General features: G+C 53.4%; 5 protein-coding genes across 12 annotated transcripts in view; 3 read left to right on the forward strand and 2 right to left on the reverse strand.

The window, feature by feature from the left end:
* Positions 1–4,912: 4,912 nt before the first annotated feature.
* Positions 4,913–117,416, forward strand: PEPD (peptidase D). Of its 2 annotated transcripts, none has more exons than XM_039231950.1 (15): positions 4,913–4,998; positions 13,179–13,362; positions 15,313–15,440; positions 23,564–23,631; positions 30,087–30,130; positions 31,570–31,631; positions 41,137–41,181; positions 49,990–50,065; positions 50,960–51,006; positions 94,129–94,197; positions 95,779–95,856; positions 105,451–105,599; positions 113,361–113,545; positions 116,357–116,548; positions 116,938–117,416. In XM_039231950.1, the coding sequence occupies exons 1-15, from the start codon at positions 4,982–4,984 to the stop codon at positions 117,073–117,075; spliced, it is 1,482 nt and encodes a 493-aa protein (XP_039087881.1). In that variant the 5' UTR covers positions 4,913–4,981; the 3' UTR covers positions 117,076–117,416. The 2 variants fall into 2 exon arrangements, with proteins under 2 accessions (XP_039087881.1, XP_039087879.1); XM_039231948.1 differs by having other exon boundaries at positions 23,564–23,627; positions 30,083–30,130.
* A 4,791-nt stretch (positions 117,417–122,207) lies between these two features.
* On the reverse strand, positions 122,208–131,227 carry CEBPG (CCAAT enhancer binding protein gamma). 6 transcript variants are annotated; one of them, XM_039231924.1, is made up of 4 exons: positions 131,005–131,204; positions 130,089–130,142; positions 129,567–129,661; positions 122,208–124,113 (listed from the first exon to the last, which is right to left on the reverse strand). In XM_039231924.1, exon 4 carries the CDS (start codon positions 124,016–124,018, stop codon positions 123,578–123,580), a length of 441 nt encoding a protein of 146 aa, XP_039087855.1. In that variant the 5' UTR covers positions 124,019–124,113; positions 129,567–129,661; positions 130,089–130,142; positions 131,005–131,204; the 3' UTR covers positions 122,208–123,577. The 6 variants fall into 6 exon arrangements, 5 of the variants coding, with proteins under 5 accessions (XP_039087855.1, XP_039087856.1, XP_039087858.1 ...); XM_039231925.1 differs by lacking the exon at positions 131,005–131,204 and adding an exon at positions 130,533–130,743; XM_039231927.1 differs by lacking the exon at positions 130,089–130,142 and having other exon boundaries at positions 129,601–129,661.
* A 63,331-nt stretch (positions 131,228–194,558) lies between these two features.
* Positions 194,559–197,154, forward strand: CEBPA (CCAAT enhancer binding protein alpha). The gene has a single exon (XM_039231887.1). The coding sequence runs from the start codon at positions 194,664–194,666 to the stop codon at positions 195,741–195,743; it is 1,080 nt and encodes a 359-aa protein (XP_039087818.1). The 5' UTR covers positions 194,559–194,663; the 3' UTR covers positions 195,744–197,154.
* A 58,028-nt stretch (positions 197,155–255,182) lies between these two features.
* On the forward strand, positions 255,183–271,407 carry SLC7A10 (solute carrier family 7 member 10). 2 transcript variants are annotated; one of them, XM_039231966.1, is made up of 11 exons: positions 255,183–255,342; positions 265,372–265,576; positions 267,576–267,727; positions 267,862–267,987; positions 268,058–268,211; positions 268,953–269,076; positions 269,157–269,260; positions 269,606–269,702; positions 269,892–270,041; positions 270,699–270,876; positions 271,108–271,292. In XM_039231966.1, the coding sequence occupies exons 1-11, from the start codon at positions 255,192–255,194 to the stop codon at positions 271,236–271,238; spliced, it is 1,572 nt and encodes a 523-aa protein (XP_039087897.1). In that variant the 5' UTR covers positions 255,183–255,191; the 3' UTR covers positions 271,239–271,292. The 2 variants fall into 2 exon arrangements, with proteins under 2 accessions (XP_039087897.1, XP_039087896.1); XM_039231965.1 differs by having other exon boundaries at positions 255,186–255,342; positions 269,852–270,041; positions 271,108–271,407.
* LRP3 (LDL receptor related protein 3) overlaps positions 271,334–281,709 on the reverse strand; it is a 12,659-nt gene continuing 2,283 nt past the window's right edge. Inside the window, exons 3-7 of the mRNA XM_039231964.1 lie at positions 276,708–276,846; positions 275,248–275,462; positions 273,742–274,858; positions 273,365–273,497; positions 271,334–273,137 (exon numbers count right to left, since the gene is read on the reverse strand). Coding sequence (XP_039087895.1) covers positions 272,553–273,137; positions 273,365–273,497; positions 273,742–274,858; positions 275,248–275,462; positions 276,708–276,846 — 2,189 coding nt within the window. The 3' untranslated portion in view covers positions 271,334–272,552. The remainder of the gene's footprint in view (positions 273,138–273,364; positions 273,498–273,741; positions 274,859–275,247; positions 275,463–276,707; positions 276,847–281,709) is intronic.

Genomic DNA, 281,709 nt, shown 5'->3' on the forward strand with positions numbered 1-281,709 from the left:
AGCCAGAGCGTGGGCACGAGGCTTGGGCTTTGTAATGGGCTGGACTGCCCGCCATGGGGGGCAGTGAAGCCAGGATGCTGTGTCAGTCCAAGTTTATGTCCAAGGGCAGAGGTAGTGGCAAGGGTCCTGGGCAGCAGCATGTGGTGTGTCCCGGTTGTGTATTCGGCTACCAAGCCGCCCAGCTCCTGCCTGTTTTCTGAGCCTGCCTCTCTTTCACATGTGCTGCTTGATATCCTTCCACCCCTCTTCTGCTTGAGATAGACAGACTCAGGGGCTGTTTGCTATAAGGAATCCTGATGAGCACGGGGACTCTGAATGGGGAGACACTGAAGGCAGGTAGAGCAGCTGGGGAGCGCTGGCAGTCCCATGGGGGGTATGGTGACAAAAGCCCTCAGAAAGGAAGAGGCATGGGAGGGAGAAGGCACTGAAGAAGGGCTGGTAGGCAGGAGGTCAGGAGAAGGCAGAGTCACAGGTGACCCCAGCCTTAATGGTGGCATGGATAGGTCCCACTGGGGACACAGTCTACGGGTGATCTCACGAAGGGCCAATAGAGCCCTTCTTAGAATGCCACACCACCAGCAACGTGGGAGAGGGGCCACTGTGAATGTCAGCAGGGCACGTTCAGTACTTGGAGCTGGGCAGCGGGAGCGCCGTGCCCCCAGGGAAATTTCTCTCCAGGACACAAGCCACACAAGCAATTCCCCCTGCTTTGAGACCCTGCACTCCTACTTTTGAAATTGGGACTCTCATTCATTTTTATCAAGATCCTGAAAGCAGTAATAAGGTTACACCAATGAATAGCCCAGCACAACATGGGAAATGTAATAAAGGTGAAAGCAATAAAAGGTAGAGAGACCGGCCACCCTGCATGGATGCGACTCACAAGAAATAAAAGTCATTATCACCTGCACAACCTGGCCGGCCCACTCCGCGTGTGCAGAAGAAAACCATTCTAGAACTTTATTTCCTATATTGAATGTCGATAATTGGATGTATTTATAAGTCTCTCTGGAAGAAAACAGCTTGTGATTTTGAGATGAGAAAACATTCTTCCAAACAGTGAAAAACAATATATTCCCCATTTTCACACACACACAAAGAGCTTGTTTCCGTCGATGTTTTTAAGGTGCTGTTGGAATGATTTGCCTTTCCGAAGCCACCATTCCATTTCTCATCTTGAATTGCCTCGTAGACCCTGGCAAAGCACTCAGCAGGGGCCACTTCATCTGAGGCGGTGACGGGCTTCCTAGGGAGGCCCCCTCAGCCGCTGCAGCCTCTTTTCTGCAGGAAGACGGATACAAGGGCGGGCGGGCAGGGAGGAAGGGCAGGAGGAGCATGCCTTGATGTGGGGGCTCCTGTGGGGGGCTGGCGGATGGGAGTGACAGCGGTGGCGTGGGCTGGGAGGAAGGGGATGGCCACGCTGGTCCCCGGGGGTGGGGTGGGGTGGGCAGGAGGCCTGCGGCTGCTACTCCCGCTGACATTGCAGAGGCTGAAGGCTGGGACCTGCCAGAACAGTGATGGAGAGGCAGCCTCCTGGGCATTTCATTTCCATCTTTCCTTCCCCACTGGCGGAGAGGTCGGGGAGGAACGTGCCACCCCCGCCCCCTCTGTTCCTTCCGTTCAGTCTGTTTTGCCGGTTTTCTGAGCCCGGTCTTCCATTCTCAGCAGAAGCCGAACAATCAGGAAACCCCAAATGACACCCCATGTCACATGCCACACCCTGAGGCTGGTGTTCCCATGTGGTTGGCACAGGGTCTCTTGCCGGCTTCTTTCCAGGTCCATCCTGTGACCCTCTTGAGCTCGAGCCCCAGACATGGTCTTGGCTCCCACTCCTTTCCTGCCCAGAGTTAGGAACTCCTCACTGATCACGGAAGGAAACAGCAGCACGTACCCCTGTTTTCTGCTCCCCCACCCCCGACGGCAGGCTCCTCTTCCTCCTCTGCCCTGGGATGTCCAGGGCAGGGTCTGGGCCTCGACCCCTTACAGCGTGGCCAGTCACAGAGTGTCACCAAAGGTGACAGCTTGGTAGCCAGGGGCAGAGTCAGTGTCTAGGCCACCTACAGTGTGGTCCCACAGAGCCTTCCAGCAGACCGGTATCCTCAGCATGCAGCCAAAGATGGACAGGGCCCGTGTCACAGCTCTTCCTGGGGACACCCCTTCAAGTCCTCAAGGGTGGCTCATGTGTCAGTTTGGCTGGTCACCACTTCTGGGGCTGCCATCTCCAGACAGCCAGCTGTCAGCAGTGTCTGTGGGGCTGCAAGGACACGTGGCTAGGTTCAGAGGGGTGGGCGGAGCAGGGAAACCTGGCCTGACTCTATGTCTTGGGGACAAAAAGAGCCACAGAGGCTCTCAGGAGGAGCCTTCCTGGGACCAGCTTTCTGGTAGGTGTCTGGCTGGGGCAGGGCACTTCTGGAGAGTTCTGATGCTCGGACTGCTGAGATGGCCCCACCCCCACCCCGCCATAGGTCACAACGATGGGAGACTGTTTCAGCCAAGGGTCTGTGACCTCCGAGGTGATATCGCTTAAGGCCTGAGTGTGCTGCCTAGCGCTCTCCCTCGCTGATTTACACACTCCTGCTCTAACTCCCTAAAATCAATCTTTCTCCAATTGCCTCCTGGCTCCCAGCAGCGTCTGGATCTGCCCTGAATGAGTAACTATGCAATCTTCTTCCACTCCCAGGGCTGCTTCTCCTGGAGCCCCAGCTCCTGATGGGGAAGGGGGGGGGGGACCAGCCCTGCCAGAGCTCAGATTGTGGGGGGTGGAGGAGGGGTGGGGAACAGCCCTGTCAGGGCCTCTGATGGGGAGGGAGGGGTGCATGCTGACGAGTAGCCTCCTGTGCCAGGCTCCTGTGGCACTGGCAGGGCAGGCCTCAGTCCAGACGGGCCTGGGTGTACAAGAGTCACGAGCAGGGCCTTCCGATCCCTGCCCCCACACCAGAGAGTTCCGCTGAGTTGGTAGGTGCCCTCCCTCTATTACTTTGTGGACGTTTAGGATAATTGCTTCTTTCTCATATTAATAAACACTCTGAGCTGACAGTTAGCTTAATTTTGACATCGTTTATGTCAAAAGAAGCGGTGGAGGGGTTGTAATTAGCTCAGGGGCAGGCGTTCCTTCCACAAAGGAACATGAAAAGCTCATTCCGCTCACCCTTTGTTAATTTTAACAGGTGTCTCTTTTTAGGGAATTGAGTTTCCTTAGCTGAAGGTGGAGGAACTGCTTAATGTGGGGAGGGGTTCAAGATCTCAGGGGCCCAGGGCCAGGGGGTAAGCTATACAGCCAGGTACCCCTGCTCTCCTCCCTAGAAACTCGCAAGGGGGCTGATAGACCCTCTCTGGGAGAGTCCTACCTGGAGGACTGAGACCCCTGAGAACTGCTATATATGTAGTAGGAAGGGGGAGGAAGGATGGGGACCCCCTCTTCCATCAATTCTCCTCTGCCTTAACTGGGTCAGGGAGGTGCCACGTTCCTCCTCAAGGCTTTGACCTCTTTGGCTGTGCCACAGGCTAATGATGCCTGGATGTTTGCTTACGAAACCCTATAGCAGCCCGGTGAGGTGGTACCACTAGAGCTCACCTGACAGATGAGGCAACCAGGGTGGGGCTGGGATTCAAAGTGGTCATGCTGTGTCGCCCACTCTGCTTATGGTCTGGCTCGGTTCCTCCCCCTCTTTAAGGGGCCTGTTCTCTTCCCAGCTTTGTGGGGATACATAGTTGCCATCTCTTCCTCTCCATCTCATAGCCTCTGGGGGCCCCCCAGCCCGGCCATAGTGACCCACATCCTTGTCAAAGAAACACGAGGTACCCCAAACCCAAGCCCTTCAACCAGAAGCTACTTTCGGCTTTGAGACAGCTGTGGACTCGGGCCAGATCCTCATGGGCATGTGCTGGGCCTTACCTCCTGACCTCACACATCTGTGGCCCAGGACCCCAGAGACACCCGACCCCCAGCCCTGGGCCCCTTTCCTTCACAGAGCCAGCATCGGTAACTAGTCAGGGGTGTGGCTGCATAAATTGCCTCCTGTGTGAGCTCAAGTGAGTTACTTGCCTCTCTAGGCCTCAGTTTCCTCATCTATTAAATGGCATTAAGAGACTGCTGCCCAGAGCTGTTGTAAGGACTCAGTGAGCTAACTCTGCAAAGCATTGGGTTACAGGAAGTGCTCTGCACCTGTTGGCAGTAGTTGTTAGTATTACTATTATTCTAAAACACCTGGAGCCTAGGTTGCTCCCTTAGAATATCTGCTTCCCATCTCCCTCCTTGGTACCCCTTCCTCCAACTCTTGGGGGACCCTGCACCCAACAGCAGTGCCCAGCAGAGCAAAGGGAGATACCTTCTGGTAGATTCTCCCTCCTAAACTGTGCCCTCCTTGTGTCCACTTCTCCCCAGCCCTCCTCACTGGCTTCCCTGTGTCTGGGTCCTTCTGCATCCTGTAGGTGAGGGAGCTTGAAAAGGTCCTACCAGACCTAACTTCCCAGCCCCATCTCCAAGGCCCTGCAGGACCTGACCCTTGCTTACCTCTGAGGTCTTACCTCTCATTCCCACATCCCCTCTCCGGGACACTGAACTTTTTGGTTACTCCAGGAGTCCTGACCTCTGCTCGTCATTTCCTTTCTTAAGCTACCGCTATCACCTCTGCCCGCTAGACTGGGTCCAGGGCTCTCTCTCTCAGGGTGTCCTCCCACGGTGGGCGCTGAGACGCCGGGTTGGGGGTTGAATCAAGGTACCCATTGCCTGGGGACACTCCCTCCTACTCTGGAATGACACCTGTCTCCCACCCGGCTCCGCCCCTCTTGAACAGCGGGTTGCCTGCGTGTAGGTGGATCCTCCTCTCTTTGAGGCTCAGTCCCTCTGGGTCTCGCGGAGCTCGCCGCTGGAGGGGGCGGGGCGTGGACACCCGGCCCCGCCCCTGCCCCGCCTCCCGCGGTGGGACCTGCCGGGGCTCAGCTGATGCTTCACTTCACGTGACGCTGGTGCAGAGCGAACATGGCGGCGGCCACCGGGTGAGTGCTGCTCCTGTCCCTGGCCGGTGGCAGGCGGCGCGGAGAGGGGGCCTGGGGCTCCCGGCCAGTAGCCCCCGCCGCCGGGCAGCGGCCCCACCGGTTGAGTTGTGTGGCCGCGGACAGCGCGCTTCGTCGCGCGGGGCGGCTGGCTGCGCGCTCGGAGTCCGGGGCATCCGAGCTCCCCTCCCCGCTGCAGGGTGGTCCTCGGGACCACCCAGGCGCTCAGGCCCCACCCGCGCGCGTAGCGGCCTGCTGTGTGGCCGAGGCAGGTCCTCGGGTCTGCAGGCGCGTTCACGGCCACGACCCTCAGATGGGATGGCGGCGTTGCCCGGGCCTCCGGGACGCGGTGCTCCCGGAAGGAGGTGGTATTTGAAAAGGGCTCCGAACTCCCGAGAGGGGCACTTTCCCGCTTGCTTCAGGGCCCAAACGTCACCTCAGAGACGCTTTCCCTCAGCACTTCTACTTCTGTAGCCCTTATCACCTCCTGATGACTATATAGTACATTTATTTTACTCGTTTCTCGTCTTCTCGTTTGGAATGTAAGGTCGGGGTCTTTCGCTTGTTCACTCCTGGGGCTCACTAGGAAGTGCCTTGCACGCTGTAGGTGCTTCCTAAAGTCTGCTGCACGAAAGAATGGGTGAGTGGTCCTGGTGGGGGGAAGCGTGGATAGACGGGTTCACTGCAGCGTTGGGAAGAGTGTCCCAGAGGAGGGAACGTCTGAACAAAGGGTGAGTGACAAAGGTTGAGAGCTAAGCCTGCGGGGGACAGGGGAGAGTGGGGTGCATCCTTGCGCTGGAGGGCGTGGTGTCCCAGCTAGCTTCTCCAGACTTTGTCCCGAGGGGCTGGAGCTATCCAAGCATTTAATCTAATCAGATGTGCTCTTTAGACGATTGCTCCCCTGGACTGTGTGTGAGTTCAAGGGCATATGAGCCTGGTGGTGCTGGGGGCTAGGAGGCAAAGTCATAGCTAAAGGGCACTGTGCCAGATGCCCAGCTAGGAACTGAGATCAGAGTGGCGACTGACTACCTCTCTTTCTTTGGAAGGCGGGGAGAATGGCGACAGAAAATGGCCTCCTCAAGTAGCCCCCAAGTTTGCAAGAGCTTAGGACATATAAATCAAACATTTATTGGGCACCTGCTGTATTCTGGGGACAGTACTGGGCTGACCTTTGGGTGTTGACGGGCTACTGGCGCAGATGGACACATGGGACTCTCATCCGCTTGTCTGCCTCTGGGCTGTGCCGTGGAGGGGCGTGGGTTCTGAGCTCAGTGGAGAGTGAGGGTAGGCTTCAATCCCTGGATGACATGTGTACCAGTCCTTGGGTGCCCCTCACACAGAGAACTGTACATGCACAGTCCCAGATGAGTGTTAAGGGACCCGGGGTCAGATTCTTGAACCCAGCCTATGACCCTGTCTGGAAGAGCAGAGTGGGCAGCAGGGTAGGCTGGTGCCCAAACGTGGGTCTGTTGTCTTTATATCTGGGCTGGCTAGGTGGCCACAGCTAGTTCTAGGGGCTGCGTTTGGGCTCAGGGCTCCATGGTGGCCTGAGGCCTGCCGCTCTCCTGAAGGTGTATGTTTGGATGGGTGTGGCCCTTGAGCTGGCGGAACCCTGGAAGGAGGGCTCTTAGAGCAAAGCTGATCCTCTGGGCCATGGTGGGGAGGGGGTGAGGGAGGTGACACAGAATGACAGAGTTCTTGGAGAGTTGTGCTACTGGAAGTGCAGGGAGCTTCCAGAGTGCGACAGGGCCTCCTTGGCAAGAGCCATCCCAAGCTGGTATGGGGTTGTCCAGCTGGACACTTTGAATCTGAGGTCAAATCCTAGCAGCGTCTTTAAGGTGGGGAGGTTTTGAGCCTGTTTCCAGCAAAAGTCTGCCCATCTGCACACACAGGCATCATGAGGCACTATGTCATCAAGTCATGGCCATGGGGTCCTTGGGGGGTCAGATTTGGTTGCCTGTAGAGTCCTACAGAGCCTGGGCCGGGGGAGGCTGTGAGTCTCAGGTGACTGGAGTGAGTTGGGGAGCAGTGGAAGCCCTAAACTAGCATCTCAGATTCAACTAGAAGACCAGGTGCAATAAGGAGCCCCCTGGGGAGTGTTTCAGGGTGGACCCTGCTCTGTCCTGCCAGCTTGGGCAGGGACTTCACGCATGAGACAGAGGGTCCCATAGCCCCCAGAGGGTCTGCTCTGAAGCCCTCCCTCACCGCTCGACCCCTCATCCCATAGCACTTGGTGCCTTCTCTTTGAGCCACGCCTGAGCTTTCCACGGTTAGAGGTGAGACTTCGCTGCAGCCTGAGCTGCCCGCATCTGCTCCCCCACTTGGCTTTTTCCTTTCTCTTTGCTGTGCCCACTCACCTGCTGGCCCTGGAGTGCCCTTGGCCTCTGATGTAACTGTTCACATCCTTGCAGGCCCAGCTTAGGTGACGATTCCTCCTCCTAGAAACTTCTCCTGACCTCTGATACAGGCTTCCTGCTCAGAACTCCAGAGATTCCCAGTTTTTTTCACCGGCAGGAGGCTTTTCCCTGTCAGTGCATCTGCCGGTCATGGTTGAGATGTTGCTTCCCTTCATGCCTCTTCTGGCACCCTTGGATCCCAAGACCAGGTCATTTTGTACCTTCAGGGCCATTTGGCCACCCTGTGATTGGTGCTGGGTGACCTGCTGCCTAATGAATAAAAGGGGGGCTTACTCTAAATTAGAAGAGTGTGCCGTCCTGCTTTGCATGGAGGCTCTCAGGGATCGAGGAGAGAGGAAATGTGGGAAGGAGGGGGACAGAATTCCAAGTATGGTGATGAAATACCTTTAATTCTTTAGCCGAGTGGCTCCCAGGGGGCTGCTGCCCAGAGGGCCTTTGCCAGTGAGGAAAAGCAGATGAGCTGCCCTGGGTGTTACCTGTTGGGTCATAGGTCACGCCGGAGTCAGCATTTTTAGGGAGAGAGAGTAACTGGAGAAGTCAGGTTCTGGATCAAAGCCTGTCCCCACCCTGATACGAACCTTGTGCTCCTGGAGAAAAGGTGTCAGGCTGACGCCTGTGGTTGGGGAGGGGTGGGTCTGTGGGAGGCAGGCTGGCTGCTGAGTGTGCCTTTGCCCTCCCTGGCCCTTTTCCAGGCCTAGTCCTGACTCCACAGCTCTCTCTCTCTCTCTCGGTCTCTGTGTGTGCTTAGACCGCCCCCCGACCCTTCCTGGGAGAGAGGGAGGCAGGGTGGGGGGGTGTTGGTCACCTGTCTCTAGGCCCCTCCAGCCAGGTTGAGCGGGTGAGTGGGTGCTGACAGTCGGCCAGTGGGTTCGGGGCCCAGCCCAAGCTGGAGGCTGAGGATGAGGTAGCGGGAGGCCCATGGCCGGCCTTTCTTGCTGGGAGCTTAGCAGTGTGGCCCCATCTGGAAGTGATATCACATTCGAGTGCAGGGATCTTGTCCTTGTCTGTCCATGTACCCATTGGCGAGGGCTGTGCACCTGTCTCTTTTTTTTCTTATTAAAAATTTTTTTTATGTCTTTATTTTATCTTGAGAGACAGAGACAGAGAGTGAACAGGGCAGGGGCAGAGAAAGAGGGAGACACAGAATCTGAAGCAGGCTCCAGGCTCTGAGCTGTCAGCACAGAGCCCGAGGCAGGGCTCAAACCCACACGCAGTGAGATCATGACCTGAACCGCTGTGCACCCTTCTCAACATGATGTTTTTAAATGCATAGAATAGGGGCACCTGGGTGGCTCAGTCAGTTAAGCGTCCAACTTCAGCTCAGGTCATGATCTCACAGTTCGTGGTTTTGGGCCCCGCCTTGGGCTCTGTGCTGACAGCTCAGAGCCTGGAGCCTGCTTCAGATCCTGTGTCTCCTTCTCTGCCCCTCCCCTGCTCACCCTCTCTCTCTCTCAAAAATAAATAAACATTAAAAAAAATTTTAATGCATAAAATTACAGAGGATTACAAGGAAAACCAATTACACTGAAATACAGTTATCAAAATGTTAATAAATTTACCATATAGTAATATATGTTTCTTTATTAGTACATTAAGCAATTAAAACAGCAGGCGTAATAACCATCTTAATTATGAAATAGTGATAAACAAGAGTGATATTTTGAGATACAGTGACATCAGTAATATGATAGGAAAATACCTGTGATTGTTGCTGGTGACAGATTCATGCACTGAATAGTGCCATGGTTAGTTGCTTACATTAATAATAATTGAAGAAAATGTACAGTTGAATGAGAGGTTAAAGGCAAGAAAGGTATACTTTCTCCCCATCCAAGTAGATGGAGTCCCTGAATTCTAGGTGTGAATCCCCATGGGTAAATCTCCTCTTGGGTGAGAACCCCACAGGTGGCCACGAGGCAGAGGGGGTGGCTCATTATGGTTTGGGGGGACAGGAATGGGTTTCAGGGACAGCAGCATCACACTCTCCCTGGGGGTGGCCCTATTCCTGGCCCCTGGCTGCTTCCTAGGCCCTGTGGTTGGTAGGGGCCGGCTGGCCTGTGGGGGCTGGAGCTTGCTCTCTGGGTCTCTCTGGTGCCCCAGAGCTGGTCTGCCAGCCCCTGCTGTCTTCCTTGGGCATTGCTTGTTGATGCTGGCACTTGGGGATGATCTGGCCTTTGCCTTTTCAATTCTGGGTATCAGGGAAAGTGCCGGTGGAAGCTGGGGGGTTGGGAGGGAGGTGTTTTATCGGTGCTGCGTTTGCTGAGTTTGCGGGAAATCACCTGCCTGGCTCTGGGCCCGATGTTCAGTTGGGGGTGGGGGTGGGGCAGGGGCGGGGATGGCTCATGTCAGGAGAAATCAAAGGGCGCGGCATCTCTATAAACCTTGATTCTGGGGGTGCCCTGCAGTCATGAGTGACCGCAGCTCCCGGGCTGGCCTAGGCTGGCCTGGGCTGCCCTTCTCTGTTCGGGCTGAGCCCCACGGAGGCTTAGGTAGTGTTGCATGTTTTCTTCACAGCAGCAGTATCAGCTAAGAGGATTCTTAGCAAGTGACCTGTCTTGTTCTGGGCTGCTTGGCCTGTGGGCCAGAAGGTCCCAGTCCAGATGCCCTGAAGCATGTAGGCCTCTTAGAAGGTTCCAGACTAGAGGAAGCCTGGCCCTTCTGAGAGCCTTCCTGGTGGGGGCATGGTGGCAGGCCAGGAGGAGCTGGTATCTGGTGTGTTTAAGGAGAGAGAGCCAGAGAGAGGGGTGAGGAGTGTTGGGCAGGGCTAGGGGCTGGGCGCTGGCTGAAACTGAGTCTCTGTGCATCCCGGCGACTTTGGCTCAGGCCACCTGCCGCCGTGTCTCTAGGATGCTCCCGCCATGCTGCTGGGGAGTCTGCAGAGACGAGGTTCTTCCCTTGCTGGGATTTGCTGAGTGAGGGGGAAGAGTGTGGGGGGCCGTACGGGTGCTGGGGCTGCACTTTCAGTTCCTGACTGCATGGCCAGCTGGGATGCAGGCCTGTTTACCAGCTGTCACCTCTGCCCTTTGATCCTCAGGGCTGAGCACAGCAGAAAAGCAGCCCAGCTCAGGGGAAGTCCTGGCCCCTGCACAAGCCTTCTGTGAGGGTGAGGCCCGGGAACTGGGGTGGGGGCCCTGTTAGCACGTGTGGGCTGTGCGTGACCCTTCCCTGCTTTCTGGCCAGGGTGGGCCCAAGGGTCCTGCTTCCTGCCCCACTGGAGCTGATGTGGCAGCTTCTTTCCTGCACAGCTGTGTGGGTGGCCCCACATTGTCACAGTTGTTCACTCAGCAGATATTTATTGAGTACTTGCTGTGTGCCAAGCAGAGTGCTAGGCACCGGGGTGGCGGTGACCAGAGCAGGCCCAGATCTGTCTCCATGGGACTTACTTTCTTGTGCGTGGAGGTGGGCCTCCCCAGTGAGCACCAGTACACGCAGGCTGCGTATGTCAGGAGGTAGACGTGCCCTTTCAGCCGGGGACCTGGCAGAGCCTCACTAGAAGGGGTCATAAAGAGAGTTCCATGCAGGGTCAGCTTCCGGAGCTGTGGGCAGGTTAAGGGGACCTGGGAGAGAAGAGGAAGGAAGCTGGTCAGGAGTCAGGGAAGCTGAACTGTGGCCCTGCGGGGCGGCACTGCCAGCTGTCAGGTTCCAGCTTCACCAGCAAGAGAGAGCAGAGAGCGGATTCTCTGTCTTCCCTCTGCCCTTTAGTCTCCTGCCTGCCTCCCAGTGGCTAAATCCACCTGAACCTTCCTGAAGTGCTGGGGGGGAGGGGGGGGCTGGGCAGAGCAGGGAAAGTGGGTCTGGAGGGTGCAAATGCTAAGTGGGGGGACAGGCAGGGGAAGAGAGCTGCAATTGTGAAGTGGAAAGCCGGGGAAGACCATCTTGAGGAAGTGGCATCCAAGCCATGGTGTACACGGGGTGTCACCTGCTCACGTGTCCCTGCCTCTGAGGGGCCCATGGCCAGTGAGTGCAGTGCCTGGCTCTCATTATGGACCCCGGCAGAACCTTCTTTCTCAGACCAGCCCGGGAGTTTCTGCCCTCCTGGGCCTTTGTGTGCACCTGTTGTCCCCTTTCCTGGGGCACGCACCACACGGGCCTGCCTGACTCCCCCTCCGCCCCCTGGGCCTGGCCCAGCGGCCTTCCTAGCCCCCAGCACACTTGCTGGGGCCTCTGTCCTCCGTCCCCGTCCTCTGTTTAGTCATTCATTTGGAAAGAAGGTGAGGTTCCTGCCTTCCTAGGGCTTACATTTTACGGGAGACCATGAGCAAGTAAATAAATGATGTCAAAAAGTGCTGTGCACTCTAAAGAGGAGTGAGGAGAGTAGGGGCTAAGGTTTGGACCAAATTTTGGAAAGCTTCTGGGCAGTGCGGCCAGTTCTGCAGAGGCCTGGATACAGTGAGAACGTGAGCCATCCAGGCCCCCGGGGAGTGTTCTGGTTGTTTGGGGAAGAGCCGGAAAACCAGTGCAGGCAGTGTGGGGCTGCGTCCCCTCACTGCCTGGTAGCTCTGTGCCACGTTCATTAGGTGGCAGAGGGGGTGGGCAGGGGAGGGCCTGCTCTGATCTGCATTGGAAAGGGTCCCTCTGGGTGGGGAAGCTGGGGCTGAGAGAGCCTGGAGAGTTCCCTGTGGGTGTCCAGGTAGCAGAGCAGGTCCTCCAGCTGGACGTGGAGCTGAGGAGGGAGCGAGCCTGAGCGTGGAGGGGGGCTGTGGTAAGAAGAGGCCCAGAGTCCTGGAGCTCAGACGCTGGGTGAGGACTGGGAAGCCACATGCGGATGTTGGGTGGAGGTTCAGGAGCAGGGGTCACTGTTACTTGGCAGGGGCCACACAGGGGAGGGGTGGGCCAAGGCCAGGGCGTGGATCCATGGGCAGCCTGGACACGAGAGTGGTGGATTTGAGTGACTCTGCAGAGGATATTTCCTGCCAAGGGGACAGAGGCATCAACTGCTGGAGGGGCATGGCAGTCAAGCGAAGTGTTTTTATTTATTTATTTTTTACGATGGTGAGACTCCTGTACCTTGGCTACAGAGGGTGATCCTGAGGGGGAAAACTGGATGCTGGAGCAACCCGGGAATAGACAGGGCATGCAGGGCCTGGAGGCAGGTGGGCTTTGGGGAGTGGGTGCTGGGAGGGGGGCTGTTTTCTCAGTGTAGAAGGGAGTGGGGTGGGGGTGCTCTCCTGGGACATGGGTCCTTCAGGATAGCACCCCTAGGGCTGTCACTGCCTGGTCCACCTCGGCATGATCCCCTTGGCACAGACTTGCTTCGGTCCCTGGTGCTGGGTGTCCTGTGTATGTGTGCTGGGGACAGGGTGTCCCAGCACAGGCTGCTGGGTCTGTGACTTGCAGAGAAGACAGCATCATGTGGGCACTGGGCAGGGATCCGGTGTTGTCTGGGTCAGATCACAGATCATTCTCACATGGATGGTAGGCTCCCTGAGGACAGGAGTTGAGTTCATCTCCAAGCCATCGTAGGCTTTCCCTCCATGGGCCTCACTTGCCTGCTGGTTAAACAGATGCAGTTTTCCCTCATCTGCATTCGGGGCCCGGTGCTCAGGGACAGCAGGGGAGGGTGTGGTCGATGGGGCCCTGTGGTCCTCGGCGGCCCAGTGAGGGGCTCTTTCTGGGTCAGGCAGGTTGAGGTTGGAGCAGCTTGTCCCCGTGCTCACGGGGGTCCCGCAGCAGGCTCTGCCTTCCGGTCACCTGGGGCCATGGGTGGTGGATGCGCTTGGTGGCACTAACAGAGCCTATGTGGCGATGTGTGTTCATGTCTTGCAGACCTTCATTCTGGCTGGGGAACGAAACCTTGAGGGTGCCGTTGGCGCTCTTTGCCCTGAACAGGCAACGCCTGTGTGAGCGGCTGCGAAAGAAGCCTGCCGTGCAGGCCGGCTCTGTGGTGCTGCTGCAGGGCGGGGAGGAGACGCAACGCTACTGCACCGACACCGGGGTCCTCTTCCGCCAGGTGAGCCCGCCCCGCCGGCTTCCTGCACCTGCCGGCGTGCCCCGGCCTCCTGTGCGCTGTCCGCCCTCCTCCACCATTGGGCCTGGTAGGCCCCGGGCAGCTTTACCCTCCAAGGGGATGCTGCAGAGGCTCCCTGAGGGCAGGTCAAGGCGTGGGCACCCGGGGAGCCCACACCCAGTACTCTGAAGGGACAGATCCCTCCTAGCTGTGGTTGGAGGCAGAGCACATGCCAGCCAGTCTCAGCTCTTAGGTCAGAATATAGGAAGATGACTTTCTTAGAGGAACAAACAGGCAAGAAGGCCTCATGGAAGAGGCAGCGTTTGGTGTGGGCCCTGAAGGCCAGGGTGAATTCTAACAAGTGCAGTTGGGTGTTGGGTGTGGGTGTTCCAGGCTGGGGAGGAGGGCAGTGCCCACAGGAGTGGGTGGCAAGAGGGCGGGCTGGGTGGGTGCAGATGGGGAGGGCTGATGTCGTGGGGCCGGTTTCTGCCTGCACCAAGGATGACAGGGGCTGCAGGGGGCTGCAGAGGTCTGGGAGGAAGCGTGCAGCCCAGACATTCATCATGGTTTGGCCATTGCTGACTCACTGCCCCTCACCGGGCTTCGGTTTCCTGACCTGGGAAGTAGACTAGGGACTCCATAAGGTTCCGGAATGCTGTGTGGTGGAGGGTAAGGGTAGCTGGCTGCAGGAAGCCGGCCTGGATGTGGTGGCCTTGGCTGGGAATCGCTGGCATCACTCAGTTCCCAGGAACAAGAGCAAGGTGCTCAGCAGAGGGCTCACCCAGAAAGCCCGAGAAGCCCTGAGCTGGCCCCACTCATCGATCTTAGCATCACACTCACTCCGCAGATGACGAAACCGAGGCTCCGAGAGGAAATGACTTGCCAGAGGGGGAGCTGGGATTAATTAGAATCGCATTTCTGTACCCCAAGTATAGGGCTCCCTTCTCCTCCCTGCCATGTACAGATCTGGGGCCTGACACCCTGGGAACCCCACAACCTTCACGGGGACATGGCTGTCCAGCATCAGGCCTGGGGGAGACAGGGAGACGTGAAGGGGACCTGAGTGTGGAGGGGTGGCTAGTTGTGGCCTCCTGGCTGGGCTGTATCCACTGCACAGGACAGATGGGCTGTCGGCTGCTGAGAGCCATCGTGGTGTTAACTTTGCTGAGAGTGGCTCCGGCTGCCCATTTCCCCGTGCCCCGTTGCTCTTGCAGCTGCAGGCCTGCGGTCCCCCGGTTGCTAGGGATGCGCAGGTTTCACTAAGGTTTTTCTGCCTCGTCTCGATGCTTCCCCAGGTTTACGTATCTTGTGGTTTAAAAATCGATCTCCTAAATTCAGCCTTTGGCTCCCTGACTGCTGTTATGCAAGGTTAATTTTAGAAGAGATCCTCCTCCTCTTCATACCTTTCTAACATTATTTTAGCTCAGTGTTTATTGCTAAACACTGAAGTCATCAGCTGCCCCGGGGGTGGGAGAAGGAAGTAAGGAGTACTAAATGGAGGACTCCGTTTCTGTGCAGGTGTCTGGCCTCGGTGTCTAAGTCAGCATGGCATCTTGCCTGCCTTCGGGCATGGGGGCAATAGAGAGGCGCGGGCAGGGCTGAGTTGGACCCAGGGTGCTCGTGGGCACCCGTGTCCTGGTGTGCCCTAGGGTGCCCTCCAAGGGCCTAAGGGTATTGGCCAGGGAGAGGTACGGGTGGGGCTGGGGCACATGCATGAAATGTGCATCCTCAGAGAAGGCTGAACGCAGGGTGGGAGGAGCCAGCCCGGCTGCCCCATGCCAAATCCCAGAAGCGGGAGAGGGGCCCCCCACAGCTGGCAGGGGGCAGAGTGGATAGGTGGACAGCTATGTGAGGCTGAGGGGCCCTGAGCTGACTTTCCAGGGTGCTTGGTGCTCGCTCTGACACCCCACACCTCTCCCTGTGCTTCATGTTTTCATCTTGTTGCTGCCGCAGGAGTCCTTCTTTCACTGGGCGTTTGGCGTCACCGATCCAGGCTGCTATGGCACGATTGATGTCGGCACCGGGAAGTCGACCCTGTTTGTGCCCAGGCTTCCTGCCAGCTATGCCACCTGGATGGGAAAGTAAGGAGCAGTCTGGGCCGGCCCACCACTGCTGGGCTTGGGGCGGGGGGAAGGGCCTGGCCTATGGCGACAAGGAGGGAAAGAGTAGCAGGGGCTGGGGGGCGGGGTGTCAATGGTCAGGCCCATTGACTGCCTGCTCAGGGCCGGAGCCGGCAGCCTTGGTTGGGAAGGGGGGTGGTCAGAGCCACAGACTATGGTCATGTTTGTTTGGAGGTACTATTATTAATCTTGAAATTCTGGATTTTCAGCTTTGTTAAAATGCCAGAGGCGGTAGCCCCAGTGGGAGATGGCCCCACCTTGGGTGTCATGGGGGTTGGCTCGGATCAGAGAGGGCAGCCTGGGATCCTTCTCTGAAGCCCATCGCTAGTGTGACATTGTGGGGTACCTGCCGTGTGCCCGTCTCTGGCTCAAGTGGAGGTCCTGCCTCAGTTGGCTCACCTGGGAGACAGGTCAGCGGCTCTAGGCTTGTGCTGTGTGAGGAGTGTGGGACCAGGGCCTGGAATGTGCTCAGAGGCCTCCTCCCTGTCATCCATGGCCTCTATCAGCTCCAGGGCCGTTGGCCATGGCTACCTGTCTTGGGGGCCATCCTGCCTGCACAGAGGTGCTGAGTCAGATGCGGTACTTAACTGTGGTTGCTCGAGGTGCTCAGGGGATCCCGCTAAGTGCTCATCACCTTAAGCGTGTAGTTTCTGCCTGGAGGGTGGTTTATTCTGGGCCAATGTCTGAACTGCAGCCCTTGTCGCCTACTGTCCTCGATCACTCGTTACCGGGTGGGCTGGCTGCTCTGTGCAGACCCCAGGACGGGGCCTCCTGCGTCTCGGGCAGCAACTCCCCCCCCCCCCACCCCCAGCACTTCAGCGCAGACTCCATAGCCTCTTTGGTTGGCATGAGAGATCCCTCTTCTGTCATCTTGGGGTAAGGGATCCAGGCTCACAGGTTGGTAACATTTCTGCTTTGAGGCCTCCCGGGCTTTGCTGTAAAGACAGCTTTAGGTAGACTTCCTGGCGGGGACTTCTCCTGCTAGACCCTGGGGGAGGAGGGGGGGAAGTGGCCATGCCTGATCTAGGTGGCCTCTGGAGGGTGGGACTGGGCAGCCATATAGGTTCTGGGCTTCTCAGAGGCCCCAGGGCAGGTGGCATAAATGTGTCCCTGATGTAAGGAGCAGGTCCCACTGGCCTCCATGCTGGGTTAGGGTGGACACAGGAAGGTGTGCTGTCCTCTTCCCAGAGGGAGGGGGTGGCATCTTGGGCAAGGTGGGCAAGGCCCAGTGACAGCCCCCAGAGGCTCTGCACTGCCCAGGCCGGGGTGGGGGGTATGGGGGAGGGGTGCAGAGGGGATGCTGGGTCCAGGTAGATGCCTGCTCTGTCCTCTGGACCCCCCTGCCTCCCTTGCCACAGTGTCTTGTACTTGCAGAGAAACTGGCCTCGGGTTTGGCCTGAGACAGGCCTTTCTCAGTCCATTCTTCCTGACCCCCTGCTCCCTCTAGATAGCAGATCCGGGCCTGGAGACATGGGTCCTCCTGGGAGGGTGGGTCCCCCCTCACCCAACACTTGCCTCCCCCATCCTGTCGTGGCCTTTATAGTCAGTCTTCATCATGTTCCTGGTCGGGTCCGGACAACTGCGCTGCTTTGAAAGGGAACAGCAGTGCTGTGGTGGCCTGGGCAGGCCCGGGGGCCGGTCTCGCTGGACGCTTGCCAGGCGACTCAGCACGGCCCCTCTCCGGGGCAGCTCTCGCTACTGCTGGGGCCTCGGATTCCTTATCTCAGGAAAAGTGACAGTGCTGCTCATGAGGCACCACCAGGGCTGTCGTCATAGTGATGGTCACTGTGGGGACGGTTACGTTCCTGACACAGAAACGAGGTGGTAGATGGCAGGGACAGGCCGCTCGTATCTTCCAGAAATGACCACAGCAATATTTGTGGCCTTCCCTTTGGAGAGGTGGAGTCTTTCCCCTCCTGCTTGACTCGGGTCAGGACCTGGCAACTGCTGTGATGCGTGAGCATGGCAGGGTCATTGTGTGGCTAGACAATGAAGTGCACTGTGATTGCACCTGGTTCTTGCTCATGGGACACCGGCCCTGGGGCCCAGCTGCCATGCCGGGAAGAAGCCCATGTGGGGGGACCTCCTGGAGAGGAGCGGAGGCCCGGCTGACAGCCAGACCACCCATTAGAGCTGGTGACTCCGAGTCCCAGCCCTGGAGTCCTGCTGCTGAGGTCCCAGACCTCGTGGAGCAGAGATAAGCTGGCCACTCTGGGCTCTGTCCCAAGCCCGGACCTTCAGGGGTCTGTGACCGTGAAGAATGTCAGTGTAGTTTGCTACAAAGCCCTGATGACTGGTTCACCTGTAGTGAGAAGTTTCCTGGTGAGAGTGTAGGTCTGGTCTTGGTAAGAGGATTCCTTCCAGACCCTTCCTGCACTTGAGGCAGTCACAGAGCTGCGAGTGGCACTCCTCCCAAATAGCTGGGGGCCCTCTGCAGCACATGAGGTTGCAAGCTGGCTGCCCCGTGAGCCTCCCCGTGGCTCCCCGCTGGCTCCGGGCATGCCAGTCCTACAGTCGGAGACATGGCCTGGATGGGGGGCTAGGGGAGGGTGTGAGCAGGGCCTCACCGGAGTTTCTGTCTGGAAGTGTAGGGGAGGCTCTGAGTGCATCTTCTCTTCTGTGTGCTTGCTTTTCATGTATGACTGACTCTTGCGTGAAGTCGGGCAGTACCTGTCCTGGAGGGTGGGCATCCTCCATGGCGGTGGGACGAGAGGCCTGTCCCTGCCTTGGCGACTCCACCATCCAGTGGGAAAATCTGAGCAAATCTCACTGTGTTTCCCCACAGCCACCATCTGGGGAACCAAATGGCACTTGACTGGGGGGTTTAAAACCCAGGACCTGATTAGGGAACAGCTGTCAGCAGTCGGCTATCCTGAAGCATAATCTTCAATAATATAGGAATACCGTTCTGTGCTTTGGTCAGAGCTGGCTTTCCGGACCACTGTTAAAAGCTCTCCTTTAGTCTGTCTCTGCTTTGCTCAGCCAGCTGATTGTCTAGTGCAGACATAGATGTTTGCATGGCCTCTGAACATAGAAATGGGTCTGCAGTATAGGTCTTCGATGTGGAAAGGCTCTATGCTGGGGGGGCCGGAAAGAGCAGGTGGGTCCCCAGAGGCCTTCTGGCTCCACAGCAGAGAGCTAGACCCTGGTTTCCTGCAGACCCGCTCTCAACTGTGGCCACCTGGGCAGGCCTTTTCCTTCCTCTGCCCTGGTGTGTCCCTCTCCTGGTCCCCAAGGCCCCATCCTTAGGGAGAGAAGGCTCGGTTACAGTGGGGCAGTGGTAAATGGTTGGCGGTTTGGGGCTGGGGCTGGGGAATGGCCGGATCTGATTGCACATGGCTATTTCCAGACACTCATAATCAATAGGGCTCGGGAGCGAGGCTGTTGGGATTACCTGGCCTTTGCAATCAAAACCCACCAGACTGAACATTTGACCTTCAGCTCCTCAGCTTCCTTTTCAGTCTCTGATGGCTTTTGAAAATCCATCTGGCAGATCCTGCAATCCAAAGTCGTCCAGGGAAAAAAAAACCCCCATTTGCAGATCTGCCACTTCCCGTGTGAAGGGCCTGTCCTGTTGTCAGGGCAGCAGACGCCGAGGGGCCTCCCTGCTGCCCGGCCTGTTCCTCGCCCTGGGCATTTTTGGGGACTGGAGGATGGTAGCTTCTAGTTTGTTTTCACTAGGAAGCTTTGCTTACAGAAGTCCAGGGCCTTTGGACGTGAGAGCGTTTCCCATCATATTGTCAGATCCAAGCTTAGCTGATGGCAGTGCTGGATGCTGGGGTGTCTGGGGTCCTCTGAGCCAGCAGGGAGTTATCTCTGTAACTCAACTCTGGGCAGCCTCAGTGCCCAGAGGGGGTGAGTGGCTTTGGGCCAGGTTGGGAGACCCTCTTAGAACTTTTGCAGCTTGAGCGGGTTCTGTTCCTGTCATCCCCTGGCTGAGACTGTGGCTCGGAATGGGGGACAGTGGGCCTGGTGTGGGGTTCACAGAGAGGAGAGGGCTTATCCTATGGAGGGCCCTGCCCAGGGGTGGTGTGGGGGGGTTTCTCCGGGGCTCAGGCCCTGAGGCTCTTTTTGGTATGTGTGTGTGCTGTGGTGTATGTGTGTGTGTGTGTGTGTGTGGTGTTGGGGGTGGTGGTGGTTGTGAGTGGGTGTGGTCCAGTGTGGTGTATATATGGTGTGTATGGTTTGGGTGTATGCAGTCTGTGGTGTGTGTACATAGGTGGAATGGGGTGTGGGGGGTGTGGTACGGTGCGGTGTGGTGTGTATATGTGGTGTGTACGGTGTATTTATCTGTGGTATGTGGTATGTGCGTGTGGTGTGGGGGTTGTGTGTGTGTGTGTGTGTGCGCGCGTGTGTGTGTGGTGAGGGTGGGGGATGGGTGAGGTGTACATGTGGCATGTGTGTGATACATACAGTGTGTGTGGTGTGTGTGGGTGTATGTGGAGTGGGGTATGTGGAGTGTTTGTAGTGAGTGTGTGTGGGTGTGTGTGGAGTGTGGTGTGTGGTGCAGTGTGCTGTGAGCTGCTGAGTGTGGTATGGTAGCTGGTGGGTGTATTGCGGGATGTGTATGTTGTGTGTGGTTGTGTGGTTGTGTTTTTCACAGCCACCGTTCCCCGCCCCATACACACACCTGGGTCAGGAGGCCTGAGGCCACCTCAGCCTGCCCGGTGGCCTCACCCTGTCTCCTTCTGTCTTCAGGGTGGGCACGAAGGGTGCTGTCGTAGGTGAAGGCCTCTCCGAGGAGGCTGTGGGAGCTCTTTCGGCTCTGACCTCAGGCGGTCATGGGGGGGCCGGGCAGGGAGCCTGATCTGGGGCAGCCTGAGGCCCAGCTGGGCATATGCCAGCATCCTCAGGCACCGCTCCTGGGGCTCTGGCTCTTTGGGTCGCCTCCGGAGCCCCAGCTGCCCCGCTGCCCGGCGCCGCTTCCCGGCGTGGTCCCAGGACCAGGCACCTGCATTGCTTTGGAGAACGAGCCACTGGAACATTGCCGTGGTGGCAGAGCATGTTTGGGAGGGAGTGCTGTCGCTCTGCCCTGAGCAGGACGAGAGGCAGCAGCGTCACGCGTAGCTGAAGGCAGACTCCGGCCGCCAGAATTGATGGTGACGGCTGTAATTTGGTCCGGTTATTTATTCATTAACCACACACAGGTGGGCAGCTGGCTGGCAAGACCTCAGCTTGGAAGTTTCATATTCTGGAGGGCTCCATTGTGTCTACGCCACGGGCTTTCCCTTAACGTCTCCTTCCCACAGGACGCTGTGCACGGGGTGTGGGTACTCAGTGTCAACTCTGACCTTGCGTTCTGGGAAAGGCCACCTCTCACTCATGCCGGGCCCAGCTGCCGGTGGCGAAGGCACAAACCCCTTTGAGTGGGGCGCTCTCTTTCCTCTCCTGCCACGGGGATGGTTTCTGGGGTGAGGTCAGCTTCTCCGCTGACCCACTCTTTCCTGGTCTAGCGGGTTTATCTGGATCTGCCATATGATGGGATCTGGCATGGGCTGTCCCTCTGGACCCCAGACACCCCACCTCCCCCAGGGCAGATGCAGGCCCTCCGTGTGGCTGCCACCAGCCTGGCCCCAGGGGGTCTGTAGCTGCCCGAAGACCTCTCCTGCCTGCCTAGCAGGGCTCTTGTGGACATGCCCCCCCTTCCCTGGTCGGCCCCGCCAAGTCATCGCTGCTGAGCCTCTGGTGGCTGGCTTGATGTGGTGGCCTGGCATGCGTCTCCCTGAGGGTGACATCTAAATTATTTTTATTATGGTTAGCCTCGAAACATGAAAAACAAGTAGCGTTCAAACTTAATTATCTGCACCCTTTGGGAAAGAATGGCGGGTGAAGGGCCAGAAGAGATGCTTATAGCATCTGTGAAGTGGTCGTTCCTGTTAAGAACCAGGCCTGGGGCCAGTCAGTGGTTTTGACCCTTGGGGCCCAGTGGGCACCCTGGACTATGACATTCAACCTCTTTGAGGAGGGTAAAGGGCATGTGGTGGGGCTGGCTCCCGCCCTCCCTCCCTCCCTCCTGGATAATCGGGGCGGCAGCAGCAGGCTCGCCGCGTGGGCTGGCCGGCCCTGCCTGCTCCTTGCCTCCTGTGGCAAGTGGAATGGCGTATGGCTGGTAGGCGAGGGGCAGACAGGTGAGTGCACAGCCCCGGGGCCACCCACAACTCACAGCCACCTTGAGTTTGCCTCCTCCTCCCATCTCCCCTGGTTCTGTATAGTGAAGACCCTGACCTCAGGCTGAATACATGGAGATATTAGGTCTCAAGTCTAGGTCTGTGCTGAAGCCTGACCACCAAGACCCCCAGGCAGGGCAGGGCAGGCACACATTCCTGGGGTAAAGGCTGAGATGCATGCCTGTAAGGAGCATCCCTTGAAAGCAAGTCCCTTGCACTTCCCAAATCTGCTGGACTTTGCTTTGGATGCCTGCCACAGCTGCAAGGGATGAAGTGACTGGGGGCCACAGGTGGATTGGGGACCTGCCGAGGACTCAGGGTATCCGTCCTGGAGCTGAGACCGAAGCTGATGCAGTCAAGGGTGGACGCAGTGATGACACTGATGGCCCCACCCCTCCCTTCTGGCATGTGCTTTTGTGCATGGCTGAGAGTGTCACCACTTAGTAGCAAAGGGTCAGTGAGCTGTCTGCAGTAAGCAGAGAAAGGGGGCCCCCAGCATCCAGGTGCCTGTCATCTCTTCCTGCCCTGTAGCCCCTTCAGGTAATGCCACTGGCGGTGCCAGACTTTGGCCATTTAACTTTTGAGTCCTGACTCAGGCGTGGAAGCTAATGTGACTGGATTGTGCAAATTTAATTAACAGCAAGAGCTTGACACCCAGTGTCCACTTCAGAGAAGCCAAAAGGGAGATAAAGCAAAGAGCGTTCTGGGGGCACCGAGCAGCTCACTGCAGTGAGACTGTCATCTCTTCAGCCCTGCTCGCTGTGTGTGGCTGTGAGCTCCCTGCTGACCCCTGAGGCCCGCCCATCTGTCCCCGGGTCCACGCTCTCTGCTCCCTGGCTATGATCTGTCTGCTGCATGCTTGAGTGGAGAGGGAAGCGGTGCAGGGCTCAGGGAGGGTAGTGGGCCTCTCTCCCGGGCAGTGACACTGGTCACTCAGGTCTCACAGGCACATGGAGCTCGCTCTTGGAGGTGGTCATCTCCAGGTCTGGAAGTGTGCTCCATCCCCTGTCCCCCCTGGGCCTCCCCAGGCACACTGCCCTTGGCCCCCTCACCCCGCTGTCATCTGCTCACCCTTGAGAGTTCAGGAAGCACAGTCTGAAAACCATCTGCTGTTTTCTCCTGAGGCCTCTTTCGGATCTAGCACTCGGTGACTAGAATACCATGTGATCACAGGCAGGCTGGGGGTATATCCCCTGTGCTGATGTGGTACCCGGGAGTGGGATGGCGCGGGGTGGCGTGTGTGCGTCAATAGACTTGGCTGTGACACCATCTCCTCATGTGGCTAGTGCTCCACCTCATGTGAGCTCTGTCACCAGCAGTGACATCAACTCACCCACCTCCTGGGAGGCTGGGGGGTGGGATGGTGCTGGCTAGACCTTTGACTATGACCATGACCATGACCATGACCATGACTGGGAGCCCTCTGGGAGATGGCCCAACCTCCTCCTTCATCTCTATCTTCTCATAGCTGATTTTTCAGAGACGATGAGTAGGCTTGAATGTTCTCATCACAGTGAGTAATACTGATATTGACTTCTTTAAAATGTTAATTTTAAAACTTTCCTTTAAAGAGGCTCCATGAGGGGGAGCTTCTGGGAGGCAGCTTATACTGGCGGGCTGCCCGGTGGGCTCTTGCTGGTGGTGGAGGGAGAAGTTTGGTCTGCAGATGCTTGCAGCAGGTGGTCAGGGTCATGGGCTCCAAGGACGAATGGAGGTCATCTGGGGGAGGCCAGGAGAGGCAGATGGCTCAGTGTTAAATCTGTGGCCCAGTGACCCTTGCCATCCGGGTCTGTGCCCGCTCTGTGCTGGGGCAGGAATGGGCCCTGGGGCTTTATGGCCTGGGCTTGGGAGCGGGAAGGCAGCCATGCTGAGTGTGACCAAACCCTGACCCTGGTGTCCCTTGTGCTTCCCTTTGAGGATCCACTCCAAGGAGTATTTCAAGGAGAAGTATGCCGTGGATGACGTCCAGTATGCAGACGAGGTCAGTAGCAGCCAACTCCTCCTCTCTGTGCAGTTCAGGGCTTCTGCCACCCCTGTGTTTCGGCATCCCCTGCCTTGCACTGCTGTGGCACCACCGTGGCCTGGCTGTGTGTGGTGGGATGCTACCGCCCGGCTGCCGGCCGCCTTGGCAGTACCCTCATTTGCAGAGAGCAGGTGAGAAGCGTGTACCTCAGACCTTACTGAAGAGGCCCCCCTTTGCCTGGGCAGTGCCCTCTACTCGGCGGCTGGAGGCCCCTGTACCGCTTCTGGTTGGAGGACGTCTCTGGGAGGTCTGGTCTAAGCACCCCCCGGGCTCAGCTCCGGCCTTCACGTGTGGGGAGGTGCTCCCCCATAGACCACTGCTGACTGCAGATGTTGCTGTCGGAAAAGCCCCAGACTTTGTTTGAGAGGCCTGTGGGTGGGGTGCAGTTGGAGGTCCCCTGGATTTAATCTACTTCCCAGCGTGGGTGCCCAGTGGTGTCATGTGGCCCGGGTAGGTGAATGACTGTCCTTCTGGGGCTTTGCATCTGTCCCGAGTCCAGGCAGTCACAAGGGGCTGCTCCTGACTTCCATTGCTGGGGGGGCAGGGCTGGGGCAGAGGTGAGAGCACAGCCGTGCGCCCCCAGGGTCTCCTTGGGGGAGCAGGGCCCCCAACACTAAGCTACCACCAGGCACACAGGGAGGCCTCGCTGCTCTGTCCCTGGGCACTGTTACAATGGCCACGCACTGAGCAGGTCAGAGCTAGGTAGAACGTAATCACCGTGAGGTCAGTGCCTACTGCTACAGGTCCACCCCCTGCCTGGCAGGGTGGGCGGGCCGGGGCCCTCCCATGCCACGTTTCCCCAGACCACGGTTGCATGTGGACATGCAATAAGTGCTGGGGGTCATTGTGGAAGTAGCTGAGGAGCCAGCCAGCTGGAGACCAAGCATCTCCCCCTTCCCCTGGGTGGGACACAGGCTGTGCCAGGGAGTGACGACACTGGGTGGGAAGCAGGTTCGAGGGGTCCTGGCTGGGCCCACAGAGCAGTGGGAAGGCGTTGTGCCTCAGCCCCGGGTCAGGGGACCAGCCCAGCCTGCTCGGGAATGCCAGGCCCCACCGTCCCCCACACAGACACAGTTGCCCCGGTTCCATGCCGTAGAATGCCATGCTCGCTCACTTCTCGTCTGTACCCTATCCACGTTCTGAGGCCTGTGCCAGCCCACTGCATCCCCTGCTGGCTCTCGTCCACAGTGCTGCCCCCCACCCCAGCTCTTGAGATCTGCGGTGGACATGGTAGACCCTGCCTGTGCTCTGCTCTTGTGCCCTGCCCTTTGCTGCTTGGTGTTTGTCTCTATGGCCCAGTTCTTTCCCCCAGACTTTACGGAGGCAGGAGGGATGCACTTGCCAAAGGGAGGGTCAGGAACAAAATTGGAACTAAAGATGAGCAGGTCCCTCACTCCTTGCTACTTAGACATGCATGGTAAGTGACAAATGACCTTATTTGGGGCATGCAAATAAATGTTCCAGGGGTGGGTGGCCATCAGAGCTTGTTGGGACCCAAGGCTGAACTCCACAGCCAGGACACGGTCTGGTGCAGAAGGTGACTGTGGCCCTCAGTGCCTGGTTGGGGGGGACCTTGGTGAAGGAGTGCAGCTGGCATCCATGCGCCCGGGGCCATGGGTGCCTGTTTCTGCAGCACCTTCTGCCAGGTTGGGTTGTGGAGAGAGGGGGGCTTTTGATGGACCTTTCTTTTTTGTTTTTGGATTTCAGTATTGAGTTACTGGTGGTGGTGGGGTGGGGCAGAATTCATAGCACCTAAAGATTCTGTTAATACACTTGTGGCCTGCTGAAGTGATTTCTTTGGGTATAGGATCTCAAATAGCCTGGACATTTATTCGCGTGCCCCTAATGAGGTCATTTACCACTTACCATGCACCTCTAAGTAGCAGGGAGTGAGGGACCTGCTCATCCTTAGTTCTGATTTTATTCCTGACCCTCTCCTTGGCTAATAGATCCTTCCTGCCCCCATAAATTGCATTTTAGTGTTATTGTCCTTGGGGACCTTGACCTTCCCAGAAATTTGGAGCGGGCAGCCTGGGCCTCAGCCCACTGAGTCAGCGGCTCTGCTCTGAAGCCCTCCCAGCTGCATTCTGACGTTTTTGCTTTTGTGGCTGGGGGAAACTCAGCTCCATGTGTACTGTGATTTGGGGGGGAGGGGAAGAGAACTGGCCTCCAGATGCAGTGAAACAGAGTCTAGAGTGGGGAGACAGGAGGGCCCGGTAGTGATAGGGTAGAATTACAGCCCCACGGAGCGGCTCACTCTGAGTCTGTATTTACGAAGCAGAATCTTAAATGAGGGCTTTAGAGGAGTTCAGAGGATGGGATCTGGGGTCCAGGAGCTTTCTGCTGTGTCCCATCATCATCACTGTCATCATTAATCAGCTCTGTAATCACCATTACCACTGTGGTTCTTACTGGACACGAGGCTTACTGTTGACAGCTGGTCGGATGCTTCAGTCTGGGGTGGCACCTGCTGGTTCCAGCAACATATAGATGGATCCCCTCATCCTCTGTGCCCTATCCCATGGCAGGCCACAACTCCTGCCCCATTGCAGAGGAAGCCAAGGCCAAGGTGAAGGGCCCCACCTGCAGGCCCTCAGCCAGGGAAGCAGCAGAATTAGGGGGCAACCCTAGGACCTTTGGACCCTGGAGACCCTCCATTTCTGCATTTGCTCTGTCAGACAAAGGGGATGACATAGATTCCCTAGTGACTTTGATTTTCTGTGGCTCAAAATGGAGCCTGACGGTGTAGACTGTTGGATGGAGACACCTATGCTAGGGGGGCCCTTGAGGTGCTTGGGACCTACTCCATCACAGAAGGTGACAGGCAGCCCCTTAAATCAGGGAAGGGCTCCCCAGGCTAGTTCTATGGTGCCGAGCCCCAACTAGCTTTGGGCAGCCTTGGTTATCTGTGACAAATCACAGGTGGGAAGCAGCTCACACTTGTCTTTTCTGAAAGAAGGCAGGAAGGCCCGTGCCCCAGGCCATGGCTGGTCACTTGCTGTCATGTATAAAATGCAGGTGTCTGATAGAGCAAACGTGGCTGCCTTGTTCCTCTCATTGCCGTGGACAACCCTGATGTGAATGGTGGCTCCCCTGAGACCGGGGTGCTCAGGAGAACCTTGACATGTGCTTCAAGGCATTGCACTCCAGTGCGGTGCAGAGGCTGGCATTCCTTCCGCAGGGCAGCTGCAGGGAGGAGGGCACATTTGGGGTTCTTGCTCTCCTTTATGGTGCCGGCAGATGTTGGGAGGTGCCAGGGCCTCTGGCTCAGATGTGGGCAGGGTGGATGAAAGCGATACCATCATGGCAGCACAGCGATGGATGCTGCCTGCCTCTAGGCCTCAGTGTGGGGAGGCATCAGGGAGTGGCGGGGTCTGGGGAGGGGCCCGTAGGGACGACGGCTGCTACCTTTGGACTACTGGTCCAGAGTTGCTGGAAACTTTGTTTTTTTCAGGAGTGGCTGCAAATCCATGTTGTTAGTGATCTTTCCTGATATTTAAATTTTAGAAACGAGTTTCTATTTTTAAATGCATTCCCAGCTACCAGGTTGCACCCCTGTTTTGGACTGCCATGAAAAACAGTTATTTTGTAAAAGCCCGATGCGTGCAGGGTAAAGCCCAGCTCCCTAGAGCTGCGCAGGCTCTCTCAGCAGCACTGGTTAAGGACTGTCCTGCCCCTTTGTCTGATCACCACCTATGAAGAGTAGCCTGCAGGCCTGGTTGGGGCCCTGGGCATGAGGGTGCACGAGGTATCCACGGGAAGCCTCTGATTGTCCCCAAGGAGGGGGAGGGTCCTTGTGCACAAGGCTCTGCTAAATTCTCTCTGTGCCATCTGCTTCAACCTGCCAGAGAGGCCCAGCAGCCTGGGAAATCGATGCTGCCTGTGCTATGAAGCAAGTCAGGGGCATTTAACAGTATTGGTCTGTGAGAGCTGATGGGTCCCCAGTGACCGCTGCTCCGTGGAAATGAGGCCCTGTGTTGACAGAGCCGTGCCGTCCTGTGTGCCAGAGCTGCATTTTGAGATGGCGACACACAGGCGAGTCCTGTCTCCGTCATCGCCAGGCCTGGAGTCAGGGTTTGCTGATGAAAACGTACTGTTAATGGGTTTCCGTGGGGAAGGGCGGAAGGAGCTGCCAGGCTGGGGGAGGTTTAGCGACCACAGAGGTAACCGGGGCCCTCTCTGGCAGCTGTGATCGGTAAAAGACACTGGCCAGCCCGAAATAGCAGACACTCTGCCTGCTTGGCATCGAGACCTGACCTGGTGGCACACCAGGCGGTGCAGAGAGGACTGCTTGCTCTCTGATTCCTGACCGACTCGTCCTGAGCTGTTGCCGAGAGAGAAGCCATCAGACCACACATCTGTTCTGTGGCTCCCCTCTCCCAAGGACAGTAGCACACACAGTCCTCAAGTGCCTGCTTGCTCTCTGGCGCCGCTGCTGTGATTGACAGAGTCATTCTGTACTGATGATTGTAGACCCTTCATGTGGACGTGACAACACACCCAGGGGCCTGACATGCACAGCTCTTGTTCTTCTAATGAGTCCCCCTCCCCACCCTGCCCTACAGGATGGCCTGCGGGACTGGTAGGGATTCAGCCAAGCCTTGGTTTGTACGGCACAGAGGTGGGGGTTCAGTCATCAGAGCAGTTCCGAGTCAGAGGGGTGGGTACCAGATGGAGAGGGAGCCCTGTGTGCCATGGTGGGTGGGTGGTTGCTGCACATCTGGAGAGTAATCCAGCCACTGACATCAAAAAGCTCAGTGAAGTATATGGCTTTTCACAGCAGTGTCACTGGGTCTAATTTTTTTTTTTAAGGAAATAAAATTTTAAAGGAATTTACATTAAGGAAATAAACATGTATAGAAGAATGTTCATCAGGGCACTATTTATACTGGGTAACCATTAGAAATTATTTAAACGTCCAGTGGAGGAAGGAATAAGTAAACTCTGTACCCTATCTATTAAGAGAGAGCCAGGCAGCCATAGGCTCAGTTCTGAGGTTTGCTCTTTTTTAATTGTGAACCTGAACAAATTAGTGAACCCAGAAGCTTTCTCATTTGTGAAATCTGGACATTTGTGGCCCCAGCTTCATGGGTGGTAAAATGAGATGATGTCTGCAGGACTGGCACAGGCCAGAATCAGGGGCTCATTGGATGTTTACCGCCCCTGGCAGTAGTGGCTGGCGGAAGTCACGTGGTGGAAGGGTACTTAATCTCAGGAAATAAGTGAAGTGTGTGACTTCTTATAATCCAAATGTCATTATGGATCCCTGTTTTTATGTGCAGAGGTAAAAAGTCTCTGGGGATGGGATTGTAGGTGTATTTTATCTTCTTATACTTTCAGTACATTCCAGGTTTTCTCTGAGAGCCTCTCAGTATTAGAAATCATGTATATACGTATGTCAAAACTTGTCAAAATGTGCACTTTAAATATGTGCATCGTGCAGTATGTCAGTGGTAGCTCGGTGAAGCTGTTAAGACACAAACAACAAATCCTCCTCACTCTCATCCTGTGTCAGGGCGTGAAGGAGTTTAGGGTAAGAGGGGGTGCTCAAATACAGTAGGGCCTACAGGAGCCAAGATGGGAGGGTTGAGGAGTGGGGGCAAGGAGAGGGAGGAAGTGCTCCCACCAGGGTGGTTGGTGCTCTTGGGGTACAGACGTCCTGGCCAGTGCAGTGTGGTGGGCGCTTTGCCAAAGGAATGGGGCAGAGGAGGAGAGAGTGAACGAGTCCGCCTTGGGGGGCCTGAGGGCCTCAGTTCTGAGTATGCAGGGATGTGGTGGTGAGGAGGCATTCCGGGCAGAGGTAAGAGTCCGGCATGGAGAGATGAAGTTGTGGGGCGCACTTGTTCATGGCGTTGGGGTGGGGAGCAACCAGCACGCAGGGTCACGAGGCCTGCGTGGGTCAGGGGGAGGAGGGATGGAGAGTGGGGGTGTAGGATGGGGGTCAGAGGGTGGGCAGAGTCTAGGAGATGAATGGGGACAGGGAGGAAGATGTCTGCCCTGGGGACAGGAGGCTGTTGGGGTCAGTGCCTAGGAGCTCTTCGCAACAGGTGTCTCAGGAGGGGCTGGCAGATGGACAGAGGTGCTGGCCTCGCAGGTGAGCAGGTCTGGCAGTTTGGAGCCTGGGGGGTTGTGTGGGGCCTGGAGGTGTAGGGCAGCATGTGGGAAGGTGTGCCATGTTTAGGTTTGAATCCCTGTCTGTCAGTTGATAGCCATGTGGCTTTCAGAAGTCCCTTGTCCTCTGTGAGCCTCGGTTTCCTCATCTGCAGGATGGGGACAGCAACATCGCTGCCTGTTTTAACAATCTGCTCCATAAATGTGTGCTGTCATTATTGTGACAAGTAATGGTGGCATATCGTCGCCATCAGACATCCCCACAGTTGCTCTAAAGTGGATTTTTCTCTCTGACCTTTCAGATAGCCAGCGTCCTGACATCGCAGAGCCCCTCTGTGCTCCTCACTTTGGTAAGTGACTGGTACCCAGGGTCCAGGCACCACCGGGAAGGGTTTCAGGGAGCTGCCTGCCCCAGCAGAGGCAGAGGGGAGGATTGAGAAGCTAGAGGAGTGGTCATTGGTGACACAGGGCGACACCTTCTCAGGCGGAATGGCCAAGCGTGTCCAGGATCATGACCTCGATTCTCTCGTGTCCCTGGTCTGTGCTGTGTTCTGGCAGAAGGCCACTGCGGACAAGACACCACACCTACTCCACGGGTTAAAATAAAACCCAGCTGGAGAAGGTGTCTGTGTCCAGCTGAGCTCATGGAGTCTGTGGATGTAGAATATCAATGTGCTTCCACCCTGTGTCTCCTCCATTGTTAACAGAGTTTTAAAGACACACCCGCAGCCTCTGTCACAGCCTGGGGGCAGGGTGCACAGTGGGTCCCTGGTGCCACATGGGCTGGGGTGCCCGAGGGGCCTGTGGTGCCTTAAACAGGGCTGTGGGGGCCCTTGGGCTGTGAAATGGCTCAGAGGAGAAGCCTGCTCCCTTGCACTTTTTTGACCTTGGGGAGTTTCAAATACGGAGAGCGTACAACCCTTCTTCCTCCCAAAGTGACCTTCCTCTCCCTTGTTAATCGATTCTTTTTCAGAAATAGTTCTCCTTGGTTATTTATTTATTTATTTATTTATTTAGAGCACTTCACATGTTCCCTTTGTTCCGCTCTGCTCTTTTGAGGGCTGAGGAGGAAGATTACATGAGGTGGTTGTGGTCAGAGATAGTCCAGTGTGTTTTCTTCAGGGGACGTCATTAAACATTGGCCTGCACTTCCTGAGGGGAAGGGGCGGTTCAGAAGGTCTTGTCTCCGTGGGGACGGCACACTCTTCTCTGAGTCCCTTGTCCTGTCTCCTCTCCCATCCCTTCCACCTGGAGTCGCCTTACAGTTAGGGACAGAAGAGGGGTGTAGTGCCGCTTCCTGGTGTCACCAGGGAGGGCCCGTCGTGCCTGAGTTGGGTCCTAGCTGCGTCTCGGGAGGGCTGCATTTGACAGTGCTCCTCAGACTCTGTCAGTGGGGAGTGTGTGTACACGGGTGTGTGTGAGGGAGATGGGGCCGGCCTGGGAGGGCACATGGGTGGTGGGGCCTGGTCCTGTCGCCCTCGTCTGTGCCTGCACGGCCTGAGCTGGTGTCAGCAAGGTGCTCTGAGAGAGGAGGCTGTTGTGCCCCGGGGGCGCTGTTAGTGAGGCCCCTGCCTCCTCTTTCAGGCTGTGGCGCAGAGCCTTGTGGGGAGGGGGAGGTTGGCTGCAGTCACCTGACAGGCAGGAAGGGATGGATGTGTTTGCCGGGCAGGGGCGGGGGCCCCCGTCCTGACGCTGAACGGAGGAGGCAGGCACTGCCACGCAGGCCACGGGGACCCGTGCCGTGGCCCCGTGTGACGAGTCTACCCTTAACGCTCCTCTGTCTCTGCAGCGTGGCGTCAACACCGACAGCGGCAGTGTCTGCAGGGAGGCCTCCTTCGAGGGCATCAGCAGGTGGGTCCTGGGGCCCCTGGAATGGTCTCCATCCTGCCCCCCTCACATCTCACCAGCAGGGCTTGCCCAGTCCACGGGGTAGACACAAGTACGTGAACAGGAGGAGGCTAAGGAGGAGTTGGTGGGGCGTTTTGAGGAAATGTTTAGAAAATAACCTGCCCAAAGTCACTTCAGCCGCCTCTCTGTTGAGCTCCACAGGGCACGCGCAGCCCCGCCCAGGCTCGGGGAGCACACAGGCTCCGAGCTCCGCCCTCTTTGCTTCTCTCAGCCCCACCCCTTTGTCTTGGCCACTAACCTCTCCCAGCCTGAGTCCCCTGCGTCCCCAGTCTCGGGGACCCCCTTAACCTGCCCCCACTCCCCCGTGCAGCTCCAGGTCGAGCTTCAAACCCTGCTTCCCCTTCTGGGCCTCTTGAGGCAGGAAGGCAGATGTGGGGCCCAGAGAGGGCACCTTGCCCTCCTTGTCCCCTTCACCCCGAGGCCCCTGGAGAGTGCTGTCTGCTAGCTGTGCTGTGTCCCTGGGCCAGCTGGGGCCTAGCCCTGGAGGTGTCTGTGGGGCCCCAGGCTGCAGCAGAGAGGCCCTTGAGGGGAAGCACCTGTTCCTCCAGGCTCCCAAGTGTGGACAGCTCCCAGCCTGGCTCCTGGGCCTCCATCCCCAGCTCCTCCCGCACTGGCCACTTAACTCTGCGCCACCGCAGCTGCGTCCTGTCGTCCTTTGGTGGACTGAAGCGGTGACAGAGGAAGTGCCTTATAATTATGCATGAGCCTGAGCCACAGGGAGTTTGTGCGTCTGTGTGATATAGGGGTGATTAGGAAGGATTATGAGCTCATAAATATGTATCACTCCTCCAATGATCAGAGCGATGGGAGGGGGGCAGGTATCAGGTTTGCTTCTCATTGCTCAAATCCCAGCATCCTCCTGGGAATTTCCCCAGAATGGCCATGCCACACGCTCGCTCTCTGAAATGCTGGCCGAGGAGCTGCCATTTCCTTCCAGGCCCTGGAAGGGGAGGTGTGGGGCCCAGCCCACCGCTGCCTGTCCTGGGCCCAGCCTCCCCTGGTCTGCCCAGGTCCATTGCCCTGCTCACTGGTCTTGACCCGCACCAACATCTGTGTTCCTGTGGGCCGGCCCCTCCAGATTCTGGCTGGTCTCTGCCTCGTGGGGAAGGCCCTGAGCGGGAGGAGCGAGCCCTGGTGGCCCCCTCGTGGACTGGTGCTTTGACCTCTGAGCCTCAGCTCCCCCACTTGTAGCATGGTGTTGCCCAGGCTCGCTGTGGGGGTGAAGCGGGATCCTGCTCCCCCAGAGCCCGGCATGGAGCTGGCGCTCCGTAAACAGTCATTCACAGGCACACCACCATCAAGCCCTGTTGCCTCCCAAGCCTGGGTCTCCCCATCTGTGTAGTGAGCCAGGTGAACTTCAGGGTTGCGGATTATAAGGTTCCCAGTGTCCGTGAGCTGTGGGTTCTCTGCCCCCTCCAGAGTTTCTGGTGCCGAGAGCGCCTCCTTAGGACCCCAGGAACACATGTGGCCGGTGCCGGGACAGGTACGGTTCCTGGGAGGGAGCTTGTGAGGTGGCCCCTGCGAGCAGAGCTCTGCTGGCTGCTCCCCAAGATTTTCCAGGGAGGAGGTGTGGGGAGATTCCAGGGACATCACCGTCAGTGGGCAGTGGAAGCCGAGACTCTTTTCCCTCCCCCGCTAGGAGGGGGCCTGCTGTGAACATGACCTCTCCCTTCAGTAGGCAGTCCTCAGCGTCTGTCTCCTTTTGCTCCTGGGACCCCTCAGCCGCTGCCAAGAGCCCAGAGGAGCCTGTGCTCTGCCAGCCCCCACCCCACCCAGTCAGCATTTGGAAGCTTCTTTGGAGAGCCAGCACTGCCTTAACTTTGCACGTTCTCCCCAGCCACTGGGCTGGGCCGTCTCCAATCTGTAGTCCAGGCCAGGCAGGGCTGACTGGGGGGTACTGCCAGGCCCCTCACTGGTGGGCTGAGCACCTGCGCCCGCGTGCCAGTGCTGAGGGATTGGCTTCTAGACCCGGGTGCCTTGGCCGATGCACTGCTGGTGAGAGGCCCCCCGTGGGTCTCCCTGCTTTGGAGTCCCCCGGCCTGCCTGCGGTACTCCCTCCCTCCCTCCTGGGCCTCTCATCCCGCTGGGGCACCCTTTGAGTAGCTCCAGCCTCGGGGGTTGCTCAGTTGGCGAGGAGTCTGTGGTGGGTGCCCCCACCCCTCATGCCACGGGTGTGGCCTTGCGTCCCAGTCTCTGCCTCCAGCTGCCCGCCAGTGGCTTCCCTACAGAAAGTCATGTCTGTATTCCTGTGCTCTGGGCGCAGCTCAGTCCCCTGCCTCCCACTCCTCCTGGCTGCCAGCACCGTGACTCTGCCACCTCCTGGCTTCTGTCATTGTCCTTGAGGCTGCTGCGGCTCAGCCACCACACTCACCGGCCTGCCGTGTCTCCAGCTGTTTGCTGGGGATAATAATAGCCTGTTTCTGAAGCAAGGTGACTCTTGCTATTGTCCTACTTTCCATCAGCTTCTATCACCGGTTATAATAAAGCACCTTATTTCTGGAGGTTTTGGTTTGGACCCTTTTAAACTTCTCTGAAACACCTGGAATCTTGGAGTTTTGATTGACCTGCTGTGGCAGTTCAGGTGTCACCTCTCGGTTTGTGCGGTTGGGCTGTCCCAGACCACGTTTATCCCTTGGCCTGGAGGGGAGGAAGGAACCTTTATAGTAGAACCGCGGCCTCACATGTCCACCCAGGCCAGACCCTTGGGCACTGGTCCAGGTTGGCAGTTGGCCCATGACCTTCTCTCCAAGTACGGCTCCTGAGGGCTGGCTGCCTCGGGGTGTGTGACCTCGGTGGGGCTGTGGGTTTGGTTCCGGGAGACCTCAGGTCCCTCTCAGCCTTCTCAGATCAGGGTCAGGCCACTTGTTACCCACGTCAGGGAGTGCGTCCGGTCTGGCAGTGGTGGCGATGGCAGAGAACCAGGAGCAGAGGGCACAGGAAGACAAGGGTGAGGTGGGGATGGTAGACATGCACTGGGACCTCCTGATGGCCTGGAGCCCCTGGGGTCACCGAGAAGTGTGTCTGTTCTCTCTGGGATGTCGGGAACAGGTGGGGAGTGTCCGCTGGGCTCTGTGCGGAGTTTGGGCTCTGGCGCAGGCCGCAGTCCCATCTGGCCACACTGGAGCAGGGATGACTCCCACAGGACATGTGGAAGGAGCAGACACCCCATGGGCTCCGGCTGGAGGGTGGGGTCGGGTGCTGCCTGCCAGGGCTGTTCTGTGGTGGGGCCGAGCCAGAGCTGAGGTGGAGAGGGTGGTTGTGCGGTAGGCGAGGATGTGAGGCTTCTCCCCCCGGTGGGCTCCCTCCCACAGCTGCCTGGAGCACTTGGTTCCTGGAGCCTGGGACCAGAGGCAGATGTGGTAAATCTTTGTTAGCATCTGAGGAGGTAGACTTTAGAATGGATTTTCCTGAGAGAGACAGACTGACCATGACGGAGAAGATATGTGGGGGCCAGGTGGCCCATGAGGGTGCCTTCTTGGCATGAGATGATTCCCTTCAAAGTAGGCAGACTGCCCGGGAGCCCTAGGCCAGGGCAGTGAGGTACTGAGGGCTCCGCTTCGTGCCGTTGTCTGAGAGAGAAATATGGTGAATATTTCACATCAGCTGCTTATTCGGGATAAGCATATTTCTTATCTTCTGGCACTTACTTAAATTGCCTTGCATATTTGAAGACAATTGGTTATAAATTAATTCCATTTAAATAAGCAGTTAAATATGAAATTGCTGAATTTGGGGGTTGCTAATGTAGGAGTATTAATATTCAAAGATGTGAATTTTTAAACCGAGGAAATAGAGGGACTTTATTAAAACTTGATGATCACAACAAAATGCCAGTCAGTGGTGTGGGGACTTGGCTTTGTGGTTACTGTTACCTTCTGGATCAAGTTAACATTAGGTGTGGGCTTCTCCTTATGGCCTCCGGAGTCTCCATGAGGAGGCGGGAACCCACCCCAGCCCCTAGCAAGGGTGGGCAGTGGGGGGCCCTGATAGGGCCTGTTCTCCAGCGAGCCTCACCTCCCTCCTTGGGTTAGAAACTGCAGGCAGGAAGCCAGCGGGGGGGACAGGGACGGTTGGGCACATACTGCTCACCCTTTGTCACCCGTCCCTCAGGCTGAGCCCACCAGGGAATTACCGTCTGCTTCCAGGATTCGTGATCCCCACCCTTATAGGCACCGACGGGCTTGTTGTTTTTACCCAATTGACACATACTCATCACAGAAATGCTAACTAGCACAGAGGCAAAAGCAAGGAATTGGTCACCCAGATTTCGTCACCCCAAATTAAACCCCGTCAGCACTGTGGTGAACGTCTTTTGGACTCTTCTTTGTGTGTCCTGAGTGTTTTTGTATCTGAGTGTGCATTTGTGTGAATCTTTGTGTTTATGTGTGTATATTTAGGGGTGGATCTTTGTGTATTCGTCTGAGTGTGTCTACATGTCTGCGTGTGTGTTGCATACACATCTGTGTGTGTCTGTGCGCACCTCTTCCTAAGTGCATGCCTACCTGTGCATGTGTTCATCTTACCTGTGTATTTGTATCCATGTTATCTGTGTGCTGGGTCTCTCTGCTGCTCATGTGTGCACAGGTGCATATGTGCATATGTATGTATGTACGTTTTACAAAGTGAAATTTTACTGCCGTGTTTGCCTGGTGCAGAGTAGGCCATTGCTTTTCCTAACGTCAAAGTGACATTTGGGGAAATGGGAGGCAGAGCCCGTGTTGTCGTCTTGATTTATGTCATCCGCTGCTCTGTTCTTGACTCCAAACCACATTGGCTGCCTGAGGTCTCTTTGATATTTCACAAGTAGGGCTTTGATCCTACATCATTTCAGGTGACTTTGAATTAGTATTATTTGTGTAGCTAGGATTCCCCAATGCTTTGGAGATGTGGAATCTTCCCAATCTGCTAATGCCCCCTTCTCCCTTCTCTCCTCTGCCCCTCCTTCTTCAGTGGGCTCAGCTAGCAGTGGGGGTACCAGCTGCACAACCATGGCATTAGATAGGTGTTTTCAAACCCCGGTAATGGGGCCGCAGAGAGTCCTTGCTTGGTCACAAGCCAGCATACCCTGTGTGTAATGCCCTGACCCTGAGATGGAGCAGGGTCAGAATCCAGAGGGTTGAAGACTTGTTGGAGTTTCTCTGCTGAAGCTGGTGCTTTGTGCTGGGCCATGCCAGGTTTCCCCAGCTTTCCCACAGACAGCCTGAGCTCTGGGTCACACATGAAGTACCCCAACCTGATCTTTTTGTCTTCTGGGGTCCCCTCGTCAATTATGTTTATCTTATCAAAGAACAAATTTTGGCCATGTAGACTTTTCTTTATTTTTATATCTGCCTTTTATTTCATTGATTTCTGTGCTTTTAAATTTCTTTAGGTTTGTTTGTTCTTTCTCTAGCTTCTTGAGAGATAAGAAAGGAACATTCTTGGGATGGGAGCGTAGAGCGTTGTTTTCAATGTTCTTTTCCACTAAGTACATTTTAGAGCTATCAGTTTTCCTCTGGGCACGGTTTTAGCTGCATTTCATCAGTTCTGATTTTTCATGTTTTTAGTTTCTAATTTTATTATCTCTTTTTCGAATAGTGGGTCTTTAGAAGTCTGTTGCTTAACTTCCAAACAATTTGGGATTTTACAGTTTTCTTTGGGTTACTGATTTCTAGTTTAATTCTGCTGTAATCAGTGTACATTTTCTGTATCTCAATGCATTGAAATTTGTTGAGACTTCCAGTGTATGATGCTATGACAAATGTTTTTTTGTGTACAGTATTGAACAGAAGTGGAGAGAAAGGGCACCCTTGCCTTGTTCCTCATCTTAGTGGAAAGCTTTTCGTCTTTGACCATTAACTATGATGTAGGCTATGGGTTTTTTGTAGATCGCTTTATGAGGTTGAGGCAGTTCCCCTCTCTTCCTATTTCACTGAGTGTTTTTATCATGAGAGGTTGTTGTATTTTGTAAGATCCTGTTTCTGTATTTATGTGGTTTTGTTCTATATTCTGTTAACATAGATTGTTAATATAATTAGTAATAGGTTATAGTGTACTACATTGATTATTTTTGTCAGAGTAAACCTTACATTCCTCAGCTAAATCTGACTTGGTCATCCTTTTTATATGCTGATGGGCTCTATTCCTTAGTATTTTGTTGAACCTTTTTTGTGCCAATGTTCGTAAGAGATTTCCCTCTGTAGTTTTCTTATGGTATGTTGGTTTTGGTGTTCAGGGTAATTCTGACTTGTAGAATGAGTTGAAAAGTGTTCTTTCTCTTTTGGTTTTAGTAAGAGTTATTGAAGGATTGGTGTTAATTCGTTTTTAAGCATTTGGTATTCAAGATGAAGGCATTTGATCCTGTGCTTTTCCTTGTGAGTAGGCTTTAATTACTAATTCAGTCTTTTTACTTGTCATGGGCCTATTCCAATTTTTTTTTTTTTTAATTTCTAGAATCAGTTTTGGTAGTTTGTGTCTTTAGGAATTTGTTTTCTTACCTTGGTTATCCAGTTATTGCCATACATTGTTCATTATATTCTCTTAAAATCCTTTTGATTTTTGTTAAATCAGTAATAATATCTACTTTCATCTCTGTTTCAGTAATTTGAGCCATCTCTTTGTTTCTTGGTTAATCTAGCTTAAACTTCATCAGTTTTTGTTGATCTTTTCAAAGAACCCATTTTTATTTCACTGGTTTTTCCTACTGTTTTTCCATTGTTTTCTATTTCATTTATTTCTGCTCTAATTTCTATTGCACTGTTCCTTCTGCTTGCTTTGGGTTTAGTTTCTTCTTTTTCTAGTTTCTTAAGATGGCTAGACTATGGATTTGAGGTAGCTTTCTTCCTTTTTGATGTAGATATTTTCAGCCATAAATTTCCCCATGAGCACTACTTTAGCTGCCTTCTATAAGTTTCGGAGTGTTGTGCTTTTGTTTCCTTTCGTCTCAAGAGTATTTTCAGTTTTCCTTGTGATTCCTTCATTGACCTGTTGGTTATTTAGGCGTGTATGATGTAATTGTCACAGATTAGTGAAGTTCTCTTCAGTTATTGATTTCTAATTTCATTCTAATGTGCTTGGGAGACACACTCAATATGATCTCATTCCTTTTAAGTTTATTGAGAGTTGTTTTATGCCCTAATATATGACCTGGTCTGGAGAGTGTTCCATATACACTTGAGAAAATGGGCATTTTGCTGTCGGGTGGTCTAGAGATGTTTGTTAGGTCTGGTTGGTTTATAGCGTTGTTCAAGTTGATCTTCCATCTAGCTTTTCCATCCGTTACTGCAAGTGGAGTATTGAAGTCTGCAGATATTGTTGAACTATTTATTTTCTCTTCAATTCTGTCAGTTTTTGATTCATGTATCTTGGGGCTCTGTTGTTGGGTGCATATATGTTTATAATTATTATATCTTTTTCACGAATTGATTTTTTTGTTTGTATAAAATGTCCTTTTTCTTTAGTAAAAATTTTTGTCTTAAGGCTTATTTTGTCTGACATTAATAGAAGCTAGCTGTCCCAGCCCTCTTTTGGCTTCTGTTTGCGTAATACATCTTTTCTCATCCTTTCACTTTTAACCTATTTGTGTCTTTGACTCTAAAGTGTGTCTTTTTAGGGCTCCTGGGTGGCTCAGTCAGTTAAGCGTCTCCAGCTCTTGATTTTGGCTCAGGTCATGATCTCACAGTTGTGAGACAGAGCTCTGTGTCTGGCTCTGTGCTGAGCATAGAGCCTGCTTAAGATTCTCTTTTCCTCTATCCCTCCCCTCTCCCCCTCCCATCCTCCCCCGCTCTGCCAAAAAGTATGTCTTTTTAGAGCATTTACTTGGGTCATATTTCTTTTAATGCCTTCTGCCAATCCCTGCCTTTTAATTGGACAGTTGAATCTATTTACATCTGAAGTAATCACTGATAAGGAATGACTTTCCTCTACCATTTTGTTATTAGTTTCTATCTGTCATATGTCATTTTTGTTCCTTACTTTCTCCATTACTACTTTCTTTTGTATTTAATTGACTTTTTGTGGTATGTGGTTTTATTCCTTTCTCATCTCTTCTTCTATATGCTTTAATTATTTTCTTTTTTAAAAATTGTTTAATGTTTATTTTTGAGAGAGAGTGTGTGTGAGTGGGAGAGGGACAGAGAGAGAGGGACACACAGAATCCAAAGCAGGCTCCAGGCTCCCAGCTGTCTGCCCAGAGCCCGATGTGGAGCTCGAACTCACGAACTATGAAATCATGACCTGAGCCAAAGTTGGAGGCTTAACCAACTGAGCCACCCAGGTGCCCCTGTTTTAATTATTTTTTTAATTGTTACCTGGGAGTTTACAAGTGACGTCTTAAACTTATAGCAGTCTAGTTTGCATTAATGTCAATTTCAGTAGCATACAACAGCTTTGCTTCTATATAGTTTTGTTTTGTCCCCTCCTTTTTTGCTGTTGTTGCATACAGATCATATTTTTTTTTTTTACAAATAGTTTATTGTCAAATTAGTTTCCACATAACACTCAATGCTCATCCCCACAAGTGCCCTCCTCCATGCCCATCCCTCCTCCCCCCCCACAGATCATATTTTCATATGTTCTGTTGGTCAACACAGATTTAAAATTATTGCTTTTTGCAGTTGTCTTTTAAGTCAGAGAGGAAAAGAAAGGAGTTACAAAAAATATCTTTACACTGTCTCTGTACTTGCCTGTATAATTACTGTTTTCAATGCCCTTAACTTCTTCACGTGAATTTGAGTTACTCTATTCTTTCGCTACAGTCTGAAAGAGTCCCTTTAGTATTTCTGGTAGGATAGGTCTTCTAGTGATGAATTCTCTCGGTTGTTTATCTGGGACTGTTTTAATTTTTCTTTCATCTTTGAAACACAGCTTTGCTGGATATAGAATCTTGGTTGATGCATTTTTTTCTTTCATACTACTGCCTTCTGGCCTTGATAGTTTCTGATGAGAAGTCAGCCATTAATCTTATTGAGGGTTCCTTGTATCCTTGTATGTCATGCTTCCCCCTCCTTCCTGCTGCTTTCAGGATTTTCTCTTTGTCCTTTGACAGTTTGACTATCCTGTTTGGAGTTCATTGGGCTTTATGGATGTATAGATTCATGTTTTTCATTAAAATGGTGACGTTTTTGGCTATTGTTTTTTTCAGATATTTTTCTCCTTTCTCTCTCCTTTTCTTCTGGGACTCCTGTTGTGCGTGTGTTGGTACCCTTGACAGAGGAGGCTAGGTCTGCCTGGTGAGAGTGGAGGGCAGTTTTGCAGCCAAGCACCTTGCTCCCCCCAAATGACAGCACTTAGGGGGCTCGGTGCTGCAGGAAGTGGGCGGCAGGTCTTCTGTGAGCCATGGGGTCATGGAGTTCTAGTTTGCGGCCCTCTTTGGGTCACGTCCTCTCTTGGTATGTCTTGAAAGAGGTATTTCTTGCTGGAAGACGATAGACCATTGAACTAACAGGCTCAACTTGTCTTTCCCCTACAGGTTTAATGTCAACAACACCATTCTCCATCCGGAGATTGTGGAGTGGTGAGTACTGCCTGTGGCTACTTCAGCTGTTTGCTGCGCTCCCTGCTGTCACCACCTGCTCCATCTCAGAGAGCCCGTCAGACAAGACGGTCCCCAGAACAGCTCCCTTCTCTGGTTGTTTGTTTGAGAGAGAGAGAGAGAGAGAGTGTGTGTGTGTGTGTGTGTGTGTGAGAGAGAGAGAGAGAGAGAGAGTTGGTCTGTTTTTGTGAAAGGGCATAAATCACTTGAATGTCGATTAAATTTATCTTTTCCCTTATTAAGGTGTCTTTTAAAACCTCCTCCCCTAAGTGAGCCACACTTATATCACTCACTCAAAGTAGAGCACGAAAAGAGTAAAAACAGACCTCGTACATCATGCTATTACCAGAAAGGTCAGCGTGTTTTCCTCCTGTTGCATCTGTGTCCTGACAAGTTGGCATCATTCTGCGTGTGTTCTTGCATTGCCTGCTTTCCTTGCTTGCTGATGCCGGCAGCCCGGCCCTGCAGCATAGCTGGTGTGTGGTCGGCCACAGCAAGGCCATCACCTCTGTGGGCCCTGCAAGTGGCCCTCCAACTCTGATGTGCCACCAGCTTTCTCCCTAAGCCATTGGGCTGCTTAGCAGTAAAACGTCTTTCATTGGTTCTACATTGGCACTTACTCTGAATGTGGAAGAGCGGCAAGCCAGGGCCTTTGGCACCTTACCACCTGCCGCCAGGGGTACGTGGACTTTTCATGTCTGACGCTACTACCCCATGGTCATGTGTCCCCATCTAGTTGGGAGATCTTGCTCGCCTAGTCTTGGACTTTGGGCACCTTCTGACTGCAGGAGGCTCCATCAGGAAGAAGAAGAGGATGAGGCAGGCCAAGGGATGTTGAGGGAGTCAGAGATGGGCAGGGGCTGGGTTGGCTGTGGTGTCAGCTTGGACTTGGTCTTGAAAGAAATGGGAACCATGGAAAAGTTCTGACGGATTTAAGCAGGAGAATGGTAGGATCATGTTTGCATTTTAAACACTCATTTTGGCCTCAGTCTGGAGACTCAATTACAGGGCAAGAGAGGGAACAGGTTGCCAGTTGGGAGGCTGCTGCAGGGCCAGGTGCCAGGGGAAGGGTGGTGTGACAGAGCTGAGAGTGGAGTGGCAGTCAAGGGGAACGCCCCTGGGAGGAGCTTGGCGGTGACACGTGTGAAGGATGGAGTTGAAGGTGACTCCGTTCTTTTGTCCTAAGCAGCTGAGTGGTGTGTCACCGAGATGAGGATGGCCGGGAAGAGCAGGAGCCGTGGCAGATCGGGGACTTGGGGGCACGTTGAATTAGAAGCAGGTTACAGGGGGAGGGGGGCTGGGGCCAGAGGTGGAAATCCGAGTGTGTCACAGGCATCAGGACTGAACCCTGGGAGTGCTCCCTGGGGGGCGGGCCAGTTCCCCAGCTCCCTGGGCAATGGCACACCCTCTGAGGGTGGGGCCTTGGTCCCTTTCCATTACAGCCGCCTTTTCTTGTTTTTGTAAGGTAACGGGCGCCTGGCCCCTCTGTAGTTCCCAGCTAACAGAGAATAAATCCTGGATACTCAGGAACGGGCCACACCCACTTCTGCCCTGCATGTGACGTCCCCTCATGGCTGCTAACAGTTCGGGTGGAAACCGGGCTGGGTTGTTGGGTTGTCTGCTCCAGTGTCCCCCGAGGGATCAGCCATTAGCTCGTTACCTTGGAACACACACGAGCTAATTCTAGTGACACTTCCAAGGCTCCGAGGCGGATTCTGCGTTCATAAGAATACTTCCCGACTTTATCAAAGCCAGCAGCAGAAAGGACTTATTTGGCATTTGATGGCAGTAGAACTTTGGTAGAAATGTCACATTGTCCTTCCTGCCTCAAGGGTGTGTTTTAATAGTGTGGGTTCTGGCCTCTGTAGTGACTGCCGTCCTTCTCGGGTGATATCCATGGTGGTCTTGATCACTGCCCTCAAGTACACGATGGAAGGATTCTGGGTGGATAGCAGGCTGGTCCCTCATTTATAGGAGAGGGTTTTCTGTGACGTTAAATTATCATTCACTGGTGCAGCTTTGGGCCACTGTGTCCTGAAGGCTTTCGTTACCCCCTCTGTCTAGGCCCCATGGAGAGGAGCTGCCTGGGGTGACAGAAAAACCCTGCGCTCAGGCAAAGGCAAACTCTCACCCCAGCTTGTCCCCCTTGGGAAGTCACTTAATTTTTCTGAGCCTCAGCTACATCTGTCAATGGGGCTGTAGTAATACCTAACTTGGGAAGATTCACCACGTGTCTTAGACCATACAGGCTGCCATAACGCTTACCATCATGAGTGGCGTATAAACAACAGAAATGTATTTCTAGAACCTTGGAAATCCAAGTGCTGGCAGACTCCCTGTCTGGCAGGAACCCACTTTCTGGTCCCTAAGTGGCCATCTTCTCGCAGTGTCCTCACGTGGCAGGAGAGGCTGGGAGCTCTCTGGGGTCTCTTTTATAAGGGCACCAATCCCAATCACTAGAGCTCTGCCCTCATGTCCTCATCACCTCCCAGAAGCCCCACCTCTGAATGCTGACACCCTGGAGATTAGGTTTCAACATATCAGTTTTGGAGGGAGGCAGGTGTTCAGCCTATAGCATGGAGCCTCGGTTTCCTCACCTGCAAAACAGAAGTGGTCTCCCTTGATAGATGATGGCTCAAGGCTTGAATGAGAGTAGAAGTCAAGTGCTAACTCAGCTTAATAAAATGCCACCTTTTGTGACTTCTTGTGTGCAAGGAACTGTGCTAAACACTAGACCTATGTCACCTCACTCAGATATTTTGTTTATGCTTTAAGCTAGGTGCTCTGATTGTCCCCATTTTACAGATGAAGAAACTGAGGCACAGGGAGATGATTTGCTTGAGAAAAAGTGAAAGGCTGAGCCCAGGCCAGTGGTTCTAGGATCTTGTGTTGCCCCCTTGTATATCTGAGGCGCACCTTGGAGGGGGGGATGCCTGAGTTTCAGGCATTCTCGAAGCCCCTCTCTAGGCCACTCGATACGCAGGGGTGCTCAGAGGGCCTTGCATGGATCTTGCGTGAGGCCAGCGTGTGCAGGTAGGTGCCCAGGACTGTGCAGCTAGGCTTCCTTCAGCACCATGCCCCTTGCCACTAGGTACCCAGGCTCCAGGTCAGCAGCTGGACCGGGGATCTGGGATTCTTCCCAGAGCCTGTCTGATGGAGAGGCGAGTTGCACCCTCTCCTAGCACAGAGGATACTTCTTCCTAGTGCGTGTTTGGGCGTCATTCATTTCCTTTCTGTGACTGCTTTATTGTTTTCCATTCTCTCAAGCAGTGCCTTTTTGATTTCCTGTAAATTCCTCTATAATCATCCCCTTCCCCAGAAACATAAGATCATAACTGATCATTTCTTTCCTTGTGCCGCGTATTGCATTTCAAATGTGGAGGTCAAAAGTTGAAACTTAAGAACAGGCATCTCACTTCCATAATTTAGGCTGTGGTTCTACTTTCCTGTTCCGCAGCTGATTAAATTGATCTGAAGGTAGGTTAGGAAATAAAAGGAGATACTTTTGTGCAGTCTTAATAGCTCGGTGCCTTGGATTTCGGTTAAGTACCACAGGCAGTGTCACAGCAGAGCAAGCATGTCAGCAATTGCCGTCTGCCTTCTTGGGTTTTAAGAAAGACTGTGTTAAATTGAGTCACACGCCGATATTAGAACTTAATTACACAGAGCGAAGGTGTCCTGCGTGCGTTCATCGGGCATTGGGAGAACGTATCTGTTTCTCCTTCCCGGCCTTCCTGCGCGCGGGAGATGGCGAGGTGTGGATGGCTCAGGGGCAGAAGCGCAGCAGGGTCCCCGTGTCCTGGGGAACACGTCCCGAATTAGAAAAGCTACGTAGATGATGACCTAGATTCTTGGTGTGTACGTGAAGTCTTCTAGTCGGGTAGCTGTCTTTGTCTTCCCAGGAAGAGGCATTTAACCCTACGTTAACGAGAAAGCCGAGGGCACAGTGGGGATCCCAGGGCAGAGTGACTGTGCTCAGGAAGGCAGCAGACAGGGTGTGGGCACATCAGGCAGAGGCGAAGGTGTGGCCGGGCCTGGTCAGCACCCGAAGAGATGGACCCACCCATGCCTCCCCTGCATGTGGCCCACGGCATGTCTCAAGCACACTCAGGCGAATCTCACTGCTGAGCAAGACCACTGTTTTCTTCATGGCTCTGATTTCTTTGAGAGGACTTATTGATCGAGCCTCCTGAAGATATGTAATTCCAACTAGCTCTTTCCTTTCTGTCCCTCCTATTGCTCTGGGACTGTATTCTTTCCAGCACCAGGTCACGGGGTACAGAAGGAATGGACGTGGGGTCCTGTGGCATTGAAATCCTGCCCGCCTGCTCCCACAGCACCGTCCCCTGCACATTCATCTCCGGGAGGGATGGAATACCTGTCCCTTCAAAGGGGTTTTGTTCAACACGGTGGTAATGTGACACTTAGAGACTGATTTTGGAAATACTTCATCCTGTCTTGCTACTATTTTAATCAGTTCAGCATTCAGATCTCAGTTAATTAATGTCTTAATCCTGGGTTTAATGCCCGGAGGCAGTTTTGTGACCTATGCATATTTAAGGGGGAAAAAACTGATTGCACAAATAAATCTCATCCTAGTCTGGTTTTTTGTCATTTCTGGCCTGTTGCAGGGGATTCTGGGTCCGGTGTGGTGAAGGAGCTTTCTCCCCGCTCCTGCTCCCCTGCCTGAAGCGCTGCCTTCCCCCTGGGCGGCCCCCTGGGTGTGATGATGCCCACAGGCCTGGCCACAGGCCTGGGGACTCTGCACGAGTACCCACATCACCTGCACATATCAGCCACCTCCTCTTGCTAGTCGAAGAGCTGAGCTGTTTCCAGCACAGACTTGTTACCTGCATCTTGTTGTCCTGTCCTAAGCCTGGGTCCTCTGATGCCTTGTGGAGGAGGCGGCCTCGGCCCTTTCCTGAGGATAGAAAACTTGCAGATTATATTGCTTACCGCCACCCCCACACTTCCCGGGGCCAAACAAGGCTGGGGCCGAGTGTGACATGAGGCATCCCTCACTCTGGAGGCTGCTGGGACAACAGAGGCTGGACCGTGCTGGCATCCCTTTTTCCTTATCTTTTTCATGCCCATGAGGAATGGAAATAGCCTCCTGAGACTCAGGGTAGTCAGTCCTTCCTGAAGATAGGGAGAAACTGCCAAATGCTGCAAAGTCTTGTGATTTTTTTTTACAGTAATCTTAAAAACTGTTTCTGGTGCTTGTGTCCTGGCGATAAGAGGGCTGAACGCCCAGCATCTGGGCAAGACTTCGGCCCAGAGCCCTGTGGGTAATCAGGTGAGCCGGCACGCCGCAGGCGTCTGTTCTCGGGGCCTTTAGAGCTTGGGTTCAGTTGGGCCAGGCCAGTTTTGTTGGAGAACTGCCTTTGTGGCATAGTTTGTCCTGGTTCTGTTTGATTTTTTTCTTTCATTCTTTCTCTCTCTTTTTTTAAATGTTTATTTTTGAGAAAGAGAGAGAGAGTGTGAACAGGGGAGGTGCAGAGAGAGAGGGAGATACCCAAAGCAGGCTCCAGGGTCCGAGGTGTCAGCACAGAGCCTGATGTGGGGCTTGAACTCACGAGCCCAACCGTGAGATCATGACCTGAGCCGAAGTCAGACGCTCAACCAACTGAGCCACTCAGGATCCCCCCCAACCCCGCCTTTAAAAATTTTTTTTTAAATCATGCCTTACAAGTTAGTCCTGAGTAAAGCAGCTAGAAGCCTCGTGTGTCATCTTCCACAAACTCAAATTGGGAAGAAAAGCAGGACGTGGCCTCCGTGGCCAGAAGTGCTTGTGTCTCTGTGAGAAGGGAGTGTGGTTCAGGGCCAGGTCTCCTTGGAGGAGAAGCCAACGGCCTCCAAAGCTTTTAAGCAAGGAAAAGCACCATCACATTTGCGTTTACTAAGGATCCGCAGCCGCTGTCCGTGAGCACACGGGCCTGGAGGCAGGAAGAGGCTGGAGAGGTTGTCCAGGCTAGAGGCAGTGGGGTCTGGATGGAGAGAAACAGAGGGTCTGAGAGGGTGTAGAGGTGGGATTGCAGCCCTTGTCGTCACTTGGATGTGGGAGCAACGGACAGGGGACAGGAAGGTATCTGGGATGACACACAGGTCTCTGTTGTAAGGGGGGTGCTGCAGCTTGGGCGAGATGGGGGTGTTTGGGTCCCGCCCAGCTGGAGGTGCCTAGGAGACCTGCAGGTGGAGGCGTGGCTGACAGGCCTGTGTCAGGGGTTGGGGGGCAGGTGCAGGGGCCAAGTGGAGAGGGGGATGGAGGAGGAGGGGTAGCAGCCCAGCAGTGCCAGAGGAGGTGGGGGTCGCTGTGCCACACATTGGTGAGAGGGGGGCTGGCAGGGGGAAGGGGTGAGCTGAAGGGAGGAGAGGAGAGGGGAGGGAGGAGGGAAGGAGATGGGGGAGAGCCCTGAGATGAAACATGAAAGCTCCTCTTGCTCCCCTCCCAAAGCAAGGATAGTTATGGCTTTCTTCCGGAAATGTGCCAGAGTCGTGGAGTATAGAGCTTGGCTGGAGGAGGAGGAGAGTGGGTGGTCGTAGAGCTCCCAGTAATAGGGGCCAAGTGGGCTCCGAGCCCAGGTGTGGGTTGGGGTGCTGAGCCTGATCCACCCCTTGTAAGTGGGTGGGAAGGAGGGTGTGAGGGGGGAGGGAGGGCTTGAGAGTTTGGAGAGGAGGGGATAGTGAGGACTTCATTTATCTGCTGGGCAGGGGAGGGGGCCGGAGGAGGGGAAGGGAGAGATCTTAGGGAGATGAAGTTAAGAGGAGCCCTCCTGCCCTGCCCGCCCCCACACAACTCACAGGAGAACGGGCTGTGCTGAGGCCTATGGGGCTGGTGCCTGGGGGCTTTCACTGTGCCGTCCGCCCAGCCGCGGACTTTCTGGAAGCCCTTGTGGCCCTGGAGCATGCCCGCAGCAGGCACGGGCTCTGGCTTATACCCCGGACGGGGGCGGGGGCGGGGCTTGGCCAGGCCCACATGGATGGTGGGCACAGGGCCTCGGGGTCTGGAACTTTGGCAGGAGTGGCAGCTGGCACATGGAGCCAGAGGTTGAAGCCAAGCAGAGGGGCAGAGGGCTGGAGGTGGGCACAGCCTGGGCCCGGTTCCCACCTGCGCTGTCACACTGGCCAGCCCCGCATTCCAGAACAGAGGCCCACTCCTTGCTTACCAATCAGTCAGGCTGGAGCCGAGCCGGCGGCAGTGGGGAGCAAAGCATCAGGGGCCGCTGGGTTATCCTGCGAGTGGGTTTGGACCTGAGGAGCCTGAGCCACTCACCTGAGTCCTGATCAGGCTTTGGACCCTCCCCGCCAGGACACAGGAAGCCGCTTTCTGATCCCTGCGTGGACCTGCTCCTGGCGTTCTGCGGGAGAATCAGAGACCCCTTATGATGACCAAGAGTTAAATGTCAGGCCTCAGGGACTGCCTTCTCAAGAAAGAAAGGACATTCCTTTGGGAAAAGTCTCACTGGGCTTGGGGGTCATCTTTTCCACGTCCCCCAGGTGTTTTACGGTCTTAGGAGGCTGTCACAGAGCTGCAGACGCCTTCATCACGTCTCCGTGACAGATGGCTGGCCGTCCCAGCTGAATGACGCCACGCAGACGACATGAGTCAGTGGCTGGCTGCAGCTGCTTCCGTGCAGTCCCCGGACGGTTGCTGCCCCTGGTGGAGGTGGGGGCACCTTCGCTGCCATCCTTGGCCTGGGTCGGGCTTCAGGGCACAGACGGGCACAGACGGCGCCGGATGAGAGGCAGATGCACCGTGAACAGAGGGGCAGGGCCATGGGCAGACACTGGCTTTGCCCATCTGGAGGCTGCTCCAGTGTGTTCCCTTCACGAGAGGGAGGGGAGCTTTGATGAAGCGGGCTGTGAGGGGGTCACCAAGGACTCCGGGCTCTTACTGACTGGTCGTGGCCGCACTGCCCGTGGCCTGGAGTTGCTTATTTAACGTGGAGGCAGAACGCTGGTATTTCTGTAGCTTCTCTGGCTGAGTCTTACTTGGCAATGAGAGCAATTGCAAAAAGACCCAACCAAATTTGGGCGAACTAATGTGAATTTATTACGAGGACCCCAGGACCCCCTGGAGTCCAGATGCAGGAGGCACCGCTAAGTGTCAGAAGGACAGGAGGGTCTCTGGGTTGTGCCTGCCTGCCCTCCCACCCCCCACCCCCGCCTCCCTGCTTCCCCCACCCCCACCTCCCCAGCTTCTCTTCTATTCCTGGTCTCCTCCTCTCTGCAGACCTGGCTGTTTCCACAATTCTTACCTGCATTCACAGCTGGAAGTGGCTGCACCTCCCACAGTCCCCACTCCCACCCCAGGCTCAAGGTGGGGGTGGGGCATTCCTGGGCTGCCCTAAGGGCAGGGGGGTGGGGTGGGGTGGGGGAGGAAACCGGAGACCTCTTCAGCCAACTTGGCAGAGCCCTGGAGTCAGCACACTTGATTCAGGTCTCACAGTTGTGTGAGGTAGATTATATCCCCTTTATGGATAGGGAAACTGAGTCACAGTGAGCTAGGTAGGGCATGTCTGGCTATAGAATCTGGCCTCCTTCCACCACCCACAGTGGCTTCCAGATCTCGTAACTGGAAATAGCCTGCATGCCCAAGGCTGGCATTAGACCAGTCCTGGGCCTTGGTGGCCGGGCACCAGCAGCACTGTGTTCCTTCCCAGGCTGCGCAAGGTATGCTGGCCCCCGAGGTCTCCTGGCAGGGGTGCGTGGGGTGGAGGGGTGGCGGAGGGGGTTGTCCAGCCAGCCCCTGCTGGGAGTCACTGACTTGCCGCTCTGTTCTCTCCGAAGCCGGGTCTTTAAGACGGACATGGAACTGGAGGTTTTGCGTTACACCAACAAAGTCTCCAGCGAGGCCCACCGGGAGGTAAGGAGGGCACAGGCTGGCAGGGTGCTGCGGCTGGGGTGGGCGTTGCCCTGGGCGGGGCAGGAGGGCCTTCTGGGATGGGTGGTCTCCGGAGCTCTAGGGGACAGGCCAGTCCCTTCTGGCAGAGACCGGCCACGGCTCTTCCCTCTCCCCTAGTGGGGGCAGGGCCAGCGGAGGCTCGGCCCCAGTTCCTGCCTTAGGGCACCTGCCCTCAGGGCGTTTCGCAGCCACGGGTTCCCTGTTTCCAGGAGGGCAGGGCTCTTCTTCCCGCCAGTTCCAGCTGCTTTTAAAGAATCTCTCCTCCTCACCTGTGATTTAAGCACATGGGTTACTGTCCTCTGTTTTCCAAAAACAGCCTCGCGTGGTTCTTTCCCACTTTACCTGAGGAGCCAGAGCAAGTAAGAAAGCACAGTTCTCGTAGGATGGTCAGGGTAACGGGTGGCCTGGGGCCTGCCTGGTGGTGGTCGTGGCTTTGTGTGCTTGTAGGCCACGGCCTCTCCTACGCATTCCTTCCCTGGGTGCTCTATGACAGCTCCACAAAGGAACCCTTTGAGGACGGTCATTCTTGCTTCCTGAGCATGACGTATTCACCAGGCATCTTGATTAAATCATTGCGGCCCTGGGTCTGCCGCTGCCTGAGCCGTAGTGCCGGGTGTCGGGTGCCCACTGGCTTCCCAGAGGACGTGCTCCAGAGTAGTTTCAATAAACTGTGCAGCTTTTGGAGCTTTAAAATAGTTCTAATTTGTCCCATTTCTGCACCACTGTGTGCAACTATCATTCTTTATTTTTTTTTTTAAAGAAGAGATTATTTTGGAAAAGTGTTATACATTATTTATAAGGCAGTGTTACTTACCTCCTTAATATGAATGTCTTTGCTTAATATCCATCCTCCAGGTAATGAAGGCCGTAAAAGTGGGAATGAAAGAATACGAGATGGAAAGGTGAGCTGCTGTGTTTCTCTGGGTAAAGATTAAAATGGAAAAAACAGTAATTTATGTTCCCCGAGCAAGTGACAGATGAGGCGCCGCCGCCCCACGCACAAATCGAGCGGGGATCGTGAGCCGGGCTGCCTCATCGTGGGCAGATTTGTCTTCTGACTGTGGCCACCTTCCTGGCTCTCGGCAGAGTGTTGGATGGTAATGGCCTTTGATTACTTTTCAGGATGGTTTAGTGCCCCATCATTCCACTCTTGGACTTTGTTTCTGCAATTCCCAGGAAACTTTACCAAATAGCTGCTATTGTGAGCCTGAAAGCCACTAGTAAAGCAGCTTGCCATTTTATGTGTAAACATTGCCATTATGTCTGCGGTGCGTGGATGACTGGGTCAGGGATGGTTAAGTGGCTCATAAAGCGTTCTGGAGAACTCTGTTGGCCTGGGCCTCCAGTTAGGCTACCTCGAGCCACGGCCCCCCACCGGGGTGCTTCCCGGGGCTACCCGGCATGCAGGGTTGCAGGGTGTGGCCTGGCCAGCTCCTCAGCCCCTCTCCCAGACCCAGGGGTCAGCAGGTGGCTGCCTCTGGCGCGAGGAAGCCCCTGGGTCAGACCCAAACTGTCCCTGTGGCTCTCCTCCCACCCGGGTCCTAGGGCAGGAGGCCCCCAGTCTAGGGTCTCGCCACTGTCAGTACCATCTCGAAGCTCTGCTGGGGAGAGGACACCCCCTGTGTTTCTTATTTGGTCTCTGCCCCCAGCTCCTGTCACAGAGCTTCTAGAACCCTTGGAATTCCTTGAATGATTCATAATAAGCTCATTTCAAGGGCACCCGAGTTTATGCTAATGCGGTGACTTGTGGAAGGTGGGCACTGGTTGCTAGAAGAACCACTGCTGAGATTGGAGGGTTGGAACTTGGAGCCCCCCCTCAAACTCCAGGGAGAGGGGAGAGCAGTTGGGGGTCGAGTTCTGACCAGTGGTTTGCTCAGTCGTGCCCACAGAAGGGAACGTCCACAGAAAACCTTAAATGGGAGTTGGTAGACATGTGAGGGTGCTGTAAGGGTGGTGGGCCTGGAGGAGGCATGGATGCTCCTTGCCCCCCCAACTTTGCTCTGTGCCCCCAAACTCTTCTGTTTGGCTCTTCTTGAGTTGTATCCTTTCTAATAAAGTGGTAATAGTAAGTAAAACACTTTCCTGAGTTCTGTGAGCCATTCTAGCAAATTATCAAGCCCAAGGAGGGGGTCACGGAAATGCCCAGTCTATAGCCAGTCAGCCAGAAGTACTCAAGGCCCGGATTTGCGATCGGTGTCTGAAGTGGGGGCAGGCTTGTGGGACTGGGCCCGTAGCCTGGGAGGTCTGTGCTAACTCTGGCCGTTCGTGTCAGAATTAAATTGTAGGACATCCAGTTGGCGACCACAGAGAATTGGAAAGTTGCTTGGTGTCACGTGCATTTGGTGTCAGAAGTGTTGCACATACGTAAAGGACTTTTACCTTTATCCTGCCCGCCCTGCGGTGGGGTGCCCCTTGTGGGGGGTTGGTGCTGCCCCCCCTTCTCCACTTTGCAGAGTTCACGTGACTGCTCTCAGGGCCCGCTCTGCCTCCACGTCCCTCTCCCAGCCTTTCTGTCCTGTCCACTGTGTCAATGAGGGGTGAGGGTGAAGTGCAGACAGAATCAGAACTCGGCACTCCATGGGCATTTACCTTCACCTCATGTGGCTCGGGGAGCGGCGTCCTTTTCAAAGTCTAACCCTGAAAGGAGTCCAGAACAGAGGGCTTCTGTGTTTCTCCCCTCTTACCCCGAGTAGTGAGCAGGTGAGTTGGCCTTGAGGGCCCTCGTTGCTGTGGACTCCCAGGAGGGGGCACGGAACAAGGGCTTCATCAAGGACCCCACTCCGTCACCCTCAGGACGACAGGGACAGGCACACAGAGCTGTCCTAGCCTTCGCCTTCGCGTGGTCTGCTGTGGTGCGGTATCTGCTCTCTGAGTCCTGGGGCCCTTGGCCCCCACCAGGATCTGCGCCAGGAGGGGTTGTGCAGGGTACCTGGGAGGTGGGCCAGGCGGCGGTCCCCCAGATTGGCACCGCCCCACACATCTGCTTCCTGCTGCATTGGCCCGCAGCTGATGCCTCAAATAAAAATAACCCAGAAATGAGAGCAGGACTAGCTTGTCCCAGAGCAGAGCCCTGCTGTCTCCTGCGCACTGGCAGCCCTATGTCCTGAGCTGCCGGAGGTCCAGCTCCGAAGCTGGCTCCTGGGAGGGACCTGAGCTGCCCTCCCCTGCAGTGTCCGGAGCCTGAGCCCGCTGCAGCTCAGACTGCCCTGTGTGTGAGCTCTGGCCAGCGGCCCTCGGAATACTTCCTCCACCCAGGGCAGGGCAGGTCTTTTTTCTCTTTTGATGAGAAATTTTAGATAGCCACCACCCTCTGCAAAAAGAGAAGATAGTACAATGGGTCTCAAAGTCCCCAGCAGAGTTTGTTTCATCTTGTTTTGCTGTAGTATTTAAAACCAACCCCTATGGGGCGCCTGGGAGGCTCAGTCAGCTAAGTGTTCCACTTTGGTCATCATCTCCCGGCTCATGAGTTCAAGCCCTGCAATAGGCTCTGTGCTGACAGCTCAGAGCCTGGAGCCTGCTTCAGATTCTGTGTTTCCTTCCCTCTTTGCCCCTCCTCTGCTTGCTCTCTCTCTCTCTGTCTCAAATATTAGTAAACATTAAAAAAAAATTAAAACCAACCCCAGACACAATGGCATTTCACCTATACATAGGGCAATAGGTGTCTCAGCTGATGAAGGTTTTTTCCTTTTTATAACCACCACGTCATTACCACATCTAACCAAATTCACAGTAATTCCTTAATCTTACTAATACCCAGTCCACACTGGTCTGTTTGCATCAGGATCCAGAGTCTACACGCTGTTTGGCTGTTGTTTGAAGGGGTCTTTGTTAAGCTGAGCTCTGGGGACACCATACCTTTGTCTTCAAACTGCTCGTTGCCCCCTACCCTCCAGTGCCCGGGCCCTGTGGCCGCAGCCTCTGTGGATCAGAGAAGTGAGCCTGAAGCTCACACCAGAGCAGCTGTCCTGAGGGTGCCAAGTGCCATTAATTCAGCTCGACTGGACGCACCAAATGTGTGCGCTGTTGTGCGCCTACCGTATGCCTGTTGTGTGGCTGGCTGTACATAAGGAAAGCAGTGTCTGCCCTGAGAGCTGAGAGCAGGGACATTCCTGGGGCGCAGGGTTGGGAGTCTGGGGACTGTGCTGGGGAAAAGCTGATGCAGAGAAGATGAGAACAAGAGGCAGTCTATTCCTGAAGGACAGGTGGGCAGGGTGGCCTTTGGGGGCAGAGGGTGTCATCCCCAAAGATGGTGGGAAGATGGTTGTCCTGGGACATTGTTAACCCTTTGGGTGCCCCAGGCCAACTTTGACGAGGGCACTACCTCCTACCAGTGCCAGCCGAGCCCCTGGGGGCGCCTGCCGTGGTGAGGTGGTGGCCTGACTTCTCTCCGCCGCAAGCGTCCTCCCCATGGGCACGTTTCTCTCTCATTGCCTGGGTGACTCTGACACGGTTTTGTGGTCTGTGTCCTTGGGAGGCTGGAGGCTTTTTGAAGTCCCCTCTCCTTTATCCCCAGCGTCTGCCCCACAGCTGGTGTCAGGAAGCATGTGTGGGTGAGTTGGATGGACGGATGGGAGAGAGTGTGTGTCCTGAGCTATTTTTTGCTGTCCTCTATGCCACCGTGAGCTTTTAGAATTCTTTTCTTAACTGGGTGGGGAGTGTAAAACCCCCTCTGAAGCAGCTATTGTTTCCCCATGGGGTGTGGCTCTTGTAACACAGGCCGGACCGACGACGCCCGGGAAGGCCCAGGGAGCCCAGACTCCCGTGCAGGCTGCCGACCACAGGCTCACAAGAGCACCCCTAGAACCTGCTGGACGTGCCGGGAGCCTGGCCGGCAGCAGCCCCACAGAGGACACAGAGCAAGAGGAGCGGGGACTCCTGTGTGTCAGGATGGGAGTCAGGGTGGGAGTAGGGGATGGGGGGCCCAGGACCGGGCTCATTTTCTTACAAGAGGGCGGACCATCAAGGTGGTGGTGCTCAGACTCAGGCCTAAGAGACGCTGGCCAGGAAACCTGGTCCTCATCGTTTTGTTTGTTTTATAATCAAAGGTTTGTTATAAAATCTTAAGGGCATGTTAAAAAAAAGTGAGCTGAGGGCATTTATCAGGAACCCCACCCCCACCCCCATGCTGTGCCCTTGAGGGAATGAAAAGCATTCTCCGCAGCGGAGGTGTAGTAAAGCGCTAAGCCAATAAGACGCTCCCGTGCGGGTCATCAGCGCTAACGGCCTCTGACTGCAGGCCGGGTCACGCAGCCCCTGTCACCGCCTCCTGGTTCCTCCTGGTCGTGGTGTGGCCAGCCTGCACACGCAGATTTCGAGCACACTCACTTGGCTGTGAAAGCGGCCCCCGGCTCGCATTCGCCACAGGGAGGTTGATAACCATGTTTCCGACAGCCCAGGACCCTAATTGAAATTACGCTTTCTCTCCAGGCTGTGACCGTGTCCGTGGGGGGCCATGGGCAGGATTTAAAAGGCAGAAGATCTGTGAGGCGTGAAGGGGGAGCCATCCTCCTCCCCGGGGCCCAGGGTCCTGCCCTCCAGACGCCCCCACCCTGCCTGGAGGCCCTGGGCAAGGCCCGGGTTTCCTCTGCCGCCGTGTCCCGGGCGCAGCCCTCACTGGAAGCTGTCCTCTGTTACCGAGGAGCCCGCTCGGCTGTGCCGGCCGCGCTGAGGTCCTCTTCCCTTTCCTGCCCTCTGTCCGGTGGGACGGGGCGAGTCACGGTGCCGCGTGCTCAGTGTCCCCTCTGAGTCCAGACTGGGGGCGGGGGCGGGGGGCCACGCTGAAGGGTCCCCTCCCCTGACCCTGCGTGCCCGTGTGTGCACACACACAGCCACCACACACACACACCTCACAGACATATACACACCCACCACATACCACTCACATAGGCCACACAGCTGCTCCCTACACACCTGTCACTCACACGCCATAGACACACGTATCACACACAAAGTACCATGCACACACACCCCCACATTGTACACTCCCCATATATACCACATTTATACCCCACGTGTACTGTACATACACCGCACACACACGACACACTCAGACACACTCGTATACACACCACACCACTCACACCATACCACTCACACACTGTATACACTCACACCTGCACCCACAGATACGCCACATACACACACATCATACTTAGAGACTCAGCCACCACATACCACACTCACATACCATGCATACTCACACCTACACACACACACACACACACACACACACACACACACACACACTCCACATAAGCTGTGGGGGCTGGGTCAGGTGGTTGACCTTTCCATTTACCCACCTGGGGGCAGATTGCAGAAACCTTGCTATGCTGTTGTTGAATAAGGCCAGTTTTCTTTCTTTTTTTTTGAGGACTAGAATGCTTACCTCTAGTGAGGATAATTGGAAGACAGGAGAGTTTAGGGAAACCCCACAACCACGACCCACTAAGTCGCAGTGTTGACGGCTGTAGAAAGCACGGGCAGCTGGTGCAGACAAGCTGCTTTCTCCTGCCTGCCCCGCCGGCCCAAGCCTTGGGCCTCAGCAGGCACGGGTGACCTCTGAGCTCATCCCTCACTCCCAGCCTCCCCCCCCCCACAGGACCCACAGGCTCCCCGATGATCGGACGGGCTTCTCTGTTACATCTGCAGGGCCTGCATTTCTCAGGTTAGCCCCCCTCTTTGTCCGCCCTCTTTGTCCCCCGCTCCCCGTGAGCCATGATCCCTGAAGGGCCGTCTCTCAGGGGCCTGGACCCGCATGCCCCGCTCCGGCTCTGGCTCTTGCTGGGGCTCTCCGTGGTGGGCAGGCATGGCCCTGCTGCCTCTGGCCGTGCCCCTCATGGGTCAAGCAGAGGATCCAGGTTTCTCTGGTGACGGGTGTTACCCGGAATTCTGTATTTTCCTCCTCTTTGGAGGTTCCTGAAATGTATAGCTTTCAGTCCCCTGGGAGTGGTCCAGTCTAATGTGGCCTCCCTCTAGGCAAGCCCGGGTTCAGTGAGGCCACCCTCAGTTTACTTTCCTCCACGAAGGTGCTAGAGTTTGGCTTGGGGCCTTTGGGGCGGGTGAGGGTCCAGGCAGCCTCTGACCCTGAGCCCCGCTGGGTGAGAATGGATGTGACAGGCCTTCTCTGTGGGCCTGGTCACTGTCGCGGGCAGTGTCCTGTCCCTCCTGTATCCGCAGTCCACCTTGAGGGATGAAGCCCTGGCATGGCTTGCTCAAAAAGGGCCCAACGAGACCCCAGGCCTGGGTTGGCGGAACCTGCTCTCTGCCTTGTGCTGTGAGGCTGATGCACGTTTCCTGCCGGCACTTCCTCGGCTGTTGGAGGGCAGGCCACACACAGCCAACCACGAGAGGGGTCAGGAAACCCCATCGGTTTGGCACACCCCTCAGGAAGGCAGCCCACCAACATTGCATCCCGCTGGCTGAACCTCAGTGAGCTGAGCAAGCCCTTTCTAAGACCCAGGGCCACCTTGGGAGGACACGTTCCTCAGTGTTCAGAACAGCCTTTATATCTTGGCCTGGGCCACCCCGTACTGGGCAGGGCAGATCCTGTGTACCCACCAGCCTCTGTCCACGCTATCTGACACAAGGCAGGGGAGTAGCTCTCTCTTCAAGGTTCGGCATAGCCATCTGGAAGCATAGCTGGGACCTTGGTGGTAGAGGGACTGTAGGGCTCTGAGGCTTAAAGCAAGGATAGTTCATTTTGCCCATAAGAGTAACTGGAAAATGGGTACATGTAGGGCGCAAACAGGCTGGGTATCCAGCCAGAAAATGTGGACAAAGAACCAGAGGGAAGGGCTTCCTGCAGACGTGCAGCCTGGTGGATGCAGCCCTCGTTAGAGCTTTGGGGGACAAAGCCAAGAGAAATAGGCAGTTACTCTTCAGATGCTGGGGAATTGCCCCCTGATAATCCCGGTGAGAAACAGTGGTGCCCACAAGCATCTGTGGATTTTCCTGTACCATTTCACCATTGAACCCGATTCTGACTGTTGACTTCTGATAAATATATACCATCAGTTTAAGGAAGTAGCGTTTTCTTCCTGGCTTATGAGAAGATTTTATCAGGAAAGGATGTTGAATTTTGTCAGATGCCTTTATGGTGTCTCCCTTGGCCTTTTTGTGTGTATGTGTTTTGAGGAATTGATAAACTTAATTTTATAATGGTTTTGGATCACAGAAAAGTTACAGGAGTATAAGCCAGTTCAGGCATACCCCATACCCATTTGCCCTGTCGTTAACATGCCGGCACATTTGTCACAGCTCGTGGACAATGCTGTCAACATTATTACTGTCTGAAGTCCACACTTTATTCCATTTTCCTTACCTTTTACCTGATAATGCTTTTCTGTTCCATGATCCCACCACGGACACCCACTGCCTTTGGTTGTCCTGTCTCCTTAGGCTCCTCTTGGCTGTGATGGCTTCCCAGGCTTCCTTACCTTGAATGACCTTGACAGTTCTGAGACATACTGGTCAGATACTTTGTACAAGATCCCTCAGTTTTGGTTTTTCTGATGTTTTTCTCGGGGTTACACTGGAGTCATGGGTCATTGGGAGGAAGACCACAGAGGTCAAGTGCCTCTTGCATGGCGTCGTATCAGGGGTACATGCCATCACCTTCACTTGTCATTGGTGTTGACCTCACTCACCCAGCTGAGGCAGCGATTGTCAAGTTTCTCCACCATAGAGCTGCTCTTTTCCCTTCCTGGACCACACTCTTGGCAGGAAGTCACCGGCACAGCCCGCACTCACTGGGTGAGACATTATGCTCTCTCCTCCTGCCGGGGAGGGGAGTGCGGGGAGTGGGTGTCTACATAGGCTGTCTGTAATCCTCCTGGGTAGGGGTTTGTCTCTTCTCCATGTACATATTGTTCAATCACTTATTTACGGACTGTTTTCTATCTATACGGACTGATAGAGGCTTATTTTCTACTTTGTATTAGAATCCAATATTGTTTGTTTTCTTGCTCTGATCATTCTAGCTTTGGGCATCGGGGACTCTTTCATTTGGCTCCGTGTCCCTCTGACATCACCCACCGCCGGTCATTTTGCTTTCTGAGCTCTGTCTTCCCTTCTGGCGTGACAGGATGCTCCAGGCTCCAGCCCTAGAGTCAGGCATGTCTCTGAGAAGCCACGGCTCCTTGTACCAGAGCGGGACCTGCGGCCCCAGGGTCGGGCACTAGGTGTACCTTCTGTGGCGACTTCCTGGTGGGGAGCTAGTGTGGCCTCCGTAGCACACACCGCCTTGTCACGGCGGATTTCTGCCGTAACAAGCTGCATGACTGAGCTGGGGAGGCCGTACGGAGTGGTGGTTAGAGCACGGGGCCACGTCTGAATACCGGTTCTGCCACTCATCGTACCTCTGTTTCCTCACCTGGGAGACCGGTAGTAAGAGCATCGCATAGGATGGTCCGGAGGATCCAGTGAATCGGTATGTGGGTAGCATGTAGACCAGGCCTGGTACCAGTCCCCATCGTCAGGACTGTTTTGCTGTTACTCTTTTACTAGATTTTATAAAGGCTCAAAGTAGAGGATTGAGCTATACATTTTTTTTTAACTCTCTTTGCCATATTTTGAGATCACGGTTTTTGAGATGATGATTTGGGAAGTTCTCCACATTTTTCTGTTTTCTAGAACCCTTTAGAAAGCAGGGGGGCTTTGCAACGACATGGATGGAGCTGGAGAGTGTTATGCTAAGTGAAATAAGTCAGTCAGGGAAAGACAAATACCACGTGATTTCACTCCTGTGGAATTTAAGAAACAAAACAAAGGGAGAAAAGAGAGAGAGGAAACCAGGAGACTCTTCACTGTAGAGAAGAAACGGATGGTTACCAGAGGGGATGAAATAGATGATGGGGACGAAGGAGTACACTTGTGACAAGGACTGAGTCACGTATACGGCTATTGAATCACCGTATTGTACGCCTGAAACTCGTCGAATACTGTATGCTCTCTATATTGGAATTAAATTTTAAAAAGAAAAGAAAGTAGAGAGGCATGTATGTTCCTTGGACTTTTAAAGAAATCCTTCAGTACCATCAGAACATTGTTTCTTGAGGGAAAGATTTCTTGGATAACTTTTTAGGTTTTCCTAAGGGGTTGCTTCAGTCTGACTTTATTGTGTCCTTTAGTCCTCTTAAAGTCAGGACGGTACATTTTCCTGGAAGGGTTTTTTCTTTTTTCTTTTATCATTCTCTTTCCTTTCTTTTCTTTTTTGTTTATTTGTTTATCTCAAATTTATTTTAAGAAAGAGAGAGAAAGGGAGAATGAATGGAGAAGGGGTGGAGGGTGGGAGAGGACAGAGAATGTGAAGTGAGCTCTGTACTGACAGGAGAGCCCCATGCAGGGCTTGAACCCACGAACTGCGAGATCATAACCTTAGCTGAAGTCAGATGCTTAACTGACTGAGCCACCCAGGCGCCTCCTCCTTTTATTTATTTATTTTTAAATTAAGTATAGTTGACATGTAATTTTAAATTGGTTCTTGGAATATTTTTCTTTTCATCAAGAATTTTGAACTTATTAGAACCAAGTTATTTTATTCTCTTTAATGTGAAAAACATCTCCTCTGTATCTGTTACGTTTCCTTTCCTGTTCCTGACTGTGTGTCTGCTCGTTCTGCATGGGGAAACTTTGTGTAGCCGCTTTGTTGGTGTTTCCATACAGTCGGCTTCCAGATGTAATTATCAGCCCCACTGCCGGTCTGACTCCGGATTCCCAGTTTCATTTCTCAGTCCTTTCTTCCCCCTTCTTGACCTTGTTTGGAATGTCCGTCTTTTAACTTGTTTGGTTGAAACTTTTTTTGTTCCCCATCTTTTTCTTGTTGAGTAATAAATGAATTTTGGCTCATATACTTTTGAATGCTGCCTTTACCGTATCCTAAGGAGTTTTGGTCGATTTGATTTTTGACCAAAGAAATGACCTAAGAAATGAACTAACTATCTTCTCATTTCCAGATAGATGTGGTTAATATTCCTGGTTAACTTTTGGTTATTCGTTTCCACTGGAGTTAGAAAATATAGTCTATGTAAATTTTATTTTTCTTAGTTTTCAGGTTTTTCTTTGTGGCCTATTTAGAAGTATTTTTGTCAGTATTTTGTGGGATAAAATGAAACATTAAATATTTATTGGAAGACATTGATTTTTTTTATTTTTAGAGTCCGTGCTTTGATGTATGGTTTCTCATCTTCTTCCAGTCTTCTGCCTCCTCCCTTAATTTTGTACATTTTTTCTAGAATGAAGAGAGGTGGTTTTATGAATTCCTCTTTGTGACTCTTAACAGACTCTTTTTGTTCATTTCCATACCAAATTGTTAGAAGCATACAGGTTGCTGGTGGTTATGTTTTTTGTTGTGCATTTTACCTTTCTACAGCTTCGAAGAACCCCTGTTGACTGGATTAATTCTTTTTGAATTTGACTTTCTCTGCTACTGGTTTTCATATTAAATGTGTGTGTGCCTGTGTGTGTTTGCATTGTCCTGGTGTATCTTATGCTTACTCTTGCTTTTAATTTTCTCAGCGGCAGGTTTTGACTTCCAAGTGGAGGGCCCCTGGGTGTTAGGAGAACCGCTTGCATGTGCCTTGATGGCCAGAAGGGTTGCTCTCTTGTGCGTGGCCTCATTTGGTGCTTTCTGGCTCTGTACCTCCTTTCTGGCTTTTACATTTTTTTGTCATTCTGGAAACTTGGTGAAGTTTGTTCTACGCATTCCACTTTTGGTGTAGAATTACTTTTAAATTAAGAAGAAAGGACCTGTGTTTCTCTGTAGTCTCTACCTCTGTGAAAAATATCGATTCCTCACTTTAGAAAATGAGAAATTCAGCATGGTTTTACTCTTTATCCTCCCCCACCACCTCCACCTTCTAGTTTCTCACTATCTAACTTCTCTTTCCAGCAGCTATTTTCAACATTCGTGTTATTTTATAATCATTTTCGTAACACTTCAGAATTAGCACTGTCTTACCAACTCCAGCGTGGACCCCTGTTTTATACCATGGTTTTCCATTCCTTGAATGCTTCCACTTTGACCTTGCACAGCAGAGAGTTTTTCTGCTGCCTCCTCTGTGAATGATGGTTTCACTGGGTATTGAATCTTTGTTCCATGAAACCATTCCCTCCATTGTTACCAGAGATCTTGGGCATTTGCCCTTTTCTTTCTCCTTTCTAGGGAACATTTAATTTTCTTCCCTTGATGCTTATTAGGAGTCTTTCTTTATTCTTGAGGGTGACGGTATTTCACAAGGATTGGTGCTGTTTCTTGGTGCTGGTCTGGGCTCCGGCCGTTCTTCGGGAGTCAGAACCCCACCGGCCTTGCCAGCTGGCCTGGAGGCCCCGGTGACGGCGTCCCGTCCCCTTGGGAAGAGATGTGAACTCTTTGTGTTAGTGTTCAGTTCTGCAGACAGTGGTCAGCACGGGGCTTGGAGGGTACAGAGGGCCATATAGTTCAAGTGGCGAGACTTAGATCCGGCGTATCCTGACTTAGGCCAGTGAAGGGTAGAGCAAAGAAGCTGTCATATGTCACACACAGACCAGACAGGGTGGAGGACACAGCCTGTTGACTGTAGTCCAGGCGATAGGTCCTGTGATGTCAGCAGCAGCTCTGTGGCCACCAGTGGGGCTGGTCTGACTGTGGAGGACAGGCCAGCAGTGGTGGCTGTTTGCACACGCAGGTGGGAGTATCATGCCTCTGTGGTTCCTGTTATCTCCCTGGTCACTCCCCAGGGGCATTTATCCTCTTGCGTCATGTTATCCAACATCTGGGATACTATTATTTGTCATGTCATTCTGACAGATTTCACTCCCCAGTCTCTCTGGCTTCCTTCTCAGTTACAGAAGCTAATGTGGTGACCTGTTGGAGTCCAGAAGCCGTGCAGACAGGCCTGGAGTTGTCTCCATGAACTCCCGTGATGGACTAGGATCTGGCTCTTCTGTTTGTTTTTTTTGTTTTTTTTTTTAATGGTCATTTATTTTAAGAGAGAGAGAAAGTGTGAGTGGGGGGGGGAGGGGCAGAGAGTGGCAGTGAGGAGAGAAAGAATAACCCAAGCAGGCTTCACACTCAGCGCAGAGCCTGACATGGGGCTTGATCCCATGACCCTGGGATTGTGACCTGAGCAGAAGTCAAGAGTGCAATACTTAATTGACTGAGCCACCCAGGCGCCCCAAGATCTGGTTCTTTAATCTGAACATTGAAACCTTTCCTTACTTCAGCCTCTTCCTTTTAAATTCCTGTTCTGCATACATGGGGGTCCCCTGGATGCCTCCTCTGGCCCTTATCTTTTCTCTCATAATGCCCACTTCTGCGCCAGTAGAAAGTTCTCCCGCTTCTTTTCCCTTTCAGTTATGGTAACCCCCATACACTGGCTCTGCTGCTCACCAGTTATGCTTGTTTTATGACTTGGCCACCACGGTTCGGTCTGGAGAACCCCTTCCCACTAGACCTGTTCGCCATCCTGCTCTGCAGATGTGCCGTCTCATGGATTCTGTAACAACAGGCTACAAGGCTCCATTCCTCCCATTTCCCGCAGGGAGACTTGCTCTGGCTCCTTCTGAGCAGCTGACCAAGAGCCATCTGACTGACCCCAGATGCAGGGTGCTGTTGAAATCACTGAGGCCCAGAAGAAAGGGGGAGGGAAGTGTGGGTTGCCTGTGGGCTCTTGTGCAAAGTGAGCCCACCCAGAGGAGCTGAGCAGGGGGTGTGAGCTGTACTGGGGATGGGGCTGTGCTGAGCCTTCTGGTGGCCGCAGGAGACCTCTTCCCTGCAGCGGGTCATTGCCTGAGTTAGCTTTGGCCACACCCCATTAACTGGCCTGCCTTCCCCATGTGAGACTTGCCTATAGCTCCTGTGGGCTTCCAGAAGCTTCTGTCAGGTTAGGGTCTTGGTGGGGGGACCCTGGGTGTCCCCACTTCTCACTCCCAAGGAGGAATTTTCTAGCAAGACAAAGGCCAGAGTTTGTAGCCTCTGGGCTGGACTCTAGGAGATAGGCTGCTTTCCCTGGGCTTACCCAGTGGGGATTTGGGGCTCGTTCTGGTTGTTTAGCATCAATAATTAAAAATCAGGAGACTTTTCTGGCTTTTCCTAGAAATTGAAATAGATGGTAACGTTGGGCTGGTATTCCTAAGGAGGAGCCACGCAGGGGGAGCAGAGTGGCTACAGGCACACACCACAGACTGCACCCCATCCTGTCACCCCCCACTCCCCCCTGCACCAGGTGGCCCCTTTCCATCACCCCTTTTCATAGCTCTCAGGCCGCAGCTGCCTTCAGAGTCAAGAAAGATTTCTCATACCAATGTCTCTATCAAAAGGAGGAAAAATAAGAGTCAAAGGGTCATGTATTTTAAGAAAAATGGGAGAGCTGTAGGGGAAAAAGAAAAAGACTGTTTTTCATGTTTTGTGTGTAAATTTCTGGTTGGCTTCACTCTTTTACAGGTTACCTGCCAGGGTGCCCCCAGGCCTCACCCCCACCCCAGAAGAGACTTTCCCTTTTCCCTGCACCCCCGGAGGGAGCCTTGTGGCAGGGAGGAGGGTTGGGGATGCGGCCTGTGGGCCAGTGTCCATTGGGAAGGGGGTGCGGCCCTGGCTCAGTTCTGACCATCAGAGAGCACAGCTCCCAAGCCCCAGGGGCAACCGGCGCAGAACTGTCCGGTAGGAGTGTGGCGCCCAGAGTCGGCAGACAGTTGTGATTATACGGTGAGGTTTGGCGCCGGGCCTGAGAAAATTCTCATCCAGGCCTATTACATTCTGGTGCAGAAAGGTGCTCCCTGTGGGAGCAATTATTCTGGGCTGGGAGTTTTCCCCTCCTAACTCACAATCCTGTAGATGTCATGAAGGGTTGAATCCAGGAACTCAGAAAGCCCGTTTCCGTATCTGCCAGCAGGCACGTCTGCTCTTGAAACCTGGAGGTAGTTTTTGATGAAACCACAGAGAGGGGTTTTCCACTTAGCGGCTCCAACAACAGGCCCTGGATGCTGGGTCCTCTGTGAAGCCGGGCTCGTGTCCCACATGAGTCGCCCAGGGCCCCCAGCCCTGGCCTGCGCCGCGGCTGCCCTCAGTCTCCGGCGTGCAGGCCAGGTGGTGTGTGCGGTCAGTGCGAGCCTTCCAGCTTCCCCCAGCGGTCGTCCAAGGCCACGCTGCGGTCCTGGCCCCGGCTGCTTCCACTTGCAGCTGCCCCAGAGCGGGGCGAGGAAAGGTGCAGGGTCGGGGTGGCGGGTCAGACAGGGTGGGGCAGCTCTGCCCCACTTGCTGCTGCTCTCCTGCGGCCCTCGCCGACGCGGAGCCCCACACGTGGTGCTTGGGGGTCCAGGAGAGATGTGGACATCTGCGAGCCAGCCCACCAATGGCCTTGGGCCAGGGGTCTGGGCTTGCATATTGTCTCTGTGGAATAGGGCAGGTTCCTCCTGGGCCTCTGGTGCTGCCGTGCTCTGAGGTCTCCTGTGCCCTGCTTCTCTGAGCAGAATGAGATGACAGCCACTGCCCTTGGGCAAGACCCCGGCAGTGAAGGCTGGCCCCGCCCAGCTCTAGCACCACTCCTCACAGGCCCAGCCCGCTGCATTCATGTTTATTCTACAGGCTTGTTAGAAAAGACTGTGCTCCGGTGGCAGCACACACAGCCCCACCCCCGCTCCTGTGCCAGGCCTTCCCCTGGGGCCGCCCTCTGTGAGTGTGCCACACACCCTCGCCAGCTGAATGGGTTGCCCATGTGACAGCACTTTGGAACCCCTGTTTGTGAGTGGCGGTCGTTGACCTCTGTCGGGGCCCGGGCTGGGGCTGGCCCCACTTCACGACCTTCAGGAACAGCACCGTGGGCTGCTCAGGTGGTCTTCCAGGTGTCCTGGCAAAGGCCATGTACGCTGTGCCCGGCTCTCCAGCCTGGGGTGACTGGGGCTCATTGGTGGAGGGCCCTGCCCATCCAGCACCCCCACACAGCACACGCCCAATGGCTGTTAGGGGTCAGGGCCTGGCGGGACTTTGTTTCTGCTGTGTTACTTTGTCTTACTATTCATCCCGGCACGAGAAGTGGGGTTTGACTGCTCGCGCTGGAGCCGGGCTGGTGGCTGTAGAGACGGACTCCCCAGTGGGCACAGCTGATGTGGGCCGGGCCTTGCCCTCTCGAGTGGTGAAGGAGGCTTTGGGTGCAGGGGTTCCTTGGGAAGGTGGTCCCAGCTGCAGGACTGGGAAGGAGGTCCCTCCTGAAGGCCCAGTTTCCAGGGAGGTACCTCTCTGCTCCTACTAGCCCCAGCCAGCTGGTGAGTTCCTGGGGCCCCTGTGGACATTCTGCTCAGGGGTAGGAGGGTCTTGACTGAGGAAAGGGCAGCTGCTGCTAGCTGAAGCTGGACAAGTGTCACTATCCCTCAAGTAAAAGGACACAAGACAGTGTCCTGGTGAGTATGGGGCCTGGCCACCCCCATGACCCGCCCAGCATGAGCGTGGTTGGTGCCTTTCCCTCCAGTGTGGGGTGATTCCAAACAGGCTGTACACAGTCCATAAATTTTCAGCGTGAGCTGGAGTCATTGAAACATTTATCTTGGCAGCTCTTCTTGAAACTGGAGAAAGGTGGAAATTCATCTAGGTGCTGAGAAAGGAGCCTGGAAGAAGAAAGTGTCTGGTGGCTGCCGTGATGGGTGGCATGCCTAGAGATAGTGCTGGTGGCTCAGAGATCAAACAGCTGAGAAATGGTTTCCCAGGAAGAACTCAGGGAATTCTAAGTAGGTAATGAGTAGTGACTTTCTTTTGATTTACGGCAAGACTTGGCAATCAATCTATAATGCTTTGAAGAGGCAAGAAATGAATCTCTAAGAGGCTGCAGTCTGTATGGTCCGGACTGACAGTCCTTCCTTGTGGGGGTGGGGAGCCAGAACCCCAGCCGGGGGTGGGCTGGTGGTGGGTCCACTTCGCTTTTCTGCCACAGAGATCCCAGCCCCTCCTTGCAGGCCACGCATCTGTGGCTGGAGCTGGCCTGCGGGAGGGGCTCCTCATGTCCTCTCTCTCCCCTCTTCCTCCTCCTCCTCTTCCTCTTCCTCCTCCTCTTCCTCCCCCTCCTCCTCCTCCTCCTTCATCTTGTCTTTGACCCTGGTAAGACTCCAGTTCAGATTTCAGGCCTGATTTGTGACTACTGCCTGCCTCTGGGGCCCATTCTCATCCCTTTGGCCTGAAGGTACCTTGTTTGCTAGGGCTGCCATTAAGAACCACCGTAGATGGAGGAGCTTAAACAACAGAAATTTATATTCTTGTAGTCCTGGAGGCTAGAGGTTTAAGATCAAGGCAGATTTGATTTCTTCTGAGGCCTCTCTCCCTGGCCAGCAGAAGGCTGCCTTCTCTCCGTGTCCTCACGTGGCCTTTCCTCCGTGGGCACACATCCTGATGTCTCTGTGTTAATTTCCTCCTCTTATAAGAATACCAGTCAGGCTGGATTAGGGCCCCATTAAAGATCTCAGTTTAACTTAATCCCCTCTTTGAAGGCCCCATCTCCCAATGCAGTCACATTCTGACGGGGTGGGGGTAGTTCCACAGATGAATTCTGGGGGGACACAACTTAGCCCATAACTGCCTTTGCTCCCTGGAGAAATCGGGCGTGGTTTCCCATCTGCTGGTTCATCAGGTAACCCGGCAGTGCCTGCATTCCCAAGGACTTGGGCTGGCCTGGGGTGGGGGGCAGATTCCCAGCTGACATTCCAGAGGGGCAGACAGACAAGCAGAAGAGTTACACATGGTGATAAGTTCGAGTCCAGGAAAGAGCAGGGAGCTGTCATGGCCCAGCATGATCCTCAAGCTGAGACTGAGGGGGTTGTGGAGGCAGTCGGCACTTGGCACGTGGTGAGAAGGCACAGTGGGTGGGGCCTGGCCGGTAAGAGAGGAGCTGGTGGGGAGAGGTCTCAGTGAGATGCCCCACAGAGGGCTCTGTGACTGGGGAGGGACCTGACCAGCTGAGGCTGTGGCAGCAGGAGGGCAGCAGGGAGGCTGCTGCTGTGGGAGGAGAGGGCGGGTGGAGGGTGAGTTTGGAGCCCGAGCTGAGGACTCACGGACAGTGGGGAGAGGGGAGAGGAGGAATGGCCATGAGCCCCCCCCCCCCAACTTCTTGCTTGGCCGCCCGGTGGTGTCAGGCCATGCTGCGCGGACCCAGTTATGCTCCCCCTGACACCCATTGTCTGGGTTTTGTCCTGCCTTCTGCCTCCCAGTCATTGTATTTCCTGCTTAAACTGGCAGAGACTCTGTCCTCGGGCTGAGCTTTTATGAGGCCCTTGAATTTTGACGGGAGAGAGGTCCCCAGGGCCCTGGCGCTGCACTTTCAGTCAGGGCCTGGCTGTATTTCAGCCCCAGCCCCACATGAGTGTGTGTGTGGTGTGCACACGCACTAAGCACGCCCCCTCACTCTGCCTGCCTGAGGTCACATGCATGTATATGTGTGTGTGTGCACGGTGTGTGCACACGTTAAGCCTGCCCTCACTCTGCCTGCCTGGGGTCACAGGCGTGTGGGTGTGGGTGTAGGCCCAGGCCCAGGGCAGGAGGTAGATGGGTCTTTTGACAACACTCAACCTCTCTCCCAGGGACAGGATACAAATCTGGGGTCCCAGTGGAGGGGCCGGGAGGAGCCAGGGGCAGTAGTTCTGGGGTCTTGGAAATGACACAGTGGTGACTTGTGGGGACAGGGAGGTGGTGGTTTCCAGGAGGGGTAGGGGAGGTTGAGGAGGAGATCTTGGACTGGCACGTAAAACGCACACTCCATGAGGCCGGGGCACGTCCCCTCAGTCAGACCACTCCTCTCTCTGCAAGGATTTTGCCAGACCTTGTCCTGAGCCCTGGGGACACAATGCAAAGGGATGGCCCTGATGCCGTGGAGTGTAGTTCTGGGGGCAGTGGCAGTGGCAGTGGCAGCAGCATTTCCTGAGGTCTGAGCACACAGCAGCCCAGCCTGGGCCCCTTGCTCTTCTGTGCTCAGGTGAGGGTGTGACCCATTTCATCCTCATGGCAACCTTCCGACGGTAGAGACTACTGTTTAGTCCCTTCCGGAGGCCAGGAAAGTGAAAGTAAAGACAAAGAGGCTGAGCCACTTGGCGAGGTCATACCTTTGGCAGGCGGAGGAGCTGGGATTTGAAGCCTAGCAGTTCCCACTGTGTGGTGCAGGCCACCAGAGAGGCCTGTTTGTCATTGTGGGGGTGGGGGGTGCTGGTTTTTAAAACACCTGTAAAAATTAAAAATGACAAAATGTTGATGTTCTAAATTGTGGTGACATATGACCTAATGCCAGAATCGGGGCAGAATCTGGCCAGCTTTCGCCAAGGAAGTGGAGAGACGCTGCCTAAGAAGGGGTGAGAGGCTCAGCTCACCCCGCCACCTGCCACCCTGCTCCAGCCAGAAAGCCCTGGAACGGTTGCCTGAGACCCTTCAGAGGTTGCTGCAGCCTCTTGTCTGTGACCCTGCACGGATAACGGGCCTGGAACAGAGCGGGTGGAGGGGTGGGCAGAGGTCACTGGCGGGATGGACAGTGTCCCAGGGTCTGGGGACAGAGCAGGTGCTCAGTAAATGTCCCTGTCCTTCCTCTGGTGGTAGGGAAGGGTGGCTCCTCACTCACCCCTCGGAGGACTCAGGGTCCAAGGAGCGGCCACCTGACTGGGGCCAGAGTCATGCGTGTCAGAACAAGGTTGTGCCCCACCCCCCACCTCACCCCCAACCGCACACCCTTCCAGGCAGCCCCCCTTCCTGTGGATGTGGTCACCGGCCCTGGCGAGCCCGATGGCCCAGTGGTTATCGGGGAATCGGATCCGTGCCCCTGCACTGGCAGATAAGGGGTGTGTGCTGGTGTTGCAATGTGGCGCGTGTAGCAGTCGCTCACAGGTGGTCCCCAGGCTGGCCAGCCTTACCAGGAAGATGCAACATGCCAGGGCATTTTTGAAGGCAGACTTACGATGCCATCCCTGGAGGCCTGGAAAAGCCAGAGCTGACGCCTCTGGGCTTGATGGAGCCTGCATAAACCGGACTCGTTGTCCTGACAAGACCAGGACTTTCCAGAATTATTCCCAGATTTCGCCAGTGCGGCCGAACCTGGCTAGGAATTACCAGGGTTGTCCGGCTCAGGGAGCTCCGATCAGATCATTCAGATGGCATGCCCAGGGCACAGCAGAAACTCTTTTGCCCTTCTTGCAGCTCTTGCTGAGCAGGCTGACACATGCCCCCCCCTCCCCCCCACCAGTGTCTGTCCCTGGCAGGCAGGCCGCATGTGGGCCAGTGAGTGTTGGCTCATTCCCAGCCTGCCTGTGCCAGTTTGTTGGGTTATAAAAATGTATTGGGTAACTACAGGTGCCAGGTGCTGTTCTAGGAGCAGGGAGAAAACCTGTCTGTGAAGCTCTAGAGGGGACATAAAGTAAATAAGTAAAACGTGTGGCATTTTTGGTGGTAGCAAACACTAGGGAAAAATAAAACCCGGAAAGATAACAGAGGGAGTCCTGGGAGTGATTTGGGGCTTTGAATAGGGTGGCGTTGAAGGCCTTGCACAGAGGCCGAACAAGACCTGGAGGTGCTGGGGGCTGAGCCCTGGGGTATCAGGAGAGGCCTGAGTGGCAGAGAAGAGGGGTTGGGGCTGGAGGTTGAGCAGAAGAGGGACTTGATCTGGTGGCCACCACAGAGCTGGCTGGATTTGGGGGCGGGCGGTGAGGAGGCCCCTCAGGGGTGACAGGTGACAGGGCACCAGCCCTGGGTCAGAGTGTTGGAGGGGAGAAGCGGGCAAGTTCCGGGCGTATTTTATGCCAGGCCTGGTGGCCCAGCGGTTGTTAGGAAACCCGCTCTAGACTGGGTGGAGCCAGCAGCATTTGCTGTCACATCAAGGGTGACTCCGGGGGTTTTGACTTGAGCACGTGGAAGGACGGAGCTGCTACTGAGTGAGGCGGGGAACACTGCAGGAAGAGCCCAGGCCACGTGTGCCTGGGGAAATTGAGGCAATGGAGGGAAGACGGAGGGGCATGTGGGGCGAGTTCCTTTCCAGCCAGGTCACCCATCTCACGACAGGTCCTAGCGGATGTCATTTAGACTTGTTACAAATGGACCGTTGCTTTGCTTGAGGAAAAGCCAGCATAAAATCATTAAGGACATTTCTTGGAATCTCATCTTGTAAAGTTGGGAATTTGCTCTGGAGAGTTTATAGAAGGCATTAACCAAAGCCCGAGGCGGCAGCACCTGAGAGGAAGTGAGCCGATTTAGTCACAGGGCAGGCTGACAGTCAGGGGCACCGGCCACCCGTCATGGGGACACTGAGCACTCCGGGACGGGAGGAACCCGCTGTAGTGGTCATGTCTGCACCAGGTCCCGTTTACCTTGAGCGTCGTCTTGGCAGAGAGCTCCCAGAGGCTAAAACCAGTAATGGCCTGGACCCCCCCAGTGGACCCAGCTGCTCAGGGAGGCTCAGTAGGCATCCAGCTGGTCTACACTGGGGCCAGCCTGGTCCCCCTCCCACCGCCCTTGTGCACAGGGGCAGAAGGCCTTTGTGCTGGCCCAGCTTTGCCTGAGGTTTGGCTCCCCTGGGAGAGGATTTGGAGGCTCCCGATCCAGGCAGAGGTCATGGCCCCCAGCAGTTTAAGAGCCCAGCACAGGGGAGGTGCGGGCCCAGGAAGTGCAGGACCCAGGCACAGCCCGCATACTCTGGGGGCTGTGGGTGCCTGTGACACGTGCCAGGTTACTGGGGCCCCGGCAATACCAACGCTTTTTCCTCCTCCATGACCTCAAACCCCTACTCCAGGTCCCCTCCAAGAGCGGACACTTTGGTACCAGCTTGTCCTGGAGAACAGATCCCTTTTTGCCAGAAAGCATTCTGCTTGTTTCCTGTGTTCCTGTTAAAGAACAGGGAGGGACCACCACCCCCCAGTCCCAGAGAGCTGCCATCGTGAGGTTCCGCTTCTCTGCTCGGAGGACAGCAGCCAGCGCGGGGAGAACGTTTTCCTCCAGGGCAGCTGGCCTGCCAGGGCTGGGCTGTTGGTGCGACCTTGACCTTTCATGTTATTGGCTACGGGGCCTATGGAACCCTTCGACCTGCCTCTTGGTGCCCTGCAGCTTCCATTGTCTGATGGCCACAAAGTCAGGCCAGTCTGGCCAGGAGAGGAAGCACCCAGCTGTGCCGGTTGGGGCTCTGAGTCAGGGTGGGTTCTAAGATGGGCACTGTTTCTCCTGCCGAATAGGCACAGTGTGGGCCTGGCGGGGTTGGGGGTGGGGCGGCAGGGGGCATGGGTGGAGCGTCCCTGCCTCTGGGATGCCTCTCCAGACCCAGGGAGCAGATGGGTCTATTTACCCTGTGCCCAGCTGAGTGTGTGTGCCAGAGACCCAGTGCCCAGGGGCTGCCCTCTGAGACCCTGCCTAGTTCTCTGATGCTTCCTGAAGTCTCGTTGGTGATGTCCGTGGGGCTTCCATCTGGGCATCGGTCCAGCCTGTAGGACTCGGAGGGTTATTTTTGGCTCTCCGGGAGGATCACCCGTTTTGTTAATGCACTTCCCCATCCTCATATTTCATGGTGAGACACCTCCCTACATTATTCTGCCTACATTACTTTTCTCTGTCCTTTCAGTAGCTCAACTGTGACCTGGTTGTTTTGGGGGAGAGCCTGGGTATCCGACTCCTGTCTTATCGAGGGCTTGCAGCCCCACCTCTTCCAACCATGAGGCGACATGGCAGGAAGTGGTGAGGGGCACTGAGAAGAGAGGCCCCTGTCCGCACGGTCCGGGTGCCTCCGGAAATCACTGCCCAAGCCGTTTCTGATGCCACCACCCCCTGTGCATTCTCTCCCTCGTGTCGCCAGCTGCTCACCTGTAGCAGGCAGTTTGGTTGGATTTATTCCAATGGGCTCTATCCACTTAGCAGTTGAGAAAGAGATTTGTCATTTTGCTGTAGAGCGTCACACACACCGCGACTAAACGATGTGACAACGAGGAGTTCAACCACAGTGTAAAATTTCAGCATTATTTATGACGCTGAGAGGTCCGGTGCCTGCAGTGGCTCCTTAATCCAGGCTAAATCTGGAGCCCTGTCTCCCGGGCCTGCCCGTGTGTCTCCAATGGCCGTTAATAACTGCTCCTCCAGGCGCCCTGTTTGCTGACGAAAAATCCATCTGAAGCTTTTGCATCTTATGTGGCTGTTAAAAATTGACGTTTCTTTATTGATGTAACTGGTTCCTGCCAAATACTCGGGGACAAATAAAAGTGGCTGAACCTGGAGACAAGCAGAGAAGCATTTGTTCATAGAATTGCTGGCCAATTGATGTTGGTGGTTAAACAAGCTATCGTGTAAAGGAATCTTGAAAGCAAGAAGTAGACTGTAGTGAGAAGTTAAAGTTCAGAGTGGCCTTGCCGGGAGGGGGTGCCACGGCCGTTCTAAGGGTCAGAGGCCGGAGGGGGTTTTTTCCCCTGGCCTCCCTGGCCACATCCTTGGGTCCCCCGCTCACTTTGCCTTCTCTGGCACCCCTGAGCTCCAGCTGCCGCCTTGGGCCTTATTGTTTTTCCTCTCACATGCGCTGCTTCTCTCTGCCTCTGGATTTCCCATTTGCTCTGTCCTCTCCGCTGACCTCCTCCTCCAGGGAGTCTTCCCGGAGGTCCCCTCCCCACGTAGCTGTGCTTTGTGCACCTTCGCTCAGGGAATACCCGTCTCTCTGTGGACAGAGGGCCTGGGTGTGCCCTGCTCACCCCGTGATCACAGCACCTCGTGGCTGGCATGCAGTATGTGTGTGATGGTGTTGCCAGCAGACCCGAGGACCGAGCACGGACAGCCAGGTGTGATGGATGGATCTCTCCAGACAGCTTCCCTGCCTGTGCCCCCCAGGTTGCAGGGCTGGGGGCCAGCGGGCACTCCTGGGAACGCTGGCCCAGTTCCGGCCTGTCGCCCTGCCGAGTAATTACTTTAGACCAGCAACAAGTGTGGAAGACCAAGGAGGCGATGTCATTGATTTTCCCATAAAGGCACAATTTGTAGTAAGTGAGAGAGCCTTCCTGGTAATACCTCACCCGTCTTCATGGATGGCCCTGGCGCCTTCATGGGGAGAGTGGGGAGGGCCTGCGGCAGCTGCCGAGGCCTCCCAGGGGGCACCAGGCTGTGGCCCGTGCGGGGAGTAGGTGAGTCCTCAGCCCCAGGCCGCCTGGAGCTCATGGCTGCACACAGCGTGTCCGGCAGGGGCACCCTGTCCTGGGCCAGCGGGAAACACGGAAGAAGGCTCATGCCAGCCTTAAGTGAGGCGCTGAGAGCCCTTCCCTCCCCCACACCGCCCTCTTTAGTGACCCTCATTCTGTCCTGCGCCTCCCCACCCCCGCACTTCCCCGAGGCCAGAGCAGAACCCTGAAACCAGGATGGGACTGGGGAGCCCGGGGGAGCTCCAGGCCAGTGTAACCTCAGGGTCTCCCTCTCCTCCCCCTGCTCCACCCGCCAGTCTTCTTCCTCACCACTTGCTGGAGGCCAGCCCCTTCCCCCACACCTGCTCCCCTCCTCCCACACCAGGCGGGCAGAGGACCTGCCAAGGGCCTGGAGGGGGCACCACCATGCAAACTGGCCTCCGACTAGCACGAGCCCCTCAGTGTGGAGCTGGGGTCAGAGCCCAAGCTGGGGACACCACAGGCATGTCATGTGAGGGGCCCAAGGCAGCCCTCTGCTTGCACCTTTGGAGATTCTGAGGTCAGTGCTTATGTGACAACATCCAGCCAAAGTATGGTTATCATTTGGCAGGAGAGGGAACTGAGGCCAGAGAAGCAGGCTCCGGGGCCAGGAACCTACCACCTGGCACACGGTGCCCAGGGCTAGTGAAGGGGGTGCATTCTGGGAGGCCTTTGTCCTCCAGCCAGACCCGGGCCCCAATTGTCCTTTGTTCTGGGCTATGGCCAGATGAGGGATCGGTACTGCTGCCTCCAGACCACCTGTCTATTCTGAGAGGCTTGGGCAGGGATGTGACAAGGGAGGGTGACTTGGTGAGTCACCCGCCCTGGGGCCTCAGCCTAGCTTCCAGATTCTGTTTTCCATCACATTAATTGCATTTATTATTCATAAACTTCTAAAACTGGCTTGTGGGGCCTCAATTTTCCCAGCCCCCTGGGCTGTCACAGCTGAGGCTCCTCTGTGTCGGGCTCACCAGTGGTCCCCTATGGCTTTGAGTTGGGATCAGACGCTGGCTTAGCCTAGCTGAGGGCCCTTTGAATGTGGAAATGGAAACAAAGGATCCCCCTCAGCTTGGTGGCTTTACTGGGATGGTCCTGGGGGACTGAGCTTTTTCTCTCCTCTGCCTGAAAGTGCAGAGTAGACCAGGGAGCCGTCACCTCAGCCGCCTGTACGTGGCTGCCCCAACACCTCCTTATCCTGCCCCATCCTTGAGCATCCCTGTCCCTCCTGGTGCAGCAGGCTCGCGGCCTGGGGCTCCTTCCCCGTGGGAGCTGATGTCTATCTGGGCTCCTTCTCTCCGCTGTCCTCAGATGTCTGTGACCGTCCAGTGTCATAGCCCCGGCTTGCCCCATCTCAGTCCTTTACAGGCCTGAGGAGCCTCACTTGCCGCCTGCTGGACGCCCTCTTCCTCCACCGGCTCCTTCCTGCCCCTGGTCCTGAGGCGTGACCTTTCCCAGCTACTTCTGGGTGACCTCAGCTGGCAGCTTTCTTCCGTATTGAACTGACGTGTATTTCTGACTCCCTCTTTCTCATTCCTGATCAAGTTTCCCTTTCTACTGAGGTGTCTACTTGTGGAAGGACCGATACCTCCGAGAGGGCATCGGAAGCCGTCTGCAGCTCTGTGTTTCTTAGAAATGTGTGCTCCTGCCCTGGGGTGGAGGGAAGGCCATGTGTGCCATTGTCCTGCGGGGAAGGTCTCCCCATGGGAGAGGTGGCCAAGGAAGGCAGGAGGGTTCCGGCTGCTCCTGGGGACGCTGATGCCTCACACTCAGGATCACGCCTCTGGTTTATAAAGGCACGAGCTTGAAACCTTCTTCCCTGTTAGGGAAAAATAGTGAACATAAACTGCAGAGATACCGGAACCATCTAGGAGAGAGCTAGCAGCATCCACCAAAGCTGAGCGCTCCGTACCTGGCCACCAGCCCTGCCACTTGGTACACAGCAGACACAGCCCGAGACGTGTGCGAGAACGTTCTGTGGGTGGAAGGGGCGTGCTCCGACGCTGAGGGCACCCAAAGCCCGCCTGCAGAGATCAATAAATTGTGGTCCATTTGTTCCAAGAGTACCATCGCATGATGGGGACGACCAGGTTGTCGCCATGCATAAGACCACAGCCAGACAGCTCCCACATGGCCCGAGTCCAGTGCGAGAAGCCACATCACCGCACTTACACGAAGCTCCCCAACAGGCAAAACTTCAGTGTGATGGAGGAGCAGGGATGGCACCTGCCAGGCCGGAAATATTCTGGATCTTGATCGAAGGGCTCCATTTGTGAAATGTCATCGGTCTGGGACACCAAAGATGTTTGCTTTCTTCCGTAGGTGTTCTGTTTCAATGAGTAAGTTTACCAAAGAAAGAGAAAGCAAAGAGCCAACCCACAAAGCAGGGCTACTGCAGTGACAGTGTGGGTAGGGAGGCTGCTGTCTGTCCCTTATCGTGAGCGGTCCTCGTGCTCTGCAAATTTATAGGCCTCTCGAGAGCTACAGGCTGACATGGTAAAATGACCATTTGTGTGCTTTCAGAATTATTCCGTTGGCCAGTGACAGAAAGAAAATGAAAAGTTAAATGCAATTTAGGGAAGGGCCGCCCCGGCTGTCTATTAAGGCCAGGACCTGAATATTGAGTCTATTAGAAGCAATTATAAAAGGGACTGCATTTCTTAATGTTTCTCATTTGACAGGAAGGTTTTTAAATATGGGGCATTAGTTAATAAAAAGTCCCTAGAAGCCTATTGTAATATATTGCCTAATTCCTAACAGTTCATAGTCACGGAAATAGGTAAAAAGGGAATATAGAATTAATATATACTGATTATTAAAATTGCCTGTTAAATTAGTTAAGTCCCCTGGAGGTAGAACATGGGCATCATTATTCTAAGACAGTCTCAGGGGCCTTGGTGTGCCCTGTGTTTGTTCGGTGGGAATGGCCCCGTGGTCGGAAGGGGAGAGCTCTGGCTCTGTAGTCTAAGGATAAAACACCTGCTCACACTGAAAGAGGTGAGAACTAGCAGCCAGACTACAAAAATTTCATAAAGAACTCTCCTTCCCTAGTTATTGAAGTTTCCAGGCAGGCTGGCGCTTTGAGGCATCACTGAGTTTGTTCTGTGCCCGAGGCGAGGAAGGCCAGGAAAGGCAGCCAGTTCACGCGGGCTAGAAGTGTTTGTGTAGCTCCCGGGGCCCTGGGGAGCCCTGGCTGTTCTGGAACTAGTTGGGTAGAACAACTCCCATAGAGGGTTTGCCCCCACAGCACCCTGCTGCAGGGGCTGGTGGGGCGGGACCGTGGGCCAGGACAGTGGGGGGTGGGGGCAGAGCGCCTCTGTGGGGTGTGTGCCTGCGACTCGGGCAACGTCAGGGCCGCTGTCTCCGGGCTGCCCATGCTGGGAGCCCCGGCGTCCCCTTTTGCCAGGCAGCAGAGCATTCCCACCGGGGGATTCAGAAGCTGCAAATGGTAGTCCACTCAGATCCCAGCTGTTTGCCGAACCCAGGTTCTTTCCAGGGGCACTTGGTGAACGTCGTGTTGCGTGTGTCCTAGGTGATTGGCCCTGTGCCTGCGGAATCTGTTTACAGTGGCAGGCTTGCGTCTACAGAGCAGCACAGTCCCCTGGGCAGAGAAGCTTCCTTCTGCTCCCGGGGGAGATGGAGAGCACCTGAGGCAGATTCACATCTTAATTCCTACTTCCCGAGCTGCACGTTTGGCCCCATCTGTCTCTTGCTCCCTCCGCTCCAGTAGGGCCCCAAGCCCTCCGTGTTTCCCTGAGGGGCGGGGGGTGTTTGTGCTGTGGACAGCCAGTGCAAGCAGGCAGCGCCGTCTTCCAGCAAGTCTCTGACATCCCCAGGTCCCACTGCAGGAGGGAGACCTCTGTGCTGATGGGTTTCACCACAGGCTCTCTGACTCCAGAGAAGAAAGGACATTGAGTGCACTTCTGAAGCAGGGCTGCTTGGCAAGGCGTTCTTGTGGCTCGGATTCTCTGCGCCCCATACCAGAGAGTCTTGCCTGCAGACTTTCTGAGTTGCAGGCCCTCACTAATGCCAGGCTGGAGGTTTCTCTAGGTGCTCTGTGCGGTGGTGGTAGGCGGTGTGCACTGGCGACCCCTTGTGGCAGCTCCACAGAGTTATCCTGGATCGCGGCTATGTGGGTTGTGTCCAAGGGACCCCAGCATGTCGCCAGAGCCCCGGGCTGCCCAGCGGGGCAAGGCTGGGTACAGGGCAGCTGGTCTTTAACAAGGAGCATCCATTTCTTCCGAAAAAATATTTTCGAAGTGAAACGGCTTTGTCTGATAAAAAGATATCACCTGCTCCAATAGGAAGATCAGTCAGCACAGAACATAAACAAGATACGAGAAAAACGTGTGACGCAGGGGCTTGCTAACCACTGCTGCTCTAGCAGACATGCTTCTGGGCCTCTTCAGGGGCACAGACAGACAGCATTTGATCTGCTGGGATCGCGCCAGGGCAGAGTCTGTTCCTCCTCCCATGCAAAGTGGCTGTGTCCCCCATCTCTGAAACGGGGCACGCTGCACCTTTGGGCCCCACCATGTCCGCTCCCACAAGTCCTGCGCCAGCAGTGCCTTCCCAGCACGAACAGCATGGCAGCGACCGACCTTGTCTCTCCATCTCTTCTCCACCTTGGCGGGTCGTGTCTTTGGGGTCAATTCCGGCAAATGGAATTGCTGGGGGACATTTTGATGCCCAGAGCCCATCTGTCCTCCAGAACTGGTTCTCGCTCATAGCTGTCAGTGATGGTAGTGTCCGGGGAGCACATACTGTGTGCTAGACATGTTCTCACTTAATCCCCTGCGGTGGGCAGTGCCACCCTCTGCGCTTTACCGGCACAGAGCCTGTCGGGAGGAGGGCTTTAGGAGACTGGCCCACGACCCAACAGCGGGCAGATGGGTCTTGGAGAAGCCAGGCAGCCTCTCTGTAGAAGCCATGCTCTCTCCCACTGAGCTGGGTGCACACCCACATGCACACACACACACACATAGACACACACACAGACACACACACCCCCATGAGTGCCCTCGGCCCCCAAAGTTAACTGTGTTGATTTTATTGTTTTTCACCTTTACCAACCTGATAAGGGAAAGGTAATGCTCTCCTTTATTTGCGCTTGTTTGATCACTGGAGAGCTGGTTGCAGGTATGTCTCCGGCATCTGACCTCGTGGCTTGTCTGTCCTGGGCACAATTTGCTCTTGGGACATTCGTGGTTGCCTTACTGGCCTGTGAGAGCACTCCATACCAAGGCTCTTCACATTACTGTTTTATTTGTCAAGGATATTTTTCCCACTTTGATGCAGCGTTTAAATATAAACGGTCAAGTTCATCCTTTCCTGTATGGTTGGTGTGTCTTCCATGACCACAGAGGCCTCTTCTGTTCCCTCTCAACAATTCAAGCATTTGCACATGCCTTCTATCTGTACGATTTTGTGATTTTCTTTAGAAACTTTTCTGTGTGTTATGAGATATTTCAGCACTGGTATGGATAGTATGGCAGATCTGTGTATCCACGTGGTTGTTTTTTTTTTTTTTTAATGTTTATGCTCTTTAGTCTGCCTACAGTGCGTTTGAGAGTGATGAGTAAGCACGGATGCTGGCATTTGTGCCCCCTGTGAAATGACGCAAGCCCACAACGCGTGTCGGTCAGCCTAGGATGGCCTTTGCTGCACTAACAGCAGAAACCCAAGTCTCACTGGGCCAGCACAGGGACCGTTTAGTCCTGGCTCATGCTGCAGCCTGAAGCAGGCCCCACGGCTGTCCTTCACCAGCATAGGGGCTGCTCCCACTGTCTGCCTCTGCCCCCGTTGAGAGGGGGAGAGGAAGCATGGAGAGCTGACATCCACTCTTAAAAGCTTTGCCTTGCCTGACAGCGCACATCACTTCCACTCATACTCCCTTTGGTGAGAGCCCGTCACATGGTCCCACTGACTACGGGGAGACAGGTGAGCCCACAGCCAGGTCTCCACCCAGGGCACCTCCTGAGAAGCTGGGGGTTAATGCCTCTGTGTGTGTGTGTGTGTGTGCGTGTGTGTGTGCATGCGCACATGCTCATGTGTGCGTGTTGTTTTGACCACTGGGTATGTTCAGGCCAGCCATCTCTGCCCTCTGTTACCCTTTGCTCAGATGTTTACTGGACCTACTGTATGCCCAGCCTCAGGTAAAGGGTGCCTTGGGCCTATGTCTAGGGGGTCCCTTCGAGACCGGTAGGGATAAAGGACAGTCGCCATGGCACAGCCATATGCAAAAGTAAAAGCCATGAAGGGTGTGTGTGTGGGGGGGGGGGGGTTGTGGTCTGGTCGGGGGAAGGAGAGAGAGAGAGAGAGGAGGCAGCTGACCTAGGAATAGGTCACATAGTTTCTGAGCTCACATAGTCTGAGCTATGTGTCAGGGGTCCTTTTGATGGTGAAAGAGGCCCCTGAGAACCCCCTCCAGCCACAACTTCTTGGGCGGGCAGGTGGGCCATAAGGGGACTTGGTTAAAGGCCAGCAGGCCAGCCAGGTGGGCTTGAGGGACCAGCAGCGCAGGGCGGTGGGGGCGGGCTTGCGCTGGTGTCGGGGACAGCCTGGGCTGCAGGGCGGCTCAGATGCCGTCCCCCCAGTGGCCAGCAAGGCAGTCGGGGAAGCACTCCATGACACTGTGACCCCCTCTGCCCCCTCCTCCAGGTTCTCGTCGCATTTTGTAAGCTCTCTGAATGTTGGTGGCTGATTTGGTTGCTTGTGTGCGTTGCCCTGGTGAGATGCTTCGCGGTGTGTGCAGGGAGGGGATGGAGAAGCCATGGGACTTTCTGCCTTGTGGCCAGACAGGAGATGGGGAAATGCAGACCCTCATGTCACGCAGCTGGTGTTTTTGCCTGGGAGCATGGCCCTCACAGACCAGGAGCCAGGAGAGCGCCTCCAGGCCAGGGGTTCGCCAGAACTAGGTTGCCGTCCACCAGGGTGAAGGCAGAGAGTTCCAGAGTGCCTCTGCTGCTCTCCCGCTGAAATGGGACTCACGCATGGAAAAATTCCTGCTAGCTGTCTGCTGGCTTTGCTTAGCAGTATTAGTACCATAAAGAAAGAATATTTAACTTTGCATCAATAGGCAAAGCATAATTAAAATATAATTAAAAGCATGAATTCTTCTAATTATTGGCTTCATATAATGTGTATTTAAAAACAAGACATCTGTTAAGACTTTCTTTTGAATCTATCCAGAAACCAAGAGAGGGTAGCATTTTAATTAAAAATGGATTATTTCAGAAACCCTTTAATCACCCTGTCATCATAGGACTTAGGCCTTATTAATTAGCTATTGATAAATAGGTTTATGTTACAAAAATGTTTAGGTCACGGGGGTTGGAGGAGTACTTTCATGACCCTGCCCTGCGTCTGCCGGGAACCAGCAGACGAAAGGCCCAGAGGGGGAGAGTGAGTTCTCTAGTCACCTCGCCTGTTCCCTGGGGACCCAGAGTGGCCCTCCTGCAACAGGCTGGGGACAGGTGGAGAGCACCCGTGGCCATCCCCCCCGGCCACCAGCTGCCCGTGTGACGGGAGCTGGTGCTGAGGCCCTGGGGCCAGGGAAAGTCGAGCCCCCTCCCCCCCCGCCCCGTGCTTGTGGAGTGTCCCCCCAGCCCTCCCCCCTGCAGCACCTCCTCTTTTCAGGGCTGAACTTTCTACAGGGGCCTTAGTGTTTTCCCCATTTATCATCTTAAGTGGATAAAGACTTTCAAAGTGATAAATAGCATTGCCGTTCTTCCTTCAGCCATTGTGTCTAAAATAACGTTCGGAGTTGTGCGCGGGGACCGGAGGCTCCTTAGGAGAGGGTCTACGGCAGCCCAGGCCGAGTGGCCCACACACTGCAGAGTGGAAAGGGCTGTCTCCACCAAGGGCCCACCCAGGCCTGCCCGGCAGGGTCCGGGCCTCCTTCCGCTGCTGGTGTGGCTCCAGCCTGGGCTTTGTGGTTCCCGGGAGCATGGGAGAATGTTCTCAAAGGGGATACCTTGTGTCTTCGGTACCTGGGGTAGTGCTCACCTGGTGAGGTGGCCAGGGTCCCGCAGTGACAGGACTCTCCTGGCTCCTCCAGCCTAAAGGTGGCCCCAGCCCCCTGCTGCACACTGAACGCCCGCCAGGTGGCCAGGTCCCTGTATTTAGTGTCCTGAGCTTAAAATACCTCGACAGTCTGTGTGTGAGCAGCCGGGCCCGGCTGGCGTCAGAGCCTTGAGCAGACAGAGGGCGGTTGGGAGGCATCATGTGGACATAAGCGAGACCCAGAGGGTGACTCATTCAGAAGTGGGGAGCCCCAGAGCGCTGGCCAGAGCTGGAGCCAGGATGGAGAGAGCCAGCCCATGCTTCAGACTGCCACTTTAGAAAGGCATTGACATAAAATGGTGCTTTCCAGGCAAGTTATGTGTGAAACGGCAGATTTATGAAATACTTTAAGATTATGAGGCTGAGAAAGAAATTTGATGTTTGGAAATAAAGTAGCACTCGGCTCTGTAGAACCAAGACAAACACACTGGAAGGATTCAAGGAGCAAAGTCCCCTCTCTCTCTAGAAGGGACAACGAGGGCACTTGTCCTGAGTGCGCTGAGTGGAATCCAGCACCTTCATCTTCTGCAGGACTGGTATTTAGGAAGCACCTGTGTGGCAGAAGGTCCCAAGTTTTGCTTCTTCCACTGGCGGTGGAGGGAATTCGTGGAGTGGGACCTCCCGCAAGCGGGGCCTCCGAGGTTGCCGCAGACTGGAGCGGGAGCCGCCAGGCGCCCAAGGTGCTGTCCCCCCAGGGTCCCATGTGGGCATTTGAGAGAGTCATTGCCCTGAACAGGCTCTGTCTAATGACCCAGCTTTATGAGGAGCTATTAAATAAAGTAAGGTGGAAACATTGCCAAGTAAGGCTCCAGCCAGGACTCAGGCCAAGTAAGGCTCCAGCAGTCTTCAGTCCGTGGCAGCGCAGAGTAGCATGGTAAGAACTTGGCATCCGCTTGTCCGAGGCCCTTAGCAGCCAGACTTGCTGGACGTGGCTTCGTTCCCCGAGACCCCTCAGCACCCCAGGTGTTAAGGACAGAGGAACCCATTTGGCATTTGCCCTTGGGGTCGACACCGGCCCGGTGTCTGAGGCTGTTGAGCCAGGGACAGGAACAAGTCGGGGTACAGGAAAGACCGGGTTCTGTTTGAGTTCCTCCTACCAGCTGTTTTCCGAAGACCAGCAGGTGCTCTCTGGAGGCAGGAAGCTTCTGGACCAATATATTCCCACCCAGAACTAAAAACAGGCTTTTCTTCAAAGAAGCAGAATCTCCTAGCATCAGTCACGTGACACACTCACTCCATCTGCCAAATCCTAGTCTCAGTTGTAGTATTATTTGCTTAATAGTTTCTTTACTTTTTTTTTTTTAAATATCCTTTAAAAGAAGGCTTTATATCCCTGTCATGAGTAAAACTCAGTATAATTTGCCATAAATGGAGCAGAATACTTTAAAATAAATACCTAATGCATAAAACATGTTTATCAGTATCCCCCATAATGTCATCTCATGGACTTTTATCAGGCTTTGGGAAATACTAGCTCAAAGGAAGCCTCCCACCCCCATCATTCTTCCAGAAGGTGCCCCATGTGCCTGCTTCCTTCCCCTGCGCCTTCCTGGGGAGGGAAGGAGGGGGTGCAGACATCCCTTGGAAGGAGAGTAGCCTCTGGGTTATGTTGAACAAGGATTGTCTTCCTCTACCCCTTCCTGGTCATACGTTAAGCCTGCTTGGATGATTCCTAGCATGGCCTGGTGCATTTTTTCAAGGGGGAGTTTTCAGTTTGGGGCCAGGAAGGGTGTTATTGCTGACGTTGGCAAGGGCTGGTGGATTGGGTCAGATGTGAGCAGACGTTGATCCCAGATTAAGGCAGATTGTTAGCAGTTATACCTATAAATGTTTGCAAAGCTCTCCCGGGGCCTCCCAAAGCCGGGGCACTCTCACTTGTTCGAGAGTGTCAGCCCCAAAGGGGTCTGGATTCACAGATCTAGGATTTTCCCCTCGAGCCGTGTGCTGCAGGCTCTGGATTTTGTCTTCCTGTTCGTTGTCACATGCAGGGCGCCAGTCATTCCTGCCCTTGTGTGCGGCCCCTGCCCCAGCCGCCCTGCCCTTCTTCCAGGGGATCGTCCAAGAAGGCACGAGAGAGGGCCAGCACGGGCCAGCTGCTTGCTACATAGATGATGGTCAAAACCATTAGCTAGCATCCGTCACACACAAATCCCATAGGGTCAGTAAGGGAAACCTGACCATCCCGTTTCCCAAAACAGAAGCAAGCCATTCGGAAAGGAAGAAATACGAGGCCATGAACATGTAAACTTGCCACTTAATCAGTGAAAAGCAGAATACTTCTATGTTTTGTCCACCAGATTCACAGTGCAGTGGGCAGACAGGCCCCACGGGGCACTGCTCAGGATCCTGAAAATCCTTATGAACGCTTTGGGTTCTGTTTGGCAGAACGGGCCCTGAGCCTCCAAACGTGCCCGTGTAATTCTCCTTCTAGGAGTTTAGTCCAAAGACAGCGAAAGGCATATGGCCACGGGTGTCCATCGTAACACGGAGGTGGAAGCAACCCAGATATCCAACAGTGTGAAATTGGTTAAGTAAATTACAGGCTGTGGTACTGCCCACGCAGCCACGTACTATTCAGTCATGGAACAGGAACGTACTGAGAAGCTGCTGTGTGCCAGGCACTATCCTGGGCTCAGGTGGTACCAGAGTGGACGTGAAATAGACCCCCCAGCCTAACAGACGTGAGGATGGATGGATAAAAGTCAGATGGTGAGGGCTGCGGGGTTGGGAGTCCTTTATCCAGGAAGCTCAGGACAGGCATCCCTGAGAAGGAGACATTGGAGGAGAGGCCTGAAGGAGGGAACAAGCTATTGATCTGTGGGACAGACATTCCAGGCAGAGAGAATGAGGCTTATCTGGTGGCCCTGAGGTGGGAGCTTGCCCGGTGGTCCCAGGAACCACAAGGAGACAGACGGAGAAGATGAGAGGAGACCAGGAAGTGAGAGGGAGGTGGGCGGCTCCTGGGAAGCCAGGACTCCCTGAAGAAGGAGCCCTCTGTAGAGGACAAGGGCTGAAGCAAGGAGACCAGCTACACCACTGTCACCATCAACCTGTGAGAGAAGGAGGTGGCCCGCGCCAGCGTGAGTGGGGAGGAGTAGTCAGATTCCGGACAGAGGGACAGCTCTAAAAATAAAAATAGTATAGACACATATCTATTGACAGGAGAAAAGGTTCTTGCCTAGACTATCCCAGCCCTCATCCAGGACTGGGTGGGGCCAGTGTCAACTCTTCTGGGCCCGCGCACAGGTATGAAGTGGAAGAAGGTATAAGGCAGTGAATAAATCGATATAGCCACCTGGAGAGACCAGCGTTACCTGCTAACGCCGAGCCTGCACAGAATCCGGTGGCACAGCCTTTCCACCCTGGAATACGCTCGGTGGAGGTAGTGTGCACTGCCCCCTAAGACCAGACCAGAATGTCTGCAGTGGCACCGCTCATGATAGCTGCCGTCTGGAAACAGCCAGAATGTTCAGCAGTGGGGGAGCGGAACCAGTGGAATGCTACCAGCAACGAGAATGAATGACAAGTACCCACCACGTGGCATCACCTAGCAGGATGGGGAGCAGCGGCGGAGGCCAGACAGAGAGGCCACGTTGTCTGGTTCCACTTACATAAAGTTCAAAAACAGGCAGAACGAACCGGTGCTGTTGGAAGTCAGGCCACCCCTGGGAGGGAAGTCTGACTGGGAGGGGCCCTGGGGTGCTGGGCACATGGGATGGGTGTGCTTACAGGTCACTGTGCTGGGTCCCTATGCCTGTAGTCCTTTTCTTTTTCATTTTTTGTTTAGAGAGAGTGTGTGTGCAAGTAGGGAGAGGGGCAGAGGAGGAGGAGGAGGAGGGGGGAGAGAGAGAGAGAGAGAGAGAGAATGAATCTTAAGCAGGCTCCACACTCAGCACAAAGCTGGACGCAGGGCTCGATCCCACAATGTTGGGATCGTGACCAGAGCCAAAATCAAGAGTTGGACGTTCAACCAGCTGAGCCACTCAGGTGCCCTGAGTACGTGCCCTGTACGTATGTCAGATCAGATACAGTCCAAAAGTAGCTTTAAAAAGTTTTATTATTTTAGTATACAGTTATTTTTAAAAATCTGTGTTTAAGGGGCACCTGGGTGGTTTAGTCAGTTAAGTTAGTCCAACTCTTGATTTCGGCTCAGATCATGATCTCATAGTTTGTGAGTTCAAGGCCTGCAGCAGCGCAGAGTCTGCTTGGAATTCTCTCTCTCTCTCTCTCTCTCTCTCTCTCTCTCTCTCTCTCTGCCTCCCCTCCACTTGCACACACCGTCTTTCTTAATAATAAACTTTAAAAACATAAAATAAGGGGCACCTGGGTGGCTCAGCCAGTTAAGCATCCAACTTCAGTCAGGTCATGATCTTACAGTTTGTGAGTTCGAGCCTGCCTCAGGCTCTGTGCTGACAGCTCAGAGCCTGGAGCCTGCTTCAGATTCTGTGTCTCCTCTCTCTGCTCCTCCCCCACTCATGCTCTGTCTCTTTCTGTCTTTCAAAAATAAATAAATGTTAAAAATTTCTTTTAAACATAAAATTAAAAAAAATTTTAATCTGTGTTTATGCATTTAAAAAATGCCTGGAAGGATGTTCAACAAAATATAAGATGATGGGTGAGCTTTTTTTCTTTGTGCAGAGAATTTCTAAAATCTTTTCCATATATATATTTATGATTTGCATTTATTAACAGTCTGACGCGGCCAGGGCTTTATCCAGTAACAGATACCGAAGACCTCAGAAATGCAACCTAATCAAGTATGTCGAGAATAAAGAGGAATATTTGTTAATTGAATGTCATGTTATGTCCTCAGTTATGCTTAATACAAGATAGGCAATTTAGAATTCCCAATTATCCAATTAAAATGCTAATTATCTCGTACCTTGATAAGGCCGCTCTCAGGGAGAGAGTGAGTGGCTTCTCTCTGGTGCTCTTCGTCTTCTTGCCGTGACCCTGCTTTGCTGCTGCCCTTGCCTCTGGTTGGTGGATTCTTCCCTCGCGGAGCCTCTGCGTCCCGGGGGCCTCTCCTGCGCACCAGCTCCCGTGTCGCCCCTGGGGCACTGGCCCGGGATGGGGTGGGGCCCTGTGCGCACGTGTGAGGCCAGGGCCCCGGCAGGCATGGCAGGGCCCGTCCACCCGCAGTATATGCAGAGCGTGATGTGTTGCCCTGCCAAGGCCGGTGCCGCCCCGCGCGCCCACTGCTAACAGGCCTGAGGCTTTGGGTGCGTGGGGTCAGAAACCCCACAGAGGCTCCAGGCTCAAACACAGACTGGGGGGCTTCCCTGACCACAGCACGCCACATCTCTGAGCCACAGACTCTTCCACCCACAAAGTAGGAAAGTCGCTCCTTCCCACGAACGACTGTTGGAAACTGAAGGCTGCTGGGGACTGTTCGGTTTCTGTCCTGGGCTGTGGGAGGTCCTGGGTGGCAAGCTGTCCCTGTCCTCAGTCCAGGACCCAGGTGGGGCAGCGGGAGGGGGCTGGGGGAGCATCAGGCAGAAGGAGCTGCTGCTGATTCAGGAGACAGCCACCAGAGCCGTTACACATGGTCCGTGTCCCTGACGGTGCCAAGTCTCACAAGCTGTGCCGTCAGCTCTGGTTTTATTAATAATGCATGTCTGGGTTTAGTCCAAGGCTTGAAGGCAGCCCCTTCTTGGTGACAAACCGTGTGGATGCGACTTGCTCATTTGGAACAGCCTCGAGCCTCGGTGGTGGCTCCCTAGCTTGCCCTCTGTCTTCCCTGGGGTTCTGGGGAGGGAGACAGGCAGGGCAGCCTCTCGGTTAGCCACTGCCACGCCTGGAAGCCACCCCTCAGAAGGCCCACAGAGAAGGTTACGGAAGCTGGGATCTTCCGGGAATTTGGACTGTGCCCGGGATGGGTGGCGGGAGCCACGCTGCCTATGGCAGCAATTACAAGGGCAGGAGGGGCCCTGGGTGCATTCTTATGGCATCTGATCACCTCCTAGAGTGATCTGAACAGCATCCCCCTTCCCGAAAAATTCAGAATCCATGTGGTCTGTGCTTCTGGTTTTCCCCAGAAAGCCGTTCCCATCCTGTGACCCCCGGTATAAACCTCTCCTCTGGGTCTGGATCCTCTCTGGCTGCTCCCTCTACTTGGAGAAACCAGGGAAGCACTCCAATGGCCTACGCCTCCGGGTGGCTGTCAGGACGCCTCTCTGCGGTACGGTGCTTTCCTCTCTGTCAAGAAGTTTCTTTTAGCGAGTAGCTAGGGCTTCAAAAGGCAGTATCACGTTCATTACATAGTTGTGGTCATTTATACCCCTAAAATGAGAGTAATTAGAACAAACGTGAATGAAAAGGAATCAGCGCTGTGATCACGGCACAGAACATAGCCCCCTCCCTCCTCTCTCTTCTTTTTTTTTTTTTTTTAGAGAGAGAGAGAGACAGCGTGAACAGGGGAGGGTCAGAGAGAGAGGGAGTCACAGACTGAAACAGGCTCCAGGCTCTGAGCTGGCAGTCAGCACAGAGCCCGACGCGGGGCTCAAACCCACGAACCACGAGATCATGACCTAAGCGAAAGTCGGATGCTTAACCGAATAAGCCACCCAGGCGTCCCCCTCCTCTCTCTTCTTACCCGTCGAGGCCCTGGTGCTTCCCCGAGGAGGGGAGTCTTCGGGATGTGTGAGCAGGACAGAGGCCGCCAAGACGCCCCGTGTCAGGGGAAGCGCCGTGTTCATGTCAGTCCTGGAGGTGCTGCACGTGTCCAGCTGCATGGGGGGGCAGGAGGGCGCCGGTGTCCGGCTGCAAAGGGGTTCTGTTTGGCTTTAAAGGAGTATTCAAGAGACTGTCCGAGCCCAGCCTCTTTTCCTTCAGCCACAGGTCCGTGCTGTGCACACTCTCTTGGAGGCCCCTGAACCATGACACCAGTGACAGCTGATGTGTCCTGTACATAGGGTTTGGTGTGTGCCGAGCACTGTTACATGTACTTTATATATGTAATGTCACCTAAGTGATACAACAGCTCTGTGGGAAGTACTCTTAGCCTATTTTACAGCTGAGGAAACTGAGTCCCGGAACGGCCACACAGCTGGTAAGTGGCAGAGCTAGGATTTGGCTTCAATGCCGGTACCGAACCATGCCCCTGGAGGCACGTGGCCCAGAGCAAGGACTGTGGGGCATAGACAGGGTGGGGAACCCACAGGCCTGAGCAAGCGGGGGGCTGTGGTGAGGAGCCTGCCTGTGCCTGGAGAGACTGAATGAAGTTCACAGCGGGTGTGGGCTGCAGCCCGCATTCAGCCCGGAGTGCCTCGTCCCGCACTCAGTCACCCTGTGTCCCTACTGCCCACTCTCCTGGGCCCGCAGCTCGGCGCACTGGCCTGGCCCACCCTGCCCAGCCTCCCTTCCGCTCTCCTGCTCCTGGCCCGGCCCCCTGGGAATTGACGTGGAGCAGGGCCCTGCAGGGGAGGGGGCTGACGCGGCCCCTGCCGACCTCCCCGGCTGGCCGGCCTGCTGGTGCTCACGCTTGTGCTGAGAGCTCGCTGCCCGGGGTAGCCCTTCCGCCATGATCGTGGGCAGCTCGTGCATTTTTACTGGGCTCTGGCCGTCTCCTCATCAGGCGACAAACCTCAGAGGGCAGGAGCTGGGCCGCGTGCCCAGGAAGGCTCCCTGGGCTGGTTTGCAGGCCCCGGCGGACACCCACGGTGCTGTCCCTGGAAACACCGCTCCTGCGGATCTGGCCTCAGCATCTGCCCTCCCTGTCCCATTCATCACTCCGGGCACTGACAGACGGGCATGCCCCTCTGTGCTGCGGTGGCTCCATCCGCCTCGTTTTTCACAGCACAGACTCTCCCAGGTTACTGAAACGTTCTCGTAGATGCTGGGACCCAAAGCATTTTCCACTCGTGTCTGGCTTGGGAGGAGTTTATAGCAAGGAGTATGAATTTATAGTTTGAGGACTGGCTGTGCTGGGGAAGCTCCAGGGGCCACAGAGCAGGAGATGCATGTGAGACTGCTGCTTCCCTCTGCTCCTCGGGAAGCCCCTCCTGCTGGGGGGGAGGGGGACAGGCAGTGGCAGGCAGGCCACGTACCCGGTGCCCAGTCGGGTGCTCTGTGCAGGTGGGGCGGCAGGGAGCAGGGCGGCCAGGGCCCCCAGAACACTGGGACACACGGCGAGCCACAGACAAGTGGGCAGAGGTGATCTCCGGGCCTCAAGCACCGCTGCCTGGGCTCTTGCCCCCGTCTCCTTATGGACAGACCGGCCATCTCCAGAAGTTCCACCGTGGCTCTTCCTGAGACCCACCCTTCTGTTTGCTCCGTGTTCAGGCGTCGGTTGTTTTACACGGTGCGTACGGGCTCCACCTGACAGCTCTGTTAGCAGAAGCCCTTGGGGGTCTCAGCTGGCTGCTGCTGTGTCTGACAACCCTTGTGGACTATTCTCAGGTTGCGAGTTCATCCTCAGTGGGGGGGGGGGGGGGGAATGGGTGTGTATGTGCATGCGCGTGTGTCCAGGTGCACACAGACCCTGGCTGGCCTGGGTCCAGGGTGTGACCGCCCAGTTGGCGCTGCATCGGCCCTTGCCAGGTGCTCCAGGCGGCACCAGTCAGGAATGTAGTTTTCTGCTAATTTCTTGGCTTGGGGGGCAGGGGCGGGGCTGGTTTCCCAAACCAGGAACCTGAACCCCATGGAAGACAGACCTCCACTATGAATTCCGAGGGGGGGCACGTATTTTATTTTATTCCCGGAGCCCAGGCAGGGTCCCTGATTGCCTGCTATGACACTGGCGGGTTTTCTCCAAGCCTGCCCTTCACTGAGGGTACATCCCTACCCGGGCACAGCCGCGCGTGGGGGTGGGGTCTCCGTTCCGTTCAGCTGCTGTTTGTGTCCCTGAGGCCTTGTCACCGTCCCCACACAGCAGCGCAAAGCCGAGGCCTCTACCTTCCCGAGACTGACAGCTCCTCTCCTTCTAGCCCCGCCTTCCGTCCTGTCCTAGAACATGGCTCTGCCTATTGTCTTTCGCGTAGCACCTCTGAGTGTGGGAGAAGGATTTCCGGCTGCGGACTCTGCTGTCATCTCCTGTGGCTGTAGAGGGCTAACTGGTAGCTTATGGCCGAATTTGGCAGTAGACTTGCATCAGTCGGTAGTTAGGCTCCTATGGTTTCAAGTCACCTCGACCCTCAACCAGTTCATGGTTTGCCATATTTTTTGTAAGCTTCTAGCAACATCTTTCGTAATTTCCCATCTATTACCGCCTTGGTCCGTGAGCTGTGCCCTGGGAACAGGTGGCTTTGTTGTGGTTTGTCATCATGGCTGATGCTTACCGAGCTCCATGGGAACTTCATGTCACCCACGTGGCCCCAGTTTGGAGCACCCACTGCTCACCCCCTGCCCCTTGAAAATCAGAAATATGTCAGACTCACATCTCTCCACAAGCGCCCTGAGCTATTGCACTTGTTCCAGAACTTGGACACCAACATCCCAGGGAGAGAGGGACCTCCGGGGTGTGGGACCTGTTGCCTTCACCTGTTATTGTCACCAGTGGGTCCTCATGTCATGTCAGAAAAGTTCATTTAAACCAAAATTAGATGCTGAAGTCCAACTTGAAGAACTTCAAATCATTTCCAGCTACGGTGACTTTTCAGCTTGCGGCTGTTCTCTCACTGCTGCTTGGGGTTGTCCATATGTCCAGAAACGGCCCAGTGCTGGCTGCAACCTATAGGTGAAAACTGGGTCAGCCGTTGCTTCGTTGGGTGCTTCTGTAAGCTGTGCCTTCTACCCGGAAGTCCTTCCTTCAGTGGAAGCCAAGGCGTGCGATGAAGGCTGCTTCCACTGCAGGGAAAGGCAGGCCGCCGAGCCTGACTGTAGGGGATGGAGACCGGCCACCCACCCCGCGTCCTCAGGCTGCCACACAACATTCCCGTTTATTCACCTGTGCACGCAGGCTGCACAGCCGTCCTCTGCCTGTCCTTCCTGATGCTGGCGGCTCCCACAGCCTGCACTTGTTTGTCTGTCCCCTGGCCCAGGAGAGGCCCGCTGTCCCCATCACCTGGAGAATGGCCACGCAGCCCTGAAGTCTGCTTCTGGCCAGGTGCGGTCGTGTCTTCTGAAGTTGAGGGAGTGCTGCAGCTCCGTGACGGGTCCGGCCTTGTGCGCTCGCCATGGGCTCGCAGTGTGGAGGCCTGGCGTCCGAGGCCCCGTGTCTAGGCCGGGAGCAGAGGTGGTGCGCGGCTGGTATCCACGGCTGCCCAGTGCAGGAAGGCCTGCCCCGTGAGGAACAGGCCACGCTCGGGGCCGTGCCGCCCCCGTGGTCTCCAGGACAGAGGTGGAAGTCAGTGGCGGCCCCCGGAGCCCCCAGAGTGCTTCCTCTGTGAACAAGGGGCACTGATAAGGGGGCGCGTGTGCCCTTCCTTCCCTCCCCGGCGGTTCCTGAGATCCTTTGTGTTGAGGAAATAGTTCACTCACAGATACCCAATTATCCCGGGAGGTTTGTAAAGCAAGTCTGAAAGCCGCTTGAATGTGGCAGAACTGCTCCTGCATGACAACTACTTAATACCCAATCATAACAATTATGCATAATTGGTGTTTACAGTGCCTGGAAGATTAGACTCCTCCATACAGACGTTCCTCCAAAACAGGCCTAGAACGTGCAGGGCGGGATTGCTGCTTAGCGTGCCCACAGGCGGCCTTGGTGTGCCGAGGACGGGGACAGCGGCGCAGCCCCACGCTTGGCCTCCTGCCCTGGTGGTCGGTGGGTGGGGTGGGTCGGTGGGTGGGGTGGGCCCCCCCGGGACCTGCTTCTCTGCCAGGCCTACTGGAGGGCTGGGCCTGAGGAAGGGGGTGAGGGCTGGAGAGGCCGAGCTCTTTGAGCACAGAGTCCCATGCCATGACGAGCCCCTGCCCCAGGTCCTGGGGCTTATGGTGGGGGTAGGGGCAGGCTCGTAGCCTCCCCAGAGCTCTTGGCAGTATGGCCCCCAGGGGTTCATTACTCCTAATGTGGTGTTGATGTGGCTGGTCTGGTCCAACAGCCCCTGCAGTCGTCCCCAGGCTCTGCCTCTCCGGTGGGGGCCAGGGGGATGGGGGCAGGGCCCAGACCTTTGCCAAGGGTAGCTTACCCTCTGATCTTTGTTACCCTCCTGGGCTTTCAGGGGTCTGCAGACGTCCTGCACACCCGGAGGCCTCCCCAGGCTCTGGCTCTGGGCTCAGCCTGGGGGCTGGCTGCCCCCTCTAGGGTCTCATCTTTCCCTCCAGACTTTGTTTCTGGCCTCCCGTGCCCAGGCTGGGAGCTGGTTTAAGGGGCGAGCCCGTTTGCTGCTTGGCCTGAGGAAGGGAAGCAGGGCCTGTCCTTAGACCCTGCCCCTCTCCATCCCCTCTGCCTGCAACCAGAGGCGGCGCTTCCCTGCTCTGCCTGCGCGAGGGCCTGCCCCTCAGTCGTGTCCTCCAGGCCAGGGCCCGCGGCTCCTGCTGTCTTTGCCCTGTGCCCCTCCCCAGGGTCAGGCCCAGCGCCGTCTGAGTCCAGCTTGGGGCCTGGAGAGTTCCTGTCCCTCCCTGGCTGTGTGTCCCGCCCCTCCTGGTGGGGTAGGTTGTGGCCGCTGGACCTGGGAGTCACGGGAGACCCTCTAGCCCCGCAGAAACCGCGGAGGCCCCGCCCCAGCCTGTCTTCCCAGTGGGCCCAGGAGGCTGGGTGGCTTCTCCAGTTTTGCCCCCTGTCCTCACTGGCCTCTGTGCTTTTGTGGCTGGTGGGCAACCTGGGCTCTAGGCTATGAGCCTCGTGGACCCATCCAGGCAGGGTCTCTCAGGCCTTCCTGCGGGCGCAGCCAAGCAGGCTTGGGCTGAGGGTTTCCTGGGGCAGGGGCCGTGCACGCTCCGGCCCCCGCACCCTGACTCCCCTCCTTCTCCTGCAGCCTCTTCGAACACTACTGCTACTCCCGGGGCGGCATGCGCCACAGCTCCTACACCTGCATCTGCGGCAGGTAAGTGGGAACGAGGCGGGGAGGAGGTCGTGAGCGGCGAGGGGACCTGCTGCCCCCTGAGCTTAGACACACCTGTGCCCACACGAGTGCCCACTTACACTTGGAGACTGTTCTCCCCTGAGGCCCCCAGCCGGGGCGGCCCCCTCACTGCCGTGCCCCTCCTGGCCTCCCCTAGGGTGGCCGCTCCCCTGGGGCTGCTGGCTGGCCTTCCTCGCCCCGCCCCCTCCACAGGGCCAGGACGTGACTTTATACTGTGGTGGCTTTTGTGTGCAGCAGAGGTGGAAGGAGCTCTGTCAGGGCGGGAGGCCGTGTGTGTGTGTGTGTGTGTGTGTGTGTGTGTTCCCATGCGTCAGTGTGGCTTTGTAGGGAACATCACCACTGTGGATGGTCTGGGTCTCTGTGGTAGGGGATGTCACTCTAGGTATCTCTGCGTGTGGCACATTGTGGCTGCGGCAGGGGGCTCTGAGTCTCTGCGTGTGTCACCTGCACGGTGGCTGGAGGCATTGGGTACAAGTGACCATGAGTATGGGGCGGCTCATGGCTGTACATGTACTATTTTTATATATATTTTTTAATGTTTATTTTTGAGAAAGAGACAGAGCGTAAGCAGGGGAGGGGCAGAGAGAGAGAGAGAGAGAGAGAGAGACAGAATCGGAAGAGGCTCCAGGCTCTGAGCTAGCTGTCAACACAGAGCCTGATGCAGGGCTCGAACTTACAAACCGCGAGATCATGACCTGAGCCGAAGTCAGATGCTTAACCGACTGAGCCACCCAGGCACCCCGAGTGTGCACTGTTGTGTGTCTGTGCGATTGCACGTGTCACTCTAGGTGTGTCTTTGAGGGGCACGTCCTGGCTGTGGGTGGCCCCTCGTCTCCCAGGCTCGCCCCAGCCAGTCTCTCCCCGCTCTGCCCCCTGGGCCAGGGGGTCTGGCCTCTGCCCAGCCAGGATGGAGCCAGCAGCTCTGCTGATGTGCACGTCCTCAGCACATGAATAATACATGTGAACATCTCAGTCTTTGGAAATGTTCTTCTCTGGTGGATAGAGAGAAAAATCATTATTTCTACTTTTATGATTCCTGAGATTCCCGAACAGGGCCATAAATATTACACCCAGGTGGGTTTTTTTTTCCTTTGGACAGACTTAAAAGCCCTTTTTTTCTTAAAGGCATCGCTCATTAGGGAAGCAGTCTTGAGCAGAGAGGCCAGGCTTGCAACGTGGCGGCCCTGACACAGCCTCCCTGCTCCCTCCTCCAGGAAAAGAGGGCTTCCTCGGGCTCCCTTCCCTGGGCCTCAGACCCTTGTCCCCCAACCTGTCCCACATCCCCAGCCCCAAGGGCGCCTGCCTGACCGAGCAGCACTCACCCAGGAAAGCCCTGCAGGTGACAACGCTGTGAACCGTGAGCCCAGGGGCCAGCCACCAGCTGGATGGTCACAGGTGCCGGGACCAGCTTGCTCCCCGCCACCACCTCAGACGGTGGGCCTGCTGGAGGGTGGATGGCACTGCCCACGGGGCATGGTGAGGGGCCAGCTCTGGGATCTGCTGGCTGAGGATGGGCTGCTGACTTCCCCCGTTGCCCTGCAGTGGTGAGAATTCGGCCGTGCTGCACTATGGACATGCCGGGGCCCCCAACGACCGGACCATCCAGGATGGAGACATGTGGTGAGTAAGGTAGCCCTGCCCTGGCTCTGCACGTGACCCACAGGGCTGCAGCGGAACTCCACCTCAGGAGTGACACACGGGAACCTCTCGGTGCCCCCCTGAGAGGGCTGAGCACAGTGAGGCCCCCAGGCCTGCTCTGGGCCCAGACTTCTTTTGCCAGGTGCCTTCTCTCCATCGTCAGGGAAGCACTGAGAAATGGTGCGGGGGGCCCCCCTGCCCCGCACCCACCACACTCACACCTCTGTCTCGGTACCAGGAGGGTGGGCACCTGGTCTGGATCAGGGAAGATCCAGAGGGAGCCTCCCCCGCACTGAATCCTGCCAGCCTCTGCCATCTGTAAATGGCCATTAACGCAGGAGGTCAGAGGCAGTGCTTGACCTTCAAGACTGTTTGCAGGACTTTTCTGAGCATTGCTTAAGGTGCTCCCAGCACCACCTGGAGCCCTGACTAAGCAGGTGTGGGTGGGATCTGCAGCGCGCCCCCCCCCCCTCCAATGGACTCGTCCCTGCTGGCAGAATTACACACCTTGCTCATGAGCCTGGATCGCTGGGCTCACGCTGAGCATATGCCGCGTGGCTCCAGGCAGCTGTTCCAGGCCTCGGGAGGGCCCTGTGGGCACCTTGCTGACCTGGACCAGCTCTCTCTCCAACTCACAGGTGCTGGGCACTCCCTGCTTCTCCTCTCCAGCGCCCGACATCAGGCAGGGTCAGCCCCGGCTGCCGCAGGGCTACTGAGAACCAGCCAGAGGCTGTGAACCCCACGGGCCACCCTGTCTTAGCCTTTAGCCACCTTGCTGCAGTCAGCGACACGTGGGCAGGGTGGGGGGCATGCACTGTCCCTCCAGGTTCTCTGGTGCCATAGCCTCTTGGTAGCCGGGCACCTGAGCAAGATTCCCAGGAGCCTGTTTCCAGGTGGGCTCCTGCTGCTTCTTGGGGCATGGGCGTTGCCCTGCTCGGCTCAGTTCCCAAGCTGGAGCGCCAGCTGTGCCTGGCCTTGCCCTGCAGCAGGGTGGAGGGGAGCCTGCACACCGCAGTCCCTGGCCCACATCTGCGGGGGGGGCACGAACCATGTTCTGAGCTGTCACTGCTATGTGTTTGCGGAAGCGCACCCGACCCCAGCTTGCCCTTGCCGCAGGCACACCAGGCCCCGTGGCTAGCTTGCCCGGGTCAGCAGCCAGACGGGATGTCCCAGCTAGGGCCACTGTTGGCAAGGGCCCAGCTCAGCCTTCTGGGAGGAAACAGAGCCACTTAGTTTCCTCCCAGAGCCTCAGTTTACTTTTCTGTTAGCGGAGGTGGCACGCACCTATCAAGACTGCATGGAGGGGTGGAAGAGAGGTGTCAGAACGCAAGTGCTCAGCTCATATGCCCTTTCCCAGGGGCCTGGGCCAGCAGGGCGGGGATGACAACATACAAAGGGGGGACCCCCGAAGTGGCCACACCCTCCCTGGAGCATCTCATGTAGTTCTTGGCATAGGGGCCAAGGGCATGCAGACACCTTGACGGGAGCCTCCCCAGTGCCTGGCACCAGGGACACCTCCTCAGGTAGATTTTCTCCCCGCCGTGTCCCACTGCCCTTCGCCATGCGTAGGTGAGGTCACGGAGACACAGGGAGGGTCCAGATGCAGAGCCAGAGGGATTTGGGGAGGGAGTTGGCTGCTTCAGACTTGGCTCAGCCGGAGACCAAGGAAAGAGAGGGGAGGGCCCTGCCCTCCGGGCCATGGCTGAGCCACTCGCAGCCCCAAAGAAACCACCTGGCATCCCCACAGACTCTGGCCTCCTTCAGCATTTCCTAATGCTCTTTGTGCAGCCCATTCTGGCTGGGCCTGGTGGCCAGGGTGTGGGAATCTGTCCCTGAGCAGAGGCAGAGACCTAGCCGCACCAGCAGGTTTCAGCTGTCACTGGGCCAGCTCTGGCCTGCCGGAGGGCCCCGTGGCAGCACCATGTGGCCGTGAGTTTTTCTCCTCTGTGAGCTGGGCATACCCCAGAGGAAGTGAGGAAGTGTCTGCTTCTCTGCTGTCCTCTATATGTGCCCCCAGTACAATCCTCACCCCAGGAGAGGCTGGTCACAGCTGTGCGCCTGGGGTGGCCACAGCTGGGGGGGCCCACCTGACCGGGGCGCAGCATGGATCAGGTTTCCACGTGGCCCAGATGTGGCCTTGGCCCGCGTGGGAGCACCCAGCACCTGCGTCTCCCTCTTGCAGCTCAGACAGGAGTGATCCAGGAATCCCACGGATGTTAGTGCCAAGTCCAAATTGGTGATTTTATTTTTCTTGCACTAACTTTGAAATGTAGCCAGTAGAATAATTATGAGTTTATTATAGTCAATTTATTATGCAGCATTTAGAACAACATGTTTTGTTGATTACTGCTACTGCCAGATTGCTGGCGGCGTTTGTAATCCATTGTTTTATTGAAATTGATCTGCCGAGCGCCTACTGTGTTCGGTAAATAATAAATCACTCTGTTATCCCAACATAAAAGCCACGATACTTCATCATAAGGTATGAAACCAAAATATGAGCACAGCACAGAGTTTTTCCTGAAGGAGTGCTATTCCAGGTGCCAACTGGGTGGCACACTCTGGCTCCCAGTCCCCTGAGGTCAGGTGAAAATGCCCCAGAGATATCTGGACGTTTAGTGAGGGGCTGTTTGGGAGCAGAGTTGGTCTGGGGCAGTCAGGCTCTACTGGTAAAGGTGGGTGCGGGGGCTGAGGTGGTCCCCTCTCCCCTTTGCATCCCTCTCCTTGAAGTCCCACACGTGCCCCCGCACCCCTGCGGGGAGCCTCATTGCCCGGGCTATGTGATGACGCCCCCACCCTCCCCCTCCCCAGCTGAGTGGCTGGTATCCTGAGCCTCAGCTTCGCCATTAGCCCTGGGTGATAAGAGCACCTAGCTCTGGGAGGATTCAGTGAGAATACACAGTGGCGAGTGGAGACTCTGGCACAGCGTGGCCTTGGCAGGTGGGAGCTGCGATGGGGGCCATCCTCAGAGCCAGCAGGCTGGGGCTTGTATCCGTGCGCGGGGCCCTGAGGCCCACCTTCCGGCATCTGGTTCCGTGACAGACTGCGGTGAGAGCCACCGGCAGAGCCTGAACCAGATAGCTCTCAAGTCCCAAGTCCTGTTGTGTGTTTTCAGCCTCAGCTGAAACCCAGCCTTGAGGCACGTGCTAAGTGGAGTGTGAAGGCGGCCGCCCGTGCCTCTGTCCCTCTAGTACCAGCACCTCCCCGGGAGCTGGGCCATCACCACTATTGGCCCTCGTCATCCCCCTATGAACTGGGACTTGTAGGTTAGGTGGGCTGGTTCTCCCTCCACATCAGCCTTGTCACCCAGAGCTGAGAAGTGGGGACCCGCCAGCTCCCAGGGCCCCTTCCCATTTCTCTCTGCTGGGATGCTGTCCTGCTTGCTCTGCATGACCTTGACATGACTTCAGATCGCTGGGGCCCTTGCACTCAGCTCACTCAGAGCCCTGAGGCCTCTTGTGGGACCTCCTGGGGTTTTGCCCCAGGCTCAGAGCCCTTTCACCAGGAACCCCATCTCCCGGTTACTGTCCTAGAGAAGCCATTAGTTGCTTTGTTTTGGAGTTTGAGGCAAGTGGCAGACCCTGTAAAACAGGGTGGCAGGAGGGTGGTGAGCTTGCTAGTGAATGCTCTTCACATGCTCACACAAGGGGTGGTGGCTTCTGTCATTGGATACCCGTCCTGGGCGGGAGTCCCAGAAGACCCCTCCTCCCCAAACCAGCCCCTGCCAGTGGGTGTGAGCACAGATGTGAGGACACACGTAGCTCCCGTGCACTGCCCTGGCTTCCCAGAACCAGCCTGGGCTTTGGAAACCAAAGTCCCCAAAGTGGATGGAGGTGCCGAGGGGCTAGTGTGCCGCCCGTGAGCCACCAGGGAACACCGCTGTCCATGTCTGAGCCCACTGGGAAGTGGTACACCCGGGCTGGGTGCTCTCTTGTGCTGGACTCCTGGGTCTGGCAGCCCTCCCGCCTCCCCTGGGCCCCTCAGCAGGAGGGGGCTGGGCTGTGCCTCCAGTGGGTGCTGATTTGGGAAACGTCAGGGACACCCCTCCCCAACTGCTGCCTCTCTCCCCCACCATCTGATCAGGGAGCGGAGGAGTGGTCCCTGAGGTAGCATGCCCTGTGTTCCCTCCCAGAACCTTCTAGAACACCTGAGGATGCCCAGGCCTAGGTGACCCGGCTACAAGCAGCCCAGCCTGGGTGCTGAGCTGGACCTCCCAGCACTGGCCAGAAGAGGGCAGCGTTGTCTCAGGATGTGTGGGCGGGCCGTCTGCCGCTTCTCCCTTGTGGAGAGGCCCGGGCAGGCCCCATGCTGTGTCCCCTCTCCCTCTCTCCTCTCCTTTCCTGTCAGGACACAGGGCCTCTACTTCTCATCACCCTGATAATGGTCAGCCCAAAGCCCGGGTCTTTCTTGCCTTGCCCTGCTGACCAGCTGTGGGGACACAGCACACAGTGACCAAAGCCCCGCTTCTCTTTGCCTGGAGAAACAAGGGTTTTCCTCACAGGGAAGCCCCCGGAGACCTCTGACCTGTTGCTGGCGTGCCGGTGGCTCATGCTCCTGCTGCCCGTGTCACAGCCCCAAGCTGCCCGTCCTTTCCTTCCGCAGCTGAGGGGACTGGCCCGTGAGGGGCCGCTGCCCCGGCTGGCTCTTTCCCTACCTGGCCGCCCTTCCCTGCCACTAGCGCCATTGCCGCCAACTCCTTCCTGTCCTTGTGTCATTCCGGTCAGTCCCGCAGGTTTGATTTGGGCTGGACATGAAACCGCCTGGGGAAGTGACCCTACCTCGCTCCCTCCATCCCGGGCCACGTGCCATGAGCAGCAGCCTGTGGCTCCATGGAACGCCCTGCAGGCTGCGGGGGAGGGCCTGGCCCCTCTCCCAGGGCCCCAGCAGCCCCCTTGGCGTCCGCAGGCTGTGGCAGGAGGGGTGTGTCTGTGCCTGGGGGCTTCTCTCCAGCTGGTGGAGGGTGTGGGCTGAGGGGGCCTCTAGGCCCCACTTGTGCTGGTGCCCGGTGCCCTGGCTGTCCTCACAGAACAAGTGTCACCTCTGGGGCCTGCTCCCTGGCGCCAGGCCCAGCCCAGACCCCCCTCCCCTTGCCGTCTGCCCACAGAAGCACTTGATTTTCACCCAGCAGCCCCCTCCTGAGTTTTCGACAGTCTTATGGATGTGCCCAGGCCTCGGGGCAAGAGAACGCTGTCAGGAGGGCACAGGCCCTGCTCGCCTGGACAGCCAGTCCGGTGGCCGTAGCCTTCAGCCTTTCCCCCAGTTACATATACCCTTGACATTCTAACCCAGTCCCAGATTATAACCAGATCCCCCTACTGCATGCTTTTTGTCTGTTTACTTCTTTGACATTCTGGCCTGTGCCCCACTCCGTTGGCTTCACCACCCACAGCTTGAAACGCACGGGCCCAGACAGCCTGGGTGCTCACAGACACCGTGTCATGGGACACGGTTCACTGAAAAAGTGAAATGAAGCATGTGCTGTGCTCGTGACGCCGACTCAGCCCCTCCCTGGCGGAGGCCGCTGCCCCGACACCCAGGCCTCGTCCACGGTGCTGCGGTGGTGGCGGGGGCTTGGGTGGGCACTGCCCCAACCGCACACCAGGTGGGGTGCCATGCAGTGTCCTTCCTGGGGACTCAGCCCCTCGCCGGTGCTCCGCTTCTCCCATGCCATCTGTAGAACGGGAACAGTTCACTTCAGATGCCCAGCATGCCCCCAGCCCATGCCTGCTTTTGTTACCGGGTTACCAGGAGTCACCAGCTCTGGGTTCCTGGGGGCTGGTTGCTTGGGCCACTTTCCTGTCCCCGTGGGCCCCATGGGAGCGGCTGCCGTGTGGCTAAGGTGTGGAGCAGGGATGCCCGGAAGGTTCTGGGAAGAGGTCTGCCTGATGAGTCAGTCCACGGCCTCCAAGTGATGGCCTCTGCCCCACTGGCCCATGAGGGCCGTGGCACTCCATGGAAGGCTGGGCTAGGGGCGGGCAGGCAGCCGGTGTGCTTCATCTGGAGGGGCTGCTGCTGGAGTATGCCAGCGGGGAAGCGACCAGTCCATCTTCCTCTCTGGCGCTGAGGTCTGGAGGGAAGCAGGAGTTTCCTGCTTCTCAGAAATCCCCTGGCCTCCCCTGGAACGCAGGCCGGGGCAACTGCAAATTGGGATCTGAAATGCTCCTGCCGTTGCATAGAGGCCTGCGTGCAGGCATAGTGCCGGTCCTGTCTGAGAGGTAGCCGAGGGCTAGGCCGCAGCTCGGGAGATGAAAGCGGAGTGTAGACAGCCTTGTCCATGCGCGGCAGTGTTTCCCCAAAATGCTTCCCAAGCCTCTCTCGCTGGCCGAACCATCTCAGAGACCTTCTGCCTATGGGCCCGCCAGTCCCCGCTGTGGGGCCAGGGGAGCTGAGGTGGGGGCTTGGGGACAGTCTGGTGGAGCCATGGTGGCAGGTAGCCCGGGCATGAGGCTGCCGGGGAGGAGCCAAGGGTGGACAGAACCTCTCATCCTGGCCAGAAATAGAACGAGATAAACACATGTGAGGGAAGAGACGCCAGTGTATTGCTTGGAGATGTGTAATATCTCCCCAGATGTCTTAGATTATTATACACATTCACTCAGCCAAAGATGGTAGCGGCCCTAGTGGGTGTCCCCAGGCAGCCGAGAGGAGGGAGCCTGAAGCGCTCGGTGGAGCCAAAGTATGACCGAATTCCCCACTGCCGCTTTGCCGCTCAGAGGGTGGAGGAAATGGACACAGAGGAGCTGGAGGGAGATGATTTATGAAAGAGATAGCTTTCGTCCCTGGATTCCAGAGCGGCTTGAATGTGAATAACTTATGTGTGTAGGAACTCGGAGGGGGATTTAAAAAAAAAAAAAAAGGGAGGGGGCAGAGAAAGATAGGGAACTGAGAACACGAAAATAGACTCCAGCCCCGTGCCCCGAGCGTCGCTGGGCAGGATGGAGCTGGCCGACTGGGCGTACACTTCCTTCTACACTAAGCAGACGGTTTTTAAACAAAAACTACAAGCAAAGTCTTCTAGAATCTGAACAGTAAGACCAGGCTGGCTGAGGGGCTCCCAGCACCCACTGTCCCACGTTCTCGCTGTGTTCTTGAGGAGAGTTTTGGGAAAACGTGGTCAGGAGCCTTGTCTGCCAAGGAGAAGCGGCTTGTTTTCACTGCTCTAGATGACTCCAGTGTTCCGTGCGCTTTTGTGGGCTTCCTCGTTTTTTAAATAGTTCAATTTCTGTTTTTGTTTGAGACCAGACAGGCCAATAGAGCCCTCTGCTCAGGGGCGCTGCCAATGTGGGCGCCCCCAGGAGTTTGTGTCCCCCAAGCTCCCAGCTCTGTCCTGTCTGCTCAGACCATTCCTGGACATTCTGAATCCATAAACCACACACCGTTTTCCTCTCTGGCCTCTAAGGGACCCAAATGAAAATGCTCTGCTTCCCCGGTGAAATTGGACCGCGGCCACACAGACCTGCTCCCCGTGCCCCCCTTCACGCCGGCCCTAAGGGGACACAAACCTGCCGCCGTGGAGGTGTCCCCATCTTAAAGGAAGCACAGCTGAGGCCCCGAGGCCCAGTGCTAGAGCCGGAACAGGAGAGCCCATCGCTGGGCTCTGAGCTTCTGACCCCAACACGGGGCTTTGCTGGACCAGTGTTCAGAGCCTCACTTTCCCATCAAGATAGGGCTGAGCCATGCTGTCCCCCAGCCAGCTCTGGGAGGGGAGGGTGCCCCCGGCAGGAGTAAAGCTACAGGCAGCTGGTGGCCCAAACACCCTTCTGCATCTGGAGCCTCCCGGGGAGCAGATGCCTGGGTGTGTCTGCTCAAGGCCTTTCTGTTTTGTCTCATGTCACCTCTGCTGAGGCCCAGGTCCCCCTGTCAGCCTGCCCCAGGCAGGGTCGGCGGGAGTCTACGACTTTGACCCAGCCTGAAGTTCCTGTGCCATGCTGGTTGGGGCTCCCCCCACCCCCAGAGAATCACCTGAGGTGTTATCTCCTGCTTTTTGCAGTGTTGACAGTTTATGGTGTTTTGCAATCGGAAAAAGACAGGAGATGAAAAAGTGCCCGGCTGGGGACTTTGGATTCCAGCAAAGTGTCCTAGGATCCTGAGCATTCAGGTTTTTCCTCTAAAAATCTATTTCTTTGGAGTAGCTGGGGCTGCCTGGCCAGCCACATGGCCCATCTCCCGGCTCCACGAGCAGGGCCAGGGACCCCCTGCTCTGTCGTTTGGGGTGGGGGCCCCAAAGGCAGGTGCACAGGCAGCCCCTGGGACTTTGGTGGATGGCAGTGTTCACCTCGAGGATTTGGGTGTGGGGGAGAGGCCCTGGCGGAAGGCACGGCCCTGCCCCCACTCAGGTGCGCCAGGCCCTGTGCAGCTACAGACAGACCCGCAGGAGAAGCTGAGGACAGAGCCCTGGCCCTCAGCTACTCCCGCCTCTGTGGCCACCTGGCACCCAAGACGCAGCAGAATCCTGGGCCTGGGGCTAGACCAGTGTCCCACAATTACTTTGGCAGCCATCAGTGTCATGGCTTGGCTGATGAAGCGGCTGGGGGTGCTGACGCGCCCGCCCCCCCCCCGCCCCCGGTGTGCCTGCCGCAAGCAGCCTGCTGAGGTGCTCAGGTGGGATGGGATGTGGAGGGGTGCTCCGTCTGTGCTCCCTCACTGCTCTCATCTGGGAGCCCTTCACGTGCCCTGTTGCATCCCACCATGGGGGGTGCAGGGCAGGGTTCCTTCCTGCCCTTGCCCAGTGAGGACCCTGAGGCCCTGGGCAGGCAGCAAGGGTGGTGGAGTGGCCCATCCCACCCCCTCCTAGCCCTGCGACACTGCGCTCTATCACAGGGGAGCCACACTGGGCCCTGTCACGGGGGCTAAAGGGCAGGCTCCGCCGGGCTGTCCCCCAGGCTCCAGTGCAATCCTGCCTGCTGGCTCACACACCCGGGCCCAGGGCCTCTGCAGCCTTCTGACTCTCCATCTCTGCCTGTGCCCCTGGTCCCTGCCCTGCCACTGCGGATGCCAGGGTGCCCTGCTGCATGTGAGGACTGTCCTCTGCCAGGTCCTCCCTGCCTTTCCCTCAGGCCTCGGCAGAGCCCATCTGTGCCATCCCAGCAGGGTCCTCTGGTGGGGGGACCTTCGTGCTGGGACAGAGCCACTGGCTGGGTTTTCGCTCAGACACGGGGGCCCAGGAGAGCTGGGTGGTGTTCCTTACCCCACTTGTCTGTTGGATGGGGGCATCCATCCCCGTGTTCCCTGCCCAGCTCCCGTGAGCAGTGCATGGAGGCCAGGTGGTGAGTCAGGGCCTGGGGACATGTCTGCCCCTCCCTCATTCTCCAAGTGAGTCCCCACAGCTGGGCATCCAGAGGCCTTGGAGGGCAGGGGTATGTGTGTGGGATCGGCCCCACCGCCTCCAGGCTTCCCTGCCCTGGGGTCCGAGGTCTCCCCGGACGGCACTGTGAGAATGCACCGGGGTGGGAGGTGACCCGGCCAGATGGCTCAGGCCCAGCAGGCTGCCCTTGAGCCCCGTGGTGGGGGGTGGGAGGGAGGGGTGGGTTGGAGGGGAGAGGACACCCCCTACCTCACACCCTCCTCTTCCTGCAGCCTGTTCGACATGGGTGGGGAGTATTACTGCTTCTCTTCCGACATCACCTGCTCCTTCCCTGCCAATGGCAAGTTCACCGCAGACCAGAAGGCCATCTACGAGGCGGTGCTGCGGAGCTGCCGCGCTGTCATGAGCGCCATGAAGCCAGGTGAGGGCACTGGGGGCTGGGGGCTGGGTCCTGCGTCCGTCCCGCTTCACACGCTCAGCCAGCTAAGACTCCAGGAGCAGTCCTAGGAGAGGGGGCCGGCCACCAAGGAGAGACAGAGCTGGGAATTGGGGAGCTCAGCCCAAGGTCAACCCAAGCCCCACCTGATACTCTGCACCAGCGAGAGCCCCTGCTCACAGTGGCCACTGGGATGTCGCATACTCACGGTCCTATCCTGGAGCAGGGTCCGCGCCACAGAGGGCTTGATCAGCAAATGCCAACACTGACATTTGGTTGATGTTGGGCCGCCCTTCTCTTCAGAACGCGGCTGGCTCTGGTGTGGGCCGGTGTCTTGCCTGTGTCCGGGGAATGGTGAGTGGCTGCCGCAGAACCCTCTGGGGACCCTCGAAGGCTGGACTCTAAGCTCATTCTGAGATCAGAGGGACCATGGCAGTCAGATTGGCATCCCTCCATGGAGCCTTTATTCAGGAAGATAAAAGATCCCCAAACTGTAAAAGCCCCAGGATGTGGCCTCTTGAGGCTGATGGCTCGTGTTGGCTAAACAGCCCCGGGGCCCCACGGCCAGTTGTTGGGATGAGTTACAGCCTCGGTCACCAGGCCAAGAGCTGCTTTTGAGGGTTCCTAGGCGACTTGTCACTTGCAGAGGCAAAGTGAGCGGGCCTTTCGGATGGCCCTCGTCCAGCCACAGAGGCCCCACCAGAGGTTAGGGAACCACAGAGGGCCACTGGCGGACCCCAGCCCCGCCCCCTCACTCATCCAGCAAGAACGGAGCTTGGTGGGCCCAAGACGGGGAGCTCAGCTGGAAAGGAAGGCTTAAAAGTTCAGCCCCTGCCGGGCGACAAGGTGACAGAACCTGCGTGGTTCGGCGGCTGCAGAAGGAGGCAGCGTCTCCTGCGAATGTTTGAAAAAGCCTAGGTCACGGGGCGCCGGGTGGCTCAGTCGGTTGAATGTCCAACTCTTGATCTTGGCTGAGGTCTTCATCTCAGGGTCGTGAGTTCGAGCCCCACCCATGCTGGGCATGAAACCTACTTAAAAAATAATGTTTTAAAAAGCCCTAGTCGCCGCTGAGTATTGACACGGGGACCTCCAGGTGGTGGTTGAGTTGTCAGAAAAGTCAGGATGGAGTGGCCGATGGCCCCCTGTGTAAAAGAAGGGCATGTAGAAGGGCCTGCAAATCCACGGAAGAGGCCTAGGAGGGGCGCGGGAAGCTGGACAGCAGGAGAAGAGCCACTAGGGGGTGTTTCTGACCTTGAACCCACAGACTGCATCCCCTGTTACCAGTGAGGTCCAGTCTGGAGAAGCAGTCACCGGTAACCCTGAGGGGCACAGTCCTTCCCTCTCTCCTTACACCACAATGAGAAGGGTTTGTTCAGATTTGAACAACACTGGCCGCGGGCTGTGGCGTGCTCCCTGGCATCTGCGAGCCCGGCTGCCTGCAGCCCCCGGGGCATACCTCCAGGCCTGGGCCAGGGGCTCCCTCCCCATTCTCTCCACGCTGCGCCACCCCGCCGCTGCCCCCAGCGGGGCCGTCCCCTGGAAAGCCGAGCAAACCGTGTCGGCTTTTCCTTAAGTGGACTCTTCACCTGCGCACAAGTGGTTGTGAATGTGGATGTTCCGCAGATCCGGACCACGGGCTGGAAGGGGCCGGTGCTCCCACCTTCGGTGTTGGAGCCAAGCTCTGCTCCGTGAGCCCCATGCACCCACGCCCCGTGTGGCACCCCTCAAGAAGGGGGTAGGGGTGGGCTGCAGCACAGAGATGGAGAGTTGGCCACCACAGCTCACACTGGAGACAGGCCGGCAGGGTGAAGCCACCGCTTGCCACGCCGAGTGGTTGGGGGGGGAGGGAGGGGGAGGGCTGGAGGGCTGGCAGGCAGAGCTTTGAAAGGATTGTCTCTGTTCAGCTCAGGCTCCAGGCTGTAAGCCCCTGGCAGTGTTTGGTTAGCCTCCGCAGATTGCTGAGATGAGGGTGATGGCCAAGGCCGCCCCCCCCACCCTGTGGGGAAGTGGGGGGAGTCCACTCGCACCTGGGTAGCACTTCCCAGCTGGCATCCTGGCCAACGGTCAGCTGACAAAGCAGTCCTCATTCTGCCCAGAAAGTGGTCAGGCCGCAGGCGAGTCCCAAGGGCCCCGAGTTGCCCTCTGTACCCTGGACGTCCCTCTGAGGGCAGGCAGAAGGCTGGGCTCAGCTGGGCTGGTCTCCACAGACTGTGTGTGGGGTGGTCCTCCCGCGGGGCCCAGTGAGGCCCGGGCTGGGTCTGTGCTGGGCCTGCGGGTTCCCTTGTGTGCGGGGTGGGAACAGATCCCCGCCGTCGCCTCCACCTCTCCTCCCACCGGCACTGGGGATTGCGACATACCCACAGTCCCGCTGTCCGCTCCCGCGCCAGACGGGCCAGGCTGCGCCCACAAAGCTGCTCACCTGGGGCCACGTCCTCTCCGGAGCCTGTGGCCGGGTCAGCCCGCGTCCTGTCCTAGCGGAAGTGCCCCGGCTTGTGGGCTTGGCTGCTGGGCCAAGACACATACCCGCTGAGACCGCACAGCTGCGTCCTTCCCGGGAAGAGTAAATAAAGACCCCAGGCTCGCAGTAAGCTGCACAGAGAAGCCCGAAATGACCAGAGGACACAGAACCCAGGCTCAGGGGTGCGGGGCCTCCCTCCCCGTCACGCAGGCAGCCAGGGGAGGATGGCTGAGCTCATTCGGAGGGGCCGCACCTGGCAAGGTGCCCCCCACGCCAGCCCTACGGCGGGGGCCTGGCCGCCATGGCTGGGTGGAATTGAAGCTTTCCCAGGCTTCTGTGTCGGGGCAGGCGCCCACCCCGTGCACACCACCCTGTCCCCGTGGGTACCGGGGAGTATGACAGTGGGACCCCTCAGCCCCTGTGAGGGAGGCCCAGGGCGAACCCAAGGAGCACCCCGAAGACTGCTGTCCGTTGTGCCTACTCCGTCCCTCGTCCTCCGGCCACCACAGAGCACGGAGGTCACCTCTTGCAGCCTCACCTCCCACTTTCAGCACTCCATCCCCCTCCATCCCCCTCTGTGCTCACCTGCCCACCCTGGCCTCCCCCACTTAGGCTGCAGCCCCTCCCCCCTCCCCCCCCCTGGAGCCCGCACCGCCACAGGACCCGCATAGGCAGGACAGACTGCTCGCTTGGCTCTGGGCCCCGCTGCCCGCCGCTGTGAAAGCAGCAGGTCTGTGTGAACAACCCCCTCATCGCTGCACCCATGCAGTTGTGTGTAGCTCCCCCACTCCTGGCCCGGCTGGTGTCCGGGCTCCGGCCACCTGGGTTGGGGGGGGGCGGTGTAGCCAGCACAGAGTCAGAAGTGGACTGCCCCCAGATCGGCCGAGACGGCAGTAGAGGACGTTTTCGCAGCCACCAGGTGACCCGGCAGCAGAAGGGCACCCAGAGCTGTGCTGGCCCGCGTGGCCTGACACGTGCCTGCTGTGGCCTGTGGTTGGGGTGCCTTTGCCAGTGCTGCCCCCCTGCCGGGGGGGGGAGGTCAGGAGCAGGAGCGGCTGGGGCTCCCCTCAGGCCTCTCCTTCGAGATGGCTCCGAGCAGAAGAGTGGGGGGAAAGTGTGCCTCCTGGTCTGCGGGTGCCCTCCGTGGCAAGAGCCCGACAGAGGAAGCTCTGAGGGCCCGAGAGGCCCCCCTGCTGGCTGGAGGATGGTGGACAAGTTCCCACCCTCCCTGGCCTCATTTACTCCCTCAGGCTCTTGGCCAAGGTTGGGGGGGGAGCGGGGAGGGGGAGCATGCAGAGACTTCTAGAGGCAACCACGGCTCCACTCAGCATCGAGGCGCCTGCAGCCCCAGGGTGCACGCTGCCCCCTGCCCTTCCGCAGGGCGAATGGGTCCCCGGAGGTTGGCAGCAGCCGGGTCTGCGGTGGGGCGGGCCCTCAGCCCTCAGCCCTCCGCCAGTTTGGCCCACCAGGCGCTCCCTGCAGCCCACAGGGCCTGCCCCGGGACCAGGCCCTGCGCCTTCCTCGCGGCACCCCCAAGGCCTGGCGCACACGTGCTCTCCTGAGGGCCATTGTCTTTGGCTGAAGTGAGCTCTTTGTCTGGAAGTAGCTGTGAGGATTCAGCTCTTGGGGCCCTCCTGGCTGAGCTCAGGCCGCCGCGGGGCTGCCGCACTCTGGGCAGGCCTCAGGCCGTGAGGGGGGAACCTACCTGGACCCTGGCCCCCTCAGGGGGCCAGGTGGGCACAGATCAGCCCTCAGGCCTGGACACCAGGGCTCTCTGGTCTCTCTGAGCCAAGAGGCGGACGATGGGCGCAGACCTAGATGCCCCCTGGCACCCCGGGGTCTGAATGCACAGAGGAGCGGGCTGAGGGGGCACACCTGGGTCCTGGGCCCATGCGGCCACAGCACTGGCTGCAAGAGAGAGACGTGAGGGGCACCGGGGCTCCTGCTCAGGCCCCACAGTTGCCAGGCATGGAGCGGGACACAGGCCCCTCCTCCTGGGGCTCAGAGTCTTTGACCAGGCCACAGCTGGCCAGTGTATGGCCCGCTGGTGGGAAGAGCTCTGACAGCACAGGAAGGGACAGTCAGGGAGGGCTTCCTGGAGAAGGCCTTAACACCAAGGCCCACAGGAGAGAGTGTGGGAAAGTGAGGACCTTGGAGAGGTGGTCCCAGCTGAGGGGCCAGCAGGGGGAAGACACAGGGAAGTGCCAGCACCGGGGCCATGGGCCCAGGGGCAGGTGGGCAGTGAGGCTGGAGAAAGCCAGGCTGAGGAACTTGGGGGTGTGTCCTCAGGGCAGGGGCCATTCATGTTCTAAAGAGAGTGCCCGTCATCTCAACCTCATGGGAGATATGGAAAATGAGGCCTTGCAAGGCTTGGGGAAGAAACGGGCAGGAGTCCAGGAGAGGTCAGGGTCTAGGTTCCGGAGATGTTTTAGGGAAGGTGGGACAAAGCTTTGGTGCCTGCTGGAGGCGGGAGGGCGGGCAGGGCCGCTGACGCCCAGTCTGTAGTGTGGTCCCCAGCGTGGCATTCCCAGCCTGCATGGGCTTAGGGGACCGCCGAGCCTCGAGCTGGCCACATGGGCCCTGAGGTGCCTGCGGGCCGCTGAGGCTGTGGGGGAGCCCGGGGTCCCCGGGCTTGCATCCGCTCCCCTGGCCCAGCCCAAGGACGGCAACCTTCACACACTTCAGGGCCCCCCATCCTGGCGGAGGGTGTCGTAACCACCATCCGGGCCAGACGCTGGGGCCAAGTTGCTGGAGGTTGGATCACTGTCACAACCCTAACCACACACAGGCAGCAGCCCCACTGCCAGCCACGAGAGCGTGTGCAGGGCCGGCCCCGAGGACACAGGCGAGGAGGACTGGAGGCGCCATGGGGACCGCCTGGGCCCTCGCGTCCGGCCCCAGGAGGACAGGAGAGGAGCCGGGCTGCCGGCCGAGCATGATTTATACCTGACTCCCTTCTGCCGAGGCCGCAGCCCACTTGGAAGCCCGCCAGGCTTGACGTCAGGCCGCTTCCTGGGGCTTCCCTTCGGCCGCTGCCGGAAAAGGGCCCTTTCCAAGAGAACCTGAGCTGCTCTGGAGGCGGGTGTCAGCCACCGCGCAGGATGCCATTCCTCAGCCCCGGGGCCAGGCAGGCCAGGAGGCCTTGCAGAGCTGCCTGTGGGCACTTTCGGGGCCAGATCCTCAACTTGGGGAAGAGTGTGCTGTGCTTTTGCCCCTGAACCAGCAAGCTCTCTGGTCCCAAGGAGCGAGCAGGCAGACCCATCCAGGGGACAGGGTGCTGGGCAGGCAATAACCAGGACTGTGGAAGCAGTGCTGGGGGAGGTCCCTCCAGGGCAGGGCCCGTGTATGTCAAGACACGAGCAGCGAGTCTGACTCCCAGCGACCTGTGTGTGGCTGTAACAGGTGGCCTGGCCTGGGGAGGGCGAGGTGGGTGCGTCAGCCTCAGGGGAGCAGGGACATGAGGCAGGGGCAGGCTTGGCCGGTACCCAGGAGCGAGTGAATATCCAGCATTGAAGTAGGGTCTGGCTAGGCCATAGCGATAGGTGAACATTGGCCAATGACAGTTTCGGGGGTTAGTGACCCGGTTGCCCTGTAGATGCCAGAGTCTCTGTGGCCAGCCTGCTAGGGCCAGCATCGCAGCTGTTTGAAGAAAGGAGGCATCCGAGGCTCACGGAGGGGGGTGAGCGGCTGAGCGGCTAAGCTGGGATCCAGGACCCAGCCCTCCATTTCAGGGTGCCCTGACTCTGCCTTCAGGGCTTCGAACCGGGCTCTCCCTGCTGCTGGGGGTAAAGCCAGACGCTGGGACGCCGCCACTGCCTTGGCGCCCTGTGGGCCGAGGCAGGTCAGGCCTCAGGAGCTGGGCTTCCCTCCTGGGCCTCCCTGTGCCTTGGACCCCGGGCCGGCCCCGCCTGTGAACTGGCCAGGGTGCAGCCTTCGCGGCCCCCCACCCTCTTCAGAGCCCAGTGCACGGTTCCCGGGGTGGCCGGTCAGTGCTGTGTCTCCAGCCAGCCTAAGACCCCGACTGTGGGGCCTCCGTCCCTGGTGGAGGACTGGTGCCCAGAGAGGGCCTGAAGGGTGATGCCCTCTGTCCCAGAGTGCCCCCCGCCCCCCCACCGATTGAGCCCTTGGGCTGCCCTCGGCCAGCCTGGAGCCCAGACCTGCATCTGTGCAGGTTCCCAGGGGTGCGGGAGGTCAGGGTGCCCCCTGCAGCTGCTGTCATCTGTGCTGGTGGATGTGGAGGGGAGGCCATCGTGGGGGTGCCTGTTGGGAGCCGGGGTCGCTCCCCACAGTGATGAGGCCACAAGGGTTGGCACTGGCCGCCTCTCTGGCTGGAGCACTGCTCAGGGGTGCACGCCCCCACCCCGCCTGCCTGGCCCCACGTGTCCCGGCCCACGGCCTCCACCAGCATATGGCCTGTCCCAGACTCAGCCCTGTGGGGTGGGGCAGGGCGCTTCGCCAGCCTCAGTACTGGTGTGGTACTTAGGTGGGGTGCTCGGTGTCCTGGAGGGAGGCTAGAGCGGGACCCCGCCAGCCCAGCGGGCAGGGCCGGTATACCCCCCCGCGGTGGCCAAGGCTGTTTGAGGGTGGCTGCCTGAGAGCCCCGGGCAGAGCCCCTGAGCTTGCTTGCCCCGAAACTCAGTGCCTGGGGACACGCGCTCCATGGTGACCTTTGCCCCAGAAACATGGGGCAAAGAAGGGCTGGAGTAGCAGTCTGGGGCCTGGCTGCGGGGGCTGCCGTGGGGACGCTCCGCCCCGGCCCTCGGTAGGCTGAGCCACAGGCCCCTGCCAGCCAGCCCAGGAGGCCGTGCCGGCTGCACCTTCACCCTGAAACCTTTGCTCTCCACAGCGGCTCTGGGAGTGATTCAGCCCCACTTCGGGGTGTGCACGCCTGCCGTCACCCCACAGCCTGAGGCCCTGAGCTTCGGTCCAGGGCTCACTGAGGCAACCCGGGTCGGTCGGGGACAGGCTTTTCTCTTCCTGATGCTCAGGGACCTTCCTGGGCTCCCTGGCCCCGGGAGCACGTGCTGGCTGAGGGCAGACATGACACGGGCTGGGGTGTAGACCTAAGCTGGACGCCTGGCCACGTGACAGGAGCCTACCCCCGAGGGCACAGCAGACAGAGAGGCAGGGTCTTGGGGTCCCAAATGGCAACATCCTTGCCACCCAGTGCCAGCCCTCCTGCCTCAGCCAGTGCAGAGGCTCCATGGGTCCTTCAGACTCTCCCTCGGGGGGGCCCCGGCCGGACCGCCAGTGTCCACAGCTCATCGCAGCCTCCTTTGGAGCCACAGGTGTCTGGTGGCCTGACATGCATCGCCTGGCCGACCGCATCCACCTGGAAGAGCTGGCCCGCATCGGTGTCCTGAACGGGAGCGTCGACGCCATGGTCCAGGCCCACGTGGGAGCCGTGTTCATGCCCCACGGGCTTGGCCACTTCCTGGGCATTGAAGTGCACGACGTGGGAGGCTACCCTGAGGTCAGTGTGGCACGTCAGCCAGGGGCCTGCCCGCAGAGGGTCGGGGCTCTGGGAGACAACAGGGTGTAGTGGGACAGGCTGGAGGAGGAAGAATGGGGGCCCCCCTGCCCATCCTCCACCCATTGGTGCGTCCTGGCTCAGGCTGCTGCGGCGCTGTTTCCTGGAGCACACGTCCCCTGGTGGCTGCCACCTCAGGCCCTAGTGCCGGATGGGCGTGCTCTGCCTGGTGAGCCCCAGGCTGTGCGCTGGGGGGGGGCGGGGGAAGGGGGCGGCTCCCCCGAAGGGTGGGAGATGGTCAGTGTCCAGCACGCGGGGTCCCCACAGAGGACACTGTGGCTGTGTGTCCCCTGTGTCTGGCGGGGATGGTGGGGCACCACGGCTGGCCCTGGCCCAACGCCCCATAAGCCCAGGCCCCGCCCCGGGCCAGCTTGCCCCGTGGCCGCCTCGTCTGCAGGCACTTGAGGCACCCTTGGCACGGGAGGGAGACCTCTGTGGGCATTTCCAGACAGGGCTTTCCCCTCCCCCTCCTACCCACCGATTTTTGAAAGGACCACCCAGAGGGTGCTCACAGCCAGCCTTGGGGAGGCCCTGCCCGGCAGGTGGCTGCGGTCTTTCCGGGCCCCGGGTGGGTGGGGGTGAGCCCGGCCCTGCTGCCTGGCCCGGTGCCCAAGGTGCAGGGGGCTGATTATGCAATCGGTGCACACCCTGGGGCCCACCAGCCAGTTAGCCAAGACTAGGCTTGGCCTGTTGGCTGCAGGGTATTTTGAAAGCACTAAGAACGATTTTTGGGGGGAAAAAATTGCTCAAGAGAAGCATTATTATTCAATTATTTTTTCCTCAAGTGTAAACAGTTAAATTTGGAGAAACAAAATCAGTTTTAATTTCCTAATTTCTATCCATCACATTGTGTACAGGGAGCCAAGAGCGGGGCCTTCCAGACATTGTTAACTGAGGTTCGTTATTCATTAGTCGCCAGGGCTCTTTTTTTCCACCAGAGAAAATTGGCAGCAAACTGCTTTTATCTTTTCCAGTAAGCAGCCCTTTGTGCTCACAGAGTCTATTCTTTTGACAGATAAACATTGTAGAAAAAATATGGCTTTTCCTATAAAAGTCATTTGTTTTATTTCAGGCCTACAGACACATCTGGGTCCCCTCTGCTCAGAGCCCAGCCAGAGCGGAGGCCCAGGCCAGCCCTCTGCCCCAGCGGAAGCTGGTGTGGCCATGGCACGGGCAGGCGCCCCCCTCTCCCCACAAGGCTCTGGTCCCTGGGCTGGAGGGGCAGGGGCTCGGCCTCTCCCCTTCGTGGGGCGCGCTTTACCCCGTCCAGCCCCCATGCTTCTCCCAGCCCTGCTCAGGTTGGCATTCTTGGGGGGAGACTCGAGAGCCAACGCTCTGAAGGGGTAAAGGTCTGGGGGCTAGGGTGGGCGCAGTCTCCTGCCCCCAGGATCCCTTCTTCTCCCCTCACCCGCAGTCTGGGTGGTGGTCCTGGAATTTCCCGGACGCCTGAGCTGACGGCCCCTCCCCTGGGCACACCCACGGAGCAGCTCAGTGCGGGCACACAGTGACCAAGGGAGGATGGGGAGACGTGACCTGGCCAGGTTTCTGCCTTTGCCGAGGCCCTGGCTTTGCCGACCTTGGAGTGGAGGGAAGGGGACAGGCACTCAGGGGGCAGCACAAAGGTGAGGGACAGGGAGGGGGTGCCCAGGGGCAGCCACAGACATCAGATGGCAGAAGGCCCTGCCCCGCCCCGCCCCGCAAGCACCTCTCACCTGAGCACAGGGACCATCATTCCAGACTGGGCCCTTCCGCGTCCCCAGCCCATCCCAGCCAAAAGTGTCATGGGACTCGGTACCACCCCAGATGGGCCTCTGTACCCAAAGCATGACCCATCAGGTCACAGTGCCTTGGTGTCCCCTCATCACCTCCGCCCCAGCCCCGCTCACGCCACGGAACCTGCACACACATCTCTGTCCCCACCCTCATGGAATCCCGGTCGCAGCCTTCCCTGCTGTGCCCAGCTGTGCCCAGCTGTGGAGGCCGAGCCAGCCTGCTTCTGGTTACCTTACGTGAACCGCTAATTGAAGTCTGATGTTCTTGGCCCCTAGACAGTCAGAAATGACAGCTCCGTGTCCAGCAGCTGGGCTTCCCGGGAGGAGCCGCGGGCAGGGCAGGCCAGGCCAGCAGCTCGGCCCGAGAGCTTGCCTGCTGCCCACTTGCTCCCTGGCCGAGGGCCAGAGGGGTGCCTCAGGGGCCTGGGGACGGGTGCTGGCCACGCCTGCGAGCATCAGGAGGCCCGGGCCAGGTGTGGGTTTGCGGGGAGAGGGTGCCTCTGCCCTAGGGATGCCCACGTGTCCCCCTGCGCGTGCATCTGAGCACATGCACGACGGCCGGCCCGTCCTCCTGACGGCACCTGTTCCCCCCCTCCTCCTGAAAGGCCATACGGGAGACCCTGGACTGGCCTGGAGGAGCAGCGCGCAGCACTTCTGGGGCCGGTTTCCAAGGGAGCTGCCTGGAAGGAAAAAAGGTGGTGCGGGAAGCCTCGCAGCCCCCTGGAGAGCAATTTTGGCCTCATAAGTTTTGCTTCACGCAGGGGTGTGCACGCAGGTTGTCCACGGGGCTCCTGCAGGCACTTCTGGGGGTAGCGAGGAGCGGCGTCTGCGGAGGGTAGAGGGTCTCAGCAAAGCGCCCAGGGCACAGCACAGCCAGAGGCAGCGCGGCCAGAGCCCCTGCAGGTCACAGAGCAGCTCCAGAGAGAGCAGACCATGGGGGGGCAGACCTGCTCAGGCCGTCGCGGCCTTCCTCCCGGCACAGGGCATGGAGCGCATCGATGAGCCCGGCCTGCGGAGCCTGCGCACTGCCCGGCACCTGGCGCCCGGCATGGTGCTCACCGTGGAGCCGGGCATCTACTTCATCGACCACCTCCTGGACGAGGCCCTGGCCGACCCGGCCCGCGCCTGCTTCTTCAACCGCGAGGTCCTGCAGCGTTTCCGCGGATTTGGTGGGGTGAGTGCCCACAGGCCCTGGGTCTCTGCTTCCAGAACATCCGCCCCCCCCCCCCCCCCCCCCCCCCCCCCCCCAATGCATGCTGCTACGTGCCACCTTCTCATCTGCACACAGGAGCCCTAGTGGGAGGAGGGACGCTCTTCACCTCCTCACTTGACAAGGACCTGGCCTGTCCTTTCTCCTGGTCTGTCACAGACAGAATGGGCAGATAGCAGGAGCAGATGGCCCCATGGGAGGAGCCTTCCTGTCCACAGCCTCCCACGGAGGCCTGGAGGCCAGCCCCTTCCATCACAGGCAGGACAGACGGCTCCTTAGAAGGGGCCCCTCCCACCCTCTAATCTGGTGCACGAGGCCAGGCTCAGAAATGAGTGTCTGCCTTTCCGACCCAGGTCCGCATCGAGGAGGACGTCGTGGTGACTGACAGCGGCATGGAACTGCTGACCTGCGTGCCCCGCACGGTGGAGGAGATCGAAGCGTGCATGGCAGGCCGCGACAAGGCCTTTACTCCCTTCTCTGGCCCCAAGTAGAGCCAGCTCGGGGCACCCAGTGGGACCAGGGACCCGTCTTCACAACAGGGGAGACGGGTGCTCAGAAATCACGTGGCCACGGCCGTGTTCGATCATGCTGTTTCCTCGGGGGAAGATCTTTCTTCATCTTCTGCGAGATCACGCCTCAGTCTATTACTCTGCTTGAATGACAGTGGCTTTTAAAACACTAATGGAAAATAGTTCTGTTCTTTAATAGCAACTAAAATCTGTCTTGCTGTCATCTGTATTCCTCTGCTCAGGGAAGATCCATTTCCAGTGTTTTTTTTTCTCAAAAATCAATATGCAGAATGGAATTTGCAATAAAAAGTTTCCAAAACTGGTCCTGTGTGCACAGTTCCCTCTGTCCTTTCTCCCTTTATGGATGAGCTTTGCAAGCCCGACCTAGAACATGGACGCTGACGGCGCAGAGGTGCTTAGCCCGTAGCTGGAACCGGCCTTCCCCCGTGCCCTTGCACATGAAAGGGTGAACTTGTAGAGGAAGAAGCCTTTTTGTATGGCTACTGTTGTCAAAGCTAGGTTTCTGAAGGGGGCAGAATTTAGGTAGCACTTAAGGCACAGTTATTTAAAACTTGAGACTTGCAGACATCCCTGCCTTGATTTCCTTTCACCCAGGACGTGCCAGCTAAGCAGGCATCTGCCCAGAGACACTGCCAGCAGGGGCGGCTCCGTGGCAGAGGCGAGCGTTCTCATGGCCTCTGTCTCGGCAGACACTGTGTCTTCCCCGAGCGTACACCCACGGACCAAGTTCCACTCTGGCAGCGAGACCACAGGGCCAGCTGGGCCGGGTCCCTGCGAGGGCACAATGCCTGTCCTTACCCTCCGCTAGCCCAGCTCCGTGGTCCCACAGAGCCACTGGGGCCGGGGGTCTGTACCAAACCGGTCCAGGTTTGTCTCCTCACAGGGCTCTCATCTGGGAGCTCCCAAGCCAAGGTGAAGGGCACTTGAGAAGACAGGTCACCAGAGATGAAACCACCACAGGGTGGAAAACGCTGTAGCTCCAGCTAGATGTTTTGAAAAGTCACCAAGGCGTTTAGAACAAACGGATTTCTTGATGTGACAGGCACACAAAAGCGCTCATAAAGTGACCAAGTTAAAATGAAACCATTTTTCCTGTCTGCTTCTCAGATTTTTTTTTTTTTAAAGTTTATCTTGAGAGCGCATGTGCGAGCTGAGGAGGCACACAGAGAGACGGAGGGCCCCACACTGGCCGTGCAGAGCCCAGCGTGGGGCTCAAACTCACCAATAGTGAGATCGTGACCTGAGCCCAAACCAAGAGTCAGAGCTTAGCCGACTGAGCCACCCAGGCACCGTGCTTCTCAGATTTGGAACAGTCATTTTTTCAGGTTTTCTGCTGGTGCACAGACAGTCGGTACCTAAGTTCGTGGTGACACTGAGCAGTTTGAGTAATGACGGTCTTGGGTATCAGGAGTGTGAGTTCACCAAACAGGTCTCTAGCCCAGCTGTGCCTGAGACACAGGCTTTGAATCCCCCACCGCCACGACAGAATCAGGCGCGGTTAGGTTAAAACTCTAAAGGGACAGCTTAGCTGGTGTTCATTAAAAAACACAGTTGAGTGTATCATATACCTTTCTCCTTCCGTTCCTTGGGACACCTCCTGCCCAAACTGCCCGTTTCCCATGATTATCAAGCAAGAGGGTAAAAAAAAAAAAGAAAAATCTCAGTAACTAAATGTTCTTTGTCCAAGAGGGACACTGGGAGCATAGGTCTGGCTGGGTTTGCCTAGGTCAGGAAGGCAAAGGACATTCTCTGCTGGTGCAGGGCTGGGGAGTGGGGGGCTGCCACAGCTACCCACTCTACCCCATGTTCCAGAGGGAGCACCCAACTCAAGTCTCCAGACCTCTGCAGAAATCCATACAGCTTCAGAAATACATTAGAGACCCTTCCAGGAAGCTGAACGGCACTGAGCATGCCTTTATGAAACCCTGGGTCTGGGTATTCGTTCAATAAATAATTGAACATCCACTATGTGCCCGCATAGTATAAAAACAGGATCCCTGCTCTCCGAGCCTATAGTTTCCTGAGGGGCTTCTCCTTGAACAAACAAGCACAAATATATTATCTTTTTTTTTTTTTTCTTTAAGTTTGTTTATTTTGAGAGAGAGCAGGGGAGGCACAGAGAGGGAGAAAGAATCCCAAGCAGGCTACAAATGCATGATCTTACACACTGAAAAGTGCCACGAAGGGAAGTAGATAATAGGACTGACCTGTTTAGAAACCCAGGGGGGCTGAGATGGGAAGGATTCAAAGTGAAAAGCAAGACAAAGAGGAGGCATCCAGACATGAGCTGTTCTAAGGAATAAGAGCTTAGAAAAGCCCTGCAGCCGAAGCACAGAAACGAGGGATAGAGGATGGAGGGAAATTAAGTCAACAAGACCAGATGGAGCCACATCACAAGGAGACTGGGTCTCCCTGGGTGCAGTGGGGAATGAGAGAAAGTTCTGGAGAGCATGCAGTGGTCCAAGGAGACCAAGTTCAGAGAAGAGAGGACGATGGCTCTGCATGCGGTGGGGGAGGAGGACAGACAGGTTCAAGAGGCATATTTAGGAGGCACGACTGAAAAGTGGGAGTGTGGGAAGGCCCTTGGCTCGGACAGCTGCTTCAAAGGCTGTGGCCAGAGCCAGGTACCTGAGCTACAACAAAGCAAAACCCCCTTTGCTTCTGAGCTCGGTTCTGCACCCCCAGCCCCTCAGGGCACCCCTGCATAACTCCCGAGCCTAGAGCTCTTTGAGTGGGTGCTGCAGTGAAAGAACATTCAGAATCAGTGTCTGAACACAAGTAAAATGCATACAGATGCTACATTCCGACAAGGCACTGAGAGAGCAGGCCCAAAGGTGCTGTCATTAAAGAGCCGGCACCTTCATAATCACCTCTATATAAAATTCCTCAAGACAGCCCACCTTACCCATAGAAATAATGACCGCACTCCAATCTTCATTAAGATGCAGTGAGTGGAAACCTATTTCCCAAGACCTGAAAACAGCTGAAGGCTCACACAAGCATCTAAATGACATCTTCCCGTGAAACACTCAAGTCAGCATGGATTCAATATTTATTCATTTTTACAGGCACTCTGGCATCGTGTAAGTGAAGATGATGGACATGCTGTAAATTGTACTGTCAGGGGAAAGGCCTGCCTTTGACACTCCCATCCACCTCAAAGGCTGAAGGACGAATCTGCTACCCTGTGTGCGTGGGAAGCACACGCGGACACCAGGCGTCTGCGCAGGAAGGCCAGCCCCCGCCTCCCCCATTCCAGCACTACCCAGAGAGGCGCTCTGTATTCATAGAAAAGGATGTTCCTGGCCATTCAGGGACATCTAGGTTTGGCCCAAAGCATCCCCGCTCGTCCCCCACACTGACCTTCGCCCCTGCCCTGGGCCAGAAGCAGGAGAGACCACAGCACATCTGCCTGCTGTTCGGAGCCATCTGATACCTGGACTACTTCCCTGGTATGGAGCATAAAGAAACCCACAATGAAATGCAGTCATTATTCCAAAGTTTGTTTTTATTTCAAATTCACTGGAAGAAATAAAATTATATTTAAAAAAATAGAGTAATCTCACAAACTGAGGAAAGCCAGAACAAAAGAACAAGTTAAGGGCTTTTTCCTGAGAGGCAGATCTAACAGCTATAGAATGGACTTTCTCCTCCCTAGCTTTTGTCCAACAAAAAATTGCTTCCTATTTCTAAGGCATCAAAAAGCACTCTGAGTGCTAACTGGGTGGTTCAGGTACAAAGTTTCAAGCCCTCTAATGAGGATTAAGAAACATCAAAAGCTGATTTCTTTTAATACCAAATATTAAATTGCACATACTACCTTTTTTTAAACATAAATTTCAGAATTTCACACTCGTGACTCAAAGTTCAAAAATCTGATCATATGCTGTTAACGTCTTACTACTTCTTAGTAAGAATCCTAAGTATCTAAGCTCACATCCCAGTAACTGAAAGGGGCCAGACAGCAGAAGGGCTCCAATCTCTGCACCTGCAGCCGACGCCGGCCGGAGAGCGCCCATCTTGGGAGACTCGGATGTAGCTAGAACGTCATATGAGAGCCTAATTCCTAAACTGCTGGACCTGCCCGCAAAGGCAGACCAAATCCTAACGGTTCATATGTAACCTACAGAACAAAGTTACACAAGTCATTTTACAATTCCCAAAGCTCTAAACTTAGCCATTCCCCACACTTGGTTTCCCTCACTTTTATACTGAGAAATCTATCAAACTCAAAACTTTCATTCCCAAACACTCCAATAAGACAGTCAAGACAATGGTTAACATTTTTGTTCTACGCATAAAGGACTGTTTGTGCTAAAGTTCTTGTTTGCATAGGTAACAGGAAAGCTTAAATCAACTTTTCCAAAAGTTTAAATCTTATGTTCTGATTTATCAAGCGCACGCCCCAGTGATTTCCCGAAAGCTTCTTTTTCCAAGATAGTAGGTCAATTCCTATAATTGGTAACCATAAATTCCAGAGGGACATCAACTTCTGAAACACATGTTTTAGTAAACAAGAGATTTAATGTAACATCTTTCTAGGTGCTCAAAGATTCAAGTGGCCTTAACTGTACTTCTAATAAGGTTAATTATATAACATCGGTCAGAAATTAAAAATTCAGTAGGATTCTGGGGCTATCTCCTAGTTAGGCAATAAAATCCATCAACCTGGAAGTACACGGATACTCCAGCCAAGTACACTGGGGTTGGACCTAACAGAAACCCCAATCCTGTCACATGGCTGGCCAGGGAGTGAAGCCTCCGGGGACGGTGGCTCTCCTGGCACAGCACTGGGTCCTAGTCACATGCAGAAGAGGCTCATGGACTCAGTGCTGGCTTTGCTGAGTCGCGGGCCACTGTGCTATTTTCACTTGCCCAAAAGAGCACGGTCCAAGCTGAGGTGCAACCCGAGTTACCTCCTGGTCCTAGTGCGGAACGGAATGGCCAAAAGGTTCGACGTGGCCAAAAGGTTCAAATGAGCTACCTGGCAACACAAATGTTTAACCAGAGGTGACTCAGACTCTTGTCACCAGCCTAGACTGACACTGACACACACACACTGACACACAATCAAATCTGAGCTAGAATTGTGCTAAAAAAAAAAAAAGAAGAAAAAAAAAGAAATCAACATGGACAATCAAAACTACTAACACTGATACAAACCAGACTCTAGAGATTCTCAACTTTAGTAATTGCCATTTTTAGTCTCAACAAAAATGTCAGTATCCTGAGTTTTATCAGTATTTTCTTTCTAAAATAATTTATGGGACACAAAAGCATACGAAGGAACGAACAAACAGAAGCAGTGGTACAAAAAGTCTAGAATACAGCCCACTAACTAGAAAAAGAAATGTCACAAGAACAATATAAAAGGATGTATTTACGTGAAATAAATTAAAGGTTAAACCTTACACTTTCAAGTTTTCTTAGACTACTATTTTGGGAGATGGCCTAGAGTTGATGACATATTTTTCTAATCATCACTTGGTTAGGATCAAATGCCAAACGATCCTTACCAAGACATTTTCACCTTTAAAAATCATGGCCCCACTGCAGATACATGGACACAGAAGAAACCACCTAAGTCCCAACTGGTAAACAAGACATTCTGTCTACTAACCTATCAAAATGGGAATTTAAAAATGCTTACCTGACTAGCATCTACAGAAACAAAAATTTGGTACACAAGTTCCTCTAAACCAGAGTTGTCTTTTGGTTTGTTGTTGTTAGAAAACAAAATAACGCCAATCCAATAACCCAAAGGTATCCCAAAAGCATAATTCTAATATGCTTTACTCTTATTTTTAAAAAACCTATTTGCCTCCTAATTATTTGTATTTTTAAGCCAACTGGCTGTATCTGGCCTTTAAAACACAACAGGGCTTACTTGACCTGGCACTGCTACTCAAAAACTTGTACTTGTTGGGGAAAACAGTACTAATTATGCTAAAACAAGGTTTATGCTATACATAAAATCACTCCAAATCACAAAGTGATTGATTTCCATAGCCCTAAGGATTTATAGTACATAATTTAGAAAAAAAATCACAAATCAACCAAATGGCATTCAACGTTCTTAGTCCAATTAACCATCTCCAGTAAAACCAAGAACCTCCTGCAGGCCCTGCCAGTTCCCCGTTCCTTTTATCAACCTAGAAAAGAAACATTTCTTGGGAAGTGAGGATTTATTAAGAACATCAAGGTCCAGGACTTTTTTTTTTAACCATATACCTTAAAAATCTGTTTCATCCCCACAAAAATCCATATCATTTAAACCTAGATATTCAAATTACACGGCTAACATTTTTAGCTAATCAACTCATCAGTGCTGATCCTAGAAAACACCCTTCAACGGATCTTTGAATGATGGAACAAGACAACGTGCGGCCATTGACACGAGTGGCGTAGGCAGTCACACCTTTAACGTTGCAGCCACCAGCTGGCAACTCGGAAGGGGTGAGGTCTACTGTCCTGCGTTATCAGGAGTTGTTGTATTTTCAGTGCTACCTGGTTGCACGTTATCTGCAAGGTTGTGTGCGTGCTCAAGAAACAAGTCTTTCAGTACGCTTAATTCCTTAGTCAGCAATTTAATTTTTGCCTCCAACCGTTCATTCTCTTCTTTGAGCTGATTCACTCTCTGCAGTGTATCCTGTGCCTTCTGCTTGCTTTTCAACCGGCTCTTTTTCACAGCCATGTTGTTCCTCTCTCTGCGCTGACGATACTCGTCACTGTTTCGATCCATGGGCGAACTCTTTTTGCTTTGCTTGCTGGGAGGCACGGCTTTGCCTCCTCCCCCGGGGCCAGCAGGCACCAGCTGAGGAACCTGCTGCAAGCCGCTGGCATGAGCCTGGGTGTGAATAACACTTATTGCGGGAGTACTGTTCTGCTGTGCTACCTTGCTCATTTGGGCACACTCTCTTGCTGACACGGAACAGGTAGAAATGAGGGCAAGGTGATCAATGGTTTCCAACTAAGCTGCCAAGAAATCTTCACATGTACCTAGTTAAAAAATAAATTGCATTAAAATGTTTGAAATGACAAGATCAAATGAGATTAAACTTGCAAGTACCTAACAGCAGGCCAACATTAATTGATTATGCTGAGAAAAGTCTACAGCAACTGCCAACTGCTCCAGTGGTTCAGAAGCCTAAATCATTTCATGTAGAAAGGTGAGTTAGTACAGAAGCACCACAAGGCCAAATCCAGCCCACCTGAACCCCTGAGGGTACCGCCCATCTGTGACCGTATCAAAAATGGAAGGAAAAACAAAAGAACACCGCTAATTAGGTAGCACAAAGGAACTAATAGCACTTGGCAATCTGCCAGAGAGAAATGAGCTGTTTGGGTTAAACATGGAAAACCTGAGTTCAATTATGACAGGAGCGATACTTGCAAAGAAAGGGGGGGGGGAGTTTCGGTTGTCGGCCCGCGTCAAACAGCGTAGGAGCAGCGCAGCGCTCAATCCCCACTACTCGTCAGGGTGGCCGCAAGCTCCTAACGCCAACACACAGAGACGGAGTCACGAGGACTGGACTCTCCTCCCAGAGTACATCTTTATGGGATATTCTGAAAAGGGGGAGAGGAGGCTTGTTTTAATTAATTAATTTATTTTTAAAGACCGCAACAGTAAGTAGTTAGTTATAGATTTCCTAGGCTTATTTCTTGGTTCCTAGATTTAGGAGCTCTGAGGAGACTTAGGAGCTCCAGGTTGCTGACCGGCCCCCCCCCCATGCTTCTTCTACCAGTGCTGCTTTTCTTCTTCTTGATATAATAAACACATCTAAACACAGGCAACCTGAACCACAAGGAAAGACATCAAGGCCCTAAAGATGCATCCAAGGCACAACAAGCATGGGGCAAAGGCTAAACAGAGAGACTGAGCAGCAGCAGTGCCTGCACCTGCTGCACCCCGCAGGGGGGCCCATGGGAGACGCCAAGTCCGAAGCATAACTTCAGTGCTGCCCGCAGAAATGAAGCCACGGTTTGAGATTCTGGTTGCATATGGATGATTAAGAGTCCAACTAGGTCTCTACAGTTGCCTCAAGATGTGTCAAAAGCATACCTATCACATCCTAAGGCCACGTCAAGACAAACTAAGATGATGAAATCAAAGCACTCTTGGAAATTCAGAAAGCAATGTTATGAACCATAAAACTATCCTGTTTTCTTTTCACAAAACTGCTAAAACTACATCAGTGGAAAAAAACCCAGAGCCAGAATTCTGAAATGCCTCGAGTGAGTACATCTCATAGATCTTAAGCTCAGTTCGTAAACACCAGAATCTTCACCCAAAGCTTTAGCTGGCCATTTCTGTATAAAACATTGTTTACTGGTCTGCTTTTTAAAAATCTTTCCTTTTAAAAAGGCCGTATCTCCTTACTTTCCATGGTTTCGAAAGCCAGGCAGGCAGCTCTGAGCTAGTGAGCCATCTGTTCTCACTCCAAAACTAACGCAGAACAGAAAGCTTCCTTCCAAACCATGGATGGTATCAACTCCAAGTCTATCCAGTAATGAGCATTTCACAATCTCCTTTGATAATGTACTATGTTGCCTATTTTTTCTTCCAGTTAAACAGTGGCAGTTCAGTATTAATTTGATCCACCTTGCCACTAAAAGTGTTAGTGGCCGGCTACATTATTGCGTATTTATTTGGTGTAAAGTGAGCATATTTTAGTCAATTTTTAAAAATGTGTTTAACACTTCTCCTGGGATCATTTCAACTATCATGATGTCATCTTATTTAACTTTTTTATTTTTCATATGCCAATTATGTTTTTAATCTTTAAAACTAATCTATAGACAACACAAAGATAAAATGATCCAAAGAAGTACAGACCAGGAACCAGGTCAATATTGACTTGGCTCTGGCTCCCCCTGTTTTGCTCTGAACCCATCCCTTCCCTTCTTGGGCCTCCATTTCCCCATCTGCAAATGAGGGATATAGAATGGTAAGATGCCTTCTGACTTTGAAAATATACCATGAACTTCAGTCACTAAAAAGTCTTTTCTTCCCGCCTTATGCGTTGCTTTTTATGCCCAAGTCACTAAAAACTTTTAATGGAGGCTCCAAATTCAGGGACATTCGTGTCCCTTTTGGCACCCACAGATACAAGAATAGGGAAGAGCTTTTTTTTTTTTTTAATTTTTTTTTTTAAATATTTTTTATTTATTTCTAGGAGAGAGAGAGAGAGAGAGAGAGAGAGAGAGGGTGAGCAGAGGAGGGTCAGAGAGAGAGGGAGTCACAGACTGTAACACAGGCTCCAAGCTGGCAGTCAGCACAGAGCCCGATGCGGGGCTCAAACCCACGAACCGTGAGATCATGACCTAAGCGAAAGTCGGACGCTTAACCGACTAAGCCACCCAGGCGCCCCTTTTTTTTAATTTTTTAAATGTCTATTTTTGAGAGAGAAATAGAGACAGTGTGAGCAAGGGAGCATCAGAGAGAGAGGGAGATACAGAATCCGAGGGAGAGGGAGATACAGAATCCAAAGACAAGCTCCAGGCTCTGAGCTAGCTGTCAGCATAGACCCTGATGCGGGGCTCGAACCTGTGAACTGTGAGATCATGGCCTGAGCCGAAGCCAGAAGCTTAACCGACTGAGCCACCCAGGCACCCCGAGAAGAGCTCTTTTTACCTCAGTCTGACTCATCTTGCTGAGGTACTAGGCTGACCATAGTAGGGGGACTTTGAAAATGTGCCCTTTGGCCCGAAAAACAAAGAGTAATTATCAAATTGGTAAAAATGGAAGCAAGGGAAACTTAGAAAAAATAAAAAGAACTTGAAATATGTTGTTGTTTTACACTTCCTCAACCAACCAAAGCCAAGAAAGTTTAAGTTTTAAGTGAAAAAAATATCCATTAAGGAAAATAAATCAAGTAAAGGGGGTCAGAGCCAAGTAGTCCAAAAAAGCTAACTCCAGATTATCAATCCTGTTTTTACACAGGCAAAAACAGCTGCCTCCAAAAGTTACACACTTTACAGTTTACACTGTCACTAGTGCTCTCTTGTTCCTTCCACAAACACTGAGCACCTACAACGGGCAAAAAGAATATGAGTTCATTTCAGATCTGGATATTCAATTCTAAATGAAAGTCTGGCTCCTACGTGGACAAATACAATTCCAAAGTTCATTCTACAGGAAGCAGGGCGGCGCCTGGTTTCCTTGCATGCGAATCACGGGAGCAGGGAGGCGCAGAGAGGCTGACAGAGAGCTGACCCGGCAGTAGTTATCACATGTGGACCAGCAGCAGCAGCGTTTGGGAACTTGTTAGAAATGCAAATTCTCGGGCTGCCCGGATAGAAGAATCGGGAGCTCCAAGAATAGGGCTGGGCAATCCTGTTTTACAGGGACCCCTGAAGTGATTCTGTTAACAATGAAGTGTGAGAGCCACTGTTGCAGATTAACAATGAGGAGGTAACTTTTTTTTTTAAATTTAATTAGTGTTCATTCAAATCCCCAACACACTGAAACACTGGAATAGTCAGAATGAGTAAAACAAATTTCTCTCAAGTTTCATTTGGGAAAATAAACTTGTCAAGAATTTTCCTAATCGTCCCGTCTTTTTCACATGTCAACAACCAGATATCCCTCCCCATGCCCCCCAAAATAAAGCTTTAACTCAGATTTCCTCAGTGAATGTCTACACTCCAAAATATCCATAGATGTTTCTCCCTTGCACCAAATCTTTACAGTCACTGGTATCTGAGAACTCTACCCACCCACCTCCCCAAAGAACTCACAAGCCACCCTCCCTCCTCTCCATCCCAGTGCCACAGAATGACCTCAGGCTGACATCATCTCTCAGGGGCACTGGTCTCCTCTGGTTTAGCAGTGTTCCCTCCAACCACTGGCTCCGGAGCAATCTGACACTCAATCGTGCTCCAGTGTACAGGATCAGACCGAAGGTGTTCACTCTCCAGCCCTCGCTCCCGTATACTTCACACCGCAACAGCGCCGAACCACTACCAATCCCCTAAAGGGCCATGCATTCTCTTTTCTTTTTCTTTTCTTTCTTTTTCTGCTGTCCAATGTGTCCCCCTAGTTTCTCTGTCAATGCCAGGTCTCCCTGTAGACTAAGCTAGAGGCTTAGTCTTCATGTCCACATGCTGAGCATCTAGTCGTGCAGGGCTAGCCATACAGTAGTGGTGCCCAAGAAATAGTTGTCGAGAGGCTCCTGGGTGGCTCAGTCAATTGAGCGTCCCACTCTTGATTTCAGCTCAAGTCTTGATCCCAGGGTCATGGGATCGAGCCCCACATCGGGCTCTACGCTCAGTATAGAGGCTGTCTAAGATTCTTTCTCGTTCTCTTCTCCTTTTTCTCCTTCTTCTCTCTCTCACCTTGCACTCTATCTAAAATAAATAAAATGAAGGGCGCCTGCATGTCTCAGTAGGTTAAGCATCTGACTTCAGCTCAGGTCATGATTTCACGGTTCATGAGTTTGAACCCCGCATCAGGCTCTGTGCTGACAGCTCACAGCCTGAAGCCTGCTTCGCATTCTGTGTGTCTCTCTCTCTCAAAAATATATAAACATTAAAAAAATTTTTTAATAACAAAAAATAAATGAAAATAATTTTTAAAAAGGGAAACATTTGTCAAATACTGCCTCGGAGGCTAAGAGAAAACATTTATTTTTATAAATGTCATATATAAAAATGAGATTGATTCTCTAGTATTGGAATCTCTTAAAACAAGCACAATTAAATCAGGAGTGTTAAAATATTATGGTCTTACTTCCTTAAGTTCTTGGTCTTTCTTAAAGGTGTACAGGAAAACAAAAATACAGTTCCACTTGCTATTTTGAGTATCCGGTCTATACAGTGAACATCATTTCTTATCTGGTCTTTGCTTTATTTCAGTTGAGAACCTTGAATTTCTACTTATCCCCATTATATGTTCCAATTAATAACCTCAAGTTCTTAGGCATGTGTTGCCAGGGTCTGACAATGTGATGTGATGTGAAGGTAAGCAAAGTCACTACCTGCCCAAAGAAGCAGGACTTCTATTTAGCTGCCACTGTTTGCTTCACAACCCAAAACAGGGGTCCACGAAGGAGGGTACATGCCTTTGGGGGTACATAAGTGGTCCATTGGAGTATGGAGCAAATGTATGTTCACTTGTCTTTGTTTTTAACGTCACCATTTAAATCTACTTGTTAGGATTTACAACATACCAAAAAAAAAAAAAAAATAGAGTACACACATTGTTTATAAATATACCTCTATTAGGAAATCATAATAAAACAATTTTTTTTTAACCAATAGGGCTGGAAAGCCAAAAAGCTAAGAGACCAACGTACCTACAAAAACCCAGGGAAAAACTCCCTCCCAAGAATATACAATAAATACATTTGGAATTGCGGCTCCAACATTTCCATTACTGTGATCAGGTGAGGCAATCTTAGACTAGACCTAATTCAGCCCCATGAGGCCTTAGTTGTCTACCAGGGACTCACCATGTGCTGTTCAAATCCCTACAGATGAACCCACCTCTCCAAGATCAGACAATTGCTGACAGTCATGAAGTGCTCTTGAGAATTTAAAGGATAGTCTGAAAAAAAAAGTGAAATCTTGTTTTCACCTGTTTTTTAGGCAGGTATTTACAAACGACCAAATAAGCTAAGTGGACCCACCAGAAGCAGGAAATCAAAAAACTGAAAAACTCTTCCCCTCACTAGCATCCTGTAATTATTTAGCCACGTTTATGGTAAGTGTTTCCAGAAACAGAGAATGGACTTTGAGAACAGCTCATGCCAAATACTAATCAAGTGATAACAGCGACCAGATTTTAACTTTTCAATATCAAGAACTTTTAGATGCACAATTTCTTAGGAAAGCAACCCCCTGTAGTATTTCCTTTCCAAAATGTATTTGCCAGTCGCACATCCTATCTGAATTTAGGACAATCTCTTCATATAGGATTCCCTGAGTGTGGGCTCGGGGAGAGGAAACTGCCAATTTCTGTGTAACGCACTAACCTTAAAAGCTTTCTGAAGCTGACACATTTTAAGGTGCCAGATGAGAGCACAAACCTCAAAAAGAAAACGAAAACAATTAAACCTTCTCAAACATGAAAACAGACAAGCCTCCTTGGAAGAACAGATGATCCTTACCCCCCCCCCCGCCATACACATTTCCATTCCCTTCATCTAGACACCTCTGCTAGCGATCTTCTTCAGTGTTCGCTCCGACATGCTACCGAAGCGCTTCATTTCTTTCTTGCCCTTCTGTTTTCTATTCAACTCGTGGCTGCTGCGCGTTCATCTAAACCTATGCTCAGCAGCGAAGTGCAGGATATTCAAACCACAGCTCCCTAAGCAAGCACAGGATCATTTGTGTAAAGGCGTATATTTAATAAAAACCAGCCGCCCTCCCTGCCCACTTTATCACGCTCCGAACTTGGAAACCCAAGTCTCGCCTACCCCTCGCCGAGCAGTTTCGGAGGGGCGGGCAATACCCGAGGTGGCGCTACGGTAAGACACGGTCCTCCTCCTGCTATTCTGGGAACACCCTTTATCCCCAGGGGCCAATACGAGCCTAGCTTGTCACCACTGCCCGTCCCGGAGGGGGCACTCCTCGTCCCCCGCCCCGTCCAGTCCCGGGCCGGCGGCGAGGGGCGCCCGGGAGGAGCGCGGTGGTCGGCGGGCGGCGCCGCGGCCCTGGGCCTCGGCCAGGGATGAGCTCAGCGGCCCCGCCGGGTGTTGCCGGCAGGTTGCATCAGACGCCGCGCGGGGCCGCCGCCCGCGCCGCGGGGCCGCGCAGGGCCTTCCCGGCGAGCCCGGCCTCCTCAGGCCGGGCCGGGGCTCCTCGGGCCCGGTCGGCGCTCAAGCGAGCGGCCGGCTCCGCCGCGGCCTCCTCCTCTTCCCTCATCCCGCCCGCCCGCGGCCTCCTTACCTGCGCCTCCAGCCCGCCCGCCCCCAGGCGGCCTCCACTCCGAGCGGCCCCGCGCGGCGCGGCCCGACGGACCCAGGCCTCGCAGCCAGCGAGCCAGCGAGGAGGAGCGACGGTTACGAAACCGGCAGCCTCCGCCCGTTCCGCCGCCGCCGCCACCACCGGCTTCCCCTCCTTGCCCGAGCCGCGCGCGCTGCCGCCGCTGCCACGACCAATAGGCGCACCGGCCTGCGGGCGTCGCTCCCTCCCCTCACGACGGGCAGCGCCGCCAGCCAATCGCGAGCGTTCTGGCTGCGAGAGGCGGGCACGTGGCGGAGGCGTTGGCCGCGGCGCCGCAGGGCCGGAGGGTGTGACGGGAGAGGCCGGCGGCTTCTGGCGCCGCCCGCATCCTTCGCTGGTCGCGCGGGGCGGCGGCCCGGGGCTGTGGGAACTCCGAGGCGAGAGCGGATCTGTGAGAGTTGGAGGCGCTGGGGAGCTGTAGCCTCGCGAAGGCAGCACCTGTCTTTGGGAAGTACAACTTCCTGAGGTGTTTTTGAATCACCGACGTCCGCCTGGGTTTCTCCGAGTCCTCTGGGAGGACCCCTGGGCTCCCCTCGCGGGGACGGTCCCCAGAGGGGCCCCCGCGACGCCCCTCTCGGGCGCCCGACGGAGCCTGGAGGACAGGGCAGGACTTCGCAGCACTGACGGCAGCTGCAAGCTTGCCGGACAACGCAATGAAGTGGCATTTTCCCAGCGTAGGGTTAGTACTGATGTCACATCGGCTGGTGAGCGCGGCAAACCGAGGTTCGTTTCCACCCGGAAACGATCGGATTTCCGCGATCGATTCCCGTGTGCCGTCTGCCAGGTGAACGGGATGAGAGACGGGATCTCAAAAAACGCGCGGCGGTCCGGTTTAATGTAACCAAGACACATCACGGGAGGATCTGAAAGCGTTTTAAAACCAGGAAGCCGCGCGCTGGGCGGAGGGCAGAGCCAGCGCGATAGGTTTGATTGCTTCCTCTTTAGCAATTCTTATCGTCCAAAAAAGAGTCTTTGAAAGAGGAAACATTTCTTCATCGCCCAGGCCATGGCACCAGCTCTCCGCACAAGACTGTTTCGAGGAATCAGTTAAAGGCATGATAAAAACCCTTGGGGGGGAAAAAAAACCATAAAGATAAAACATAAAAAGGGCTGTAACTAAAAGCAAACAGCGATAACCATAGCACCATACTTGATAGCAAGACACAGTCATCAAAACCACTGTTTCTTTTACTTCGGCCCTCGGTGTTCTGATTTGCATTTTCTTTGAGATGTTAGCACTATTAAAACTGGATTGTTTTATTGTTCACAAAATCATAATTTTCACCCTCACCATTTGCTAATCACAAGTTATATAGGGAAAAGTTTTTTTTATACATATACTCACTTACCTTCTGGCTCGCTAACCACTCTGCCAAGCTGCTCTAGCATTCTCTGGGCAGGCCTTCTACAGTCAGCAGGTCTGGTCAATGCCAAGGAGACGCCAGTATTCATTTCCTCCTCAGGTGGTGGCTGGAAATTCTACCACTTAGTATACAAATACTTATTTGGTGCCAACTTGGTGCTAAGCTGCAGGCTAAGTGGTGGCGATTCAGCAACAAACAAAATCGTAGCCCTTGCCCACATCAAGTTCACACTTAGAGCCAAGGAGACAGACATTCAGTACTTACACCATTTTTCTGTTACTTTTTTCATACATATGACAAGGAAGTACAAGACTGTGAGATCAAAAGAAGGGAGCCACACGTGGTCTGTGGGGCAGGGAAGGCCTAAAAGACGAATGGCATTTGGCTCCGGGGTGCAGATGAAGTGGATGGACCAGTCCAAGGGAATGTCTTATCGAGAAAGGTTTTGTGATGGGGAGAAATGTAAGGCCAGAGTAGAGCGGCTGGAGCACAGTGTCCCAGTGGAGGCCGATGAGATTGATAAGGCCTGTGGCCCAGGAAAGGTTCTGATGTTTACCCTAAGAGAGATGGGAAGCCTTGGAAAGATTTGCTCTCACCGTCAGGGAATAAGGAAAGCCTGGTGGAGGCTGTCTCTGGGTTGAAGAGATCCGCCGTGTGGCTTTCTTCCAAGACACAGGGACCTAAGCTCTCATAATAAAAGATTCCCTGCACAGAGCTCTGCCTTGCTGATACCCACGATATAGTCTACCAATCCAAAGAATTGGTAAACAAAATAGTACATTAAAATCTCTAAAGGGCTTGAGAAGTAGGATGCCTTGTTAGTCGATTATACTATTTACCTGAGAGCTACTATGATTATCTTAGTTACCTAACAGGTATGCACTGTAGTGTCAGGCTGTTCTCTCCACAGTTTACCCTCTTAAAGGTCGTGTGACCTTGGGTAAATTATGTAACATCCCCATCATCTGTAAATGGGCATAACAACAGTATCTACCCAGTAAGATTGCTGTGGGGGGTTAAAAAGTTCATATGTGTTTGGCCCCTTGAACAGTGCCTGCCTGGTACATGGTAGGAACTCAAAAGTTGTAGCTATTATTACCATGATGAATTATAAACAAGTTATAGTGTAGAATTAGAGTAGACTAAAATACACTTCAAAACAAGGTCAAGCTGTGCTTTATACAGCTTTGGTGATTCAGTCACTGAAATACACATATCAAGAGTGCTATGTTGACCTTATAGTGTATCCCAAAAGGTGTTTTTTAGAATGTTTTTTTCTCAGTGACCACATCTTAATTCATTTGTCTCCCCAAAGTAGAGTGAGGAAAATTTGAACAATTTCAAATCTCTTGCTGTTTAGAAAGCCAGATCCATAAAAGTTTACTTTGTAAACTTAAGCATTTATCAAAAATGTGTCTTAAGTACTTATGATAATATTTAAGTGCTTATCATAAATTTATATTTGGAAAGCTTCTGAAATATAATATATAAAATTAACCATCTTTGATAGGAGATCTGGGTCATATCTATGTTTTGAGTATTGAAATAACATCACAGGGTTGTGTCTCAGTAGATATTTATTGTGATATATTAGCAATAATATGACAGTGATTGTCAATCATTCTGCATTGGTAAAAACCATCCCTGACTACCCTTAGCATAAAGAAGGACTTGGTCAAAGATTGGAGGGCATGCTTCATGAAGTACCCGTCCCATGTCAGAATAGAAAACCCAAATGCTCAAATGTCTTCATGTCTGTGTGTATGTGTGTGCCTGTTGGTTTCATTGTTCTTTCTGCTTGCACGTCAGCTTCCCCTTGTCACAGACAGCCTCAACATCCACAGTTTAGGTCACTAAAGTAAAGCCAACTCTCTTTTTAAGTTCCTGTTACAAAAGTCTTAGGTAAGGACTCTGGGATTGGCCCAGCTGGGTCAAGTGCTTATCCCTGGAATAATCAAATGGCCAGGAACAGGTCACGATGTATGAGGAAGTGGCAGAGGCACCCCCCAAGGGTAAAGGAGTGCTGAGCAGATGGGCTCGTCAATATCCACTTCAGACGGCACATCACACTATGGTCAGTCTACGGGAACCTCAGTCACTCTGGCTGACTGATTTGTTCCTTCCCATGTGATAGGCTCCCTAGCCTTGAGGGCAAAATTGACACCTCTAATTTTACCTTTGGAAAGCACTAATTCGGCTAATTCGGTTAAGATGCTGAATAGTTGTCTTAGGATACCTGAACTTTCACAACCAACCCAGTTCATAAAAGGGAAAAATCTGACAATTTAAACTTGAACAGTTAGCAAATACTATGAATGTCCATTATAAAGTGCTTTCCCACATGTCAGATTTCATTACCCTGTGAGTTAAGACATGTCACTTGTACACTTAAGAATGTCATATGTTGGGGGGGGTGGTATCTGGGTGGCTCAATCGGTTGAGTGGCCGACTCTTGGTTTTGGCTCGGGTCACAATCTCACAGTCATGGGATCGAGTCCTGCATTGGGCTCCACACTGAGCATGGAGCCTCCATGGGATTCTCCTAATTTCTAAATGCCATCACATCTGGGATTAGGGCTCCAACATTTGCATGGGGAAGGACACAAACATTGACTCCACAATAGTATGTCAAAGGGTCCCAAAGCCAAATGAAAGCAGCCCCAGTGCCCAAAGAGACCCAATGCCAATTTGAGTGGCAAAATAAATGACGTGGTATTGGATTATAATCCAAAGTATAAAATAAATATCCATATTGATATAAATAAGTGATTAAGTAAATAAATGTCAAAGAAGAGACAAATCTCCCATGCATAAGAATTCCATATAATTTATGTAAATACTCCACCCATAGATGGTGTAACTACCCACACCTTAAGAGGGCTATACACAATGACTTCCTTCTGAAGAGTAGACCCTGAAAGGGAAAAATAAGAACTTTACAGTGGAGAAAACTGACAGTCACTACTCCAGCCAGGTGACTAAGGTCAACATCAATGGTCATAAATCGTGTTGATATAATGAGGTGAAGATGGCACTTGACCTCTTCAGTTTCCTCCCAAGACCTCGCAACCTCAGTCTAACCAGGAGAAAAATACCAGACAGCTTCCAGCAGAAGGGCATTCCACAAAATACATCACCAGTGCTCCTCAAAACTTCCAACATCACAAAAAACAAGGGAAGTCAGAGGAAGTCTGGAGAATCCTCAGGAGGTGACAACTAAATGTAACGTGGTACCCTAGATGGAATCCTGCAACAGAAAAGGGATACTGCGTAAAAATTAAGGAAATCTAAATAAATGTCTACTTTATTTATTTGATGATGTGACAGTATTTATTCATTAATTATAACAAACTCATGTAAGATGTTAATCAGAGAGGAAACTGGGTTCAGAGTAAATGGGAAATCTCAGTCCTATCTTCTCAATATTTTGAAATCTAAAATTATTCTAAAAAAGTAAATTTAGATTTAAAAAAAGCATTTGTGATATACTGCAGTGTTCATATTAACATAAAACAGGACACTTGAAAACATTAACAGATCCAATGAAGCCCAGACTTCAGCCAAATGGGTAAAAGAAGTTGAGCTCAGCAGAAGAGCCTCTAGTACCTCTTCTCACCTTGACCACTGATGATGACTGTGCTTTTGCTTGGCAAACCCAAGACATACACAAAAATGGAGCCAGAGGGGCAACAGAATTATAGGAGCTCCTCCAGGAGAGGAGGGAAGTGGGGAAGAGGAGGTGGAGGGAGACCATGTGGGGTCTGCAAGATCACGCAGAAATCTGAGGAGCCATCTGTGATCACTGAGGAAGCCCCATCCCCATGCTAAGGTCCAGATGCCAGGCAGAGCACTGGAAGCCACTAAGCTGAGGTGAGAAGCTACCAGACAGAGGAATGCGGTTGCCCCCATTTACTTGTCCCTCCCTCTTTTTCATCCATCTCTAGTGATAGAGAGTCCCCACTCTGTGCCAGTGCAGGCAGTCTTACAGAGCAAGGCTTTGGGGCTGGGGAGGCAAAGGGCTGGTGCTCAACAGACAAGAATGAGGCCGAGGGAGTACGAGCCAGGCTGGGTGGGCTTGTAGGCCATGATTGCTTGGCTTAGAGTCAGGAATCTGTCCACTGCTAGGTCTTTGGCATTGTTTCTTCCATTTTCCTTTTATGTTTCTTTTAGATTCCTATAGTAATAATCAGTTCCTGTGTGATCCCACCTGGGATTCAGATTTGCCTGGGCTTGGTGGGGGAAGCCACTAGCATCCATCCATGTACACAAGTCTCAAGTTTATGGCCGGAAGAGGAAGGCGAGATTTGTGTTTCCTTTTTCTTTGCAAAGGTTCCTGGGGGGAAATCTGGGATTTGGAGGGGCGAGCACAATTTCACAGTCTGTATGAAGAGAGGGACGTATTCCTCCACCTCTGTGAATGATCTCATTTCTTCAGCCCAGTGGAACTGTTTCGATGCTTCTAGAATTTGTGCTCTTGTAAACATCAGGATCAACTCTGCAAAGAAGAAGCAGAAGCAGAGGCCAGGCTAAAGGGTGTGTCCTCAAGAGACTTTGGTGATAGGAGATGTTGATGGTGAAGTACCTCCTGGTGGGGCTCTGGGAGCTGGCTAACAAATCCTTGGTGATGGAGGTTGGAGATTTGTTCTATTACTGTTAACAAGACCCAAACAAACCTATAGGTGGGAAAGCCTGGGCAAACTTGAGAGCCAAAATCGTACATTTCCTTTCAAACAAGTGCAGAATTCTCTTGGCTAAACTATAGGTGAAACCAAAGGTGCAATAGCTAGAACAGCTTGTGAGGTCAGAGTGCATCTCAGGCAGAGAGCAAAGGGGAAAGGAAGTGGAAAATGATGGAGGAGAGGCAGAAATGCCCCTGAATCCTGTTTCCCACCCAGTCGGCCCTTCCTTCCCAGTTCCATGTGTCCAAATCCTCCCCACCTTTCAAGCCCCAAGGCCATGTCCCAACTTTGCTGGCCTTTCAAGTTCTTGCTGGCCCTCCCCTTTCTTCTTGGTGACATATGATGTAATATTAACGTACACACTCTTGTGCCCTTTGCTATTGTTTTATCTGTTATACTCTGTTCTTATAGAAAGGTAAGGTTCTGTTCTATGTACATAATGCTGTGCCAGGTACTTAGGAGGCTTCAGAAAGCACAGCTGGGGGAATGAGCGTCTCTGTCCTGAATGGAGAGCCTGAAATATGGGGGTGCACCACGATACCTGCTACAGTCCACCCCTTGCATGGCATGACTCCACTTATTACTTATATTAATCTTACCTGTGTATAGCTTCTCTAGGATTCTGGATGATCTCACTTCCTGGAAGAATTTGCCATAAGAGAGCTAGTAGACGATTTACAGTTCCTAATGCTGCAGACGACCTCAAGGCTACACCGATATTCATCACATGCCTCCCCTACCACCCATCCTAGAGTTTCCTCACCCTTGCCTAGCACCTCTTCTGGTCTAAGTAGCTTACCTGTTGAAATGACCCACACTTTCCACCTTGAGAAATCTGTACTCTTCAACACCATGTCCTTTTAAGCCGTGGCTACTGTATTTGTCCATTTGCCATCAAGATTAAGGAGGGGATCATTTATGCAATGGAAATACAGGACAGATAACCCAGAAACTAATGAGATGGGCTATCTACAAGAGTGGATGGGAATTGGAAAAAGGGTAGAACAGATGAGGGGGAGGGTAAGTGTACCTTTCTCTGTAGCTCTGATTCTGAGAACCATGGTGAAGTTTCACACACCCTACAAATAAATAGATAGTTAACACCAAACAGGATGTGGGAAGAACCCAAAGTAAAATACAAGTAGTAACCAATGAACCTAACTGCACTACCAATGAGCAACATAACCATGCTGTGGCAAGGAAAAAAAAAAAAGAACTAACCTTAATAACTTTAGAAAATAGTATTTTGATTGGATAAGGCTAAATACAAAAAGAACTGTATGCAAATGATATGCACTGGTTACTAAATGTTTCAAAGAGGAATGGTAGCGATTGTGAAACTATTTTATGTACTCAGATTGCGCAAACAAGTAAATATGTTTGGATAATAAGAACAAGTTTCTCATGTTGGAGAAAGGAGTTACAAATAAGGGGAAAGGAAGGCTAGAATGAACTCAGGGGTGTGGGGCTAGAATCTGAGGTTATCAGAATGAATTCATGATTTGTAGTACATATACAGATTGAAAGATCTAAAAATAAATACAGATGTGTATAGATGTATGTGAGAATACAGTTATGTATATTCTCTAGGCTTGTCCACTGAAAGGACCTAAAAGCAAAAGCACCCCAGTAGCAATGATCCCACCTAGAGACCAAATCATGGTTTCTAAATATCTTCCTTCAAGGACAGGAACTAGGGTTTATCAGTTAAGCAGTTGATTCCAGAATTGGGCAGGGAAAACATGAGAAGAATCTGGCACATCTTGTAGTGCCAGAAAGTAAAGAAATGCAAAAAAAATTTATGGAGACATATATCACATGAATTATAGGAGTTGATTTGAAGGCGTTTCCCAATGGCCAAATCTGGGACAAGTGACTAACAAAATAAATAATAGTAATGAATTATAAGTTGCAGAGTAAACTAAATAGCTATGGTTCACACTGACGTAAATAAATAATTGAAAAACCAAATAAATCACAGGAAAGAAATAGCTCTTCTTTATAGTAATTTCCAATTAGTAAACGTAGAAAGAATTATTGAAATAGCAAATCACCTTTAGACAAACACCACCATAATAACTATTGTGGGAGTGAATTATCAATGAATATTAAAATCAATGGATGAAAGCATAATGAGAAACAAGATGTTTGCACATTCTCAGAGTATCTCCCCACAATATACTTATTAATTACAATGGGAAAAATAATAAGCTTCCATTGGAGAAACCTGGAGGATACCATCTTAACCAAGTGCTCAAAGTTAGCATTGGCAATGATAAGACATATTGACATCTTGGACCCCTGTTCTGATGCCCTGAGAAAGGCATTCTTGCAAAAATGAATAACCTCAATCTAATCACAAGAAAATGCCAGAGAAACTCAAATTGAGGGGTCGTCTATAAAATAACTGGACTCTTAAAAAAATTCTAAGGTCATGAAAGACAAAGAAAAGCTGAAAAATTCTTCCAGAGTAGAGGAAACTAAGGATCATGACAGCTAACAACAATATATATGGAATGCTAGACTGAATTCTGGACCTGAAAAAGAACATTAGTGGAGTAACTAGGGAAAATCGAATTGGATCTATAGATCTGTAAGTAGTACCTTGTCCGTGTTAATTTTCTAATTTTGATCATTGTTCCATGGTCAGATCAACTTTTGCTCGGGGTTCAGGAATAGAAGCAGTCGTTGTACTGAAGAGACAGGCACCCCTCCCTCACCCCCTGTACCACCCACTGCATTGTTAGGCAGATACCACTGGTTATCACTGCCAGAGAGGAGCCAATTGGCCAGCAAGGAGGTAAGACTAAAAGGCAGCAAAAAAAATTCCTCTGATTAACACCCAGCCCCTGCCCCAAGGCTCTCTTAGAGGCTAGCAAGTTGCTTCCGTGGGATAGGAACCCGCCACATGAAGGTTGCTTAACTTTGACTCCCAGTTAAGAAAAAAGACAAAGGAAACCATTGACAAAATTGATCTCATAAATATTTAAAACTTCAGATATGAAAGTATACTATAAAATTAGTAACCACTGAGAAACTGGAGCAATACCGGCAACACATAACAAGATATAAATTTCCTTATCATATAAGAAACTCTTGAAAGTCATCAGAAGATGAACACCCCAATATTAACAAAGGTAGGGGACATGAATAAGCACTTCACAAGAAATACTAATGGCCTGAGACACACACAAAAAAGTCTTTTGATTAAGCAAATGCAAATTAAATCAATGAGATACCATATTCTATCTATGATTATAAATAATCAAAAAGATATTAATAAATGACATTAGTGAGAAGGTATATTGGCACTTCAAATATGGCCAGTGGGAAAGTAATTTTTTAAAATCTTCCTGGAAGGCCATTTGGCAATTTGCAATAACATTCCTAGAGGTACACATACCCTTTGACCTGGTCATTTCAATTTAGGTATTTATTCTAAGAATATCATTACACATGTATGCAAAGATACAAGGAAGTACATTACATCACTGTTTACAACAGCAGATAAAGAACTAATCTGGGGCGCCAGGGTGGCTCACTTGTTTAAGTGTCCGACTTCAGCTCAGGTCAGGATCTAACGGTTCGTGGGTTCGAGCCCTGCTTTGGGCTCTGTGCTGACAGCTTGGAGCCTGGATGGAGCCAGCTTCAATTTTGTGTCTCCCTCTCTCTCTGCTCCTCCCTCACTCATGCTCTGTCTCTCAAAAATAAATAAACATTAAAAATTTTTTTTAAAATAAGGAACTAATCTAAATGTCCATTTGAATTAGCCCCAACCAGTGGTGACCAAATTCTCAAAAATCAACAAGAAGAAATGAAGATGATGCTTAGAAGAAAAGATATGCTTAACATGTTCCTTTAACGTGACTTAAAGGCACAGGGTGATGACTGGATTTTTTTTTTTTTGTCATCTTTCTTTCTTTTGTCTTTTTATCCCTTGAGGAACTGAATTCCTATTTGTATGGATTGTGCTATAATTTGACCATTAGTGCACCAAACTCTATCCATCCCCACCTGATCTCAGGTGTTGATTAAAAATGTTCTCCTCTGGGCTGTCTGTTGTTTGAACAAAATCAAGATTAATTGCTGTGTTCCTTCTTTCAAAAAGAGATACACACTTAGCTTTGGAAGATATCTATCTATATATGTATGTTGTGTATTACATATGATATCATGTCCCATTTATCGAATGGTTTTATATACATGTATTTATATATTATACATTTATACTATAGTTATATGTATAGTTGCAGATTCTCAAGTAAGAATTTTATACTTTGAAGTATTAGATTGACCTTATAAAGATAAATCTTATTAGATTCATTCTTCTATATAAATTTAGTTGATTGATGCCTAATCTTATATAACTGTTTTTGTTTTTAACAAGGATTTATAGAGTGAAATATGTGTTAAAATATATGCATTCTAATGATAAGTTTTTTATTAGAAAGAGTATGAATAATTTTATAATATTGTATTCAGTAAAGCCTTTTGTATATCTAGAAAGCATATGTTTGCTTATGTTATCTGAAGTACTGTATTTGAATGTTGCAGGATCAGAAACTTATTTTAAAAAACAGAATTACAAATACTACCGAAAATCATAAAAAGTCATCACTGGGGGGAAACAAACCAAATGTCCATCAGGGTATAAAGGGAGAAACAAAATGTGTTACATCTATACAATAGAATACAATGCAGCTTTAAAAAGAAAGGAAATCCAGGGGCACCTGGGTGGCTCAGTCAGTTAAGTGTCCAGCTCTTGATTTTGGCTCAGGTCGTGATCAATCCCTGAGTTAGGCTCTGTGCTGGGTGTGGAGCCTGCTTAAAATTCCCTCTCTCCCTCTCCCTCTGCCCCTCCCCCACTAGCTCTTAAAAGAAAGAAAGAGAGAGAAAGGAAGGGAGGGAGGGAGGGAGGGAGGGAGGAAGGAAGGAAAGAAGGAAGGAAGGAAGGAAGGAAGGAAGGAAGGAAGGAAGGAAGGAAGGAAGGAAGGAAGGAAGGAAAGAAGGAAAGAAGGAAGGAAGGAAGGAAGAAAAATAAAATCCTATAAACATGCTACGTGGATGAAACTTGGGAGTTATGATGCTAAGTGAAATAAGTCAGTCACAAAATGACAAACACTGAAAAACCCCACTGCATGAGGTATCTAAAGGAGTCCAATTCAGAGATACGGGCCTGTCATGTGGTGGTTACAAGGGGCTGGCAGAAGAGGAAAAAGAGTAATTGTTGTGTAACAGAGTTCTGGAGATCTATTTTACAACAATGTGAATATACTTTCACCCTACTAAGCTGTACATTTAAAAATGGTTAAGATGGCTGGGGCACCTGGGTGGCTCACTCTGTTAAGCACCCGACTCTGTATTCTGGCTGAGGTCATGATCTCATGGTTTGTGGGTTGAAGCCCCGCTTTGGGCTCTATGTTGTCAGCAGGGAGTCTGCTTGGGATTCTCTCTCTCTGCCCCTCTCCCACTTGTGCTTGCTCCCTCTCCCTCTCTGTCTCTCAAAATAAATAAATAAAAACTAAAAAAAATGGCTAAGATGTTACACTTTATGATATGTGTTTTTCACTACAATCAACAGCCATCACCATTGCTTACCTTCCAACATTACAGGAGCCATTTATTCATTTATTTTGATGTCTGTAGTCCACCTGCTATGTGCTAAACACTTGGCTAATTGTTGGTGTTAGATGGTGATTAAGAAATGATCCCTGCTCTCTAGAGTTTTCGGTCTTGCTGGAGGCAGAGAGCAATCAACAGTGTGATTCGGTAAGGACCACATAGTGGGGATAAGTAGGAGGTGCCAGGGAAACATAAAGAAGGCGGCATCACCCGGTCCTGGAGTGGTGGTCAGGAAAGGCTTCCCATCTCCTTGCTGAAGTGCAGGGGGTCAGTATGAGTTAGCCGGGCACAGGCGTAGAATGAAAGACCAGGTGAGGCACAGGGAGAGAGTCAGGGACAGTGAGAAGCAAGGTGTGATCAGAGTCGAGAGTTGGAGAAAGCTGAGGGGATTAGGAGAGTGGTGGTGGAGCCCTTGCCAAGGAATTTGGATCTTACCTCTTTTTCCCAAATTTTAAAAATGTTTATCCATCTTTGGGGCTCCTGGGTGGCTCAGTTGGTTAAGTGTCCAACTTTGGCTCAGGTCATGATCTCGTGGTTCATGGGTTCGAGCCCCGCATCGTGCTCTGTGCTGACAGCTCAGAGCCTGGAGCCTGTTTCAGAGTCTGTGTCTCCCTCTCTGTCTGACCCTTCCCTGCTTATGCTCTCTCTCTCTCAGAAATAAATAAAACATTAAAAAAAATTTTTTTTAATGTTTATCCATCTTTGACAGAGAGAGAAAGACAGAGTGTGAGCGGGGGAAGGGCAAAGAGAGAGGGAGACACAGAATCCAAAGCAGGCTCCAGGCTCCAAGTTGTCAGCACAGAGCCCGATGTGGGGCGCGAACCCATGAACCGTGAGATCATGACCTGAGCAGAAGTCGGATGCTCAACCGACTGAGCCACCCAGGCGCCCCAGATCTTATCTTAAGATCAATAAGAAGTCATGAAAGCGGTTCTAGGAGGCAGATGATGTGTGCAGATTTGCATCTTAAAAGGATTATTCTGGTTGCTACAGTGAGAAGCAGATTGAAGGAGAGCAAGATGAGAGGCAAGGATATTAGTAAAGATTAAATAGATGACAGGTGACTTCTGCAGTAGACTGAGAAATGAGTGGGAGGAGGAGAAACGATGAGTTTGGACAACTTTTGCTACAAGTGTGACTGAGCAGAGGAGGTGGCAGGAGAGCGGCGGGGAAGTCTGGAGTGAGAGGGTGTGTGTGCGAGAGGGAGAGAGGGACGGGCATGTTTAAACAGAGAGGATGGATGGGAGCCCTTCCCTGCGGGGAAGGGAGGGCGCAGGACCCATCTCGCTTCACAGGACTTGGGAGGGAGGGGGTGGGACCATCCTTCCGTTTTACGAATAGATTCAGGTTGGTGTTTGTAAATTTGCCATCAGAAAGCTGAGAAGTTCTCATATTATGGTTTGTTGCTCTGTCGATTGGAAGTCAAGTTCATCCTGGGGGAGTAAATGGAGAGATGGTAGTTTACCATGAGGTTTAAGTGTGAAACTGGAGCTACAAAGGGGAGGAAAGAGAATGGACTCTGGAAAAGTGAGACTTCAGATCATCATGGGGCCCAGAGGAAGCCAGAGATTCTAATTCTGTCCAGTGTATTTTTGTGGTTGTTGCTGTGAAGGCTAGCACCAAAGATATTTCTCTTAAATCTAATCTGTGTTCTGCCTGACCTCAGTTTATCTAGACACAGAAGACCTTAGATGGTACCCTCTGGATTCACCACAGGCTTAGGAAAAAATCCTAAAGAGACATTGTCCTACCAAAAAAATCAAAATATGCCATTGAGGCATAGCTATTGAAACAGTGTATTATTGGCCCAAGATTAGATGGATAGACCGGTGGAACAGAATAGAAAATCCCAAAGCAGCAGTTACATGTGGGAATTGAGAAGATGAAAAATGTGGCCCTTTAAGTTTCTGGGGGAAAGAAAGGATCAGTCAATAGGTGGGGAAGAGATGACTAGAATTTGTTAAATGCCTACCATGCACTATTCATGAAAGAAGTTCTGGATGAATTAAGGATCTAAGTATTAGAAAAAAACTTCTTAAGTTATTAGAGTAAAATATTTTCCTACATACATGGATTGGGGGAAGTTTCTCCTTAAATAATTCACAAGACCTAGAATTCCAAAAAGAAAATCTCAACAGATCTGACCGCGTACAAACAATAAAAAACAAATACACAAAAAATGTATAACCAAGAAAAGAAACAGTTTAAGCTAGAGGGGTTATAGAATAAGCTGCAAACTGGGAGAAAGTATGTGTAACATACATAACACACACATCCTGACTGTTCATATATGAGCTTCTACAAATCAAATCTATTACTCAGCATGTGTCGCTTTTATTACAAATGAGGTGTCCATATATGTGTGGATTTATTTCCAGACTCTCTGTTCCATTCCATTGGTCTGTCTACCCTTGTGCTAATAGCATAATGGCATATTATGGTAGCAGAGCAATGCTTTTATATCTGGTATTATAAATCCTCCCAAATCGTCCTTTCAAATAAAAAGTGAAAAAATTGGAAAAAATATTCATTTGCTTAAATTTGATGGGTATGTAGTCTGGTATTCATTCTGTCAAATATTAATGTATACTGTAATATATAACACCAAAATAGAAGGGTGCCTGAGTGGCTCAGTCATTTAAGCATCTGACACTTGATTTCAGCTCAGGTCATGATCTCCTGGTTCGTGAGTTCAAGCCCCACATTGGGCTCTGCAATGACAGTGTAGAGCCTGCTTGGGATTCTCTCTCTCCCTCTCTCTGCCCCTTTCCTCCCCTCTCAAAAAAAAAAAAAAAAACCATTAAAATAATAATAATAGTACCACCAAAATAGAAAGAAAAAGGTTATACTTGCCCAGTAACAGCATCAAAATTTGTAAAGTTAACAGTTAGAAGTCTAAGGGGGAAAATACAAAACTACATTTTTAGTGGTATATTTTAATATACCTCTTATTTTTTGGACAGGTCAAGGAGATAAATATTTTAAAAGATATGGAATCAAAGGGGCCTAGATGGTGAAATAGACAAAAACTTCAAAGCAGTTATTACAAATATGTTCAAAGACCTAAAGGAGATCATGCTTAAAGAATTCAAGGAGGGGCACCTAGATAGTTCAGTTGGTTAGGTTTCGACTTGGGCTCAGGTCATGATCTCACAGTCTGTGAGTTCAAGCTCCGCGTCAGGCTCTGTGCTGATAGCTTGGAGCCTGGAGCCTGCTTCAGGTTCTGTGTCTACTTCTCTTTCTGCCCCTCCCCCGTTCACACTCTCTCTCTCTCTCTCTCTCTCTCAAAAATAAATAAACATTTAAAAAATTTTTTTAAAAAAGAAGAATTCAAGGAGAGGATGATAGCAATGTCTCATCAAATAGATAACAGCAGTAAAGAGATAAATTTACTTAAGCAACAACACAGAAATCCTGGAGTTGAAAAGTACAGTATTCAAAATGAAAAGTTCTCTAGGGAGGCAGGCTCAACGAAAGATTTGAGTTGGCAGAAGCAAATCAGTGAAAGTAAAGATAAATCAATATCTATCCACAGAGAGAAGAAAGCAAAAATTTTAACAGAGTCTTGGGAAAATGTGAGACATCATTATAGGCACCAAAATACACAAAAAGGAACTTGCTGAAATAGAGAAAAAGGAACATTAAAAGTATTTGTACAAACAATGACTAAAACTTCCCAAGTTTGATGAAAAACATTAATCTATGTAGCCAGGAAGTTCAACTAACTCCCAAGTATGGTAACCAAAGAGATACACACCCAGATGCATCATAGTAAAAACGTTGCAGGACAAAGACAAAGATAAAATCATTAAAGCAACAAAAGAAAGCAGCTCCTCACATACGAGGAATCCCTAGGAAGATTAACAGCCAACTTTTAATCAGAATGGAAGCCGGAGATTTGTGGGATGATATATTCCAAGTCCCGAAAGTAAAATATTGCCAGACAATCGTCTTATACCCAGTAAAATTATCTTTAAATAATGAAGGCAAAATAAAGACATTCCCAAATGAACAAAACTTGAGAGAATTTGTTGCTAGTACACCTGCCTGACAAAAAGCATTCAGGCAGAAAGTAAGCGATTTCACACAGTAAATTGAAGGCGCACATGTGTGCACCCGCCCACACACAGAGCTTTGGTAAAGGTAATAACATAGCAATTGCAAAAGACAGCACATAACTGGATATTTCTTCTCCTGTTTTCCCTAAACGGATTTATAAAACAATGTGTATATAATTGTATTGTTAGGTCTACAAGATCTAGAAATATACTACACTTGGCAATGACTTTACATAGAAGGAAAGTGGAAATAAAGCTATATACGGATAAGGAGGGACACAAGGTGATCATCCAAATCTTACAGTAATAAGGGAACCCGGAAGGATAAATAAGAAGATAATGTCACAACTCTAAAAATACACACAGCTTTCCCTTGAACAATGCAGGGGTGAGGGGGCACTGACCCCCATGCAGTTGAAAATCCGCATGTAACTTTTGACTCTTCTCAAACTTCGCTACTAATAGCCTACTGTTGACCAGAAGCCTTACTGAAAACACATACCATCGATCAACACGTTTTGTATGTTTTCTGTTTTATATACTATATTCTTACAATAACGTGAGCTAGAGACAAGAAAATGTTATTAAGAAAATCATAAGGAGGAGAAAGCACATTTGCAGGACTGTGCTGTAAAAAATCTCCATTTAAGTGGACCCGCAGTTCAAACCCGAGTTGTTCAAGCGTCAATTCTACTTGCTCTCTGTTTCTTTAAAATACATGAGACGGCATAATGTGTTAATTTTAAACATTTTTATTTTATTTATTTTAAACATTATTGAGTTTTTAACATATAAAGACATAATATTTATTATAATAGCATAAAGAGGGGATGAAATGAAGCCTTTTAGGATTAAAATGTCTATATTTCATTGAGACTAAGGCACTATAAATCTGAAGTCGATTTTGATGTTAGGTTAAAATTAGGATATGGTGGTTGTTGTACAACCTTGTGAATATAACAGAAAACTTTGAATTATATACCTCAAATCAGAATCGTGTGGTATGTGAATTGTGTCTCAAGAAATATGTTATTTCAAAAAGACATGGAAAATTTGAATAACAACATATAACTGTGATTTAATACATAAAGTATATCAGTGCAGCACTGGTCAAAGAACACATATTCTTTTCAAATATCCGGGAGCATTCACACACATAAAAATTTACATTAGGCAATAAAGTAAATATAAATATATTCCAAAAAAGTAGAACTTCTATTGTCTACAATTCAATAAAACTAGATATTAAATAAAAGGATCAACAAAATAATCAAATAACTTACAAATCAAAAGAAAAATAGTCTTTAAAAAAATCTTTCAAGTATACTAAGTGTTTTGGATATAATAAAAATGGCAATTTCAGTTATGCTTAGAAAATAATTATGAGAACAGTATATAGCAAATTTTGATGATAGAGCCAAAGCTTTAGTTACTCAAGAAAAATTTATAGTTTTAGGCTTTGGTTCAAGATTAGGCGTGTATTATTGGAAAAGAAAAGATGGGCCATCATTAGTTCTGGGAAGTAAAAGGGGATTTCTTTATCTGAAGCCTGATATTTACAAAGTTGCTCTGAGAATCCAAGATAATCATGACATGAAACTATGAATGGCCATGGATGATGAATTTGCCATGGTTAAAACGAATTCTCCCTTACACACATCTCCTGACCCAACAGGGGAGTGATCTTGTTTTTCCTGTGACCATTTCGAAAGGTCAGTCCTCTTGGCAATGGACTTGGTATACAAATATGACAAATCTAACCTGATGTGAGATGGCAGAAAAAGGCCAGCTTTCACACAGCCGGTGAAAGATATGATACATCATAAGCAGGGTCCTCGACAGAGATGGATAGGGCAGGATTCAAACAGGTTGCCAACTGAGGAAGGGAAATCAAGGGATAACGGACACTGGCATGGAAGAGAAGGAGTTTAAAGCAAAGAAAAACTCTTGGGAAAAGTAATAAAGTGATCCCCTTTGTCATCACGCTGAGACAGTCCAAGGGGAAATCCATACAGTGTCATCACATACCGTAGGCGGAACCTCCCCATCAACACCCGATGCATTCCTTGCTCATTTCAAGAACTGTGCATAATCGCAATTATACCCCAAGTTTTCTGAAATATACAATAAAATGGACTTTTGTAATGCTTGTTTAATTTTCAAAGCAAAGCCTCAATCATATCTTTTTTCACTATATTATGAAATATTGGTTCCTGTCTCAAGTAGATTCAGTCCAATTGTGTGTGTGTGTGGGTGTGAGCGCACGCGGGCAGCACTATTTATCCTAGGATAGTGAAGACCTCCCACAAATGAAACTTTTGTCAACAATCGGTTGCTTAGTATGAAGTTCTTAACTGACTGAGCCACCCAGGCTCCTATAGTGTGAAGCTCTGATTCCCGTCAAGGTGAAGGCCAAGAGGCTGGGGCGCTTTGGGACTAGGGGGACAACTTGAAGATGGAGTGAGCTGCTGCCCTGGCACCCCCCTCCCCCAGAAGGGCGTGGCGCTGGGGCAGCCTCCTGGCCCACTGTGCACTGGAAAACGGAAGCTCGGCCCTAGACGGTCCCAAGCCCTGCAGACAGTATGGCACATTTTCAAACATACAGGTCCAAACACTGATTTCCCTTGAATCATCAGTGATAAGCAAGTGGAAGTCAGTGTTTTGCCTGCTATATCTCTCCCTCGCCTGACACGGGGCATCCTTCTCGGTTGAAACCAGCTTCCCTAGATTCTGGCTGATATGCGTCGGAAACAGGGCTGAAAGATGCCCCTCTGGCGGCGGTACCTGAGCCTCACAGGGACAGCTCTTTGGCCTTTTAGAAACCACTTGATTCACACACGAAAGTTATCACTGAGTTGGCATCCAGTATCGGTGTCCAGAGGCCGGACTGACGGGCAGTTTTTTCCTTGGAGCAGTGGATTCCAAACTTCTGTGCCAAAGCAAAGATGCCTCTGATAGTGCACATGGCCATGTCATGGCCTGTTCTGACACTTATCTTTCTATTTGTACTCCAGACCTACATACCACCACTCAATGGTGACTCTGACAGGGTTTATGGTATTATTTTTTAGCCTGTACTATGCCTTTTTACAGGGTAAACTGAAAGCGTTTGGCTCTCAACAGTGATTAAAGTATGGCTGCCACATTCTAGCTTTTAGGTTTCAAGGTCAATTCTTTCTCTCTGATTCCATTTCTGAAGTTTCTCAATGCATGGGAAAATAAAGTATTTTTTAGGTTAAATGCAAGTATAGTCCCAAATTCTGTGTTCATTTTTCGATGCACACTCTGATGCAGTAAATTAACTCCAAGCAAATGCCATTTGGGTATAGGGTAGATCTCTTCAATGGTCAATGGTCACTGGCCTTTAGCTTCCTGTTGATCAGAAACTGAAAGGAACCCACCATCCAGCCTCATCAGGTTTGGTTGCCCATGGATTTCTGAGTCATGCCATCTATGGGACCTTTCCAGCATTGCTTTTCCCAGCTGTGGGATTTTCTAATCTAATTTAGGTTATAAAAAGCACTAATGCAATTGGATAACCCAACTTGTGTATTTTTTTTTCTTCCTTTTATTTTAGAGAGAGAAAACCTAAATGCGCCTGCATGCTAGTGGTGGGGGGAGGAGCAGAGAGAGAGAGAGAATCCCAAGCAATATCCATGCTCAGCACAGACCCCGATACAGGGCTCAGTCCCACCACCCTGGGATCAGGACTGGAGCCGAAATCAAGAGTCGGATGCTCAACCGACTCAGCCACCCAGGCACCCCCAGACTTGTATATTTTTGCTTCAAGGTACTACCTCAGAATTTAAATGTTTTACATCAGATATTGAATATTTAACAGATGACTAAATTGATGAGTCACCAACAAACAAAACTTGATTTCCCTCTGGGGGGTGTGCCTTTCCTTCTTGTAATTCACTCAGTACATATATCTGTCATGACCCAAAAGGGTGTGTGCAATTATTTCAGTGTGGGAGAATTTCAGATGATTAGCTACAACCTCAATGTTTTGAAGGTGTGACTGTTGTGGGCAAAGCCAGATAATTAATTAGATTTGAACAGTCTGTGTGCCTAATGTCTGTCCTTGAAATTAACTGAAGCTCTTCCAAAAAGGAAAAAAAAAAAAGAAAGAAGAAGAAGAAGAAAGGATTGCTTATGTCTTTTAGAACATAAATCATAAAACCTTAAAATGTTTCAATAATTCTTAAAATGTCAGTAATTGCCCTAGTTCTCTGCGCTCAAAGGGATTTATTAAAAATTATTTTCCCATGACAACTTAAAATAAAAAAAACTCTGAGTTGAAAAAAAGGAACTGGAATAATTGGCTTTGATGAATTCAAATTATAGCTCCACACTGTAGTTACGGGTGCAGAGTTTAAAGGGGCAGATGTGCTCTGAAAATATACTCTGTGAATGAGCACATGGCACTGTGGAAGGTTATGAACAGTGCCGGGGCCAGCAGCCTTCATTCATCCAGTAAATGGGTCATCCCAGGCTTAGTTCTTTGATGGCTTCAAGACCAGGCACAGTGCTGTGGTTTTGCAAAGAAGACCTTGTGATCCGGGCTCCAAATATACGAAAGCCTCTCTCTGCACCGCGCACAGAGCAAGGCCAGCAGGGTGCCTGGGCCCTGGCCTCCTCGCCGCCTCAGCCGGCGCCCCGCTCTGTCTGGAAGGCCTGAGGTCTTTCATGACTCCATGACTCCTGGTGGCTTCTTGTGTGCTCCCCAAGCTTCAGGTAACCCCAGAGAAATAGAGAAAACACTGACATTCCTCAGCTTTATTCACTAAGAATCAGACGCACTTCAAATGATGGAGAGAGCATCTGAGTAAGTGAACAGCAATCTCCTAAAAGCAGACTTCACCCTCTGATTCAGTGATGGGCACGTCTAGAATGTTCTTTTTCATGAACCATACCTATTAATGTTAAGCTCAGGATAAAGGGTCAAGGAAAAAACACTCCTTTCAAGTAAAGACTGGACAATAAATTTAAGACAACTGCAAAGGGGGTTGTGGGAAGATCTCGTGGGCTCCCAGACTCGAACCTGTTCTCAGGGGCCTGTGTCACTGCTTCATCTCCAGAGCAGTCATTCAAGATATGGCTGCTTGGGTTTAACTTCTACCCACCATGGTCATTGCTGCCTGCAGGTGGCCTGTCATCCTGGGGTCACTCACTCAAGATCTGTCAGCTGTCCCATGACCCCTCACCCTGCCAGTATCCTAGAGATGAAGGATTTGCATCTTCAGCTTCCACAGAGGCTGGGGGCAGCAGGAAACAGCGACCTAGCGTCACCCCCGTGCAGAGACCAAGCAGTGGGGAAAGGTCTCTTCTCATGAGGATTGAGGTGCCATGATGAGGGAAGGCAGAAGCCGGGCTCCAAACTCAGCCCATGGCCCTGCCTGCCCGAGAAGGCAAAGGGGCACCCCATGATTAGGGCCGGGAGGCCGGCCCACGAGGGCTCCTCCCCCTTCAGAACGCTTGTAGCATCAACGTGGGTCCTACTCATCCAGCCGCTCACATGGTCTCCCGGGGGTTCTTGAGTGCCTCCCAGCGAGATGGCAAGCTTCGTACAGTGATCTCCAAGGAAGCCCGCACAGTGCTGAGAACACAACAGTTACTCAAAACATATGTGTTGACTAAGAATATGAAACCAATGACATATGTGAATGTCACGTTAAAGGGCACTGAGCGCTTTTCTGGAGAGCTAGCCAGTGTCTGCGGGTAAACCCTGGCGTTAAACGAACCATATTATCGTCTGAAATCCATGTGACCTTGAGTCAGTTATTTCTCCTTCTGGGGCCTCAGTTTCCTCATCTGTAGATGTGGATGATAATACCTATCCTGAAGGGTTGTTGGGAAAATTAGAGGTCTGGCACATACCAGGCATCCTGTGCACAATTTTAACAATCATAATTGGACATGGACGTTCTCATATGGTGTTCCTCAAGCAGACACTTCATGCCATGATTAAAGACAAATGTGTTGTGTCTTTGAGTTCATGTTTAGAGCATCTTCGATTAACCCCAAATTTGCTTTACATCATAGAGGATGTATGTATTACATACAGAATTTTTTTAATTCCCAGAATTTTTACACCTTAATATTATATTAACATTTATTAATAATTTATTTTAGGGGCACCTGGATAGCTCAGTCAGTTAAGCATCCAACTTCAGCGCAGGTCATGATCTTGCAGTTCATGAGTTTGAGTCCCCATATCGGGCTCTGTCAGCATGGAGCCCGCTTCAGATCACATGTCACCTTCTCTCTCCACCCCTTCCTTGCTCACATGTACATGTTCTCTTTCTCCCTCAAAAATAAATAAATATTTAAAAAATTATTTTCAAAAGCCCTAGAAAAGGGAGAGAAGTGCAACCTCATCCTGTGTCTGGAAAATATGTTACCATATCCTTTGAACAACAACAAAAACATCCTTCTTTCATTGAAGTACAATTGACACCTAATGTTATGTTAGTTTCATACAGCATAGTGATTGGACACATCTATACATTATGCTATACTCACCTTGGGTCTAGTTACTGTTTGTCACCACACGACACTATTACAGTACCTTACAGTACCATTGTCTATGTTCCCTATGCTGTACTTTCTGTTTTCAGTGACTGACTCATCTCATAATGGAAAGCCTATATCTCCCACTCTCCTTAAGCCATTTTCCCATTCTTCCCCTGCCCCCCACCTCCTTCCCCTCTGGCCGCCATCAGTTTGCTCTCTGTATGTATGGGTCTATTTCTGCTTTCCAGTAAACACTGTTTCATCAAAGTTTTCAGTTTGGGATGAGGCAAGAAGATGAGGAGGCTTGGCACTCAGTTAAAGAAAGTACTGCATTTTCAAATTGTCCGCAAGCATCTATTGCGCGCTCATCGCGAGCGTGGCTCGCTCCTAGGCATTTAGTATGTACCAATACGTACAAACCGGAAGGAGGCCCTTGCCTTTCTGGGGTCCCATCTATCACTGCAGTGAAAGGTGGTAAATACTGTAGATGGGAAGAGGAACAATACAAGGAGGAAAGGCTGTGGCACTGTGTACATTTAAGTAGGATGGTGAGGGTGGGCCTGGGTGGGAAGGCCATGTGGGAGCAGATGTGTAGAGCAATCAAGAAAATCAACCCCCCGTAAATGTGCCAAAAGAACACAATTATCTAGAATGGCTTTCTGCAGGTGTCGCATTACTCTGAAAGCTGCCAGGCTTGTTTTTTCCTCTTAAGACGCAGTCTCGTAGATGTAATTACAGTCATTCTTTGGGGAAATGTCTTCTCCCTTCCTCCCAGCCCTCCTTTCTAAGGATTATATTTGGATATGCACTCAGAGAGGCAGCCCGACTTATACTAAGGAAAAAAGTAAATTCCAGTGTCTTCACATGAAATTTGTTGCTGCAGGGAGATTTCTGTAAAAGTTTGAATTTTAGGTAAAACCCACCCAAATTACATACCTAATGAATTCTGTTTTATAAGGGGCCTATCGGTCCACAATGTGTCCAAACAAGAACAGGTGGGATACACCTGGGAATTGACTGTGTTCTCTCATATGGATTTAGGAATCATCATACCTATTTCCAAAGGCACCCTTGACCCCTGCCAGGATTTTGCTCTCTTCAACCTGGGCAAGCAAAAGAGTCGTGGCCTTGGGCCAAGGAGGCACCAGCATAGAAGGAAATCCCCACCTACAATTACTGGGATATTCACAAAATCGAGACTGTTATGAAAATAATTCTAGTTTTGATACAGAATCCTCCCAGAATCAACACAAGGAACACAGTTGCCAAATTATAAGTGGTCCAAAGGTAACTCTCTAGTTAGCTCGGTTTTTTTTTTTTCTCCTGTTACATCAAAAGGAGAGACATCCAAAGCCTCAGCTCCCAGTGCTCAGCTCCACCCTGTGACGTCAGGAAGGGGTGGGGAAGAGGGGGATCTGGAAATGGCACACTCAGCCAGCTTTGGGACGCCCAATGCCCAAATTCAGCTGAATAATCAGTTGGGAATAAAGAATCCAAACCCTTAAGAGGGATCTGTGCCGAAAATGAGTTTTAGATCCTTCTGGGATCAAGACGCTGCCTGTGTAAATGGGTTGAACTCTATTCTTGTCTTGTTTACCCAAGTTCTTTTCTTTCCTGAATCCCTCCTCAAGGCCGTCATAAAAAGTTGTCCCTTATCTAAGCTCCTCGTTCTAAGAATAGTCAACTTAATGTTCCTTTGACAACGGGAGGTGTAGTCTTTGGGGAGAATTCCCCAAACTTGTTGAGGACCTCAATTACAAGTGGTGTCAGCAGCTAGCAGAGAATAATACCAGTCCAACCTCGTGGCCTCCAGCTGGCATGGACAGAAAACAGGGACATTGGGATTGTCCTGACAATGATGGCTTTTAATTTTATTTTAATTTTTTAAAGTTTATTTATTTATTTGTTTTGAGAAAGAGAGAGGGCGCATGCGTGTGCACGTGTGCGCATGTGCGTGCACACACACACACACACACACACGGTGAATGGGGGAGGGGCAGAGAAAGAGGGAGAGAAAGAATTTAAAGCAGGGTCCTTGCTGGACACTCAGAGCCTTATGGTGGGAGGTGGGGTGTGCTCGATCTTTAGAAACCATGAGATCATGACCTGTGCCAAAATCAAGAGTTCGGTGCTTAACCAACTGAGCCACCCAGGCACCCCTGGAGGTGGCTTTTTATTTTTTTTTTATTTTTTTTTAAATATTTTTATTTATTTCTAGGAGAGAGAGAGAGAGAGAGAGAGCGTGAGCAGGGGAGGGTCAGAGAGAGAGGGAGAAACAGACTCTGAAAAAGACTCCAGGCTCTGAGCTGGCAGTCAGCACAGAGCCCGACGCGGGGCTCGAACCCACGAACCGCGAGATCATGACCTAAACAAAAGTCGGACTCTCAACCGACTAAGCCACCCAGGCGCCCCTGGAGGTGGCTTTTTAAAATCAGTTGCAGACCAGTATCAGGCTGGGTTAGGGGCTTTATCTTTTTTAATGAACTGATATACTGAGGAAAACTGCACAAACCCAAAGTGCCAGGTCGATGACACTGCATGAGGTAAGTACCCAGACCAAGGAACAGAACACCCTTCATGTTTCCCCGCCCCCAGTCACTATTCCTTCTTCCCCCTTGGAACACCGTGGAGTAGTTTTGCTTATTTTTGAACCTGATGTAAATGTAATTCTCTAGAATGTGCAGAATGTACACTCTTGTGTCTCGCTCCTTTCACTCAACATTATGTCCATAAGATTCACCTATGCTGGGAGTACCAACAGACAGTTCATCTTTATTATTCTCTAGAATTCTATTGTGTGAACATGCCAAGTTTTATGTACTCACGTATTCATTGTGGATATTTGGTTTGTCTCCAGCTGGGGCCACTAGGAACATCTTCACGAGCAATCTTGTACAGGTCTTTTGATATGCACGTGCCTGCACTTCTGTTGCATGTACATCTAGAAATGGAATCATCTCTGGACTGTGTAGCAGGATTCTCATACAGAGAGTTGTGACACTGAGGCTTTTCTTTCCAGGAAGCAACTTTATTCGCGTCCGCATGGCTCAGCTGGATTTGTACCCGAAGAACTGAGCCCCGAAGGCCACGTGGCATAGTTCTTTATATATCTTCTACTTCTTTGTCTCCCATATGTGGTAACACACAAACATGCAGTCTGATTCAGTGGTCTCGTGTTACAAGGTCATGAGGAATGTTGCCATGTACGAGTATAGCCAGGTTGCCTTGAAGGTTTTTTTTTCTTTCCTTAGGGAGGAGACCCTTCCACAACAGGATATGTGTGTCTTTCGGCTTTACTGGATGTTGCCCAGCCACTTTCCAAAGGAGTTATATCAGCCCACACTCCCAGTATATGAGAGAGTCAGCTGCTCCAGGTTATGGGCTGAACTCTATCCTCCTAAAATTCATACGTGAAGTCCTAACCCTGAGTCCTTCAGAATGTGACTGTATTTGGAGACGGAGTCTTTAAAGCGGTAATTAAATAGTCATCAGAATGGCCTGTGATCCAATACAACTTGTCCTTATAAGAAAAGGAAATTAGGACCCAGATACACACTGAGGAAGACCACACGAAGATACAGGGAGCAGAGGGTTCCTGCAAACCAAGGAGAGGCATTTATAAGCCAACCAGCTGATGCCTTGATCTTGGACTTTCAGACTCCCAAATTGTGAGGAAATAAATCTGTTGTTTAAGCCACTCAGTCTGTGGTACTTTGTTACAGCAGCCCTACCCAATAAATACGCTCTATTCCACATCTCCACGAACATGTGGTGTGGTCATTTTTATTTTAGTGGGGCATACAGTGATAATTCATTATCTTATTAATTTGCATTTTCCTGACACCTAGCAAACCAGAGCAGCCTCTTCCATGCTTATTGACCATTTGGAAGAGCCTCCGGTGAATTGCCAATCCAAATCTTTTTCTACTGGGATGTCTTTTTTTTACTTGTGAGAGTTCTTTCTCTATTCTGTTTGTAAGTCCTTTGTCAGACCTAAGCCAGCAAATATCTTCTCCCATTCTGTGGCTTGCCTTACTATTCTTTTAAGAGTGTCTTTGGATGAGCAGAAGTTTCTAATTTTAATATAATCTCGTTTATCAGCCTTTTTCTTTATATTTTGTGTTCTGTTTAGGAAAGCTTTGCCTACCTCATGATAATGTAGATCTTCTCCTATATTTTCTTCCAGAAGCATTGTTGTTCTAACTTTCACGTTTACATTACCAATATGATAAGAATTCATTTTTACGTATGATCTGGGGTAATGGTCAAGATTCATTTTTTTTCCTATAAAGATATCCAATTGATCTAGCACCATCTATTGCAAAAGCCATTCTTTCCTTACAGCTCTACATTTGTCATGATTATCATAAATTAAGTATACATGTGTGTGTGGATTTACAGACTGTCCTGTTCAGTGGTATATCTTTGTGACAATATCACACCATCATATTATTGTATCATTATAATAAGTCTTGTTACCTGGCAGCATAAATCCTCCAAATTCATTCTTCTTCAAGGCTGTTTCTGCTATTTTTAGCACTTTGTATTATATAAATTTAGAATCAGCTTACCAACTTCCCTAAACACCTATTGGGATTTTTATTTGGATTACAGTGAAGTGGAGGAGAATTAAAATTTACAAAACTGATTTTTCCAATTCATGAATATGATATATTGCTACATTTATTTAGATCTGGGTCATCGTATATTATCCTTTTTCTATATTGCTGGATTTCGTTTAACAATATTTTGTTCAAGATTTTTACATCTAAATTTATGAGAGCGGTTGGCTTATACTTTTTTATAATACCCTTGTGAGTTTGTCTTCCTAACAGTGTGGCTCTTACTTTGATTAGGTGAATGTGCCCAGGTGCTTACCCTTCTCAGGAGCAGGGAGGGTGAAGAAGGCTGCAGTGCAGTAGTACAGACTGTGCCGTATTAAATGGTGAGACATTCATCACCAGGCAGCTCATCGGGAAGCTGACTATGGCTTGAGTGGGAAAAGGGTCAGTGTCCGTTGTTGCCACAACCGCAGACCTCAGCCTGAGGGAGGTCTCATAAAACAAGTTGGGAAGTGCTTTCTCCTTATTTTCCCTGGAAAATAATATTTATTCTCCTTGCATGTTTAGTAGCATTCACTAGTAAAGCCATCTGGACCTGGAGTTTTCTTTGTGGAAAAGTTTTTAATCATGAATTTGATCTATTAAATAGATACAAGATTATTCAGATTTTTTCTATTTCCTTCTTTTTCACTCTTGGGAGGTTGCTTTTTTTCTTTTCAAAACTTCATCTAAAGTTCCAAATTCATCGTCATAAAAAAAAATCCATTGTTTATCTTCTTAACTTTTCAATGTCTGACGATTCGCTGTGATATCCTCTTAGTCTCATGATGGTAATTTGTGGTTTTTCTCTCTTCTTGATCAGTCCTGCCAGAAGTTTATAGGTTTTAATATTCTTTTCAAAGAACTAACTTTTATCTTTCTTTAAAATACATGTGTTTCTAATGTCATTGTTTCTATTCTTATCTTTATTATTTCCTCCCATCTACTTTCTTTGAGTTTATGTACAGTTCTTTCTCTAGCATTTGAAATGGATACTTCTATCATTAATTTTCAGCCTTCTTTTCTAACATAAACATTTAAGGCTATATATAGAAAGCACAGTTTTATCTTCATCCAATCATTTTATTACATCATAATTTTATTATCATTGTGTTCAAAATATTTTCCAATTTTTATTGCGATTTCTGCTTTGACTCATTCAATTCTTAAAAGAGTTTCATTTCCAACATGTGGGGGGACTTGGCATTTTTTTTTAATGTTTTATTTATTTCTGAGAGAGAGAGAGACAGCGTGAACAGGGAAGGGTCAGAGAGAGAGGGAGACACAGAATCCAAAACAGGCTCCAGGCTCTGAGCTGTCAGCACAGAGCCTGATGAGGGGCTCGAACCCATGAACCATGAGATAATGACCTGAGCCGAAGTCAGACGCTTAACAGACTGAGCCACCCAGGCGCCCCAGCATTGTTTTATTTATGATTGATTTCTAGCTTAATTCAATTATAGAAAGAAAGCATCTCCTGTATGGCTAATTTTGGTAAATGTTATAGCATTCTTGAAAAGAATGTGTATTTCTCAGGGATGCCTGGGTGGCTCAGGTCATGATCTCACGGCTCATGAGTTCAAGCTCTGTGTCAGGCTCTGTGCTGACAGTTCAGAGCCTGGAGCCTGCTTCAGATTCTGTGTCTCCCTCCCTCTCTGCTCCTCTTCTGCTCGAGCTCTGTCTCCAAAAATAAATAAACATTAAGAAAATTAAGAATATGTATGCTTCAGATATTGGAAGCAATATTCTATAGGTATTGATTAGATTAAATTTGTTAATCTTGTTGTTTACATATTATATGTCTTTATTGGTTCTGTATTGCCTATCAGTTAATGGTAGACATGTGCTAAAAATTTCTCACAATGAATGTGAATCACCTTTTAGTTCTGTACATTTGTTTTAGACCTATTGAGGCACACAGATTTAAATTGTCCTATCTCTTTTCTCATTATCCCTTTTTTTGTCCTACTAATATGTCCTGTCTTAGCATCTATTTTGCGCGTTATTAATAGGACTGCACCCAATTTGTTTTGGTTGATGTTTACAGCGCCTGTATTTCCCATCTTTTTATTTTCAGTTTTTCTGGATTCTATATTGGAGGTGTGTCTCTTGTAAGCAGCATTTAGTTGTATTATGCTTATTGTTCAATGTGATCATCTTCATCTTTTGATTGGAAATACTTAATCTTTTTACATTTTTGCAATTAGTGATACATCGAGATTAAAATCTACCATTAAGCATATGTCTTCCATTTATTTCATCCTTCTTTTTTCTTTTTTTTTTTAGAAAGAGAGAGCACAAGTGGAGGAGGGGCACAGGGAAAGGGGAGGATCTTGAGAAGGCTCCATGCTCAATCCCACAACCCTGGGATCATAACCTGAGCTGAAATCAAGAGTCCAACACTCAACCAACTGAGCCGCCCAGGCCCCCATCATTCCATTTTTCTGTGTTCATCTTTCCAATTTTTAAAATCTTCTTTTTGATTAATCCTGTCAATTTACCAATCCACTTTTCCTTCTACTACATTGCAGAATTGTCTATCGCCAAATACATATGATTTTACTCTTTAAAATCTGGCGATTACAAGATGCATCTTCTTTATTAGAGCCTACTACAAATGAGTTCACTTATGTTTTCCTGCATAATTAAAAATAAATTTAGAATTTTCAAACCCTCTTTTTTCCTGTAGACTTTCTTTGCCCCACCAAAATGCCCTCGGTGCTTACCATGTCCATCGGCTCAAGGTACAACCTCCAACCTCTGTGACTCAACCTGGCTGGAGGGCTTGTTTGGATACTGGATCCAGAGCAGGCTCCAAGTGTCCCGAAATTTCAAAGTGCTTGAGGTAGTCCTTAACCAATTACTGACCAGAGATAGTGGGCAAACATCCCAGCATCTTTACCCCTTGGGTGGGATTAACTCTGAGGTGCCTGTTCTCTTCTGGTCCCAGAGATTCCAAGCAGGATTCAGCTCCAATTACTCATAGTGATAAATGGCTGGATTCTGCACCCTCCATTGTTCCCTTCCCTTCTCCCCCCCCCCCCCCCCCCCCCCCCCCCCCCCCCCCCCCCCCCCCGTCACTACCCCAGGCCCACAGTGATATGATCTGGGTTAAGTTCCCGGAAGGGATTATCTGAATTCAGGTCTTTGTTTCAGGTCTGCTCTGATGAATTCCCCTCCCACATTTTGTGGTATTGTCGTATATTTGTATTCTATGTGTATATAAAACTCATCAGCCATTGTTATTTTTGTTTTATGCGCAGCATTCACTTAGCTATGCACACACGTTTTCTCTTTCTGCTACCCTTTAATCCTTCTTGAATTTCCACCCTTAACTCTGGAACTATTTTTCTTATGCTTGAGTGGGTTTTTTTTTCCCCCGGCTTTTATTCTTTCTATCAAAAACTAAGCTGTCAATTTTATTGGTCCTTTTGAGGAAAATGTGTCTTTTTTTTTCTCCAGATGCTTTTCAGAGTTCTTGTTATCTTAAATTTTAGCCTCTTCACTATGATATGCCTAGGTATGGCTTTGTTTGTGTCTAGGCAGCTTGAAATCCATTCTCTCTTTCCTCTTGTTCTGGGCCCCAATTATATGTTAAATGTTTTCAAAATGTCTTTCACATTATTTTCTGCATCTTGTAGGTTTTTCCTCTCTCCGTACTTTGCCATAAAATTCACCACCACACGTCCTACCCCTTGTCAACTTGGTACCTGAACTATAGCATCTCTTATACCATAGTGAATCTCCAAATAACAACAATAGCAAGGTCGTAAATCCATCTAACAGGATACAACTATTCTGCATACAACTGAAAACACGTTAGCACCTTTCCCAGAAGAGGAGGTAAAGTCCATGAGTGATGTTTACTCTTCTCCCCGATATCCTGTAACTTAAATACTATGATATCACATGAACAGTACTTAAAGCCAATATACTTTATGTTACATTAAAAAGAATAATACAGGGAGGAAAACAAAGATGTTTGCTACACACACGTACACATAGGCATGCACACACGCATTCATAACAAAATAAGGAGGAAATAGGACAACGACGGTCCTCATTTCTATAATCGGCTATATGGTTATAGCTGGTGTTTACAATTACCTTTGTTTACCTTTGCCTTCAGCTTAGCATCTCTTGACCTGCTGGGGTGACCCAAATATTCATTTCTGAAGGGCCAGGGCAATTAATTGTCCTCCTGCTTGGCTCGGGTTGTAGTTTTCCATTACCCTTCATCGCAGGGCAGGGTAACTAAGAGATGCCCTAAGGGATCTCCTGTATTCCAGACACACTCTTCCTTGCCTCCCTGGTGGAGTACAGTCCAACTTCCCCGTGGCGATCAAGATCAATCACCCCAGCCAACACAGTAACTCCTTTCTTTGCCTATTGATTCAGAGGAACAAGGAGTCCAAAGTGGCCAGGTGGCCGTCTTACCGTCCACTTCAATGGAATCATTGTGTCTCCTGGGGGAAGCATTCCTCTCCTTGGAACTAAGACCTCCGGGCCAACAGAACATACATCTGCAGGAGCAGGAAACAAACATTTTGCCAGTGGGTCACCAGGGATAGTAATGAGTGGTGCCCCTCTCATGACCTCCCCTTGATTCCTGGGCCTGTGAATCCTGGCTGTGGAGGAAACAGCACCATATATAGGATGTTGATTCATACTTAAACTCTTCTTGAGAATGTCGCCCCAGCCCTGCAAGATTTGCCACCTAACTGGTGTCATAACTGAGTCTTCGACCGGCCGTTCCACCATCTATTAAACCAGCAACTTCAAGATGGTGGGAAGCATGGGAAGACCAGTGACATCCATGAGCAGGGGCCCATTGCTGCACTTCTGCTGCTGTGATGGGAGTTCTTAGATCAGAAGAAATTCTGTGTGGAATACCGTGATGGTGAGTTCTGTTAGCCTACAGATGGTCGCTTTGGTGGAAGCATTATGCACAGGGAAGGTAAATCCATATTCTCAGAGAAAATGTCTACTCCAGGAAGAACAAAATTCCATGTTGGAAGTAGTTCAATGAACTCATGTTAATTTCTGCTCTTTGCAGATTGGGCACTCAGTGGTGGCCATAGACAATTTGACCCCGGTGACTAGGAACCCATGTTACTGAGCCCATGCAAGATAAATTAACCCAAAAATGTGCCGCTTAAAACAACAAACACTTATGATTTCACAGTTTCTGCAGGTCAGGAATCCACACATGGCTTAACTGGGTAGCTCTGACTCAAGGTCTCTCCTGAATTCACAGTCAGATTGTCAGCTGTGACTGTGGCCTCATCTGGAGGCTCAACTTGGGGAAGATCAAAGTCCAGTGGTAGATTTTTAACAGGATTCAGATCCTTCAGTTGCTGGACTGAGACCGTTCTTAGTTCCTTGCCACATGAACCTCTCCACAGGACAACTCACAATATGGCAACAGCTTCCCTCACAGTGAGAAAATGAGAGAGAGAGAGACAGAGAGAGAGAGAGCCCAGGATAGAAGCCAGAGTTTTTTTGCAACCTAATATCAGAAGTGACATTTGTACCACTTTTGTCACATTTTATGCAGTAGAAGTGAGTCACAAGCAGGGTGCCTGGGTGACTCTGTCCCTTAAGTGTCTAACTCTTGGTTTCAGCCCAGGTCATGATCTCACAGTTTCGTAAGTTCAAGTCTCACGTTAGGCTCTGTACTGGCAGCACAGGGCCTGCTTGCGATTCTGCCTCCCTCTCTCTCTCTCTCCCCCTCCCACTGGCACTGTCTCTGTCTCTCTAGAAATAAATAAACTTAAAGAAAAAAAGGAAGTGAGTCACAAGGTCCAGTCCATATTTGGGAAGGGGAGAGGTAGTTAACCAAGGGCATAAATACCAGAAAACAAAAATGACTGAGGGCCACCTTAGCCTCTACCCACTGTATTTGCCCTCTTTTGCATCAGGCTTCTTTTGTGCAATTTATTTTTGTGAAATTTGTTCCTATTATTTGTCTAGTTGTGGATAATTCTTTCTTATCACTGTATAGGATTTCACTTATTTATCCATTCAATGGCCGAGGAGCTTTGGATGGTTTCCAGCTTAGCATTATTACAAATAGTGCTGTTAGGAAATATTTTAGCACATAGCTTTAGGTGGACATTTGCATGTATTTCTGATGGGTATGTAGCTAGAAGCAGAGCTGCTGGGCCATAGGTGTTCATATGTTCAGCTATAGTAGATATTGCCAAGCTATTTTCCCAAAGCAGTCATCATAATTGATATCGGATGAAGTTGGGCATCTTTCCATATGTTTCCTGACCACTTGGGTATCATCTTTTATGGTTGTCTTTTCAAGTATGTCCTCTATTTTTCTATTAGGTTATCTGGATTTTCCTTATTAGTTTGGAGATCTTCACATAGTCTGTGTAGGTTTGTGTTAGCTGAATATACTGCATATACTTTTCCCCACTTTTGGTGTTAATCACTCTCCTAATACTGTCTTTGATTCAAATTTTAATATAGTCAACTTTCTCAATTATTTTCTTTTACAATTACTACTTTTTATGCCCATGCCTGCTTCGAGGTCATAAAGATATTTTCTTATATGTTCCTTTAAAACCTTTATTACTCTACATTTTGCATTTAGGTGTCCAAAATACCTTTAAATAGGTTTCGATATTTAATAATGTAAGTTCCTACATTACCTTGACCCAGAATTACCTTGACTATTCTTAGCCCTTTACATTTCCATATAATTTTAGAATAAGTTTACCAATTTTAGTAAACACACACAAACACACATCAGGCATTTTAACTGACATGACATTGAATTTATTGATTACTACAGGATAGAATTAAAGATTTATTATGTTGAGTCTTCTAATCCATGAACATCTCATATCTTTTCATATATTTAGACCATTATACATTTTTCTCAATAATGTTTTGTAGTTACTAGGGTAATATTATAGCACTTAGAGTCTTTCATTAGATTTATTTCTAGGTGGTTGGATGTTTTTATGCTCTTATGTGTGGCTTTTTTAATGTGTTTGTTGCTGATAGACACATACAAAACATTTTTATATTGAAATTGATTTAATAACTTTCTTTAAATTCACATGCAAATTTTAATAGTTTGTTTATATATTCTTTTGGATTTCCTACATACACCATCATGTTGTCTATAAATAATGGGAATCTTTTTTTTTTTCTATAATTATACCTTTAATTTCCTTTTCTTCCCTTATTCTAGCCAGGTCCGCAATTAGTTATTTCAAAGTCCATTGCTGGTCATCGCGATATATGGATCCCTTCAGGGTCTGCTTATACTACTTCCCACCTACTATTTTCTTTTGTTTTTAAGTTTTATTTATTGTTGTCTATTTTTCTATCTGCTATCTATTTTCTTTCCGTTTTGGCTATTTTGTACTGTCACCTGACAGCCTGGTAATATTAGATTGGACACAAATTATTATGTATGACAAAGTATGCACATAATTTGGCGCTCTGGCAGATGTTACCATGCTTCAAGAGAACTTTTCTGGCAGGCAAGTGGAGTAAGAGCTAATTACCTTACTCTAGTTTGGGACTGAAAGATGTCAACGTTTGTGTTCAGTTTCGTGAGAGAGGTGTCTGTTTCCAGTATACCCTTTGTTGTCTGTGTCCCCTCCTAGACTTTAAAAGAAAGTTTAAATTTTGCCAAAAGTTCTGCTTGGTTTCCCATATTCCTAGTCATTGACCTCTGTTCGGTATGCACTTCCATTCTAGTTTGAATCAGGGAATGCTTCAAGGAGGAAAGGACTGCAGACTGTTGAGCTCATCTCTACTTCCTTCCTTCCTCTCTGGGACTTTGACCCACATTATTAGAAATAGAAATGACCGATGTGGTTAATTTTTTAGGTATATGCTCAATATGCTTACTACAAATAGGAAGAACCACAAAGAGTATAAAGTAAGATGGTGGCCATATGGCCACAAATCAAAGTCACCTTTTAGAAATACTTCTACTACAGAAATAATGCATGCCTATTGAAATATCAATACAATACAGACATGTGTGAAGCAAAAGTGAAAGTTCACTGTTCCTTCTGCCCCTTTATCCCAGCTCTTACTCCACGGTGGTAATCACTGAGCTAATTTGGGTTGTGGGGGGTGCATGTTTGCACACATGTATTTCCATTTTTAAAACAAGAATATGCTGTTCTGTAACTTTATTTTCAATTAGCAATATGTCCGGGACAAATTTCACATCTTTTATACAGATCAACTTCATTTCTTTTAACATCTGTACAGTGCTTTGTGATAACGAAGGTATCATAACTTATTAGGACATTTATTGATGGATATTTACAATATTTCCAATATTTTGCTTCTACAAACGATGCTGCAATGGATATCTTTGAACATATATAATTGCTACATTGTGTACCTGTGTATGTGTGTGTGTGTGTGTGTGTGTGTGTGTAATTGCATTTTTTTTTTGTAGAAAAGATGTCTGGAAGTGGTACGTATGGGTCAAAGGGTACATATTTATATTTGGACAGGAAATGGCAAATTTGCCCTTTAAAATTCATGATATCTTTTCAATTACACTTGTTTACTATGCTGAGAATATACCAGGTAACTGGGTCACCAGAAAAGATTGAAGATTCTTTTGTTCTTTTATCAGTTTGGGTCTAGACAGGGATTAGCACACTATGGCCTGTGAGTCAAATGTGGCCTACAGCTTGTTTCTGCCAGGTGTGGCTTATAGCCTGTTTTTATATGGCCCACAAGCTAAGAATAGTTTTTACATTTTAAGTGCTTATTAAAAAGATAATAAATAAATCAAAGAAGAATATGCAAGAGAGATTGTCAGTGGTACTCAAAGCCCAAGTATATGGCCTACTGTGGGAAAATGCTACTGACCATGGGTCTGGAGTGTGCTTTTTAAGCTTTAATGTGCCTTTGAATGCTAGGAAAGTAGCTTCTGTAGGGTGGGGCTATAGCTCTAACAAGGTCCCAGGTGATGCCACTTCTACAGGTCCCTGGACCATACTTTGAATAATAAGTGTCCCCAAAACTAATACTTAAGCCAATAGAAGGGTGCGTGGGTGGCTCAGTTGTTTAAGCATCTGACTTCGCCTCAGGTCATCCCTCAGTTGGTGAGTTCGAGCCCTGCATGGGGCTCTCTGCTGTCAGCACAGAGCCTGCTTTGGATCCTCTGTCCCCTTCTCTTTCTCCGCCCCTCCACTACTCTCAAAAATAAATAAATAAACTTTTTAAAAAAATTTTTTTTATGTTTTATTTATTTCTAGGAGAGAGAGAGAGAGAGAGCGCGTGAGCAGGGGAGGGTCAGAGAGAGAGGGAGTCACAGACTGAAACAGGCTCCAGGCTCTGAGCTGGCAGTCAGCACAGAGCCCAACGCGGGGCTCGAACCCACGAACCGCGAGATCATGACCCGAGCGAAAGTCGGACGCTTAACCGACTAAGCCACCCAGGTGCCCCTAAATAAACTTTTTAAAAAAGGGTAGCTAGTTGAAACCAAACAGCCACATTTTCAACCTTATGTCACCTTAATTAATTTATGTTTAAAATTTAGAACCAATACATGATTCAGTGATTGGAAACAGTTTATATATGTTGGTTTGTGAACCCATTTTTCAACTGTCAGTTTTATGACATTTAAATACAAATGAATTATTCCTAATAAAAAGTTAGTGTTTCAATTAAATGTGTTCTCAGTGTAAAATGCACACCATATTTTGAATACTTCGTACAAAAAAGACTGAAGTTTCATAATATATATATGTATATATCAAATCACCATGTTGTACACCTTAAACTTATACAATGTCATATGTCAATTATATCTCAATAAGACTGGTGGGGGCACTATAAACTATCTCAGTAATAATTGTTATATTGATTTCATGTTGAAATTTTTTTACATATCTGTGTAAATTAAAATTAATTAATTTCAATTGTTTCTTTTTTCTTTTTAAATATAGCTATCAGAACATTTTTAATTGCGTATGTGGCCCCTATTCTGTTTCTATAAGATAGCACTGGTCTAGAGTGGCCCGGGCCTGTGCTCCTGGATCCATTCAGCAGCTGAGGAACAGAGTTCTATCAGCCAAGGCGTGGGTGGCACAATGAGAGAAGCTGGCTCATGGAAATGTGCAGAAAAAAATAATTTGTTGATGAAAATTATCTCTTTGTCTAGAGATTCGCAGGTAAAAAAAGATTCTCAGTAAAAACGGAAAGAATCCAGCCAGGGAATACTTAGACCTCATGGAGCTAACACTTTCATGCTGTGCATTTCGGTGAACCACGGGGAGACTCTTGACCATCCTGAAAATAGTGAGCATAGTAAGTGTTGAATAAAGTAATGAAAGATCAGAGTGAGTTTCGGTGCCTTGCCCAAAGCCAGGAAAATATAGCAAATGTTTTCTGAGAACGTCTATAACCAGAAGATTTGGGCAGTGGGGGAATCTCTCAAAGTAAAGAGAAAAGGGTTAAACAGGGAAAGAAACAACACGAAGGGATTCTGAAGAATGGATTCTACCAGCACCCTGGAATCTTCTTTGGAAGAACCCCAATTTTAATTGATGGGGTGAACACATGCTTATCATAACTGAAGGTGTGTATTCAACGCAGTCCACAAGGTTTTGACTTAAAGACCAGCTAAGTTCTAAAACACAAAGGACCTAGTAAAGGGTAGTAATGACATAGAAAAGGAAAATGGAAAATTTTTATAGTAATTCTACTGTTTCAGTTTCTTTTACCTCCTCTCCCTAAAATATCTATTCATGTATTCTTTAAAAAAAATGCATGAAACGTGAATAAATCCTTTTGAAACAAAGAATAAGAAGAATGCTTCACTTAACAGAACTTTTCCTCACTGAGTATTTATGTTAGGACATCACATGAAGTAGTCTTTGAACAGAGCATCACTGAACTCATAGGGGAATCCCACTGTCATGACCACCACTTACTAAAGAACAGTCGAACATAAGGATGAAAACTTTGAGATCATAAAAAAAATTAATAGGAAAGTATAATACAATTTGCCAAAAGAAAGCTAATTGCATGTGGAGTCCAAGCACTTATTGATTATGTAAAGTGAAATTAACTGAAGTTGAGATAAAAATGGCGGATTTATACTCTTCTGAGCAATATCTATTCTCCAAAAGGTCGGAGAGGACTGGGAAGCTATAGCATAGAGGGTGATAGTATCTTAGGGATTAGTTAAAAACAACTTAACATTCTAAAAAGTAAACCCATATCTGAAGCCACATAAGACAAATGAAGGTCACAAGACACCAAGCTGGAAGGTGTGGCCAAGGAAAAGTGCTAGTGGGTCTTTGGGTGAACTCTGTCATCCCTGTTATCACTCATGTGTTTTTTTCATAATAGTACAAGATCCTTCTTTGGGGAACCAGTCTGGCCTGGCCAAATTAGAATGATAGTGATTGACTGCACGTGTGCTTGGATGTGGCCCAGGCTAGAGGTTGTCCTGTTTTTCCTTGGATTCTATGAGCTTCTTCAAATCTTTTCAATAGATTGGTTTACGTTAACCAGACTCAGTTTCTCCTGCTTGTAAACAAAGAGCCTACATCATTCTGGACTTAAAAATGGGAAAATACATTAGGAGATAATTTAGCCCATCTCTTGATTATCATTAGGCAGAATTAGATATAAGTGATCTCAGACAGGTAAAATCTGGCCTACCTGTATAAACATAGTATATTCTATAGTATCACCTATTAAGAAGCTGAATGTACCTACCAAGAAGTTTTTCCAAGAAGCTCTTCCATGTAATTTAAATCTCAATTTTTGGACTATATCCACTCGATGCTATTATCTCATGACCTATATTTATTAAACGTTTGTTTGGTATGGAGAATAGTAAAGTGTTGACGCAGTATGATGAGCACAGTATTCTTTGTTTGCTCTTGTCAAGTCTGAAAATCTCTACGTCATTCTTTTAAAGATGCCTATTATGTGTATGAACATGGTGGCAATATTGTGGGAAGTACCAGACGAGATCCTACCTTCAAGGAATGCATAAGGTTAAAGAATGAACAGAATACTCTTGGCCCATGTGGAAAAGCTTTCATGAACACAGGGCTGTAATAAGGGTTCCGGGGACACAGATGATTATCTCGGAAGAAACTTACCCAGGCATGAGGAAGCCAAATGAATACACAAATAGTAAAGATGGGTGAATTCTGTGAGGTGGGTATTGGGGCTGTATGTTAGCTATTCGCAAGGCTTTAATATGTCAGAGGATGCACTGCTTGTGTTTTACTGATTGAGGGTGGCCCAGCCGGCTGGCTGCTGGGGCTCTGATCCTGAGAAGATAAATGGACATACAAATTTGGGTTTACTGGAACATCTCTGGACGGGGGTGGGGAAGAGAAAGGGGCTCTGAATGTACACAGAAGACATGCATCAATAAGCTGCTTGGGTTGGGGAATGACTTCTCTAAGGGCATGCTCTGACAAGAGTGGGTGACAGCCTGCCTTCCGAGGTCCATGGATCCTGTTACCTGTAGGGCTAGCATAGCCTAGTGTTAAGAATAGGCATTGTCATCTGGTGACCTGGATTTAGATCCTAGCTTCATTCCTTCTTTCCATTTTTTTAAATTTTTCAAGAAGTTGTTGATTGTGTTGAAATACGCATAACATAAAGTTTACCATTTTTTACCATTTTTGCCACTTTGAAGCGTGGGATTCAGTAGTGTTAAGTACATTCGCATTGTTGTGCAACCCATCTCCAGAACCCTTTTCATCTTGCAAAACAGAAACTCTCTACCCATTAAACAACTCTCCACTCCCTCCTTCCTGTAGCCCCTGACAGCCCCCATTCTGTTTTCTGTCTCTCTGATTTTGACAACTCTCTGTACCTCACATAGGTGGAATCATACATCATTTGTCTTTTTGTGACCAGTTTATTTCGCTTTGCATTATGTCCTCAAGATTCACCCAGGTTACAGCATGTGTCAGAATTTCCTTTCTTTTTAAGGCTGAATAATAATCCATTGTACGGATATGCCACAGTCTGTACACGGTTACTTGGATTGCTTCCACATTTTGGCTGTTGTGAATAATGTCGCTATGAATACGGGTGTAGAAATATCTCTTTGAGACCTGCCTCCAATTCTTTCGATGATACACCCGGAAGTCGAATAGCTGGATCATATGGTAATTCTATTTTTAATTTTTTGAGGAACCATTCACACTGCCTTGCAGCTGCCCCAGTTTGGATTCCCAGCAGTGATGTGTGAGCGGTCCAATTTCACTACATCCTCGACGACCCTTGCTGTTTTCCTTTTTTTTAATTCCTGTAGCCACCCTACGAGGTGAGCTTGGATGCTTTAACGCTCCGTCTGATGTGGAAGCTGTGACTTTATGGCCTGTGGCGGAGGGTACTGAAAGCAGCCACGGTTGGTGGGAGAAATTGAAGAGGTCCCTGAAGGAGAAGGTCACAGACACGCTAGTGCCAGAGAACCCGAAAGATCCGGCAAGAACCATGGCTGCCCAGATGAGGGAAGTGCAGGGGAACCACACCCAGAAAGCAGTGCTTAGCTAGAGCCGCTTTCTACCACAAGTATGTAGGGAATAGGCTGACAGAGTGTAAAGAGGAACCAAAGTTATTAAAAGAATGGAGGAATTGGTCCATAGCAAAGACGAAAGCTCCAAGGGGTAGTGTGGGTCATTGGTGTCCACTGTTTACAACTACGCAGTGGGCACAACCAGCAAGGGAATCCTTTTTTGAAGAAACGTGTCAAGTAGGGATACTCTACTGGTACTATTACAAAGATCCCAAAAGAAGACTTTGGGTGCAATATTAGACAGAAATACTAAGATAACGCTGTACCAAAAAGTGAGGAAGTGCTATTTTTGGAAAGCCCTCTGCTGAAAGTAGTTTGTCTCATTGGAGGGAAAGTTCAGTCTTTCTACAGGTCAATCCGAGCATTGAAGAATGTTCAGTCTCTGGCTTCTCGAATATATATATATATATATATATATATATATATATATATATATGTATATGTATGTATATTTTAAACTTGGTCATGCAAAGCAAACATTTTCCTGTTCCAAACAGAGTTCAGAAAACTTGCAGATTTCAAATTCAACGTGTCTGAAATTGAACTCTTAGATTTCCCCCGCTCCCACCCTACCTCTTTAAAAGCTTTCCCTGCCCAGGTGAGGCTTCACTTCTTCTCCTCTCTCACTTACCTGGTTGGCAGGTTTCTTCTGAATGGCTTTCTGAATCAGCCTCCTGCCTTCCTTCTCTGCTGCCTCAGATCTGATCCTCACCCAGCCTGATCTATACAGAGAGTGGCAGCGACCTCCCCAGACCCCGGGACTCCCCTCTAACATCCACCCTCACACCCTCCACCTCTGCACCCACCTCTAGCACTCCCAAGCCCCAGCCGCACCCACTACTCACGGCTTCCGAAAAGAATAACTCCAAAACCTTAAAACGGCCTTCTAGGCAAATTAACCTTTACCCCAAGAGCAACCACGACTTCCAGGACTCACCATACGTGTTTTTAAAAAGTTACATTATTGGGGCGCCCGGGTGGCTTAGTCGGTTAAGCGTCCGACTTTCGCTCGGGTCATGATCTCGCGGTTCGTGGGTTCGAGCCCCGCATTGGGCTCTGTGCTGACTGCCAGCTCAGAGCCTGGAGCCTGTTTCAGAGTCTGTCACTCCCTCTCTCTCTGACCCTCCCCTGCTCACGCGCTCTCTCTCTCTCTCTCCTAGAAATAAATAAAACATTAAAAAAATATTAAAAAAAAGTTACATTATTGGCAAAACAATAGTATAATAGCAACAAACATTCAAGGCAAAGAACCCCCACAATCCCATCAGCTATCTAAATCAATATTTCTACACACTGTTGTCCATATGCTCAGTCCATGTTGGCAGATGTGTCGTTATGTCCATCGAATTTTACATCTTCTTATTTGACTTAACATGATACCGTGAACAATTTTCCATTTTGTTACAATCTTTTTTCTCATCTCCCTTTTAATTTTTGATATTGCAAACAGTTGCTAAAATGCTATCTTGGGGTAAATATACTTCCAGGCTGGTAATTTTATACCTACAGGATAGAGTCTTAATAGTGACATTTCTGGGTCAAGAGGGACATGCATTTTAATTTTAATAGACGCTGCCAGATTATTTCCCCCCGGAGCATTGCTGCAATTCATGTTTCTACAAACAATGTGCGAGAGTGTCTGATTTCACATGCTCTTACCAACCCTCCTGTTATTTGTGCCAATCTCATGAGCTTAGAAAACAGAAACGTACATCAGTTTCCTCGCATGTTTACTGACTTTGAATTCCTCTTCCCGCGAGAAGCCTGTTAACCCCTCTGCCCATTTTTCTATTGGATTGTTTGTGGGTTTTCTCCCCTGTTGAGGATCTTTGCACCTGATGGATCTTAACCTTCCAGCTGCCATGTGTATTGCAAGGATTTTTCCAGCATAGATCTCTCAGGCCCCTTTTAGTCCTAAGTCAGAAAACTAAATACCCTTCATCATGTCACGGGCGAATGCATCCAATTTGCCGCATCCTTGGGCACCTTGCTCCTTCGTCCGATCTCCTCCTCAACTGTCAAATTCCCTGCCGAATGGAGTCATGTTTAAGCACCTGGTGCGAAAGACTGGAGCTAAAAAGCCAGAGGCCTTGAGTGAATGAAGGTGTGGGGACAGAGCTGGGGAATGGCAGAACACGCCATTAGAAGGATGGAGCAGGAGCCAGATTATGAAAGAACTTGTAGGATTTATTTTAGGTGCAAATAACTTTGGCGAGCGGGATTGTGTTTTTGGAAAGAGGCTTGTAGCTGCTGGATGGAAGATGCATTGTAAGGAAGCAGGGCCGGAAGCAAGGAGCCCAGCTGGGGGAATGTTGTGGCCCCGGTGAGAGCTGGTGGTTTGGACTAGGGTAGTGGCTTTGGGCGTAAGGAGAGCCTGATGCATACATGTTGAGTCATAATGAGGGGTAATACCATCAACAGACGATGCTGAGACGTCAGACATGGAGCAGTAAGAGGAAAGGAGATGTAGGAATTGACTCCTGGGATTTTGGCTTAAGTAAGTGGGAAAGGAGAGAAGACAAGGTCCAGTCTTAGACCTATCCACTGTGAGATCCTTTGAAACAACCAAATAGACAGGTGAGATGATGGAAAAGGAGCTCAGACTTGGCATTGGGCTGGAGACACAGATCTGCAACTAAACAGCACACAGATGGTATTTAACGCCAGGGGACAGGGTGACATCCCCCAGGAAAAGAGCGCAGAGAGAGAAGAGAGAGTGACTGAGGCCTGAACCTCAGACTGAGAAGCAGCAGATTGAACCCGAAGGAAGAAAGTGTTCCAACAAGCGAGGGCGGAGAGGCTTCCAGGATGGAAAAGCAGGTGAGGACTGAGGGCTGACTGCTCCGTGGGCGGAAGGAACCTCCCCCAGACCAGCTTCGGAACGAGCCTGGGCTGTGGGGTGTGGACTGGACAGCATGGGCAGACTGTTGAAAGATAAAGAAGAGGAGTTGGCACATGGAGACAGCACTGTCAAGAAACTCGATTGTGAATAGGGAGGTGGGTGGAACATGTCAAGAGTCCAAGAGAGAGAAGCACTTGGTGTCCTTAAGTGCGGGCACAAGCCTGGGGCTGAATGCTCACCGACAGACCCCTGAGGGGGACAGAGCAATCGGGTCCAGAGCAGGACGAAAGGCCTTGACCTGGGCAGGAAGAGGCCACCTGCCTCCTCATTCATAAAAGAGGGAGGGAGGGGGAGACAGGTGCAGATTAAATGGCAGACAGGTGAGGGGGGGTCCCATCCAGTGGGACAAGAGTGGGGCATCGGCAGAGTGAACGTGCAGGAAGGGGAGCAGGAAGGGAATGGAGAGAGAGACAGAGATTGGGAGAGAAGCTTACAGAGCAGAAGAGAGGAAATGGTCCTTGGGTTGCTAAGAAAAGTGAAGAAAGAGTCCATCTCACGAAATTCGGAATACCGAAAATAAAGAGAAAAGTCTCCCAGAGACAGGGGGCGAGGGGTTACCAGAGTCCCCACGAAGGAGTGACCATGTCTCAGCCTTGTGCATCCCTCGAACAGGGGTTGCTGTAAGACAGTGGAACGCCACATTGGTAGTTCTGAAAAAATTTCCATTTTTGAACCCAGAACTCTATACCAAGACCGAGCAGCACTCAAATGGAGAACACAGAATAAAGACATATTTAAGTCATCTGAAGATTCATAAAGTTTATACTCCCAGACATCCCTGAAATCCAGCAAGTCAGAAAATGAACCCATGAGAAAGATACAAGATACTAAAACCAGGGATGAGCAAAGACTCGGAGGCAGAGGGTGTGCATATAATGAAATGCAAATAATTGCTATTTTTTTTAAAAGACAGTTTGAAACTCAAGCTCAGATAGTGTAGACACGAAAGATGGCGGGAAAGAGAGGGTGGAAGGAAGTGAAAGCCCAGTAAGTTCATTTGTTCAGGGGAGGATATAGATACTGATAGAAAACGTGTGTTAAAAACTGTAATAAAAAAAAAAGGGGGGGGGTCGCCTGGGTGGCTTAGTCAGTTAAGTGTCCGACTTTCGCTTAGGTCATGATCTCGCGGTTCGTGGGTTCGAACCCCACGTCGGGCTCTGTGCTGACTGCCAGCTCGGAGCCTGGAGCCTGTTTCAGTCTGTGACTCCCTCTGTCTCTGACTCTCCCCTGCTCACGCTCTCTCTCTCTCTCTCTCTCTCCTAGAAATAAATAAAACATTAAAAAAAAAAAACTGTAATCATGAGGCGCCTGGGGGGCTCAGGCGGTTAAGCATCCCCACTCTTGGTTTCAGCTCAGGTCATGATCTCATGGTTTCTTGGGTTGGAGCCCCACGTAGGGCTCGTCCACACTGACTGTTCCGAGCTTGCTTGGGATTCCCTGTTTCCTTCTCTCTCTGCCCCCCTCCCCCCCACACTGTCTCTGTCTCTCTAAATAAATAAATAAATAAACAAACAAACAAATAAACTTTTAAAAATGTAATCATAATCCTAGAAGAAGAGGTGATGTGTATTTCTAATTCCCAGAAGGAATAAAATGGGAGAAGAAAAGTAAAAGCAAAGTAAAAGGCTTTTCCTCAAAGCCAGTAAAAGGTTTTTATGGAAAAAAAAAGATGAGAAAAAAACATTTCTTTTTTTAAGTCTTTATTTATTTACTTAAGGAATCTTTACACCCCACGTGGGTCTCAAACTCACAATCCTGAGATCAAGAATCACATGCTCTTCTGACTGAGCCAGCCAGGAGCCTCAGAAAAAAAAAAAATTCTATTCAGTAGTAGAGAAAACCCAACAGAAGATGGTATAAACAGTTCTAAACATATCTCATTGAGGAGAGTGGATGAGTGAGTAAATATAATAAAATTTCTGAGCAAGATTGTCTTCTCTTTTCCATGCCCGTTGGAAGGTGTCGAGGGACACCTCTAAAACCCTCTTTATTAATAAATATTCCAGTTACTATGGCTGTGTAATAAATGACCCCAAAACTTAGTGGCATAACACAACCATGTCTTTCGCTCCTACGTTCTGCGGAATAGGCACGGGGACAGGATCCAATGGAGATGAGCTGTCTGCTCTTGATGTCTGCGCCTCAGCTTGAAGGCTCAGAAGCCGGGCTGGCAGCTGGTGCCGGCTGGTGCCTGGGAGCCCCCTTTCTGCCCACGTGGGCCTCTCCACGTGGCCTGGGCTTCCCCACGACCTGGTGGCTGGGCTCCCAGGGAGGCATCCCCAACACAAAAAGAGCCAAGTAGAAGCTGGAAGTCACACAGCATCACTTCCGTCTGTTTGTTAGAGGTGAGTCACTAAGGCCAGCTCATATTCCAAGGGAGGAACCCACCTACCGTGAGAGAGGGGTCAGAGAATTGGGGGGAGGGGTGTCTTTAAAAGTAGAATTCCTTATGATAAAATTTTCTTTTCTTTTTAAAAAATTTTTAAATATTTATTTATTTTTGAAACAGAGACAGAGAAAGGGCATGAGTGGGGGGAGGGGCAGAGAGAGGGAAACAGAATCCGAAGCAGGCTCCAGGCTCTGAGCTGTCGACACAGAGCCTGACAAGGGGCTCGAACCCACAAACCGCGAGGTCATGGCCTGAGCCCAAGTCAGATGTTTAGCCGACTGAGCCATCCAAGAGCCCCCCCATGATAAAATTTTAAATGCTTTATATAAACCAACTCTAAAACTTTAATTGTACAGCAAAACTAAGATACCATACAACTGGCTATAAACACAGACTCTTAAACATTAGTCTTAGTGATTTGTCACTAGCAAACTCTTTATCAAATTTTGCAAGTTTCCTTTTCTTCAGCTCTCAGAGTAGGCAAATCGATGAGAACTATAGTCAAGAAAAATCTATTTGCTATTTACAAAAGAAAAAGGCTAACAAAAATTTTTAAAGGGGTGTAAAAAATTATATACGAGATATCTTAGAAAAATAACTCAGTGCTCACTTCGGCAGCATGTATACTAGAAAAATAACTCCGGGTGAAAACATTAGGGAATTCAAATTCCTTACCCTTACAAGTAATCAGGAAAACAGAAGTTAAAACAACAATGCAATATCAAACAGATAAAATTTAAAAGTATGGGTGTAGAGGAGGATATATATATTCACTACTGGAGAGTGGGTGGAAATTTTATATTTTTTTAGAGGACAATTTGCAATATCCGCCAAATTTTAAACCTTATACCTTCCAACCCAATACTTCCACTATAAAGTATTTAACCTACATACATCTTTACTGATGCAGGTACCATGTAAAAACTATGTAGTATTTCTGTGAAAGGAAGATCTATTCATGATGACATGGAAGGATTCCCAAAACACAGCATTAATTGAAGAAAGCAAGCAGCAGAACAACACATGAATACAATACAGCATGAATTCTCTTATTTTTCTTTATTGATTTACTTTAAGCAGGCTTCATGACCAGTGCAGAGCCCAGCATGGGGCTTGAACCCACAACCCTGGTATCAAGACCTGAGCTGAGATCAAGAGTCAGAGGCTGAACTGACTGAGCCATCCAGGTGCCCCAGTCCTCATATTTTTTAAATTCCAGAAGGAAATTATGACTCTACATACCGTTTATGCTCACACATATGCAAAGACAAAGAAAAATGTGAAGAAAGATTTGCATTAAACTGATAACAGTGACTGCCTCTCAACACCGAAGTACGATTAGATTTCGGGGATAGACGGCAATTTAGTTCTTTGTCCCTTTACATCCTGCTATATTTTGGAAGTCTTAAGTGTGAAATATACATATATTGGCTGTAGAATTTTAAACATTAAAAATAAAATGAACTTTTCTCTTGTTTGGTAATTTTACTGATAACTGCTTTATTGGGGTATAGTTCCCATTCCACACAATTCACCCATTTAAAATGTATAGTTTGATGATTTCTAGTACAGTCACAGAGTTGTACAGCTATCATCACAATTAGAGAACATTTTCTTCACCCTCAAAAAAAGCCATGTACTCTTTGGCTACCACCCCTCCCCCACCCTATCTTCCCAGTCCTAGGTAACCACTAATCGATTTTGTGTCTCCATAGATTTCCCTATTCAGCACACTTCGTGGAAATGGAATCATATAATACATAGTCTTTTGTAACTGGCTTCTTTCACTTAGCATGACATCTTCAAAGTTCATCTGTATTGTAGATGTGTCAATAATTCATTCCTTTGTATGGCCAAATATTATTCCATTTGTATGGACATACCACACTTTGTTTATACAATTTGGCAGGTGGAGGGCATTTGGGTCAGTTCCACCTTCGGGCTATTATAAATAATGCTACTGCAAACATTCGTATACAAGTTTTGTGCGGACATAAGCTTTTATTTCTCTTAGGTATACGCTAAAGTGTGGAGTTCTGGGTCAAATGGGAGATCTGTGTTTATGAAAAACTGCCAGACTGGTTTATAATGTGGCTGCATCATTTTATATCCCCACCAGCAGTGTATGAGTTTCAAATCCTCCACACCCTCATCAGCCCTCATTATCTGATTTTTTATTATAGACACCCTAATGTTTTTGTGATCTGGGTTCTTGCTGAGGCTTTTATTTGTATTTCTATGATAATTACTAATATTGAACACCTTTTCATGCACATTGGCCATTTGTAGACCTTCTTTAGAGAAATATTTGTTCCGATCCCTAGTCCACTTTTAATGGATTCATTTTATTGATGAGTTCTAAGAGGGTTTTTTTATATATTCTAAATACAAGTCCCTCAGCAGAGATGATTTGCACATATTTTCTGCATTGTGTAGGCTGCCTTTGTGCTTTCTTAACAGTATCATTTGAAGCACACGAGCTTTTAACTTTGATAGTTACACTTACCAGTTTTTCTTTTGCTGCTTGTGCTTTTAGTGTCCTATTTGAGAAATCATTGCCCCATCTAAGGTCATGAAGATTTACCCCTGGGTGTTCTTGTTTTCCTTTTATAGTTTTCAATCTTTCATTTAGGCAGTTGATCTGTTTTGAGTTAATATTTGTATATGGTATGAGGTGGGGGTCCTACTTCATTCTTCTGCATACAGAGAGCCAGCTGTCACAGCACCATTTGTTGAAGAGACTATTCTCTCTCCCACCAAATAGTCTTGACGCTCTTGTCAAAAAGTCAATTTACCATAGATACAAGGCATTATTTCTGGGCTCTCAATTTTATTCTATTGATCTATCTATCCTTACGCCAGCACCACACTGTCTCAATTACTTTTGCTTTGTAGTAAGTTTTAAACCCTCCAAATATTATTTGGAGTTAAATCCTCCAAATTTATTAGTGTTAAATCCTCCAAATACTATTTTTCTTTTCAAGATTGCTTGGGCTACTCTGGGTTCCTTGAGTTGCATATAAATTTTAGGATCAGTGTATCAATTTCTACAAAGAAGCAGCGGAGATTCTGATAGGGATTGTATTGAATAAAATAAACTTTTTAAACGGTGTGTTAATTACTATGTTGTTGTTATTATTTTATGGGAAAATGGGAATAAAGTAGCATTCACCAAGTGACTTCATAACACAACTTCATGAGTTCATAGATGTCCCTGTGTGTCATAATCTGGATCCAGAATTGCCAAATTCTCACTCTATTGCTTCCTACAGAACCTTTCAAAGCAATACTTCCTTCTCCATCTATGCTCCACTCTTCCAGTTCAGGTCTCTAGCATTTCTAATCTGCATTACTGAAGCATCTTCCAGAAGTCACTCTGCCTTTACTCTAGCCTCCTCCAACTTTAAGTCAGAATCATCAATCTAAAACACAAACATGATTCTCTCCTCCTTTTGAAAAACACTTCAGTGACTATCCATGACCAAGAAGATAAGTTCAAATTCTTTAATATAAAGCTCTTTTAAGTCTGACCTCTACTCATCTGCTGCTTATCTTTTATCTCCCCTCCGTAATACCAATCCAACTTTATATTTCAGGCACACCAGAAATCTACAGTCCCCAAGTACACCAGCCACCCTGATGCCTGCACTGGCACACATGTGACCTTTGTCTGGAATGCCTTTCCTTTTCATCTATCTGATGATGATGGTGATGATGATGATAGAAGAGGCATGTATTTGGTATTAATATTTAAACCATAAGAAGTGTGTAAAATTGAAATTTAAAAATCTCCTATTCTCAACCTCCAGTTGCATCCTTTTGTTCTATCAATTTTTACTTTATGTATTTTAAGGCTCCATTATCAGATGCATACACATTTATGATCATCATATCTTCATAATGTTTTGAACTTTAAATCATTATGAAGCATCTCCTTTTTTGGTAATAGTCTTTACCTTTAATGCTATTTTACTGATGTTTTTATAATCACTCTAACCTTATGTTTAAGGTTTACATGATATATCTTTTCCCATCCATTGATTTTTCAACCTGTTTGAGTCTTTATATTTAACATTGCTCCTAGACAGCGTATAATTGGGCCTTGCACTTTTATCCATTCTGACAACCTCTGCCTTTTAATTAGAATACTAGTCCTTTTTATTTCATATAATTATTTATAATTAAATTTAAGCCTATAATTTTACTATTTGCTTCCTGCTCACTCTTCTGTTTCTTTTTCTGTTTCTCTTTCTTCTTTTTAAGTAACTGAATATGTTTTAGAATTCCACTTTAACTTGCCTATTGGTTTTGTACCTATGTCTTTTTGCTTTACTTTTTAGTTATTGCTCTAGGATTACAATATACATCCTTAATTTTTCATAGTCTGCTAAGAGTTTATATTGCACCACTTCACATAAAATGTAGAAAGCTTGCATTCATATAGGTCCATTTATAGCCCCTAAACTTTATGCTATAATTGTTGTAATTATTACATCCACATACATTATAAACCTCATAATACCATGTTATTTTTTTTGCTTTAAACAATTATTTATATTTTAAAGAAATGAAGGGCAAAAACTATCTTTTATAGTTATCCACATATTTACCATTCCCAATGGCATTCATTTCATCCTACAGATCTGGGATTCCATCCGGTTTCACTTTCCTTCAGTGTGACAGACTTTCTTTCACATTTCTTGCAGGACAGGTCTGCTGCTAACAAATCCTCTTAGCTTGTCTTTAATCTAAAAATATCTTTATTTCATCTTTATTCTTGAGGGATATATTCACTAGGTCTAGATTTCTGGGCTGACCTTTTTTCTTCTCCACCAGTAGTTTAAAGATGGTTCACTGTCTTTGTTTCTGATAGAAGACCCAGGTCATTTGAGTGCTTGTTTCCCTAAACAAAATGTGTCAGCTTATCTGACGACTATCAAGATTGTGTTTTCATCCAGTTTTCAGCGGTTTGACTCCAAGGTCCCTATGGATGTTGTTGTTGCTGTTTTCAAGATCCTGCTGTCGAGTTTCCTGAGCTTTTTGAATCTATAAATTTTTGCTTTTACCAAACGTAGCCATTTCTTTCAATGATCTATTCAAACACTTTCAGTCCCATTTTTCCTCTCCTCTCCTTCTAGGACTCCAATTACATGTATGTTAAATCTTCTGCTATTGCCCCATAGGTCTTTGAGGAACTGCTCATTTTTTTTCAGTCTTTAAAAAAAAAGTGTATGATCTTCAGGCTGGATAACTTCTACTGAATTATCTTTCATTTTACTGAATCTTTCTTTTGTCCTCTTTTCTGCTCTTAAAGCCATCAAGTGAATTTTTAAATTTCTGATATTGCAACTTTCATTTCTAATAATGTTTTTTTCACTTCTAGAATTTCTACTTGGTTCTTTTTTATGATTTCTATTCTGCTGAGATTTTCTATTATTCTCTTAATGGACAAACGTGTTTCCTATATATATCCTTGGGCATAGTATTAAAAACCACTTTAAAATGCTTGTCTGCTGCTCCAGTATCCGAGTCATGCTGGGGTTGGTCTCCATCGGTTGTCTTTTTTTTTTTTTTTTTTTTGAATGAGTGATGTTTTCTAGTTTTTCTGACATGTTAGAAAATTATATTATATTTTATATCCTAGACATCATGAATGATACTTTGTAGAGTCTCTGGATTCTGTTATGTTCCTCTGGGAAAAGAAAGCTGATTTAGATTTTAGCTTGCAGTAAATTTGACTGAATTCATACTATAAGTTTTGTCTCCCCCATGGTGGGTGACCTTGGCTGCTGTTTGGTATCTGTACCACACATGCGCAGCTTAGGAGTCAACCAGAGATTTGGGGAGAATTTATGGACAGAATTTGGGCACTACCTCTTCTTTCTTGGATACTCTTTCCCCACTTTCTAGTAACTGTGGTTGTCCTAAACCATGTCCGCTGGTTCTTCATCAAGCCAGTAATACTGATAGATTGCTTATCAGAATTTTGGTTGCCCTGCCTGCACAGACTGGGGCCTGCCTTGAGGCTAAATGCTTTAAAAAAATTTTTTAATGCTTATTTATTTTTGAGGAAGAGAGAGAGAATGAGCAGGAGAGGGGTAGAGAGAGAGGGAGACACAGAATCTGAAGCAGGCTCCAAGCTGTCAGTAAAAATCTCAACATTGGGCTCAAACCCACGAGCTCCTGAAGAGGTTGGGAGATCACAACTTGAACCAAAGCTGAACACTTAACCCACTGAGCCACCCAGGTACCCCAAGGCTAAATGCTTTTTAAAGAGACTCTCTCTGTGTTGTTCTTTTCTTCTAAGTGTCAACTTTCCCCCAGCCTCTGCCTGCTTTTTTTCATTCTCTAGTATCTTCAAGTAGTTGAGTTTTAGATTTTATCCAGAGCTTATAGTTAGATATATCATATTTTTTATTCATTCTAAAGAAATCTATGGCCAGGAAAAAAAATGCTAGGAATCCCTGATCTCATTTTTAAGGGATTTTGATTTTTAATACTTATAATAGGGAATTTTCTACCACCCTACATTAGTCTTATTTTGTGCCCCTTTGGTAAAGTTAATCCTCAACATTTAAGTGCTATTAATGGGTTATTGTATTTAATCCTCACAACTCCTCTGTGGGGCAAAGATGGCTTTATTACCCCATTTTATCGATGATAAAACCGAGCAAGAAAGGTTAAGCTGCTTGTCAAAGTTACTGCACATGAGTGGCATCCAAACCAGCCACATACTCCACAGCATGTTTTTATTCTTCGTATGGCCACGAGACATGGCTTGCAAAGAGGGCAAAGTACTGGGACCAAGCCATAGCTGGAGAGAGAAGGTGGAAGGAGTCATCTGTGACTTTGATCTTGGCCCTGTTCTCACTAGTCACCCAAGTCAGAGACTCATCCCAGCTGGGCAAAACCAACAGAATCCACTCTAACTAGCCAACAAGAGTGACGTTAAAGAAGAGTTCAAGAAAATGGAAGGAAGTTGGCAACGTCTCTAGCAGGATCAGAGGATCCAGAATAGAGGCCATGTGGCCAGCCTCCGTCCCCGTAGCATCCCGGACACTCTTGGTGACCCTTCCAAAGTGAAGTCCAGCAGCATCCATTCCTTCACACCTCTTCAGTAGTGCCAACAGCCCTCGTCAGCTTGTACGTTGTCAGTTCTTCCTCACATACCTCATCCCAGCTGGAAGAGGGCGTTTCTGGCTTCTGCGTGGGGAGGTGGGACATCCCCGGATGTTGGAAGGGTGTTCAAATGGTGCTGGGCAACCAAAGAATTCAATCAATGTGCACATTCCATGTTAGTGAGCCATGGGGCAGATCCCGTGTGACCTGCTTTTCTTATAATAATTTCTCCCAGTAAGAGGCCAGAACAACCCCTTTCTATGCTGCCTGACTTTGAGTTTCCCTCATTTAGAGAAAAGCCAAACTCTGCTAGCAGACAGTTTTATAGGAACATGACTCATGCTGGCTTTTGTTTAACTGTTATTGCACCTTGACTATGATAAAACGACTGCATTTGGAATGTAAGCGGGATTTTTCTAATCAATTATAATAAACATCAGACTCTAAAGATACACTCGTTGAAACTCTCAATTTGTTCAGGGTCACCTCCAGTTATTGGCCAACCAGACAAGGCTGTGTAACAAACAGCATATTCCCCTGGTTCCCAAGACTGCGCGGGATCTGGGCTGTGGGTGGTTATCTAGCCAAAAGGGAGTGTCTGGACAGCTTAGTGGGTTATGTGCTTTCCAAGTGACCTTTGGAATTTTGACTGAAAATGGCAGAGACGGAACCAATTGGAGAGATGGGAAGGGATAACCCTGCCCTGCCCGCGAGTCCCTGAACTGCTTAGATCAATATGGACAGGAAGCACAATTCCATATTTGGGGTAAATGAGTTCATGTGGCATGAAAGAATTTTACTGTAACTGATTGGTTTATAGATTTTCTTGGGGACAGCAATGAAAATAAAGTACTGTTTGGACTTTCATGGTCACTTAGTCCTGTTCAATTATAGAAAAACTAAATTAAATTCCCTTCTTATTATCCCAAGACTAGTGTTCTCGGGGAATACTCAGCAATCGTACTTTGCAATTTTTGGAGTAATTCCAATTCCTTATTATGTAATTATTGTTTAATTTGTTTATATATCTTAATGTATACTAAAAATTTCTAACCTACTTGCAAGTCCTTCTCTAGTTTTCTTGCCTAAGTGCCCTTCCTGAGATGTTCTAGGCAGAGATAAGCATATATGTAGACCCTTCCCCTTCTTTTTACACAAATGGAGACATAGTATACTCATGTTCTGCACTGTATACATATGTATACACTTATATACACATGTGTATGTGTATTTTATATTGACATATTCTGTACGTATATATGTATTTTTAATATATGTTATATATATGCACTTTTTATATACACATATATTATGTATATGTATAAATGAACATATCAGAGCTTTTTCCATATGTGTTCATATAGGTTTTCGTCCTTTTTAACAGAGACACAGAGGGTAATTAACCAACAAGCCATGATTATTTATCTGGTCTTCTATTAATAGACAGACAGTCAGCCAGCCTTTTGCAATTATAAATAGTGCTTCAGTCAATACCCATGTATGTAACTCTTGTACATGTGAGAGTTTATGGGATTACATTTCTATAAGTGGAATTGTTAAGTGAAGGGCAAATGACACATTCAAATTAGATAGGTATTTTTAAATTGTTCTCCAGAGAGATTGGATCAATATATAATCCTGTTTGCTCTATCCATTTATCTGTATAGCAAATTATCAAATATTTTTATCTTTACCCACCTGACTGGTGTAGTTTTAATTTGTATATCTTTTATTCAGAGAATCGGTATTTTAAAACATGTTTAAAATTCATTTGCATTTACTGTTTTTTTTATTTATAAACTCTCTGTAAATGTCCGTTTTCTTTTGAATTGGAATTCTTTTTCACACTGACTTGTAGAAGTTCTATATATTAAAATACATGAGCTTTTCTCATTTAAAATAAAAATGACTTGTTAAACATAGAGCTAAATGTGATTTGGTATCTATGACTAGGTACGATTCTCCCTAGGAGCAAATTCACAAATCAGACAACAATTTATTCTCAGGATACATTTCTGGATTTTTTTAATTTGGAAAATAGGGTCATTCAAAAGCATTGTGAAGTTATTTACAAAACTACGCAATCCATTATGGTATTATACATTTGTAGAGTAAATGAAGGTGACTTCAAAACATTTTATAGTTTATAAAACTATAAAAATTATAAAACCGTAAAATTAAGGCAACTTAAAATATTTTTATAGTTTATGAAACTATAAAAGTAATAAATACATACTCATCTGTTTAAGAAGTCCAATATACACAAGTGTATAAATTAAAAAGAACAAGTTCTCTCCCGTGCTAGAGAAACAGCACCACTATTAACAGTTTGTTGTGTATTTCTCCTAACTCCTCTCTGTACACTGACTCTATGTATATTTTAATAATTTTTTTTCCCGGAGAAGGGGAAGCTACATGCTCTTCTCCAACTTGCTTTTTTTCAGGTAGGGATGTAGCCTGGGTGTCAAGAGTGGTTACCACTGCAAACTCTTTTTTAACTCTATAAGCTGACGGTACATTACCGCAGACCAAGCAGAACTTGACCATGGCCTCCTTTGGGAATAATCTAATGGACTCGGACAGACAAGGCCTTTGGAAACACTGGGTAGCCCACTGTGTACAGCTCACTTCCCCCCTTAGGTCAATGCCAGTTGTATACAAAGTGTGGAGAGGCTTAGACATGGGCGAGCAGAGGACTAACCACAAGGAAAGAGGACTAGAATTGAAGCCTTCATGACCCAGCACCTAAAGTCTCTTATTTTGGGGGCACCTGAGTGGCTTAGTGGGTTGAGCGTCCAACTTCGGCTCAGGTCATGATCTCACGGTTCATGGGTTCAAGCCCCATGTCGGGCTCTGTGCTGACGGCTCGGAGCCTGAAGCCTGCTTCATATTCTGTGTCTCCCTCTGTCTCTGACTCTCTGCTGCTCACACTGTCTCTCTCTCTCTCTCTCTCTCCCTCTCTCTCAGAAATAAAACATTAAAAAAATTTTTTTTTAATCTTTTGTTTTGGTTTTCAAAAGATTTGCTTTCTCGCCTCATTTAAGTGTTTGTTTGTGTTTAAAGATGCACCCTGGAGGAATCCATCCTTAGAATCGGCCAGAAGGAATGGGGTCAAAATGGTGGGTGCACGGATGTGCCAGGAAATGTACCCCATCTCCTGAGCAGTGGACTTCTGCCAGGTCCACACGCTGAAGTGCCCCCTCCCTTCCATGGGAGCCTGCCGAGAGGAAGGCCCATTTGCTCCTGTGGATCTGACATCCAGCCATGTCCAAGGACGAAGTCTTGCTCTCCTGGGCACCTTCCCAACAGTGCTGCACAGACAGAAGGCACTCTGCGGCCTAGGTGGAGGGGTGCTTCAGACTGTCCTGTAGGACCCAGGGTGTGCAACAGACAAACAAGCCCAATTCCGGAGGCCTCCATGCACCAAGCCTCGGGTCCTGGCCGGGCTGCTTCTCTCCCGAGAAAGGGGCCCTTTTTCCTCCCGGCAAAGGCACTCTCTGCTTGGCCAAGCCCCTGGGGGCCACATCTGTCTGAAGGGGCTCCTTATGAGTTAGCCCCGAAGCACTGTGCACGCTCTCCAGGCCCCTGGCAGTCCTGCCTGGCATGGCTTCAGGAGGCTCCGGATGGCTCTGCCCTGGGGAGCCCTAACTGAGGGGCTCAGGTCTTCCCAAGCATCTTTTGGGGCCACCCTCGAGCTGCTCTCTGAGGTTCGGGGACAAACTGAGTTCTGGGAAGGTGGCTGGGTAGCAGTTTTCTTGAATAGAATCCATTCTGTGTTCATTCGACAAATATTTGAGGCTCTACCATATGCCAAGGTCTGTTCTAGCTCTGGAAATAGGCAGAACAGGACAGACAAGGTCCTGTCTTTGTGGAGCTGGCATTCTAGTGGGGGGGAAGCCAGACAGGGAACAAGTAAAATAAGTAAACAAGACCATTTTCCAGAGAGCGCTAGGAGGAAAACAAAACGCACAATGGCCTCGGGAGTGATGGGGGAGGGGCGGCGACTGTGCCACCCGGGCCTCCGAGGAGCCTGTTGGAGAAGGTGAGGCTGAAGTGACTGGAGAGGAATAGCTCCAGCATCGGGGAGAAGCTTCCAAGAAGCTGGCAGAGCAAAGCGCCATGCCGGGAGGCTAGATGCTCAGCGTGGCACGCGGCGAAGTGGGGAGCTGCGAGGGGTGAGGAGGCCGAGGCCTGAGGAGAGGTGAGGAGAGGTGAGGGTCAAATCACGCAGGGCCTCGCGGCCACGCAGGGACATTCACTGCACGTCTTATCCTGGGTGGCCACAGGGGTTGAGTGACGTGAACCGAGCGCATGTCTAATGGGTAACTGGGGCTGCTTTGTGAGGAGAGTTGGGGGGTCATGGAGACAGGGAGGGTGGCGGGGAGACGGGTTAGAGGCTGCCACGGTGGAGGAGTGTGGCCGCTGGAACCGGGATGTCCGTGGTGAGATGGCGAAAAAGGATGAAGTGGGGACAAGGTTGGGGAAGCAGAGCTGGAGTCTGGTACCTTCGGCCATTCGGCCATCCTGACACTCTAGGGGACACGAGGTTGGAATGACTGGACCGACGTGTCTCCCAGTAAAAGCAGGGCCAGGGCCTTCCAGACAAGGCCGGGAGCACTGGGGTCACGGCCCTCCTGCTCATGTGGAATGAGTGTGGGCCCCTCAATGGTGCTGAGACCCCGCTGGGCGGGCGCCAAGTTCCACTCTTAGACTCAAGAACGAGGGCCCCACTCATGCCCTCCGTTGCTGCTCCCTTCTTTCAGGGTGAGGAGCCCACTGGGCCAAGAAGTGCCATGCCCAGGCAGCCCAGAGCAGCTGCCTGGGCCTACATGGGCTCTTTCATCAAGCACTTAGCAGGGGCATGCTCATCAAGGGGTGACTGGAGGGCAGCAGTTTTCAGTGGGGGGTGGGCAGTGTTGGAGCCCTGTGCTGGGATCCTAGCCCCACCTGACTAAGGACCCTTCTGGCAGAGGACAGAACCAGGGAGCAAGGGAAGGAGATGGTGCCCCCTCTGGCACCGCCATGTTCCAGAGTCAACTTCTCAATGTAAATCTGGCCTTCCAAGACATGACAAAGATTTGTTTGTCAGGGCAGAAAGGTAGAACATATTTTATCTACCAGTTTGTTCGTTTGACTGATAATTTTTGGTATTTAAACAGATGGTATGTGGGCTACCATTTGTATTCTTGTTCCGGATCCCACAAGAATGCGGAATGGGCCTGCCCACACCCACTGCTTGCTTCCTGCAGCGTTCTCCAAATACTGGATGGGGGTTCTGGGGTCCATTGGTTACCAAGAGAGTTTTCTCACAAAACAGAATATAAGACTTTGCACAGTTTGCTAAACAAAATTAAGATAATGGATGGAATTCTCTGAATTTTCCTTTTTGACTCAGCTTTCTTTTTCTAAAATTTTTTGCTGCCTGCTACTGCTTCTCTGCGAGTAGTTGCAAGCAAATGAAATAAACGAACAAAGGGGGAAAGCCCATACACACCTGATAGTGGGTGAAAATTAAAAAGACCAGTTGATTCTCATGAATCTGAGAGTACAGGCTATGGTTTTATATGGTACACATATAACACAGTGACATTTCCTAACAGTTCAAGAATTTCTCGTTCATGGTATTGCAGTTGATTATGCCCGGTAATGTTCTGGATGACTTCTAAGTGCCTTTGCTGAGAACGCACTACAATGTATTATTGTCCCCAGTTTACAGAAAAGAAGACAGAGGCTCAGAGGAATTCAACTTGACCGAGGTCACCCAGCTAGTAAATGGCAAAGGATGGGTTTTAACCCCGTATCGTCAAGCCTCCTGGTGAGACAGGACGTACAATCTACTGAGAGATAAAAATGGTTTTCCCAAATGCCCAGAGGCTGTTGGTAAGAAACACTAGACTCTTGGTCGACTGTTCACTGGGTTCCTCTGCTGTACCTGCCAGTATCTAAAACGTAAAAACAAATTAGCCTAAAACTTATTAGCCAGTGCATTTGTCATAAAAAGGAACTTGCATTCTGTTTCGTGTGTCTACGTTTTAGGAAGGTCTTCAAGAGCCTTTTATTGAATCACTGTATGAGACATAGTGTATGAGATACTCACGTCCCCACATCAGAGCACAAACTCTGTGCTTGAAAATGTATACTTCTTATCTTTCATCTTTTCTTAGTTAGTCCTTATTTATTATCTTAATGAGCCCTGCTTTGGAGCGACAAATCTTCTGTCCATTAAGCTTTCGATAAAACTAGAAAACTTCATCAGAAAAGTTGGTTCAGGTCTTGCTCTTCAGAAGTTGATGAAGTCTCAAACTTACATACAAATTCTTTTGTATGCATTGCATTAGGAAGGTTGAATCAAAGTGAAACAAACAAATGACTTCCTAGGGCTCTGTTTGTCTTCTAAGAATGGTTAGCACTGGGAATGACCCTGGAATCAGGCTCCATCCTAGGGCACCCAAAACTCAGCACCACAATGCATGGAGGAGAGGGCTCCCCTCTCCCCACGCGGCCTGCCCTCCCCCAGCTCCGGCAGCCTCCTCTTCTGAGCTGGCTGGAGCACAATTCACACCTACCTACGGAAATGCATTTTCACTTCTGTTGCTGATTTTCTCCTTTGTAAAAAGTAGAGCCAAAGCCAGAGCTTTCCTCTCCTCTCCCCTGGCCCCTGCAGTGGTAGAAGCCAGGCCCCGGTGAGCCTGCAGCCTGTGGATTTGGGGTGGGTCCCTGTCCCGTGGCCCCACCTGCTGAGCACCTCGAGGACAAGGAACATGGAGCATTCTCCCTCAGGGCTCTCCTCGAGAAGTGCCAAGTGTCGTAAATTAAGACAAAAAAGAAGGATACTAAAGGTGGTCAGAGAGAGGATTTATGCACTTCTCTTATTACTGGCTCTGTGTCAACTGAGCATGAGCCACACAGCCATCTCCCTCCCAAGTGATTCCAGCCAAATGCTGGCTGCCCACGCATCCTATCAGGCCACAACCCCCTGCCAGCCGTGGGAACCTCCCACAGAAAGTGGTTCCACACCCCTGGGGTCTCACCCAGGGTCTAGCGCCAACTCTTGGATCAGGGCTTGGACAGCTCCAGGACACTCCCGCACCGCAGACCCACAGACCACTACCTGCCCTCAAGTCTGCTTGTATCCCCTCGGTGTTCTCTTAGACCTCAAAGGGAAAACTAAAACATGGCAGCTTGGTCCTGGCAGCTGTCCCTGGCCGACTGTCCTCTTCTCCAGGGTCACAAAGCAGGCAGGCAGGTGTCCTGCAGGTGACCCCGAGGGGCTTGGAGGAGACCCTCTATTTTCCCTGCATTACATATGTTGGGGGATGGTACCCAAACCAAAAAAGCCAGGCATTCAGCTCCCACCCAGACCCCAAGTCCTGACATTCAAATCCATCCCTGTCCTCTACCCCCACCGGGGTACCAGGCCTCCATCGTTTTTCATCTGGTCCAACCTGCCCTGTGCAGCCTCTACCACAGGGCCCTTTCAGGAACCCAAATTGGATCACAGTGCTGGCCTACTAAAAGCTGGACAGCCAAAGCCTTTGAGATAGGCTCTCTCCTCCCCCGGGAGTGGCCGTGGCCATGAACCCAGCCCTGTCTGTGGATCCAGCCTTATCTAGGCCCCTCCCCAGCAATCCCTGCACTCCAGCCCGCCATACATCTTGTCCTTTGTTATCAGAACATGCCAGGCACTCACTCGCAGCCTCTCCACCTTTGCACCTGCTGTTCCGTCTGCCCATCCTTCCAGCAAATTCTTGCTCATCCTTCAATGTGCGGCTCAAAGGTCTACTCCTGCATAAAACCCTCTCTAACCACCTGTCTTAGCTCATAAGACTGGTGCCATAACAAAATGCCGTAGACTGGGTGGCTTCAACAACAGCAATGCGTTTTCTCATGGTTCTGGAGGCTGGAAGCTGCAGATGAGTGTGCTAGCGTGTGGTCGGCTTCTCGTGGGAGCTCTCTTCCTGGCCTGCACACTCTGCCTTCTTCTTGTGTCCTCACATGGCAGAGGGACAAGGGAGGCAGGCAGGGAGGGAAGGGGAAGGAGAGAGAGAGAGAGAGGAGAGAGAGAGATTTCCTTCTTCTTCTCTTCTTATAAGGCCACCACTCCTCTCAAATTAGGACCCCAAACTTATAACCGCATTTAATCTTATTACCTCCTAAAAACCACATCGCAGAATATGGCCATACTGGGGACAGGACTACGACATATGAATAGGCGGGGAGGAGGGAGGACGATTTAGCCCAGAGGACCTCCTCAGACTAAAGTGGCTGCTGCTTCTCTCTGAGCCCCATATTCACCAGGGGAGGGTGTCCCTTTATTACAGCACCTCCATCCTCCATCTGCATTTATGTCTCCTGAATTAATGGACCAGGTGCTACTGCCCAGTCCCATCCCCTGCTGTTTTTGGGGTCACCCCTTCTGTGGGAAGGCCACTGTCTCCCAGCAGACTCTGCGCACTGACCTATCTCCTGCCCAGAGCTCTGAGAAGGTGGGTCCTGAGTACCTTGGAAGGAGCAGGCCTCCTGGGGAGAAATCTGGTTTTGCTGTGGGCCCCGCTTTGTGCCTGTTACTCGTACCAGCCTTTACTGACCAGGCCGTATTCCTCTGCTGCCTGGAGAGCCTCTTGAGGTTTCCTCTTGTCCTAAGAAGTCACATTCTTGCTGCCTGTTCTGGAAACAGCAACCCTGCGCAGGAGACCTGGTGTACACGCTAGGAACAGGGCACTCTCAGCAGCCTGTGCCTTGGTGCTACCCTGCGACGGGCTGTTATTTTTAGCACTCGCTGCAGAAAAAAACTGAAAGTCTCACTGCATGTTTTCAGGTTTCTTCCAGGTCTCCACAGGGGCCTAGTGCAGAAATGGGTCCTGCCTCTGGCGCGGAGAGCGGCTCCGGGCTCACAAAGGTTATTTATTTAATGTATTTACTTTTACTCCCAGGCCAAAAGCTTAAAATATCTTGTGACTGAGCTCTGGACCAAAAAATGAAGCAGTTGGGCCATTAATCATTGGGAATATGTTGAATAGGAACTTGATTAAAGCACAGTATGTGTTCCCCAGACGAAGTTGCTTCTTTACAGTGACCACAGTGGCAGCTTGGCCTCCCGGGCCCGGGGCCTCCTCCAGTGAGCTTTTGCGGGGCGCCTCCTTGAGGGCTCCGGGGAGGGCTCTGGCTTCTTGTCAGTCTCTGGAAGGCCGCTGTCTGCGTGGGGGTCTTGACCCGCACAGCCCCGCTTTTCTCCAACAAGGACACCTCCGACCAGCACCCAGGCGGTGTCGGGCTCCAGCGCACAAAGTCAAGTCCTGAGGGGCGGTGGGAGAAGCAGGAGCGCATTGCTGGCCCAGGAGGCCCCCACGGGAGTCCTGCTGCGACCCCCGCCCCCGCCGGCGATCCCGGTATAGAACCAGCGAGGCGCCACGTGGCTGGGGAGACGCGCTGCCTTAAACCCTTTCCTTCGGCAGCAGTGAATGCCGAGGCGGCGCCCAAGGGGTACCCGGGCCAGGCCGCCTTGTTCCCCAAGACCCCGGGGACACAGCGCGCTGCGTACCACTCGGCCGGGGTTTGCCGGTAGGTGCTGGGACTCTGGGACGCCAAGGTTCCGAGCCCCCGGCTCCTTTGACACCCCTGCTCCCGCCTTGGAACCCACCCGAATGGGGAGGGGGACGCGGCAGTGGATTCCGATCCCGTTGACCGCCAACCCCGATTTGGGATCCCGGTCCCGGAGTCAAATTCGCCTCCTCCCTCTAGGCGCCCCACCTCGCCCCGGTACCCCAGCCCTGGAATCCAGCTCGGCCCGTCCCGCAGGAAAACACTGGCGGCCCAGAGCCGGGTAGCAGCGCCAGCCCCGCGCCTAGCAACCCTAGCGCTCCGGCTAGGAGAAGTAATTAAAAAGAAAAAGTTTTCCAAGCCCAAGCGGATGGACCGGCCGGGTCCTCCAGGCTCCGCGGCCGCAGCCACCTCCCATTCCCTCCGCTCCCCGCGGGGTCCTAGCGCCCGGCGCTGTTGAGCCCTTGGGACCCCGGAGGGCTGTGAGAGGCGGAGCGGGGCAGAGGTACTTCGGCGAGGAATCGGTGGGGTCGTCAGGAGATCAGAGACACAAAAATCACCGCCCTCCAGGACGCTTCCCTCCGCCTCTCCATGCCGCTGTGTACGCTGGGCCAATACGTCCCAAACTTGTTTCCTACCCCCAATCCCCGGCCCCGGCCCCTTCTCCACGCCGCTGCCTAGCAGAGACGCCGGTCCCGAAAAGGACTATTTCTAGCTTTTAGAGCGAGTCCGCGCCCCAATAACTCAGAGACCAAGACTGGCCCTCCACCAACCCCCCACCCTACCCCCACCCCCGCGCAGCGTCTCGGCGCTCCTGGGCTCCCCGACCGTTGGCTGGAAGTGGGTGCCTCGGGGAAGCTAGAGGAGGGGGCCCCGTCACCGAACACGTGTGTGCGGGGGCGACAACTCGGCCCAGGGTGGGGCGTCGCGCGCGCGTCGCGGTTCGGCTGGCGGGGCAGGGGGTTAGTGGGCGTTGAGCCGGGGCCTCTCCTGGCGGGCGCTGCGCTCTGGCCGCACTCACCGCCCCCTCCGGAAGGCAGGCGCTAAGACCCAGGAGGCGCCGCTCCGCCGTCGGACACTAGAGGGCGAAGGCCGCCCTGGTATAAATGCGGGTCCCGAGCGCGCCTGGCCATTAGCGACCGGGAGCTGCGCGGGCGCGAGCGAGTCGGGGCCCCGGGTGGTCGGCAGCAGCGTTGGCGCCCCGCGCAGGCTGGAGGCCGCCGAGGCTCGCCATGCCGGGAGGACTGTAGCTCCCCCATGGAGTCGGCCGACTTCTACGAGGCGGAGCCGCGGCCCCCGATGAGCAGCCACCTCCAGAGTCCCCCGCACGCGCCCAGCAGCGCCGCTTTTGGCTTTCCCCGGGGCGCGGGCTCCGCGCAGCCCCCCGCCCCACCTGCCGCCCCGGAGCCGCTGGGCGGCATCTGCGAACACGAGACGTCCATCGACATCAGCGCCTATATCGACCCGGCCGCCTTCAACGACGAGTTCCTGGCCGACCTGTTCCAGCACAGCCGGCAGCAGGAGAAGGCCAAGGCGGCTGCGGCCCCCGCAGGAGCCGGCGGCGGTGACTTTGACTACACGGGCGCCCCCGGGGGGCCCGGCGGCGCCGCGATGCCGGGAGGGACGCACGGCCCCCCTCCTGGCTACGGCTGCGCGGCGGCCGGCTACCTGGACGGCAGGCTGGAGCCCCTGTACGAACGCGTCGGGGCGCCGGCGTTGCGGCCGCTGGTGATCAAGCAGGAGCCCCGCGAGGAGGACGAGGCGAAGCAGTTGGCGCTGGCGGGCCTCTTCCCCTATCAGCCGCCGCCTCCGCCGCCGCCGCCGCACCCGCACCCACCGCCCGCGCACCTGGCCGCCCCTCACCTGCAGTTCCAGATCGCGCACTGCGGCCAGACCACCATACACCTGCAGCCCGGCCACCCCACGCCGCCGCCCACGCCCGTGCCCAGCCCTCACCCTGCGCCGGCTCTCGGTGCCGCCGGCTTGCCAGGCCCTGGTGGCGCGCTCAAGGGGCTGGCGGCCGGGCACCCCGACCTCCGCGCGGGCGGCGGCGGCGGTGGCGGCGGCGGCGCGGGCAAAGTCAAGAAGTCGGTGGACAAGAACAGCAACGAGTACCGGGTGCGGCGCGAGCGCAACAACATCGCGGTGCGCAAGAGCCGGGACAAGGCCAAGCAGCGCAACGTGGAGACACAGCAGAAGGTGCTGGAGCTGACCAGTGACAATGACCGCCTGCGCAAGCGGGTGGAACAACTGAGCCGCGAACTGGACACGCTGCGGGGCATCTTCCGCCAGCTGCCCGAGAGCTCCCTGGTCAAGGCCATGGGCAACTGCGCGTGAGGCGCGGGGCGGCGGGACCGCCCTGGGCCGGTCGCTGGCTGGGACCCAGGGAGTGGTTTCGGGTCTCCGGATCTCAAGACTGCCCCAGCGGCGCAGGCCGGGACTAGGAGATTCCGGTACCGCCAGAAAGCCTGGCCTGCCGCGCGCGCCCCTTGCCTTCCTCTGCGCCAGATTCGGTGCGTCTAAGATGAGGGGTCGGGCAGTGGTTTCTTCCCTGCCGGAGAGGAGATGTGCCGTGGGCTCAGCCGGGAGCCCGGCCACTCTGGTATTAGGGAATAACCTTGTGCCTTGGAAAAGCAAACTCACCGCTCTGATTCCTACCGAGTAGGGGGAGCAAATATGTGCCTTGTCATTTTTTTTTGGAGGGTTCCTGCCTCATTGCTGAGGCCGCAGGCCCCCATGAGAGAAGGCAATGCGCAGGCCTGTGGCAAGAGGAAGGTTCAGGGAGCAGGGATCCCAACAAGCCAGCCCTAGCGGCTCCTCAATGCCTGTCCTTGGGGGGAAGGAAATACAGGGACTTGGAACGTTGTGCCCCCAGTTCTGCATGAAGGTGGAGGGTCCCGGGTTCCTGGCCTCTAATCTCCCAGCCTGAGACAGGCTGGGCTTCCCTGGGCAGAACCCACTGAGATGGAGGTCACCAGGTGACCAGTGGGAGCCCCCTGCCCCCAGTCAGATCAGAAAGCTAGGTCATGGGTGAGCTGCAAGGACATGTGTTCACGGGAGTGGTGGCCTGGTGGAAGAGGGAAACCCAGAGAACTGGTCGGGGGTGGGGGTGGGGGTGGGGGCGAGGCAAAGGACCACTGGGACCATCAGCCTCGTCCTGTATGTTGCCACCATTGCCATACAAGCCCAGAGGGACCGAAGTTATGAGAAGCTTTCCAAATATTTTGCTTTATCAGCCGATATCAACACTTGTATCTGGCCTCTCTGTGTCCCAGCGGTGCCTTGAGCAATGTGAATGTGCACGTCTATGCTAAACCACCATTTTATTTGGTTTTTGTTTTGTTTTGGTTTTGCTCAGATACTTGCCAAAATGAGACTCTTTGTCAGCAGCTGCAGGGAGGGTCTGCGGCTCTCTTTCCTTTTGGTTTTTGGGATTGCTTTTGCTCCCAGGGGAACCAAAGAGGTGAGGTGGCCTTCCTCTTTCCCCCGGGGTGGGGGTGGGGGCCTGGAGGGGGGGGCTGGGGCAATGGGCCTCGCTCCCCTCTGGCCCCGGGCTGCCCACAGTCTTGCCCCCACCAGAGGCCCTGGCTCCTGGTCTGGAAGGGAGGCAGCCCCCAGCCAGCGCACACAGATGGCTGGGGCTGGGAGCAAGAAAGGAAGGCTTGGTTCTCTTCTTTGGGGGAGAACGTAGAGTTTCATGCTAGATGTTTTATGTGTTATATCTATAATATAAACATATCAAAGTAAATGTTGGTGTCTTTTTAAAACCAGAAAAGCTACTTCCAGGGTTTTCTGTGGGCCAGGTCACATTTGTAAATAATCACGGCATATTCTCTGGCTGAAATCCTGACTTTCATTAGCTCTCCCATTCTGAGCCCCTCTTTACATTAAGGGGGTGACTTCTCCCAACCAAGGCAAATAAAGGGCAGAAGGAAGAGGATATACTCCCAAGCCGAGAAAGCCCAAAGCCTGAGGAGAGTCCCCTGGGGGCTGGGGGGAGAAGTTGAGGGGGGTCACGGGGCCTTGGTGGGGCCTCTGATCAGCCCCTGGGAGGAGCAGAGGGGCTCAGAGAAGCCTCCTTCTGCCCGGAAGTTGCCACGGGCTGTCTGGGACTCGAACAGGCCTGGCCCAGGAGCTCCAGGCTCCAGGGGTCCTTTGGCAACGTTTGCTTCTAGGTCACCCACCACCCTAGCTCTGTAGCAGCGTTGCTAATGCCTGGCCTGGCCTAGCCCACCAGCAGGACCCCGGGCGGGCAGAGGGAGGCCTCAAGCAGTAGGCCTCTCTACCCCTCCCCACTTGCTCTGGGCCGTGCGGCTGCAGTCCACCCCAGCAGGGCCCTGAAGGGCAGCCTGAAGGCCGAGCACCCCTCCACCCCTTCTTCCATAGCTGCCCTGCCCCAGCCCACCCCAGGAAGGGGGCCCGCGGTAGCCCCGCAGTGGCTGTGTGGTCCTTCGCCCACACCTCCTGGCAAAGAGCCAGCCCGTGTCCACCCTCCCCTGCACTGTGCCCACCCTGCACCCGGTCCCCTACTCAGACGGCTGCCCTGTGAGGACAGGCCCCCTGGCACCCCCTTAGCAGCAGTAATGGCCAACCGGAGGAGGGCCCACCCTCACGCCTGGTAGAACAGGGCTCGGCAGGAAGTGGGACAGGAGGTAGGCAGGCCTTCCAGAGTTTACTCTCGCTGAGGGTAGAAGGCAAACACTCGCTACCTTCTATTTTCACCCCAAGAGGCTTCACTTGAGCAGCTCACCACCTATGCCAATGTGGGCCGGGACAGTTTCAAGAAATTACACACTCTTTTTAAATTCCGAAAGCTCCATCTTTACCTGCCCGAGTGGTTAGCAGGGGTGACTTGCCCCCTTCCCGCCCCAGCCCCCGCCCTCTCTGTCCTGAGTCTTGCCGCCTCCTCGCCCATGGCCGCCCTTGGCAGAGGAAAGGCCACGAGCCCAGTGTGGAGGCGGCTGCCTGCCCCACCGCCCTGGGAACCAAGGAGGCAGAGCCCGCCGCCTGCCTGGAGGCCCAGGGCAGGCCACAGCTTGCCAGGCCCCAGCAAACCCTCTCCGAGTTCAGTGCTAATTCCAGTTTTTCTTGTTTGAGGGGGCCAAACCTCAGCTTCCCCCTTTGCCCCCAGAACAGATCCCAGGATGAGCAGGGGAGGGACACCCCTCCTGCCCTCTCTCCTCCCTCTCCCCTCCCCCTGTCCCATATCCCGGGGTTTCCTCTTTCAAAGCTGTCAGCCTACTCAAGGGCACCCCTCCCGCCGTAGATCCTGAGGTCCAGGGCAGACTTTGCCGGGGACAAGACAGATCCAACCGAAGCCAACCCAAGGAAAGGAATGGGCCAGTGGCGCCCCAGTGGCGCCCCCCCCCCCCCGCCCCAGGAGACAGAGCAAGCTGCCAAGGGGAGGGGGTGGTGTGGGGTAAACCTGCCCAGCATGCACTCGGGGCCTGGCTAGAGAGGCGCCTGGGGAAGAGCTGCTCTTTGCCACCCACTGCTTCCTGCAGGGCCCCCATGGTTCCCCTCCTGACTGCAGCCTTCGTGAAGAACCACTCCAAGAGCCTGGCCCAGTATCATCGGAAGCCTGCTGTGTACCAGAGCCTGTGCTGAGGCTGGATCACCCAGCTGGGAACAGGAGGACTTGGCTCCTACTCTCCAGAGCTCACAGTCTTGTGGCCCCAAGATGGGTTTTAAGGATGGCCAGTGCAATAAAGGGAAGCTCAGAGTGTGAATAGAGGGCACCAGGGAGGGCTTCCTGGAGGCAGCAGTTTGATCTAAGACCCGGTCATGGACCCAGTCCAACACACCTAGATGCCTCTGCCTTGTACTTTCTCACGAGGGGTAGCAGGGACCTCACCCCTCCGCGGCCCATCTGAGCCTGGTGGCCCCTGAGAGCACTGTTCAGGGGAGCCAGCCTCGGGCAGGGGGAGACAAAGGTAGAAAGGAGAGAGGGAGTCACTCCTTTTTTGCTGCCAGATGCCTCCCGATGGTTTAGCGCTGTCGTGGATGTCACCCTTATCTCCGGGATCTCCTGGGAATTTGTGAACGTGGGGTTTGGCCCTGACACCTGTGATGAGCCACTGCGACTGGTGAGGAGTGTCTGCCCCTCCCAGGTCTTCCGCCCCCTCCTTCCCAGGCACGAACCTGCCAGGCCTCCTCTAGAAGCTGCTGGTTTCATGGGAGGAGAGGGGGGCCGTGGGGAGAGAAAGAGGGAGGCCGGACAAGGGAGAGCAGAAACCCTCCGTTGCTCCTCAGCAGGCCTTCTGCAGACACGGGGTAGTGTCCTTGCCTGGACCGTGGTGCTATCGCGTCCGTTCATTTCCTACTCTGGCGGGTGGGGGAAGGCCTTTCTCTTCCTTTCCTTAAATAGAACTAAACCACTAGCACCTTTGAAAGATCTTTCTGGTCTCTATGAGAGATTATGCTATCTCCCTTCTCTTGACGTCCCCTCCCCACTCTTCCCCGCCCCCAACCCTTCTCTGTGGATGGAGCATTTGACGTAAGCAGAGACATAGGAAAGATACCAATTCACTATCAAAGCATCCTAGCCCCATCCCAGAGCAATTAAAAAGCCAGATGGAATCTCTGGGAAAACGGCATTAATAACGCGAACAATCTGTGCAGGCCGGCAGGGACCCAGGAGCTGCAGGCGGGGGTAGGAAGGAGGCTGGGGTTCAAGAGCGTGAGCTCGCAGCAATGCTTCAGCCACGCTGTGGCCAGCCCAGGATGGGGCCATCACAAGGGTACGCCTGGATCTGGCCGCAGCTGGGCTACCCCCTCCAGCCCCCTGCAAGGCCCACGGTGCATCCCGAATCCTGGTCGCTGCAGAAAGAGCCAGACAAATGGAACCCATTACGCAGGCAGCCATAGCCTCAGCCAGCCCCATTCTGGCACCCAAGAGCTTTGCTTCCCTTCACTTTTGTTTTTATTTATTATTTTTCTAGCCTTCTGGCCCCACCCACTAGGAACAGTACTCTCTGGGTCACAGCTTCCAAAGATGCCCTTTCTCTTTATTCGCTGCGCCCACGCCCACTGCCCATGCCTGGTCACGGTGGGAGATGGTGTTGGGTACCCCGTGAGGCCTGAGCCCCAGGAGGTCCCCTTTGATGGCAGAGTTGGGGGCGGGGGGAGGGACACTTAGGGCAAGAAGACCAGCTGAACTCTCAGAAGCAGGCATGACTGATAGGGGAGATGGCCATGGCCATAAAGGCTTCCACTGCCTGGCTGCCGTGAGAGGCCCAGAGGGGCTGGACATAGACCACAGGAAAAGAATCTTCTGTTGCTCTGAAGCCTTTTCTAGGCAGAACCAAGAAGTAGGCCCCTTCCTCATCCCCATTTTCCAGACCATAGTTGGAAGCTCACCTCAGGTGATGTAGTTTTCTTATATCCATCAAGTTAGGATGGAAATTGGTTTGTTTAAAAAAAGAAAAAAATCCTTTGTGGTTTTTATGTACCCAGAGAGCCATTCCCTGACCTTCATCTTCCCTGTCTCCACCCTCCACCTTCACAGTCACCCTCACCTTCTGGGGAAACTGTTCTCTCCGAGGTCACCACGAACTCCTGAAGCCAAATTACATGAACTTGCCTGGGATCCTGCCTCTGTTGGCTTCCTGCTGAATTTGGCCCATGTCTGGCCTACAGCCGGTCTTTCACACATGCATCTGAATGCATGGATCTCTCTGCAACTCACCCCTCTCCTTCTTAACAAACATCCTCACCCCGTCCTTTCCATTCAAGAGTCCACTGGGTGGCCTGAGATCCATGCTTGGGGCTCGAGGAACCAGGGTTCACCATTACGGGAGGCAACGAAAGGCCTAAAAAAGGTAAGCTAGCCAGTTCTAGAGAATCCACAGCACCTCAGTGTGGTTAGCTTAGCCCCAGAAGCAGGGGCTTGCCAGCCCCCAAGAGATGGACAGCTTTCCAGAAGAGAGAAGAGGGCTTGGGAGAGGCAGGGCAATGTGCCCCAGGGTTGCCAGAGCTGCTCAGATGCACGGGGCACTGAGATCTCGGTGCTTCTTCTATAAAGGTCTCAGAGAGGGTTTCTCTGCATCTCCCCTCTTGTCCCCACTTCAGGATGACTGGTAAAGTCGCTATTGAGGGACTATGGCCCAAGGACGGGAGCACCAGTAGCCACACATGGCCATCTAGAGCATGTCACCCAGTGACCCAGATGGCCTGAAGGGAGCCATCACAGCTTGTCCCCAGCCTTCTAGATCTGAAGATATTTCTCCTCCTTGGCAAGTAGCCGCCAACCTCTCACCAGAAAGAAAGTCTCTCCTTGAGCGGCCTTTGTCCCTTTCCCGGCCCAGCCATGGAGGCCTCAGAGAGCCCCCCACCTCCCTCGGGAGCCAGCCCGAGCGCTCTGCCGGTGCCCCCCAGGAATCCATGCTGGTGAGGAAATGTAGCTGATTTATGGCGGCCATTCTCTCCAGCACGTTGGGCAATGGGCTCAGCTGGACACGAGGCACAGCCGCTGCCCAGCGAATAGGGGCCCGGGGGTGTCAGAGAGGTGTCTGCTGCACCCGAGGGAGGTGCTGTGACCTTCAACATCAGGTTAGGACCCGTCTGAAGTAGCCTCCCGAAGTGATTTACAATTTGCAAACACGTTTTATTTGATTCCTCAGTTTTGCTGGAGCAATTACAGTGACTAAGCATGACAAATCACTTCCATCACGGTGTCTACTCGCTGTTAGGAAATGTGTTTGCTTCACTCTTTTGCCTGGTGCGGCAACATTTTAAAAATAGACTCATTCACTGTACTTGAAGGCAATTTGTTCCAAATTTTCCCACTAATTTGATTTTAATCTGATATTTAAAATTCGTGTGACCACATTCCCACTGATTTATATGGAATGAGCCCTACCTGGCAGCGATTTAATTGGCCTTAACCCAGAAGTCCACGGGACACAGGATTTATCTCAGAACAATTTGAAGACACTGGTGTCTGCAAGCTTAAGTGTACGTCTGATTCAGTATTGCAAGTGCCACCCGCCGGGGACCGACAGCAGCGAGTGCGGGTTCAAGGCCTCTGCCGCTCTTCTGCAGAATGTGGCACGTAGTAGGCTAGCAGTCCTCACTAAGGCCGATGCAGCAGGCCCAGATGTCCTGGCCTGCTGCATGCCTGAGGGACTGAGGGACGCACAGAGCTGGGTTCTGGAGGAAAGCCATTTGTTCACGGGTGACACATATTTCCTCTTTCCCCCATCCCATGATCAGGTGGGGCCCTGGTGGGTGGGCCCTCAGCGCTGGCCCCCACTGGGCCCTGGCTGTGCCTGGGCCGGACCAATCAACCCTTGTGGCGTCTCTTTGTTTCTCGGAGCTTCGGTTTCCTTTTATGCAAATTGTATGCAAAACTAGTACCACGTCAGTCATCCAGTTGTTGTGAAAGGTAAACAGGCAAAGCTTGTGAGACATTTGGCTCAAGGTAACGAGATTACTGTGTGTTAGGGCAGGAGGCAGAGGGGGTGGGGGAAGGCACACCCCGGTCCCTGAAAGGTCCCGCGGAAGGAGATAGTCCTCAGAATACTTGGGCCAGAATCCTTGCACCCAATGTAACCAAATTATTGAAACCATGTTAATGTGGCTTCAGTTCCCCTCCCTCCTCCCCCACGCCCCATGCCTTTTCTTTGCTTAGAAAGCCCTGAAGGAGCTTCTCCCCTGCGCAGAGCCCTCTTGCCAGTGACCTTGAAGGCTGAGTCCTGTGGTCAAACTCTCCCTCACTGAGAGCTCTGGAGCCAACAAAGGCGTCCGTGTGCTTGTCTCAGGAAAAGGTTCTTGATACCAGTACAGAATCCTCAGTGAGGATTTCTGGTCAGTGAGAACATTCTTGCTGGGGCATTGGCCTCCCCAAATCCTGAGAGAACCCTCCCCACAACCCCACAGGCCTCCTGTTAACTCCCATCCCCCTTTTTAAAATGTTTATTTATTTATTTTGAGAGAGAGAGAGAATGAGTGGGGGAGGGGGGGTGGAGAGAATCCCTAGCAGGCTCGCACCCGCCAGCACAGAGCCTGACATGGGGCTCGAACTCACGAACCATGAGATCATGAACTGAACCAAAATCAAGAGTCAGGCGCTCAACCAACTGAGCCACCCAGGCGCCCCCCAATAACTCCCTTGTGTTTTTAAGTCTGGGGCCCCGGTGAGTAAGGTGGCCCTTACCTTCACCTTGCTGGTGGCAGGGGACCTGGAGGGTATGTAGTGCGTGTTGGGGAGACACTGCCCCTCTGCCTCCCTCCCTTCCCCACTCCGTCATCTCAGCACTTGGCCAAATAGCTGGTTCCCATTTGCCCGACCTCGTTCAAGCCCAGGAAGTGAAGAGAGGGGCGGCCCTCGGCCCTGTGGGGAGGCCTGCCTGGAATCCTGGAGGGGTGAGTGGGGGGGGGGGCACAGAGGCAGGTAGGAGGGGGCCTTGGCCAAGCTTCCTCAGAGCTGGGGCCACCAACAGGAAAGTTCTCTGGAAGCCGGCCTCACGTTTCCCTTCGCTGCCAGGAATGCCAACATGAGAGTAACTCCAGTTAATGAGCAAACTCCTCAGGCAAGGAAGGCAGGGGGCTGGCGGGCACCCCCGCCTCCCTGCTCAAGCACAGGAAACAGTTGGATGCCACTTGCAGAACCGAGGGAGGGCAGCGGGTACTGAGAGAGGCCAGGAGGCCTGAAATCGCCGGTCCGCTGGGCTCGGTGCGGCGCAGCAGAAAGGAGAGAGGGCAGCCATGGGCTGCAGTGACCCCTGGGGAGAGTGGTGGTGCGTGGCGCGGGCACGGCCGCAGGGGTGTGCTGCGGGCATCTGAACTTGGAGCTGCTTCTGAGCTTCGGGCTGGAGGAGCATCCGTTGCACCCAGGAGGGGTGAAGGGCCCTTCCAAGAGCACTTCCCAAGTTCAGCAAAGCTGGACCTCTATTTGAGGAGCGGTCTCACCTGGGAGAGGTGCAGGCGTGTGAGTCATGGGCCGAGCCCCTGAGCCGGGGGGAGGTAGGGGTGATGGCTCCCAGCCCGAGATGTGTCAGAGGCGTGATGAGCATCTTGAGTGATGCGCAGTTTATGTAATTATGTAGGGCAGCGCTGCCTGGGGTGTGTGTGAGCCAAACCAGAAAGGAGAGCAGCGTGCCCGGGTCTCCCGCCTCACCGGCTGCATCCCCGGCTGGGCCGGGGAGCCGTGTGTCTCAGGACCAGGGCAGGGCCGAGATCGGCACCTGGGCTCCTGCACATCTCGGCCAGTGGGATAGTTTGACCCTCTGCACCCACACATCCACCCAGGGGAGGGACATGCTCATGTTTTCCTAAGAATCTCATCTTTGGCTTTATTCCATGACACCCTCCCCCCGCCCCCGCCTCCACCCAACATTCCTCAACTTAGTTTACTTTAGGTTTTAATTTTCAGAATTAAATCAGCTGCATATTGTTTGGAACATTTTTGGAGATTTTCAGAAATTGGAATGGCATGTCAGAGACGTTGCAGAGCCAGGTTTGGGGGCCCACGTGACCCTCCTCATCTTCACTCGTCAGGGGCTGGGAGACGCAGGTGATGGTCCCTTTCTGCTTTCCCCATGAGACAAGGCTTTGCGACCAGTCCCCCCCACCCCGCCCCAGCACAGAGGTTTGGAGGCACCTGCTGCTGGGGGTGAGGGAGTCTGGCACATGCAGAGGGCCAGGGCGGGACCGGGGCCTCAGCGAGTCTTCCCTGTGGAGCTGCTCACAGAACTCAGGCCCCGATGCTAGTTACACACGGGTTTGGCCTGCATTCCCACCCACCGGGGGCGAGAGACTGTGTGTGTGTCCCGGCCTCGCCGCACACCTGCTGTGTGACCAGGCTCAGGTTTGGCAGCCTCTCTGTTTGAGCATGTCTGAGAGGTGTGCCGAGATTCCCAGAGGCAAGATGATGAATGGCTGTCCCTCCAGAACAGAGCAACCACAAGAACCTGATCCCAGGACTAGTCACGCTGAGGAGGACCTAGACCGGGCCTCCTGGAAGCCAAGAGGGGAGCATGAGTCAGAGGCAAACTCCCCACCTGCCAGCCAGGTCGCTCTCCTGCCCGAGAGAGCCCAGGGGTGGAAGCCAGAGGGCTGTAGGACCCAGGCTTGGGTGATTCCTCTCCTGTCTCTGGAGCCCAGCTTCTAGAGGCCTGCCATAGAGGTCATAGGTGGTGCTGGTGGGCCGGATAATCAGGGACATTAGTGCTCCTCGGCCCATGTTGGAGGACTAAGGTGGTGCCGGCTTCATTGAACCCTCTTCAGCTACAGCACACGGGCATTCTAGCATCCCTTCCTCTTTCAGATCCTCCCAGCCCAGCCAGGACCAGGCTGTATCAGCCAGCTGGTCCATAAGTCTCCTCCAAGCACCCCTGAGATCCCAGACTGGAGCCCAGCCACAGGACAGGGAGACCAGGGGCAGAGGAGAGAAGAATCACAGTATGTGGGAGAGGACGTCACCATCGGTACTGAATCAGGGAGTAACGGAGGCCTCCGTCACCCGACCTAGCCATGCCAAATGCACCCCCAACTGACTGTGAAGGGACCCTGGGGAATGGCATTCTGCTCTCTCCCAGTGACTGGGCGGTAAAGCCTGCAGGAGGAAGAGGCAACAGAGGATGCAGCGGGGGGGGGGGGGGGGGGGGGGGGGGGGGGGGGGGGGGGGGGGGGGGGGGGGAGCTGCAGAGGCAGAGACAGGCTAGGGTTGATTTTTCACCCTTTTCTTGTGTCCTTTGCTACATTGAACTTGGTATTGTATGACAATCATGGCTCTTGGCCAAGAACAGACTGGGTCCGGAATCTCCTAGCAGTGTCTTTTGAGCTCTGGGTTGTCTGAAACATGGAGTTCAATCACCAAACCATAGGTGACCGTTAAATGGTTCATTGCATCCCATTCATCAGTTCCAAAAAATTCTTACCTTTTAACACTAGAAACACTGCCTCTATTCCAATTTCTCTCTCTCCTCTCTCAGGGATAACATTAAACATATGTTAGACCTTCTTTTCCTCTTCATCTCGTGCTATCTCTTCCATGCGTTATATTTGTGATCACTTCTTCTGACTTTTCTAATTTCCTAAGTCCCTTCTCACTTGTGTTAACTCTGCTGTTAAATCCACCCATTGGGTTTTTGATTTTGGTTATAGTAGTTTTCATTTCTAGAGATTCGACGTGATTCTTTTTTCAGACCTTCGTTGTCACTATTTATAAATTCCCATTCCCTGCAGTTATTTTTGTAATGTTTATTTTATTTTTAAGAGAGCGAGAAGGAGTGAGCACGAGCAGGGAAGGGGCAGAGAGAGGGAGACAGAGGATCTGAAGCAAGCTGTGCACTGCCAGGGGAGAGCCCAATGCAGGGCTAGAACCCACAAACTGTGAGATCATGACCTTAGCTGGAATCAAGAGTCAGATGTTTAACCGACTGAGCCACCCAGGTGCCCACCGCCCAGCAGTTATTTTTAAGCATGTCTTATTTCTTTAAACACTATATGCAGAGTTATTTTATAGTCGATAATTTGAAGTCATAGGGGTCTATTTCAGTGTTCTGTTGATTCTTCTAGTTTTCACTCTTAGTGTTTTATTTTTCTTGTGCATCTGATCATCTTTGACTGTGTGCTGGTCATTATTTTAGGAAAAAAGTATTTGGAAGAAAAATTTGACATTTAGGACAAAAGCACCTTTGTGGAGAGCATTTTCACTGGCTCCTGCCAAATGTTAAAGAATACTGCTAGTCCAGGACCACCTTAATCAAACTTAAGGCTTGAGTTTCCTTAATCCATCCAGATGAGAATTTAGATTGCAAGATCATGTGACAGCTGGTCTACCTTTGCTTCACCCTTCCCCTAAGGGTGTAGCCCTTTGGAGTCCCACATCAATGTGGGATGGTATCTTATTATATGCCCCACCTGTATGTGCCCTGGGGTTTGATTTCTATCTCTCTCGTTCCATGAGGCTGTCAAAATAGAACTCGGTTTCACTGGGATCAGAAAATACCTCAAGAAAAAAGTGGCTTTTCCCTTTTGCTTACCTGTCGGGATTCCTTTTCCCCCTCGGGTTTGGCTTGGCAATTCCCTTTGATACTGCAACACTTCCGTGCTTTGAACATATTTTTTAAAAGTTGATGCAGCATTTTTAGTTGATTTCTGTGCACGACAGGACCAAGTAATTTAGCCTGCCGTCACTGGGAGCTAGAAGTTCTCCCTTCAGTCACTCAGCGAGTATTTGTGGAGCCCTACTATGTGCCAGGCACGGTGCGAAAGCAGAGAAGAAAACCAGACAAAATGGACTCTTGGGGCACTCACAGGCTCTCTGAGGAGACAGACAACAAACAGACAATTACTCAATTGATTAGCTAATCACAGTTGTGACGCATATTGTGAAGTAAGGATGTTCAGGGGTGATGAGAAAGAGCCTTCGCCCACTTTGTGGACTCAGGGAAGCTGTTCTTAGGAATATGACTTCTATGCTGAGCTCTGAAGGACCTGGCGGGATTTGTAAGTAGTTGGGTGTTGGATCAAGGAAAGCCAGGCAGAGGGAGCAGCATACAGAAACCTCAGAAGTGGAAAGGAAAATGACATTGTAGGCACTGCAAAGTGGCCAGGGTGGCCACAGTGCATGAGGCAGGGTCGGGGGTGGACGGCAAGAGGTGACTCCAGAGGTCAGCTGGGCCAGGCTGTCAGGCTGTCTGCGAGCAGGGTTCCAGACTTTGGTCAACATCCCAAGGGCAACAGCAGTCACAGCGAGCATTGAGGGTGGGCTTGCTTGTTAGGACCATGACGCTGAAGTGTGGCAGATGGATTACAGGGGGCAGTGGGGCATCTGTGAGGCCAGTGAGGGGGCTTAGTGGCACAGAGCTGGATGGATTCAAGAGATGTTTATGGGATAAGATTTTGCACCATAGAGGGGCGCCTGGGTGGCTTAGTCGGTTAAGCGTCCGACTTTCGCTCGGGTCATGATCTCGCGGTTCGTGGGTTCGAGCCCCGCGTCAGGCTCTGTGCTGACTGCCAGCTCAGAGCCTGGAGCCTGTTTCAGAGTCTGTGACTCCCTCTCTCTCTGACCCTCCCCTGCTCACGCTGTCTCTCTCTCTCTCTCCTAGAAATAAATAAAACATTAAAAAAATTACTTTAAAAAAAAAAAAAAAGATTTTGCACCATAGAATTGTCCCAGAACGCCTTACCCAACGATGCCAATAATTCTTTGTTTGCCACTGGATCCACACCATACCTCGTCTCTGCCCTGGGTGTCTGCCTTGTGTGGGCCACACCAAGGGCCTTCCAGGCCTCTGGTTCCCTGTTAGGTTCAGCCAATGGTAGACACCAGCGGATCAGAGGGAGGAGGAGAGAGAGGTTGGTGTTTCTTCCAGCTCTCTGCTTGCTTCAGCGCCCCATCTGCCTGCTCCCAAGGTTCCCGCTGTGCCGGGTGGCCTGCCCTCTGCCCTCTGCGGGCCCAGTTCTCAAGGGGCTCTGACGGCACTAGTGCCTCGCTTTGCCCCTTGAGCCCCGCAGTGTGACAGCTGCTGCTGCGGCTAGTCCCTAGGGACCCCAACATCTCTTCCTGATTCCCTCAACCCTGCTCTTACCCCCACGAATGTTAACATCTTTTCACTGGAACCATCAGGGGTAAGTTTGGTTTTCTGCCAGGGCCCTGATCATCAAACTCAGGGCCTTTTTTTTTCCTTTCTTTTTTCTTTCTTTTTTTTTTTTTTTTTTTTTTTTGCTTTAAAGAATCCAGAGAAGCAAATCTGTCTGGGAACTCTGGAGGGGGGGCCAGTCCCTCGTGGCAGCCAAAGGGGTGGTGTCAGAGCCCACATGAAGGCCCCACTGCCGTCTGTGTTCTGTAAACAAACACCCGTGTGTGTGCACGGCGAGCCGGAGCCAAATGACAAACACGGCCGTGACAATTTTCTAGAACCCCAGTATCAGGGAGGACAGAGGCAATTAGGAACATTGTAAACAGAGCTGGTGTCTCCCGTCTGGCCGCGCAGTCCGGGCATGTGCCCGCTCGGGGGACCGCTCCAGCATCTGCATTCCAACTCCGGTTCCTAACGCGTCTCAGGAGAAGTGTCCGAGTGACTGAGGTCAGAGGGCATCTGATTTCTGGGCCGCCCAGTGCCGAACGTGGTTCTGGGATGGCCCCCGGCCCGGCTTGTCTGCCAAGCTCCAGTCCCTCCCTCTCTTCTGCCTTTCGCTTCCCCGCCTCCCGAGAGGAAGTTTGCTTCCCTTCACTTTCACTTTGGAGATGTGAGCCGTGAACACAAGCCTCTCCTCAGGGGCTGAGGGATGCCAGAGATCTGTGTTCCCCATCCCTGTGGGTTCATTCCCTCGCACTGCCCACTGCCCCGTGCTGGGGGCTCAGGCACAGAGCCGAGTTCACGGAGGAAAATGAACCTCGGCCCCCTGGCAAGGTTGCCTGGGTGGTAGGTGGTCAGGCAAGACCCCTGAGGAGAGACAGTGTCCAGTGGAGACCAAGGTGACGAGAATGATCCAGGCACTCAAAGGGCTTCTCCAGGCAGAGAAACAGAGCAAAGTACCAGGGCAGGGTCATAGTGGCTGGATGGGGGGGGGGGGGGGGGGGGGGGGGGGGGGGGGGGGGGGGGGGGGGGGGGGGGGGGGGGGGGGGGGGAAGGGGAGCTCAGAGACTAGCTCCTGGGGGCCTTGGGGTGGCCATGCTTCTCGGTTTGCTCGAGACTGTCCTGCTTTACTCCCACTGTTCCAGAATAATCATTTATAGCATTCCTTTGACTCATAAAAAGCATCCCTGATGGCTTAATAAATGACACAGTTACCTACTCATACGACACAAGAAGAAATCCTGATTTCATATACTCTAACTGAATTGGGAAGCCATTGGAGGATTTCAAGCAGGGGAGTGTGAGAACACCAGATCTTCCCTTCATTCACTGAACGCTTCCTGAGTGGACGGGTCTCCTCAGCTCTAGGGCACAGCACTTAGCTACGCTCAGCCGATTTTCTGCCCACCTGGGGCTTCATTCCAGCGTTAGGCATGCTGACAAACTTCTAACAAAATTAACCAATCAATTCTCTACTGCTCAGGGTGCCCATCAGACAGATGGAAAGATGAGGGCAAAAGAATGCGCCGCTGGTTCTTTTTCTAAATTTAATCACTCGAGAATATTCAGCTGCTTCCCATTGTCTCTTCAGGGGGCTGCAGTCAGTGTGGGTCCCCCTACCCAACTCCCCTTCTCACCCACATATCCAGGCTTCCGTGGTCAGTGAGCCCAGCTGTATGCTAAGCCTCAGCTCTAGGTGACTGGCTTACCCACGCTTGCAGAATCCCAGCCTGAGTGGCCTAAGCAGAAAGGAACACATGTCACATCTCACCAAAGCTCCTGCCTCTGTGGTCTGGACTCGAGCATAGCGCTGAGTGCTATCAGCAAAACAAACCATGAGGGGTTGTGGCTTCAGGCGTGACTGGATCCATCCTCCAAACAACAATATTGAGAGTTCTCTGTCACTCCGTCTCCTGGTTGATCCATCCTTTGTGCCAGCTCAGTCTCTTGCTGGAGGTTCCCAGAAACTCAAAGCCTCCAAACTGACACCAGCAACCCAGAACAGAGCTTCCGTTTCTGAACAGTTCCATCTAAAGTCCTGGAATTGGATTCTGTTGGACCACAGGCTCATCACTGAACCAGCCAGCGAACCGGGCGGGGGATGGAGGATACAAACAAGCTGATTCTGAGTCATGTCCTTGCCGCCCTCCCCTCCCCCAGCAGACAGTTTAGAAGAGGGTCAGCTGTATTCACACCGCATGAAATGAGACTGAAGGGAGGTTCTCCAAGGAAAATCTGGGTGTTGTGGCTGGAATGAGGGAAAACAAAGCAGGCAAAACAACTGGTATGTGGTGTACCAGCCATTGACCTGAGAAGAAATGGAACCTTTACAGAGTGAACCTTCTTTCCCATTGCTTCCAGAGAAAGAGCAAGCTCACCATCCTGGTGGAGGAAGGTGGTAGGCTTCTGGAATCAGTCAATGTGATTCAGACCCCCCATTTTTTTCCCTGACGTTTGCCCTGCCCCAGGCTGCCAGCAGTCTCTCCCCACGGGCAACATCTGTCTCCTGGGCCCCAGGCTGTCCGTGGGGTCTGTGGCTGCAGCCCGTGGATGCGGGGCTGAGGGGGACATCTGAGAGACTCCAGAGGGGCTCCAGGGAAAGCCTCTCCCGACTAGTCCCAAACAACACCCTGTCTGGGTGGAGATAAGGGGTTGAGAGCTATAACCTGAAGCCAGGGTCCTGTCCCCCATGGGTCCCCAGAACTCTATGGCCTTAGCCCTTCTGAATCTTCCAGCCTCTGGGCCGGGGTGGGGGGGGTGGGGAAGTGGGGGATTCTGCCTCCTGATCCCTGCCTGGGACCAGAGCTGAGGCGGGAGGAGTGACTCTGGGTGGCTGGTGGGACACACTGGTGACAGGGAAGCACTCCTGTCCTTCTGGCCTTGGGAAAGTCCTCCAAAGGTTGTCCCTGGTGCCCCTCATCACCTGTGCTCAGGGATGCTGCTTGGCTCATTTACTGAGCACCATTGGCATGCAGGTGTGCTCTCTTAAGTCGCTCTTTGTAACCTGTCAGCTGCTCTGAGGTTGGCCCCACTGCAGTCAGCCACCAGATGAGGGGTGGGAGGCTCTCTGAGGACCTTTGGACTTACCCAGATTCTCAGACTGTAAATGGTGAAGCCAGAACCCACCATGAGGCCACCACCCTTCACAGCCTCGCTCCTGCCTAAAAGAATGGGGGGTGAGGTTACGGAGGGAAAAGGGAGAGGCCTCGGAGGTGATAAGCGAGGCCTTCGGAAGCAGCCACGGTATTCACCTCTTCTGGGGTGACGGCCCCCAGCTCAGGAGAGGGGGGAGCCGTTGAGGCCCAGGCTGGCAAGTAGGGAAGCCTGCCAGGGACCAGGATGAAGGCTGCCTTTCAGTGTCTTCATGCCACAAGATGTAAAATAATCCCCTCGGCTCAGAAAAACACAATTTTATGGCTGTCTGACTCATTTCCCACAAAGCTAGGTTCACCCCCCCCACCCCACGTGTACAGCTTTTGTTTTGAAAAATAAAAAATATGTTGAAAATTTCAAGATGACTTTTAGCCATAAATAGTTCCCTTCCTCACCCTAGTCCCAGGCCCCCCTCACCTAATTTCCCAAACACTGGCTGCCAGAGCCTTGGGGGTGACCCAGTCCAAGTGGGTGTGAGGTGACTCTGGGCAATACAGCCCCCAGGGCCGGGCCAGCAGATGCCTGCTGGGCACTGAGATGGGCCGAGGGGCTCCCTGGGGAGGTGAGCCTCCCTGGCATCTGCTGCAGAGCTCCTGATCCTTCAGTTTGGGGGCTCTGTGTGGACCCCAACTGCACCATCATCCACTCCAGGCCTTTCTAGTCTTTCCAGGCCTGTCCCTTCCAGGATGCAGGTAATGCCAGCTGGTTGCTCTCTGCCCTGACACTCTAGACTAAGGGAGCTCCACCAGGTGACCTCGGGCACCCAGCTGGGATGTACCCCCAGCCCTTGCTGCTATCCTGCTCTTCTCCGGCTTGGTGAGGAGTGGCACCTAGTCCTGCTACCCCTGGGACTCTCTGATCCCCCAAACACATCAGGATTTTCTGTTGCCCACCATATACACCGGGGCTTGGCCGGCTCCTGCTGACTAGCATTCCTTTAATTTCCCAGCAATCCTGGGCCAAGGATGTCTGTCTCCATCTCTCAGGCAGGAAACAGAGCACAGACGGCCACCAGACGGCACATGATCCATGTCAGCTGAGGGAAGGCTGAGTGCAGACAAGTGGGCAGCCCCAAGGTTACTGCTGACTCCCCGACGGTCCAGGAAGAGCACCCAGATCGGAAGCCCGGGGCTCAGACATAGGGCCATCCCAGGAGGTCCTGGCTTCTAGCATGTGGAGGACACACCGCCCTCAGGGCCGGCCTCCCCTCCCTGCTACGCAGCTTGGCTCGTTCAAGGCCTTCGATGCTGCACCCAGGTGCCTCCTGCCCCAACATCATCCTTCCATCTCCCCAAAGGACAGCCTCTGGAAGCTTCCTAGGGGTCTCCAAGGGAGGGCAAAAGCTTGCAGCCAGGCAGGGGCACCAGCCAACACCAGCCCCCACTGAACTGGGAACCCCGGCTGGGCACTTCAGCCGCTGGACTCAGGCTCCTCAGGTCCGGGATGAGACAAAGGCCCCATCCCTGGCTGTGGGGAGCCCCACTGAAGCCCAAGTCAGTGGGCCCGTGGGCACCCAGAGTGCGGGCTCCTGAGAGCTGCCCAGACTATGGGTCTGCCCGCTTCTCCCCTACTGTGGCCCACAGTCTGCTCTGGGGTGCCCCCCTGGTTCCTGGCTCTCCAGGGCTCCGGACGCCCACCCAGAAGCAGGAAGTAGCTGCAGGAAGCAGCAGCAGGGCTGGGGTATCTTCCTGTCAGGGGCTCTGCCGGGAGGGCCCTGAGGTTAGCTAGGCACAGACATGGGTGTGTGTGGATTGGGGTCCTTTAGGCTAGTTGGGCCACGGACATCAGGGGAAGGGCCAGAGGTGATCTGGACTTCCTTAACCACGAGAAAATGACTCAGCTAAATTGAGGAAGATTTCCGTTTCGGCAGACTACTTTTTCCACTATGGTAAGAGTTTTTTACCCACAGGCTCCAGGGGGCTGGGTACCCCAGAGAAGGGTTTGGGGAGTTTCAATTTGAATAGTCAATGCTGATTCTTAATCATTATTTTGAAAAGGCAGCTCTTGGTTTTCCAGCAGGTGGTTGGGTCCTGGGGAGCAAAGCCAGTTGTGTACGTGCGTGTGTGTGTGTGTGTGTGTGTGTGTGTGTGTATGTGCATATTTGTGCCCTGAGGATGATGCTGGGACCCAGGAAGGGAGAGTTAGTCAGCAGTGTCTCCCTCTGCCTGTTGACAGGCCTTGCTCAGGTCTGCAGAAATGACTTGGAATTTGCAGTCCTCTGAGGCTGTCAGCCTGAACCGGCTATGGGTTACATTGATCGAGGGCTAAGTGTGTGCTATGCTGGGGGCTTATCCACATTACCCCGCAATTCAGAGAGGCGAGTCCCACTCCAGATATCAGCTAAGACTCCAAGAGGGAAAAACACCCATCAGACACCCAGCCAGATGCGAACCCAGGCAGCCTGACACCACTGTAGAGTGATCGCTGTCCCCTCCCCCCCACCTTTCTCCAGCTCCTGGCATCTCGTGACACTGCCCAGGTCATCTGCTATAGCAACTGGCAGCCCTAGACCCAAGGACTTCTTCTAAGGGACTTGCTCAAACGCCAGCCCATCTGTGATCACAAGCTGGGCCTTGCCCTGGGGTCTGAGATATGTAGTCCAGGCATCTCCACTGCAGCCCTGGCCGCCACTGTGCAGCCCAGCCCAGGGGCCCCAGGTAGGCTCGGTGACAGAATGGTTTGGCCCAGTCCTGTCACTGCAACTTCCAGCCTAAGGAGGACGAAGACTGGCTGCTTTGGGCTCTTCTCACTTCTAGTCCAGCCCAGGAGAGCTTCCTGGAGGCAGGCTCCAGCAGGCCCTGACCGGGATGGCAGCAATGAGCATAGCGATTCCCGGGGCCGAAGGTGCTCCTCCCATCGCACCCGACAGAGGCCCCTGTGTCTGCTTTCACTCTGGGAAGATCCACGGCCATGAAATGATCCCTGTTTCTTGCTCTCCCTTACAGGGCACGCTCTTCCTGAGGCTCACTGAGGGGATGACAGGGTGTGGGGTACACCTTCCCACTTCACAGCTGGCTGGGCCTTGCTTCTTCCGGGGGCTCCTCCACATCCTGCTTCCCCCCAGACCCCTGCTCTGAGCCAGGCTCAGTTTCCCAACCTGGAGGTAGGGGGGAGTCCGCAGCTGCCCTGAGGAGGAGCCCTGCCCGGGTCTCCAGGGACTTCAGGGGCCAGAGCTGGGCCTGACCAGTGTGACTCTGTGGCCAGGACAAGAGATCTGCCTGGGGACAGGACACGTGTCTTGGCTCTGCGGCCTCCCCACGGCCCAGCCCCCTGGCCAGCCTCCAGGGGGGCAGAGGGGCTGCAGCCGCTGGGGGAGGAGCCAGGCCTGTAGCCACCCCACCCCCCGCCCCACCAGAGTGTTGGCAGTTCTAGGGCAAAGGGCGAGAGGGCTGTGGCCAGAGTGAGGAAGCGGGGCAGGGAGCAGCTGAAGATGAGGGCTGGGCAGATGACCGTGGGGCTCGAGCTCCGGGCCTGGCTGCTGTCACTTGGGGGCCCCTTCCAGGAGACAGAATGAAAGCATTGGGGAGAGGAGGGGCCGGGAGACAGAAATGGGGAAGGGGCTGAAACAGTCCACAGCCAAGACAAGGAAAGGAAGAGGAACAGAGAAAGCACCAGAAGGGCAGCTTGGCAAGAGCCCCGATCCAGCGGTCCCACCGCTGGTGAAGAAGGCTTTCCTTAGGCAGGCGCCCCGGGGGTCAGACAGGGCCTTGCTGGGAGGGCGGCTGATTATTGCCCCTACTCCACATCCACACAGAGGGCCCCCACCTTCCCCACCCCAAGGCTCACAGCAGTAGTGATCTGAGAACGTGTGATCTTTATGCCCCGTGTGCGCACACGTGTGCGTGTGTCCTCGGGTAAGCATGGTGTGCACACACGTCTGAAGCCCTCTGCTTCTGGAACTCATGCCTGCCCAGTTGTAGAGATAGGCTGGTCACCAGGATGAGGTGTCTCCCTGACCCCATGAAGCCCAGGAGGCCTGCTCTCCTCGGGGGCTCTGAGGAGCATCAGTGGGGCTGAGTCTCTGCTCCTCCAGAGGCCCAATGGCCTCCCTACCCTATGGTGGAGCAGAGGAGGCAACCCCTTCTCCCTGGTTCCCAGGGACCACATAGTCCCGGGTAGACGGAGAGCCCGACTAACCAGAGGTGCCTGACGCGCACACGTGCAGAAGCAGGTCCAGGCCTCTGCAGTGGCAGACACTCAAAGGGCTCCCACGGTGGACCACGGAATGTTTCTTGCATGTAAAAGGCAGCGTGCACGTGCGTGTGTGTGCACGTGTGTGTATGTGCAGACAAGCACAAACACTGACATCCGTTCTCCTGTCGGTGAGCCACCACAATTTACCCACCATCCCCACCTCCAAAATTCTCAATGGCTCCCTGGAGCCCAAGTTCTCTGCCTGCCACTGCCTGGCCTGGCCCAGCCCTTCCCCGGGCTCACTCACTCTCCCCCCACGCCCCTCACAGCAGCCGGGCTGGCTTCCCCACAGGCCCTGTTCTTTGTTCACACTTTCTGTGCCATTGGCAGCGTGTGTACCTGTGGCTGTTGTGTGTTCGTGGCATCTTCTCTGCGTGGTCTGAGTAGGAGGTAAGAATACGTGACTGAAGGGGAAACCTCAGAGAGTGCTGGTTTGAGCAGAAAAGGACTTAACGGGTCTTGTAATGGCAAAGCCCAGAGGGTGCCGGCTTCAAGCACAGCTAGGGTCCAGCTGCCGACATCCATGCTCACATACCGGCTCTGCCTCCCCTTCTGTCCCTTTGCCCTCCAGCAGGCTCATGGCAACATGGCCACTGGCTCGCCTTCCCCCGTTTTGCCACTTAGGACAAAGGAAGCAATTTTTCCCAGGAGTTCCAGCAAAAGTCTCAGGGCTGACACCCATGGGCCGTGCCCTGGGCACACAACCCACTTCTGGATCCCTGGGGTTTACTTCTGCCGAGATAAACCACGTGATCTGAGAAAGGGCGAGGGCCGGGTCCCCGAAGGAGCACAGGCTTCTCCAGAGGAAGGAAGAGGATGCCTGGAGCACAGGAGCCCACCAGATGACTGTCCCTGCGGGGGGTGGCGGGGTGGGACGCACACCGTTCCCGTCCTCAGTCACTCCAAGCCCAAACGGTGTCCAGAATCCTGGAGCTGGCAAGTCCTGGGCTACCTGCCCATTTTTTTATTGTACAGCTGGAGAAACTGAGGCCCAGAGAGTCAGGGCACTGCCAAGGGTCACACAGCCAGTTCAGGCAAAGCTGGAGCTAGAACGTGGGCCTTTGCACGATGATCCTGACTGTCACCAGGGCTGCTCCGTGCAGTTGGAACCCCTTACCTGGCCTGTCCCCCAGACTCTGACACATCACACACAGCACGGACATCAGGGTCTGCCAGAGTGACGTCAAGTCCCACTCAGGCCACAGAGGTTCAGCATGGATGGGCTGCGCTGAGGACTTGGCTTAGACACTCTATTGGCAAATCACTGTCCAGGAAGATTTGGCCTTGAAGGCTCAGGGTGGGAGATGGGAGAAGAGAGGATAGGTGCTGAGGTGGGGGTGGGCATCGGTGGGAGGCTGACCTGTAGCAGGGGCAGAGGCCCACGCATGCAGGCTGCTCCGCTTCAGCAGCTGAGGTGGGGGAAGGAGGCCTAGACCACAAGGCCAGGAAAGGTCAAGGGGCAGAGAGGCCATGAGGGGCCCAGCGGGCTCCAGCAGGCTGCCGACGCTTGGCCAGAAAGTCCTGTTTACTCAGAGGCCCACGAGGTCAAGGCCCAGGCCCAGGGTTAATTATTAACGGCCGCCCAACTCGTGGCTGCCCAGTGTGGTGTGGGCCAGAGACCGGCACCCCCCCACCCCTGCTGCTACCCTGCGCAGGGGAAGCCCTGGAGCGCTCTACCCTCAGCCTCACAAGGCACTGAGTCTCTACAGCCCCCAGGGACTCTTGAGCCCTCCTCCCCAGCTCAGGGCAGGCCTGTGCCCGGATCCTGGGGGCACCAAGGCAGGCAAGGGGCGGGGGGCGCAGGTTCCTGTTCACCTCCCACAGCCCGGCATCTGGGTTGTCACACAAAGCTGCGGTGGGAGAGGGCAGAGGAAACCTCGTTCAGAAGGAGAGTGCGAGGGCTCAGGGGAAAGCCTGTTTCCCTAGCAGGGGACAGGCTTGGAGGCCTGAGCTCACGGGGGCCTGGGTTGGAGGTTCTCTGGGGACCCCCATGGGGGACCACTGCTTGTGCTGACCCTGCGTAGGGACAGCTGATCTCCAAGCCCTCGCCTGTTCCCACCTAGTCCCAGAGGCTCAGGGCAGGCGACTCCCTGTGCCCTGGGGAGACTTTCTTCCGTTTCCAGAGAGAAGGTGCTGACAGAAGAGCTGTAGCTTATTAGCAGCATTTGGGCTGCAAATCCCCACTTTGTCCTGCAGATTAGGCCCTCACCCAGGGCTGGCAGCTGGCTGCCCACCTTCTCCAGTTTTGTTCTGGGCTCTAGAGCCCCACCCCCTCTGCCTCCTGGCCCCAGGGCACCCTGCCCTCAGCCTGACCTAAGATGGGGGGGGTCTGGGGCGGGGGGGGGGCGGGCACTGGGAGCGCTGGGCTCCACGGCTCCTCAGGGGACCCAGGTGCCGCCTCAGCAGATCCACGCAGCCCAGGACTCTGCATTTCTCACAAGTGCCTGGTTGAGCCAAGGCTCCGGGTCCTCCCGGAAGAGCCAGTGCTGCAGATGGCCTCCACACGACGGAGCCTTCCTTGGACTTTTCACTCACTCGTAGAGTGACACCGTCAGCCTGGAAAGATTCTCATGCTATCTGCTGTGGCTTTGGGGGATGGGGCCCGTGCGGGGGTAAAGGGCAAGAGGGTCCAGATAACCTGGCCCAGTCTGGTGAGGGAACTAGGCAGCCAGTGCCTGGGGAGGATGGAGGTCCTCCTTTGCTTAGGCCTTTCGGTCTGCAGGGAGCACTGGCCTCCCCATCACTGCTGTAATGGGGGCCTCCAGACCCAGAGCCCCCAAACTATGAGGCTCAGGTAGGAGAGGCTTCAGGCGTGTCCCGCGGGCTTGCTCCTGGGAAAGCCTTTCTGTAGGCTCCTCTGGAAACCCAGCCTAGGTGGGCACATGGCCTGGTGGCCCTGGGCACGACCCAGACCCTTCAGCGTCCACTTCAGGACGCAATTGTTCCCTTTTCAAGGCACCACTTCTACCCAACCAGGAAATCCTGAAAGAGGGCTGCCTGTCCCTCCCTGAGTCAACACTCACTGAGGAGGGTGGGGAGCTGGAAAATAGGCCACGGAGCCCTGCTCTCAGAGCGGAGGGCCGCGCCAGCCCCAGGAGGGCAGGCCACACAGGCCCACAGGCACGGATGTGCACACAGGTGTGCACGCTCATCACACGCCTGTTGTCACACGTGCACACACGGACGTATGCACGCACACACATACTCAGGCCCCCCCCCACGCATTCAGGCCCAGATATGCACATACATGCGAGCACCCACATTGTCACGCACACCCACATGTACGTATTCGTACTCACACGTATGCACACAGACATGTGCGCACACAGGCCTCCCTGCCTCTCATGAGGCCCAGGACTGCGGGAGCCCTGCCCTCACACATGCACGCAGACACGGACCCACGTGCACACTCTGTTCGGCCGGCCTGTGGCCGTCACGTTGCTTGGTGCCCTCTGTTGTAGACACCAGCCCTGCAGCACCCTGGAGCCTACTCCCTGCACCCCCGGAAGTCTGAGGCCCAAGAGCTCACACATGGTTCTGTCTTTGGGGCCAGATGCTGCCGAGGGTGTCCCGGTGCCCCTGGAAAATAGCGACTGGGAAGAGGAGAGGCGGCCGCTGACAACCCACAGCCTGGCCAGGGTTTGGGTCGGGGTTGGAGGTCCCTGTGGCCATGCTGTGGTCGGGAAGAGGTGCCCATCTCAGGCTGGCACTGGATCAGATGCAGATCCCTGCCTCCTGTAGGTCTGCGAGGCCAGACGGGCCCTGTGATGGGGGCCGGGGCTGCGCGCGGCGGGCCCTCAATACAGAGTGGTTGGATGGGAAAGCAAAGGCTGGGTATGGGGAGAGGAGCTCTCTGTCCTCTGGACTGGCTTCTGGGCTCAGGGAGGCCCCTGCCACCCCGCACCCCACTCACCTCCTCGGCGCTGATTGCCGGGCCCTATCTCCGGGCAGTGGCAGGCAGCCCCGGGACGTGCCCACACACGGCTCCCCCGCGGCTGCACGCCAAGCCAACGCCAGAGTCAGGCCAAGAGCAGCAGTCGCGGGGCCTGCCCACCGCCCACGGCCTGCCCAGCCTTCTGCGCCTGCTCCAGCAGGAGACCTGGGCCCGGACTCCCCTGCGGGGACCCGGACTCCGGTCCGCACACCAGCCTCCTGCTGCGTTCAGGGACAGGAGCCTTGCCCTGGAGTCCCCATCCTCAGTTCCTCACTCAACAGTGGCAACATCCAGGAAACTTTGCAGACATTAATCTGATCACATTCCCAGGCTGGCCCAGCCCTTCAAAGGTTCTCCAGGATTTTTTTTTTTTATATTAAATTTTTAATTTTTTATTTATTTTTGAGAGAGAGAGAGAAAGACAGCATGGGCAGGGGAGAGTCAGAGAGAGAGAGGGAGACACAGGATCCGAAGACAGGCTCCAGGCTCTGAGCTAGCTGTCAGCACAGAGCCTGACGTGGGGCTTGAACCCACAGACCGTGAGATCATGACCTGAGCCGAAGTCGGACGCTCAACCAACTGAGCCACCCAGGCTCCCCTCTCCAGGCTTTTATATCTCCTGCCCTCCCCACAGCATCCTGGAAGGTTCTGTACGGCCAGGCTAACCTCCCCACCTCCAATGCTCATTGCTTTGCCCCTTTCTTGGGTCAATGAGATAGGTCAGAAGACGGGATCAGTCGGGTCTACAGGAGCCCATTTACTGTGTCTCAAGCAGCTTGCTCCTGGTCCAGGACTCTGCACTGGGGTTCCCTCTGGATCTTTGTTTGGCTGACCCTTTGCCTCATTTGGGTCGGGGCCCTATGGCCGCCTCCCCAGGGAGGACTTCCTGCAGCAGCCCCCTCACTGCCCAGCTACGCTGCCCTGTGCTACATCACCGGTTCCTTATGCTCTTTGAAATGGCCATGCTCTTGGCCTTGCTCGCTTGCTCATCACCCATCTTCCCTGTTAGTTCCATGAGGCGAGAACCATGCCTGTATCATCCACAATCTAAAGGGGCCCGACTAGGGGCCAGTGGTTGGTTTTGACCAGTGTTTGTTGAGTGAATGAATGGAGGGCAATCCTGGACTCAAATGCCTGAATCTGAGAGAGGAATGGCCACGTGTCAGAGGTGGGGCCAGGCCTGTGCAAGGCGTGCTAGGGACTCCTGGTTCACTCCCATCAGACAGGCAGGCCCAGCTGAGTGCGGCAGGGCTAAGATTAGAATTTGGACCCACATTATTTGCTCCTGGTGAGATTAGGCTTGGCGCTGACTGCCTGTACAGAGGACCCCTTCTATCTCATCTCTTGGATTTACTGTGGTCCCATACTCTGGCAGCCCCTACGTCTACAACTTTGTCTAGAACATTCTGATGCTGGAATGTGTCCTCTGTCTGCCCTGACACTCTTTCCACTCCATTCAGGGACAGCCAGGCCCACCTTCTCAGCCTCAAAGTCCCCATAGCACACATGACCCTGAACCCACACCCTTAGCCCAGCGGTAATGAGTGCCTATTCACAGCTTCTGGGTGCTTCCTGGGCTTCTCTTGAGCTTCTCACCATCTTGGGCTACTGCAGAGTTGATGAGGGCCTAACTAGAGGTTGGAAAGGTGGGGCTGGGCGAGAGGTCAGCGAGATAGGTGAGAGAACAAGGGGTCAGTCAGGTCTACAGAAGCCCAGAGATGGAAAGGGGTAACTGAGTCCAAGAGATAAAGTTAGTTAACTGGTTAGCTGGTTAGATAGCAGGTTAGTTAGCTCACTCATTTGTTTGCTTATTTCATTTGTTGAGCACACACCACGTTTGAGCTGGGGGCCCCAAGGAGGACAGACCAGGCCTGTCTCAGAGAGGCTGGGAAAAGCATCCTTGATCCACACCCAGGAACATGGATTCTTCGCCGACCATGGGACCCAGACCAAATCAGGGTTGCCACCGGGTTTTATAGCCTGAGATAAGGTTGACTTTGACATTTTTTAGTGGTTAGAAAAAGTCAGAAGAAGAATCGTATTTCACGACACGTGAAAAAGATAATGAAATTTGTAAATAAAGTTTTATTGGAACACAGCCACACCTGGCCACTTATGTACTGTCTGGCTGCCCCACCCTGCCGTGACTGAAAGGCCTGAAGTATTTACCATGTGACCCTTTACGGAAAAGGCTCACTGCTCACCGCCTGGACTCTCCACCCGCCATCCAACTGTCTGTGGGCAAGGCATCTCTGCTCCCAGAGCTGTTTCCCAGTTTGTGAAGCGGGGCAAACAGCACCGTCCTCAGAGAGAGGTAGTGAGGATTCCAAGGGTGACAGCCTGTCCCTGGATGAGGTGGCTGTCCCTTCTCTCCCATCATTCCTTTGCTCCAGTAAGGAGGAACTGAGTGTTTATTCTGTGCCAGGCATGGGGCTGCCCCAACATCTGCCCTCAAAGGATAGGCACCCAGGGGCATGAGACCATTGGAGGTGGGGATGGGGTACAGGGAGCCCACAGGAGGGACAGGAAGCCTGGCCTGGAGTGCACAGAAGCCTCCCTGGGAGGAGTGAAGCCCCACCTAAGTCTTTTTTTTTTTTTTTAATGTTTATTTATTTTTGAAGGAGAGAGAGACAGAGCATGAGCAGGGGAGGGGCAGAGAGAGACGGAGACCCAGGATCGGAAGCAGGCTCCAGGCTCTGAGCTGTCAGCACAGAGCCCGACGCAGGGCTCCAACTCACAAGTTGTGAGATCACGACCTGAGCTGAAGTCAGACGCTCCACCTACTGAGCCATCCAGGTGCGCCCCTTACCCCCTCAGCTGAGTCTTAAAGTTACCATAGAAATTTGCTAGGAAGCCAGGAGCAGGGAAAAGAATTATAGGTGGAGAAAACGGCTTTAGCAAAGGTAAGAGTGATGGGCCTAGACCCGGTCGGGGTAGTGGGGGGCCAGGAACTCAGGGGCTCTGGACAGTCAGAGGTCGCCCCTCATCATCAGCCTGGCTGTGGCTCCAGGTTGGCAATGGTGCCTGCAAAGGGAAAGATGTCCGGATCTGGCAGGGTGAAGTGGGGCACTGAGGGCAGAGGATTGGGATCTCCCTGAGACCCCACTCCCGGCTCCATGCCTACAGCCAGTGGAGGGGGGGACCTCTGCAATCAGAGGAGACGCTGGTGGGGGAGATCTGGGGGCTCAGCCCTGCAGGGTGGGGGCTTCTGGGGCTGGGGCCACCTAGCCCTGCCCCCAGCCCAGGGGAGTCCAGGGACCAGGCAGGCTGCCACCGGAGGGGAGTTGGCAACAAAGGCTTATTCTTCAGGGTTAAAAAAAAAAGTCTGAAAACCAATCCAACTTTCTTTTGTTAGATGCTGGGGGATGTTTCCCCCTCGGAGGCTGCTCGAGATACCTGGCTGATAAAGGGCCGATTCAGAGACTTAATTATGGCCCCAAGCCCTCCGTGTAAACAATCGGTGCGTGTTTGTTCTCCTACCGCCACTCCAAGCTAATAGGGAGTGAGCCCGGTGCCAAGTAGTGGGACTCAGTGACCCCGATTCTTGGGTTCCCCTCATGGTGGGAGAAAGGCAGCTGGCCCCAGTGTTTGGCGTGCACCCCAGTAGTGTGGATGCCCAGCTCTGAGTCCCCGCACTGCAGACTTCTGGAAACGTGCTGCTCACCTGTAAGCGACGACGATGGTCATCCAGCACGAAAGGAAACACTGGCACATAGAGAATGCCCGGGAAATGCGGGACAGGAGTGCTGGAGTGGCAGCACCGTCCTAAACCTGACCCTGGTCCCAGCCCCTGGGAGAAAGCATATGGATCATCGGGTTCATCCCAGGCCAGCAAGATGAGCAGGGAGGTGGGTGTGAGTGTAGGTTCTCAGCAACCTTGCTCATGTCTGTCCCCACCCCCAGACTTGGGGTGTTCATGGGGTACCCAGGCCTGCACGGGGCTGCTCCTCTTACAAGCCTTCTGTGTCCAGGGGATCAAAATAACACCTTGAAGACTGCCCTGTGTCCCCTCCCTGCACATCCCTAACATATCTATCCCCCTCCCGCCCCCTAGGCTCACCTCATGGCTGCTTCCCAGGCCCTGGGCCCTGTGCAGGACTGGGCCCCACACCACCTTAGACACAGCCTAAGGAGTCACCAGGATGGGGTAAGCTCACTCCCTCATCCTGTGCCACGCCCCGCCCCCCCCCCCGCCCCCTGCCAGGGTGGGCTCAGCGACTTTGCAGGACAAAGCTCAGTTTCATTTAGGGGACAAGCTCTACTCAGGGTGCTGATTGGGAAGAAAAAGATGGTGCCCCCTAGACGTGCACAAAGGCCAGGGAGACTGGTGTGCTCACACACGTGCACATTCCACAGGACCCCACACACACACTCGCCAAGGTATGCACACACAGGGGCACTCCCAGGCCACGCCCCCATTGCAGCTCTGCTCCTGGTGGGGCCATGAGTGCACGCGTGTGTGCAGGTGCACCGAGGACCAGTGTGGTGGTGCCCGTGAGTGCTCATGTCAAGTTCCGGTATGCCTGGGAGGAAGCAGGAAGAAGGGGAGGTTAAGAGATCCTCTTGGCCCTCTGCCTGAGGCTAGAAGGAGATACAATGAGTGCTCAAGATCACTCCAGCAGGGTCTAGCCCACCTTGGCCTTGAGCAGCACTCACATCAGAGGGTCCACCCATCCAAGCAGCTGGAGAGGCGTGGTCAGGGAGAAGTATGGGAAGGGCCAGTTCACACCTCCATGGCCTCATGATAGCCAGAGGTGCAGAGCCCCTCTCTCCCTCCCTCTGCAGCTGTCTCTTGGGCTGGGGTGACCAGCCCGGCCCCCCACCCCCACCCAACTGAGACGAGCAAGCCTCTAACTGAGACGAGCAACCCATTTTGAACCATGATGAGAAGAGGAAGTTCCTGTGGCCCCAAAACAGAAACAGGAAGCTGGGAGGGGACATATGGATAGGGAACGGGAAGGGGACACAGGCACCCAGCAGATATAGCCAGAACCCCCCAGCCTTCCCGGGCCTGGCACACGCAGCTGCGACCAGGTATCTCTGGCCAACCCCAGGCCTGCGGTCCTTGCCTGTTCATACCGCACCCACCCAAAGGGCAGACTCACTGAGGGTGGCTCAGATGCTGGTCAATTGTCCACCTGGGTGTGTTCAATTGTCCACAAGCTTATCTGGTTCTGTTGAGAGGGCTCCCCACGCCTGACGGAAACTTCCCATTCATCCAAGCATTTGGGTCTGGCCATGCCCCTCTCCCTGGCCCCTGCAGATTGCCATGAAGGACTCCCTACAGGGCCAGCCTGACTCTTCTCTGCCCACCACGTCCACGTGACCACCCGACCACTCCCCTGACCGAGCACGCGACGGCCTATCTCCCCAGCCACGAGTCTGGTGACTCGTAGCCCCGGCTCTGTTTTCCCAGCTTCCCTGTCCCCAGCCCCACCCGGACTTGGTCACTGCACGCAGGACTGTCCCAGCCCCCTCAACAGAGCCAGGAAGCCGGGGCTCTGTCCCGTGCACGCCACTGCCTCCCACCGCGTCCTAGAGCAGAAATGTCCCCACCTGGTGCCTTAGTCTCCCCTCTGCTATGTGGGTGGGAAACGGAGTGTCTGAGAAACATGCAGGGCCCCAGCCACTGTGCCCCTGGACAGAGGGATGGCGAGTACAGGATGTCACAGCAAGCACCAGCTGTGGCGAGTGTCCCACCCACGCGGGGCCTGGGCAGGGATGGGGGGCGGTGCAGAAGGCAAGTAAGCCGTGCTCACTCAGACAGGGCACGGCACGCGGTTCCTCCCGGGTCCGAAGGCTCCTGCAGGAAGACTCTGGGGTGAGTGGGCGGGGGCTGGAGCCAAAGGGCCAGAGCGGCAGATGTCACCAATTTCAGTTCTGCCCCAGCTGGCCTGAGGGAGCTCGGGACTTCCCAGAGTGGGGAAGGATAATCTGGGGGACCAGGCCGCTTGGAGGCGGGGCTGGGCCTTGAGGACCCCTTCCTTGCCCCAGCTGGGTGCTCTATGCAGGGGAGGCCTCGGGACCCATGGGGGGTGGGGCGTGCCCCTCTTGGGTCCCTCCTCTCTCCCTGAACCCCCATAGCGGGTCCCTCCAGCACCACTGCTTATCAGCCCCAGCCCAAGAGTATGGCAACAGAAGAATTTCTTGGCCTTTTTGTCCCCACAAATGAAGGCTTTCAAGGTACAGCAGTCCCCGGGGCACCTGAGAAAGATTTTCGGGACAAGAGTGAGGGGTGCCAGTTGAATACCTCATCCAATGCCAAAGCATGAGGCAGAAACCACAAGAACACCCCAAAATGTCTCCATCTTCTAGCTCCTTGAGCTCAGTCCCCAAAGAGGGAAAGCGGGGAGCAGGTGGGTCAGGCGGGCGAAGCCCCTTGCCTGTGCCCCCGCCCGCCCCTCTGGACCCAGCCAGGCGGGCGGTCAGCACCGGAGCCAGCAGGGAAATGGGCCCCCGGGCGGGGAGAGCATCTGACTGGACCATGTTCTTGGGAGATCAGTTGTGAAACTTGCTTCAAACCCCCAAACCACAAAAACGGCCGATTTTCCCAGCCCTGTTCTCACGTTTCTCAGATCAGCCGAGGACTCTTCAGTATTTCCATCCAAGAGACGCCAGGCCAGCCACCAGCCCCCCGAGGGGGACAAGAAAATGGTGCAAGGAGACCTGGGTGCCGTGGAAACCCCTCCCACGTTCACCCAAAGCGTGCCGTGCTCACCAATGCGTCTGTAAATGTGGGGTCTGGGAGAAGGGCAAGGCGTGGCCTGATAAAGAACCCTGGAAATCAGGATAGAGGGACCCAGAAGCTGCTAGGGCTGCCTTGGAAGGAATATTCGAGAACACCCTTCACAGGGGAAGACGGTATGTGGCTGGTGGGGGTGGTCAGAGCCAGTAACTGGGGAAATGCCTTTCAGTTTCAGAAAAGGTCAAAGAGGTGTCCCCTCGTGTCTCCCCCACTCTGGTGGACAGAGCACCTGCCTCTGGTTCTCGTTCAGGGCCTAGCGACGGCAGACACACAGGCTTTCGTCAAGTGAGGACTGATAAGTGGACCCTCAGAGATGAGCAGAACCGGGAGGAGGGACTCACCACTTTTCTCAGCTGGGTGGTTATGGTGGCAAAAGCCATCTTTGAATGAGAGAAGCTGTTCATAGGTTCTTTGGATGAAAAGCCGCCTCAAAGCTTCAAAGCCCCATTACCTCTGTAGGAAATGCAGGCCCCTTGGTCTTGCTTCTCACAGCCAGATGTCCATCCACCTCCGCCCCCAGCTGGAGACAGGTGAAGTTCCTCGGCGCGCAGCCTCTGGGCCCTGCTGCCTTCCATCCTCACCAGCCACTCTGACTAAGGGCCTGCCCCCTCCATAACCCATTGTCCCTCTCCCAGACCCGGTTCCCCTCCCTCGCCTGCCACCGTGGCTGCCGGTTTCCAGCCAGAACTCCCTGAGGCAGGGAGAAACACCTTGACTCACATTAACTTCAGCACTGAATCCCAAAGCAAAACGTTGCTGGGAAGAACACCAAGCTTTAGCTTCGTGTATGCTCATCCAATCCTTGTCCTGAGCTATAAACTTGCTTTAAAATGCCAGACGAGAGGTTCTTCATGCTGTGCTGCCATGTTAACCACAGTGCTAGCTAATGCTGGCTGGGACACCATGTGCTGGGCCTGAAAGCCACTTGTCGTGAGTCGTTATGCTGCTACACTTCTGCCAGGGCCCAGAGAATCCTGCCCGGGGAGCCTGGGGCCCAGGAATAGTTCCCTGTAGCCAAGGCTGGGGCAACAGGGTCCAAGAGGCCTGCACTGACAGGGGGTCCTACCCAAGGGGCGGGGTCAGGGGCACACAGGAGCCATGGCACAGGGACCCCCACCAGCTGGTGAGATGCACTGAGCCCCTGGAGGAGAGCAGGCGTGTGTGTGTGTGTGTGTGTGTGTGTGTACATCTTTTTGTCTGTGAGTCTGCCTGAGTCTGCCTGTGCATCGTGTGTGAATGGGTTTGTGTGCTTCTGTGTGTATACACGGGCGTCCGTGTCTCTGGGTGTGTTTATACATCCGTCCACACTACTGTCTAGGGTGGCCAGGTCCAAGCCAGACACTGGACAGGTGCTGGCGAACTTGGTCTCTTCCTCGTTGCCCGCGGTCAGGAGGGAGGCAGACAGAGAACAAGGAATCCCAGCAGGAGGAGCATGGTCTCAGTGGGGCGGGAGGGACCCGTACCATCAGGGCAGAGCATGAGGGGCCAGAGCTCCGAAGACAAGGGGCCTGATGGGGACCTGCGATGCTCTGAAGAAGTCACACGAAAGCTGAGTGAGCTGGGCCGTGTGCGTGTCAGCTGGGTAGGAGGTGGAAGAAAGAAGTTTTCAGGCAGAGGGAACAACACACACTAAAGCTGGGGTGCTGACGAGTGGTGAGGGGACCGTGGTGGCAGCACAAGGGAAGCAGAAGGGCGAGGGGTGAGGGCAGGAGGAGGACAAAAGGGGGCAGGAACTAGACACACATGTCAGAGGCCATGGTGACAATGGCAGCCGGGTCCTGAGAGCCACCAGAGGGTTTGCTTAGGAAACTGGCCGGTCGTGCGGCTGTTTAATGGGCTGCTCCACCTGCTAGGAGGAGAATGGGTTGGGGCACCGGGGACAAGTCCTGAGCAGCCGCCTAGTGAGCAGCGACCATGGCCGTGGCCCAGGGGTGGGCTTGCAGAGGCAGCGGGAGGGTGAGATGCAAGGCTTGGTGACAGGTGACATGTGCGAAGGTCCAAGAGGCCCCCCGTGTGTGCCTGCCTGTGAGTGTGTGTGTGCACGTGTGCACAGGTGTGAGTGTGCACCCACCTGCAGCGGGCTAGAGCTTGGCCCCCAGGTCCGAGGGGGGAGAAAGCCCTCTCCTCTCTCCAACCTCGTGTCCCCACAGCCTCAAGGCGGACATGACAGTGAAGGTAAGAAGGGCTCGGTGTTGCAACTGCATTTCCTCTCGAACCCAGGGCCGCCAGAGATTAGCTGAGAACTCCGTGTGCACCGGGCGATAACACCCCCACTCCCCCGTTTCCTAATCTCTGATTCATTTCCAACTGATAACAGGATAAGGGTCCGTGGGCAACTAAGAAATGCCCCAGCAGGTCCTGCCAAGCCCGGAGCCGAGCTGCCTGCCGGGGTGGGGGGTGGGGGGGGGCGGGGTTCTGGACAACAGAGACTGAGGAAGATCAGGGACAGGGTGAGCGTGGAGGGAGAGAGCAGGGGGAGAGGAGAGACAGGAAGACAGACACAGAAGAGCCAGGGTCAGGGTGGGGTGACGAGAAGGAGAGATAAGGAGGGAGAGAAACACAGAGAGCAACAGACAGACAGACTGACAGATGTATAAATATATAGAGTGGGGCTGGGGGTCCCGGGGGCAGGAGGAACTAACTAAAGAGAAAGGAAAACAGAAGAGACAGTGTGAGAGACAGAGGAGAGGTGATCCAAGGTCAAGAGAGACGGGGAGGGAGAAAAGGAAGGAGCAAAGCAGAGCGAGAAGGTGGGGGCTGGAGGGGGCAGGGCTGACCTGGCCCTCCCAGAGCACAGCCCGTGAGGGAGACTGAGGCTGAGCACAGTGGAGCAGGGCAAGGTGCTGGTCTTGTGACTCAACCCTGGTGGGACCTGGGAGGCAGGAGCGGCAGCTCCATCCCCTATGCCCCACCACACCCCCACTCTCACCTCTCAGGGAGCCCCAGCTCTCAGACCCTCAGGAGGAGAGGAGGAAGAGCTGGGGGCTCTGGGCTGCACATCTGGGGGGCCGCCCGTGGGGCTCAGCCAAGGCAAGAGGGGCAGGGTAACCCCCACCCCCCAGGTTTATCTATATCCTGATGGGGTCTGGTGGGGCCAGAGTGAGGCTAGAAAGCCAAGGTGGAGTGGGACGGGACTTAAGCCAGAGAAAGGTGTCAGGGAGCGGGGTCCCTGCTGGGCCTGGAGGGGAGCCAGTCTCCCTCGGGCTCCGCACCTGGGCTCCTGCTCTGTGATGCTCGGGCAACAGAAGATGGGCTCCAGGAACTCTGGAGGCCTGGCCACCTCCCTTGCAAGTGGGCCCCTGCTCTAGTCCTCTCCCTAACAAGGGACAGAAAATACAGACACTTGGGGCGCCTGGGTGGCTTAGTCGGTTAAGCGTCCGACTTTCGCTTAGGTCATGATCTCGTGGTTCGTGGGTTCGAGCCCCGCGTCGGGCCCTGTGCTGACTGCCAGCTCAGAGCCTGGAGCCTGTTTCAGAGTCTGTGACTCCCTCTCTCTCTGACCCTCCCCTGCTCACGCTGTCTCTCTCTCTCCTAGAAATAAATAAAAATAAAAAATAAAAAAAAATACAGACACCTGCCTGCTCGAGGGGCACCAGAGGCCCCGTGCAGGTTCCTGGGCTCAGACGTCCCTTCTTGGAAGAAGGGGGCTCCCCAGAGCAGTCAGGCCAGAGGTTGAGAGCTTCCCGGGAGGGAAGGGGGTCAGGGAGCCTTCCTTCAGTGTCTAGAGATGGGCAGGAAGAAGAGGTGCGCGAACAGGACAGGCGGTGTCTGGAGATCAAGAGAGGCAAGGAGCAAATGACCAAGTCCCGAAGGAGCTCCAGGAGGCTCCCAAACAGGGGTCCCACGGTCCCATGGTGTGTCAGTAAGTCCCTCCACCCCCAGGACTCCCAGCCCGGACCAGTGAAGGACAGCAGCAGGCTGTGCCCGGCCCGGGTCCCCCAGGCCCAGGCCTGCTGACCGGGCAAGGCTCACCTCGCCACCTCTTGGGGCAGGGCAGCCACCCCTCTGATTTGCCATGCCCGCCCTGATGCCCTGACTGCCGGCGACCACAGGAAGCGCTGCCCCAGCTCAGCACTTCCCTTTTCTGAAATCTGCCCCCAGCAGCCCGGTGGCCAGGGAAGGCAGACTTCCCGCTGCCCCCACCCCTGCGCTCTTCCCACCAGTCACAAGTGGCTTGTTCCTGAGCTTCCCTGGGCAGAGGTGACCTTCTTGCCTCAACCACAGATCAGTTATTTATCAGAACAGGAAAGATGGCACCAGAGATATGTCCTCACCCACCCCAGGAGGGCCCGGCCTGCTCCAACGACCGCATGCCTGCTCCCCACATCACACAGGGAAGTGTGGCCAGCGCGTGCAGGCTGCCCTGGGGAGGGAGCCAGGCAGGAGGCCTCGTGGGCAGGTAGGGCAGAGTGTGTGGTGCACCCTAGCTCCCGGCCCCGGGGGAGGCTCTGTGTGCAGAGCCGGGAGCCGTCTGTCTGCACATCTGCTCCTGTGAGACTTGCCCTTTCACAGACGCGCTTTCAGCCTGTGGCAGGTCCCTGGCCACCTCTGTCCCCCACCTTCCCCAGGTGAGAATACCCTGGGGCCAGCGTCTCAGGCTGCTCCCCTACCCTTAGTGAACATAGGGCTCCTCCCCTGAGATTCAGGACCTACTTGTAAGAAAGGGCAGAAGCAGCTCTCAAAGTTCCTCAATAGCAGCACTATTGATGTTCTAGGTTGATTCTATGTGTGGGGACCGTTCTGTGCATTAGAGAATCTTCAGTGGCAACCGCCTCCCCCCCCCATTCGCTAGATGCCAGTGACATTTCCCCACCAGCCACAACAATCAAGGTCTTCTTCAGATATTGCCAAATATTCCCTGGGAGGAAAAAATTGTCTCATGTCAAGAACCACTGAGGGGCACCTGGGTGGCTCAGTCAGTTAAGCGTCCAACTTTGGCTCAGGTTATGGTCTCACGGTTTGTGGGTTCGAGCCCCATGTCAGGCTCTGTGCTGACAGCTCAGAGCCTGGGGACTGTTTCGGGTTCTATGTGTGTGTGTCTCTCTCTCAGCCCTTCCCCTTGTTTGTGCTCTGTCCTCTCTCTCTCTCAAAAATAAATATTAAAAAGAAAGAAAGAAAAAGAACCACTGAGCTAGGTACACTAGAAGGCCCTGGCTGCCCTGGCTAGAAAGTGCAAGGGCTCAAGTGGCCTGCTTTACAGTTTTGTGCCAGACGGTCATGGACTGAAGTGATGGTAGCTGGTCAGAGTCTGGGGTTCTTGGAAGTTAGTGTGTCTGAGGAATCTGTGCTGTGGGGCCCCCTCGGAGGTTCCGGGCATAACGGTGCCACAGAAACACAAGCCAGAGAGGGGAGCTCCTGGTGCAGCTGGGAGGTTTCACTGAAGGGAAGGTCAAGATGTACTATTGCAGGGTATGAACTGAGTCACTGTAGGACCACAGAGGCTCTGAGTTAGTGTCATAGAACAGAAAAACCGGGAGAGACCTCAGAATCAGGGCAGGAGACAAGGATAGGATATGTGTCTGGGACTCCCTGAGATGGTGAGCTGGAACCGACCCCCTTCCATAAAGCCCCGGGCCTGAAAAGACTGTCCCATACAAAGGGGACTTGCAAAGCTGACCCAAGAAAGTGCAATGAAGCTTTCTATCATAAGGAGTGGGAAAAGGTAGTCACCGTGGAGAAAACAAAACTCTAGCCAGAGCCATGAATAAATGCAGGATTCAAATTATGCAATCCAGGGGTTCTAGAACCCCAAATCTAGAAAGTCACATAAAAACGGATACAGGACCATGAAAGAAACTTACTTCCCACTCACTTGGTATGGGCACTTGCACAGCCCAGGATAATTACCGATAATTACCACGGGGGTAAAAATGATTCCCCACGAAGATAAGCTCACAATAAAAAGAAGTTATGACTGATCCCGAAAAGCAAGGCACGATGTCAACAGGAGATCTTAGACCTAATGGCATTATAACAATTGGAAAAAGACTACATAATATATATTTTTTAAGTTATCAAGGAGATAGAAGAGGGAGTAGAAAACATAATAAAAATATTATCTAAAAAGAAAATAGATTTCTAAGGAAATAAAATAGTCATTGCAGTGTAAAAGAAACTCAGTGGATGGATTCATAGCAAATTAGTTGCGGTGGATGAGACGATTAGAAAACACATCTGAGGAAAGTCCACAAAAGGCAGCACACAGATACAAGAATAAAAAATATGACACTGTAAGGTTCTTGGAAGAAAAAGTAAAATGGTCCAAAAAGATTCAACATGCATATAATATACAGGAATTCCAGAGGGTAAATACAGGGAAAAAATCAAAATGTAATGACTGAGAAATTTCCAGAACTAAGGAATGAGTCCTCACATTGGGTCCTAAGAATGACAAGTAAAAATAAATTCGCACCATAGTAAAACTACAGAATGCGAAAAGCAAAAAGACAATCTTAAAAGTACAGATCATACATCAGGGATATGGCAGTATATTGCAATAAAGCCAATATTGCAATAAAGCCAGTCAGACTAACCTTTTGGTTTCCCAGTATATATAATAGCATGTTTTTACTATAGCATAGCCTCTTAAGTGTGCAATAGTATTGTGTCTTTAAAAATATGCACACCTGGGCATCTGGGTGGCTCAGTCAGTTAAGTCTTTGGCTCTTGGTTTTGGCTCAGGTAATGATCTCAAGGTTCGTGGGTTCCGGTCCCGCATCGGGCTCTGTGATGACAGTGAGGAGCCTTCTTGGGATTTTCACTCTCTCCCCTCTCTTTCTGTCCCTCCGCCACTTGTTCTCTCTCCAAATAAATAAATAAACTAAAAATCATTTTTTTAAATAAACAATAATGTACATACCTTAATTAAGAAAAATACCTTATTGCTAGAAAATGTGGACTATCATCCGAGCTTTCAGGAAGTCATAATCATTGATCACCATAACAAATATAATAATAGTGAAAAAGTTTGAAACATTGCAAAGATTACCAAGATGTGACACGAAGATACAAAGTGAGCAAGTGCTGTTAGAAAAATGGCACTGTTAAAGTCCCTCTATACAGGATTGTCACTAACCTTCAATTTATAAGAAAACAAAAACAAAAGAAACCCCCACAACATCTCCAAAGTGCAGTAAAGTGAGGCACAATAAAATGAGGTATGCTTGTGGGTGAGGAAGAAATGAGGAGTTATGCCAAAGGAATGACATTTCAGCTGACAACGGACTTCACATCGGCCGCAATGGATGCCAGAGAACTAGAGAACTACATCTTCCAGATCCTCAGGGAAATAACTTTCCACCAAGAATCCTATACTCCACTAACCTAAAGTGGCATAAAGAATTGGGTACAAGGAAATGGACTTGACGCAGGATCTGTGGTGAGAAGGTAGATTAGGAATAGGCCTGATGGCCTTCAAACCACATCATGGGAGGTGGTGCAGAGTACAGAGGCTGGGCCAGACTGGTCTTTTGGAGGGTGGCTTCACTTTGGATACTTTAGACAGGAAAGTGGTGAAAGCCAAGGTCAGAAATTGGGACATAGTCCAGAGAAGGACTAGATAAAGTGGTCGAGAGAAGCCAGCCTTGTGTCTGGGACCTACAAGATCATGAGAGTAGGGTCAAAAGCTACAAATGACCCTTTGAACCCTGGAGATACACTGGCTTCTGGGAATAGCCACACCTTACCTCATCTCCACCTGACCCATTCTTTAGGCTCCCCTCAGATGCTACCTTTCTGGTGTGTTTTCCCCAGCCCCTCACCAGATACAACTTCTCTCCCTGCGAACTCCCCTAAAAGCGGTCTTAGGTCATTTCAGTCTGGACTTCGTTCTCTTTTCCTATGGGACACCCACCCTGGATTCATGGAAATTCACCTGCTTCCCAGTGAGCAGAAAGCCTCCCAGTGCCCCAGACCATTCCAAAAAGCTCTCATCTCAGTGCCTGTGATATGGGCTCGAAGGGTCCTTTGGGTTGGCCTGGAGCACAGAGGATGATGGGTCAGCCTCTATTGTGGTCTGGTCTAGCTGTCACCACTTCCTGTTATCTCACGCCTGTCCTCTGGGAAGACATGGGGGGAAAGTCCTTGTCCTGGGACATACCAATCCTTGGAAGCAGGAGCTGTCCTCTCACGGTGAGGTCCAGCACTCCTTTCCTAACGGGACCTGGAAGTGGCAACACAGGCCTAAGGACAGATACCCACCTCGCTTCTATCTGGGGACTCAGATGACTCAGGTCATCTGGCAGATGTGGCCTACATCTTAGACACTGTTACCTGGCTCCTGTCTGTTCCTCAAACACTCCAAACCTGTCCCTGCCACAGGGCCTTTGCTCCGGCTATTCCCTCTGCCCGGTACACACTTCCCCCTTCTATCCACTTGGTTGGCTCCTTCCAGTCACTCAAGTCTTGGCTCAAGCATCACCTCTCAGGGCTGGGCCTCACCCTCCTTACAGTAGGATCCTTGGCTGAGACAGTCTTAAGTTCAAGTCCTGGCACTGCCTGGCACTGTCAGAGCCAAGCAGACCTCTGGGCCTTGGCTCCCTCACCTGTAACATAGGCCTGCCTGGCAAGGACCCTGAGGAGATGAACTGGAACAAGGCGCAGATGCCCTTCGGCACAGTCTGGTTCCTAATGGACGCCCCATGAGAGGGAAGGTTTGAGAGGCGGCTGCAGACCACTGGGACCCCAGGCCGGAGGGTGCGGACCTTAGAGTCAGCCGTGGGGGCGTCCAGCTGGAGGAGCCACAGTGTTTCTCAGAGGCTGGGCACAGGGTTCCCAGCAGCCGTTGGCGAGTGACTCAGGACCTTCAGGAGCAGCCACCCCCATAGCTGGGCAGAGTGGCAGGCGGCACCCAGCTGGCACTGGAGACCGCTTCCTATTTTCATCCCATCCTGGCTGTGAACACAACCCCCGTGCAGAGAAGCGGGCCTGCCACCTTCCAGAGGGGCCAGAGCTGGGGGCCTGCAGTGGACCAGGGGGAGGGCCGGGGGCCAATCTGACCCAGGCATGGGGACTTCTGAAGAGAAGGGCCCCCTCGCCCTCAGCACCCCTGAGGGCCGTATCCCCTCCTGGACCCGGGACCCAGCAGCGGTCTCCTCTCAGGAACCCTGAAGGCCTTTGCTGTCTGTGTGTCCAGCTCCTTACTCCAAAGACCTAGTGGCTGCCACCATTGCCGTTGCTGCTGGCCGTCATGGCTAGTGGGCAGTGACTGACACAGACAGTGGTGGCCCCCAATGAGCAGTAACTGCCCTGCCGGGGCGGGAGGCAGGGAAGCCACCCCAAGCCCAGCTCCTGCTCCACCTTTTACAAAACTGTCACTGCCATTCTTGTGTCCTTGGCCACAACCAAGGAGGGGACAGCAGGCTTGAGGCTTCAGGATCCCACTGCGCACCATGCCTGACTTCTGGGAAGACCCCCAGAGGACTAATGGAAACCAGCTCCCCCGGGAACCAACCCACACCTGGCTTCACTTGCCTACAGCGCCCCCACCCTCTTCAACCCACTCCCAAGTGGCCCTGGAGGCGGTCACATATTAATGGAGCCTTGGGACTTACAGCAGAAGAATCTGCTTCCAGGGGGGCAATGTCAGGCAGAGACACTGGGTCAGAGGTCTCTGGGGACCCGCCTTCCAAGAGAGACCTCTATCTCCACCAGCTTAGGGTCGGAACCTAAGGCTGGCCTGGTCACCGAGTCTGGGAAAGGCCTCTTCGTGCCCTGGAGCGGTGGGTCTGTGCCCAGGCCCTTTGCCCTGAGGCCGAGGTAGGGGCCCCTCCACCTGAATTCTGGGGTTCTCAGCCAGGAGGTCAGGCAGGTGGTGGCCATGCAGATGACCTCGGCTCAGCCATGGAAAGGTAGGTGTGGAATCAAAGGCCGGGGCCTCTGTTGTGTGCACCCATCCCCCAGCGTGGGAGACAGGCCCCCCAGAGCAGGCCCCGGGAGCTAACGGCGCCCATCCTGAAGGCTGCCGGGGGTATAGCCCCCGGGCCTCCACATCTAGCCGTCCACCCCCAAAGTGCACCTTAAGCCCCTGACACCCCTCCTCCTCACCCTGCGGGCCATCCCCCCAGAAGCCCCCGTTTCCCTCTGAATTTCTCCCGGCAGGCATTCATCTCAGGACACCCCATCCTTTCTGAGCTCTGTGTTCTGCCAAGTGGGGGCCGGGGACCTCCGGGACGGGAGCCTGTGTGGCCCCAGGGACCCTGCAGGGTGACTTGGCTGCTGCAAGTCTGTGTGAGTGGTGAGCCCGTGTGAGTGTGACGAATATAGGCAGAGTCTGTGTGTGTGTGTGTGTGTGTGTGTGTGTGTGTGGTGAGTGTGTCAGTGTATGGTGTGGCGTCTGCGGGCCATGTCGGTTTGACACGTGTGTCTGTGTGTGGTGTGTGTGCGTTGGGGGGTGTGGGTCTGTGTGGATATGTCAGAGCGTGGGTCTGAGCATCTGGGCTGGGGGTTATGTGCCAACGCTGGGGCTCCGCAGGGGGCAACAGGGGCCCCAAGCCTGATCATTAGAATGAGGAAGAGCCCCGGCTCCCCTGTGCAGCCACCGAGTCCCAATGGGGGTGCAGGGCAGGCTGGGCTCGCCTCGGGGACCAGGGCTCTGGCACTACCTGCACCCTTCTCTCCTTCCGTCCACACGTTGTCCGATGCCGCGGAGGCCCGGCAAGCCTGGGGCATGTGTCCCCACCCCACCGGCCAGGCGGGGTCCTGGGCACCCAGCAGGGAGGAGAGTAGCCCATGCCTCTCGGCCCTCGTCACTCAGTCTGACCCTCCAGCAGGATTTCCTACTCACAGGCCTGCGATTCCCAGCCTTGGGTTCAAGTCCAGCTCCATCTCCCAGGAGAGGACAGAGGCCTAGTTTCTCTGAAGCCTAGTGTCCTGGGCCTGGATGGGGTCACCGGGGTGCAGGCTTAGCCCAAGGTGGGCAGAGAGGGGCTGCTCGGCACAGGCGACCTCCACTGCTGTTTCCTCAGCCTCCAGTCCTGGCCCCCATGGCTGTTCCCACCTGCCTGGCCCAAGTCCCAAGTGCAGAAGGAATGAGGCTCCCAGACAGCCCAGAAAACCGCCTGGATGGGGCTGCAGGCTGGCCAACGGCCTCAGAGTGCCGTGCTGGGGCCTTAGGGATGCCCCCGTCCTGCCCACTGACCTCAGGGCTTGCTGACCACACACCCACCCAGCCTGGGCCAGCCAGACCTGCCTTCTGCCCCGAGCCTGGCCGCCCCTCGTGGCTCCTGAGTGCGGCCCAGGGAGGCAGAGAGGTGGGGCCGGAGGGGCCCCTGCAGTGGGTCGGGATTCCTCCTCCGGGGACATCTGCCTTAGGTCTAGGGGGAGCCCGACAGAGTCAGGGAAGAAACGAGCCCGCTTCCCAGCTACTCTGCTCACCTGCCGTCCTGAGCCTCAGTTCATCGGCGGTGTGTCCTCACACCTCCAAGTACTCCTCAGCTGCCTTCCCATGTTAATGGGGAGCCCCGGTCCATCCTGCTTCACCCACCTTCCTCACTTTGGCATATGTGGGGGGTGGCGTGGAGGAAGTATCTCATCACTGGAGCTTCTGGGCCATTCCCTCTCCCCCTGGTGCAGGCATGGACGGACCCAGGACAAAGGGCTGCTGGGCCCTGTGGCTCCCAGAACACCTGTGGGGGGAGCCATCGCCTCTCAGAAGCAGGGGCCAGTGTGCAGGCACTCCAGGTCCAAAGACAGGCGCCCAGAGAAGGGTGACATGTGCGTGACCAACAGGTCTGGTTGTCCTGGCCAGGCTTCTGAGGCCAGAGTCTCAGGACACGGGTGTCCACGTAGGAGCCCAGGACTCCCCGGATGGCTTTGCAGGGTGGGTCAGGGGACTTCAGTGGGGCAATGGGCTGGACACGCAGGACCGGGAGGCCAGAGTGATGACCCCATGGTGCAGCTGCAGGGAACGGGGCTAGAGAGAGCTTGGGAGCCTCTGAGCAAACTCTTCCTCCTTCTCAGGTCAAGGCTGCTGGGACCCAGACTGGTCAGGGAGACTGGCTGTACGAAGGGGGCGCCCTGGATAGGGGGACAGGGGCCCTCCAATCCCCCAGAGGCCTGTGGGGCTGTGGGGCCTATGGGGGCTACATGCCATCCCCAGCTGCACTTTCCCTCTCCTGGGGTTCTCAGCCAGGCCCGTGCTCTAAGGACGAGGGATTCTGAGCTCAGGCGCTTGGCCTGGTACATAGCAGTTTGTGGGGGAGGGCTGGGGGACCCCTTTATCAGCCTCAGATAGGAGATGGGATGCCCAGAGTCCCTCCCCTGACATTCCAAGAGCCCTGGGCCCCAAAAGGCACCCAGAAGGGACTCTAAATCCTTCATTCGCAGCCCTGGGTTGTCTGGCATATTCAGCTCCGAGGCCCAGCCGATCCGCCTGCCAGGGAGGTCTGACCAGGGAGGCCCCAGGGGCTGCCGCCGACTTGGGCCCTGAGTGTGGAGTGAAGAGAAGAGGCTGGACCGTGGAGCCCAACAGTCACATACTTCCTTCCCCTCACAGCCGGGGCTGTAGACGGGAGTCACCTCTCCTCAGCCGCCCCAGAGACCCGAGCAAGGATTGGTGGAAAGACCAATAGGTTCAGGGGTCACACTGTGTGGCCAGGTCAGAGGTCAGAGATTTGCTGACAGCGGGCTTGGAGGTATCGATCTGGTGGGGGAGGTGACAGAACTCTATCCCCTGCCCGGGGCTGTGGGCATAGGCTGGAGGTCAGCGAGCTGGACCCGGCAGAGCCCACCCCAGAGCAGGCTCGTTGGGGTGAGCGACTGGGGGGGCTACAGAGCCTCCTCCTGTGGCTTAGGTCCCTCGACAGGCAGGGGAACCGACTGTCATACCACAGGTGATTTCAGTTATCACGCTTGCGCCGGTGGTCCAGGGTGCCTGGGCCTGTGTACCCAGGGGACAGCAGGGACTAGGAGGTCATGTGCTCCAGCCCCAAAGCCCTCTCAGGTTTGAGATGACAGTCAGTGAGCCCAACCTCCCCTTGGAGAGGTCAGTGGGCTGAGCGCTGGGCCGACTTCCTGAGGGAGGAGGTGCAGCTGCAGTGAGCCTCAAAGCCTCCCCCATCTTACCCGCCCTGGGGGAATGGGCTTGGGTTGCTCCACCGTGACAGTGACCACAGCACCTCCAGACTCAGGCAGCCCCCCGCCTCAGGCCCTCTGCCCAGCCCACTTCCTGGGGCCGCAGGCACAATTCCTGCTCCCTTCCACCCCAGACAGATGTCCCAGAGGCGGCCAGACACCCCCATCCCTTACTCCTTCCCCACACAGCCACCCACGAGTCCAGGCCGGGACAAGGCTGGCCTGGAGGGGAGGTGCTGCTGTGACCTAGAGGGAGAAGGGCCACCTCCCCCAACTGAACTCGCCCCAAACACACTGGACCCAGAGGTGTTTCCCCCACCCCTGCCCAGGAGAGAGAGTGAGGAGCGCATACCTGTGTCCGTGCGCATGCATATCTGCACACGGTCACATCCACGCGTTTGTGTGTATCCCTTGTTCTGTGTGGGTACGTTTACGGGCACCAAGTACATGTGTGGACACACACTCGCACGCATGTGTGAACCGTGTGGCTGTGGGCACATGTGGGCACATTCTGTGTGTGTGTGAGTGTGTGCACATGTGTTTGGCCCGAGCCCGAGGCTGGGCTGGCCCCCTTCCAGGTGCTGACTGGAGAGACACTCCAGCTGTCCCTTGGAATGGCTCCGTCCGGCCTGAGCCAGAAACCCTTACCAGTCCCTATGGCCCCGGCCCTGGCAGCTGTCCCGCAGCTGAGGGCTCCTGATCAGCCCTGGGCCGAGCTGGCTGCCGGGCCAGAGGGCAGCTCTGCCTACTGGGAAGGCACGCGGTGGCCCCTGGCTCAGAGCATACCTAGGCTAGAGGTCACTGGCACTGAGCCTGAGGCCCACGGCCCACTGGGGTCTGGAGCTGTCCTAGCAGCCACCCAGCTGGCTGGGACCACCTCTGAGCAGCGACCCCTCCTGGGCACATCAGGTACTGCAGACCGGCTTTACAAGCCTCTGTTGGGAGAAAGGGCGCCCTTTCCTGCAGTGCAGTTTGCAGGTCCTCCCTGCATCGAGCAGTAGGTGGGTATCTGATTTTCAAACCATGCTCTAGGGAACCCCTGGGGTTCTTTCATGTCCCTATAGGGGTTCCCAAAAGTTGACGCTGCCTCATCTTCCTCCTTGAAAGAGCATGGTCTTTTAAAAATGTTTTAATGTTTTATTTATTTCTGAGAGAGAGAGAGAGAGAGAGAGAGAGAGAGGGAGAGAGGGAGAGAGAGCGTGAGCAGGGGAGGGTCAGAGAGAGAGGAAGATACAGAATCTGAAGCAGGCTCCAGGCTCTGAGCTAGCTGTCAGCACAGAGCCCGACGCGGGGCTCGAAGCCACAAAACGTGAGATCGTGACCTGAGCTACAGTCGGATGCTTAACCGACTGAGCCACCCAGACGCCCCGAAAGAACATTGTTTTTTAAGTACGGGACTTGCGAAGACATTTCTCCAAAAGTACGTTTAAATGCCTAGGCCAGATGTTGACCCGTCAGCTCTAGGAGGCTATTTATGAGGACACCGAAGTCAGAGCTTCTTTTAGAACAACTCACTGAGCTTTAGCCCATCATCTCCTGCGCTTTGTTCAATATTACTTTAGATGGGGTTCTGGGTGCAATATCTCTTGAGAACCAGAAGAGTCACCACAGAGGAACAGCACCCACTGCAGAGCCGAGCAGCCTTGGGGTGCCCTGGAGCCCGGCCCTTTGGTGGGGGCTGACTCACAGCCTCCAGCCTCCAGTAAAAGGGCAAGTATATGAGGGGCTTCCGGGGGGGCTGCTGCCTCACCGCTCAGGCCTTGACCTGGAGAGACTCCGATACCAGCGCTTCTCCCACCGAGAGCCCACCAACTTCACCCCCAGAGCACCCAGGGCAGTTGTGGCCTGTCCCTCCCCGCCGTGTGGTTTCCCGCCTCCTCCCACATGCCCCCAGTGCCTCCATGTAACCTGGCAGGCGCATCACGACGCCCACAATCCCCACCAAGCAGGGGTGCCTGAAGTCACTGAATGGAACTCACGGTTCCCAGGAGCATGAAGCAGACACAGATGGGCTGCGGTCAGTGGCTCTGCCACCCTGGCCCATCCAGCCACCACTTCCAGCTTAGATCAGTCCTTGGAAGCTCCTCATGGGGGCCACCTGCCTAAAATTCCCTCCGAGGCTGATAGCAGGACATCCCAGCATGATAAAGCCTGGGGACCGCTGGGCTCTGCTAGACGTGGATGGGGGCTAAGACCCAAGGATGTCCTGTGGTGGCCAGACAAGGTCAGGAGGGACGGAGGCAGGCTGTCCCACTCAACCCATCCGTTCCTTCCTCCCTTCCTTCCCTCACCCGGTGATGTACTGCTGTGTGCTGCCACTGTGCTAGGCGCTATGGCTCCGGTCAACGAAACAATCATTGAGCTGATGGTCCCGGGTAGGTAGTGGGGGAGGCGGCAATAGAACGGACTTTCAGATGGTGGTCGGGGAGAAAGTACGGAGGAGGTCGGGGATGCACTCCGCAAAGGCATGGACAGAGAAGGCTGCCCGAGAAGGTGATATGGGAGCACATCTGAGGGAGGTGAGGAAACGAGCCCTAAGGATATCTGGGAAGAGCATTCCAAGCAGAGAGAGCAATGAGGACAGGGGGCCCGAGGCAGGAGTGTGCCTGCGTAGGGAGCAGTGTGTCTGGATCCAAGCAGGTGGTGAGGAGAACAGTTTATGAGGTAAGCCGGGTTAGGGGGCTGCAGATAAGGTTACTGCCAAGGGAAGGTCTTTGCATTTATTGTGAAGGGCACAGAGACACTGCAGGGTGCTGAGCAGTGGAGAGGCTCAGGACAGGAGCTCTGTCGCCCTTCCCTCTGACCTACCCCTTCCTTTTGGTCTCAGCCGAGAAGACTATCCAGGAGCCTGGGAACTGAGACAGACCAGCCCTGCCCTGCCCTGCTCTGGGGAGCCCTCAGCCAATGGGGAACCTCGACCTCGGGGTTTTACCTGCTCCCCAGCCCACAGGGATACAGATACGAGGCCCAGGTCCTCTTAGATCCCCCATGAGCAGTGACACCTATCCTTCAGCAGCCACGACAAGCTCTGAATAGAACAGGCCATCAGCCACATCTCAGCAGAAAGGCGCCACCACCCTGCAGAGGGGATAGCCCCTGAGATCTCTCCCCCCTGAGTGTCCTTGGGGAGAAGAAGGCACTGTGGCCTGAAACCCTTTCTGGTCTGTTTCCTCCCACTCTCCAATCTCTATCCCTGCACCCTCCCCACACAGGCCTTGGTGTTTCACTAATCACAGGTTTTCCTGCCTCAGGGCCTTTGCACATACTGTTCCAGCTGACTGTCCTAGATGTTCACGTGACTGATTCTTCTCCTTACCTGCTCACAAAGCCCCCAAAGTAGCCCTCCCAGTCACTTCGCAATTTATGTCCTAGGTGACAGCATCTCCGTCACACATTCTCTGGTTAATTTATTTGGTAACTTTAATATCCTATCGCTCGCAAGCTCCACAGGGTGGTTGGATTTGTTTGTCTTGTTTGTGGCTGGATCCCCAGTGCCAGGCACACAGTAGGTCCTTGCTGAGCACTGCATGAATGCATGGGCAAGTGCATCAGCGAGTGCATGACAGGGGCGGAAGCTGGATCTGAGAGAGTTCCAGAAGGCTGAGGAAGGCTCAATGGGGCCTTGGAAATCCAGCTGCCGGGCTGGGCCTGGGTGGGGACAGAGGTGGGCAGGTGCAAGCGGGACTCTACCCTCCTCCTTCCCTAGGCAGGCAGGCCCAGGGTGCAGGTCAAGCCGCTCCCCTACCCCCTCAGCTCCGTCCTCAGCCGGGGTCTGTGTGGGCAGGAGGTGGAGACGGCCGCCTCTGTGGAAAATGTCTCCTTCTGGATGGGGCACCGCCTCCCCAGACAGTCCAGGGAGCGCCCCTGCCTGTGGGAGTGGGCACTCCTGAGAAGACAAGTGGCTCAGGCCACTCACCTGGAGCGCTTCTTCTGTCCCATGGGCTTCTGGTGACACCTAGTGGCCAGCATTCCTGATGCACTGTGTCCCCGAACACCAAACTCCTTCCCTGGGCCTGTCCCAAATAGCAAGGGCACGGCTGGCCGGCTGGCCTTCGTCTCCACCTACTCACATTCTCACGGTCCCCATCCCCCCAGGGGGGCGGGGGCCTCTGGGTTCCTGCCCACACATTCACTCTCATACCCTCTCTCAAGGCTCATCCCTCCTACACACGGTGACAAAGCCACAAGGGGCCCAAGGGGATGTCCTTGAGACCCTCTGGGCAGAGGGCCTTCTCCTGCCCGCCAGCCCCACCCCCTCCCCAGGTGCGTCACGACCAGCCGGTCCACCCTGGGGAAGGAGGCCTGGAGGGCAGGACGCAACGACACCTTGGATTCTCTGCCCGTCTCCTCCCGCTGGGCCTCACATACCTGGGCCAGCGGCACAAGACCAAGGTCGAGAACCAGCGGAACCCAGGGGTTGTCCTGCCGGCTAGGAGTCTAGAAAGAACCAGCTCGTAGGCAAGGCTCTCATGAATGAGGGAGGGGACTCTGGAGGACAGCAGGCAGGGAAAGGGGTCTGGGAGCCAGGCCAGGCCCAAGAGTGGGTACATCCACGCCGGCCAAAAGCAACCTCGCTGAGCCAGGGCCAGGCTGCCTGCGTCACCAAGAGGAGCCTGAGGAACTGGGGGAAAAGTCTGGTAGGCGGGGTGCCCACACCCAACCAACTGAGGCATGGGGCACACATGACCCGCAGCACAGGGCATTGCCTGGGACCTGGGACCCCAGAACTCCCTGGGCCTGGAAAAACCAATTTCGGGTATGTCCCTCGCCTTCTCCAAGAGCGCCTAGGACAGACGGACGAGGGTCACTTTCCCCATTTCCCAGCTGGGGACACTGAGGCCTGGCCAGTGCTAACAGGGACAGGAGCTCACTTAGCAGGCTGCTGGGGGCCAGGGTCTCCACCTCCCTCCTCCCAGGACCCGGGCGTCGCTCACCACTGTGCACGCAGCCCTGCCAGCCTGGAGATGGCCTTGTCCACCTGCCCCCTCCCGGACCCCCTGACCCGGCCTCCAGCCCCTGCACAGCACTGAGGAAGTGTGCCAGCAGCCAGGGCACCCACAGGGCAGGAAGGAGTCCTTAGCCAGGGCTGAGGAGAGGCGTGAACCTGGGTCAGGGGCTGGCGGAGTGGGGGTGGGGGTGACGAATGAGGCCAAGGCCAGCCCAGGTGCATGTAACCACTGCCCGCGCCCACGCTCTGTGCCCAAGAATACCTCCGGAGCTGGGAGTTCAGGCTCCAAAAGGGGCAGGTGCCAGCGGCTGGACCGGAGGCCAGCCTCCCAAGGGGTCCCCTCTGGTAGGAATAAGGGGGCCCCTCTGCCTCCCTAGTGCTTTCTCTCAGCCCCAGAGCCACTTGGATTGGAGCAGGTCTTCCCCGGAGGGCACTTCCGGCCAGAGAAATTCCAAGGAGGGGAAGGGGCAGAAGCTCTGGGTCGGGGACGAGATTCCAGGTCCCTCCCAAGCTGCTCCTCTCCGATGGTGTAACCCAGGGCTCTCCTGGGTCTGCTCCTGAGCATGAAGGCCTTCAGATGGGGGGGAGGGGGGGGTAAGGGGGGGGGAAGGAAAGTAGAATTGAACTGATTCAGTCATGCCACCTTCTCGGGGCCAGAATCTGATGATGGTGGTGGAGATGCGGACGGGGGACGGAGGAGAAGCATGGCCTGCCTGGGTGATTGCTACCATGGGCACCGGGACACCTGGAAGGAAATGCTGGCTCAGCCCGTGCAGCGGAGGGCAGCTCAGGAAGGGCTCCCCAGAGAAGGACACCTCCTTCTGAAAGAGAAACTCCCCCAGGCTTGGATGGAGTTCCAGGGTGACCCAGAGCAAAAGACAGGAAAAGGCAAGATCCCAAGCTGTTGAAAGGGGGAGGCCGGAATTAGGAAGCAGCCGCAGGGGTGAGGCAGGCGAGGCTGGAGCATGGAGACAATGGAGGCTGTGGCTGGGATGGGCCAGACGGCCCTGCAGGGGCCAGTGAGGAGGCGGTGACAGGGCCCAAGGGAGAACTCAGAAGAGTAGGTCTTACAGAGTGTGCGGGGAAGGGGCTTCTGCACATGGCTTGGATTCGAGAAGCAAGTAGGTTCGAGAAGCCCTCAGCAAAGCCTGCTGCTCCCACAGGCATTTCAGAAACCGAGGGGAAACCGCCGGGTGCTGTGGTAAGGGGCACTGCAGGCATCGCTGGTGGGGGCCTGGGAGGTGAGCGGTGTCCTGCCCCGCGGCAAGATGTCCTGCTTCCTGCACAGGCTGCAAATATGCCACTGGCCACTCAGACGGGCCGGGGGTTCCCAACCGGGGGTGATTTTGCCACTTGGAGGAACTTTGGCAACGTGTAGGGACATTTCTAATGATCACAACCTGGGGTGCGGGTGCTACCAGCATGTAGCAGGTGGAGGCCAGAGATGCTGCCCCACATCCTACGGTGTGGCAGCCTGTCCCCAGTGTCCCGCTGTAGGTGAAAACCCTGTTAGTATTGATCAGAGTCTGGAAGCTCCTTCCACTTTCCAACACAGAATTTCCTAGGGATGCAACACGCATAAAAACCTAGCGGGGGTGGAACCTTGTCTCATCTGGAAATTCGTCAAGCATTGCTCCCCGGTTTGAAGAAGCGCGTCCCTAAGGTGACACCGTGGGTTCAGCAGCATCCGAGCCCGGGAGAAGGCGCCAATCCCCGTCTGTGTCAGCCGCAACTACGGCCGCGAAGATTCTGCACCACCAGCAGCACTGGCGTCCTCTGGAGACAGTACCCAAGCATTTTCCAAAATCGAATACACATTATGAAGTTATTCATTACTTGCCTTTTGTTTCTCCCTTGCTTTAAAGTTAGAACATGATACTGATTTTTTTTAACTTATGAAGGTAAGTTATAAGTTATATTATGAAGGTAAGGTAATAGATTATAGTATGAATTTTATTTTGGCAAGAAGACATTATAAGATTCTTTACAGAAGGGGCCGTGAGTCTGATTGGATTGACCAGATCTAGGTGCTCATGGGAGGTGGGGGATGGGGAAGAGATGAGGTGAGACCCTAAGCCCCATCTCCTCCAGACAATGCGCCCCGTTCCTATCCCACAGCCCGGCCCAGGCTTAGCTGGGCTAACTGGTGCCCCCACCCAAGGGCAGGCTGGAGCCAACTGAGGCCCTGAAAACCCTCGCTCCACACTCCTCTCTCCTGTAAGATGAGCCCCAATAAAACACACCATCTTCCTCTTGGAAAAAAGTTCCAATAGATGTCAGGGCCCTTGGCAATGGTCCCACATGGACCAGAGGCTCCCAGCCACACTGGTGGCTCGTGTCACCTCAGGAGCAGCAGGGACAGATTCAGTCTCTCTTCCAGCAGAGATGTCAGCCCAGCCCACCCAGAGTGGCTGGTGCCTTGTGCCCGGAGGTGGTCGGTCCCAGGAGGGTGCCCAGGGGCTGAGGGTGGGGACACCCCTCTGACACTGAGATTGCTTCTCCTCAGACCCTTCTGGGGGCACCCAGGACCCTGCAGGAAATGGGACTCCATTTCCCCAGAGTGGCTCACACCCACGACCCCAGGTGGTCAGAGCCCCCTGTTCTCTCCACTAGCCCTGGCGTCAGTCAGCGCAGGGGGGCATCCCCACAGGAGGGGGATCTAGATGTGTGGGGAGGAGGCAGCCAAAGAGCTGTCCCATCTAGGGCGTCATGTTCAGCTCTGTGTGCTCCCCCAATGATGGTCCCCAAGCCACCCACAGGACTAAAGACCGTGCCCACCCATGGAATGACCTCGGGCAGCATCCCAGGAGCCAATGCATTCTCAAATGCAAGCAGTGTCAGGTGATGTGCCGTCGCGTCTTTACATTAAAAGTGTGAGTTTGTTCGAAGTACACGCCTAGGTTGCCCCAATTTTTTGCAACTGCTATTGACATTTCTTGGTGTTTTGAGACACCGGGGCCTCGGAGGGGCCTGCCTGGGCACCCGCTCCACTCCAGTGGCACCCACTCCACCGCCCGCGCCTTTCCCAGGCGCACTGCCTCCCTGCCTACTGGGCAGGTTGGGAGGCTGGGCCCGCGGGGCCTGCAGAGACCCTGCCCACCGGGGCCATGGTCGGCCTGTCAGGGCGGCTCCACTGAGCTGTGAGAAAGGCCGGGGCCCATCAGATAAGGCTCTGAGCCCTCCCCACGACACCGCCACCACAGGCAGCTCTACTGCCTCCAGACCCTCCCCGGCCCCGCCCCAGGCAGGTGTGCTGCGCGGAATGAATTTCACTGCAAGATCTCTCTGGTTTCACTATGAGTTTCCTGACCCAGGCCAGCACCCACAGGCCCGGGGGCCTCCCCTGCCTCTCTCAGGCCAGGAGGCAAGCTTCCCCAGCCAGGCAGCAGCAGTAGGGAGCCTGGGCAGCCCTTGGGAAGGACTTCCCTACCTCCCAGATGACTCCAGTGGTCCCAGGAGAAGGTTGGCCCTGGTGCCAGGAAGCCTGTCCTGCCCTCTCCAACCCCGTAGGACCGGGTCCAGCAGAGACCTAAGTTGCTTGACATCAGAGAGAGGCAGGCCACCAGGGTTCAAAACAGGGATGGGGAAGCTGCCCTCTGGTGGCACCTTTTGGAATAGCAGGTGTCATTGAGTGAAGGCCAGGGCCAGAGGGGTGCCCAGCAAGACAGGTCTGGGACCGCTAGGAGGGAGAGGAGAGCCTGGACCCAGAGCAGAGGCCCAAGCCCCAACTTTTCATGTTTCCAGCTGTCCCTGTTCCCACAGCGCCCCGGCCACCACCAACAGGAGCTACACAAGGGTGGCGCAGGAAGGCGCAAGAGTCCCGGACTCTCCCAAAAGTCACCCCTCCCCTCCAGTTCTCTCTTCTGACCAGTGGGCCCAGGAACCCCAGGTCCTACGGGGTTGGAGAGGGCAGGACAGGCTTCCCCCAAGACAGCTGTGCGCACTGAGGGCTCATGAGCCCCCCTCACTCCCTCAACCTCACAGATGTTAAATGACTCATTAGTTAAATGGTCTCCCTGTCAAGATATCACTGGGAAGGGTTGGCCCTCACCCCCGCCCCCCCCCCCCCCCCCCCCCCCCCCCCCCCCCCCCCCCCGGCGTGGCTGCACTGAGCCAGGACAGTCGAGGATGGGGAAGGGGACTAGATTTGCACTCTGAGCAATCCTGGGGTAACAAAGAAGCTGTTGTCAGCCCCAAGGAAAGGGTGGGTGGCAGAGAGTATCAGGTGCCTGGGGTGTGTGGTATGGAGTGATGAAGACCCCTCCCCCCTCCCAGGTGCAGGCAGTCTGAGCTCTGGGGGTGGAGACAGGAAGGAGTAGAGTAGGTAAGGACCCTATGGGGCAACACACACCCCACCCAGCAGATCCTGTCCCACCCAGGGACTGCCTAGGACATGTTTAATGCCTATTCTTGTGAAAGTGAATGGAACCTACATACAAAAAAAAATTACACAACTCATCAGCATTCTGGTTGACGAGTTTCACTAATTGAACATGCTTCTATAACCAGCATCCAGAAAAGGAGAACATGACCAGCACCCCAGAGCCCCCCTCCTACCCCTCTCCTGTCCTTACCTCCCAGGGCAACCTCTATCTTAACTTCTAGCATCACACATTAATTTTGCCTGGTTTAGGACTTCATGTAAATGGAATCACCCCAGAATATAATACCACATTCACCTTCTTTTGCTCAATGTTGTGTTTATGAGATTTGTGTATGTTGTAGCTTGGTAGCAATTCGTTTATTTGTTTATTTGTTCAGTGCCCATTTCCTTTGTTTATTTCCTCCAGGATCTGAATATACTCTGATGTATTCATTCTACAGATAATGGTTATATAGGTTTCCAGTTTGGGGATACTATGAAGAGCACAATACTGTAGATGTCTTTTAGTGCATTTGTACATCATTTCTGCTGGGTATATACCTGGGAGTGCACCTCAGCCCAGGCCCTCCAGAAACAGTCTGAGGACAAAGCTTAGGTGGTCCTTCTTACTTAGGGGGTGCAATCACAGGAAATCAGGAGGGAGAGAGGAAAAGAGAGAGGAAGGCAAGAGAGCCAATCTGAGGATGAGTTTCTGAGTTGGCCACCACTTGGCACCAGAAGCATCTGATTGCTGGGCCCATGGGACCCTCTTTAGGATTTGATTTGTGGCAGACCATCTGGGATGAGGAATGGGAAGAATCTGTCCACTGGCTCCCATCTGTCATCATCAGTGAGTAAGTCCAAGTGCGTTAACCCCCTGGCACTTTGGTTACAAGTGTGTGGGTGCCAGGTTGTTTCTTCATTACCTCACACCTCAGGGGTATCAGGGAAGTCCCAGGGGGTAATGGGAAGAGCCAGAAGGTTGCACTTGAAGTGGGAACAAAAGTAAGCAAGGTGAGGCCAGAGGATCTGAGGTGGTACCCAACAGGTATTTGATACAGAATGGAGATGCTGAGCCAGGGGCACTTGGAGATGCAGCCGGATGGCCTGCCAAATGGGAGGGACCAGTGCACACTTCCTCCAGCACAAGAGCCCCCATTCCTCCCCCCCCCCCCCGCCTCATCAGCACTGGTGGTTAATTCTAAGCTCTCTGGTGAATGTGCAGTAGTATCTCATTCTAGTTTTAAGTGGCATTTCCCTGATGACTAATAAGGTTGAACACCTGTTCAGTTTACCAACCATTTGGATATCCTTTTGTGAAGCTCCTATTTAAAGTCTTCTCCCTACTGATTTGTAGTAGCTTTCGTATTTTTTTAGATAAAAGGTCTTTATCAGATATATGTTTTGAAATAACTTCTCTCACATGTAGCTTATTTGTCCCCTTTCTTAATTATGCTTTTACTTGAGAGAGAGCAAGAGAATGCATTTGCACATGTGCAAGTGGTGATGGCAGAGGGGAGGGCCAGAGGAAGAGAGAGAGAATCTTAAGCAGGTTCCATGCCCAGCACGGAGTCCAACAAGAAGCTGGATCTCACAACCCTGAGATCATGACCTGAGCAGAACCCGAGGATCAGACATTTAACCGACCCAGGCACCCCTTAATCATGCCTTTTGAGTAACAGAAGTTTCTAATTCTAATGGAGTCCAATTTGTCATCTTTTTTTTTTTTTTTTTTACCAATAGTGCTTTCTGTGTCTTTTTTTTTTTTAATGTTTTTATTTTATTTTATTTTTAGGAGAGAGAGAGAGACAACATGAGCAGGGGAGGATCAGAGAGAGAGGGAGGCACAGGCTGAAACAGGCTCCAGGCTCTGAGCTGGCAGTCAGCCCAGAGCCCGATGCGGGGCTCGAACCCACGAACTGCGAGATCATGACCCAAGCGAAAGTCGGACGCTTAACCGACTAAGCCACCCAGGCGCCCCTCTGTGTCTTGTTTAAAGTGAAATCTATTCTCTCCCCTAAGTCTTCTTCTAGCTGCTTTGCTGTTCTATCCCTCACACATACATTTCCCATTCACATCCATGGACTTGGTTTTAGAATACAGTATAGCGATGAAGAGTATTTTTTTCAATATGGATACTCAGTTGACCCAGCACCATTTATTGAAAAGTCTGTGCTTTCTCCACTGCTCTGCGATGTCAACTTTACGGTGATACACCAGGGGCCCATAGATGGACGGGCTTATCTCAGCAGTTTCTGTTTGTTCCATCAGGTAATTTGTTTACCTGTGTACTAATACTACATTGTTTTCAGCTGGAGCAAATCTTCCAACATTGTTCTTCTTCATATTTATTTTATTTTATTTTATTATAAATGTTTATTCCCTTTTGAGAGAGACGGCATGAACGGGGAGAGCCAGAAAGAGGGGGCAGAGGATCCTAAGCAGGCTCTGAGCTGATAGCAGCCAGCCTGATGCAGGGCTTGAATTCACAAACTGTGAGATCATGACCAGAGCTGAAGTCAGACACTCAACCGACTGAGCCATTCAGGCACCTCTCCTTAGTATATATTTTAGAATCAGCTTGTCAAATTTCACCACCACCCACCCCCTCAAAAAAATCCAAGCAAACAAAAACAAAAACACCTTGGGGTTAATGTAAGTGCTTTGGATCTTTATATCAATTCTACAGATCAACTTGAAGAAAACCAACATCCTAAATTCTAATCCATGAACAGAGTATACTCCTCAATAAATTTATCTCTTTTACAATTTCTCTCAGCAATATTTTATAGTTTTCTGTATAGAAATTGTACACATAATGCACCAGATTTACTTTTAGGTATTTGGTCTTTATGCTATTATGAATTTACCATCTAATTGTTGCTGGTACATAGAAATACAATTAGTTTTTATATATTGAACTAGTATCCAGTGACTTTACTAAATTAACTAATTAATTTTTAATTTATTTATATATATTTTTTCTTTTACCCAATGTATCATATATATTATGTCTTCCTTTCCTATCTTCATACCTTTTTCTTTCTTTCTGGATTAGTTTCTTTCACTTAGTAACATTCATTTATGTTTTTTCTATGTTTCATAGTTTAATAGCTCATTTCTTTTTAGCTCTGTATATTATTCTACTGGTGGGTGGATGTACCACAATGTATTGATCCATTCACCCAGGATCAATATGAAGGTCATCCTGGTTACTTCCAAATTTTGGCACTTAAGAATATAGCTGTTATAAACATCCATGCACAGGTTTTTGTGGGGATATAAGTTTGTAATTCCTTTGGGTAAATACCAAGGAGTATGATTGCTAGATCACATGCTAAAAATATGTTTTGTAAAAGTCTGCCGAACTGTCTTCCAGAGTGGCTATAGCACTTTCCATTCTCACAAGCAACAAATAAGTAAGTGTTCCTCTTGTTTGACATTCTCACAGCTATTTAGTGTCGTCGTTGTTTTAGATTTTGGTCAACTAAAAGGTGAGCCTTCTTGCCTCTTTTTCTTGCCTTATTGCACGAGCTAGGCCCTCTAGCACAGTGCTGTACAGAACTGATGAGTGCTAGCATTCTTCCACATTTCCAGTCTCACTGGAAAAGCATTCAACATTTAACCATTTAACGTGATGTTAGTTGTAAGGTTGAGGTTTTGTTTGTCTGTCTGCTTCTTGGAGGGCTCTGGGTTTGGGGTAGAAACTTTTACCAGATTAAGTAAATTCTCTTCTGTTTATAATTTGCTACGATGTTTTTGTTTGTTTAAATCATGGATGACTGTTTTCTGAATCTCTTGAGAAGACCTCATGGTTTTCTTTGTTTTTCTCCGTTAATGTGGGAAATTACTGACACTTTGGGATGTACACCAATCTCTCCACCTTTTTATTTGTGTTTGGGCTGGCGATTCTCGTTCGATTCCACTAGAATGTTCTCTTGAACTGTGGGTCTGGACAATAACATGCAAATTCCACCCTACCGGTACCCTAGAGTCACTCTTTCTCTTCAAACACATAGTCCACATTTCAGGACCCTGCTCCAGGCTCCTGGGTGAGGCTCAGGTCAACCCCTGAGTGCGCTAGCCCGGGCTGGACCTTCTTCCAGCAGACCCTGGGGTTGCAAAGGCAACTGGGTGGGGAGGGTCAAACCAGCAGGTTGACACCCCAGCCTCCCATGCTACTCCACTACATCCAGGAGTCTTCTGAGCCCCTGTGGCCGCCCCCACCCCGCCCCCTGCGCAAGGCTCCTTTAAGAAAGCCGGCTGCTGAACGCGTCTCTCGGGCGGGAGGCAGAGGGCGCCAAGAATGCGGGACTCCGACGGTAGCGATGGCTGAAGCTTCGCCGGTGGCCTCCCGTTCCGCGTCCCCCAACACTCCACCCAGGGTCCTCGCAGATCCCCGCCCCTAGCTTCGAAGGCCCCTCCTCCGCGGCCAAACGCCCTGCACCTCCACGCTCGCACCTCGTTGCTCCGCGCGCAGCCCAAACCCCGGCCCCGCCCCAGCCTGGCGCTGCCGGGCGGCCGTCGGACCCGGGCGCACCCAGCCCCCGCAAGCCCCGGGGCCGCGGGCGGGGGGGAAGGACGGGGCGCCCGGCGCGACCTCATCCACATGCAGGGGACGGCGCGGCGCGGCGGCCGCCAGGAAAGGACAAAGGCTGTTCCGCCGCCGGCCGCACAGTGCCAGGCTCGCCCCGCCCGCCGCCCTGGTGGCCCCCGACTCGGCCCCCCTTCCGTCTGCCCCGCGGGTCGGGGCTGCACAGTCCGGACAGCTTCCGGGAGGAGGCAGCCTCTTGGGGACCCTGCACGCCCGACCTCCTCCACGAACTCAGGAGCCACAGCCCCCTTCTCCGTGTCTCCCGGCCAGTTGAGGTGGCCCCGTCTCCCTGAGCGGGGCTGGACAGCGGGGGCCCTTCCATCGCCAAAGACCTGAGTTCTAGCCCACCGAGCCTCCACTCTCACCTGTGACCAGAAATCTGCTGATGGAACCCGACAGACACAGCCCGGAGCCCAGCTGGGCGGGGCGGGGGCGGGGAGGTGGGGAGGTTAGGGCAGAGCCTCTTCCAAGATTCCCTCAAGGCTCTGGATGAGGGTGAGAGGCCAGACTTTTAATGGTGGGTGCTTAGGGTCTCCTGACCCTCCGAGGGCTTCCTGGACGCAGCCCCCCACCCCCCACCCCCAGCTGTATCTCATACCCCGCCATCACTACCTGGAAGCCATGCAAGCATCAGAAAGGCTTTGCATCTGGGCCCTGCCTCTTGCTCTGTGATGCTTCTGACGCATCTCTGGGCCTCAACTTCCACCTGTAAAATGGACCCAACCTCCACCCTTCTCCCTGGAGGCGGGCACTCGGGGTCTGTGCCAGGATTCAAGGAGTACGGAGACGCTGGCACACAGAGGGTCCCGGTGAACACACAACTATTATTTTTGCCAGCGCCCTCAGTCTCGCTGAGGGCAGGGACAGTTTTGCCTTTGAGCTCTGCTCCCCCACTCTCACCCCACGACTGGATGTAACTCCGACAGTGGGAGGGCCTCTTCCTTCGTTCAACTGGAAAGTTCTTCCCAGGTCTGCTCCAAGTCCTCTCCTTCCTTCCCAGGCGGGGGGTGGGGGCAGTTCCCTTTAAGGAAGGTGGGGGAGGGGGCTGCCGACCGGTCCTCCTTCCGCCCCTCCTTGGCCCCCGCAGCCGGGGGCCCAGGGCCCGGGCCCCGCGCCAGCGCATGCGCCCGCCTGTGGGCGCTGTCCGGGCTGCGAAGGCGGAGAGCTCACGGACAGACGGACGGACCGACGGACTGGCTGCCGGTCGGACACACTGGGCAGCGCAGGGAGCGGGGACGCGGCGGGACAGCGACATGGCCGGCCACACGCAGCAGCCGAGCGGGCGCGGGAATCCCGGCCCGGCACCCTCGCCCTCCCCCGGCCCGGGCCCGGGCCCCGGCGCCTCGGAGCGGGTGGCGCTCAAGAAGGAGATCGGGCTGGTGAGCGCCTGCACCATCATCATCGGTGAGCGGGGCCCGGGCGGGCGGGCGCCTGGGGTGGCAGCGCCAAAGGCTTGGGGCGCACTGCTGCCCGAATCAAGGAGCACTCGGGCTCGGGGCGCCCCTACGATCTGCGACTGTGGGACGCGTCGGCGGATGCCCAGCGCGCCTGTGGCGTCTCCCCTCACACAGTGGCAGTGAGCCTTCTTGTTCCCACCTCCCCTGGCGCCCAAAAGGTTTGCACTTGAGGGACGTGCAGGTGCCATCCACCCCTGGAATCCCCCTCCTGCCTTCAGTTTGCTGTGAGTTTCAGCAAGGCAGATTGCCCTCTGTTTTCTCGTCTATGAAATGGAGGTGCCTGTAATCCGGCCTTGAGAGCAGGAGCCTTGTAAGCCTGGGGCCTGTATAGGTTGACCCAAGTTAAGGCCCAAAGTTCCGGACTGTGGCTCAAACCGAGCTCCTCCTGTGTGTAGGCCCCAGGTGCCATACAGTGTGGGCGATTTATTCAAAAGCAGGAGACCCTGTGGCTAGACTGGACAGGCAGAGCCAGCCTAGAGGGGACATGGGTTCAGAGTATATAATTATTGCAGAGTTTGGTGGCAGGGGGAGAGTCAGTGACTGGGAAGGCCAGCGATGGGGTGGGCACACCAAGCCTGCAGAAGAGCCACCTGCTTCCTGGGCAGGGATCCCAACAGACACCCACATCCTCTGGGCTCATCTTTCCCAAGTGAGGATGGGTCCATGTGTCTTGCCCCCATAAGGGGACTTCTGGATCGGCCCAGGGCTCAGGGGCCAAGGCCCAAATCAGGAACACTGACTCTTCCGGAACTAGGTAACCCAGACCTGTACCCAAGTCCACCCCGAGTGCCTCAGAGACCCTTTTGGGAGTGGTCTGTTCCATCCCATGTGTCCCAAGAGACACGGACTGGGGGATGAATGACAGGGGTCTTGACTGCTCTCATTCTACTGTGTGCCAGGGAGGGTCTCCTTGCGTACCCCCTGCTCACCACCCATCCTCAGACCCCTGCAGATGACGAAAGCTGGAGGCTCAGGAGGACAGACTGGCGTCTTCACCTCCTCCTCCTCCGCTCCCCTCACACTGGGAGCTCCTGAGCTGGGGCTGGGGTCTCGCTCGTGGCCATCCCCACACTCACACGGAAAGTTGCCCGGAACACAGCCCCCCTGTCCAGGTAGCTCCCCCATCTCAACCACTTGCCCCTGGAATGGAATCTTCCAGGAGCCAGCTCTATGACCTTCTTGCCTAGGACGTCCCTGCTGACTCTGCTGCTGGGAGGAAGCATTGGTTCCAAGGATTTGACCAGGATACTGGTTAGAGGCTCGCCTGGCCCACACATGACGGAGCCAAGAGGCTGGCGCTGTCTGGAGCCAGCTACGGTGCCAGGAAGGTGCAGGCAGAGACGCAGCCCTTCCTGGGCTTCCTCAGCTAAGTAGGCCTCCCTGAGCTGTATTCCTCCTCCGTCTCCTCCCGCACCCCATCTACCTCAGGGCAGGTGGAGGCCGCTGGCGCCTCTCTCCTCGACAGAGGACCCTCGTGATGGCAGTGGGAGCGGAGCAGGCTAGCTCCACCATCACGTGCCTTCTGCGGGACACACCCTGTAAGAGTAGCCCCGTGCATGCCAGCTCTGCCCCGTGGTGCCCCCCAGCTTCTCAGCCCATTCCTGCTCTTCCAGGTCCACTGCACCCTTGGTCTCCAGACCTTGAAGACTGAGCTGGGGTAAGAGGCGACTTGGCCGAGGGTGGCCGACTCAGGAAGAGAACCCAGAAGGCCTGACCCCAGCCCGGGACGCTCAGTGGTGGTCCCACCACCCTGCTTGGAGGGCCGTGAAGGGTTCCAGAAGTCAGGAGATGGACAAGGAGACAATGGATGTGAACTGGAAGGGGACAGATGAGGGAGAAGGGCCCTGTGGGCCAAGTCAGGGTGTGCACTGCCCTTCCCACCCGATGCCCCTGCCCCCCACCCCGGGCACTGTTTTGTGGAGCCTACCTCACACATCCGATCCCACCTTCCTGCCCTGGGGAACCTGGCCAAAGTAAAAAAATGTCTCCAAAGTGTCCTATTTTAGCTTTAAAAGTCTCGAGGCCTTTATATGCTACTCCACAGTCTTTCTGTTGGTTACCAGCTCCTGCGCTCATTATCTCAGAAACTTCAAATAGCCACTTCCAGAAGACCCTAGAATTCTCTTTCCTTGTACCCTCTGCCCTGTCCTAGGCTGAGGAGTCGGGGCTTTGGAGAACGGAATGATATGGAATGGCTCTGGGCTGGAGTCAGACTCCACCTGATGTGTGTCTAGGGCAGCACCTCCTGGCCCCAGCAAGCACACCTGGAGGGGAGCAGGCCAGGCAGGGGGAAAGCGAGCCAGTGGAGCAGGAGCTACATAAGACACCACTGCGCCTAATACCTCTTCTGAAAAACACTCCTTATTACATCACGAAATCATGTTCTCCCTTTATCTCATTTGATTCTCATGCCCACCTTGCAAGATGAGATTGTTTATACCCATTCCACAGATGTAGAAACTGAGGTTGGAAGTTAAATGACACTTCTGCAAGCTGTAGACTTGGGATTTGGAACTAGATTTGGACTCAATCTTCTAATCCAGTGCCCTTCTTCATACTGTTCTGGTGCTGGGCAAAACTGGAGCCGGATTCAGAGCCCTCGATGGGAGAAGGTTGGGATTTACCGAGGATTTACTGAGCACCCCCACTTTATGATGGATGGATAAACAAATGGACAAAGGAATCTCCCTGGACTCCCCACTCCCACCCAAAGCTTTTGTCCTGACTTGGGAACCATGGCCAGCTGCCTCTCCCAATCCACACCCAAGGAATGGGCGTGCCCAGGTCCAGCAGAGTGGGTATCACCCTGGGTCTGCTGACCAGGCTTTCTTGTCCTCCACTCTCTCCCTGACATTCGGGTAACCAGCCCGTGCTGGTGTTTATGTGTCAGGCTCACGTGTGTTCAGGGACTCAGAGGCCTGCTTCATGAACCCCACCTCCTGCTCATCCATCCATGGCCAGAGCTGGTTGCACTCAGAGCTGGTGGTGGCTGAGATGCTCAGAGGATGGCTTGCTGCAAAAACCCAGCACCTCCTAATAGGGACCCTGAGGAGACATAAAGCCACCCAAGAGCTTGCCTGTGTCTCACAGCTCTGATTACAGACGAGGAAACAGACTGAGGCTGCACCCAGCCCGGATCAGATGCCCTTGGTATGCTTGGGACACCACTGGGGGCTGAGGCAGCTCTAGCTACAAGGTCGGGTGGGGGGTGGCTGCCAGCACTGGACACACTAATTCATCTATTCAACAATTAGGTACAGAACAGTGCCAGGCGCTGTTCTAGGTGCTGGAGATACCACAAGGAATAGGCCAGACAAAGGCCCTGTCCTCTTGGAGCTGACCCCAGCATGGGAGTCAAAGAGCCAGTGATAAACAAGCTGAATGTTCAGCCAATGGGATAGTGATATGTTCTAAGGTGACAAAATTAAGATGGGGGTGGGGAGGATTGTAGGAAGGAAATGAATCAAGAGTGGGAAGGGCCCATTTGTGTGGGCCTTCCTGGCTGCAGTGAGAACTTTGCCTTTTTCTTTTTGTGAGATGGGAGAAGGCTTTGAGCAGAAGAGGGATGGGATAGGACAGGATGGGATGGCATGGGGTGGCATGGGGTGAGATGGGATGGCATGGAGTGAGATGGGATGGGATGGGGTGGCATGGGGTGAGATGGGATGGAATAGGGTAGCATGGGGTGAGATGGGACAGGATGGGGTGGCATGGGGTGAGATGGATGGAGTAGGATATGGGATGGGAAAGGATGGAATGGGATGAGATAAATGGGATGGGCTAGATGGGGTAAGATATGGGATGAGATGTCATAGAATATGGGATGGGATTGGATGGATGGTATGGAAGGGGATAGGATGGGATGGAAGGGGATGGCATGGGATGGAAGGGGATGGCATGGGATGGAGTTGGATATAGGGTAGAATGGGATAGGATGTGTGATGGGATTGGATGGGAGGGGATGAGATGGATGGAATAGGATATGGGGTGGGATGAGATGGATGGGATGGAATGGGATGGAATGGAATGGAATGGATGAGATGGGATGGATGAGATAGGATATGGGATGGGATTGGGAGCATGGAATGAGATGAGATGGATGAGATGGATGGGGTAGGATGGATGGGATGAGATGGATGGACTGAGATGGATGGAATAGGATATGTGGTGGGATGGGATGGATGGGATGGGGTGGATGGGATAGGATATGGGATGGGATTGGGAGCATGGAATGAGATGGGATGGATGGGATGGATGGATGGATGGATGGATGGATGGATGGATGGGTAGATGGGATGGATGGGATGGGGTGGATGGGATAGGATATGGGATGGGATTGGGAGCATGGAATGAGATGGGATGGATGGGATGGGATGGATTGGGTGGGATGGATGGGCTGAGATGAATGGGATGGGATGGGATGGGATGGATGGGATGAGGTAGGGCTCACTATGGAGAAGAAGCTGTAGGCATCAGGGGTAGAAGCAGGAAACCTGGTCAGGAGGGTACTTGAGTCACTTGGGTAAGAGACAGTGATGGCTCAGAGCAGGGTGGTGGCAATGAAGTGCTGAGCAGAGGTTCAGTTCTGGATGTGTTTGGAAGATGGAGCCAAAGGATTTGGGATGAACTAGATGTGAAGCGTGGGAGAAAGAGAAGAGTCAAGGGTGACATCAGGTTTGGGCCTGAGCATGTGGGAACCAGGTTTTCAATTTACTGATCTGGAAAGACTATTGGAGAAGTAGGTCTGGAGGGAAAGGGGATGGAAGCCCAGAATCTCATTTTGAACAGGGGAAATTTGAGATGCCTATTTGTAATTAGTTGGATATGCAGGTTTAGTTTAGGGAAGAGGTCCATGCTAGGCATATAAATTTGGGAGTTTCCAACAGAAGCTGGGGGACTACATGAGGTCTCCACGGGAGGGAGTGTGGAAGGAAAGGGGCCAAGGCCCCAGGACTAAGCCACAGGCACTCAAAATCTGGAAGTCAGGAAAAAGAAGGACTAGCAGAGGAGTCCAGAAGGAGCAGCCAGCAAGGGGGGAGGAGGGCCAGGAGGCGGAGGGTGGAGGAAGGGATTAACCTGCCAGATGCCACTGACGAGGCAGGTAAGATGCAGTCTGTGGGTGGATGGCTGGATCCAGCGTTGTGCAGCTCATTGGTGACCTTGACTCAGCCTGGAGATGGGGTACAGGCGAGACTTCTTAGGCAGGGTTGGGCTGAGCTGAGCCAGGCAGAGAGAGCGCTACACTTCTGCTCATCCCTCTCTTGAAAGGAAATTAGGTTAGGCCGGAGGTACACGCCAGCCAATTGGCAATTCCAGACATGTCTTGGAGGCATCCCCACTCACCTCCCTGGAGTTCTGCCAAGAGCCTCAATGGGCACTTCTGTCTCCTCGGAAGGATGCCTGACACATGCTCATTAAGGACACTCATGTGTTCGGAGGCACGGGCTTCACGCAGGGGGACAGCAGGGTCCCCAAAGCAGAGTTCTGGCCAGTGACTCCAGCATGTTGAGATCCCATGGGGATCAGGTCTCCAAAAGCCAGATTGGGTGGCCTGGGGTACCTTCAAGATAGATGACAGTAGTGAGATCCGTAAGCACTTCCTGGGGCCCCTGATGTGTCAAGCAGGGCGGGGCATGCCCGCATCACTGCCTTTTCTCCCCACTTTGAGCTAAGAAGGCTTGGAGAGGTGATATATCTTGTCCACAGCCCCCACCACGAGGGATCTGGGATTCGAACCCACACCTGGGGATTCTCACTAGCGCCTCTGCCTGTGGCCTCAGGGACCTACTGATGGGAATTTGGAACTCTTTCCCAGAGGCCTCATGGGTCATATCCTAATGGGGCGGGGCTGGGACTCGTTGCCCAGAGCAAAGGAAGGAGGTCTGGCCTGTGGCCAGCCCCTGGTAAGGCCCAGGAGCCCCAGAGCTGTTCTCTGTCAGGCCAGCAGGCCAGTGTGACAGGAAGAACCCCCATTGTGGGCCTGCTCGCTAAAAGAGGCGCAGACGGGCAAGGCGTATGTGGGTTCTCTGTGGGCTGGGGCTTCTCATCTCACGGGCCAGGACACAGACCCTGCCCTCTGGGAACACAGGACCCGTGCAGGGTAGCAAATAATCACTTCTTGGCCATCCTCCAGGTACCATGGGAGTAGAGCAGGATCCAGGTTATAGGGGCCAAAGAGAAAGATCAGGGAGGGCTTCCTGCAGCTTCTGGGAAACTAGCGAGCTGAGGAGACACCTGTCACAGTGAGGGACAGGGGCCCCCAGGCACATTGTGTTTCCTCAGGCCTTTGCAAACGTGCCTGAGGGGTCTGCCCTGCCCAGCAATGCCTCAGCCCAAGCCAGGATTGAACCAGCCCTCTGCTGCCTGTTAGCTCAGTGGCCTGACCTGGCAAAAGGGGAAACTGAGGCCCAGAAGGGCAGCACCGGCCTGAGGTCACTCAGCTGACTCCTGAAAGGGTTTCTAGGGATGAGGGGTGGTGCCGGCAGCCCGGCCTGACAGGACTTCCCCGTCCCCCTCCCCAAATCAGACTCTGCGCATCCCCCCCCCCCACGCACACACACCAAGGGCAGTAGGCTCCTTCCACCGACATGACCTCCACCATCCACCCTTGCGACCTCCACGGTCGGCCACTGCCTTCCAAAAATAGGTCAGTGCGCACCGCAGCGGCCAGAGGAACAATGGCCCTTTCTTCATTCCTCCACGGAGCCGAGTAAGCCCCATCAGGCCAAACATCTTAATGTGATAAAAACCACCCAGTGTGGGCTGAGGCAAGAGGGGCGGGAGGAGACCGACGGGCACCCTCCTGGCGGGGGGTTCACATCCTCACCCACCCATGCTGGAGCTCTGGCCCTGCAAGGACCCACTGGGTGGGTGAGAATGTGGAGACCATGGAACCTGCATTTCTCCAGCCCGCTGTTGGCTGACACCTGACCAGGCGCTCGGCAGCCTCTCCCGGCACGGAGGCCCGTGCTCCCCGCCTCGGCCCCTCCACCTCTTCCTACAGGGCGGGCGCCCCCACGGGCTGGGCTTGCCCACTACTGTGGCCAGAGCCCCGCAAAGCTGGTCCTGATGGACCTGAACGAGGGCTGAGAAGGGAGGTCTGAACCCACCGTCACGGGAGGGTTGGGCGGGTATCCCTCCCCTCCCCCTCACACCTCTGGGGTCCCTTCTCCACACCCCCTGTAATCACTTTTATGCTGGGGCCCCACCCCTGCCCCCAGCGTCCTCCTCCCTGCCCTCTGCTGCCCACCCGAGCCCCCGGCCCCGATGGACCCTTGCAGAGGCCCACCCAGCCCATGCAGTGCCCGGAGCAGCCAGTGGACTTCGGTGGGGTTTTCTGCCACCTTCTAGCACAAACCCGGGAGGATGCTAGAGGTTGTCCAGGCCCACAGGGAGAGGCCCACAAAGACCTCAGAGGCACCAGCTGGCACACGTGTTCCTTTGAGCCACGTGGGGAGAAGTCCCGCACTGCAGGCTGAGGCCATGTGTCCAGACAAAATGATCCCCCCGCCCATCCCCCAGGGCCAGCATTTTGGAGCCTTCCGCTTCTGAGCACAGGCTAGTGATGTGTCCCTTTCAGATCCCAGCCTTGGAGGACAAGGTGCCAGGTGTGGCTTCCCCAAGGGCTGTGCCCACCAGGCCCTTCCATGCTGAACTGTATAGAGTGCTGGGGTCCCCATGGGCTAGGTTGCTTGGGTCCCTGGATGCCCCCAGCCTGAATGCACCCAGCTCCTTCCAAGGCCACCCAGCCCCCGCTGGCTTCCAACCTCACTGGCTTTTGGCAAATCACACTCCACCAGGTCCTGAGAACAGAGGCCCTACTGCCAGATAGAGCGAACTCAGAGACCCTTTAGAAAGCTGCCCCAAGCCCCAGCCTCCCCACCCCACCCCCGCCCGGCAGATAAGGGAGGCAGCTCCTCTCCCCCCTGGAAGCTGGCTGAGGGCACAGCTTACCTCTGGGGGGTTGGGGGGAGCATGAATTCCTTCGTCCTTATCTGGATGTATTTAGGGCTCCTGGGATGTGACCAGAAAACCAAGTGGGGCACCGCGGCTGTCCAGACTGGAAATCTGTGTCGGCCGGGGGTGGGGTGGGGGTAGCACCGTGGGCAAGGGATGCATGCAGATTGGCAGCCACAGCTGCGTCCTTGGCCAGACCCGCCTGTGGGCCTGGCAGGTGGAACAGGCAGCCTCTGCCCTGGTGGGTGTGCGCTCTCCCGCAGGACTGGGCAGGTGGGGGTGATCCTGTTGAGGGGCTCAGCCCCAGCTTCTAGCAGCGTTGCTTTTTTATTCTTGTGGCCTGCGCATTCTGGGATTATTTCCCCTTGGGCAGGCCCGTGTGCAAGTCACCAAGGATGTGACCTAATTTATTTGCACAGACGGTGAGACCCAGGTCACCCAGAACATTGCCCTTTTTGCACCCCAGCTGCCAGGGAGCTCACAGCTCAGTGGGTATTCAGAGTCTTGCTCATCCTAAGAACCTGCTCTGCAGACCACAGCTTGGCCCTGTGAGCATTTTGATTGAGGATTCCCAGACACCATGAGTCAACAGAGCGCCCCCGACACCTAGCACACTCTGTAACACTCAGAGTGCGCCCCAAGGGCAGGGCGGGCTTCCATTACCATGGCAGATTCTCCTGGCCTCTGAGCCTCAGAGGCGGGCCACTCCCCTCCTCCAGGAGACCTGCGTAGAGAAAGCTGCCCCACGTCACAAATGAGAAAATCAGTCTCTCATGTCAGGGTGTTGGTGCCGCTTTGGACATCAGGCCATTCACTCCTCCATTAGTTCACTCAACATGTGTATTGAGCACTTACTACGCACTGGGAGATGGAGGTGAGTGCAAGCGGGTACGGCTGCAGACAGAATCACTCCAGATGCTAAGTACATCTGGATACAGCTGTCAATGAGCAGAGGGCTTTCTAGAGTCCTTGCTGAATCCTCACAATAACCTCTGGTACAGACAGATCTTGCGAGGTGACCTGAGCCCCAGCTGGGGTTTTCCACTGTGGTCCTGGCATTAGAGCAGTGACTCCTCTTTGCATCCAGTAGTCCCAAGCGGAGAGGTGGTCTGTATCCAGACCCCAGGCTGGCGGGGTCTCTGCCAGCCTTCCGTTGCCCACCCGATGCCTTCCATGATGGCTGCTGACCAACCCCCAGCCCTGAAAGCACACCAGTTCCTCCCCCTCACTCCCCTGGCCCTTGCCCAGGACCTGACATATTTTAACAGTGCCAGGAAACAAGGTTTTTTCAGAGTCTTTGTCCACAGTCTGGGTCTTAGGTCAGAGAGGAGCCCAGGAAGCAGGCTCCCTTTTAGGGAAAGGGGAGAGAGAAGAGAAAGAAAGAAAGTATGGGACAGGGTCTGGGGAAGGACAGGGCTGTGATATGGGAGGAAGATTCCAAACTGGCACGGTCAGGGAGGGCTTCATGGAGGTGGTGCCACTCCCTGAGTGAGCTACTCCACGAGTTTGGACTTCGGCCAGTGGGAAAGTAGCAGAAGAGTGTCATGGTCAAGGTCTTGCTTTAGGAGGCTAGTTTTGGCTGGCAGGTTGGAAGGAGAGCAGGTGGCAAGAGGCTGACAAGTCAGAGGCTTCGGCCAGGGCTGAGGGGCTGAGACTGGGCCCTGTGGGGATGCACAGGAGGGCTGCCACTCTGCCACCGCTCAGGGCTGAGCCTCGTCGCCTGTGCCTCCCTGCCTGGTGGGAGTAAATGGGGGAGGGGCAGAGGAACTCAGAACAGGACTCATCTCCTGAATTGCATGGACAAGGTAACAAGGCCTTGGAGATAATGAGCCCAGAGTGGGGTTTGCAGGGTCTGAGGCACCCAGTGGTACCCATTTGCCTCCAGGCTCACCTCTCCCCTCTCCTCCTCCTCCTCCTCCTCCAGGGAGCAGCCCAGGCTCCCTTCCTCACTATAACATCTGGAAGCCTGAGAAGGCTGGGCTGCTAAGGGGGCCTGCCTCCCCATCTCTCCCGACCCCAGGGAACATCATCGGCTCGGGCATCTTCATCTCCCCCAAGGGCGTCTTGGAGCACTCGGGCTCTGTAGGTCTGGCCCTCTTCGTCTGGGTCCTGGGTGGAGGCGTCACTGCCCTGGGCTCCCTCTGTTACGCGGAGCTGGGAGTCGCCATCCCCAAGTCTGGCGGGGACTACGCCTATGTCACTGAGATCTTCGGAGGCCTGGCTGGGTGAGTGTGGGGCACCGCTGGGGTCGGTGGGGGAGGGCATGACAATCCGGAATGGATGGCCAATGGGGCCCTGGACTTTGGTTTTCTCTTTGTCTCCCGTCTCAGGGAGATCATGGGGTAGATGGAGGGAAGGGGCTGGGGGTGTTGGGGAGCCTTCCAAGGCCCAGGGTGGGCAGGACACTCCGGCTGGCCTGGCTGGCCCCTTGACCTCTCTGTGCTTCCTTTTAAATATTTCCTTAAGCCTACTCTGCACCTGGGTGAAGTTAGCACCACCAAGGCAAGGACAGCCTGGATTTTAGTAAACCCATATGTATGCGGGGGGGCATGGTATTTCTATCAATGCCCTGCAAGAGCCCCCTCCCCCTTTGAATAGCTCCCCAGCCTTCCTTTATGCACCAGTAAGCATTAGCTGAGCACCTACTGTGTACTGAGGACCAGGGAGAAAAAGATCCGTCCCTGTCCTCAAGGTGTTCACAGTGCAGAGGGATAGAGCCCTTCTGCACTTGACGAAGACCTAGAAGATCCTTGCTTTGAGGGTGTGTGTGGGTGGCCCAGCAGCTAAGGGAACGGATGCCCCCACCTCGGGAATGTTTCCAGGAAAAACCACGTTTGCACGAAGGCTTGGAGGGTGTGCTCGACCCATCTGGTGTGACTAGAGGCAGGTCAGATCCGTGGTAAGCGTGAGGGCCTGGAGGCGCTGGGGCAGCCTGGGGGCAGGGGTGGGGTCAGAGCTATGCAGTGGTCCAGCTGAGCCTTGCCGAGGGCCTGAATTAAGGTATAGGAAGAGCCCAGAACCATGCAGGAGCCTAAATCCCGAGGACGTGGTAGCCAGCGTGGCACGAGGAAGAGGTGGGTACAGCAGAGGCGACCCCTGCTTTCCCACTGGGTGGGAGCCATTGATGGCAGTTCTAGGGAGGGGGAGGTTTGGGGGAGGCTGCCATGCTGGTGGCGTCTGCGGCATACCTGGGGAGGTGATGTAGTTGGGTCTTGGGGGACGGGTGCCTGGATCCCAGAGGAAAAGTGTAGACTAAAGTATGCAAAATTTGGTCCCGAGGGACATGGTGCAGGGCCTTTGACAGGTAGCCATGGATGGGGGCCTGGCAGGGCATTCACACGCCTGTGGGTGTGCCCATGATGCTCTGCTCTGGGGAGAGGATTCTCGGGGACGCCTGGGACCTGAGAAAGCAGAAGAACCGCGCTCTGCGGCTAGAGACAGTACTCAAGAAGGTGGGAGGGAGAGGAGCACTCAAGACCTTCCCCCGGGGGCACCTGGCTTCTAGGGCTGCAGAGGTGAGCAGGCACAGAGTAAAGGTGAGGACCGAGACGAATCTGCAGAGCGTGTGGTCCAGAGGTCAGTGGTGTCCCTGGATGAGGCAGTCCCCGCCCTCAAGGTTAGGTGCATCCCCAGAGACAGGCCCTCTCCGGAGTGCAGGCAGGACCCCCGGGAACAGCTTGGGCCTCACAGCCTGAGCAGAGTCCCTGCTCCTGTGTGGGCACCCTGCGGTGCTGAGACCCAGGCAGAAGGGACATAAATCGCTCCCTTCCCCTGGCTGCGGCTCCTCGCAAGGTCCTGTCCCTCAGGGGTCACAGCTCAGAGCCAGCCACCTGCAGCCATAGGCTCTGCTGAGAGCTCCAGCTGGAGCCGCAACTGAAGGTTCCAGAACAGCTCTGGCTCAGGAAACAGCCTGTGACCAGAGGCTGCGTGGCCTTTGGAAAGGTGGTTGGTTCCCAAGTCCTTTTGGACATGTGCCCGAGGGCAGCCCATAGCCGTGTAACTGTGCTCAACGGTGTCTCTGTTGACGCGGTCCATTACCAGAGTGGAGACCCCGACGGGGCCAGCCCTGCCTTCCTGGACCGAAGCCGGCACTGAGTGCCCATGCCAGCCTCGGGTGCCGCGGCCTGGGGTGCAGCCCTCTCCCACACCTGTGCCGGCTTGGCCACGGGTGGGGAGGGGAGGGGGGCGGGACCCCCGTGCCAGTCGGGCCCTCACACATTCCAGCTTCCTGCTGCTCTGGAGTGCCGTCCTCATCATGTACCCAACCAGCCTGGCTGTCATCTCCATGACCTTCTCTAACTACGTGCTGCAGCCCGTGTTCCCCAACTGCATCCCCCCAGCAGCTGCGTCCCGCACACTCTCCATGGCCTGCCTCAGTGAGCACCCACCTGGGGGCCGCACCCTGCTCCCCGCCCCTGTGTGGGAGGACTGGTGGGGGGGGTCCCCTCCAGCTTCCGCCCTCCTGCATCCTGGGCTGTGGCCCACCCTCCCCCTCTCCTTTCCTCCCCAGTGCTCCTGACGTGGGTGAACAGCTCCAGTGTGCGCTGGGCCACACGCATCCAGGACATCTTCACCGGTGGGAAGCTGCTGGCCCTGTCCCTCATCATTGGCGTGGGCTTCGTCCAGATCTTCCAAGGTAGGGCCTGGGTGGGGCCACGCACTGGGCAGGGGAGACGACACTGACCTTTGACCTCTGGACCCCCCAGGACACTTCGAGGAGCTGACGCCCAGCAATGCCTTTGACTTCTGGATGACACCCTCCGTGGGTCACCTGGCCCTGGCCTTCCTCCAGGGCTCCTTTGCCTTCAGCGGCTGGAACTTCCTCAACTACGTCACTGAGGAGCTGGTTGACCCTCGAAAGTGAGTGGGACACCCAGCTGGGGCCCTGGGAAGGGGAGAGGTGTGGTGGTGGGAGAGGCAGTCTCCCTGCTCAGACCTGCTGCCACCTGTGGCTCAGTCTGGTCACCGGCCTGACCATGCTGCTGCCCCACAGGGATGGCTCTGGAAAGAGCCGGATGCTGTTCCAGCCTGGCCCTGCTCTGCCTGGCCGTGGGCACGTCACGGCCCCTTGCTGGGCCTCAGAAACAATGGGTATCACTGTCCCACTATAAACAGATCCTGCTATTTCCATATGGCCAAAATTTACACATGTGAGCACAACACGGTCCCTACCTATGCAGCCCATGGCTCATCTGATGCTCAGTCAGGGGTCCCAACAGAGAGGAGTTTGCACTGGGGCTGGGGCTGGGGCTGGGGCTAATAAAGAGTCCAGGGAGACCTCAGGTCTACGGACTGGACTCCAGGGGGATTTGGGGATCTTCAAGGCTGTATTCACTTTTCTCCTTATGTGCTGACATTAGACGTGCCCCTCAGGGTTTGATGTGGCCCTTCCCCAATCTGCCCTTCCTCCCGCCAGCTCGCGGTCCAGGTGGGGCTGGGGGGTGGCAGGGAGACAGCAGTGCTGCCCCTTACCCGTCCCAAGGCCCCTAGCAGACCCAGGAGATGGAGACTCAAAGCTGCTCCCTTGCTGGGGTCCCTGAGCCCCATCCTCCAGACTCCAGCCCAGGGGCTGATGCTGACACACTTTGCCACCGCCCCCAGGAACCTACCTCGTGCCATCGTCATCTCCATCCCACTGGTGACCTTTGTGTACACCTTCACCAATGTCGCCTACTTCACCGCCATGTCCCCCCAGGAGCTGCTGGCCTCGAACGCAGTGGCCGTGGTGAGTGGGGTCCCACTGGTGCCTGGCTCCTGCCTGCCCCGCCCTGCCTCACTCGCCACCTCTTTTCTGTGCCCACTCAGACCTTCGGGGAGAAGCTGCTGGGCTACTTTTCTTGGGTCATGCCTGTTTCCGTGGCACTTTCCACTTTTGGAGGGATCAATGGCTACCTGTTCACCTCCTCCAGGTGACTGGACTGGGGGCAGGGCAGTCAAGGTGAGGCAAGGCAGGTACCCTTGATGCGTGCGATCAGCGCTGGGGCCAGAGGAACTCAAATCCTGCCAGGTGGGTCCCACGTGAAGCTGGGACAGTGAAGTCCCCAGTAACAGATGTCTGATCCCAACTCCGAGCTGCAGAAAGCAAAAGGGAGGTGGGCTAGACAGGGGAGAACCGGCCAGTGGGGCTGCTGGAGCCCAGAGCAGGGGTCAGAGGTGACAGCTCAAGAGGGACATCAGTGTGGAGCTGAGGTCTGGGATCTGGTTGGTAGGGGACCCAAAGCTGGGCTCACGGCCCCCACCAATCTCCATCCCAGACTGTGCTTCTCTGGGGCCCGAGAGGGACACCTGCCCAGCCTGCTGGCCATGATCCATGTCAGACACTGCACCCCCATCCCCGCCCTCCTCGTCTGTGTAAGTTGTGGGGCCAAGGCTGGCAGGGAGGGGAGCCGGGGCCACCAGGCAGTGTGGTAATGGCAGGGAATCGCACGGGCCCTGGGGGGCAGCCCACGGAGGGAGAGGGGAGGGCCCGGGCTCACCCACCTCCTGGCCTGAGCCGGCAGGCCCAGGTGGAAGGCCACCCTCAGCCCGGTCCTCTCCCAGTGTGGGGCCACAGCGGTCATCATGCTTGTGGGAGACACATACACGCTCATCAACTACGTGTCCTTCATCAATTACCTCTGCTATGGCGTCACCATCCTGGGCCTGCTCGTGCTGCGCTGGAGGCGGCCGGCACTCCACAGGCCCATCAAGGTGAGGCCTAGGGAAGGACGGGCCATCAGAGCCGCTGCCGCACTCATTTGGGCATGAGGGCCGGGCGGAGATGACAGCAGTAGGGATCCAGCTTCGGCCGCATCCGCGCCCTGCTCAGGGCTTTATGTCCGTTGATGTATTCAGCCTTCATAATGGCCCCCAAGGCTGGTACTCTGAATACTCCCAGTTTATAGACAGGAAAATGAGACTAAGACACAGAATTCTAGGAGCACACACAAAGACACTAGAACCTTCATCAAGCTAAATGCAAATATTCTGCTTGCATATAAATCCTGGAGCTAAAGACGTGCTCGGTGCCTAAAAAATGTGAAACACCAAAAAACAAACAAAATGAGAGAGAGAGTGAAATTGAGAGAGAGAGAGAGAGAGAGAGAGAGACTTTCAGCGAGATGCAAGCGGCCAGCAACACAGAGCCACTGAAACTTTGACAAACGCTCAACCATTTGGCAAGCCGGCCATCCCACGCATTCATTTCTAGCACGTTTGGCTGCTGCCAGAGCAGGGAACCCTCAAGCCTCAGCTCCCAGGAAAGGGCAGGAGCACCTCTGCATCCCCCTCCCACCCCCGCCCTGTCCGGGTGGTGGAGCAGGAGAGTGCAGGGAAGGTCCTGAGCCAGTGCTGCTCGCTCTCCCCCAGGTGAACCTCCTCGTCCCCATCGCGTACTTGGTGTTCTGGGCATTCCTGCTGGTCTTCAGCTTCATCTCGGAGCCCATGGTGTGTGGAGTCGGTGTCATCATCATCCTCACGGGGGTGCCTGTTTTCTTCCTGGGGGTGTTCTGGAGAAGCAAACCAAAGTGTGTGCACAGACTCACAGGTGAGCCAGGCAGCCTCCCCAGGGTGCAGGGGCTGGGAGATGTGACCCTCTCAGGGACTCGCCCTGGAGCAGGACCTCCCAGCTGTTGCGGTGACAACAGGAGGCCCAACCACCACCCAGCGTCTCCCTAAGAGGTGGCCCCAGGGTCCACCCAAAGGGAGCTGCTCCATAAGGACCCCTGCCCCCCAGTGTCCAATCCCAAGGTCTCTCTGTTTGTCTGTTTGTCTTCAGAGTCCATGACACGCTGGGGCCAGGAGCTGTGTTTCGTGGTCTACCCCCAGGGGGCCCCCGAGGAGGAGGAAAATGGCCCGTGCCAGCCCTCCCCGCTGCCCGCCACGGACAAGCCCTTGAAGACGCAATGAGACATTTGCGGAGCCTGAAGCAGCTGTTTCTGTTTACATGTTGTTTATTGAGGAGGTGTTTTTGCAAAATAAGTTTTTTTGTTTTTTGTTTTGTCCTGAAAAAAAAAAAACAAAACAAAACAGGTTCGACTCTTTGAGTCCTGTGCTAAGAGAGCCCTGGAGATGTGGGCGGGGCTCCCCGGCAGTGCTGCCCTGCTCCCCTTCCTGCAAAGGTCTGAATAAAACAGGGTTGGGGGTGGTGTGCTTGTCTTAGGTGAGTCCCTGGTGGGCATGACTCGGTGGGACTTGTGCGGTGCCAGCTGAGGAAGGTGTCCCAGCAGGCTCAGGAGGGGGCCTATGCCTCTGCCACTTGAACCAGGCACTCCCTTTCTCCCTCGTGGGGTCCAGAGCCAGCCCTGACCCAAAGGGACACTGGGGCTGGGAGATACCTGGTGAGCCCCTCCTCGGGACCCACGATGACAGTTCTAGGCTCAACCACTTAGGTGGGTCAAGGCATTTCTGCTGGAACTGCCTCCCCCTATCCCACCCATGAATCTCTGTGGAGTGACTGCCAGGACTTCAGAGCCCATAGCCTCACCCTGATTTACAGGGGCAACAGTGCCTGAGGCAGGATGGGATGGATTTAGCCACTGTCTGTTGGTGCTCGGCCACTGTCCCCTGAGAAAGCACGCAGCAGCGTCTCCCAGGGGCCTCAAGGCCTGCAGGAGACCAGGGGCTTCCTCTGCCCCATGTCCACATCCCCAGCCCTGCCCTCACGCCCAGGAGATTAACCCCTCAGCCAGAGGCCAAAGGGCATCTGCCTGGCCAGGCCTGTGCTGACGCCGCAGGCAGGAGTCTGGGACCAGCACCCTCTGAGGCTGCCCCTCCAGAGCTGGCTGGGAGGACAGGAGGAGGACTAGACGCCCACAGAGGGCCCGCCACGGACTAGGTCCGATGCACTCATAACCCTGCTCAGTGCGGCACAGCTCTGGCACCCTAGAGGGTGAACGAAGCGAGAAGCCACAGAAAACACTCCAGAGGGCCCTGCCCTAGCTCTCCTGCTTCTCTGGAGTGGATTCCCAGAACGGAGGAGGAGGGAGCGTGAGACCCCAGGGTGCCTGCAGAGGGGCTCCTCACTCCACCCGCCTCCTCACTTCAACCCCCACAGCCCTGGCCCATCATGCCCAGCAGGGCTGGGGGTGCCGGTGCAGCAGGCTGGCTGGGCCTCTGGGTGGCTTCTCTGGAAGAAAGAAGGACGCAGAGGCAGGGTAGAAACGACTGTGTATTCCCTGGTTACAAAGCGGGGCTGTGGCAGTCACCAGCACGTCCAGCAGGTCAGCAGACCAGCAGGGCCTCATCGTCACTGGCCTCCAACGTTGGGGAGGAAGGCGGTGGGGGGCTCCTGCAGACACCCAGTGGCTCTGGTGGGTGGGGGCCCAGGGTGCTGCTGGCAGTGGGAGCCAGGGGCTGAGGGTCCTGGGCCAAGCAGGGCTCCGGAGGTGCGTCCGCAGGGGCCAGGCTGTCCACTAAAGAGTCCCTGCAGGCCTTTCTGTCCTTGTCCACCAGCCTGCACTCTAGGTCCCGCAGGCCAGAGGGGGTTGGCGCAGCAGAGCCCGCCTCTGGCGCGTGGCCTGGGCCACTGGGGGGCCCATCCCCAGCCACCACGGGGCTGCCTGTGTCCGTGAGGGCTGCTGGGGGGTCTGGGGTGGTCCCTGGTGCAGGCTGGAGGAGCCCGTCGCCCAGCACGGTCTGTGAGGTGCGCGCAGCGGTCAGCAGTGGGATCTGTCCCCGCGGTGCCCGCGGCCGGTGAAAGAGCCGGTTCCAGATGCGGCCGAGGCGGCGGCGGGAGGGCCCTCGGCGGGAGGCGTGCCTGCGCATCTGTCTCCGCATGGCTGTGCGAAGGCTCTGTAGCACCGAGGCCTGGAGGGTGGGGCGGTGGCTGAGAGGGCCGACTCGTTCTCCCCAACGTGGCCGCGGTGGCCCCCCACATCACCCCGCCCCGGCCTCACCTTCCGCCTCCCTCTACCCCTGGGCCATGCACTGTCCGACCTGGCCCCTCGGTCTCCGCGCCTGGGCATCTCAGGTCCAAGCGGGAGACCGGTCCGGGGCCGGAGAGGGGGAGAGGGGTCTCACCCTCTGGCGCTCACCTGGGATGCACTGTAGACGGGAAAGTCCTCCACCGGCGGAATGAGGCCCTGCGCGATGAGCTGCCCATAGGACGGGGGTGCCTCCCGCCGCACAAACTCGGCCTCCAGGCGCGTCATCTGGGTCTCGAAGGCCCTGAAAGTCGCAGGCAGGAAGGCGGCATGTCGGGGCTGTCCAGGACCGCACCCTCTCCCCCCCCCCACCCCCGCCACACACACAGGGGCCCCTCCGCCCTCCGCCCTCCCCTCCCACGAGGCACGGGAGTCCACCAGCATCGCACAGCGGCCTGAGCCCAGGGCCCCGCCCACCGCGGCGGGGCAGCGAGCCCCGCCCCGCCCCGCCCCGCCCCGCCCCACAGCGGCGGCGCGGCCCCGCCCACCTGTACTCCTGCGTCCGCAGCGAGTAGAGCTTGAAGGCGCAGCCCAGGGCGATGACCAGCAGCAGGCCGCACACCAGGCTGCCGATGAGCGCGGCGGTGATGACCTTCCGCGGCACAGCCGCCAGGCAGCCGTGCTCATCGCTGCCGTCCTGGCAGTCCTCCTGGCCGTCACAGCGCCACGTCTCGAAGATGCACAGGTTCGTGCCGCAGTGGAAGGTGCCGGGCTGGCAGGAGAAGCAGTTCTTCTCGTCCGCGCCGTCGGGGCAGCTCTTCTGGTTGTTGCAGCGGTCGGCGGGCGCGTAGCACAGGCCGCTGCCGCCCTCGCAGGGGTACTGGTCAGGCGGGCAGGCGGGGCAGCCCTGCTCGTCGCGGCCGCTGGCACAGTGCCACCAGCCGTCGCAGCGCTGCGGCTCCGAGAAGCAGCCCTGCTCGCCCGCGTCCCCCGCGGTCCCCTCGCTGCTGCTCCCGCACGGCTGCTCCCACGGGAGGCAGTAGCCCTTCACCTGATAGGTGGCGTTGAAGCCGTGGCCGGCGCTGCGCGCGCGGGCGTGGTAGGCCACGGTGAGGCGGCCCTGGGCGGCCTCCAGGCTCACGGGCCGGTGGTTGCTGCGGTAGGACAGCGTCTGCAGCAGGCGGTCCCCGCGCTCGCCCAGGCCCTCGTACACCTGCACGTAGTCGTCGTAGCCCAGCCGCAGCTCCAGCTGCAGCAGCACGCGCCGCGGGTCCTGCGTGTCCACCAGCCACGTGCAGTGAAGGTCCGAGGGCCCACGGGCTGCGCCAAACAGGTCCGGGGAGGCGAAGGAGCCGTAGAAGCTGCCCAGCCGCCGGCCACACGCCAGGTCGGGGCAGCCGGCCTCGTCGGAGCCGTCCCCGCAGTCCTGCGTGCCATCGCAGCGCCGCTCAGCCGGCAGGCAGCGCGTGGAGCGCGCCCCGCTGCAGGGGAAGGTGCCCCCGGGGCACAGGCTGCCCGGTGGCTCGGACGCAGGCGCCGAGCAGTTGCCCTCATCGGAGCCGTCACCACACTCGTCCACAGTGTTGCACTGCCACGGCCCCGGCAGGCACTTGCCGTTGTCACAGCGGAACTCGTCTGCCTGGCAGGACGCCTGGCCCAGCTTCCCTGTGCGGTGAAGAGCAAAGGGGGGCGGGGGGGGGCAGTCAGAGGAAAGCAGAGCCTCCCTGTAATGGGGCCACTGGGTCCAGGAGCAGGTAGGGCTGTTCCCTGTCCCAGGGGGGGCGTCTGCAGGGCAGAGACCCCTCAGATGCCAGGGTGGGCTCATCCCTGACTTGAGCAAAGGGTGAGGGGTGAGCCACTCACTCTAGCCAAGCCTGTGAAGTGGGGTCAGGGAACTTGAGGGGCTCGAGGCAGCAACCTGACCGGTCCCAGTGCCCTGACTGCCCGGGCTGCTGGGGGAGACCCTGCAGGGAGTGGGCCAGGAGGGGGTGCCGCCCGGGCCCCGGGAGCCGGCGTGCCCTGTGGGGCCCTGCCCCACCCTGCCGCCACATCACCTCGGATGTACGAGAGACGGAAGCCCTGGGCCTGGCCGGAGCTGGAAGCGTCAGAGTGGAAGAAGATCCAGACGTGGTCCCGGGCGGACATGAAGGCAGGCGGGATGGCAGAGCCGCAGAGCCGGAAGGCCTCCTGGCGGGGCGGGGCTGCTGGGCCCAGCATGAGCCAGTCCAGGGAGCATTGGTGGGACTCCTCCACGTCAAAGTTGCGGAAGCTGCCGGGGCAGAGAGGAAAGAGGACCATGGGTGTGGTCGGGCAGGCAGGGGGACCGCAGACCTGAGCTCCCGGCAAGGGTAGCCCAGCCCCACCGCCCTCCGCTCCTCCACGCTGGGCCTGCTAGTGGGACCCCGACCACCATCCAGGGGCCTGAGGGGGGCTCCATGAAGAATGGGAACAACTGTGGGCAGCGCTCTTTCTTTCTGCCCTCTGTCAGCACACACAGTGCCCACCCCGAAGCCAAAGTGGAGGGGGAGTCAGTTCCTTCCCCTGACACTGTCCCTTCAAGAGCAAGACCCAAGAGTCCAGATCCCTCGCACACTGGGTCTGCTGGGACAGACCCAGCACAAACTCACAGGCTTGTACAGTGGGGGGGGGGGGGCGGCATGCAGGCACACGGGGCTGGCCTCCCGGCCCAGGCTGTAGGGCAAGCAGGCCATAGGGCCAGGGGGTGCCCTAAAAGTGGCCAGTAAAGGTGAAGTCTTTGAAGAGAGAGTGCCTGGGAGCCACGGCCCCGCGGCCACAGAGAAACAGGGAGGGCCACCAGAACAGACCCCGATCGTGCCTCTCAAGTCCCTGTGCTTTGGAGGTAGGGAGTACCCAGGCCTTCTGGGCTTTGGCATGTAGGAGAGACCCCAGCCAGACCCCATGGCCACCCCTCTGCTTGGCCTCAGGCTCGCTGTCTGGCCACCTCATCCCAGTACCCTCTGCACATCCCTGCAGCTAGAGTGCCCGGGCACCTGCCTGGCCCCCTCTCCTGCTGGGACTGCCTCAAGCCAGGGGATACCCTGCTCTAGCTCCATGCCAGCCTGGCCACCTGCAGGACACTGCGGCCACCTCAGACAACTGGGCCACACCCACCATCCCCAGGGCCTCTATCCTTGGCCGGGCTGAGGTGATGGACAGCCCCCACCACCCATGAGAGAGTCTCTTGCAGGAGAGGCCCAGTAGGAGAGGCAGCCAGCTGCAGGGGCCCCCACCCCCTGCAGACACCAGGGCACACCCACACATTCACACACAGGAACTTGCACGCCTGTCTGCTCACAGCTGCCCTCTCTACTTGTTCATACATGTGCTCACTCACATGCACACGTTCATATATGCTCACACACATGTCCTCTACAGCGGTTCACACGTGCACTCACGTGCATCCATCACACACCCATACATCCTCTCACATACGCACTCACTCAGCATGTGTAAAGCCCACGGAGTTTCCCTCTGATGCCCTGGGTTCCCTTACCTGATGGTGATCATGTCCCCACGGTCACCCTGGATGTACCAGCTGCAGTTGGTGCCTGGCGGGTAGTTGAGGGGCCAGGCTGGGCTGTAGATGACACCGCGCCGTTCCGTGTGCTGTTCTAGCTTTCCGCTGCAGGCAGCTGTCGGGAGAAGAGGCGGAGAAGTGCTGGCCTCCCCTTTGGGTGGGACATGAAGTGGGGGGTGCACTTGAGCCCTCCCTCGCCCTCCCCCGCCATGGCTTGAGCACAGGCCTGCCCCAGGGTGGGATCAAAGCCAGACAAGAGTGGCCATGGCCAGGGCAAGGCCAACCTCAAGACCTCATGGAATTCTGTACGGGGGGCCAAGGACCACAAGGCCTCGGGGCAGCCTCAGCCCCCAGCCCTGCCCTGTGAACAGAGCGTAGGTTTCAGTCCCCATTCCCGGCAGGGCTGGGAATGAACCCACCAACACACCCCTTGGCACCTCCAGGGTGCAGCTTCACGGACAGTCATGCTGTGGTTCCCTGCCTGCCCTCCCTGGGAGAAGTACAGGCCTCAGCCCTGGGAAGGGCGGGGCTTTGTTCACCCAGCACGTATTTACTGAGGACCTACTACGTGGCAGGCATATGTACTAAGGGTGCTGAGTAGGACAGTTCAAAGCCCTGCTCCATGGAACTGCAGAGAGAGGAGACAGGCTGATTGATCTCTGGGTGGAGTAAAGATCATAAAGCAGGCCTGCAGGGAGGCCAATGACCAGACGTGGCTGGAAACACAGGCTGGGTCTGATCACACCTTGTGTGGCACTGGGGTTTCACCCTGAGCATAAGTGGGGAGGCGCTGGAGGTAGATGTCATAACCAGACACGGAGACAGGCTCAGAGAGGGTGAGTGGCCTTCCCATGGCCACACAGCAATAGGTGGCAAAGTCGGAATCGGCCCTGGTCCCCTGGTGGGATCAGCCTCTCACTGCCAGCCTTGAACCCATGCAGCAGGGACAAGCGCGGGTTATCATTCCAGCCAGTATGATCGAGCAGTGCCACCACGCCCAGCCCTGCGGGCCTCACTTTACCCACTTTCATTACCACCTCGCCCGAAGACTGCAGAGCCAACCCTGGTATGCCCTGCCCTTCCCGGGACCAGGCAAGGCCCCTGCCCTTGACCGCACCCACCCCTCCCAACCCCTGCAGCCCTTCACCACGCCACCTTGTCTGATCCTCACAAAAACCTGTGGCAAAGGCAGGGCCCGTTATACAGATAAAGAAACTGAGGCCAGCGACACTACCTCCTCACTCTCCTGCTGCCTGGCACCTTCCACTGTCACCCTAGAAGCCAGAGTCTCTCTGCTGGCTCTTAACAAAACTCTTTGGGTCCCCAGACTGCACGGCTGCAGAAAGGAGAGTGGAAGCCCTCCAGCCGCCTCCCGTGCTCACAGTATGGTGACCGCGGAGGTCCAGGTGATCCAGTACTGTGACTAACAGGAAAGCAGAAGCCTCCACCGACAGCTCACAAAAGCATCAAAGGACTAGAAGAGAAACACCCACACTTGACCCTAAAACACGGCTGGCCACCCTCAGGCTGCCGTCAGAGCCCCCACAGTCCCTGGCCAGCAAGGCACCAGCCAGGCCCCTCTGCTTAGTGCTCACCTGTGGCCCGGGAGGCCAGCCTTCCTGACCCTCAGGTTTCTTACCGAGTAAGCAGGAGCAGTAAGAAGACTAAAAGCGGAAGGGCAAGGGCCCCTTCCCTCTGACAGATGAGGCCCCCCAGAGACCCTGGGTGCTGACCAGGAGGCCTGGGAGGTGTGAGGTGATGAAACCACAGGAAGCTTCTCCTCCTGGATGGTGTTGGGCAAGAGGTTCACAGGCAGGGAGAGCCTAGTATGGCTGGGGTGCCCCCCCCTTCCCCAGCAAATCACTAAAGCACAGGATTAACCAGAAGCCACGAGACTCGTCAGCCAGGATGGGAACCACCCTTTGTTGCCTTGACCCTCAGCCCCTAGGACAGGGCCTGGTCCGTACCTACCCTGGCCAGGAGCCCTTCCTTAGGGACAAAACACAGCTGTGGAAAGCCAGGCCCATGCATCTTCCACAGGCATCAACTGCCGCAGCCAGAATGGTCTTCCAGACTACATCTGGCCCTGCTTCCCAGAGTCAGGCGGCCTGTCTCTCCAACCACCAGCCAAGTCAGGAGCAGATGACTAGACAGCTGCCAGCCCAGTCCTCCCTCTCAACAAAGCCCCTGACATGTCCCCCAACACAACCTTGCCCCTAAGCACCGCCCCTCCCCCAGGGGTTGCCCCAGAAATTCCCACCTAGGGGGCAGCAAAGGCACTCAGTTTGCTCTTCTCCAAAGCAGGGAAGAGAACATGTCCTCTGCAGCCATCAGCCTGGCCCATGCACAGTGAACGTGGCGCAGGGGAGAGGGCTCCGCGAGCTCTGATCAGGGCCTCCTGACTGGACACTGCTTGGCCGTGAGCCTGGAGGCTGCCGCCAGTTCAGACAACCAGCCCCAGGCCGCTGTGTGACGGCAGCCTCACTCCCACCCCAGCAAGCCACGCCAGGACCCTGGCACAGATGGGGCAAAGGCCTCACGAATCCAGTCCCAGGGCCCACCCTGCCAGGCACTCTTTGCACCCCTGGCCTCACCTTGTCCATCAGTAAAACGGAGCCCGTGGGTGCTGCCTGTCTCAGAGGTGGTTGGGAGATTCTGGGAAAGGGGCGGCCTCTAGGCAGACACTCGTGTGATGGGGTGAGTGGGGGTACGCGCTGTAGAGGTGAGGACCCGACAGAGCGTGTGATGAAGGGCGGGCAGTGACGGGTGCCAGAGGACCGTACTTTTGCAGGGGGCACAGAGGCCTATCTGAGCCTTCAATGGAAGTGACCTGTGTTCACTCCGGCAGGAGACTGCTCGGCCCTCGGGCCCAGGTGGCCCTGCTCAAGGGGGCCAGGGGTGACTGAGCACTTTCAGCCCAGCGAGCGTCCTTCTTTCCCGGTCCAAAGAGTCATGAAATGCTCCTGAGGAAACATGAGCACCATGGGCAGATCTGGTTTCCGGAGGCAATCAATACTCCGGACACCCCGCCTGCTCCAACTAACCGCAGAGAGCTGGGCCCACCCCAGTGCTCGGGGAAGCTGTCTGAACCCCAGCCCGGTCACGGAGCTGGCGCCACAGCAGCCACGCGGCCGAGCCCAGAGTCTGGGGCGCAGGAGATGCCTGACGACCTGGGGCGGGACAGGGGCCGAGAGGCCAACAACACCTGCGAGGTCTGCAGGCAGTCGGGCGGGGCCCTTGGGTGTCTGAGGGGTCACCTCGGGCAGCCAGAAGCCGGCCTCCATGGCTCTTAGCACTGCTAGCGGGACAGAGCTAGCTTCCAGGAGAGCTAGGGCCCCAGACCTCCACCTGCGGCCACCCGGGGCCGCCACGTTCTCGGTCGGGCTCCCAGGGCGCCACGCACAGGCACCACGATGTGACTGGCGGCCCCGGAAATTGCGCGACATGGGCCTGCTGAGAACGACGTGGACCCTGGCCAAAAACAACCAAATGTGCGGACCTGCATCGCAGTCCTTCTCTCCCTGGCACTGAATGAACTTTGTCCCCGCAGCAACGCTGTTCTAAACCTGGGCCATAGGCATGTGGCAGACGTGTTTGAGGTCACATGCCCACCCAGCACAGCAGCAGAAGGGCTTGTCTGGGGCTCACAGCTGTAAGACCCCAGGCCCCCCAGTCACCCTCCCTCCCACTCTCTACTGTGGCCACAGACCCTCTGGAAATGTGGGATGGGGAGACTGGGCAGTTAGCAGTGGGGGCATGCACAGCAGGCGGCCCCGGGGGCTGGCTGGGTGCTGAGTAAGGCAGGGCCCTGGGCCAGCTGCGTTGGCAGAGGAGGCCGGATGGCAGGGAGCAGGAGACGATGGCAGGAGACGATGGCAGGAGACAAAGGCAGTGAGCAGGAGGGAGCCCGAGGAGCCACATCTGAGAGATGGGCCTCTGCAAGCAGCCTCTGTGGGCCCTGCGCCTCCCCATCCCAGTGACGCTGGCCAGCAGAGGTTCCTCTTTGTGAGCCAGCCTCAGTGGCTTTCTGCTACGAGGCGCTGAGCAGAATAAGAAGTCCCAGGTGCCTCCAAACCACTATGCAGCACTGCAGACGGCAAACGAGTCAGCGCCCCCCTCCCCCGCTGGAGACCACACATTCTCTCCAGCTCCCTGAGGCCCTTCTCAGATGCCCGTGGGGGCCCCAGGGCCTCGAGGGTCTGAGCTTCCCAGCAGCAGCCCCCTCAGCAAAGAGCAAACACCCTGATGGCCTCCGTCTCCCCTCCTGCTCCTGACCGTCTTTGCTGGGCCTGGCATTGGGCCCGAGCACAGTGACGGCCCGCCAATGGCTGGACCCGCTCTGACAGGAGGAGGCAGAGTGGAGCAGTTCTGACCATGTGTCTTGGGTTCGGCAGGTCTACTCGGCGACCACCAATCCCAGGGCCAAAACATCAGCCAGGGCGCCCGTCTCTCCCCTGCCCACCGGCTGGCCGGGAGCTGGTCTGGCCCAGACAGGCCAGCTGAACCCAGGCTGAGCCACCTACTTTTCTAACTCACAACCACGTCAGTATTTCCCCTGCTCTGGGTGATGCCAGCACCAGGTACTGGGCAGCTGGACCCCAGCCCTGTAGCCTCAAGCTAGAGTCATTCAGACTAGCCCATTCTGAGCTGTTTCCCTGCCCTGCCTTCTCCCGAACCCTGAAACTCCAATAAAGGCTCCGGCCTGGGCTTTCCCTGGCTCCTACATAGGCCTGACCTAAGCTGGTGCTCCTGCTGTGGCCCTGCGGGGCGCCACGTGTCCCTTCCTCTCAAGGCACAAAGGTAACATATTTACCTGTCAGTGGCATTGGCCTGTCTGTGCCATCACCCATTCATACCTTTATAAATTCAATCCCGGGTATAATTTTAAAACAAGCAAGCATCTTGTGGTGCCTTGCGGCCTCAGGGAACCCCACAGTCTACAGGAAGCGCAATCTGTCAATTCTGCTGGACCTGTGAC

The sequence above is a fragment of the Hyaena hyaena genome, unplaced genomic scaffold (genome assembly GCF_003009895.1).
Source record: "Hyaena hyaena isolate Hyena2069 unplaced genomic scaffold, ASM300989v1 scaffold_61, whole genome shotgun sequence".
Classification (NCBI taxonomy): Eukaryota; Metazoa; Chordata; class Mammalia; order Carnivora; family Hyaenidae; genus Hyaena; species Hyaena hyaena.

What these genes read in the sequence shown, in the direction of transcription:
- PEPD (XM_039231950.1), top strand. An exon ending in TCCTTCGAGGGCATCAGCAG is followed by an intron (nt 31,632 to 41,136) that starts GTGGGTCCTGGG and finishes TTTCCCCTACAG; the next exon opens with GTTTAATGTCAACAACACCA. An exon ending in TACACCTGCATCTGCGGCAG is followed by an intron (nt 94,198 to 95,778) that starts GTAAGTGGGAAC and finishes GTTGCCCTGCAG; the next exon opens with TGGTGAGAATTCGGCCGTGC.
- CEBPG (XM_039231926.1), bottom strand. Translation starts at nt 124,018, where the DNA reads ATGAGCAAGGTAGCACAGCAGAACAGTACTCCCGCAATAAGTGTTATT.
- CEBPA (XM_039231887.1), top strand. Translation starts at nt 194,664, where the DNA reads ATGGAGTCGGCCGACTTCTACGAGGCGGAGCCGCGGCCCCCGATGAGC.
- SLC7A10 (XM_039231965.1), top strand. Translation starts at nt 255,192, where the DNA reads ATGGCCGGCCACACGCAGCAGCCGAGCGGGCGCGGGAATCCCGGCCCG. An exon ending in GAGCTGGTTGACCCTCGAAA is followed by an intron (nt 268,212 to 268,952) that starts GTGAGTGGGACA and finishes CACCGCCCCCAG; the next exon opens with GAACCTACCTCGTGCCATCG. An exon ending in TCCCCGCCCTCCTCGTCTGT is followed by an intron (nt 269,703 to 269,851) that starts GTAAGTTGTGGG and finishes CTGAGCCGGCAG; the next exon opens with GCCCAGGTGGAAGGCCACCC.